General features: G+C 34.9%; 4 protein-coding genes and 2 long non-coding RNA genes across 8 annotated transcripts; 2 read left to right on the top strand and 4 right to left on the bottom strand.

The window, feature by feature from the left end:
- Positions 1 to 14,033: 14,033 nt before the first annotated feature.
- Positions 14,034 to 21,109, bottom strand: LOC149805201 (uncharacterized). Its single transcript, XM_089948358.1, has 2 exons — positions 20,893 to 21,109; positions 14,034 to 18,276 (listed from the first exon to the last, which is right to left on the bottom strand). The coding sequence occupies exon 2, from the start codon at positions 18,245 to 18,247 to the stop codon at positions 17,192 to 17,194; it is 1,056 nt and encodes a 351-aa protein (XP_089804484.1). The 5' UTR covers positions 18,248 to 18,276; positions 20,893 to 21,109; the 3' UTR covers positions 14,034 to 17,191.
- A 17,693-nt stretch (positions 21,110 to 38,802) lies between these two features.
- Positions 38,803 to 43,284, top strand: LOC149805200 (uncharacterized). Its single transcript, XR_016414798.1, has 3 exons — positions 38,803 to 39,339; positions 41,555 to 41,771; positions 42,427 to 43,284. It is a non-coding gene; the product is annotated as an uncharacterized LOC149805200 (long non-coding RNA).
- Positions 43,285 to 86,095: 42,811 nt separating this feature from the next.
- LOC149805199 (solute carrier family 35 member F6-like) lies at positions 86,096 to 148,683 on the bottom strand. Its single transcript, XM_089948357.1, has 13 exons — positions 148,577 to 148,683; positions 143,141 to 143,235; positions 140,183 to 140,250; positions 130,226 to 130,275; positions 128,130 to 128,191; positions 122,776 to 122,855; positions 118,371 to 118,506; positions 106,714 to 106,808; positions 102,279 to 102,323; positions 97,647 to 97,827; positions 95,658 to 95,740; positions 94,911 to 94,953; positions 86,096 to 91,893 (listed from the first exon to the last, which is right to left on the bottom strand). The coding sequence occupies exons 1-13, from the start codon at positions 148,681 to 148,683 to the stop codon at positions 91,670 to 91,672; spliced, it is 1,269 nt and encodes a 422-aa protein (XP_089804483.1). The 3' UTR covers positions 86,096 to 91,669.
- An 8,174-nt stretch (positions 148,684 to 156,857) lies between these two features.
- On the top strand, positions 156,858 to 263,628 carry LOC149805198 (pleckstrin homology domain-containing family D member 1-like). 3 transcript variants are annotated; one of them, XM_089948350.1, is made up of 15 exons: positions 156,858 to 157,106; positions 184,309 to 184,402; positions 190,548 to 190,637; positions 204,218 to 204,294; positions 214,000 to 214,091; positions 222,731 to 222,783; positions 224,072 to 224,166; positions 227,100 to 227,193; positions 228,733 to 228,914; positions 231,547 to 231,637; positions 236,323 to 236,364; positions 237,626 to 237,776; positions 238,311 to 238,445; positions 239,955 to 240,040; positions 255,162 to 255,299. In XM_089948350.1, exons 1-14 carry the CDS (start codon positions 156,991 to 156,993, stop codon positions 240,020 to 240,022), a joined length of 1,380 nt encoding a protein of 459 aa, XP_089804476.1. In that variant the 5' UTR covers positions 156,858 to 156,990; the 3' UTR covers positions 240,023 to 240,040; positions 255,162 to 255,299. The 3 variants fall into 3 exon arrangements, with proteins under 3 accessions (XP_089804476.1, XP_089804473.1, XP_089804468.1); XM_089948347.1 differs by lacking the exon at positions 239,955 to 240,040 and having other exon boundaries at positions 238,311 to 238,442; positions 255,162 to 263,628; XM_089948342.1 differs by lacking the exon at positions 239,955 to 240,040 and having other exon boundaries at positions 255,162 to 263,628.
- A 6,181-nt stretch (positions 263,629 to 269,809) lies between these two features.
- On the bottom strand, positions 269,810 to 287,042 carry LOC149805196 (barrier-to-autointegration factor-like). The gene is made up of 3 exons (XM_089948353.1): positions 286,885 to 287,042; positions 279,565 to 279,690; positions 269,810 to 274,040 (listed from the first exon to the last, which is right to left on the bottom strand). The coding sequence occupies exons 2-3, from the start codon at positions 279,688 to 279,690 to the stop codon at positions 273,894 to 273,896; spliced, it is 273 nt and encodes a 90-aa protein (XP_089804479.1). The 5' UTR covers positions 286,885 to 287,042; the 3' UTR covers positions 269,810 to 273,893.
- On the bottom strand, positions 274,047 to 279,557 carry LOC149805197 (uncharacterized). The gene is made up of 3 exons (XR_016418236.1): positions 277,403 to 279,557; positions 276,596 to 276,755; positions 274,047 to 275,469 (listed from the first exon to the last, which is right to left on the bottom strand). It is a non-coding gene; the product is annotated as an uncharacterized LOC149805197 (long non-coding RNA).
- Positions 287,043 to 288,358: the final 1,316 nt, after the last annotated feature.

The following is a 288,358-nucleotide window of genomic DNA, read 5'->3' as shown; positions in this document are numbered from 1 at the left end:
CTGTGGGGTAAAATTAACACTAAAAATAATCAAATTCAAGGTGGACTAAACAAATTATCAGTAACTAAAACGCAACAAAAACACTTTAATAAAGCTAAATCATCTAACATTGGAGTTCAAATTGATTTGTCTGCGAGCGCCGTCAAGGATATGATTAAAATAGGTGGATTTTTTCCTCTGTTAGCTGCGTTACCAGCGTTATTCGCGGCTGCTGCACCAGCTGTGGCAGAAGCTGCTGCGTTAAATGCTGTTGGAACAGCATCGGGAATGGCGCTGAAAAAAGCTGTAGGAGGAAAATATGGTAAAAAAAAAGAATTAAGACTTCGTATGCCAGGAACACCTCCATCATGGTACGGAAAGGGACTTCGATTGCCAGGAACATCTCCGTCGTGGTACGCAAAAAACAAATAAAAACATCGATGTCTAATTTCGATTTAATTGACGCTGCTAAAAAACTAAAAATAAAGTTTTTTCCGAGGTGTATTTATGCGAGATCGATTACCAACGTATCCAAATAAATATGAAACAGGAATCATAAATCTCGATAACAGCACCGGATCGGGTACTCATTGGGTTGCTTATGCTATTAATCCACGTGAAATTATTTATGCTGACTCATATGGATTAGCTCCACCTCAAGAATTTTTAAATTATGTGTCGCAGTTAAATACTCTAACGTGGTATTCTACGCTACCAACACAAACACTAACTGATCCTCCAATATGTGGCAGTGAGGCAATTAATATTCTCGCAACGATATCTAAATCTGATAAACCCTATCATAAAGCGGTTCACAAGTACACGTCAGGTAAATTAAATCAATCAAAATATAAATAATGGTTGACATTTACGGTAGATCTCTCTTATCACGTACGATAAAAATATATGCAGCTGGTGCTGATTTATCTAAATATGCAACAAAAGATGATATTAATAATCTTTTATCGACAGCAGGAGTAGAACCTGATGAGGTTGCTGTTTTTCAAGATCAACACGGTAAGTTAAAAACGAGTAATATTAAAATAGCTGATATAATCAAACGAAACGAATATAACACTCGCGTAGGTGATTTTAATACTATTAAAGAAGATATTAAAAAACCAGCGAAGAAATTAGTAATCGCGTAAAAATCACCGGTGATACAATGTTAGGAGAACTTAATATAGGTAAAATTAAAATATCTTCACTTGGAGATCCAACAGCGGGTGAAGATGCGGTAACAAAAAAATACGTCGACGATGTAAATTTAAAATTAGGTATTTTACGCGCAGAATATGATTCTCATATAATAACCTTCACAAACTTCAGAAGAAATACTTTGAGATCAAATAAAGCAGCTGATGAATTTTTTGGAAATTCTTATCTAGTTAGTATAAAACTCGCAGAAATTAAAAAACTCTCTGATGATGCAGTTCGCGTGGCATCATCATCCTCATCTGCAACATGGACAAGAACAGATAATAAAATAAAATATACTCCAACAATTACTGGTATTTATAGATTATCAGTAATTAGTCCAATGAAATTTAAAATAACCAAAGTCGGATTATCAATTGAATCTCTTTATCCAGCAACTACTGAATTACAAAAAGATATCGAAGCAGTATTTGAGTTACAACCAGTTGATAATGTTTTATTTGGAACATCTTACTCATACGTTTAGAATTTATCGCTAATTATCTTAATTAATTTAATTGGATATGAATAATGAGCGCATCAAAATACAGATACAATCAAGCGCGTGCATGGCAGACATCGTTGAAGAACATCATCGACACCTATCAGGTAAAAATAAAAAAATATCAACGAAGATTAGTTATCATCGAAGTTGTTGTTTATTCTGTTTCAGCGGTTGTTGCTGGTGCTGGTATCATATTATCTGCGATGATAATGGTGGTGCCGATAACAGTTACCATCGTTGTTTCTGTAACTACTACGTTGGCTGGTGTATTCAGTATTATAACACAAAAAAATATCTTCATGCACTAGTGCAAAATTAACTGATTATGATGCTAAATTAAACACAGCAACAGCAGCGTACTCAAAATTATCTTCGTTGTTATCAGAGAGTCTTAATGATGGTATTATATCCGATGCAGAATTTTCATTAATGACTAAAATTTATAATCAAACGATTAAAGCTACTAATATAAATAATGACAGAGTTGCTGCAGCAGATTGCGACGAACACGATACCAAAAAAAAAAACAACAATGATATCGGCGAGTTCAACAAAACCCGAGTTTAGTATTAATTTTCCGACTCCTATTTCTATTAGTGAAATCGCACTAGCACAATTGCGCGTCTATCACAGTTGGCCAAATATTAGATCAAAATTATTTGGTGGGTTACTATCAAATAATTCTGTTGTTTTTGCTAATAAAAATAAAGCTGATGGAACACTGGATTGGACCGTAGTTGGATTGCCAACCAGTAGCTGTCAAATCGATGAGATCAATCCGAATTAATATATAGAATAAAAAATATAACAGGAAATGATCCTGGAATAAAAATAACCGCACATGAACCGACGTTAACGTCAATTATTGAAATAAGTTCAGATTACATCGTAGATATTTATGCGAGTTCAATAAGAACCGTACTAGGTTGGCCAGAGGTTAGACCACCATCACCGATACCACCAGAACCTAAAATCTCTGATTTTATCATAAACATAGCAGTTGGTTTTCTTGGCATTGAGAATTATGATTCACTTCTAGATAATTTAATAACATCAAAAACAAAAACACTTATCATTAGAGGAAAAGATGATATGATGATATGTTATGGATGACTGATACTCGTAATATTGAATTAAATACTGTTATCGGCTGGTTTAGTGAACTTGAACAAAAACATAGAGAACAAATACAGTTGCTACTAAATTACTTTCAGGAGTGTATTTTTGACACATCAAGTTCATGTGATAAAATTATTGATCAAATAGAAAGAGTACAGTATATCATATCGACCGTAGAAGAAATCAATTTTAATTTAATCTTGATGATAAATCATAAATCAGATAATAAACAAAAATTCTTAGACACATCTTCGCTGACCGAAGCGACGTTAACAAATTTTAAATTACCAGGATATAACGAAGATAAGTTAAAAAAATCTCTCAATAATACCATTGATGAGATGTTTTCTAAATTACACGCCGCGTGGAGAAAAAAATTACCACCAGCAATTACTTTAAGGCGTGATAACGCTCCAGCTGGTACCGGAAGGCATATTTCACCTGAAATAACAAATATAACTAACGTCGTCGCAGTCAATCTCAATTGTGATATCGTTGAAAACAGTTACAGCGCTGATACATCAGTTTCTGATCAAGCTAATCAAGGATTTGTTCTTTATTCTTTTTCACCAAAAGAACCACTGGGTTTTTTAATAGTGCAGGAACCAATTAATCCAATTTATCTTCGGTGTCATAATAATTTATTATCACGAGTAAATTTTTCACTAACTGATCAATCTGGAAATCTGCTTGATCTACGTGATGAGACTCTGAGTATAAATTTACTGATACGATCTTAATTATGTATGTGATTTACGAGTGAGGAATCTTTCAGATTTATAATAATATTGTTTTTGAAAGATTCCTAACTCGCATGATGATAACAAAAAAAAAGAAAAAAATCAGATAAATAAATATATTTTTTCCCACTGATTTTCACTATCTATCAACTTTCTCAGTTGTCGTGTACGAGTATCAGTCATTTTTTTAGACTCGTACTCGTCAGATAGTGCTGATCGAATCCTTTCAATGGCGCGCGCTAACGGGGTAAAATCAGTTATTTCAGTCTCATCGATGTTAATAAGTGATTTATGCATCGCAGACTGAATTTTCTTGATGAATCTGTACTCAGATGATAGGGTATATCTACCTTCTTGTTTGTTCTGTATTATTGTTTCAAAATCTATGATGATTTTATCCAAATCTAATTCATCTGATAGTGGTATTTCTTTTATTTTTAGCACCTCAATGGATTTAATTATGTCGTTAATATTTTCTTGACTCAGTATATATTTATTTTTATTTCTAAAAAAATTATTTATCTAATATCAAAGGATAATAACTAAAATTAATCCAGCTGCCAAATTTATATGAAAATATCGATTTATATATTCTCTCTGCAACTTTGTGTACTGAAGCTCGATCAATACAAAATATTTTGCAGCAGAAGTCGTCGACTGAAAATATAACTCTTCACTGGTTTCTGTATTAATTGATTTAACTGTTTTAGAAACTCTACGTACACCAACATTTCCTTTTATGTTATTTTCACTTATTGTTATCGCTTGAAGGTTATCTATAGAATTATTAAGTGTATTTCCGTCATTATGATCAATTACTAAACCATACTTGATCGGTCCATGAAAACACTCATAAATAAATCTGTGATTAAAATAATGTTTTTTCTCCTGATGTATAGTAAATCTCAGATAACCATATTTATTAATATTACCAACTTTATTTTTTTGATTTAGCTTGATGCTTCGTAGTTATCAACGATTAGATGCTTCCTGTATACGGAATTCATGTACAATTATTTATTTGTCTAAATCAAAGTTTGTCTAAAAACCTATTTAAATAATCCTCTTCGCGTTTGATAGCAATATCACTATCAGGAGATTTTTTATCGTAGTGTCGCTTTAGTTCTCTGTATTTTTTTCAACCACATTCTGCACAGATTCTAGTTTTTCCACGGATTCCAACGTTGCATCTGATACATCTTGTTGGTCCAATTCCACCTCGTCGTATGTAAGCTAAATGTATCCCACAAAATTCTTTTCGACATGTTCTATTGCAGCAAGTAAGCGAACCGATCATCAACCATTTGCACTGATTCATTATTATTTAAATACTTGTCTAAAATATAATATGAAATTATTTGATCTTGATGAAGTAGAATATATTATTCCTGAAGTAGATCAGGCGAAAAAAGAGTTCTACGATGATGGAGCAGCTCACGTGTGGTCAACGTGGAAAACAAACGATATTGATAATACTATGAATGATACACGAGCTAAAAAAATAATTAGTTCTCTTGTTGATGATAAATTTATATTTAGAATAAAATTTATTGTGAATAACGAAAATGATGTATGGATTACTCGTGATAAACGCGATCCAGTAATCGGTGGAAAAAATCTGTTACGGTTAGTAATAGTTCTAAACCCGGATTATTAACTGGTATAGACAAACAATATTATTCACGAGCGTACCCGGTAACAGCAGCTGTTTACGGTATTTATAGATTAAATAAACCCACCGTTGAAAATCTCGCTAAGATGAAAATGTCGGTGAAAATAAATTGTGTAGCTGAGAGAGTAATAGAACACTTTACAAACGCAAAACGTGGAAATGGTTTAACCGATCTGCGACGAGAAAGAATAAATAATTGGGCTGAATCAGTTGCTGATGGTGCATCAATAAGTGATGTTGCTACGTTATCAGCGAAATTAAAATTCCCTATAACGGTTAAAACGCTATCAGGAGAGATTTTATATTCATCCGCGTATAAATCCAAAGGAGCACCTATCGAAATGATTGATCATAATTCTTATGCGTGGACTAGTGCGGTAACTATTTTTCCTCGAGATCGTGTTATTAATTCTATTCTGAAAACATATTTGATTTTATTTATAAAATAAGTAAATCCGAGCCAGTATCTGTTTGGTTGTTTTCTAGTGATGAGAAATACGATCAATTTGTAAAACCCAACGGTGATATGTATCGAAGTGAATCACTACATGACATGATGACAGCGATAGCAGAAAAATATTCAGTAAATAAAGAATTACTTGTTAACTGCTTTACTATTCCATTTGTTGTTGCTCACGCAGCAAGAGAAAAAAATTCATGGAAACCAACTCGACGAGAGTTTCTTAAAGACATACAACAAAGTTGCATAGAGTACGGTCATGGAGGATTATGGAACACTGATTACAATTGCACTAATATGATATCATTTGACATGATCGCGTGTTACCCCGGAAGTTTTTTAGGGATGGGCGAGTGTAATAAATATTTTAAACAATTTGGTCATCCAACCGACGAAATGACCCGTGTAGCGATTAATGGTCCGTTAACAGAGTTTTCATTAACAGGATTCGCTCGTGTTATAATATTTAAGTTCGCTAGTGATTTACATAAAATCTGTTATGTTTGGTTTGGTAAACACTTTTCAGAGCAGCGATGGGTTCCAATAGTGCTACTGAGATATAAGCTAGATTCTGCGATGTTAACGTCGCTGACGGTAGTGAAGCAATTATTTCATATCAGAAACAAACTATGGTGTGGTTACCAACTGAACACGATGACGCAAAAGATTTAAGTAGAAAAATTATTGGTAAATTTACTCAAGGTGGTGCATGTGATCATCAACGACATCATTGTAGATTAATCATGGAGGAAGCCGAATTAGATTTTATTATAGCTGATATAGCTGAGAAAGGTATCTTTTGTAATCCAGAAAATATTTATATCGCAGACGGAACAAAATTAGGTACCGTGGTTAGCTATCTTGAAGGAGAGTCACCGCAATATACTCATTTAAGATCATCAATGTTAGCGTATGTAAGCATAATTTTATTATCGATGATAAATAGATTTCCCTGTGACGCAGTTAGAGTGGCAACTGATTCATTTTATATTGATACAAAACACTTACCGACGTTAACGAAATTAACCGGCGACGGTTCATGGGGAATATGGTGAGTTAAAGATGAGAGTATTTTATATTACTGTGAAAACGCTAATGCATCAGCTGAAGAAAAATACTACTCAGACAGTGTGTTAGAAATCTCAACGGCACCATCTGTACATGATCCTGCAGCGAGATATAAAACTGTTTACATAAACGGACCAGGTGGATCAGGTAAAACGACAAGAATTATAGAATTATTTAAAAACACCAATATATAGATTAGCACGAGAGATGAGGCAGCGTGGGGTTAGTTCTAGTACGTATGATAGTTTTTTCAAATACAACGGTGGTGCGTAGAATCCATCTCGGATGGGAGAAAAATATATAAATAAAGTTATTATCTGGGATGAGATTTGTACTGTCTTCGTTGAAACGTTGAAAATGTTCTTGGATTGGTTGCTAACAAAAAATACCGCAATAATTATGTGTGGTGATCACGGTCAACCAAATCCTATTGATGGAGAATCACCTCATGAGTGGTTAAAGAATTTTGTTGAATATTATGAGGAGGTTAATACCGATTACAGATCACTTGATGGGCGACTAAGTGAATTTAAAAAATTAATTCGATTAAAATCAAATAAAATTGAGTGTAGTGCAATGCGTGAAATAATCCCAGAAACACCAATGAAAGATTTTTTTATTAACGTGGACACCAAATGATCTGATAGTTGCTAGCAGAAAAATAATCCGAGATGTACTTCAACAAAAACTATTTAAGTTACATAAAAAAAAGTTTCCGTTGACGCCGGTACCATTATGTTATAGACCAGCTGATACTAGATTACAAAATATTGATGTTGATATACCAGGAAAAGAAAAACAGAATCTTGTATTAAATGATATTGTCACCGTTGATATTAATTTCGTCGAGGACTCATTAAATGCAACAAAATCATCTTGGACACTAGGATACGCTATGACTATTCACTCATCACAGGGATTAACAATAACTGATACTCGGGTTTGGATTGTTGATGACTACATCGAGTGGTCCAACTTAGTTATTTAGCTGTTTCTAGGGTTAGAAAAATATCTCAGCGCGTATTACCCTAGACAGATTAATTATTAAAGACGAAACAGACGAGTATGTGATAAGAAAAAAATTATTCAGTTATAAACAATTTGATAAAAAAAATAATTATGAATTTGATTTGGATGTGGATTTTATTTTATCGCTGAAAGAGAAACAAAAATAATAATTGTTCCGGCTGTAATTGCATGATGATATGGCAGTATCAGAAAAATGATTCTAGACAGTTCACCGTAGATAGAATAAATAATAATTTAGGTCATAATAAAGAAAATGTTACACTAACGTGTTTAGAATGTAACAGACGCGGGGTTGATTATCTAAGTGATTGAGGCGGCAACTGAGTATCAGCTGGAATAACTTGAAGTTCTTCACGAGAAAATCCAAGCTGAGGAGCAAGTGAATCAAGTATATAAATTGCAGGTCTACCTGATGATTACCTAATACTGGTCGAGTTGAAAAATCACGTCTTTTTATTGGTATAATTTTTTTGTGATTGCAATTACTGGCTTCATTGATATCGCTCTCGTTGGCTCATTATTTAATGCTGTAATAACATTTGGTAATCTAGTAACCCAATCACTAGATCGTTTATTTTGAATGAATTCCATCGCATATTGATATCCAAATAGCCGCTCAGCTGGTGTTCGATTAAATCTCTCGACGGTCGCCTGGTCGTTATGAATATTAACTTTTCCACGTCGTATTTTTACATTTTTTTGTTTCATTAAAAAAGTAACAGCACCGAGAAATTCTCGCCCAGGATCAACCTGAAGTAAACTCGGTCATATTAATGGACCTCGTTGATATATTTTCTCAAATGCGCTAGCAACCTCAGCAGCTGTTTTAGTTATTAACGGTTCAGCTTCTTTATATCTACTAGCGATATCTACCACGGTCAGCACGTATTTATAAGTTTTATCATTAACAGTATCATGCGGTAAAAACATAATATCAGCCTGATGAACTTCATTTGGTACACTAACATCAAAGTGCGCGTGTTCTATTCGTTTAGGTGGTGGTAAATAAATCTGCCATATAGCCTGCTTAGATAACCACGTAGCAGCTACTGGTGGTTTTACTCGAGCAACCTTTGCTAATTTTTTAATAGCTGGTTTACCTCGCCAAAATCCAACAGGAGAATAATAAATAGCTTCCATGATATTAATTACCTGCACCTAAAACTAATTTACCTTTCATTGTAGTATTAATTATCCAACTAGCTAATCTCTCTTTGACAGGCTTATCTTTTACGGAATTTAGTGTGTGAAGTAATTTTACATCAGCAAGATGTCGTTGTTGTAGATCTTTACTTTTATACGCGATATCATGAGCTAAACATGCTCGATCAATTGCATTTATTGGATCCTCACCAGGATTTGGTTGATCTTGATTATTTAATCTGATATCTAGTCGTGTTCCTGGTCAGCAGTAATTATATCCTGGTAAATGTTTTTCTCCACGATACTTAGACCAAAAAAATCCTGGAACCGATATTAACTCCATAGGTTTTTCTTTTTTCTTTTTTTTTATTATTTTTGATTTTACTGATTTTTGACCTGATGAAGTGAATCTAAATTTTTTTGTACCACATTTTGTGCATGTACCGGTAACAGCTGATCTATTATTACGTGTAACAACCGTGGTTAGATCCTTCGTTGGTGTACGTGTTTTACATTTCACACAATATAAATCCATAATATAATTATATCATGAATGTAATTGATTTTTCAGCTACAAAAAATCAGTTCCTGTTAAACACCATGCTGCGTTACCAAATTCAATTAGAATAATAATAATAATAATAGGCCCATCTGGTAGTGGAAAAACTCAGTTATTGTTGAATTTGATAATGCGATGGTTGAAATGGGATAAGTTGTATCTGGTTGCACCATCAGTTGATGATCAGCGATGCTATCAAGTACTTAAAGAATTTAATGAAAACGCGGCCTTATTAAATGATGGTGAAAATATTATTGATTTCATAACAGATATTGAAGAAGCACCTTCAACTGATTCTCTAGATGGATCAATTAATAAGTTAGTAGTCTACGATGATGTAATGTTAGATAAACAAACTAATCCAGCTAGAATTTTCTCACGAGGACGTCATAAAAACACCGATGTTATTTATGTAACTCAACGATATACTCAAATACCAAAAGTGATCAGGGATAATTGTAATATTTTAGTTGTTTTTAACGGTGTAGATATTCATACATTAAGATATATTCATCAAACTTGGTGTAGCGGTGACATGCATATAAATAAATTAAAAAATTTCTTTTCTCGCGCTCAAGCTACACCCTATGGATTTGTAACAGTAAATTTATGTGATCCACGAACAAGATATCGAGTAGGTTTATATATCTTTTAACTTTTCTGACTCATGTTTTCTGACTCAAAAAAAAAATAAAATTACTATAGCAGCAGGGTGGGCGGCTACCTATATTGGTCGTGCAAAATAATAAAATAATAATAAAACACACGTAGAGGATCTTATTTTTCAGCTATCTCTTCGAACTAAGGTTTTATTCATTGAAAAAATAAAACACCCCCAGGAAGCTTTTATTATAATCAAAACGCCTTGTACGGGAATAATTTTTCATAGAAGGTTTATTTTTTTGTCGGAATCCTTAGGTCTGTTCGGCCTCCCTGCTGCTTACCGATAAATAATGGATTCATTTTGTCGGTAGAGAGTTTTATGTTGGCTAAACTGTGATGTTGTATTAGAAATATCAATTTATCCTTTCTTTTGTTCTATTATATGTACGATCATGAAACTTGTTATGTGTATAAACTTCCTAGTGGTACTTCTAGACAATTTATTACAAAAACTAGCAACAAATTATTTAGGAGCATATAAATGTTCATAACTTCCAAAAACCTACTTCATCCTTACGTCGCTCCTCACTTGATCTTCCGCACCAAAAGAAGGTGTAGTCAGCGCCCTTTTCACAAATGTTGCCCACTCCTGCAAGGCGGGTTTCACTCAAGGCTGCAGTATAGATGTTGTATCTGGCTAGGTCATTGCCAATCACGGCTGTTCTGCTCTGAGGTCTCTCAACATCACTTATGTCCAAAGTTGTATGCACATTACATGCGCAGAGGGTGAGAGGAACGATTCTCAGCTTTTTCTTTGTAGTGTTTACGTCGCTTATGTAGAGTCCCCTCCAGCTGCGGTTAGCTTGCTAGTGAAGGATGGAGCAGGCAATTTTTAGGCACCTTTTCTATCCCCTTCCTCATGCCATGAAGGTGAGCAATGCGAATCCTAAAAAGGGATGCCGAACTCCACTGCTGCTCCTTGTCAGTGAAGAACGACAATATGGCCTGAGCCCCCCGTGTGCAGATTTGCGGCTATGGCTGCCAGTGTACCCACGCCTGCCTCTTCGTCGTTCGTCTGTCGCCACATGACTTTCGGAAGAAGGATGACCGAGTGAATTATGCGTTGACTTGGTTTAACGTGAGGAAGAGTTGCGTATCGTCCACCTCACTCTCGCGTCCAAAAACATCTGGATCCAGTGACAAAACATGTCAAGACGGCTGGAGATGAATTCGGATGCAGTGGATGACCAATACTACACACATGACTCAACCTGATCTTTGCGCTCCACAGCGCCTTGCTGAGAATCGCCTTTCTGCCCGTTGAACTAGCTATTGGTTCCTTCCGCGCAGGCTGCCAAATCCAGTCTTCACACGCATGGGTAGGCAAACCCTGACTCACCATAGGTTTAAAACCCGTTGGCTACACTCACCTTGTTTATATATTGTTTACATTCATGACGTAAGACAAATAAACAAGAATTTTAAAGAGGCAATTATTTATTATTTTATATAAATTTAATTCTTAAAAATATATCATTTGATATTGTTACATAGATACACACACACACACACACACACACACACACACACACACATATATATATATATATATATATATATATATATATATATATATATATATATATATATATATATATATATATATATATATATATATATATATATATATATATATATATATATATATATAGTTAAAGTTGGAGGTATAGCTCGAGGTCCGCATATCACGTCCATACACTCAACCAATAAGTTAATTTATTTTCGTACTTTTCTCCTGATATATTTGTTAACAATAATGAAAACGTGATATGAACATCTATGTCCAGGTATTTATTTATTTTTGTTTATTGAAAGGTTTCGTATCTTATTTCCACAGAATTGATAGCATATTTTTAATATGTCAAGCAACTATTGTGCTTTTTCATGTATGGTGATACATAGTCACACATGCACGAGTGTTACTTCATGTTGTAAAGTACAAAACTCTTATTACCATACTAAACTGGCAACAAATACAGTGAAAACTCCTTGAATAAAATTCAAACTGTGAGAGCTATTTCTTTCTTCCTAATCTGGTATTTTCTATTTTCTTGGGAGATGGGGCTACACTAACAGTGTTATTATTGCAGCCTTATATATATATATATATATATATATATATATATATATATATATATATATATATATATATATATATATATATATATATATATATATATACCCCGCACATTCCAGACTCTGGGGTCAAGACTCCACTCCAACACTACACTCTGGATTTTACAGTAGGCTCTTTATTAATAGTGTCAAGAAATGTCAAGCATTGAACAGAGAACATGATAGAGGAGCTTCGAATTTGCGTATATGTTTTAATGGAGTAAAATAAGGGCAAACACATGCTGTACTTAACAAATCCACTAATCTTACCTACTTTTTAAATTTCCGATTCAAGCAAATTATTACCTACAGGATTAAACAATATCAGATCTGATTGTGTAGTGGTGGGTACCCCAGTTAGCTTTGGTATGGGTGGAATGTAACCTGTAATATAGTATATTGGGTGTATTTATTATCATTAAGTTAAATGAAAAGCCATTCTTGTAGAATAAGGTGACGGTTTTTTGTGTGAAGAGTTGAAGTATGCGAAAAATGTTTTAGGAATGAGAGTAATATCTTCGTGTGTTAAGGATTTGATAGACCAATAATTTTCGTCCTAATGGAGAAGGGTGAGACTTGGCCTCACTAGTTTTAGGTTAAAATAAATATAGGATATTTGTACTATGCAAGCAATTAAACGTACTTTTGATATGGGAATAACGTGACACTTTCAAGGTCATTCAGTCTGTTCATTCTTGTTAATGAAGGTGAGTTTTCTGAGACATGTGGTTAAAGATTATCGTTCGTCCCGTTCCTCATTATTATTATTATTATTATTATTATTATTTTCATTATTATAAAGATTACCGTGCGTCCCGTTGTGGACTGAGGATTTATAGATCACATGTTCGTCGGATATCATATCCAACAAATAATTCATATTGAAGACTGTATACTATTTTGGGGATTATATTTTTCAAAGGTGAAAGTAATCACAAGTAGAGTATCTCCATTCTTACATAACAATATTCATTTGAACTAAAGTTGAGCAGACATAGCAAAAGAACAATAGTTCTTGTGACACTCTCAATGGAGGATCTAATCTCATTTCGTTAAACCTTTCCCTGATAGCACGATCGTTACGTTACAAAAGCGGACGAATGCTGTTTATATTCTAGGAGTTTCGTGCTTTAAAAGTGGATATAGAGTATATAAATCATTAGCAGATTAGCTATCCATCAAGGTGTGTAATATGATGTTCGTGCATACATGTTTACCCTTTACCTAATTGTTATTTCTCTTTTGTCCATGCACAATTCATTGAATCAATGGAAAGGGGAAAAGGGGTGTAAGTGAGGCGGAGGCATCCTTTCAAATTTGTAACTCTGGCGTATTTCAAAGACCTAATATGTATGGGAAGTATATATGTGCTGCGGAATGTTACGAGTGCTATGTGTCTACTTCTGATATCGTGTTCTGGAGATTTCGCCTATCCAATTTGCTGTATTGAAGGACCTTTTTAATTTAAAACAAATGTAAATAATTACCACACACATCCGAAATTAAAAAGGCTGCGAACTTCCAGTGTTGTATAGCTCATAGCTGTTTTTGTAACATAATACCATAATATCTCATCACCGTGGGTTACATCCCTGGATCTGGAGGTTCGGTCAATGAGTCGAACTATTTTTGTTCAAGATTTTCATCATCCATACATGCATTTTAAAAAAATGTACCCACTTCAATTCATATCTGAACATTCCGTTGATTAACAAAATGTCATCTATATTCGAAAAAAAGAATTAAAGATGTTCTGATATATGATAAATAAACACTAAGGCAACTTTCATAAGCAGGTAAATTATTGTTTTTATTTGCAATTTGTTTATTGTTTGGTACCTCAAGAAAACGAAGAAGGGAGGGAGATAGACTTTAACCTGAACAATATACGAATCGAAAGAAAATTAACATATACTCGCTTTCAAGTCGTGTCCAACTAAAAACTGTAAAGATCCAAATCCGTTGTCGCATTATACGTCAGTAATCTGGGTTTATGCAATTTTTTAGGAGTAATCTGTAGAACAAACACCACAGACGTTAATGTGCTGGCATATTATCCGATATCATATTTGGATTTATGTTGTTTACAGCTGGGCAAGACTCACAAGCATGTGTGTTACGGTATATTATATAAAACAGTTGTGAAAAAGTGAACATATCAGAGAATATTGATTAAATTTCTTAAACCCGATTCAAGAGAAAATGAAGTATGAACCAGAGAAACCTAGATGAAACAAAAATATTGTTAGATATTGTCAGATTGTCGCGAGAGATTTATACACATTAATTTTAAGTGAAAAGGGTTCGGTAATTCAGGTAACAATGCCTGACTGATAGTGTCACTGGACATTTTTATGCTACCAAAGCTGTCAAGCATAACTATGCACTGGTACCCGATGTATCTATCGACGTTATGACAACTCAATGGCGCACAAATCCGTCTATGTGACAGATTTCTTCAACGAGCATAAAGACATTCCCACATCTTCAGTGTAGCTCTGGTTTAATACCATGTGATATTTGGCAGAATCACGCTATCAAAGATTGCTGACAGTTACATGATTTCGAAGTCACAACGAAATTAAAAATAGTACCAAAATTTAGAAATTCTATAGTATACAAAAATAAAGGGGCTAGACTTTTGCATTGAATCTAAGTCAAACTGCTATCTAAATGAAACAAAACGAGACATAAATACATGTAAACAATGTATTCCCTTTTGAAAAGTTAAAGAAGCAACATACATTCATATACACATTTCATGTGTGCATACATACATACATACATACATACATACATACATACATATGTAAACAAACAGTATTAATGGCCGTACTTTTTTTATTTTTCTTTTTCTGAAAAGGACTTGAAATTGTGAAAGTACAATTCGACTTCGTCTTTTACAATGTACACGCATGTCATCACTACGTATTTCCTGTTTTGCTCAGTTTCTTTGATTTGCAGCCATTTAACGTTCTCCGATGTATAAAGTAATGATCCTTTACAAATTTAAATACAACAAATTTATAGCTGACTGTAGAAATATGTCATTGTTAGAAAAGCTTCAAACATAGGGACCAATTTAAAAGGTTTTGAGATGTCGATAATAATAATAATAATAATAACTAGCCTGTAGAAAAAGAAAACATTTGCCATAACAAGATTGTTTTACGCCGTATGCATAACATGGATGTCAATCAGCGTTTACATTTAGAAGCTATATAGGTTACATAACATTTATCCTTACTCACTAAGAAGGAACAGTATATGTTCTGACCTTACAAAGATAAGACTTTAAGTTTAATAATATTACAAATTACCTCATACTATTTACGCATTTATATATCTATTTGAACATTAACAGTTTAGCCTGGTTGGTGCTTATGGCACATAATCAGGCAATGGTAATTAATACCAGGGTAACTCAAGTAAAGTACCTAGTCTAAGGACTAATCACAATATCCGACAAAGGCTGAACTGATGATAGGATTAGAAAATACACTCAGTTTGGTCAAGAACCTGACAAAACACGGCTAAGTCATCAAGGTTCCAAAACACATCGAGTCCTCGGGCAGTTACGTGTATATTTTGTTTTCTTCATAAGTCACTTTTTCACTGGCATGAGTCTTATGTAAGTACACAAACCTTTAAATACAATTTCGAGAGTTTGTTGTATGTCTCGATTTCTCAGAATAGACACAAGTCTATAACAAGCAGTTTTTCAGTATTATAAACAAAAACTTTAATTAATATTATTATTGATTGTCATTATCTATTATTATTATTATTATTAAATACTAGGTCAGATATTGTATTTATTGGAGTAATAGCTTTTTAAAAAAATACTTCAGAGCTAATTATAGGTAAATTCACGGTTAAATAGGACTATTCTGTAATCATTTATCGAAAATTAAGCCCGTATTTTAATTCCAAAAGAAAATTATAGAACTCTTTAATAAATCGCTATTTATGTACAATGGTTATACTGCATGATTAATATCATATAGTCTACGTTACGAGATTCCACCGGTTTCTTCCATTATTATCTTCAATTTTAGTATGGAAAAAATATCAAATTATACCCAAATGTTTTCAAGATTATGTCTATATGAAGGTAATAACCGTGAAAGCCTTAAAGAAGATAAGGACCCATTTCTTACTACGATCTCTAGGCTACATATGTGGACAATATAATTGTAGGATTTCCATAATCATATTCTTTATTCAAAATTGAAAACAAATTCTGATATAGTAGGAAAAGACTTATTTATGAACAAATTAGACATGTCTAGCAATCGTTGGAATTGTTGTTGTTGTTGTGGGGTTTAACGCCATTTTTCAGCACACGATAGGCTATACATGGCGGCCAGTATTAATGGTGGAGGAAGAACCCGGAAAACCCCGGAAAGAACCACCGACCCACGAGAAGCTACTGGCAAGCTTTCTCACATGCCCACATTGGCTGAATCTTAGACTCGAACCGCCGCAGTCAGAGGTGAGATGGCAGTGATCCGTAAGGAAGAGCGCTTTAGACCACTCGGCCACTCGGGGCCCCGTTGGAATTGATGTCCTCCGTTGTTTACTAAATTTGAAATTCTTATGAAAAATGTTATTTACATTCAGCTGATACATCTTACTTTTATTTTATTATTTTGATGTCTACCTATACAGTTTGTGTTTCTGTGTTATGCTTTACAAAGATTACATTATTTCTTTTTATCCAACATCAGTAATGTTATTAGGAAAACAATTGGACAAATAGTTATATGGTTATCCGAGAAAAATAAATTTGTGGGATGTATATTTCTGGAGTTGAAGTGGAGGGAAATACATTTTATCATTGCTAATTATCTTGAAAAGCAGAAATGTTTAGTATGTGGCAATGTATAATGCATGCATATTATAAATATGATTTGCATGTTCTAACAAACTGTGTTATAATCTATGCCTCATAGAACATCATCCAGCCTTGTACAGGTCGAAGTCTCTGCGTTTCCTTGTTTTCACCAGCTCCTAAGAAACCCGCGACCAGTCGCATTTTGTACTCTTTACATGTATAAAGTTGATCATCAAGGATCACAGGAGTAAAAGTCAGGCCAGGTCCAATGTCAGCATAGTCAGGACTTTTATCATTGCGAACGAGCTTGCCGTCGTAGCGTCTAGAGTATGGAAACATGTCGCCTAGCCAGCCTGATAATTTAGTTTGAAAACCAGAACCAACAATTGTCTTAGTGACGATACGATTCCACCAATCGATGTCTGGCTTTCCCTCCATGCTGGACACAAAGTTGTCAATGATTGTGTGCACCTTGATGAACCACCAATCCAGGTCAGGCAGGAGCTCAGACAATCTATCAAGTCTTTCCTTGATGTTCTTGTAATCATCCAATGTACCAAGAAGGCAAACCTCGGGTATTCCACAGGCTAAACAGCATACATATTCAAAATAATTCTGCATAGCTTCCATCAGGCAACATCGAAATACCTGTGATTCCATTGGACCCGTTGTGCTGAAGGGCTTCGCCATCAAATCAGCTATATCACATTTTGTGTTTTGGTTTATCAATTCAGCGATTTCTTCGACAAAGCCAACCCAACCCTTTTGGTTGTGATTTGGCTCACATGTCCCTTTCGGTTTGATGTTGTATTTTTCCCCATTAACCATCAATTTCTTTTTTCCAGAATGGTTGACGAAGGTGTTTCGATGTTTTTCCGCAGTCTCCTCATCAGAGAGGTGAGTAGCAACTCCTTGGATAATAAGACACCATAGATCATCAGGAGAAAGTTCAAGAGCGATATGTTTATTATAAGCTTCAACAACAGTTGCCACAAGCCCATGTTTATACCAGGTGCTCAACTCAACGAGAGGGTAATTAGAATTACCTGTTTCATAATCGATATTTCTCTCTTTTGCGAATTCTTTGGCGACCTTTGTCAACGGTTTGTCCTCAAAAGTACCGTATTCTTGCTTTACACCAGCACACTTGAAAGTTGTCATGTCTCCTTAATTTCTTTAGATGAATAAATCTAAAGAAAAAAAAATTATAAGTGTTACACATTTATTGAATATCATTTTTGTTTACGTTTACAATACAATATATGAAGGACTGTATAATACTACTTCATTTATACTAAAACCACACTAATTTTCTAAATGCACGCCTTTGTTTCAGTTAACATCTTAAGCTTCTTTCTTGACTGCAATGTTCCACAGTATCGTTATCATTACTTTGAACAGTTGGCCAACATTAAGGTTCCAACTGCTGTCTTGATAGTTTTGAATTCTTCCAAAAATGACACTGTTTTTAATGGAGAAATGGTGCATTATTTTCAGAAATTGAAGGATTTTTTCAACGTTTACGCAGGAATAAAATTTTATCTAGACAGATGTTTCACATTTTCTACTCCTGTCAATAAACCGAAAACTGTCACATTATTGAGATAATATCCGTTATGGGAAATATTTTGGAAATGTAGGTGAAATCGAGGAGTGAATCGAACTGACTATATGCACCAACCATACACTACTCTAATGTTTTAATTTTGATCACGATCTGGTTAATTTAGTGTCATGGTCAAATACAATATCAATTATAGTTGGATCTTGGTCTGGTTATTTAGTCTCATTGTCAAATACAATATCAATTATAGTTGCATATTGGTCTGGTTATTTAGTCTCAGTTTCAAAATATAAAATCATTTATGGTTGGACCTTTGAATGATTAATTTAGTCTCAAGGTCAAATGTATTATCAGTTATATGAAAGGCGTAATATACTTATGTATTTTTGTTGCATCTAAGTTGTAAAAAGAGACAGAATGTTTGACGTTACAATCTGTACAGTGAAATATGAGTTAATTCTGCTGTGTGATGTGATGTGATTTTTATTTTTAACGTAGCTTTAACAATTTTTCAGTCATATCGCTACGATGTCTGCAATGTGGCAGTTTATAGTGATGTCTAGCACTGGGGCATCATGCCGCAGACATGTAGCATGATGTCCCACCCAGTCACATTATCCTGACACCAGGCCAACCAGTCCTAACACTAACCTCTTAATGCTGAACGCTTAATTCTGCTGAAAGGAAACATAAAGAATCATTGATAAAAATTGAAGTACATATATAAAACAGAACTAAGATGTCAATGATGTGTCCTTTCGTAAATTACACACCATCAGAATCGACGTCTAAATGGAAGGAAAATATGGACAATTTTGTTTCGGTAAGGCCCCAAGAAGCATATCAACCAGCGAAACGATATGGACTTGTATATTGAATATACAAGTTTTTCAAGCAGCAATGTAAGTAACGCGTTTTTAGACATTATTGTAATCCTATTTACGTGTTGTCCAAGAGTCAGACAGACAGAGAAATGCCATCTGCAATTCGTGTCGTTGTTATTGTTAAATTAGAATGATAGGAGAGCGAAATGGACGGAAATGAGAGCAACATGCTGAACTCATTTTAATAATGTCCGAAAGGTAATATATCACCATTTTAAATTAAGAGTTTAACTGGTAATGCAGTTTCTAAAGTTTATACCAAACTGGCAATCATCGTAATGAACATGCTGAACATAATGCCCCTCCCCCCACATATACACACACACAACGTAGATATCAACACGAACCTTTTAAATGACATTAACATTCCGCATGCACTCGCTTATAAGTTGGGTCCAACTGCAAAATGCTCAACATTTCTGAGTCAGTTTTTACAGTTTGCTTTGAGCAATAATTAGAACAAACACTATTGAACCTGATCTGCCAGCTTGTTATCAGCGACAACATGTTATCAGTGACGTACTAAGGGTAAATGGCACCATGTTCGAAGATGATGGACCCTCCAAAAAATTTCATGCAATGTAATTTTTATCATCTTTTTGGCACCACAACAACTCTGGCGCCCGGGGTAACCGCCCTATCCGCCTCCTCCCTCCCTCCTCCACGTTAGTACGACACTGTATACTATAGTAAAATCTGTATATGAAAAATGACACTCAAAGTTTGTACTTTACATACAGTTGTCGTATAGAGCAAGGTGTTCAGTTGATCTCTAAAGAGAATTTATCTTATACCTAAAATGAGGCTCTGATGCGTTATGCAAATTAGGGGCTTTGGTTTGTACCATATGGAAATGACTAATCAGCGACTGCATACTATTGTAAAACCTGTACACAAAAATAACTTAAAGGACCATTTAATTTTGTACTTTATGGATAGTAAGAATTTTCTCAATGTCGTCCCGTTTAAGCAGTTGTGCGTTATATAGAGATGTAAAGATACAACATATTTGACTGTACTAGACAAATCTAACATTAATTTTTTACAATATTTGTATGACCTATATTGTCATTATTCTTAGATCATTGCGAATGTATACAATTTTAAAACAAAATAAAATAAAATAAACAAGTTTAATTCATTATGATAATACATACATGCAAAATTTACTTGTTACTAGCAAACGGGTAAAATATTGCATTCCACTCTTGCAAGTCTCAAATATATAGTGGTTATTCTTTACATACGGTCAATCATTTACAGAGTGCCTTGATTATTTAATGATTACAACAGACTAAGAAATGGATGATAGCATGCTATCCTATCGTTCAATTGTGTCAATTAAATGTACTACTTACGTATTAAAAGACAGGGATCAACAAATCAAGATGTGATCAGCCGTTGTTCATAAGGAAAAAGAATACCGAAGTGAAATCTTTTATACCTTCTCCCTCGATCTCTGAGTAGATATTATACTTATCGTATTCACGACAACATATATATCGGAGAGGTTACACAATCACGTGTTTTTTGAGCCTACACCGGAAACATTACTAACCATTTCGTCATTTATATGCAATTTACTTCGCGTCATTTACGTCAATATCCCTTTTATGGTCTACAATTTGAACCGTCACATTTTTGCTATTAGGAAAGAAACACGTGTAGAGCACTAGGATTTCCGTTGGTGTGGGCAGATCAACAGTGTCTTGCAGTGCACATCCGCGAGAAGAACCGGAAGTCCACAGCTAGAACCACTGCCAAACATCCACGCTGAGAATCAGTTCAAGAGTAATTTCCCTTATTTAACAATTGTACGAAGAAGAAGAACTAGAACAAAAAAGATTATGTGTGAGTGTATGTGTAATTAAGATTATTAATGTAGTTTTAACAATTTAACAACAAAAGAGATAATAAATATGTCTCTTCAAGTAAAGTGAAATAACTATTTCTTCGTGCACCAAGTACTGTAATATAAAGTTATTTTTCTTCTTTTTTCCCAGGCGTAAAGCGAAGGCATATGAAAACACACACACACATCTCTCTCTCTCTCTCTCTCTCTCTCTCTCTCTCATATTTGATATTTTAATGCAACATGACAAACTCATCACATAAGTTTCTTACGTTTACAGAGAACATTTGTTTGCAAAAGAGTAACCTCAAAACTTATTTCTGCTACTAAATATGACATCATCAGTAACTCTCTCTCTCTCTCTCTCTCTCTCTCTCACACACACACACACACGTCACACAGAGCAACAGTAAATCTCACAAACCTCTCTCTCTCTCTCTCTCTCTCTCTCTCTCATTTAGATACACCCGCGACATGAATTAAATTAGCGCACGAGCTACCGCACCTTACAGAGCGTATTGTGCCTGCACAAAATTCAGGTGAAATTAAGGGACCTTTTGGAATCCTCGATTAATATTGGTAAATCCTGACAACGAACAAACAACTCATAGTACAATGGACATAATTATAAATCGTATTGCAGGCTCCCTAACACCATCCTCACCTCGAACTAACCCCACTTCTTTCAGAATGTTTAAATTTTTTGATAAGTCTCGCATACAGATCTCAGAAGAAATGTCAAAGTTTCAGATCTCTGTAGCACTGTACACATTCACGACATTTTTTGTTGTTGTTGTTTTGTTGTTTCTTTTTAAATCCTGTACCCATAATATTTGGAATACGAGCATTTACATCAGCAATCATAACATTCTCACCAGTAACTAAAACAATTAAAGGCATTTTCTAGCAATAGTCAAAATCATTCCTAAGTTTATTCAAATTCTGTGTCCATGATCAATCTAGGAACTTCACGAAGCGCTTTTACTCTGTCATGTAGCGCCTACTAAAATAGTGTATGTAATACCACTCAAATATTTGCATCCGTATTTTAAACCAGCCTCTAGATTCGTGTTTCTCTACAACACAATAGTAAATATAGTCAAGTCTGGAAATATACAGAAATCAAAGAATATCATGGAATTCTATTGTTTCGTGTTCCTTAGAAGATATATGGACATGTGCTATGAAGTACCATATGAATTCTAGCACCAGTATAAACAACTAACTTATTCATCTGTGTTTGTATGTGTATAAGTAAAATGTACTGGACTTCCTTCACATCAACCAACCGTTTCAATTTTAGCATACCTGCTCAGAACCAACTTGTATATTTCTTTATGAAAATGACTAATATATATTGGGTTTCTTTCTCATTTGTAGACGTCAATTTATCTCCATGTAGAATAAGGACATTCACGTCATGAATGATAAAATCCCCGCTGGGAACCAAAACAGCTTCACGTATGTTTTATCATACTATAGTTAGCATATCTGAAATTCTGTGTGCTGAATAATTCAACAAATTTCATAATGTTCGTGCTTTTCATGTTATTTCACTTACATCAAAGATTCATGCACCTGAGCTAAGAAGTGACGTATCAAATTTTGCATCCGTGCTCACAACCAATTTATATATTTCTCTTTGCAAAAGCCCGAGTCATATATACTTTGTTTCTTACACATCTGTACACAGGGGCGTATTAACCATTAAGCAGATTAAGCACGTGCTTAGGGGACCAGGGCCAAAGGGGGCACCACAAAGTTGAGAAAAGGGTGAAAAGAAAAAGAAAAAAAAAAACGAATGAAGATTTGTAAAAACAAAATTGATAAAACTAGTGCAAATTGATCATAATGTTCTGTTTCTTGATCATGGTGTACCCTGGGGTTATCTTCCCATGTGTACGTGGAAAGGAGGGGGCACCAAAATTTGTCAGTGCTTAGGGCACCAGTGAGCCTTAATCCGTCCCTGTCTGTACACGTCACATTATCTCCATGTATATCATCTAACATCTCTTCATATTTAGGTATTGCAGTTTGGCAGCTATATTCTTAAATCGTTGGTCACAAAACCAATTTCTTATCCAAGGTACCTAAACGCGTTTCTTTGAAGCGATGCATCTGCGCTCAGAACCGCGAAGTTCTTACCACAGCCTGTCACATCACAAGTTAATGCCAAAATAACAATCAGTATTACTATTTTTTTACAATAACCATCTGGTACTAACAAAGTATTACTATTTTTTTACAATATCCATCTGGTACTAACCACCAGTAAATTAATGGACTATTTTTTTTTATAGACAAAACCGTATCACGAGAATATCAATCGACCATAGTCTATTCTTTACTGCATGTTCCCTTATAACATCCGTGCCTAGAACCAAGATTTCCTGATAAAAGAAAATTACAAAAGTTCCGATGCTCATACATCTTTCAGAACAGATGACAAAATGAATAAGATATTTACTGCCGCGTATAAATTCACGTCCTTTACCCAAGCATGTACCGATAACATGTAGAACACGGATAATTACTTCATCGATGATAACATCCCCGCGTGGAACCAAAACAGCTATATATATGAAATACCATGCTCTAGGTAACATCTTTAATAGCATTTTTGAAAATATGTGTCCTGTATAAATCAACCAACTTAACACTGTTACTGCTTTTCATGTTCTTTCACTTACATTAAAAGAACATGCATCTGACCTATAAAGTACCGTATCATGTATATTTCGTTTCTTACACATCTGTAAACCTCACGTTATCTCCATGTGTATCATTTAACCTCTCTATTGCAATCTAGCAGCTATATTCTTAAATCATTGACCACAAGACGTGGTTCCTATGCAAGGTTCCTACACTCGTTTCTTTCAAGCGATGCATCTGCTTTTCATGTTATTTCAATTACATCTAAGATTCATGTATCTGACCTATAAAGTGCCGTATCAATTTTTGCATCCGTGCTCAGAACCAATTTATATATTTCTCTTTGTAAAAGCCTGAGTCATGTATATTTCGTTTCTTACACATCTGCACACGTCACATTATCTCCATGTATATCATCTAACATCTCTTCATCTTTAGGTATTATAATTTAGCAGCTCCATTCTTTGACCACAAGAAGTGATTCCTATGCAAGGTTCCTACACTCGTTTTTTTGAAGCGATGCATCTGCGCTCAGAACCACGATCTTCTTACCACTGCCTGTCACATCACAAGAAGATGCCTAAATAAACATCAGTAATACTATTGTTTCCAATACCACCTGATACTAATCACCAGTAAATGAAAGGACTATTCCTTATTTTAGAAACAAAAAATCGTACCACGAGGGTATATAGTGCAACAATCGACCAAAGTCTACTCTTTACTGCATGTTCCATTATAACATCCGTGCCTGGAACCAACAATTCATCGTACAAAGAAAATTACACTTTTGTTCCGATATTCATACGTCTTTCAGAACAAATGACAAAATGAATAAGATCTTTACATAAATTCACGTCCTTTTCCCAATCATGTGCCGATAACATGTAGAATACGGGCATTTACTTCGTCGACGATAACATCCCCGCTGAGAACCAAAACATCTTCATATATGAAATACCATGCTCTAGGTAACATCTTTAATAACATATTTGAAAAGCTGTGTCCTGTATAAATCAATACATTTCATACTGTTCCTGATTTACATGTTCTTTCACTTGCGGCAAGGATGCATGCACCGGAGCTATAAAGTACCGTATATATACTTCTATCCGTGCTCAGAACAAATGTATATAGTTCTTCCTTCCAAACCATGGACGAAGAGTCTAAACCACATCAATACCAAGGACTGATTTTCATTATTGTCAGGTTGTGTGTACTTTTTCAAGTGCTTTCTATATTTCTGTCTTTGAAAGTATGGCATATGGCCTTCAAAGGTATACTCTGTTAATATAAATGAGTTTGTGTGTATATGTTGCGAGTAAATGAGAAATTCATAAGCCTTTCTATATGTGTTCCATCTGTGGGTTCGTTTTTTCGTATTTTTGTCACCAAATGCATTTATAGGTCACAATTCTTGGAATGCAGAATGATATTATGATTAGTTAGAATGGATTGCAAGAGTGTTTGTTTCATTTTCTTTAGATGTTCATGTTCTCTGAATAAATAATGTTTATACATTAAAATTATTCGTGATTACTAGTTATGTTTCCAGATTCAAATTCGTCTGTTTCTATTCCGATGTATTCTCTAAAATAAGAACATAAACTAATATTCATCAGGTTTATGGCAGGTTCTTTTGTCGTTCCTGTTTTGGCAGGAACATGATCTATTTTATTCATCATTGTGGCGTCGGTGTCACGTGTCCATCCATTCATCCACACCCTAGATTACAGTTAATGCTAAGACTGTTTGGATTAAGATATTTCTCGTTAAATGAAAAGTGGTCTCAACAAATATGTGGTTTAATATCTCTTTGGGTTTTTGCTATACAAGAAGGTAGTCTACCTAAATAGGCCATTACTGTTTATCAATGTCTGTATGATGCGCTCATAACTAAAGATTCCTATGTTTTTAAGTATGCTATTCACTAATCATATATTGCATTTTGCATAATTATTATCAGTACCAAGTTACCTTCCTCATCATAAACTCCTCTCTCTCTCTCTCTCTCTCTCTCTCTCTCTTATTAGAATGATTTCACATAAACGTTTGATCATCATATGGTGTTGAGGCATCTTGTTACAGTATTGGTTGAGATCCCTGTTTAGATTGGCAACAGTGTGAAATCTGTTTGATAGGGATAGGATAACAGAGCCTGAATTACAATGTTCACACATTTGATCTCTATCTTCTTTTTTACCCATGGGATTTTTGTCTGTGACGTGTCAACACTTTAAGACCAAATAGTTTATATTATTAATGATCCCTGACTTTCTTCCTTTTCTGTAGTTGTAAGAAAGTATCGTCCATGCAGTAAAACAAAATATGAGTCTGTTATGTTTAATTTGCAGTCGTCATGACCCATTGATTGGGTCAACATTAAATTAAGTTAAGAAGCTACATTTGTGTTGGATGTTAATATTTGTAACTCAGTAACACCATGGTTGCATTGACTTCAAGTCTATCGAAATTTAGCCGTGTCTCAAACTCCAATCACACGTGGCCTTGTCTCATTCTTTAACAGCAATCATCTCATTATCAGAGTTCAGTTCCACTATGTTGCTTCTATTAGCTTTAATTCTTTAACTTGATTTCCGACTTTCATTATGCCAAGTTTCTACTTCTCAGACGTTCATTGTGAAACTAATCAAAATGGAAGCAAATGTGACTTATTGCTATTCGTCACTTAATCATCTGGAACATTTACTGAGAAGGTGTAATGAATGTTGCAAAGGTGACTGCAAATCCTACCATTGTCCACTGTGCCCAGCCTACAAGTTCAAGCCGGCCAAATTAGTTAAAGTTAGAAGCCCATCTTAAGGTTCTTTTGGAAGACAAGAGTAGCTGCACCAAACGGTAAGTTTTACATTTTTGTTCTCTTGAATATATGTCAGTCTGTGACGATAAAACTAAAAGATTTTTAAAAAGAAACACAACATTGTTGGGATTTATAATGAGAAATATTGGAAATATAATTTACTATACATGTGATGCTTTAGGACTCTTCTGCTACTGCAAGTTTCCATCATTTGTTATGATCAAGTAAACCCCGGTACTTTATGAACCTAATTTAAACTAGCATATGTTATGACTTAAATGTGTAAATGACACCCACCCTGTTATTTTTCCACCTATATGGCCTTACCCTTTTTCCAAGGGGCGTACTCTGGTTCAGCTAACAATTTGCGCAATTTCAGTAAGTTTTCTTCCGTTGGTTTTTCTCATAATAAATACGTTACGCCAGCATGTCATTTAGTGCTACTAAATTGGCATTGGTTCTTCCAAGGACCGTCATTGTATGATAATCCTTTATAAAGAATGTCCATTAACACACGGTTCATGTAAATAATTATATATCATAAGGTAACATATGAAGCAAGTTCTTCCTGCAAAAATATAGTATTAATAAGACCATTTCGAAATATGATACAGGACATTGACTTCTATGGGATATCAATATAACAATACTCGCTCATAACAAGTTATTTCATGCATTTTTACAATATACTTATGCTTCGATGATTTTGCAGTCGAAGTTATTAATTTGTTTCATATAAATAACAGTGCATAGTTAGTTTTGATTATTAGTTTCGCAAATATGTTTTCTGTAGATGTAACGCATCTCTTTGTAAAGAAGCTGCATCAATTAGAGAGTATCATATATAAAAAGTCACCAGATTGCTTATGTAGAAAATTACCTCGAAAGTTTTGAAACAAATATGGTGTCCCACCCAGTCACATTATCCTGACACCGGGCCGACCAGTCCTAACACTAACCTCTTAATGCTGAGCGCCAAGCGAGGCAGCTGTTAGTAACGTTTTTGTAAGTCTTTGGTATGACTCGGCCTGGGATCGAACCCACGACCTCCCGCATCCGAGGCGGACGCTCTAACCACTAGGCCTCCGGAGCGGTTGATCATTTATGAGATGCATCATAAATATATGACCGTATTAGTTGCAAATAACAGTAAAATGGAATCGATACATTTAAATAACATTTCGATTCTTGCTATGACAGGGATCAGAGTGAGCCTGTTATAAACTGTCCTACAAATGGCACGATTGTTCGAAAAGGCCATATGCATTTGTACGATTCGCCTGATGTAAATAAAAATACGATTACCTGTGTACTAACATCAGCATGTTGTCATATATCATGACCCATGAATGCATCGCTAATTTTATATTTCGAAATCTCACATAGAATAAAACACATGATACAATCATAGTCATTTATGAAGTCGAGTAATGTAAATTACATTAGGAAGAGAGCCAATAAAAAAAAGATATTTTCTGTCACAGCGATTATGCTGAATTTCAAACATGATACAAACTTTTGTACTATTTTAAATTATAACTTTATACGTTTTCAGCACAATGAAGTACTTCAGATTCATGACGACGCAAATGATATATATGCTCTAAGGACCCGCACTAGCAAGGTAAGACAAACCATATATCACAATAAAGGCATGATAATTAAGTGGTTATTTAATCTTTGTTTTGTTCTCTCTCTCTCTCTCGTTCTCACTCAAGACAACTAAATGTAACAATGAAAGACTAATTCATTTTAATATATTTTATTTCTCCAGTAATATATTCCTAGTAAACAAGAATATGAGGTACGATACAAAAATAAAACACATTGATACTATTTTGCGAAGCATAACAAATAAGTAGTGCTCCTAAACTCTTCAGCATAAAATGACAGCAGTTGGTACAGACGCCATCGCTACAACTAGTACAATGTTTAATATGTACAGCGTCTTACTTGCATCATATGAATGTTTTTGCACGTATTGTGTTTTCGGTTGTAACTGTTTCTTTAGATGTTCTAGTGACACTTGAAAATTTAAATAAAATTTCTTGCAGCGAAGACCTTCCTCATGGATATTCCCTCCAATGGCTCCCAAAAGAGGGCGATATTACATTTGCAATATGCCCGATGATGGAAGGTGACTGTGTTTCTTCTCAAATATTTTCTTTTTCAAATTTTTCACGCCAAAATATGCGAAAATGTCAATAATTTTATAGTCGTTGCATAAGTGATAACTGGCTTCGAATGTTTTTTTTTAAGTCTTGGACACATTATCGTTGAACGAAAGGACAGTTCTAAAATCCTGTAATCTGACAAAAAATAAATGCATGATGTTAAGTTTTGCAACTGTGATTATAATTTGAATTTGAAAAAGAATAGTATGAGCCAAATTTAAAAATGACTCGTCAAGTGCTTAACATTGGTCTTTCTAACTTTGCTGTTTGTTAGATCAGTTACAATTAGTAATTTGTATAAGATACTCAGCTAAACCAATTTACAAAATCTAGTTTATGAAACAAAGAGAACTTTGTAGAAGTTTGAAAAAAGAAAGGATTATGTAATTAAACGTTGGGTACAAAATAATATGTTTGATTTAAAGATTAAAAGAAATGAACGGCAATGTAATATTTAGTGCACAAACTGGTTTTAAATCGGCTCTTACGCATTCAGTTTCAATAATCTTTTTTTTTAAATTAAAGAATATAACTTTGTTGCTTTAATATATTTGACTTGAATGTATTTTGTTATAATCTGATACGAGATGAAACCATTTCCTTAAATCAGTTAACGATTCATTTTTTCACGTGATTGGATTTCAAGAAAAGAAATATATATTCCTTTTTGCTATCATAAGGCTGTATTGGCAATTTGAGTGATGCAAGATCTGGTATCACCCTTCTTGCCTTGGACTTCAAGAAGAACCGCCCGAATTCTACTGCAAAGACTGTGAGGTAATGATCTTGATTAATTGTTTTCCTCTGTGTATATGTCAAATTTGTTATGTCTGTTTTTAGTTTCTCCACCTTGAGCTAAAATGAATGCATTCCATCCGAGCATTTCGAAACCTAGTACTAAGAAGAATTTAACTGTATGTATATACATTTCAACCACACACAAAGCATGAACCATGCCTTGTATATTACTCCTCAATGTAAATTCCCTAAGAAAGTGTATACCGTCTCCATGTGTAATATGGCTAAAATCTAGACGACATTAAATTGATTAGATTTTTCGTGAATAATTTCTTCTTGATTTATTTTAATTATAATATTTTAATAACATAGTGGCAATATTATAGTTGACTAGTTCAATGGAACACTTTTTAGTTTTAAGTGTTCATAGATCATTAAGTGGAGACGTACAGTTCAAGTTTGCTTTCGCTATTCCTGATTAGGAGGAAGGCAAAGTCTCATGGGAGAGAGATTATGGTACAGAAGATGATGAACGAAGCAATACTACGAAGGTAATATTCGAGACTGCACGTGAGGTATTTATTGTAAAATTGAAATTAATTAGGAGGAAAACATAATACTTGTATAACTTTTAAAATGCTTTATCATTGTTATCTAATGTAGAACGTCTTCACTTTTTCACATAATCATGTGTTACCCTGATGGCACTGACTTTCTGTATTAACTGGTACCGACCAGGCTTCATGCACGTAGTTTAACCAAGCAAATATTATTTCATATATTTCACTTTCTCCTGAATGGCTGCTTGTGAATCGGTTGAGTGTTTGGACGTTTGGAAGATTAATTAATTCTATGAAATAAGAAATGAATAGTCTCTAACTTACGATGATTTCATGTTCAGCGCTAATTGACAAGTTTTATATGCTTACGTTTCAGACACTAGAAAAGATATCACAGACGTTGTTTTGAAGGAAAAGGTTTGTAGAAACAACTGACAGCTTATTATTGTAATGAATGAATGTAATTGGCGATCACAATAGTTTAGTTCTTTGAATGGTACAATGGACATTATTTAATTCTTCTTAAAAAAAACAAAAAAAACAAGGAAGTTCTTGATGCAAGCATGCATTTCAAAACCAACTCGTAATACGAGCGTGATAAGTGACAGAGTTAATTAGAAATTAGAGACTCTTTGAAATCGAACTATTGAATATCCTCTTTGCGCATAATGTATACTTTCCAGGAAGAAGCTCTTTCTGAGTACTTGTACCGGACAAAAGGCTGTGATGACAACTGCTGGTAAGTGTTTCTTTCATATGTGTTATATAAGTTTACACATAAATCGATATTCTCCTTCACATTGCTGCTCAGTCATTACTAGGTTGACTTTGTCGTCTTTTCTCCCTTTCATATAAATACTGTTATATTTGTCTTATATTGTAATACATAGCATAAGGCAAATCTATAGAAGGTTCTCAATGTCGTATCCTAAAGAAATCATGCAACACAGTATGGCGAATAACTTTGCAACGTCGCAAAGAGGCATTTATTAAGTAAAGTGCCGAAAGTTATGAGAAAAATAGAAACTTAGACTCGTGCTGATTTCATATAAAATTAATGAAATTCTTTGCATAATACAATATGTCACCTACTGTGACATTTATAATTATTCAAATCGTTTAAGAAATTTCATGTATAATAACTTCTCATTTACTTTAAGAAAGATGTTCTATTAGATCTGGTTTTAAAAGTCAAAATCACTAATATCAACAAATGGCTGAAATAATATTAAACAAAATATTTTAATGTAGAGGCTTCACTTATATTTGACGTGTATTCTTCAAAACCTGCATTTCTTTTCTTAGTCTTGTACATGAAAAACTAATTTCAGCCAAAACACACGTACGCCATCACGCTTTTTGTCGCGACTGGTTAGGTGAACTGAACAAACTGAGGAGAAAATACGGATTCGGGCACGATATACTAGAAGACGAGGAGGTAAGTGTTCTCCGCAACGGACAGTCTCACTGGAACCACGAGATACAGATATAGCTCCATTGAATCTCCATTCCGCCATTTAATAATGACATGCTGATATAATGGCACAACACGATGTAGTGATCCATGTAATGGAATACACTCATATACTGAAAATTGTACTATGAGTACATGGAAAAGAAAACAATAATTAGAATATGGGTGTCTGCCAGAGAGTTTGACCTTAAAATTAGCGATAAAATTTCCAGCAAGTACTCATGCAGATGAATGAATCATACCAATCCACAACTATTCTTAAAGTGAATGGATTACAACAGGGACTAATTCTGCCCAGAAAAAAAATCATCCATTGGAATTCATGTCTAATATTAGCATTGAATAAATCCACTACTGTCCACACACACCCACACACACCCCCACACCCCCATATATATATATATATTTATATATATATATATATATATATATATATATATATATATATATATATATATATATATATATATATATATATATATATATAATTTTTGTATCTTTATAGTTTGCAATGGATTTACAGTTACGGTTGAAAGATCAATACTTGAAGTTGGTGAAAGACAATAGGTAAGTATTGGCTGGAAATTTAACATGTTAACAGGATTAAGTGATTTTCCTTAACAGCATAGTAAATATGAAAGTTCACTAACGCTTCTATGTTGTGTCAGTAAATATTGGTTTCTAATGTTATCACACCAACTATTAATTACACTTTAGGATTCGTTAGTGTTTCCTATAAATAACACCTTTAGAAACTTGTGTGAAAAAATTAATATAAGATATAAAAAAGCATGAAAGTAAGATCGTACCATGTCTACTTCATACCAAATGTCACTTTGTCTTTACATTTTTCATTTTCACAAATAGAAACACATGCATATCGTTAATACATATTTTCAGGAACATTTTCAGCTTTTGGTACACTCTGAAACCGCTTGATGGCAGGATGTCGAGATTGACCGGTCTATTTTGTAAATATTCAAGCAAGTAAGTTAGGCCAACTAAATAAAATTGATGATAGTTTTCTTTAGGGGCTAAACATGCTTATGTAGTTGCAAAAATAATATAGCCCATATGGCCGTATTGATGGTCAATTAACAATGAAGAAAAGTAAGAGCAATTTTCTTTGTCATTTGGAGAAATCAGGAGACCTGGGTGAAAATAATTTCTTATTAAAATGGTTTATTGTTAGAAAGAATTTTGTTAAAGTTTTATATGTTATTGGAACGGCCATATACCAGTTTCAACAGTTCTCAAGAGCAAAACACGAATTGCATACAAAAGTGTGTGCGTTTGATTACAACGCATATCTAATTCAGCTGACTTCGGCAAGGACCTTAGATCCTAATGCACTGGCGCTAAATAAAGATAATTGATTTAATGTCCACTTTTGCACATTTGAAAAATGAAGTTTTATATGATTTTTTCAATTTTACATTCGTATATCGTACATACTTTTTGCCAAAAAATTGTCCAGTTGAAGACGATTTCTTTTTTTTTTTTGGTCGCAGCTGTGCCGTTTATTACGCCGATTTTTTCTTGCACAAAGAGGTCGTTGTCTTCCTGTTGATGGTCTTTAATAATGTGTCATATGAACATACAAATTATATGTGTCTCCAGTCAGAGATAAACAGGGAAAGAAAGATGTGAATTTAAAATCGTAAGGAGCCCAATACTGATGATTAACAAACACGAGGACATGAGCCACTAACCCTGTTTATAGACAAGACACAATCAGATGATATCATAATTGTATGATGATCACATGCACTAATATGATGCATATTATCTTACGGTTGGATGATGTCACTGTCCTTTTTAAGCGTGTGCTTTGTGTGTTTGTCGGACACACACACACACACACACACATATATATATATATATATATATATATATATATATATATATATATATATATTGAATTTGAGCTGTATTCAGGATGTGTACACATTTGTATTGTTTGCTGGATTTAGTATTTATGTCAAGACGGAAAATATTTAGATTGGTCATCTCATATACAATATAGAATGGACCTAATGACAGCTTTTATTTACCCGTATTGATTTAGACCATGTTCATCCGTGTCAGTCAGATTACGTTGTTCAAGTGCCTCTTTAATTGTGTAGATGGGAGTATCGGACGGGGCTAACGATGGGTGGTGTATGCAATTATTTTTCGAAACTCTTTATGCGTCTTTATTGTAAAAAGTATATAAACAACATGTAATAGGTTTAGTGATGGATGCTGTCTACAAGACATTTTTAGACTGTGTAGTTATATGCACTGGTATAATAGTTTGGTAGTTGGAAGACATAGCTAATGCCGAATGCAGTGTATACTTTTCAGTTTATATTTGGAAAGTGTGTATTAGAGAGAACAATATATTACACTGGGTGGAGCTACTTTTGAATGCTCTGTTGGTCTTTCATAAGGTAGTGCAAGTATCACTTGTGTATATGGTACGGTCTTAATGACAGTTTTTTTCTGCAAATATGTACTAACGCCTCTATACGTATGTATTGTCAGAATATCACCAAGGAATTGGATGTTTCAGTTTATTGTTGCTTCCCAACAGAACTATTTATTTTCATGCATTGTTCTTAGGAACGAAGAATCTATTACAATCTGGGTGTATATGTGGGTATTGTCACGTCGCCCCTCATGGATGGGCGACGGATTCAGAAAGGATCCGTCTTGTCATCAGCTTTTGGTTGACTTGAGGATACACTATCGTATTCTATGGGAACGATCTTATTCTAAGGGTGCAATTAATGAACAGAGGCGTCAAATGAAGGTAACATTATTTAATGACAGAAAGATGATCCAATCAAATCAAGTGACTGATGGGAAATGATTGTGAAATTATAGCGTAACTAACATTGAAATGCAATATATTACAATCTAAAGTAATGTTAGTGTAAGCTGAATCTGATAGTAGAACACAAATTTGTTCATAAAGCTTGTTAACATACGTTATGACTAACAGGAAGTAGCAAGTAATTACATATGCTTTTCTAAATGAAAGTATTTCTAAATGGAGAGCTGAAGCATGCAAATACACGAGAATGCAGTGTGTCAAGCAACTAATTAGCAATAAAGACTAAAATACTCATGTGTATCTTGTTGTTTCTTATATGCACTATTAACATGGTTAGTACTGAGTCACGCAAGCTATTGGTGTTCAATACATTCTAATATATTCTTTATTCATTCATAAAGTGGGGGGGGGGGAATAACGTAAATAAAAGAACCTAATCTGGGTTCAAGGTTTACCATTGTTGGTGCACCATAGTCTTTGGTGCTCAATGTGTCTAAGGTTTGGGTGCAGAGTATCGGACGGGGCTAATTTATAATTTATACCCAACTTGGTACAATGGTTTTCTCACAAGCAGACGACAAAGTTCTATTTATTGAATTTCACACAAAAAGTGTAAATTCTATCAAAGGAATAAATTATCAATATAATGTTTGTGAATTTGGAATAATAAATTATAGGCGCACTGCTATATGCAGATGTAGGTTATTCACCTTATATTTAAATGGCAAAATAAATAAGTTCAAAACACGTTATTTTACTAAGTCACAAAATAACACTCTGCTAGTGTTATTTTATGCAATGGAATTAGTTAATCAGCTTTAAAATGTGTTTTATCATAGCCACATCAGATTTTAAAGCTGGTTGAGCCATTTTTGTATTTAGCGCCTTGGACAAAGACTGGAAAGTGACAAAGTTCGTTGTTGTTGTATTGAAGTATACTTATGTTGGCACCCCGTGACTCGGTTCCAGCAGATGCTGGTAAAGAGTTGGAGGTGTCACCCTGTTTTTCGTTTCTAAAAGTCATGGTTTGTGATTTATGTATCCCCCGTCCTCCCATATGTAGATTCCATATGTGATATTGCTTTATTTTTTTATTCATTTTGTTTTAAATAAACTTTTTAATTTTATTATTTTTTTATTATATTTGTAATTTTTGTTTTTGTTTTTTGTTTTTTTTAATTTATTTATTAATCTATATTTTTTTATTCGTCAGGGTTGATCTTTCGCCATATATCTCGAGTTGTCCCTGCATGCGGGTTCTGAGTTGTACTCCGTTCCCACTCGGTAGGCAGGTCGGTTTCCATTCTCAGGTCAATACTTGCAAACACTAGTGCTTGTGATTGTTTTCTTGCCTTGAACCTGACATGCATGAAACTTAGGATCGCACTCGTTTTCCCTTTACGAAAATTCAGGGTAAAAGTTTCCGTTCCCATCCCCATTTCGTTATCGTTATATTTTTGAGTGACTTGCCATAGTCATTAAAGTCCGGTGTGGTGCTGTTTATGTGTGTTGTGTTGTAAACGCATTTGATTTTGTGTATAGACTGGCAATATCTAGATCATGTCTTAAGAGTTTTGGGTTAACTATCTAGTTTTCAGTAGTGGCACGGTAGACTTGGTTTTAGTCCCTGTGGTGTAGTTCTATCTGTACTTGGAGAATTGTTTGATTGATATCCTGGCTGGGGTGTAATTAATTATTGATAGTCATTGTTCCAAGATTCGTGTGAACATCAGCTAGAAAAGATTTTAGTGGGATAGTTTGGATTCAGGTTCATTATATGGTGTGTTGTTTAGGAGGTTAATCATATTTAGTTGTAATTTCTTCCTTTTTTTTGTTTTGTTTTTCTTATATATATATATTAAAAATTTTACTTTTTATTTATATTTTGTGTGTGTGTGTATCCATGTACGCAGTTTACTTTGTTGTTGTGCATACTTATCTGCTTATTGTTGGGTTCCTATTGATAGAAATTGTGTGTCGGGGGGGGGGGGGGGTTTAGGTTATTGTATTGTTGTTTTCGGTGGAATTTTGTACAGACAGGACCTGCATGGACTCTATTTAGACAGTCTCTTTCCTCGACTTTATCCAGCAGGCCATATCTGTTTAGTGAGCGTTGCATATTCTGGTGGGTCTTTGTTTATTTTGTGTTTTGTGGGGAGGGGGTATCAGTTACAGAAATGTTGACTGAGATTCCCTTGGGATAAACTCTTGAAGAGAGTTAATTCTCTAGCCCTCACATCTGTTTCTGTTTTATTCCTATAGCTATGTTCACTAGTCGGGATGAAATAGTTGTGGTTTTGTAGTATGGCCAGGTTTACCGTACATGTATAGGTGGAGGGATTGGATCTGCATAAATGAATACAGTCACAGACGGGGGGCGGGGGTTCCATTGGGATAAACTCCTTAATAGGGTTTTTGCCTACCGCCTCCACTGTGTACTGTTTCTGCGTTGTTTAATTTCGTAATTGGTTGATACATGGTTTTGGTGGTGAATTTTATATATATAATGGTAGACAGTCCTGATTTGGTTAGTTTGTGATGGCAGGATCGGGTTTGGGGTTTCCGTTGGGATAAACTCTTTAACAGAGTTATGCCCGCCGCCCCTTCTGCCTACTGTTTTAATATATGTGTGTGTGTGTGTGTGTGTGTGTGTGTTAGTTCTTTGTACATGTTGGATGTTATTCGGATGGCTTGGTAGTCCATATTTTATCGTTTCTAATTTGCACGATATTATTTATGTATTGAATTATCTCATCATATAAGTTTTTATCCTCTATGTTGTCCGTGTACAATAATTGTTTTATCTGGAAATTCCCTATTGAATTTTTTATTTCCTGTTTAATGGCATCCCTTTGTGTTTTTGTATTTGGACAATATAAAATTAGATGTGGTTTGCTATCGTATTGAGTGTTGCATAAGATACATTGTGGTATGGATGGGATGATTTTCCTAAAGAAGGCTTCTTCTCCTGTCCACCATGCATCGTGTAGGTATAGATATAATCTTGTTTGAATGTTGGTGTATTTTATTTTACCCCATTTCTCCCAGATTGGTTTCCAGTTTAGGTCTGGGTGTAGATGTTCTGTTTGTGTTTTGTGTTTTTTTTTTATATAAATGTTATGTAAGTATCCGTATGTTTTTTCTTCATGTAAGTTCCATGTTTCTTTGTTAGTTCTGTATTCTAAGATTGTGTTAGTGGTGTGCGCTCGCATTGAGCATCTACCACTGGAAAAAGTTCGTTGTTGTTGTTGTTGCGTTGGATTATAGAGGTGTGCGTCTGCAATAGACATGTACCTCTGGTTTATGGTGCCACAGGCACCTCTTTGATTACTCCTGGGGGAAGGAATGGTGCCACATCTCCCAGGCATTTATGTTCTCACAGAGAACTTCTTGATTGTAGCCGTTAGATTGTAGAAGCATTATGTTCTTAACATGCTAGATGTAAGGCTCTTACATGAGTGGGAACAGCGAAAGCACGCACTCATGTTAGTATACATTTAGTTTGCACTAAGTTCGCCCCAGGTGTCAACCCAAGCAGTATGTAACGTCCGCTGCGATTGGTCAGCAGCGATGACGTCACATTAGGACACCTGGTCGTGTGGCAAGTGGAAATCGTTCAACATCTTGCCACGTTGTACGAAATCCGAGCCCGGTAAAGGAGGAAAGGTGCTCGACAAGCATGCCATGTATGTTGTGTACTTCCTGAAACGCCAACCAGTACTTATTTCAAATCAAGTCCAGTTGTACTAATGGACAATAAAGTACCAATATTGTGTAAGCCACCTGTGCAATTAGTTCAAATCCTATTAGTCTGTTAAATTTCCTATCCCTAACTGTTCTATCTATGAAAAAGGTCGTGTTTATATATATATATATATATATATATATATATATATATATATATATATATATATATATATATATATATATATATTGGATTTAGGTCGCGTGCACCTTACGGTATGTGCGACCAATTTAATTGTACATGTTTGCGTACTACTTAATTTTGCGATTAACCGCTATTAGTACAGCACAGCACAACACAACACAACACAACACAACACACCCCCCCCACCCTAGCCAAGCAACCGACAGCTAGGGGCCAAGAAAATGGTTCCTTCCGAACCAAGGCTGCAACTTTGTACTATTAATTATATCAAATCAATGCCAGGTTACCTATCTATCGGGCAGTCCCTACCATAATGCCAAACATGTGAGAGTCACATCCGAATAAAATATTTCTAAGTTTTGAATTTACCTATTGTTCAGTTATATAATTTTCGTGTACTATGCGTACATATATTTCTCAAAAACATTGTACCAATCGATTTGGCTTATAGTAGCCATACAAATTTTGTGATCTCCATTAGTGTCACATTCCGTGAGTTATTTCGCAGCTTCCAATCTGTTTCTTTTCAGGGCCAAAGTTATTCGCCTAAAATGGCTATCAGGGGTCAGAATGAAAGCCCTATGTTGGGATTTCTCCCCTATGAGGCAATCTATGGCAGCAATCTGAAGGTCTTCCGGCGGTTTTCATAATCCCAGGTCTCAGCGGCTGTATGTTGCTCCTCATACGCCTCGACTGGTACTGCCTCGAATCCGTGCGTTTCTGCTAACACTTGAGCGAAATTAACCAGGACAGTAAGCGGTGATTCTTCATAGGCTTTTGGATAGAACTCCGATAGTATATGTTGAGCAAACAACCACTGCTGCTGGGTAGGTTTTCTCTTCTTTTTAAATGATCTCCAGGCCATGTATCTTACAGAGCAAATAAAGTTCTTAGCTTTTTTGGAGTAATTTAAAGTGTCCTGAAGGTCCAGTTCTTCTGCTCGCTGCTCAATCGTAGTCTGCTCTATCTCCTCATTGACCAATCAGAATTTATCACTTGCGATCATCGGGCAAGAAAGATTTACTGACCAATCAAAATCAAGCATCAAATATTCTATGCTGAAAGTTACGTAATCGTTTTAAACATGAAGACCCAACAACACGGGACACGCGAAAGAATTAATTCTACAGATTTTCACACGAATGATAGAAATAAAGTGTAACTACACAAGGCATCTTACATTTAAGATGTAAGTAGACAAGCCGTGTGATCAACAACACATCGTAGCGGTAATACACAACATGTGCTTCGCATGAATGAACGTTAAAAGCACGTCTGCCGAAATAAGTCTACATATCTGTGATTTAAAACTGGGACATTTTTAGCATAAAAAGTACATATAACTAATATGGTCATTCCTAGTTGCATGAAATAGCTCACTTTATGAACAAGATACATATTACGATGGTGCAGTGAACGAGAAATGCCATGCTGTAAACATGCTAAAGATGACGCTTTTGACTTAAACCAGATATACCGGCATAACACTGCCCCCCCCCCCACCTTAGTCAGTGTTTGGTCTCCAAACAAAGATGGTGAGTATATTATTAAATCTAATGACTGTTTAGATAACTAAGTATTTGCACAACCTATTCATGAACACAAATTATCAAGTACCCACTTAATGGACTATTGAAATTCATCATTAAGGCAAATAATTTTCATCTGTATGTAATACATAACTATTTTACTGATAAAATTATGTAATAAATTTTCTGCAAAAAACAAAAAACACTACAGTTAAAGCAAGAAACAATAATTAGGCATATTATATCTCCTTTTCAAAGGAAAAATCACCGACATGTACAAAATATACATTTAATGCACTTAACTGCGAAAAACCAGAGCCCAGTTTTTAAAAACTCTTACAATATTTCATGCGTATGATGAATCAGATATTATTTTAAAAAATGATATAAATTTTTATATCATAAGATATTCATCCGTATCATTTATAAAGATAAGTGGTATTTATTAATTCATATTTTTTTTTAGCATCTGAACCAAGTAGGTGCATTCTCCCTACATATGCTTTCATTTTGTCATGATGAACTATTTTTGGTTTAGATCTGGGTGTCTCTTGGACCCGATAAATCACATCATTCAGTTTGTGTGTAACAATATATGGACCACACCAGTTTCTTTGCAACCTTTTGTTCAGACCTCTCTTAAATTTTGGATTATGTTTTCTAAACAGATGACATTTCTCAGGACTCAGTTTCAAATGAGCCTGTTGAAGGCACTTAAGAACTTGATTTAAATTTTCTATGTGTTCACTAAAGGTCTTTGAAAAGACTATTATATCATCCAGATAAACTAAGGACCCATTCCATAAGTCTCAAAAATGTGGCTGGTGCATTGCACAAACCAAAACCCATCACTGTAAACTGCCACAGGCCACTACCAGGCACTGAAAATTCTGTTTTAGGCTTATCCCTGTATGCAACTTTCACTTGCCAGTATCCACTCGTCAGGGTCAAGAGTTGAAAATAGCTTAGCACCAGATAAGGCATCCAAAGTATCATCTATTCTTGGAAAGGGATATGAATCTTTAATGGTCACATCATTCATTTTGCGGTAGTCCACGCAAAAGCGTGTTGACCCATCTTTCTTCCGCACCAACACAACTGGTGAAGACCAAGGACTATTTGATGGTTCAATGATCCCTCTACTAGCCATATCTTTGATTTCCTCCTCTGCCTCTTTCATCTTGGCAAGGGGAATACGATGAGGGTGTTGGCGTATGGGTGCAGCATCCCCAGTATTTATTATGTGTTCAACTAAGTTTGTAACCTCCAAATCTTTGGAGTCTTTTGAAAATACATCTTGATTTTTAATCAAGGTCATTTGCAGTTGTTTCTTTTCATCATCATTCATCTTCTCAGAGCTAGCTTCAAAAATGTCGTGCAGATGTGAAGGTAAAACATCAGAAGTAGTCACATTGTGAATACTTATGCCCACCTCACATTTTTCTTCTTCAAAAGCATACTCCATTCATTGTCCCACATTTAGCTGCAATTGTGTTTTTGTATATTTTGCAAGTTTGGTTTGAAGCATTCAAAATGTGAGAGGAACCATGCCTCTCTGAGTCTCTACTAGAGTGTGAGCTAACATCAAACCTGTTCTTTCAACAATGTGTGGCATTGCTTCAACAAAACCAGTCTGAATATTAACCACAGGGTCAATAAACCTCCCAGGAACAATGATCTCAGTCTCTGGAGGAATGTCTACATTCTGAGAAACTGCAATCCTACAGATGGTAGGTTTGACATCTTTTGTAAAATGATAGCATGGTATTTTATCTCCTCGAACAAGCAGACAACTCTCTCTTAACAATACGTCACATCCTACATTGGATAAGAAATCAATTCCAAGTATCCCATCATTTTGTATATCAGTCACTAAGACATCATGCATAAAAATATGTTTTCCTAATTTAATTTTTGCATTCATCTTTCCAAGAAATGGTGAAATTTCACCAGTTGCAGTCACTAAATTCAAATTTACTGGTTCAATCTCCACAAGGCATGAGTGTGGAAATTTATCAACAATATCCTTTTTCAAAACTCACATTTGCACCACTATCCACTAACATGGTTACTAATACATCTTGAACTTGAGTTGCAACAAACAATCCCTCATCACCATACTTAGATGATCTAATGGTAATAGCATTGGGCCTTAAATTTCCTGTCGAACATTGGCCCCTGTGTTCGACTGGTTCAAGTTTAACTGTGTGGACTCAGCTTTAGCTTTTTCTGATTTATTGTAGAATGTATTGGGCTTATAGGAATTGCCCTTCCACGCATTGTAACCTTGGTTATTCTTTCTTTGTGATTTATAACGATTTTGTCTGTGTGTATTGTTATTCTGATCGTTCTGCCAAGTCTGATGCTTGTCCTTAAATTTTTCAGGTTTACATGCAGAGAAACTGGTCTGGTTGGACTCAGTAACACCCTGGAGGTCAGCAGTCATGGACTTAAATCTCCTGGCACAGATTATCTACAACATTTTGCAGAGCTTTACTATTTTCTGCCTTACTTGAGGTTGACAAACCACTTTCAGGACCTATAAAAACAACAGATTGGACACGCTGTGTTTTGTGGCGGTCTGCAAGCCGAAAAGCTTCCAACTGTGTGGCTAAGATTTCTGCATCACTGATATCCCTAGCATGTGATTCACGAATTCTCAGACGCATGTCAGATTCAGGGAGTGCATCTATAAAATGATCCCTTGCTAAAGTGGAAATTACTGCTGTAGGAGCTCATGGATAAGCTTGGCGAGTCAACTTTTTAATTGACTGTGCCAATTCTGATATGGACTCATCCTTTCGCTTTGTGCGAGTTTGTAGTTTGGCTTTAAAAATCTCAGCTCTGTTCAGAGAACCATATCGCAAGTCAAGTACATTAACAAGACTGTTGTAGTCGCGCCTTTGAGCTGACGTCAGTTCATTTAGTAAGGCACATGCGCCCCCAGTGAGGCTGCTTGCCAAATACAAGAACTTTAAGTTGTAATCCCAACCAATCAGCTCTGTATTTAGAAATACTTTCATTTAGAAAAGCATATGTAATTACTTGCTACTTCCTGTTAGTCATAACGTATGTTAACAAGCTTTATGAACAAATTTGTGTTCTACTATCAGATTCAGCTTACACTAACATTACTTTAGATTGTAATATATTGCATTTCAATGTTAGTTACGCTATAATTTCACAATCATTTCCCATCAGTCACTTGAGTTGATTGGATTATCTTTCTGTCATTAAATAATGTTACCATCATTTGACGCCTCTGTTCATTAATTGCACCCTTAGCATAAGATCGTTCACATAGAATATGATAGTATATCCTCAAGTGAACCAAAAGCTGATGACAAGACGGACCCTTTCTGAATCCGCCGCCCATCCATGAGGGGCGACATGACAAATTTGGTGGCAGCGATGGGATCACTTGTTGTTGAGATCCTAAGAGTTATCTACCCCTGAATGAATAACGATGTTTGGTGGGACTGAGTTATTTCCCTTTTGATGTACAAATATTTGGCGAAAGCTACAGACCAGAGTTATATACCTTTTTGGATATATATTCATTTTGTGAGAGTTATTTCCCTTACATAGTTATTCCCCTTGTGGATGTGATACTATATTCCTATATTGAGTCGAAACTCTTGTTATCAGTGGTAAATCTGAGGATCTGATACAGATGCATATTTCATCCGAGATGGATGATTCTGAGATTACATTTGTGAATCATGATGAAACCTCTCTTGAGGAGGAATGCTCATCGAACACTTCAGAAAAACAATTGTCTGATGTGCAAGATGCTGAAGAGGTGGTGATTGTAACTTCCAAAACCTCTATAACTGATGCAGTTCAAGCAAGACTGCTTAGTATTAGTCCAAGATAGAAAATCAGTTTGCTTTGATGCTTTGATGAGGCAAAAGATGCTGGAGAAATTATGTGCAAACCAAGAGAGTTTGGTGCAGTTTACTGAAACGGCGTTTTTTCGCATGGACAAGGAGATCTCGGTTCTTTTTCATGCATTGTTCTTAGGAACGAAGAATCTATTACAATCTGGGTGTATATGTGCGTATGTACACATACATACATACATACATACATACATACATACATACATACATACATACATACGTGAGAGAATTGTAATAATATCATAATCGGGGTTACAATATTGAACAGCAAAGCGAGATCTCCATTAGGGAACGATTTCCTAACTGAGGTATAAATGGGTTTCAGAAATGGTCTTTACACGAAATACCAAATACTCTAACCTATTGATGAATATATAACTGCAAAAAAAGTAAAATAAATATGTGATACACTTTGGTCAAACTGATTGTACATTTTCTAATCTGGGAAATGATTTTACGTATTATGTGACATATATAAAAGTATTAAATCTTGTATTAACATTAACGCCATCTATGTGACCTGTTTTATTGCGCTATACTCGAACGGAAAGGGGACGATCAATATGAAGAATTATTTTAAATTTGTTTCAGTAACTTGTAGTCTTTCAGATAAAGGTAGCGATGAAAATGCATAAATTTGATACAGTTGATAACTATTGAAATGTAAAACCCTAATAGTGTTACTTTGTTCTAGCTGAAAATATTGCATCACAGCTGCTAATTTGAAAATCTTGCTATTGCTAAAGAATAACAGAGATAGTTTAAAAGCATCGACAGTCTAAAGAAAAACAAATGGTCGTATTTCCAAGTCATGGAAATCCTTTTCACCATGAAGATCGTCGGTACCTTTGAAGGACTCAAGTTGTAATTTGGAGAAAATAATGTTTCATTTTAATTATGACTGCATGCTATTATATACTTGATATGATTTTTACTACTTTGTTCTATATTGGGTAATTAGTTATATTGAGATGTATGTAGAGATTAAAAAAATTAAAAATTTCGTGGCATAATGATGTAAACAAAGAAACTAATAATCCGGATAATCGAAATTCGGATAATCGAAATTCGGATAATTTTAACTGAAGAACAAAAATGGCTCTCTGAAATTTTAACTGCAATATGCTCATTATCACTGCATATATTGAGAGACTGGGACTACCAACTAGGAAGTTGTACATATTGGTCTAAATCGTTTTAAGTATTTGATATTGTATTCATGCTCTAGAGTCTATGTGTATTCTTCATAAGAAGCCGATCAAAAGCTATGAAAGTAAACTGTGCTGTATGATAATTTTAAATGCATGTAAAGGTAAAACCCTTTAAAACGAGATTTCGTTATAACGCGATTCCGCTTACAACAGCGATAGTAGCATAGCTCCCATTTTTTAGTTGAAGGTGACTTCTGTTCTTAAACATATAATATCGGAAAAGTCCCAGCAATTCGTTTAATGTTGAGTTAACTTCACCGTGCACCTTTTCCGCCCTATTTGCATATATGCAATTAAAGACTGCAGTATATTTGATGTCCGATGGATCCGGTGGACAAAACAAGCAATATATGATCAAGAGATTAGGTAAAACTGACGAAAATGAAATGCACATTGTCTATTGACAAATTATTTTAAAAACGTTCTTAACGTGATACCTCTTATATCGCGATATTATTCTTTTGACACGAGCATCGAGTTATAACGCATTTTACCTGTATTTCCTATCTGTGTAGTTTCCATTGCTTTATTTCATTTTCATGTGTGGGATCAATGGGTTTATGTTAAATCTGGGTTTCGTCAAATGTATATAAGACATTTTGGGCTGTTCATGAGTAGCCGGCTCAGGAGCTTTCAAGCTTTAAAACTTGTCAAAAATAAGTATTGCGAGTTTTAGTTAGTTAGTTTTGTTGATTGTTTATTAGTTTTCTTCATAAGTTATCATTTGCATTTCAGAGCGCGTTGTTAAATTTTACAGCGGATATATTTTTGATTTTATTCATGAAATAAGTAAATCTGACCCGGTATCTATTTGGTTGTTTTCCAGTGATCAGAAATATGATCAATTCGTACGGCCTAACGCAGAATTATATCGAAGTGAATCTTTACATGATTCGATGACAACAATGGTAAAAAAAATACTCTGCGGATGAAAATTTGCTGGTTAATTGTTTCACGATTCCATCTGTTGTTGCTCACGCAGCGAGAGAGAAAAATTCATGGAAGCCAACTCAACGTGAGTTTCTTAAAGATATTCAGCAGAGCTGTATCGAATACGGTCATGGTGGATTATGGAATACTGAGTATAATCCTATGAAGATGATTTCATTTGACATGATAGCTTGTTATCCTGGTAGTTTTCTCGGAATGGGTGAGTGCAGTAAATATTTTACTCAATTTGGTCATCCCCGCGATGAGATGACCAGAATATCTATTAACGGACCATTGCCAGATTTTCCCCTGACAGGATTCGCTCGTGTTGTATCGTTTAAATTTAATGATGGTTTGCATAAAATCTGTTACGTTTGGTTTGGTAAACATTTCTCAGAACAAAAATGGGTTCCAATTGTTTTATTGAGATATATGCTAGATTCTGCGATGTTGACACCGTTGACGGTCAGCGAGGCTATTGTATCATATAAAAAACAAAATGACGTTTGGCTGCCAACTGAACATGACGACGCGAAAGATTTAGGAAGAAAAATAATCGGAAAATTTACTCAGGGTGGTTCGTGTGATCATCAGCGACATAATTGTAGATTGATCATGGACGAAGCTGAATTAGATTTTATAACCGCTGATACTGCTGAGAGAGGTTTATTTTGTAACAGAGAAAATGTTTATTTATCAAACGGAACAAAATTAGGTACTGTAGTTAGCTATCTCGAGGGAGAGTCACCGCAGTATACTCATTTAAGATCGTCAATGTTGGCGTACGCGAGTATAAATCTGCTATCGATGATAAACAGATTCCCCAATGACGCTGTTAGGGTAGCTACTGATTCATTCTATGTTAATGAAATATTTCTACCAGAGTTGGAAAAATTAACCGGCAATGGATCATGGGGTACATGGCGAGTAAAGGACGAACATATTTTATGGTATTGTAAAAACGCCGATGTACCTGTTGCGGATAATTATTATTCTGATAATGTATCAGAAATTTCAACAGCACCATATGTGTATGATCCAGCATCGAGATATAAGACAGTCTACGTGAATGGATCGGGTGGATCAGGTAAAACGACCAGAATTATAGAATTATTTAAGAATTCTGATGTAATTGTATTGACGCCGACACATAGATTAGCGCGAGAGATGAGACAGCGCGGCCTCAACTCATATACGTACCACAGTTTTTTCAAATACAATGGTGGTACATGGACTCCTTCGCAAATGGGAGAGAAATACGTGAACAGAGTAATTATATGGGATGAAATTTGTACTGTATTCGTTAAAACGTTGAAAATGTTTTTGGATTGGTTGCTAACAAAAAACACAGCGGTAATTATGTGCGGCGATCACGGCCAACCCAATCCTATTGATGGAGAATCACCTCATGAATGGCTAAAGAATTTTGTTGATTATTATGAGGAAGTTAACACCGATTACAGATCTCTTGATGGTCTATTGAGCGAATTTAAGAGATTAATTCGATTACAACCAAATAAAATTCAATGCAGTGTGATGCGAGAAATAATTCCAAAAACATCCATGGAAGATTTCTTATCAACGTGGACTCCAAATGATTTGATTGTGGCTAGCAGAAAAATAATACGTGACGTACTTCAGCAAAGATTATTTAAATTACATCAAGAAAAATTTCCGCTGATGCCAGTACCGTTATGTTACAGAACAGCCGATACCAGATTGCAGAATATTGAAGTTGATATACCAGGACAAGGAAAGCAGAATCTTGTATTGAATGATATTGTCACTGTTGATATTGATTTTGTCAATGATATGTTGAATGCAGAAAAATCTCCGTGGACGTTAGGATATGCCATGACAATTCATTCTTCACAGGGATTAACCATAACCGATATTCGAGTTTGGATTGTTGACGATTACATAGAATGGTCTAATCTGGTGTATTTAGCCGTATCTAGAGTCAGAAAAATAAACCAACTAGGACGGATTGTTTTAGATAGAATAATTATTAATGATGAAATTGACGAATATGTGATTAAAAAAAATTGATCAGCTATAAACAAACCGATACAAAAAATAATCACGAATTTGATTTAGGTGTCGAATTTATTTTATCGCTGAAAGAGAAACAAAAAAATCATTGTGCTGGTTGTAATTGCATAATGACATGGAGCTATCAAAAAAATGATTCCAGACAATTTACCGTAGACAGAATAAAAAATAATTTAGGCCACAATCGTGATATTGTTACGCTGACGTGTTTAGAGTGTAATCGGCGTGGGGTTGATTATCTAAGTGACTGAGGCGGTAATTGAGTATCAGCTGGTATTACTTGTAATTGCTCGCGAGTAAAACCTCGTTGAGGCGCTAACGAATCGAGCATGTAAATTACTGGTCTACCTGATGATTTTGTCACTGATACTATCTTATGTGTCGTCGTGCTCCAGATTGGATCTGTTGCTCTTTTTCTGCCACCCTCAGCCTCACCTGGTTTGTATAAATATCTGACGATGACACTACCAAAAACAGGCCGATATGAAAAATCACGTCGTTTTATCGGTATAAAATCTTTCTGTATGGCAATTGCTGCTTTCATTGATATAGCTCTCGTTGTTTCGTTATTTATCGCAGAAATAACACTGGGTAGCCTGACAACCCAATCATTAGATCGTTTATCCTGAATAAATTCCATCGCGTATTGATAACCAAATAACCGCTCAGCTAATGTTTTGTTGAATCTCTTCACAATTGCCTGATCATTGTGAATATTAACCTTGCCTCGTCTTATTTTTGTATTTTTTTGTTTCATTAATGAGGTCACCGCAGCAAAAAATTCCCGTCCGGGATCAACCTGAAGTAAAATTGGCCAGGTTAGTGGTCCTCGCTGATATATTCGCTCAAATGCATCAGCTACCTCAGCGGCTGTTTTCTTGGTTAATGGCTCAGCTTCTTTGTATCTGCTAGCGATATCTACTACGGTTAGTACATATTTGTAGATTTTACCGTCAACAGTACCGTGTGGCAGAAGCATTATATCAGCCTGATGAACCTCATTTGGCACACTAACATCAAAATGCGCGTTTCGATTCGTTTTGGTGGTGGTAGATAAATTTGCCATATAGCCTGTTTGGATAACCAAGCAGCAGCCGTTGACGGTTTTACTCGAGCAGCCTTTGCAAGTTTCTTGATAGCTGGTTTACCCCGCCAAAATCCAGCAGGGGAATAATAAATTGATTCCATATTAATTACCAGCACCGAAGATTAATTTACCCTTCATCGCGTTTTTAATTAACCACGAATCTAACCTCTCTTTGATAGATTTATTTTTTATAGAATTTATTGCATGAATTAAATTTATATCAGCAAGATGTCGTTGGTGAATATCTTTATTTCGATATGCTATGTCATGAATCAAACGGGCCCGACCAATCGCATTAATTGGCTCCTCACCTGAATTTGGTTGATCCTGATTACTTAATCTGATATCGAGTCTGGTACCTGGTCCGCAGTAGTTGTATCCTGGTAGGTGTTTTTTCTCCTGAGTATTTAGCCCAGGGGAATCCTGGTAGCGAGGATAATTTTGAGGTGATATCACCTCCGTGGAATTTCTTTTTTAGTTGATGAGGTAAATCTAAACTTTTTTGTGCCGCATTTTTCACATTTACCGGTAACAGCTGATCTCTTGTTGCGAGTAACAACCGTAGTTAGCTTTACCGTTGGTGTGCGTGTTTTACATTTGACACAATATAGATCCATAATATTTATTATATCATGAATGTAATTGATTTTTCAGCTACAAAAAAATCCGTTCCTGTCAAGCATCATGCTGCATTGCCCAATTCAATTAGAATGATAATAATAGGTCCACCTGGTGGTGGAAAAACACAATTATTGTTGAATCTGATAATGAGATGGCTAAAATGGGAAAAATTGTATTTGGGTGCACCATCTGTGGATGATCAACGTTGTTATCAGGTATTGAAAGAATTTAATGAAAATGCAGCGTTGCTAAATGACGGTGAAAATATAATTGAATTTATCACCGACATCGAGGAGGCTCCCTCTGTTGATGATCTAGATGGGTCGATCAATAATTTAGTTGTCTACGACGACGTGATGCTGGATAAACAAACTAATCCAGCCAGAATATTTTCCCGTGGTCGACATAAAAACACTGATGTCATTTATGTAACTCAGAGGTATACTCAGATACCTAAAGTGATCAGAGAAATTGTAATATTTTGGTTATTTTTAACGGCGTCGATGCTCATACACTAAGAAATATTCATCAGACCTGGTGCGGTGGCGACATGGATATAAATAAATTCAAAAATTTCTTCTCACGAGCTCAAGCTACACCTCATGGATTTGTAACGGTAAATTTATGTGATCCCAGGTCAAGATATCGAATAGGTTTGGATAAAATCTTTTAACGCTGACTGGCATAATTCTATGCAATTAGATAATAGCAGCAGGGAGGGCCCGACCTATTCGGCCGTATGGCAATAAACAAAAAAAAATTAAAATTCACGTAGAATACTTTTTTTCCAGCTAAAATCTTCAGACTAGGGTTTTATTGATGGAACAGGGTTCAGTAACAAATAAACTTCTCCAGGAAGCCTCTATTCGGTAAATATAACATTTCTACGAAAGAGTTTTCTGTGGAAGGTTTATTCTTTGTCGGGAACCCTAGGTCTGTCTGCCCTCCCTGCTGCTGACAGAGTATTTCCAGAAAATATTAATTGCAACTTACGTCAAGTAGAGGGGTATATAAACTTTCATATAAAATGTGTACTGAGGTTTATTAGAGAATCAGTCCAGTAGACCATTACATGTAGGTAAGGATCTTTTTTTTTTGACAAAAGGTGTGAAAAATTACTAGATTACCTCATTTTATTTGTCTCTCTCTCTCTCTCCCTTCTTCTCCTTCTTGAGGTACGAAACAATAAGGAAATTGAAAATAAAAACAATAATTTACCTGCTAATGAAAGATGCCTTAATGTTTATTTATCATATAATAGAACATCTTAAATTCTTTTTTCGAATATAGATGACATTTTGTTAATCAACGAAATGTTCAGATATGAACTGAAGTAAGGACACTTTTATAAAATGCATGTACAGATAATGAAAATCGTGAACAAAAATGGTCAGAATCATTGACCGAACCTCCAAATCCAGGGATGTCACCCACGGTCATGAGAGATTATGGTATTATGTTAAATGACCTTAAAAGTTGCACGTTATTCCCACATGAAATTTACGTTTAATTGTTTGCACAGTACAAAGATCCTATTTTTATTTTAACCTGAAATTATTGAGGTTAAGCGCTCTCACCATTTTCCATTGGGACGAAAAGTATTCGTCTATCTAATCGTTTAAAACACGAAGGTATTACTCTCATTCCTAACATTTTTCGCATACCTCAGTTTATACCTTTAAGAAACAAACCACCTTATTATACGAGAATTGATTTTCATTTAACTTACTGATACTAAATACCTATACCAAAGCTCACTGTGGTATCCACCACTAAACAAAAAGCAAACAATATCCTGTATATAGTAATTTGCTTGAATCGTAAATTTAAAAGGAGGTTTAATCCTGTGTGTACTAATTTGCTTCAATCGGAAATTTAAAAAGGAGGTGATATTAGTGGATTTGCTATGTACAAGATGTGTTTGCCCTTATTTTGCTCAATCCTCTATCATGTTCTCTGTTCAATGCTTGTCCTTGCTTGACACTATTAATAAAGGACCTAGTGTAAAATCCAGAATGGAGCGTTGGAGTGGAGTCTGGACCCCAGAATCTGGAATGTGGGGCGTATCGATCAAGACGAAATTATGTTGTTTGTATGTTGTTATTTGCGCACACACGCACATATATATATGTGTATAATTGTATGGCTGCAATTATAACACACACACACAGATATATGTGTGTATGGCTGCAATTATAGCACTGTTAGTGTAGACCCATCTCCCAAGAAAAGACCAAAAGAGGAAGAAAGAAATAGCTGTCACAGTTTGAATTTTATTAAGGAATTTACACTGTATATGTTGCCATTTTAGTATGGTAATAAGAGTTTTGTACTTGACTACATGAAGTAATACTCGTGCATGTGTGACTTTATGTCAGCACACATGTAAAAGCACAATCGTTGCTTGAAAGATTAAAAATATGCTAGCAATTTTGTTGAAATAAGATATGTAACCATTCATTAAACAAAAATAAAAAAAATAGCTGGACATAGCTGTACATATCATGTTTTCATTATTGTTAATAAATATAGCAGGAGAGAAGTACGAAAATATATTAACTTATTGGTTTGAGTGTATGGACGTGATATACGGATTTCCAGCTGTACTTCCAAGTTTAACAGGAAATCTCAACCACGGTGAAATCCAGTCTTGACTGACAATCGTATCTGATCATCTGCTCGCAAATGATGCCCTGTCAGATTATCTGTGATATACATGATATCGCTTGTCCAGTGTGAATTTTAGTGGCTTTTCATATTCTAATTTGAAATGTGATATTCATCTGCACCCTGCAAACAAATCAAAACGAATTGCCCTCTTTGATATTCTAAACACTTTCTCTCTTCACTATATACAAATAATGAAAGAATGTAAAAATAACGTGTTGTGATTTGGATTTTTAACGTAGCTTTAAAGAAAGTTCAGTCATATTGCTAAGATGTCTGCAATGTGGCAGATTATAGTGATGTATGGCACAAGGGCATCATGCCGCAACTCAGGCCATATGGTCGTTCTTCACTGACAAGGAGCAGCAGTGGAGTTTGGCGGCCTCCTGAGGGACTGAGCAATCCTTTTTAAGGATTCACAGACATGTAGCATGATGTCCCACCCAATCACATGATCCTGACACCAGGCCGACCAGTCCTAAGACTAACCTTTTAATGCTGAGCGCCAAGCGAGGCAGCAATTAGAATCATTTTTGTAAGTCTTTGGTATGACTCGGCCGGGTATCGATCCCACGACCTCCCGCATCCGAGGCGGATGTTCTAACCACTAGGCCACCGGAGGGGTCAGTAAAAAATCCCAGTGAATAACATTAATATCAAATCACATATTTATAAGTATTAAAATTTATTAAATTTATACAGAATAAAAATTACTTGATTCTTTAAAATTCCTGTTTATTTCTCTTCCGTCATCAATGTAAACAATATATAAACCAGGTGAGGATAGTGAAACCGATTTCAAACCTTTGGTGAGTCAGAGTTTGCCTACCCAAGCATGCGAAGACTGGATTTGGCAGACTAATAGCTAGTTCAACAGGCAGAAAGGCAATTCTCAGCAAGGCGCTGTGGAGCTCAAAGAGCAGGATGAGTCATGTATATTGTACTGCTCATCCACTGCATCTGAGTACATCTCCAGTCGTCTTGACATTGTCTTGCCACTGGATCCAAATGTTTTTGGACGAGAGAGTGAGGTCGACGATACGCACTTTCTCCTAACATTAAACCAAGTCAACGCACAAGTCACTCGGTCATCCTCCCCCTCCCCTAAACTCATGTGGCGACAGACGAGCGACAAAGGGGCAGGTGTGGATACATTGGCAGCTATACCCGCAAATCTGCACACATGCAGCTCAGGCCATATGGTCGTTCTTTACTGACAAGGACCAGCAGTGGAGTTTGGCGGCCCCCTGAGGGACTGAGCAATCCTTTTCTCGCACTGCTCACTTCCACGGCATAAGAAAGGGGAAAGAAAAGGTGCCTAAAACTTGCATGCTCCATCCTTCACTAACCAACTAACCACGGATGAAGGGGACCCTACATCAGCGATCTAAACACTACAAAGAAAAAGATGAAAATCGTTGTTCTCACCCTCTGCGCATGGAACGTGCGCACACCTTTGGACAGAAGTGATGCTGCCAGACCTCAGAGGAGAACTGCCCTGACTGGCAGGGAGCTAGCTAGATACAAGGTCTATATTGCAGCCTTGAGTGAAACCCGCCTTGCAGGAGTGGGCGGACTTTGTGAAAAGGGCTCTGGCTACACCTTTTGGTGCAGTGAATGAATATTTATATGCTCCTAAATAATGTGTTGCTAGTTTTTATAATAAATTGTATAGAAGTACCTCTAGAAAGTTCATACACATAACAAGTTTCATGATCGTACATATAATAGTATAAAGGAAAGTATAAATTTATATTTCTAATACAAGATCACAGTTAAGACATAAAACTCTTTACCGACAAAATTAACCCATTTTTTATAGGTGGTATATAAATCGTGAGAAAGAGGTAAGTCATTGCGATCTACCTTTGCTGGTAATGAGAAATATTCCTCAAGAATGTACAATGATATCAACACATGTTTAAACCATTACACACAAGAGCCTCCATTTGACCAGGACCCAAGCTCCAAACTCCAGACCCCATACTCCAGTCCAGACTCCACTCCAATACTACACTTGGTATTGTACAATGTGCCATTGAAGAACCCCTGGAATAAGTGGCTCTCCTTAACATTGTGTTTATCTACCAACATGGCAGTCTGGTCTGGTCCGTTAGTAGTTTATACGAACGTCTGTAATAACATGCAAGAGAACACTTAACATATATAGACATGAAAAAGGCACGCGATCTTACTTTATGTGAATAATATATATCACGTTTCGTGGCAATCATCAAAAACCGTTGTTCTATATACACACGGATCATATGTCAGTCCCTGGCAGTTTCCATGTTTCATGCAGAAACCTAATTGTCAACAACATCATACAGGAAGTCTACTGTTGGCTGTTTGGAGATGGCTTTTAGGCATTGGTAAAAATCAGTGCTTGTGCTGCTTCTTTAGTTTAAACATGTTACACTGTTAAGTATATCAGGGACATTAGGTATACCTCGCCCTAAAAATGCAAATCCGGAAATGAAATTTGTTAATTTTAAAATATCCTCATTTTCGTCCGAATATAGCCAATATTTTGATAAAATACACAATTTCATGTAAGACATGTAAGGGCTGAATTTTTCAAACGTACTTATCACAAAATTATTCCAAAATTTAGACCTTGTTATCAATGTTTAAAAAATGCACAAGAAATCGAAATATGACGTTTTTAGGAATTATACGAAAATAGTACAGGAGTGAAGTGGAAACATTTAGTTTTGTGAGTTCAGTCTTTTACAACCAAATAATAATAATAATAATAATAATAATAATAATAAAGATCGATGCGTGATACGAATTTGTTTTGAACCTGATCAGCTTAATAGTAATTATCTACCCCCACACCGTTTACTCAAGGTAACAGTTATTATTAACCCACACTAACAAGTTAACGGTCATTATCTGCCCACACCAACGGAAATCCATGTGCTCTACACGTGTTTCTTTCCTAATAGCAGTAATCTGAAGGTAGTCCATAAAAGGGATATGGCCAAATATAGTATAAAAAGGAAGGAGTAAATCACTTGAAGTAATTTGGATATAAATGACGAAAAGGCTAGGAATGTTTTCGATGTAGGGTCACAAACACGTGATTATGTACAAACCTGTCCAATATAAATGTTCTAGTCAATACAATAATTATAATATCTACTCAGAGATCGAGGGGAAGATATAGAAGATTTCACTTCGGTATTATATACACAGAAAACGAGGGAGAAGATATAAAACATTTCACTTCGGTATTCTTTTTCCTTATGAACAACGGCTGATCACATCTTGATTTGTTGATCCCTGTCTTTTAATACGTAAGTAGTACTTCTAATAGACACAGTTAAACGATATGATAGTATGACATCATCCATTTCTTCGTCTGTCGACATGGTTTGACATTTAATCATTTGATGATCAAGGCACTGTGTAAATGATTGGCCGTATGTAAAGAATAACCACTATATCTTTGAGACTTGCAAGTGTGGAATGCAATATTTTACCCGTTTGCAAGTAACAAGTTCATTTTTCATGTATGTATGTGATGTGATGTGATGTGATTTGGATTTTTAACGTAGCTTTAACAATTTTTCAGTCATATCGCTACGATGTCTGCAATATGGCAGTTTATAGTGATGTCTAGCACTGGGGCATCATGCCGCAGACATGTAGCATGATGCCCCACCCAGTCACATTATCCTGACACCGGGCCGACCAGTCCTAACACTAACCTCTTAATGCCGAGCGCCAAGCGAGGGAGCTGTTAGTATCGTTTTTGTAAGTCTTTGGTATGACTCGCCGGGGATCGAACCCACGACCTCCCGCATCCGAGGCGGACGCTCTAACCACTAGGCCATCGGAGAGGTTTCATGTATGTAATATCATAATGAATTAAACAAAATAAAATAAAATAAACAAGTTTAATTCATGTATGTAATATCATGATGAATTAAACTTGTTTATTTTATTTCATTTTGTTTTAAACTTGTGTACTATCGCAATGATCTAAGAATAATGTCAACATAGGTCATACAAATATTGTAAATATTTAATGTTAGATTTGTCTAGTACGGTCAAATCTGTCGTATTTTTACATCTCCATATAACGCACAACTGCTTAAACGGGACGACATTGAGAAAAATTTTCTTACTACCCATACAGTAGAAAATTACAGTTCTTTTTATATACAGGTATTACAATAGTATAATGTCGTTGATTAGTCATTTCCATCTGGAACAAACCAAAGCCCCTAATTTGCATAACGCATCTGAGCCTCATTTTAGATATAAGATAAATTCTCTTTAGAGATCAACTGAGTACCTTGCTCTATACGACAGCTGTATGTAAAGTACAAACTTTGAGTGTCATTTTTCATATACAGATTTTACTATAGTATACAGTGTCGTACTAACGTGGAGGGTGAAGGAGGCGGATGAGGCGGTTGCCCGGGCGCCAGAGTTGTTGTGGCGCCAAAAAGATGATAAAAATTACAGTGCATGAAATTTTTTGGAGGGTCCGTCATCTTCGAACATGGTGCCATTTACCCTTAGTACGCCACTGATAGCATGTTGTCGCTGATAACAAGCTGGCAGATCAGGTTCAATAGTGTTTGTTCTAATTATCGCTCAAATCAAACTGTAAAAACTGACTCAGAAATGTTGAGCATTTTGCAGTTGCATCCGACTTATACGCGAGTTCAAACGGAATTGTAATGTCATTTAAAAGGTTCGTGTTGATATATACGCTGTGGGGGGGGGGAGGGGCATGCCATTCAGCATGTTCTTTACAATGATTACCTGTTTGGTATAAACTCTTAGAAACTGCATTAACAGTTAAACTCTTAATTTAAAATGATGATATATATCCTTTCGGACATTATTAAAATGATTTTAGTATGTTACTCTCATTTCCTTCCATTTCGCTCTCATGTCATCCTAATTTCACAATTAGAAACACACGAACTGAAGATGGCATTTCTGTGTCTCTGACTCTTGGCCAACACGTACACAGGATTTCCAATCATGTCTAAAAAGGCGTTTCTTACATTGCTGCTTGAAAAACTCGTATGCCGAATATGTAAGTCCATATCGTTTCGCTGGTCGATATGCTTCTTGGGGACTTACCGAAACAAAATTGTCCATATGTTCCATCCATTTATACGTCAATTCTGATAGTTTGTAATTTACCTAAGGACATATCATCGACATATCAGTTCTGTTCTATAAATGAACTAAACTTATTAATGATTCTTTATGTTTCCTCTCAACAGAATTAACTCGTATTTCACTGTACAGGTTGTAACGTCAAACCTTATTTCCTATTACAACTTAGATGTAACATAAATAAATAAGTATATTGAGCTTATCATGTGACTGATAATACATTTGACCTTTTGAATGATTTTATATTTGATAATGAGACTAAATAACCAGACCAAGACCCAACTATAACTTCTTTTATATTTGACAATGAGACTAAATAACCAGACCAAGATCCAACTATAACTGTTATTATATTTGACAATGAGACTAAATACCCAGAGAAAAAAGATCCATTCACCACTGATATTATATTTCACCAGGACACTACATCAACCAAAACGTGATCCAAAAATAAAACACGAGAGTAGTGTAGCATTGGTGCATATATTCAGAGTTCACTTCTGTCCTCCATTTCACCTAAATTTTCAAAATTTGTCCCAAAACGGATATTAGGATCATCTTCATAATGGGACAATAGTCGGTTTACTGACAGGAGTAGAAATGTAAAACATATGTCTTGATATAAATTTATTCCTGCGTAAACGTTGAAAAAATCCTTTATTTCTGAAAGTACTGCACCATTTCTCCTTTAAAACAATGTCATTTTTGTAAGAATTCAAAACTATCAAGACAGTATTTGGAACCTTAATGTTGGCCAAAAGTTCAAAGTAATGATGATGATACTGTGGAACATTGCAGTCAAGAAAGAAGCTTAAGATGTTAACTGATACAAAGGCGTGCATTTAGAAAATTAATGTTGTTTAGTATAAATGAAGTAGTATTGTACTTGTCCTTCAAATATTGTATTGTAAACGTAAACCAAAATGCTATTCAATATATGTCTAACGCTTATCATCTCTTTCCTTCAGATCTAATCATCTAAATACCTTAAAGAGACATGACAACATTCAAGTGTGCTGGTGTAAAGCGAGAATACAGCACTTTTGAAGACAAGCCGTTGACAAAGGTCGCCGAAGAAGTCGCACAAGAGAGAAATATCGATTATGAAACAGGTAATTCTAATTACCCTCTCGTTGAGCTGAGCAACTGGTATAAGCATGGCCTTGTGGCAACTGTTGTTGAAGCTTATAATAAACATATCGCTCTTGAACTTTCTCCTGATGATCTTTGGTGTCTTATTATCCAAGGAGTTGCTACTCACCTCTCTGATGAGGACACTGCGGAAAAACATCGAAACACCTTCGTCAACCATTCTGGAAAAAAGAAATTGATGGTTAATGGGGAAAAATACAACATCAAACCGAAAGGGACATGCGAGCTAAATCACAACCTAAAGGGGTGGGTTGGCTTTGTCGAAGAAATCGCCGAATTGATAAACCAAAACACAAAATGTGATATAGCTGATATGATGACCAAGCCCTTCAGCACAACGGGTCCAATGGAATCACAGGTATTTCGATGTTGCCTGATGGAAGCTATGCAGAATTATTTTGAATTTGTATGCTATTTGTGCTGTGGAATACCCGAGGTTTGCCTTCTTGGAACATTGGATGATTACAAGAACATCAAGGAAAGAGTGGATAGATTGTCTGAGCTCCTGCCTGACCTGGATTGGTGGTTCATCAAGGTGCACAAAATCACTGACAACTTTGCTTCCAGCATAGAGGGAAAGCCAGACATCGATTGGTGGAATTGTATCGTCACTGAGACACCAGTTGGTTCTGGTGGTCAAACTAAATTAACAGGCTGGCTGGGCGACATGTTTCCATACTCCAGAGGCTTCGACGGCAAGCTCGTTCGCAATGACAAAAGTCCTGACTATGCTGGCATAGGACCCGGCCTGACGTTTACTCCCGTGATCCTTGATGATCAACTTTATACAGGTAAAGAGTACAAAATGCGACTGGTCGCGGGTTTCTTAGGAGCTGGTGAAAACAAGGAAACGCAGAGACTTCGACCTGTACAAGGCTGGATGATGTTCTATGAGGCATAGATTATAACACAGTTTGTTAGAACATGCAAATTATATTTACCTATGTTTGATACGATTGTGTATGCCTTATATTTTACTACATGCTAAACATGTCTGCGTTTCAAGATAATTCACAACGATAATATGTTTTTCCCTCCACTTTAACTCCAGAAATATGCAAGCCTTTAATTTAGTTTTCTCGGATAAGAATGAACTATTTGTCCTGTTGTTTTCGTATGAATATTTTAGTATTTTAAAAAATATGTTTCTGCCAGATGTCTGCAATGAATGAACTATATTTATGACGCTTTACTGATATTGGATATAGAAAAATAATGTAATCTTTGTAAAGCATAACATAGAAACACACATTGTATAGGTAGACAGGAAAATAATAAAATAAAACTAAGATGAAAATATTAAGGAAGATAAAAATATCAGCTAAAATAAAATAACATTTCTCATAAGAATTTCAATTTTAGAAACAAGGGAGGACAGCAATTCCAACGTTTGCTAGATATGTCTTATTTGTTCATAAATATTTTTCCCCTACGATATCAGAATTTGTTTTCAATTTAAAATAAAGGATATGATTATGGAAATCCTACAATTATATTGTCCACATATGTAGCATAGAGATCGTAGTAAGAAGTGGGTCCTTATCTTCTTCAAGGCGTTCACGGTTATTACCTTCATATAGACATAATCTTGAAAACATTTGGGTATAATTTGATCTTTCTTTCATACTAAAATTGAAGATAATAAAGGAAGAAACAGGCAGAATCTCGTAACATAGACTATATGATATTAATCATGCAGTATAACCATTGTACATAAATAGCGATTTATTAAAGAGTTCTATAATTTTCTTTTGGAATGGAAATACGGGCTAATAATTTTCGATAAATGATTACAGAATAGTCCTATTTAACCGTGAATTCACCTATAATTAGCTCTGAAGTATTTTTTTCAAAAAGCTATTACTCCAATAAATACAATATATGACCTAGTATTTAATAATAATAATAATAATAATAAATAGTGACAATCAATACTAATTTTAACACTTTTTTGTTTATAACACAGGAAAACTGCTTGATATAGATTTGTGTCAATGCTGAGAAATCTGGACATACAACAAACTCTGAAAGATTGTATTTAAAGGTTTGTGTACTTGCATAGAAAGACTCATACCAGTGAGAGTGTGACTTACAGAGAAAACAAAATATACACGTGACTACCCGAGGACTTTGTGTGTTTTGGAACCTTGATGACTTAGCCGTTTTGTGTCAGATTCTTGACCAAACTGAGTGCATTTTCTAATCCTATCATTGGTTTAGCATTTGAACGATATTGTGATCTGTCCTTAGACTAGGTATTTTACTTGAGTTACCCTGGTATTAAATAACTTTTGCGTGATTCTGTGCCATAAATACAAACCAGACTAAATTGTTAACGTTCAAATATATATATAAAATCGTAAATAGTATGAGGTACCCATAATTTGTAATATTATTAAAACTTAAATTCTTATCTTTGTAAGGTCAGAACATATACTGTTCCATCTTAGTGAGTAAGGATAAATGTTATGTAACCTATATAGCTTCTAAATGTAAACGCTGATTGACATCCATTTTATGCATACGATGTAAAACAATCTTGTTATGGCAAATGTTTTCTTTTTCTAAAAGCCAGTTAATATTATTATTAATACTATCTCAAAACCTTTTGAATTAGTCCTTATATTTGAAGCATTCAGAATAATTATATTTTTCTACAGTCAGCTATAAATTTGTTGTGTTTAAATTTGTAAAGGATCATTACTTTATACATCGGAGAACGTTTAAGGGCTGCAAATCACAGAAACTGAGGTAAAACAGGAAATAAGTAGTGATGACTTGCGTGTACATTGTAAACGACTAAGTCGAATTATACTTTCACAATTTCATGTTCTTTTCAGAAAAAGGAAAAGAAAAGAAAAAACATTGTATGGCCATTAATACTATTTGTTTACGTATGTATGTATGTATGTATGTACGGATGGATGGATGGATGGATGGATCGATGAACATATGAAATGTGTGAATTGATGTACGTTGCTTTATAAACATTTTAAAAGTGAATACATTTTCTTATATGCATTTAAGTCTCATTTTGTTTCATTTAGATAGTAGTTAGGCTCAGATCCAAAGCAAACATCTAGCCCCTTTATTTCTCTATACCATAGACTTTTTAATTTTGGTACTATTTTTAATTTAATTGTGACTTTGAAAGCATATACCTGTCACCAATCTTTGATAGCGTGACACTGCCAAATATCATTTGGTGAGAAAGAAGAACTGCAGGGAAGATGTGGGAATGTCTGTATGCTCGTTCAAGACGTCTGTCACAAAGACGGATTTATGCGCCATTGCGTTGTCATAACGTCGATAGCTATACATCGGTTACCAGTCCATAAATGTGTATAAATATCTCGCGACAATCTGACAATATATAACACCTTTTTTATCTCAGCTATTTTTCTCTGGTTCATACTTTATTTTCTCTTGAGTCGGGTTTAAGAAATTTTATCAGTATTTTCTGATATGTTCCGTTTTTTCACAACTGTATTATATAATATACAGTAACACATATGCTTGTAAGTCGTGCCCAGCTGCAAACAACATAAATGCAAATGTGATATCGCATAATATGCAAGCAAATCAAGGTGTGTGGTGTTTGTTCTACAAAATTCTCCTAATAAATTGCATAAACCCAGATCACACTGACGTATAATGCGACAACACATTTGGATCTTTAGTTTTTAGTTGGACTCGACTTGAAAGCGAGTATATGTATATCTCTTAATCATAGCAGAAAACAAATTTGATAATTTTCTTTCGACTCGTAATTGTTCAGGTTAAAATCTCTCTCCCTTCTTCTTCTTCTTCTTGAGGTACTTTACAAGAAACAAATTGCAAATAAAAAAATAATTTACCTGCTAATGAATGTTGACTTAATGTATTTTCTTTCATATATTACAACATCTTTAATTCTTTTTTCAACATATATGACAATTTGTTAATCAACGGAACGTTCAGATATGAAATTAAAAGATCATTCAATAAGGCAAAATGGAAAGGTGAAATCTCTAGAACACGAAATCACAAGTGGACACATAAAACTCTTAACATTCCGCATAAATATATAATTTCTATACATAATAGATATTTTATTCATCATAAAATAAGCCACAGTTACAATTTGATAAGGATGCCTCAGCCTCACTTACACCCCTTTTCCTCTTTCCATTGCTTCAATGAATTGTGTAGGGATAAAAGAAAAATAACAATGAGGTAAAGGGTAAACATGGATGCACGAACATCATAATAAACACCATTATTGATAGCTAATCTGCGATTGACTTATATACCATATATCCACTTTTAAAGCACGGAACTCCTAGAATATAAACTGCATTCGTCTGCTTTTGTAACGTAACGATCGTGCTATCAGGGAAAGGTTTAACGAAATGAGATTAGATCCTCCATTGAGAGTGTCACAAGAACTATTGCTCTTTTGCTATGTCTGCTCAACTTTAGTTCAAATGAATATTGTTATGTAAGAATGGAGATACTCTACTTGTCATTACTTTCACCTTTGAAAAATATAATCCCCAAAATAGTATACAGTCTTCAATATGAATTATTTCTTGGATATGATATCCGACGAACATGTGATCTATAAATCCTCGTTCCTCAACGGGAAGCACGGTAATCTGTATCCACTTGTCATAAATAATTCACCTTCATTAACAAGAATGAACACACAGAATAACCTTAAATGTGGCGGCACGTTATTCCCACATGAAAATTATGTTAATTGTTTGCACAGTACCACGATCCTATTTTTATTTTAACCTAAAAATTAGTGAGGTCAAGCGCTCTCACCATTCTCCATTGGGACAAAAATTATTCGTCTATCTAATCGTTTAAAACACGAAGGTATTACTCTCATTCCTAACATTTTTCGCATACCTCAGTTTATACCTTTAAGAAACAAACCACCTTATTATACGAGAATTTATTTTTATTTAAATTACTGATAATAAATACCCACACCAAAGCTCACTGTGGTACCCACCACTACACAAAATGCTCTGAAATTGTTTAATCCTGTGTGTACTAATTTGCTTCAATCGGAAATTTAAAAAGGTAATATTAGTGGATTTGCTATGTACAACATGTGTTTGCCCTTATTTTACTCAATCCTCTATCATGTTCTCTGTTCAATGCTTGTCCTTGCTTGACACTATTAATAAAGGACCTAGTGTAAAATCCAGAGTGGAGCGTTGGAGTGGAGTCTGGACCCCAGAGTCTGGAATGTGGGGCGTATCGATCAAGACGAAATTATATTGTTTGTATGTTGTTATTTGCACATACACACACACATATATATGTGTATAGCTGCAATTATAACACTGTTAGTGAAGCCCAATCTCCCAAGAAAATACCAAAAGAGGAAGAAAGAGATAGCTGTCACAGTTTGAATTTTATTAAGGAATTTGTTGTCATTTTAGTATGGTAATAAGAGTTTTCTACTTTACTACACGAATACTCGTACATGTGTGACTTTGTATCAACATATATAAAAACGCACAATAGTTCCTTGAAAGATTAAAACTATGCTTACAATTATGTTGAAATAAGATATGTAACCTTTCATTAAACAAAAATAAAACAATCACTGGACATAGATGTACATAATATGTTTTTATTATTGTTAATAATTAGATCAGGAGAGAAGTACGAAAATATATTAACTTATTGGTTTGAGTGTATGGGCGTGATATACGGATCACCAGCTATACTTCCAAGTTTAACTACGATATATATATATATATATATATATATATATATATATATATATATATATATATGAGAGAGAAATAGAGATTTATAGTTGTGACACAGGTGTAAAGAAACTTTGAACAGGAAATCTCAACCACGGTGAAATCCAGTCTTGACTGACAATCGTATCTGATCATCTGCTCGCAAATGATGCCCTGTCAGATTATCTGTGATATACATGATATCGCGTGCCAGTAAGAATTTTAGTGGCTTTTCATAATCTAATTTGAAATGTGATATTCATCTGAACCCTGCAAACAAATCAAAATGAATTGCCCTGTTTGATATCCTAAACATTTTCTCTTTTCACTATATACATACAATCAAAGAATGTAAAATTAACGTGTTCTGATGTGATTAGGATTTTTAACGTAGCTTTAAAGAAATTTCAGTCATATTGCTAAGAAGTCTGCAATGTGTCAGTTTATAGTGATGTATAGCACTGGGGCATTATGCCGCAGACTAATAATATATATATCACGTTTCGTGGCAATAATCAAAAACCGTTGTACTATATGCACACGGATCATATGTCAGTCACTGGCAGTTTCCATGTTTCATGCAGAAACCTAATTGTCAAAAACATCATACAGGAAGTCTACTGTTGGCTATTTGGAGATGGTTTTTAGGCATTAGTAAAAGTCAATGCATCTGCTGCTTCTTTAGTTTAAACATGTTACACTATTTAGTATGTCAGGGTCATTAGGCATACCTCACCCTAACAATCCACATCCGGAAATGAAATGTTTGTTAACGAAAATTTTAAAATATCTTCATTTTCGTCCGAATATAGCCAATATTTTGATAAAATACACAATTTCATGTAAGACATGTAAGGGCTCAATTTTTCAAACGTACTTATCACAGAATTATTCCAAAATTTAGACCTTATTATCGATCTTTAAAAAATGCATAAGAAATCGAAATATAACGTTTTTAGGAATTATACGAAAATAGTACAGGAGTGAAGTGGAAACATTTGGTTTTGTGAGTTCAGTCTTTTACAACCAAATAATAATAAGAATAATAAAGATCCGTGCGTGATAGTAATTATCTACCCACACTAATGTTTACTCAATATAACAGTTATTATTAACACACACCAATGTTTCAACAAGTTAACGGTCATTATCTGCCCACACTATTGGAAATCCAGGTCCTCTACACGTGTTTCTTTCCTCATAGCAGTAATTTGAAGGTAGTCAATAAAAGGGATATTGCCAAATACAGTATGAAAAAGGAGTAAATCACGTGAAGTAATTTTGATATAAATGACGAAAAGGCTAGGAATGTTTTCGATGTAGGGTCACAAACACGTGATTATGTACAAACCTGTCCAATATAAATGTTCTCGTCAATACAATAAGTATAATATATACTCAGAGATCGAGGGAGAAGGTATAGATTTCACTTCGGTATTATATACACAGAAAACGAGGGAGAAGGTATAAAAGATTTCACTTCGGTATTCTTTTTCCATATGAACATCAGTTGGCTGATCACATCTTGTTTTGTTGAACCCTGTCTTTTAATACGTAAGTAGTACTTTTAATTGACACAGTTGAACGATAGGATAGTACGCTATCATCCATTTCTTCGTCTGTTGACATTGTTTGACATCTAATCATTTAATAATCAAGGCACTGTGTAAATGATTGACCGTATGTAAAGAATAACCACTATATCTTTGAGACTTGCAAGTGTGTAATGCAATATTTTACCCGTTTACAAGTAACAAGTAAAGTTTTCATGTATGTATTATCATAATGAATTAAACTTGTTTATTTTATTTTATTTTGTTTTAAACTTGTATACTATAGCAATGATCTAAGAATAATGACAACATAGGTCACACAAATATTGTAAAAAATTAATGTTAGATTTGTCTAGTACAGTCAAATCTGTTCTATCTTTACACCTCCACATAACGCACATCTGCTTAAACGGGACGACATTGAGAAAATTCTTCCTATCCATAAAGTACAAAATTAAATAGTCCTTTAAGTTACTTTTGTATACAGGTATTACAATAGTATAATGTCACTGATTAGTCATTTCTATCTGGAACAAACCAAAGCCCCTAATTTGCATAGCACATCAGAGCCTCGTTTTAGATATAAAATAAATTATCTTTAGAGATCAACTGAGCACCTTGCTCTATACGACAGCTGTATGTAAAGTACAAACTTTGAGTGTCATTTTTCATGTACAGATTTTACTATAGTATACAGTGTCGTACTAACGTGGAGGGTGAAGTGGCGGATGGGGCGGTTGCCCTGGGAGCCAGAGTTGTTGTGGCGCCAAAAAGATGATAAAAATTACAGTGCATGAAATTTTTTGGAGGGTCCGTCATCTTCGAACATGGTGCCATTTACCCTTAGTACGCCACTGATAGCATTTTTTTGTCTCTGATAACAAGCCGGCATATCAGGTTCAATAGTGTTTGTTCTAATTATTGCTCAAAGGAAACTGTAAAAACTGACTCAGAAATGTTGAGCATTTTGCAGTTGGACCCGACTTATACGCGAGTGCATAAGGAATTTTAATGCCATTTAAAAGGTTCGTGTTGATATCTACGCTGTTGGGGGGGGGGAGGGGGCATGCCTCTCAGCATGTTCTTTACAATGATTGCCTGTTTGGTATAAACTCTTAGAAACTGCATTAACAGTTAAACTCTTAATTTAAAATGGTGACATATTTCCTTTCGGACATTATTAAAATGATTTCAGCATGTTACTCTCATTTCCTTCCATTTCGCTCTCCTGTCATCCTAATTTCACAATTAGAAACACACGAATTGAAGATGTCATTTCTCTGTCCATTTAGACGTCAATTCTAATTGTTTGTAATTTACAAAAAGACATGTCATCGACATATCAGTTCTATTTTATAAATGAAATAACCTTATTAATGATTCTTTAGGTTTCCTCTCAGGAGAATTAACTCGTATTTCACTGTATATGTTATAACGTCAAACCTTCTGTTTCCTATTACAACTTAGATGTAACATAAATACATAAGTATATTGAGCCTATCATATAACTGATACTACATTTGACCTTTTGACTAAACTAATTATTCCAAGGTCCATCCTTAAAGGATTTTATATTTGATAATGAGACTAAATAACCAGACCAAGATCCAACTATAACTGATATTGTATTTTACAACGAGACTAAATAACCAGACCAAGAGCCAACTATAACTGATTTTTTATTTGACAATGAAATTAAATAACCAGACCAAGATCCAACTATAACTGTTATTATATATGACAATGAGACTAAATACCCAGAAAAAAGATACATACACAACTGATTTTATATTTGACATTGACACTATATCAACCAGATCGCGATCCAAATTTAAAACACGACAGTAGTGTATCATTGGTGCATATATTCAGAGTTCACTTCTGTCCTCCATTTCACCTAAATTTACAAATTTTATCCCAAAACGAATATTTAGGATCATCTTCATAATGGGACAATATTTGGTTTACTGAAAGGAGTAGAAAATGTAAAACATCAATCTAGATATAAATTTATTCCTGCGTAAACGTTGAAAAAATTCTTTCATTCCTAAAAGTACTGCACCATTTCTCCATTTAAAAGTGTCATTTTTGTAAGAATTCAAAACTATCAAGCCGGTATTTGGAACCTTAATGTTGGCCAAATGTTCAAAGTAATGATAATGATATTGTGGAACATTGCAGTCAAGAAAGAAGCTTAAGATGTTAACTGATACAAAGGCGTGCATTTAGAAAATTAATGTTGTTTAGTATAAATGAAGTAGTATTGTACAGTCCTTCAAATTTTGTATTATAAACGTAAACCAAAGTGCTATTCAATAAATGTCTCACGATTATAATCTCTTTCTTTCAGATCGATTCATCTAAATACCTTAAAGAGACATGACAACATTCAAGTGTGCTGATGTAAAGCGAGAATACGGTACTTTTCAGGACAAGCCGCTGACAAAGGTCGCAAAAGGATTCGCACAAGAGAGAAATATCGATTATGAAACAGGCAATTCCAATTACCCTCTAGTTAAGTTGAGCACCTGGTATAAGCATGGGCTTGTGGCAACTGTTGTTACAGTTTATAATGAACATATCGCTCTTGAACTTTCTCCTGATGATCTTTGATGTCTTATTATCCAAGGAGTTGCTACTCACCTCTCTGATGAGGACACTGCGGAAAAACATCGAAACACCTTCGTCAACCATTCTGGAAAAAAGAAATTGATCGTCAATGGGGAAACATACAACATCAAACTGAAAGGGACATGTGAGCCAAATCACAACCAAAAAGGTTGGGTTGGCTTTGTTGAAGAAATTGCTGAATTGATAAACCACAACACAAAATGAGATATAGCTGATGTGATGACGAAGCCCTTCAGCACAACAGGTCCAATTGAATCACAAGTATTTCGATGTTGCATTATGGAAGCTATGCAGAATTATTTTGAATTTGTATGCTATTTCGCCTGTGGAATACCCGAGGTTTGCCTTCTTGGTACATTGGATGATTACAAGAACATCAAGGAAAGAGTTGATAGTTTGTCTGAGCTTCTGCCTGACCTGGATTGGTGGTTCATCAAGGTGCACAAAGTCATTGACAACTTTGTGTCCAGCATGGAGGGAAAGCCAGACATCGATTGGTGGAATTGTATCGTCACTGAGACACCAGTTGGTTCTGGTGGTCAAACTAAATTATCAGGCTGGCTGTTTTGTTTCCATATTCTAGAGGTTTCGAAGGCAAGCTCGTTCGCAATGATAAAAGTCCTGACTATGCTGGCATTGGACAAGTAAAGAGTACAAAATGCGACTGGTCACGGGTTTCTTAGGAGCTGGTGAAAATAAGGAAACACAGAGATTTCGACCTGTACAAGGCTGGATGATGTTCTATGAGGCATAGATTATAATACAGTTTGTTAGAACATGCAAATTATATTTACCTATGTTTGATATGATTGTGTATGCCTATATTTTACTACATACTAAACATGTTTCCGTTTCAAAATATTTTACAACGATACTATGTATTTCCCTCCACTTCAATGCCAGAAATATGCATCCCTTAAATGTATTTTTCTCGGATAACAATGAACTATTTGTCCTGTTGTTTTCGTATGAATATTTTAGTATTTTCAAAAACTAAGTTTCTGCCAGATGTCTGCAATCAATAAATGCTATTTATGATGCTTTACTGATATTGGATATGGAGAAATAATGTAATCTTTGTAAAGCACAACACAGACACACAAATTGTATAAGTAAGATGAAAACATTAAGGAAGATAAGCATATCAGCTGAAATAAAATAACATTTCTCATAAGAATTTCAATTTGAGAAAACAAGGGAGGACAGCAATTCAAACGTTTGCTAGATATGTCTAATTTGTTCATAAATATTTTTCTCTACGATATCAGGATTTGTTTTAAATTATGTATAAAGGATATGATTATGGAAATCCTACAATTATATTGTCCACTTATGTAGCCTATGGATCGTAGTAAGAAGTGGGTCCTTATCTTCTTTAAGGCTTTCACGGTTATTACCTTCATATAGACATAATCTTGAAAACATTTGGGTATAATTTGATCTTTCTTCCATACTAAAATTGAAGATAATAATGGAAGAAACCGGTGGAATCTCGTAACGTAGACTAGATGATACTAATCATGCAATATAACCATTGTACATAAATAGCAATTTATTAAAGAGTTCTATAATTTTCTTATGGAATGGAAATACAGGCTTAATTTTCGATAAATGATTACAGAATAGTCCTATTCAACCGTGAATTCAGTTATAATTAGCTCTGAAGTATTTTGTTCAGAAAGCTATTACTCCAATAAATACAACATACGACCTAGTATTTAATAATAATAATAATAAATAATGACAATCAAAATTAATATTCAATAAATTGTTTGTTTATAATACAGAAAACTGCTGGATATAGATTTTTGTCTATATGAAGAAATCTGTACATAGAACAAACTCTGAAAGATTGTATTTACAGGTTGTTGAACTTGCGTAAGACTCGTGCCAGCGAAATTGTGACTTACGGAGGAAACAAAATCTACACATGACTACCTGAGTACTCGGTGTGTTTTGGAACCTTGATGACATAGCCGTTTTGTGTCAGATTCTTGACCAAACTGAGTGCATTTTCTAATCCTATCATTGGTTCAGCCTTTATCGGATGTTGTGATCTGTCCTTAGACTAGGTATTTTACTTGAGTTACCCTGGTATTAAATAATCTTTGCGTGATTCTGTGCCATAAATACCAACCAGGCTAAATTCTTAACGTTCAAATATATATATATATATATATATATATATATATATATATATATATATATATATATATATATATATATAAAAGCGTAAATAGTATTTGAAACATTATTAAACTTAAAGTCTTATCTTTGTAAGGTCAAAACATATACTGTTCCTTCTTAGTGAGCAAGGATAAATGTTATGTAACCTATATAGCTTCTAAATGTAAACGCTGATTGAGATCCATTTTATGCATACGGTGTAATATAAAATGTTGTTATGGGAACAGTTTTCTTTTTCTACAATTCAATTATTATTATTATTATCTCAAAACCTTTTTAATTAGTCCTTATATTTGAAGCATTCCTAATAATTATATTTTTCAACAGTCAGCTATAAAGTTGTTGTATTTAAATTTGTAAAGGATCATTACTTTATATATCGGAGAACGTTTAAAGGCTGCAAATCACAGAAACTGAGGTAAAACAGGAAATAAGTAGTGATGACTTGCGTGTACATTGTAAAAGACTAAGTCGAATCATACTTTCACAATTTCAAGTTCTTTTCAGAAAAAGGAAAAGGAAAAAAAAACATTTTACGGATATTAATATTGTTTGTTTACGTATGGATGGATGGATGAACATATGAAATGTGTGAATTAATGTACGCTGCTTTATAAACTTTTAAAAGTGAATAAATTTGTATAGATGTATTTATGTCTAATTTTGTTTCATTTTGATAGCGGTTAGGCACAGATCCAGTGCAAAAGTATAGCCCCTTTATTTCTCTATAGTATGAAATTTCTTAATTTCGGTACTGTTTTTAATTGTGACTTCGAAATCATGTACCTGTGAGCAATCTTTGATAGCGTGACATTGCCAAATATCACGAGGTGAGAAACTAGAGCTGCATTGAAGATGTGAGAATGTCTGTATGCTCGTTCGAGAAGTCTGTCACATAGATGGATTTATGCGCCATTGCGTTGTCATAACGTCAATAGATACTTCGAGTACCAGTGCATGGTTAAGCTTGACAGCTTTGGTAGCATAAAAATGTCCAGTCAGGCATTGTTACCTGAATTACTGAACCTTTTTCACCTAAACTTAATGTGTATAAATCTTTCGGTACAATCTGACAATACCTAACACTTTTTTTGTCTCAGCTAGTTTTGACTGGTTCATACTTCATTTTCTCTTGAGTCGGGTTTAAGAAATTTAATCAGTATTTTATTATATGTTCCCTTTTTCACAACTGTTTTCTATAATATACTGTAACACACATTCTTGTAAGTCGTGACCAGCTGCAAACAACTTAAATTCAAATGTGATATCGCATAATATGCCAGCACATCAAGGTATGTGGTGTTTGTCCTACTGATTACTAATAACAAATTCCATAAACCCAGATCACACTGACGTATAATGCGACAACGGATTTGGGTCTTTACAATTTGTAGTTGGACTCGACTTGAAATCGAGTATATGTATCTCTCTTTTTCATAGCAGAAAACAAATATTATAATTTTCTTTCGATTCATATATTGTTCAGGTTAAGGTCTCTCTCTCTCTCTCTCTCTCTCTCTCTTCTTCTTCTTCTTGTGATACTAAACAATAAACAAATCGCAATACAAAAAAACAAACTATAATTTACCTGCTAATGAAAGTTGCCTTAATGTTTATTTATTATATAAAATATCATACATTTTACCATCTTCAATTCTGTTTTCAGGAAATGTCCTACATGATGCCAATTTTGCAATAAATAATGTTGAAAGGAACATAATGTGTCTACCGCCAGATATATACTGATTATCTTATATTTGCGTAAAACAATTTAATTATGTAAGTTATAAAATGGAAAATTATGTGGAGCTGACAGTACTATGAATTAAATCCAAAATAATCCTGACAGTTCTATCACAAGTCCAAAAGAGTTGAGTGTTCCGAATGAATTCCAGGTCTTGAATATGCTGAAGTGCAGACAGTTTTGATGTATTCACAATGTCATTGTCCAGAACACCTTTGAAGAAAGCTACAATAACCCCAAAATATTATTTTAATCCCAAGTCAATGAGTACTTTGTAATTTCAAGAATAATCCAAAAATAGTATTCCTCTCAGATTAAATCTAATGAAACATTCAATATATCTGCAGCCTGATTTTAAAACAAGAACATAGAAAACAGGAATGAATCAATTATTGACTTATTCATCCTTATATAAAACCTATGGTTCTATTTGCCTACTCGAGCTTTGACACAATACCTCCCATGTTACAGAATTCACAATATATCCACAGGTCACAATAGAGCCCCGGAACTCCAGGCCTAATCATCTAGTTGGAAATTACCTCAAACTTCTAAATAGGTTAATTACACCATCCAATGTATAGTTCATTTCAAGTTACAGCCATGGACCAACATTTAAAGGCACAACACTTGTGTAAATAACATTTCGTTAGCTAATAGAACAACATTCAACATTAACTTGCTGATTTATCCTTAGTGGACAAAGCAAAAGTTCCTCATAGTCTGGATACTATTCGTGTATTCCAGGAAATGTGTAGTGAGCTGGGTCTTCCTACCATACCAGATAAGACCGTATTGCCTAACTGAAGTCACTGTCTTTCTTGGAATACAGCAGTGTCGCTTATTACGGTAGGGTTTCGTTCCAAAGAGGGGCGCATAAACCAAAATTCACGTAAAGTCAGAATTAATCTAATTAATTAATTAAGCTATTAAGCCAACCTTGACTTGTTTTGAATTATTTTTCCTTAGAACCAGAAGCATCACCCTCTTCCGCAGAAGGCTTGAACTGGACATAGAACACAATTAATTTTACTATATGTTCTCTACATTTGTTTCTCAATACTGACCTTTCCACTGTGTGACAATCAATACAAATCATATGTTAATGTAACATACCTTTAAAGATGATTTCACGGTGAAGTTCTTATCAAAGGTTGACCTGCATTTTTTTTTTTTTGGAGAGGCTGGACTGTCAACTGAGCAGGATGTAAACAGGACACAGATTTCACTTCCGGATCATCACCCAGACCTTATTACTCACTGTGCACTGTTGCCGAAATATACATGGAAAACCACACCCTGAGCTCATATTCTCAAGAATAAACAATTGCCTTTAAATCCCTACAAAAAATGCATGAATATATCTCTTCTATCACCACCAAAATGAGAGAGGAATTTGTTTTCTAAAAATACATTTGTATGCACTGAACTGGAAGTACTAATTGTGACCAAATTCCAACTGCACGTAAAGGCTAAGAGCTTTTACTCCATCCAATCAAAATGGCTCTTACATTTAACATTGTCACTGTCAAACAACATGGCGACCTGTCAGCTTCAATGGCGCTCTACTGTTTCAAACTTTTCATAGGGGTAGATTTTTGAAGAGAAAGAATTTCCTAGCATTTCTGTTCTGGTTATACTGGTTATTCAAAAGAGACATTGCATATTTTAGGTAATGTTAAAATAACCTTTACTCCCCTTTATTTTGGTGCATGATTAATGGTTTAATATGGGTTAGAGAGTATACAGCTTGGCCTTACCTCAAATGTGCACCCATCAAAAAACTGCTAGCACCGATTGGTAATTTTCACTTCTGGGCTTCAGAGGTAAAAAAAAAAAAAAAAAAAAAATTAAAAATAAAAATGGAGTCAATAACTTTGTTTACATTGCATGTGCTTCATTATTTATTCTTTGTACTTTCAGAAACTGGTATTGTCTGGTCTGGCAAAATTCATTTTCCTTACTTTAATAAATACTAAATATAATGTACTAATTCATTCTGATTTTTTGAACACATTGGAGCAGTCAGATTGGTTATATGTTATACGTGTGCTTAGACCATGTATAATTTGCACAAGTATAATATTTTAGGAAATTTCAGCCACAGTACATGAAAATAACAGGTATGCCAACATTTTCAGTGTGTTTGTTCCAAGTGCAAACAAAGCGACCCCTTTTCAATGACACCCTGCCAGCTATCTACTGCTTCACGCTATTCTACTGGTTAGTTGACATTGCACACTTAGGGATGCAACTCGTGAAATCCAATAGATGTCACTAGTGCAAAGCATTGTATTATCGGATCGAACCACCATGGTGTAGATAGGTTAATATATCGGAACCTTGGCAGGCGAAGATGAATCCTGGAACACCCATCAGTTACAATTACAACATATAGCTTTTGCTGTGCTCATTTTGAGTCATAAGGTCAGACTATATGGGGACATGACCAAGGAGGACACTTGAACCTTAACTTGAAGACGAGTTAAGTACCCGGCAGCATATTGCTCGTGTTGGTCACATTACCGGATATGGAAATTTCGGATATTTCGATCATTGGCTTATGGATAATCGGCCTTTTTGGCCATTGCATCCTTTATTTGGTCTATATAACCTCAAATGATTGCATCATAAACCATATGGTGCAATTATTATCTTATTAAATAATTAAAAACATATTCAATCAACTAACTCCAGATCAAGGATTATTGTTCATTCTAACTTCGACACTGGTAAATATGTGCATTCAAATTAAACTGATTAGAAATTATATTGCATGTTCAACCATTTGCGTAACAATCCACCCTGGATGTCATATTTTTTTAAATTATCTGATTAGTTCGATAGAGTTTGTAGGACTGATGATTTTAAAACCTAGTGGCAAATATATGCAATATTGCCAGGCTAGCAGAGTCACTTTCTAAATGACTATGCAAAATATGAATATTGATCGCCACTTGTAATCTATTCTTGTACGCAAAAAATAGCTCTTAGAATGAACCTATATAAATGATTGGGGGTGGGGATGATTTTCAGCTATTCTGTCCTTAATGTGTTTAAAATCTAATCACAATGATTAACCAATTTATTTGTGAAAGTTCAACATTGAGGGAACCACAGAACTACGTGCAGACTGTATGAATCTGTGCAACGTTTGCATTCATACTTACTGACTTAAACAAATGGTGAACACTGGTGCATTGACAACGTTTATCTCGTTTGATTTTATACTTACTGAATTAAACAAATGGTCAAGCCTGGTGCATTGACAATGTTTATCTCGTTTCCGTTTTTACTTAATGAACCAAACAAATGGTCAATCCTGGTGCACTGACAACGTCTACCTCGTTTCTGTTCATACTTACTGAATTAAACAAATGGTCAACCCTGGTGCATTGACAACGTTTATCTCGTTTGCATTCATACTTACTGAATTAAACAAATGGTCAATCCTGGTGCATAAACAACGTTTATCTCATTTTATTTCATACTTACTGAATTAAACAAATGGTCAATCCTGGTTCATTGACAACGTTTATCTCGTTTGATTTCATACTTACTGAATTAGACAAATGGTCAAACCTGATGCATTGACAACGTTTATCTCGTTTCCGTTCATAATAACTGAATTAAACAATTGGTCAATCCTGGTGCATTGATAGCGTTTATCTCGTTTGATTTCATACTTACTGAATTAAACAAATGGTCAATCCCGGTGCATTGACAACATTTATCTCGTTTCCGTTCATAATTACTGAATTAAACAAATGGTGAACCCTGGTGCATTGACAACGTTTATCTTGTTTCCGTTCATACATACTGAATTAAACAAATGGTCAATCCTGGTGCATTGACAACATTTATCTCGTTTCCATTCATACTTACTGAATTAAACAAATGGTCAAGCCTGGTGCATTGACAACGTTTATCTCGTTTGATTTCATACTTACTGAATTAATCAAATGGTCAATCCTGGTTCATTAGCAATGTTTATCTCATCTGATTTCATGCTCACTGAATTAAACAAATGGTTAATCCTGGTTTTATTGACGTTTATCTCGTTTGATTTCATACTTACTTAATTAAACAGGGGCCCCGAGTGGCCGAGTGGTCTAATAAAGCGCTCTCCGTTAGGAATCATTGCCATCTCACCTTTGTCTGCACAGGTTCGAGTCTCGGATTCAGCCAATGTGGGTATGTGAAAAAGCTTGCCAGTTGCTTTTCGAGGGTAGGTGGTTTTTTCTGAGGTTTTCCCGGGTTCTTCCTCCACCAGTAATACTGGTCGCCATGTATAGCCTATCGTGTGCTGGAAAATGGCGTTAAACCCTACAACAACAACAACTGAATTAAACAAATGGTCAATCAATCCTGGTACATTTATAACGTTTATCTCGTTTGCGTTCATACTTACTGAATTAAGCATGGTCAAACCTGGTGCATTGACAACTTTATTCTAGTTTCCGTTTATACTTAATGAATTAAACAAATGGTCAATCCTGGTGCATTAACAATGTTTATCTCGTTTCTATTCAGACTTCACTGAATTAAAACAAATAGTCAAAACGTAGTACGAGTATATCCTTTATGATGTACTTAATGTGAAATGCTGATCCAAAACATTCTAAAATATATGAATATTTGCTCATGTTACAATCAGTTGTATGCAAAATTAATTCAAATTACCCATGTTTGAACGCTTATTAATAATGCATGAAGTAAAGTTGTTAATTACAACAGGATATCAGCTTATACCACAATGGCACACTTAGCCAATATCTTAAACAAACTTAACAATACAAAGGAATGCATTTTGTGTTCGACTAAACGGAACTGGGGAAAGTTAATTTGCAGTGAAGATAGCACTGACTGCCAAATTGGCTGGATCTCCCAAGTGAGTAAACGACAGGCTCATGACCATGAAACTCCCCCTCTTGTCTGGAAGAAAGCACCTTACCATCATCATTTGCTACGCTCCAACCATGATCAACCCGGATGAAGTGAAGGTCACATTCTATGTGGATCTTTAATCCATCATTGCTGAAGTTCCATTGGCAGATAAGCTCGTCATTCATGGCGACTTCAATGCAAGAGTAGGCTGTGATCACGTTGCCTGGGATGGAGTGCTAGGAAGCAAGGAGTGGGTCAATCTAACAGCAACGGTCTCCTTTTGCTAGGCTGAACACAATGACAGCATCTTGAATCGCCCTTTATCCATCAACGATGAAGCCATCAGCTGTCTCCACCAATTACCCATCAATGAAGCACTGGGTGACCATCTAACCTTGCTCAAGACACATAAAGTGATTCGTCTGCTCTCCTGTTATATTCTTGCTCTCAATCGCAGGAAAGATACTCGCCAGAATCCTACTGAACCAACTCACTATGCACTTTAACCAGGGAATCTTGCCAGAAAGCCAGTGTGGATTAAGGAAAGAACATGGGACCATCAACATGGTGTTTGCTGCAAGGCAGTTACAACAGAACTGTCAAGAGCAAAACGACGACCTTTTCTCCATCTACGTCGACTTGACAAAGGCCTTTAATACTGTCAGCAGAGAAGGCTTGTGGAAAATAATGGTTAAGTACATATGCCCGAGAAAATGTATATCCATGGTGCAGCATTTCCACTATGGCATGCAGGCATGAGTCCAGGACAATGGTAAGACATCTGAGCCATTCCCAGTAGTCAATGGCATCAAGTTGGGTTGTGTTCTGGCACCGACACTGTTCAGTCTATTGTTCTCTGCCATGCTTTTAGAGACTGAGATGTTGGAGTCATCATCAGGTACTGTACAGATGGAAAACTGTTCAACCCCGCGGAGGCTTCAAGCGAAAACCAAGGTTATGACATTCACCATCAGGGAATTCTTATTTGCTGATGACTGCGCTCTCAACAACCGACTTGCAACGCAGTGCTGACAAGTTATCTAGCTCCTGAACAAGCTTCGGTCTCACCATCAATACAAAGAAGACTGAAGTCCTGCATCGGCCAGCCCCTGGAAAGCACTATCCTAAGCCAAACATCAATGTCAATTGCCAAAAACTCAATGTAGTGAACCACTTCACCTACCTTGGCAGCACACTGTCACAGACAGTCACTATTGATGACAAGGTGAACCTCCGCATTGCCAGAGCCAACGCAACTTTCGGCAGACTATGCCAATGTCTGGATTAGAAGAGGCATCATCATCCAGACCAAACTAAAGGTCTACACAGGGCAATTGTGCTCCCCACACTAATTTACACATGAGAAGCGTGAACAGTGTACCAATGCCACGCCAGGAAGCTGAACCACTTTCACACCACAGGTCTCAGGAAAAAAATCATCAAGTGGCAGGACAAGGTTCCAGACACTGAAGTGCTTGCCCAAGCATGTCTCCCGAGCATCCACACCATCCTGATGCAGTCCCAGCTATGTTGAGAGGGACATGTTGTATGCATGCCAGACCAATGAGTACCTAAGAGACTCTTCTCAGGGATGGTCCTGGCTTTTAAAAAGCTGTCGCCAAAAAAATCGCCAACCTCAATATTTTGTCGCCAATTTTCAAAAAGTGTCGCCAAAACAAGTAGTGTACATTTTTCCAAGTGTTAATTTAGTCTATTAATGTAACAGGCAATGAAAATGACAAAAGATGTGTTAGTTAATACTTTAATTACAACAAGCATTAACAAAATGTTACAAACTGTTACATGAAGATCTGTCGCGATTTTAGAGTTGCCCACTTGTTGAATGCAGTTTCAAAGTCTAATTTTTCACATCTGTACATGCTGATTCTCATTAAATTCTCGAGAGATGAGATGCAGAGCTTATTTCTGATGTCAGTTTTTATGAAGTTCATCTTACTGAATCCACGTTCACAGTCTACAGTGCTGAGGTGACACCAGTAGTCTCTCAGCAGCCCCCCCCCCCATAGCTAGCATCCCAAAGCTTGTAGTGAATTGCTTCCTAAATCCCAAGAATGATCACTGAATGCGGTATAAATTTTCTCGACAAGGTAAATAGGATCTCCATTCCCACGAATGAAACTTACATGAGTCAACACCTGGCAATATTGGACCGTATATATAAGCATAAATTCACACCCAATTTAGGGATTCTCTCACTCCTGTATTTTGAGAAATAAATAATTATTATTAATTATGCAAAACTTTTGTTGTTTTTTTTTTTTTTGCTATTTCTTGTTGTGGAGTTTAAGTCTCTGCAGCCGTAACACGGAATTGATGGCAAAAGGAAAGATCAATGAGTAAAATGCTGCACTGGCGACAGATATAACTGTGATTGAGATTTTTTCCATTTGCTTTGTATTTATACACAGTCGGTACTTCAAAGGTTATAAGTTTTCTATGAAGGTTTAGCAAAACTATTGTACTGGTATATGTATAAAAAAAAAAAAAAAACACAGAAGGATTAGCCATACAATTTAATTGTATCTATTCGCGTCTTCAGAAGTCGGTCAGTTGTAGGTATAGTGCGGTAGCATGATTGACTGTATCACAGCATACAGTACTCAGCCCAGATGTCAGCATAAGCAGATTATGATGTAACAATGCACTGTAAAGATGGGGTTGTCAATACGAACAAAGGATCGTTTGTGTAACAGATTGATTCCAATGCATTGCTTAGTCAAGTTTGTGGCTTCCTTTCGTTCTCGCTTTTAATTTATCCAGTCCAAATCCATGATTGTGTACAAATTAAATAACCAAAAAGTATGTCGCCAAAAAAATCGCCAGATGGGATATTTTTGTCGCCAATAAGGAAAAAAAATCGCAATTTGCGACATTGGCGAAGCCCAGGACGATCCCTGCTTCTATGGCGAGCTACAGCAAGGACAGCAATCCCACAGAGGTCGGAAGAAATGCTTTAAAGACAGCCTGAAAGCTGCATTGAAAGTATTCAACATAAATCCTGATTCCTGGGAGCAAACAACAAGAGATAGAGTCACTTGGCATTCTTCCATGCACAAAGGCTCCAAGTTGTGCGAATCTAGCAGGACAGCAGCTGCAGAGCTGAAGAGGCAAGCCAGAAAAGCGAGTGCCATCAATCCTTCTGGAGATGTCCCATTCATGCCTTGTCCCTTATGCAAATGAACATTACCTGCAAGGATTGGCCTCATCAGCCACCTGCACATGCACAGAACACAACCAGCCCATCCAACCTTTGGATGACTAGAGTGGTCCTCATTGTGGCTGATGGTCTCTAATGAAATAAAGCACCAATGGTCTGAATTGTAACAATGTGCCTAAAGTCTTTTGTTGAATCACAGTTTTATAATCCAGGGTAACCTTGTTTGATTTCAGATAGTTAAAAGTTAATGTCTCTTTCCAAGAATATTACAGAGCACTTATTATTTTCAGTGAATAATAAATAATTGCACCCAAATCAAAATAGGAAACCAACAATATAAATAACTTCTGCCCAGAGGTTATAACAGGAATGAATAAAATCTAGATAAACAAAATTATACACAAAAATCTAATACACTAAAGAAAAGCCAGGATGTAGGACAAAAGTTCATTTCCAAAACAATCCAAGATGTAATTAGAAAAGGTCTGTTAAACAATTTGATAATTCTGGTCAGACAGACAATGAACTTGATTTTGGACAAGGTCAACTACAAAATATAATTTCACATAACCTACAACATATAATGAATACAAAAAACAATGCAAATATAAATAACAATACCCAAATTGCCAAAATAATAATCTTTGGATTACACTTGAACTTTGTATGGCCATGTACAAGCTCAGATCACAATGGTTCTTTTCCAGTTTAGTCATTACGTTTAATTGTCAATACTTCCATTGTGTTAATTTCATAATAAATCATTTAATTCTCTGAAACATCTTCAACAATTAACTCACGGTGAAGTTCTTTTCCTAGGTTAACCAGTGTTTATTTGAGGGTACAGACTGTAAACAAAACAATGTGCAGTGGGTTATAGATTCCATTTCTTCAACAGTACCTGAAGGGAGTTGAATATAGAACTGGAATTTCCTAAACCAAGAAAATTTTGTAAATTTAGGTCACTCAGATAAACTTATGTAACTTCGTAATAATAAACCTTCAGGTACCGTGAAAGTTACATGGGATTCCTCTAAATGTTCTAACCAGCCATACAGTGAAGGAGTAGGAGGATTTCACAAATCCCATGGTTATCAGATTCACAACTTTTATTTCATTACAGTAGCTCCATTAAGTAGTATTTGTCATGCTTCTTTATATGGCTCCAAAATCAGTTTCTCATTTATAAACATTATGTATTTAAAGCATCTGTGGCACAACAAGTGGAATATGTTTGTGCTAGCTGAGCACAAAAGTAAAAACCATGTCTTCTTGATGTGACATTTTTTACATTGATCAAAAAACATTTAGAGAAAATATTTACAGTACAAAAAAAGAAAATAAGAATATCATTTAAATTTATGGATGGATTTCAGAACCTGCTATATTCACAATGTTAAAACCCTAAAATTACACTAATGTCCATTAATTCTAACACAAGACTCAAAAGTTAATTTTGCCCAAACAGTCTGGTTGGTCGAATGATTTCCGTTTGAGTTGGGCTGGGGAACAACATTTTATAACCTAAATAGAATTAGGGTTCGACCTTTTTACCTTGCCTCCAGACCCAGGAATGTATTCCACGTGTAGTACAGAGAAAACTGTTATTATATATATAAAATGCAACTATCATGTAAATTGGTAAATGTACTGCTGAAAAACAAATGTACTGCTGAAAAACAAATTCAATTAAAATGAAGAAAAGAGAACATATCCCATTTCACAATCTACAGATAGACTGATCAACTGAACATTATAGCATTGAAACCCCACATCCTTTTCAGGGTGGAAGTGTGTTATATATATATATATATATATATATATATATATATATATATATATATATATATAACCTGCATTTAGGGAGTGAGGTATGCATGCGTGTATACGGTAAAAACTATTCATTCAAGCCGTCCAATTCGGAATAGATTTTTTTTAAATTATAAATCTGTGCATTAGGAGCGAATTTCTTAAATGAGTTGACATTACTATTTTCTAGGATCCTGTGTTTTGTTTACTTGTCGATTAATAGTTAGCTGGTATAGTCTACGTGTTTTTGTGATAGCGAAAACAGGGAGTATCATGCGGGCGGCTGGCATCCGTGATAATTCGATTAATGGTTATTTCTAGTTAACAGCTTAAGACTGTACACTACATACTCAATGTGTTTATAGTCGCTGGTGTTTCATTTGTATACGTCATCGCATTTAAGTTTGTTTTTCCTCTTCTTTGTTTCTTTGGTACATGTAACTGTTGACTACCCTTTCATGCGGTCTACCTCCGTAATATTGTAAGAGTGCATAACACGGTTTCCGAACCATTGCTATAGCGACAGACCAACACGGTATGTGCCGCGAAATACAAAACTGATTTGTTTCTTTTTCTATTTTTACTTATGGCAATTCATTCGCAATGTAGCAATGTGTAAAATATCCAGCTGGAAATTTCCATAAATAATCACTTTGAAAATTTACTAAATATACACATTCAATACTAGCGCATGATGGTTTGAACATTCCAACAAGGATTGTGGGTTTTGTGGGTATTGTGGGCGTTGTGGGTTTTGTCAGGAGTATATAAGGCTTTGTTGGCTGCTTGAGGGGGTTCAGTCAGCTAGCAGCCATCAAACTAGGTACATCACAGTTATTGTGAGTTTTATTTTTTTATTTTTTTTTTATTATTTTGTTTTGTTTAGTTTATTAGAGAAGTATGTAACTTTGGGCACTATTTTGGACAGTAAATATTTTTATAAAGTTTATTTAAGTACAAATCAATTTTTCATTTAAGTTATTTTTTTTTATTATTTTTAATTCCTTTCTCTCTTCCAAATTATATACATTCTAGTCATTTTTAATTTATTTTACAAGCAAAATATATATTGTTTAATCATTTGTTATTTAAAATTCAGTTATATGGTCAAGTGAGTGTTGTCCTCACAGACCCATTCTTTTATTCATTTCTTTATTTATTTTCTTTATTTAATTAGTTTTATGAAGCTAAATACATACAGAAAAGTTTTGCTACACTACAAATATATAATTCCTTTTTCTTAAATTATAGGTCCAACAAAGTTCTTAGGGAAATAAAATGTCTAGGTCATTGTGAGTGTTTTCCTCACCGACTTGACATTCTAAATTCAATTCAACAATACTTGATTATTCTAGCAATCTATAAAACACAAGTTATTTGTCTATTTTATAATTTACTAGTTGTCTTCGTCATTGTGAGTGTTTTCCTCACCGACTTGACATTCTAAATTCAATTCAACAATACTTGATTATTCTAGCAATCTATAAAACATAAGTTATTTGTCTATTTTATAATTTATTAGTTGTCTAAGTCACTGTGAGTGTTTTCCTCACCGACTTGACAGCCAATTTACTTCCATTTATACCAATTCACTTCAAATAAGTATTACGCGAAAGTTGAATTGTAAAGTCAAGCAAGTGTTTTCCTTGCAGATTTTTACATTTCACAATTACAATCAAGTCATAGTTTCTCTTCTGTAGTAAACTTTATTGCAACTAAATCCAAATATGGTAACTCTGATATAATCTTCACTCATCAGAAGAAATAATATGATAAACTAATAGTATAGTGCTAATGTGTATCCTGACCTTGCATGAAATTATCATATACCATACAGTACCTTCACACAATGATAATATTTTGGCTTAGGACAAAAACAACAAGACTATCATGGTCATGAACTGACTTTATTTGCTGTTTCTTAATAAATGAATCATCTTGTGTTATGGTTGAAAAGAAATCAAGAGTTCGAGTTTATTCCATTCTCCCCCTCCTTAGTCAGCTGATAAGAAGCATACTCATCCCTTGTGCGATACTCCAAGATAGTATTATCAGGACCTAGCTTGGCTGTTATATATATATATATATATATATATATATATATATATATATATATATATATATATATATATATATATGTATGTATGTATGTATATATTTGTTTGAAATTAAAAAAAGGTCACGCCTTCCCTGTCTCACATCTCTGATTTCACCAGCTGTTATTGATATTACTCGCTATGACTTTCGTAATGCAAACATTTGTACAAGGTAGAACAAGTCTTTATTTTAATTCGTTTCTTCCTTCGCCATTCAGGAATGGACTACATTATCTGTTGAGACTCATTATATAGACTCCATTATCAACTTAAAAAGCACATTAAATACTCACCTCACTTATTTTCCCTGATTTTTTTAGTTTAAAATTTTAAAAAGACAATAATTTGCAGTTCACTTAATCAAAATTTATTTAAAAAGAATATAATCAGATCACCACTCTGTAGATAAGGTTCTGCAGATTACTCTTTATTGCAATTTACCTTTAAATACCTTCTTATGTTTTAAATCCTCCATAGAAAGTATAGTAAACATTCGCATTTTCGATGCCATTTATAAAATGAAAAGTCAAAAAGACTTACTTAAGAGCACTTGTTAAATCCATGCTTTCACTTCAATGGGTCATGAACAGCTGCAAATAGCAACTTCCTCTATTTTTCCAAATGATTTACGACCGCCTCCACAATAATTCAGTATACATGTAGAAGGATGCACTGTTCACTTTCAATCTTGCATTTTTGTTCCTTTTTCATTTACTTCATTATTTATTTTTGTCCCTCCCTTTTCTTCTATCATAATTTTCTCAACGTTTATATACAATGACACATTTTAATTGACAATTTCTCATTTTAACTTCTTTCTTTATTATCCTCGTCGTTTGCCTACTCCTTCTCTGTCGATCCTGCCACTTGATATACCTTGGTTAAATGCTAATGTTTTACCAATAGACTCTTCATGTTGTCTTAATTTATTTAAATTTTTTGGCATTAATACTTACTATCAACAATTTCTGTATCATAAAATGAAATGAACATAATAAGCTATTGCTTTTTGTTCTAATCCTTCATCTTCCATAGTGTTCCTCTTGTCATCTCCAATTACAAAGTAAAAAATAAAATTATATGTTTAAACTAAAAAGGTCAGAACAATGGAGGTTCAGACTGGAAAGGTCAAATATCCAAAACTTGTTATCACTACAGGATACATAAAACTCATAACATTCGGCCAAGCGAATTTGGAGCTCTTCTTCACTTTTCTGTGTTAAATGCCGACCTTGTTTGACTATATTTATAAAAGGCACAGTGTACAATGTGGAATGGAGTGTTGGAGTGGAGTTTGGAGCACAGTGTGTGGAGTCTGGGATACATTAATTAAGACAAAATTATCATGTCTGTTTGTTGTCATTTGCATGTGTTTATGTCTAAGCCTGTAATTATACAACTGTCATTGTAGCAAAAAATCCCAGGAAAAGACGAAAACAAAATAAATACTAATCAAAGGCTGAATTTAATCAAGCATATCTCGGCATTTGTTACAGTTTTCTTACTGTACCAGGATTTTTAAAACTATATTATAGGAAGGAATAGTCGTTCCGATGTGAAATTTTATCAGCTTATCAGAAGCGAAACAATATGTGCTTGCAAGATTAAAAATATGCTAAAGATTGTATTCAAATAAGATATGTAGCAATTCAATAAATAGATTAAAAACTGGACACAAGACTGTTCATATCTTAGTTTCATTAGTGTTAACAAATATATCAGAAGAGAAGTACAATAATATATTAACTAAATTGCTTGAACATTAACATTATATGCAAAACTAAGTCTTTACTTCCAGGTTTAACTCGCATTGCATTAGATTATATTACATTACATTAAATTATATTATATTATTGTATCTCAACACCATGAAATACACACTTGATTGTCAGTTCTCATCTGAGCATCTACATCACATGGATACGTTGCCTGATTATCTGTGGTATAAATTCTGTCCAGTGTCTGATGTTAATTTCTGTGGCTTTACAAATGCTAATTTCAAATGAAGTATTCAACTGAACCCAGTATAGAACAAATCAAGTACAGCTGTTAGAAAATATCAGATGTCTAACACTTGGCACTGTGTCCTGTCAAAAGTAACAAATTGCCCTGGCTACAAAAGCAGTGTTTGTTTGATAACTTAAGCACATTCTTAATTCACTATACTCATACAAAGAAAGAATATAAAGAGAAAACCAGAAAGAAATGACAATGTTAAAGAATATATCCTTTAGCATTACAATGATGAAGAATAGGAAATGATTGTAAGTTTGTGCTTCTTGGTCTTCTGGCATGAGTGTAAGCAAAATATATATATATATATATATATATATATATATATATATATATATATATATATATATATATATATATATATATATATATATATATATATATTACAAATACAATGAAAATGTAAATGACCATAGCATGCTATACAACAATGTATGTATATCCAGCCCTAGCACTGAATGTGCCTTATTATATACCTGGTGTAGAACACTGTTCAGATTAACAGTACTGTGTAATTTATTTGACAAGGTGATGATGATTTTTTTTGTTGTTGTTGTTGTGGGGTTTAATGCCATTTTTCAGCACATGATAGGCTATACATGGTGGCTAGTATTGATGGTGGAGAAAGAACCCGTGAAAACACCGGAAAGATCTGCCGACCCACGAGAAGCTACTGGCAAGCTTTCTCACATACCCACATTGACTTAATCTGAGACTTGAACCAGTGCAGACAGAGGTGAGATGGCAGTGATCCATAATGGAGAGCGCTTTAAACCACTCGGCCAGTCTGGGCCCCTAGGTGAGGATGCTACTACCTGAATTAGTTGCCTCAGTTTGACTTGACCATACCACCCTTGGCAGAGGACAGGGCTTCCTATTAAGTTTTGATATTGCATATTAAGTGATAGCCAGTACTATATTTAGGTATCATGCACTTCAATGAGATAACTGTAGTCAGCTTCAAGATTATTTCTAGGTTATTGCCCCTATCATAATATGGTTACTTCTTTCAGAAGTCAAAATTCCTTCTTTTTCAAACTGTGATATGACCATGCCAGATGATGAAACTTGCAACATGCTGATCAGACACTTATGAGTGCCTATGTAGATGTTTGTGAACAAGGAAAATGTTTTGATTTTTTTTCTTCTATATCTTATTGTTTACACAGGACAAATTGCACAATATAATTTAACAAAACAGTTAATTAACAGGATAATTAACAGGATTATGAATTAACATGTATATGCTACAATTCAATTTGCTGATGGTTATTGTTCTAAAATTTTTCATTGATTATAAGTTATGTACATCTGTATTTTGTAATTGATCTTTGTCCAAAATCAAGATAATGGTATACCTGACTAGTGACATTTATTTTGTAAACAACATAATACACAACCAAAATTTCTCTTTGATCATAGATTCAATATTGAGATCATTATTAAATATAAACATGTTTAATTCAGTTTGAGTTAAAGATACAGTCTTGATTCTAGCCTTAGAAAGTTCCAGAAAAGAAATTTTGCAATAAGTTGACAGAGTATTTCCAGAAAATATTAATTGCAACCTACGTCAAGTAGAGGGGTATATAAACTTGCATATAAAATGTGTGCTGAGGTTTGTTAGTGAATCAGTCCAGTAGACCATTACATGTAGGTAAGGATCTTTTTTTAGACAAAAGGTGTGAAAAAGTACTAGATGACCTCATTTTATTTGTCATGTAAATTTAAACTACAGGTAATACTTGCAACTCAATCAATTGAAATTGTTTAAATTGTTTTTCCTAAAGATATGATGAATTTTAGATTATATAATATTGTGATAAATAATGTATGTAGTTTGAAGAAAAAACGAATCGGTAAATGAAGCATTTGATAATTATGGACTATGACAAGAAAACTATATGACTTGACCTTAAGGCCTTATGAGAGGTATGGTCTGCACTGTACTTGCTCACGTGCAATATGTACAACAAACCATGTCTACTGAAGGCCCAGAACTTCTGTTGCATTATGCATTGGTAGATTATCATGTTCATTCCATTTGTTGCAAAAAATCATAAATATCTATCGCAATAAAATTTCTTGGTTTCTGAGTAAATGGACATTTTCATTTAGATACGATTATGTCAGGTTTCTGTTGAATAACACACAATTTACTATATAGAATATGCAGTATATTGAATTCCATGAATTGCATATCAAATGATAACTAAATATTCAAAAATTCTTACAAATAAATATTCTTTACACAGTTTATCTCATTGCCATAAGCCATGGGCAAACATCTACTACACTCTTTTATCACCCGTACCTGCCTGCGACAAAATTTCCATTTTCATGAATAGGCATAAAAAACATACACCACCAACTACATATCAATCTCCTATGCATAAATGAAAGAGCCATTTTTATCTATCAGTACATAACTGTGCTTGGAAGAGAAACTATGCCAGGTTCATCTACAACCAACATGAAAGGTCATTACCAGAATTACCAGAATGTTTTACTCTTGCTCGCTGCGATTGGTTAGGCAAGTTTATACACATTCATTAGATATTAGGAAATCTTATCAAAGGCAGTCATTGGTGAAATAGTGTAATGGACTGTTGCCCATGGCTTGCCACAAGTCAAAAAGTAATCTGTATATTTTTGTATATTACTACTCTTACCATGAACAAAAGTCATTTTGAAGCTTTGCCCAGTGTGATAAAGATATTTAATCCTTTATGGAGACCTTTGGACAAAATCTCAATAAAAATGTTTTTTTTATACAAATTGTAGGCCAGAAATGTGTAATATTCAAACTTTTTTATATGTAAATTTTCACCAACATTTTAAAATGCATCAGCATACAATTTAAAAATAGCAAGTTACACTAAGAAAAGTTTTCCTCAAACCCAGGATCTCACCTGTGTCTGTGCATTGATTTATCCCTGTTTTTGACTGACATGAACTGTACCACCACTGCTGTACTTGCCTCATAACATTGTGCTGTACAGCTATTGTCGGGGAAGTGAACAAACGTTGTGAAATAGCATACAGGAAGTAAACATATAATTTCAATGGTGGTATTTGGGCATACATGTATAGTAAATTGTCAACTGGAAAATGTCATTCATACGAAGTTGAAATAATTGTAGTATGGTAGTCATCTTAATTTTCTTTTGGTTCTGATTCACTTTCTTCAAATCCAAGATGCCATGCTGATACATGATACTGAAGCTACCTTAGTGTGTGCATGTGTTTCAAAATATTACATGCCTAAGGGCAGGATTTTAAAACTGGCTCTATGAGAGAGAGAGAGAGAGAGAGAGAGAGAGAGAGCACAATAACTGAACAACCCTTATATGAAATATTTATTATTAAAAAGATAATTGATGGTGATATGAAGACATAATTGATTGATTTTGAAGTCTGGAACAACTACATGAGCACTGCCTTAATAAATATGATAAAATTAATAAACAAAAATCAGAAAGTAGGATTCAACACCTGTCAGAATAAACTACTGCCATTGTTGGCATTCTGACAGGGTGTACAACGTTCAGATTCATCTTTAATTGGCAAGTGTCACATAGAAAACAATCAGCATGCAATAATGTCAGTAGAATGATGCAATATATGACTTGCATGGAAACAGAAAACTCACCAGAATCATTATAATTTCTCTTAATCTCAAGTTCTGCATAAAAGGTAAACTATGCTTATAATTTTATATGATTTTACTTCGTTTCAATCTTGTATCCCACACTATCCTACTATTGTACTTCAGAATATAATTTAAGTAATGAATCAAATATCACTCACAAAAATTTAGTTAAACTATAACATCAGAGTGACTGGAAATTTTCTTTTTCATGTATCAGTCACAACTATATATAACATCAGAGTGACTAACACACAAAAGAAATTCTCTAGGAGTATTAAACATACAACTGATGAAGTGATGAAGAACTTCTGCTCCGAATAAACATAAATAGCTATAAGATTTTTAAGCAATGGTGTCCAAAATATAATGAAGAAACAACGAATATTCACAATGAAATTAACTTACAGAAAAGCTGTTAAATCTAGACATCAACACCCTCATAAGAATCAGTATGAAAGATCTGTAGATATAAGTCAATTTGTGAAATGCCAAGAATCATGTAATGACAGCTATACATTATCTTGTAATGACAGCTATACATTATCATATACCAAGAATCTTGTAATGACAGCTATACATTATCATATACCAAGAATTGTGTAATGACAGCTATACATTATCATATACCAAGAATCTTGTAATGACAGCTTTACATTATCATATACCAAGAATCTTGTAATGACAGCTATACATTATCATATACCAAGAATTGTGTAATGACAGCTATACATTATCATACACCAAGAATCATGTAATGACAGCTATACATTATCATATTCCAAGAATCTTGTAATGACAGCTATACATTATCATATACCAAGAATTGTGTAATGACAGCTATACATTATCATATACCATGAATCTTGTAATGACAGCTATACATTATCATATACCATGAATCTTGTAATGACAGCTATACATTATCATACACCATGAATCTTGTAATGACAGCTATACATTATCATATACCAAGAATCAAGTAATGCCAGCTATACATTATCATATACCAAGAATCTTGTAATGCCAGCTATACATTATCATATACCAAGAATCTTGTAATGACAGCTATACATTAACATACACCAAGAATTTTGTAATGACAGCTATACATTATCATATACCAAGAAATTTGTAATGACAGCTATAAATTATCATATACCAAGAATTTTGTAATGCCAGCTATACATTATCATATACCAAGAATCATGTAATGACGGCTATACATTATCATATACCAAGAATCTTGTAATGACAGCTATACAACAGCATGTATTGGGGGTGGGGGTTTTGGGTTAAAGAGACCAATCTTATAACTCAACTTAAAGACTATATTATTAAATAGTATTAACACAGATTTATTAACCATCTCTATCCTTGAGAAGCCTGGTCCTCTCTGATGGTTGAGCTTCATCTTCTCCACTGCTCTGTTCATCTCCATTGGAATCCTGGATATTTTCATGCCCACGTGGATTGACTATTGTTTTCATTTCCTGGGGTTCCTTTCGGAGACAGGGGATGCATTCCACATGAATAAGCTGATTGTACAGGCTTGTACCAATCAGGAGAAACAGGAATCCATCCACTATATAAAAAGCAACAAGAAATATACCTACTGCCATTTTTGCATGTATTTCATATGGTCAACTGCAACCAGGATAGACAAAGATCTGTCATCATGTAATGCACCAAATAATTAGAGTTTATGATCTTTGTTTTCTATACAAGTTCAAGAAATCAGCATAGATCCTAATCTGTCAGTACATTAAATGACATAAAAACTGAGTCCACATTATTTGAACTTGGCAGGTGTTATACGGCATGGGTAAATACAGTAGACAACTGTTAAATATTAAGAAAATGTGAGATGCGTATCTAACGAAGAAATGGGAAGAACAATGGATGGGATATGGAAGTAAGTTTACAATCTTATATCATTTATAAAGTGAAGGCCATTGCAATTAATTTTGTCAAATAAACCTCAATGTCAGATAAAGAAGTATTGCTTACAAACTTGACATGGTATACATTCATGCTTACAACTGTACAATATCTTTAGGAAGACCGGTAATCAGACTTAATTTAGTGATAATACAGTTAACAAACCGAGGGCTTTTTAATGCTGGAATTAGGTGTAATTAGTGATACTACAACAACATAACCCTTGTCCATTTTCCTGGATAACGATCAAGCTTTCCATTTTATAATTACTATGTATAGCAACACCACCTAAGCACTGAAGAAATATCAAAAAATCCTAACACATTTAACACACAGTAAAATAGCAATTATCTGGACCCAATCGGTGTCCAATTTCTTCTGGATGATTGGTCATTCAGATGACCAGATTTTGGTGATAAAGTAAATTGAATACCTGGATTAAGTGGGTCCAATAATCAGGCATTTGACATTAACTAAATAAATACAGTTCTATCGACTTATATTGACAGGCCACCTAGGTAGAAAAAAGATGCAAAGTCATCGGCCTGTGGTCTTCGTTACTACCAAATTTGTCATGCTTATGTCAACATCGAGATAAAAAATACATGTATATGTTGACAGAAACCATAGGTCCCATATTTAACAAATCCTTTGTTTCCTAATAATTTATGTTGACAAGCTGCAAGTTCTAACCTATACTTTGTTCTACTATACAATTATTTGTTGTTTGCTGCTGGGCCTTAATGCTGCCATCACATTAAATACTGGGTATTTGCTTGAACTTCAATAACTTTATTCACCTTTAATCAAAGTGGCTACAGTCTTCAACAAAAACAATGTACCCTTCAATGAAGGAAGCCAGCACCAAACCTTACTAAAAGCAATGAAATCTGACTGATTGTTGCATCTTCAAAAGTTATTGGTACAACAATTTTTTTTGACAAATTGTGAAACTATCTTATTAATAAAACATTGGACTCCTGTGTTGGACCAGGTTTATCATCTGAGAATGTTTTCAGGTGAAAATGACAAAAAGCTCCAGGGGTTAATGTGTTAAACAGTGTATTTTGATGACGTCACCAAATTTGAATATTCCTTGCACATTTAATCACTTTTGCATTGACATTGCACATAAATTATAAATTTAGCAATTCTTTGACGATTTTAAAAAAAAACCAAAAAACAATCCTTGTTAACACATTAACCTCTAGCAATGACTTAACGGGGCAGAAAAAATGTAACTTTCTGCTTACCATCACTATCAACTGCAGCATAAAATGCAAACAAAATTCAAAATCTCTTGAAACAAAACATCTGGCCATCAAAGAATTTGAACTTGGGGCATCTCAAAAAGACATTTGTGAAAAATTGTCACTTGTTACAATCTCCCTATGAAAAGCCTCATCCCCTTGAGAGCCTCAGCAATATGATTACATTTGTCTCACAGAGACCAAAAGCAAGGTCAATTACAGTACATGTAGCATGTATACAATTACTATCCAGCCATGTGCTACTGATTGCAACGACTAATGTAGTGCATTGTTTAGTGACACATGTCTGTTCATATCTAGAGATCAAAGTAGGACTACCATTATATATGTGCATTTTTTTAATGAGTTTTCTAATTGGATGTGACCAATATATGAATTTTTAACATGTGACACATACCTCATGTACATGTACAGTGCTTAATGCATTATGGATTGTATTCTACAAATATAACCCAAATGTTGTTTGTCAATATACAAGTGTATTTCAAATTAGTTTCATCTTCATTTAATCAATTTTTCCATTGTTTATTTTCTTTCCCTGTAAATCCTACTTACTGATGAAAGGTCACCACTTACAAATTTCACCTGCATGTGAAATTTGATTTTTACTGAGCCCCCACCAAACCAAAGACAATATTACCAGAGTCCTGATGATAATGAGATAAATGGGTAGTACTGTATTAATATTTTGAAGACATCTTACATTATCTAAATAAATATTAACATGATGTAGACATCTGACATGTTTAGGTGCCAAAAAACGTAGAAAAAATAAAAATACTGTTGTGATACTTTTATTATACACTAAAAATTATTGAGACCTTACATTTGCATTTCTCAATTATCAGAGATCTAGAGTGTCAGTCCATGATGGAATGGTAACACAGGTATGATGCAAAGGGCTTGATCAAGGTACACCTGGGTGATGTATCTTAGTATGTATGTATCTTGAAACTGTGAATAGTAATTTATAGATATATGTACATTGTAATAAACACAACTTTCAGTAGACATCATAGCAACTACACGTGAATAATCTGGATAACAGAGTTCAGATAATCTACATTTTACAGTATTTCAGTAATAAGCTGTGTATATAATACACAGATATGACCATGTAACATATGTGTGTATAATACACATATATGATAGTGCAACATGTGCATAATACAAATATATGACAGTGTAACATGTGGGTGTATAATACACATATGACAGTGTAACATGTGGGTGTATAATACACATATGACAGTGTAACATGTGGGTCTATAATACACATATAACAGTGTAACATGTGGGTGTATAATACACACATGACAGTGTAACGTGTGTGTAATATACAAATATGACTGAAATACTTGTGCCTATGAAAACTAAATGTTAAGATTACCTTGCAAAAGTCCATACGAGTTGTCAAAAGGTTCGCCAAAATCCTGAAAATGTGAAACATTTTAATATTTGATCAACTGCATTAAAATATATATACATGTACTATGAACAACTTACACAGACCCAAAATGAACAATAATCATACAGCTGACACCTTGTCTTCAAAAGGATACAAATATAATGAAACACTGGTGACTATATCATGAGAAAAATTACTATACTATGAAAAAGATTACAATATCATGAGAAAGATTACAATATCATGAGAAAGAATACAATATCATGAGAAAGATTACTATATCATGAAAAAGATTACAATATCATGAGAAAGATTACTATCCTATGAAAAAGATAATATCATGAGAAAGATTACAATATCATGAGAAAGATTACTATACTATGAAAAAGATAACATCATGAGAAAGATTACAATATCATGAGAAAGATTACTATATCATGAAAAAGATTACAATATCATGAGATAGATTACTATATTATGAAAAAGATAATATCATGAAAGATTAAAATATCATGTGAAAGATTAATACAGTGAGAAAGATTATTATACAGTGAGAAAGAATGTTATACTATGAGAATGATTATTATACTATGTGAAAGATTACAATCAGAATGATTACTAGAATATCAAAAAGATTATGATACTATTAGAAAGATTACTATACTAATACTATTAGAAAAAGTAGTAAAAGTTGTTATATTTTTTAACCACTTGAATGAACTTTCATACCTTGTCAAATGAATAATATATAATAAGGTCCACAATCCATACAAATATTGTCCGACAAGCATCAATTAGGGTTCTGTGGACAGCTGCAAAGATAATAAAATACTTCAAAGATTAATGTAAATTCAAAATATGTTTTATCAGAAATGTCATCATGTGCTTGAAGACTCTAGAAATCTAAAAGAAATGTTAGATTTTGCCAAGTTTAGGATGTACAATTAATAGGAGTAAAAAGTGAAGAAAAATTTTAGAGAGTTTCTACATTTTTCCCTAAGGGTACAGATGTATGCAGTAAGTAAATTTCATATGCAGTGCAAAAGGTATCTCAAACATTAAATGTTTGAAAGAAAATCAAGTATGGACTATAATATTTTAAGAAACAAAGCATTTTTATAATAATTTTCATAACTTTCAGCAAGCACCCCCCACATCAAATTTTAGAATATTTGATGTAAGATTGAGAAATGATTGCAAATTATCAGAATTTGATTTGCCTTGTGTATCATCTAATTTAAATTTTACAACTGGCTTTAAATTTATATCTAAAAGCTCTCTATAGACAACTGACCCTAAACTTGATCGATTCATTTGAGAGATAGCATGTAAGAATTAAATGAAAGATTTGGGCATTGTTGATTACTATAACATAATACAAAAGTCTCTTAATCTAAAGTCCCTCAACATACTAATATCCCTTTCTATAAAACCTCTTAGCATACTGATGTTCCTTACTATAAAGCCCCATAGCATATTGATGTCCCTTACTGTAAAGGCCCTCAGAATACTGATTCCTTGTAATATAAAGCCCCTCAGCATACTAATATCCCTTTACTATAAAGCCCCTTAGGATATTGAGATCCCTTTACTATAAAGCCCCACAGCATACTGGTGTCCCTTACTGTAAAGCCCCTCAGTATACTGATTCCTTGTAATATACAGCCCCTCAGCATACTAATATCCCTTTACTATAAAGCCCCTTAGCATACTGAGATCCCTTTACTATAAAGCCCCACAGCATGCTGATGTCCCTTACTGTAAAGGCCCTCAGAATACTGATGACCCTTACTGTTAAGCCCCTCAGCATACTTGTCTCTTACTATAAAGCCCTCAGCATACTGATGTCCCTTGCCATAAAGCCCCTCATCATACTGATGTCCCTCACTATAAAGCCCTTTGGCATACTGATGTCTTTCATTGTAAAACCCCTTTGCATACTGATTTCCATTACTATAAAGTCCTTCAGCATACTGATATCCCTTATTATAAAGACTGCTAGTATAATGCTGTCCATCTTATAAAGGCGGTATAATCTTGAATAAATGACTGAGGCAGTAGGAGGCTCTAAATCAACTTCAAAATGTGCCCTTGCCCCCCCCACCAATATTTCACTGCATTGTGGGACCCCTCCACTAGGCATGGGCCCAGCAGGAACTACATAATTTGCCCTGCCTTTATTCCAGCCTTGGTCATGAATTTCTTTAAACTGGTTTAATTTTCTCTTGATACTTTTACATAATGTACTTTACTTAATTTTATTCTTAACTAATATGAATGAATAATGAATGGTTTCACATCATTATATATTTTAACCCACCCTTGTAGAAACATAAGACTCATATCATTTCCATGGCTTCCATGCACAATATTATAAAACAGGAATATAAAATATCAATAATTAATTAATTTGACCCATAGTCTAAAATGTTTCTAGTGTACTTTCATCTCATAACAACTATTTGGCACACTTTTGCCAGAATTAAAAACATGGGTGTACAACTTGCAATCATGCTTGTCCAATTCAGTAACATTCATTGGTTGTATTCACAATGGATATGATTTTTTGAACATGAAAAATGAAAAGATTCTGAACGCTACTTGTAAATGGATTGTAAACCATATGGCAAGCAGGACCATCAGCTGTACTACTGTGACATTAAGTGCATACATGTATCAGTGCAACTTACACATTTATTTTTTTAAAAACAGACTTACCTGTAAGTGATCTCGTCACTGCCAGACCAAAATAATTGTAGAATGCAATGGACAGAAGGTACAGAAGGCTGAAAGCCAATAACCTGGGGCTGTTGCCAATTTGGTACAGAGCATCAAGACTGTTTTCATAGCTGTTATTAACATCACTGCCAGGTATAAAGTACATGGCGGGTAGGACAGCCTACAAGTGGCACAACACAGATGGAAGAAATAGAAAAGCATATATGAGATGGTTTTGTCAAGACCAACTGCAATCAACACGTGCCCTAATATGCCACTGCACAATGCACTGGCAGTTTAGGGTCTATGTTTGTTTGTTTTACTGATTACTCTTAAGAAACTGCAATAAACCCAGATCTGCTGGCACGCTGTTTGACAATACATCTTGATCTCTTCAGTTTGCCATTGGACTTGACATATAAGTGTGTATATATAGAATAGAAAATGAAATGATGAAAATATAAATATTTTAGTACAGAACTTCTGAAAATCTAGAAAATCTACCATATATTTGGCATGGCCATTTGCGGAAGTAAAATGTATCAAAGCTATGAAGGCATCAGAGGATTTCCAAATGGTTTGTTGCATCAAAAAATACTGGTATGTGTTCAATGCGGTGCTACATACACTATGGCAGAGACAAAATAAAACATGGAACAATACTAAACACTCAAGTTATGCCTGCTTTTAATCTGGCTACACCATTTTTGTTTATGCAAACTTAAATTTGTGACAATTTCTGACCAGACTGAAATTAAAGTGACAATGCTGTGACCACCAGAACTATCACTTGAAAACAGATGACTCAGGCTTTTATCTGGGCTGAAAATAGATGTATAAGTTCTTTTCTCAGATTCATCTTCAAGAATGTCTGACTAGTAAACAAACAGTTTATTATGTTCAGTATGGAAGTACAGTAATAATGAATTTCAACTGTAGATTACATGCACCAGTTGTAAACAAAATTGCACTTTGTGGTGTCATGGGCATGATTCTAATGGTACTGTAAAGTGATTTATTTCATAGAAACACAAAATATTTTTTGTTATGATATGGAAATTATCTAAGACATGTCTCCTACACACACTATGTAATAAATAAAATACAATATGAACTTTAACATTAACACAATGGTTTGTTTGGTTTACTTGCATTGCAATCCTGAATAATAGCAGGTAAATGTCTCATGATCGACACTATTTTCCATATTTTTCTGTTTATTCTGATGATGTATATAACAGAGAATATAATCGGTTACTTTTGTGGATGAAATTTTTTAGCAGTCTTATATTCAATTTGTGAAAATAAATTAGGTTAAAATTTATACCACTGAGTTTACAATTTTATTAAATATGGTGGGGAAAAGCCATAATACAGCAGCTTATCATGTTTAATATCAAAGTTTATCTCTTTGTTCTTATTTGACATTATACAAGTAAATCAACATTACTAAATATAGGATCCAAAGTTTTAAAAAAATTCCCTAGGGTTGGACTGCTCCAGTGGCCTAGTGGTTAGAGCATCCCACTTGGATGTGGGAGATTGCAGGTTCAAACCCTGGCCAAGCGATCCCGAAGCCATATACATGTGGTACTAACAGCTGCCTTGCTAGGCGCTCAGCATTAAGAGGTTAGTGTTAGGATTGGTCAGCCTGATGTCAGGATCAAGTGACTGGGTGTGACATAATGTGTGTTAATGCATCATGAAGCCCCAGTACTAGACATCACTATAAACTGCCACACTGCAGACATCATAGCAATATCACTGAAAAAGTTTTAAAGCTACCTTAAAAATCCAAATCACACACACACACACACATACTCTTCCTAGGGTTACAACTTTAGTAAGGGTAAATAAATTGAATTAAAAAGTTGTAAAAATGTAGCCTGAATAAAGAGTCCAAAAGACCAGAACCTATCCACTGCACCTACGGACAATATCCACCTAGACCGACAATCATGACCAATCAAGCTTATGATAGAAAAGGCAGGGACTATTTATATTTCAAGTTCCATCCCACATGTCAGTTTACTTTTCTTTTTCTTCGTGACTGTTTCCCTTGTTGAACAGTGAATATGAATCATTTTGACCTATCCACATTGAAGTATTGTGCAATTGGGAGTAATTTCACACACGCAAAAAAGAAAACACTGTTACGGGTAGAAAATTCAGCCGGTTGTCCAGGCTAAAATAAAAACATCCCTATATCTGTCATTGCTTAAAAAAAAAAAAAAAAAAAACAAATCTCTGAAATTTAATTTTTTTGGTTACTATGGCTCAAGTTTACATTGTTGATGTTGTTGTTCTTGTTCTAGGGTTTAATGCCATTTTTCAGCACAAGATAGGCTATACATGGCAGCCAGTATAAATGGTGGAAGAAGAACCCTGGAAGAACCACCGACCCATGAGAAGCTACTGGCAAGTTTTCCCACGTACCCATGCTAGCCAAGCCTTGGTTACATTGTTGAAAAAAACCCATTGATCCTGAAACTATATCTAATGTATCATGCAACTTTGAAGCAGTATCTACTGTATCTCATGATACTGAAGCTGTAAGTGATGTATCACATGGTTCAGAAGCTCTATCAAACATACCACTTAACTCTGAATCAGTATCTAGTGTATCTTGTAACAATGAATAAGCATCTAATGATGTATCACATACCTCTGAAGCTATATTTAACATACAACAAAAATCTGAGATAGTATCTAATCCACCACTTAATCAGTCTGTAATGCACCACATAATTCTGAAGCAGTATCAAGTGTATCATAACTTTGAATCAGTATCTAATGTATTACATAACTCTGAAGCAGTATCAGGTGTCATGACTTAAGCAGTATCTAATTTATCACATAATTTGGAAGCAGTATAAAGTGTGTCACAACTTTGAATTAGTATCTAATTTATCACATACCTCTGAGGCAGTATTGAGTGTGCATCATTACCCTGAAACAGTAGCTGATGTATCACATGATTCAGCAATATATATCTAATGCCCCACATAACTCTAAAACTGTATCTAATGTATCACATAGATCCAAGCAGTATCTAATTTATCTCATGACTTAGAATCTAACATATTTCATGGCTCTGTTTAATGTACCTCATGACTGAAACAATATCTAATGTGTTTCATGTCTCTGAAGCAGTTGTCCAATGCATCTCATGAATCTGATGCAGTTGTCCAATGTATATCATGTCTCTGAAGCAGTTGTCCAATGTATATCATGTCTCTGAAGCAGTTGTCCAATGTATCTCATGAATCTGATGCAGTTGTCCAATGTATCTCATGAATCTGATGCAGTTGTCCAATGTATATCATGTCTCTGAAGCAGCTGTCCAATGTATCTCATGAATCTGATGCAGTTGTCCAATGTATATAATGTTTCTGATCCTACTACTAAAGTCTATCATATGTATCTCATAATTTGGCAGCTATCTCTAATATATATATATATATATATATCACAACTCTGAAGCAGTATCTCATGTATCTCACTACTCTAATGCACCATCACATGCATCTCATGATTCAGAATCTCTCTAATCTATCACATGAACTCAATGATGCTGCTTCTCTGACCAAGGTTTTATGACATAATCACTGATTTTGGAGACCACATAATATATTCTGCAATTTTACTAGATTGGCAGGAGAGCAAAATTTAAATCCTTAATTCACAAGAAATTGTTACATTTTTCTGCCACCGCCAACCCATCTCAGCTAGCCAAGGTTCTGATGACCCTATCTACACCTTGGTATACTGAGCAGATATTTCTGTGCGTTGGGTCTGTGAATTTCATTGGATGCAGCAGCAAGCCACTGCATCCAATAAAAATTAAGTTGTTCAAATTTGATTGCTTTCCCAAAGTGATTGAGACAAGGGGAGCACATAACTTGAATGGACTAATAAATAAGCACTTTTCCAGTGATGGTACGTGTTTGCACAAATACCTTCATTCAAATAGACCTGTAATGGCTTCTCTCTGGTAGATAGTCATACTTTCGATGTTAAACTTACAAAGTATCCATTTTAGGTTAATTGCCTCCACCGTTTTCAGCTGATGTACAATGGTTACTTGGAATTACATACTAAGGGAGGCCACAAATGAAATCCAATAGATGTCACTGTTATTTTGTTATAAGGGTGACTTGTTACATTCATAAAACATATCCTGGTAGAAGGGATAACTTGTTATAAGGGGAGCATAAACAGTAGTTGTATATGCCAGCATACATTTGCATGATTTGGTGAAATAATGCTGCTTTTAGAATAAATTCAGAAAATTCAAAAAAAAGGAAAGGCTTCATTTCAATATCAATTGGTAACAAAACATTGTGACTTACCAACTGATAACAAAACATTGTGACTTACCAACTGGTAACAAAACATTGTGACTTACCAACTGGTAACAAAACACTGTGACTTACCAACTGGTAACAAAACATTTTGACTTACCAACTGATAATAAAACATTTTGACTTACCAACTGGTAACAAAACATTGTGACTTACCAACTGGTAACAAAACATTTTGACTTATCAACTGGTAACAAAACACTGTGACTTACTAACTGGTAACAAAACATTTTGACTTACCAACTGGTAACAAAACATTGTGACTTACCACAACCATAAGAAATACTCCATAAGAACCTTCCATGCCAACAACCTGTAAGTAAAACAGCATTTAGAATACATTAGGCTTCATTGAGATGCAGACTTAATCAATTTGCTTATGACTAAATATTATTTCAAATTCTTATAATCAGATAATCTATGAAATGTTCCCTAAAATGATTAAAATCTGAGTTTTTAGAACATACTTCTTTATTGCCAAACCAAAAAAGCAATAAAATGTCAACTCTTGATTGTTTTACATTCTTGTCACATAATTAAATTGGTCCCAGAATATGTGGAACTCAACCAGTTTTCTATAAAATGCTGAAAGTACACAACATTTAAATAAGAATATAATTTAATGTATTATGAGAGTGAAATTTGTGTTTTGGTTACCCATTTTAAGTATAAGCATTTATCTAATATGACCACAACAATATGCTGATATTGTGAACACTTCACATCACAACATTTCTGTATCATTCTTGTGTGTGCTTAATTTGCAATTATCAGAAGATTGGCAAGCTTGTGCTTAATTTGCAATTATCAGAAGATTGGCAAACTTGTGCTTAATTTACAATTATCAAAAGATTGGCAAACTTGTGCTTAATTTACAATTATCAAAAGATTGGCAAACTTGTGCTTAATCTGCAATTATCAGAAGATTGGCAAACTTGTGCTTAATTTACAATTATCAAAAGATTGGCAAACTTGTGCTTAATTTACAATTATCAAAAGATTGGCAAACTTGTGCTTAATCTGCAATTATCAGAAGATTGGCAAACTTGTGCTTAATTTGCAATTATCAAAAGATTGGCAAACTTGTGCTTAATCTGCAATTATCAAAAAGATTGGCAAGCTTGTGCTTAATTTACAATTATCAAAAGATTGGCAAACTTGTGCTTAATCTGCAATTATCAGAAGATTGGCAAAAGTATGGTTTTCAGGAAAACGACATTCATCAAAAAATCTTTTTTCCCTTAGTTGTGGCACATGTTAGTTATTCTCATATGATATCTGGTACTTCATTTGTCAGTTGCATTATTCCATCTGTTGTGCCAAATGGAATATAAATTCTTATGAATGGCAATGTATGATGCACCATCTTTCCTCATGCACAACAAATGTTGGAGTATCACATTAAACTTTTTTTAAATATATTCTAGAAACGGGGCCTAAGCAAACCAAAATGAAAAAGTACTGTTTGGTGTGCACTTTCTTGTTTACTCTTTGTTGAATATCTGTCTTTAAGTGGACTCATTATATTGAAAAGTATGGGAAAAGTAGTCTGCTATAACTGCCCAATTAAATTATAGAGTAGTTATTGCAATTTTGAAATAGTGCAAAAAATTGTATTTGAATTCGTAACAGATAGAGGTTTAATAACATCCATGATATTGTATGTCTAATCTATATATAACATTAATGTCATTGTATGTCCAATCTCAATATAACATTAATGTCATTGTATGTCCAATCTCTATATAACATCCATGTCATTGTATGTCCAATCTCAATATAACATTAATGTCATTGTATGTCCAATCTCTATATAACATCCATGTCATTGTATGTCCAATCTCTATATAACATCCATGTCATTGTATGTCCAATCTCTATATAACATCCATGTCATTGTATGTCCAATCTCTATATAACATCCATGTTATTGTATGTCCAATCTCTATATAACATCCATGTCTTTGTTTTGTCCAATCTCTATATAACATCCATGCTATTGTATGTCCAATCTCTATATAACATCCATGTCATTGTATGTCCAATCTATATATAACATCCATGTCCTTGTATGTTCAATCTCTATATAACATCCACGCCATTGTATGTCCAATTTCTATATAACATCCTTGTCATTGTATGTTCAATCTCTATATAACATCCATGTCCTTGTATGTCCAATCTCTGTATAACATCCAGTGTATCCCCCAGGGGTGTAAAACTGAGGGTAAAAAAAACCTTTGGTGTCAGAACTGGGGGTCAAATAAAAATTGTGGGGGTCAAAAATATTCTGACAAATTTGCATCCAACTCGTACTTTTTCAGCTTGAAATAGGATATTGCAACTTGCACACCATACACTCTCTCTCTCTCTCTAAATATACCAATAAACCAACATGCACAATTAAATTTAACAAAAAAATGCATTGTCCATTCAAAAAATAATTTTATTAGTTCATTTTTCTTTTAAAATCGTACTTTCAACAGTCTCCTTATAATCTTTTCGAAGCAATATTATAGACCAACATATTACATACAAGCCAATACAAAAGCCTAATAAATCTTTATAACCGAATGACAGTCAATTTGCTGCCTGTCATAAAATGTGTACTGTCATTGGTTTCACTGTACTTCATCCTGGAACAAATTTATCCAAAAAATCAAGGAGGCTAATGATTCATCTTGTTTCTAATAAGTTACACTTGAACTTTAAGATCTGTCTTTTATTGCAGCAAAGTTAAAAACCAACAAAATCTGCAATGCCCCCCTGACTGTGTAATCCAAATAAACGCATTTGTCTTGGCAAGTTTACTGATTTCTTTGTTGTGAAAGAATGTCTTGGGTTATAATGTGTTCTCCATATATCTTGTGGCGAATGAGGGCAGATTTGTTAAAATTCTTAAACCCTGTCATGAAAGGATCATTCACTTATGCAGTCTTCGCAAGCACGCTATCATAAGTCACACCGGTAATCCTAATGGATGTGCCGTATTCCAGTCAAGGGAATTATTTTCTCCATTTTTCATTAAAGTTACATCCACAGTTACTCTTTTGTGTTCTGCTTCTTTCACTTTCTTCGCTAATGATTTTTAGTGCTGGACGTTTTAATCTGGAGATCGCTTTCTAGTGCAACAAGAATTGAGGTTAAACATCAAGATGACTACTTGCTGAGCTCAATGGAAATCGCGTGGGAGCTCGCGAGATTAGGGGAAGCTACTCCATCATAACATTGCCTATGCTAGTCTGGTTCCTTATTTCATATGTTCCCTGCGTTCCACTCCGCTATCCAGTGTGCGTCCCTGATGCACAAATGTGCGTAAAGGGAAACACTGATAACATCCATGCCAGTGTATGTCCAATTTCTATATAACATCCATGTCACTGTATGTTCAATATATACATAACATCCATGCCCTTGTATGTCCAATCTCTATATAACATCCATGACATTGTATGTCCAATCTATATATAACATCCATGTCCTTGTATGTCCAATCTCTATATAACATTAATGTCATTGTATGTCCAATCCCTATATAACATCCATGTCATTGTATGTCCAATCTCTATATAACATTAATGTTATTGTATGTCCAATCTCTATATAACATCCCTGTCATTGTATGTCCAATCTCTATATAACATCCATGTTATTGTATGTCCAATCTCTATATAACATCCATGTTATTGTATGTCCAATCTCTATATAACATTAATGTCATTGTATATCCAATCTCTATACAACATTAATGTCATTGTATGTCCAATCTCTATATAACATCCATGTCATTGTATGTCCAATCTCAATATAACATTAATGTCATTGTATGTCCAATCTCAATATAACATCCATGTCCTTGTATGTCCAATATATATATATATAATATCCTTGTCATTGTATGTCCAATTTCTATATAACATCCATGTCCTTGTATGTCCAATCTCTAAATAACATCCATGTCCTTGTATGTCCAATATGTATATATATAACATTAATGTCATTGTATGTCCAATCTCTATATAACATTCATGTCCTTGTATGTCCAATACATACATAACATCCATATCATTGTATGTCCAATCTCTATATAACATTCATGTCCTTGTATGTCCAATACATACATAACATCCATATCTTTGTATGTCCAATCTATATATAACATTCATGTCCTTGTATGTCCAATACATACATAACATCCATATCTTTGTATGTCCAATCTATATATAACATTCATGTCATTGTATGTCCAATCTCTATATAACATCATTGTCATTGTATGTCCAATCTCTATATAACATTCATGTCCTTGTATGTCCAATACATACATAACATCCATATCTTTGCATGTCCAATCTATATATAACATTCATGTCCTTGTATGTCCAATACATACATAACATCCATGTCATTGTATGTCCAATCTCTATATAACATCCATGTCACTCTATGTCCAATCTCAATATAACATCCATGACATTGTATGTCCAATCTCTATATAACATCCTTGTCATTGTATATTCAATCTCTATATAACATCCATGTCATTGTATATCCAATCTCTACTAGAGTTCATAGTGCTGTGATACACTAAGGTCAAAAGTGATGTCATATTGATGATGACATAAAGTAATGATTGCATCATATTGAGTTTTGCAGTAAGCACTGATGTCACAAATGCAGACAGCTGTTACAACTTTACCTACATGAAGTGGATGAAAGTTTCTTTTCTTTAAAAAGAGTTCTTCTATGACCATCTGACTGGCACTGACTAGTTGGCTGGATAAAATTAGTATAATACCTGAAAAAAGACAAGAACACAGTCAAATAATTTAACACTTATTACCAATGTTAATGTTGCTGTCTGCCAGATTACTTAGTTTTACTTATGTGATCTTTGATAACGACATTACAAAAAGAATGTTAAAATTCTGGTTTAGTATAATTGCTGTGAATGCTATTCTTCAGACAATTAATGATTCCTATCGAAATCATACAGAAGAATTAAAATTCTACAGACAATGAATACTTCGTTATCAAAATGTTGTTGAAGCATTCAATTCTTCAGACAATGAATGCTTTCTTATAAAAAATTCATTCAGAAGCATTCAATTCTTCAGACAATGAATACTTACTTGTCAAAATCATTCAGAAGCATTCAATTCTTCAGACAATGAATACTTCCTTATCAAAATCATGCAGAAGCATTATATTCTTCTGACAATGAATACTTCCTTATCAAAATCATGATGAAGCATTAAATTGTTCAGGTGGCACTCTACAGTTTTGTATTTTGCATATGGTTTAAATTTTAAAGAAAAAGAATTTCCCCGGCTTTCCTCACTGGTTATACTGGCTATTTAAAAAAAGACCTTGTATATGTTAGGTATAGTTCAAAGAACCTTTAATTCCCTTTATTTTGGAGTCTGCTTGATGAGTGTAATATGGGCTATAGAGTATAAAGCTTGGCCTTACTCCAGATGTGCACCTTTCAAAAAAGTGCTAACTCCACTTGGTCATTTTCACTTCCTGAACTTCAGAGGTAAATTGTGTAAAAAAAAGAGCTGATAAGTTTTTTTTACATTTTATATATTTGGTAATTCATTCATTGCACTTTCAGAAGCTGGCATTGTCTAGTCTGGCAAAATTAATTTTCCCTATTTTAATAGCTGCTACAGATAGTGTACTTTAGGCTGATTTTTTTAGCACAAGGGAACAGTCATGTCAGTTAGCCTTGTGCTTAGATCATGTACAATTTTCAAAAATACAATATCCAAAGAAATATCATCCACATTACATTAATGTAGCATATAGGTATGCCAACATTCTCTTCATTGTGCATGTTTTATATGCAAACAACTTCAGCTTACATACGTAACTCTCTCAAAAGTACATAATAACTGGTGAGCACCCCTTTAAAGAGAACACAGGTATTATTATTGTATGATTTAATTTTGATTGTATTGCTGAAACATTTAAGTCGCAAGCATCAAAACAGTCCTTTTGAATAATTCTCCTGTATTTCCCCCACAGAACAGTTTTTATGAGTGTCAGAGTCTCTAACAAGTCCATTACCCCATGATGAAAAGTGAGCTATTTTAAAAATCCACATTACATTCTGTCAACCAATGTTATGTTGAAAGACAGGAACATGAAACTAGCCAGAATTATTTCTGAGATATCAACAATAAATTTTACAGTTTGAAATGGGATGGAACAGATCAGGTCAATAAAGGTGAACATATCTGGCTAATGTTTAATATGGAAGGAAGGATTGTGCTTTTTCATCATTTATTTGTTAATTTCATTGCAAATAAATGAAAAGAAATATTTTCACTATACATATGCATTTCATTTACTTAATGCAACAGTTTTAAATTTAAGTTGACTCTATTTCTAAAATTCTATGACTTCTATTTTCCCTATAATTAAGATCACTGCTCACACAAACACGCCTCATGGCAAATTATGTAAGCAAGAGGAAAATTAGCATAATTAGTTTATTTTCATGCTTAACATCAATATTAATGTACCATTTTATTCAAAACATCATACATAATTTTAAAAAATGCATACATTTTTATATTTGCTTTAAGGTGGCGCTCTACAGTTTTGTATTTTGCATATGGCTTGAATTTTAATGAAAAAGAACTTCCCTGGCTTTCCACAATGGTTATACTGGCTATTTAAAAAAAGACCTTGTATATGTTAGGTATAGTTCAAAGAACTTTAAATTCCCTTTATTTTGGTGTCTGATTGATGGGTGTAATATGGGTTATAGAGTGATGTGCACCTTTCAAAAAAGTGCTAGCTCTATTTGGTCATTTTCACTTCCTGAACTTCAGAGGTAAATTGTACAAAAAAAGAGCTGAGAACTTTTTTTTACATTTTATGTATTTGGTAATTCATTCATTGCACTTTCAGAAGCTGGCATTGTCTAGTCTGGCAAAATTCATTTCCCTATTTTAATAATTGCTACGGATAGTGTACTATAGACTAATTCAGGCCGATTATTTTAGCACAAGGGAGCAGTCATTTTAGTTAGCAGTGTGCTTAGATCATGTACAATTTCCAAAAGTACAATATCCAAAGAAATATCACCCACATTACGTTACTGTAGCATATAGGTATGCCAACATTCTCTCCATTGTGCATGTTTTAAATGCAAACAACTTCATCTTACATATGTCTCTCTCTCAAAAGTACATAATAACTGGTGAGCGCCCCTCAGACAATGAATACTTCCTTGTTAAATTCATGCCGAAGCATTAAATTGTTTAGGTGGTGCTCTCAAGTTTCATATTTTGCATAGCATTAGATTTTTAAAGAATAAGAATTTCCCAGGATTTCCACACTGGTTATACTGCTATTTAATAAAGACCTTGTATAATTTAGGTGTTGTTAAAAGAACTTTTAATACCCTTTATTTTAGTGTATGATTGATGGGTTAATTTGGGTTCTAGAGTATATAGTTTGGGCTCACTTCAGATGTGCTCATATAACAAAAACTGCTAGCTCTACCTGCTCATTTTACTGGACTTCAGAGGTAAATTGTAGAAAAAAAGAGTTGAGAATTTTTTTTATTTTTCAGATATTTTGTAATTCAATTTTGCAATTTATTTATTGTACGTTTAGAAGCTGGTATTGCTACTGTGGCAAAACTTGTTTTCCCTCTTTTAATAACTGTTAAAGTTAGTGTACTTTTGACTAATTCAGGTTAAATTTTCTAGCACATGGGAGAAACTATTTTGGTCTACTGTGTGCTTAGAACATGTACAACTTCCACAAGCACAATATCCAATGAAATTTCAACCACAGATCATAAAAGCAGAATAGATGTATGTCAACATTCTCTAAATTGTGCATGTTGCAAATGCAAACAACTTCACCTAAAATACGTCACTGAAAAGTACATGATAACTGGTGAGCGCCAATTAGACAATGAATACTTTCTTATCAAAATCATGCTGAATCAGGATTAGTCATACACTTTCATTTTAATTTCAAATAATAATGTCCCTGGGATTGAATTTCTTTTTCATGCTCTCACTGCAATACGTCTTTGGTAAGGTCCTTGTAGGCTGTGCAGATCATCCATCTTATCTAGTGCAATTCTGTCTGGATACATTGACCCTTCATTCACTTGGTGGTATGAACATAAAAGAGACCCTCGCTTCTAAACACTCCAGTTTCATTTTTAATGGGTACCACTTTAGGGCCCTGATCAGACCCAGTGGTTTTAAGACAAAGTACTGATTATCCATGAGTAGGATCCTGTTCTTGGCAATGAAAACAGTCAGTAGCCATCAAGAAAGCAACTGAACCAATGTGGCAGAAATGTAGATAGGTCGGGTTGACCAAGAGGGTCTATATGCTACAGATTTTGCCAACTGTAGCATAAAATGGCTATGAAGTAGGTTGTAATGAAGGCTCTTGACCTTGGATTAAAGGGTATCTTATTCAACCATGTCAAACCTATACAAGACTCAACTGTTGACAATGGTCAAAACCTTCAATCAAGATAAATCTAAGTATGCAATAAGGTCAGAGACGGTTTTATTCTGGGAAATATCCTCGCTTTCAAGATGTTGGATAGTGTCTGAATTCATGTAACTGTTGCCATTGATTCTGATGGGAACTAACTTCTTCTCCTCCACAGAAGGCAGTTAGCCATCAGTGGTACTTGAAATTGTAACCCTTCTTCACTCAAGAAATATACACTTTACATCCAAATTACTTCAATGGTGCTGCTTGAAAAAGATCTATTTCTTCAGAATTTCTTCATTATTCTTTTTATGATGAAAGCTGTCCTCACTTGTAAACATATAAATAAAGTCTCACTTAGATGACTTTTTCCACAAAAACTTATGTATTCTTTATACCCACATTAACAGATTATAAATGGGTTGATCGTTCTTTATTATTTTGTTTATGTGTAGATGAACGGAAACATGCAAAGCAAACTTTAAATGAAAAGAGAAGGGAACAAGTAAACCTGTAATTAGAGTAAGAGCACATTTTCAATAAGAAAAAAGAAAAGTACACTTTTGATCAAGCCTTGTACACAAAAAATCACAATATAGATACATACATAATATTAATTGGCAAACCAAGCAACAGCGATTTATTTATGTCAAGGGAGATTATCAGCAATGGTAACTATGGTACCTAGTTTTCATAGTAGATGCTAAAATATAAACAGAAACAAAAAGTTTCATTGTGTACCTGAATTTATCAATGGCAAACCAGATATATTTTCTGATAAAACTGCTAAAAGTAATATTTATTGCTCAGTTTGTTATATAAAATGATTCATTTTAATCTTTCTGATGGATGTAGAAGATGATAACAGAGGAAAAACAATTAATGAATTCTGGCTGATATATACTGAAAAATAGACAATGCAAAACTCAATCTTAACATAAATGTCTTGATAAATGTCTTGACTTTCAAAACAAGATAAAATTATGCAGAGTACAAAGAGAACTTTTACAGAAATTATAGTTATTTTATCATTTATAGACCCACCTTTCTGGAGACAGTGAACTTTGTGAAAGGGGCACTGGCTACACCTTCTTTTGGTGTGGAAGAGGAAGTGAGGAGCGACATAAGGCTGAGGTAGGCTTTGCAGTGAAGACAGATTTTGTTAACAAGCTAGCTGGACTTCCAAAGGGTGTGAATGACAGGTTTATGATCATGAAACTCCCACTGTTGAATTGATGAAAGCATAAAGCATGTCATGATCATCAGTACCTACGCTCCAATCATGGCCAATCCAGATGAAACACAGGACAAATTTTATGAAGAACTCCACTCTGTCATAATCTCTGATCCCAAATCTGACAAGCTCATCATCCTTGGTGACCTCAATGCAAGAGTTGGCTCTGATAACATCTCCTTGGAAGGGGTCACTGGAAAGTATGGTGTTGGCCGCTGCAACAGCAACGGTCTTCTATTGCTTCAGACCTGTGCAGAACATGAACTGCTCATCACCAACAGTCTTCCACCTCCCTACGCTCAACAGGACGATCTGGATGCATCCCCAATCTCACTAGCTATGTGATAATCAGGAAGAGGGAGAGGCAGGATGAATGGATGACCAAGTCCATGTGTGGTGAAGAATGTTGGACTGACTGCTGCCTTGCAGTCCCCAAGCTAAACATCTGTATCCAACCTAAAAGATGTCCACAAGGCATGATGATTCCAAAACGGCTGTACATCATCAAGCTTAAGAACTTGAACTCCAAATAGAACTTTATCAGCACTCTAGAAAGCCATCTTCATTCCACCCCTCTGGACAACCAGAATGTGGAGGCAACCTGGGCAACCCTTAGAGAGCTGGTCTACAACACTGCCACAGAGATCTTAGGGCCCTCCCCCAGAAAGCACAAGGACTGGTTTGATTAGAATTGTGAAAACATTAGGCAGCTGTTGGATGAAAAACATTGCCTCCACCAGCATAGCTGATGGATCTAAAGTCCACTTCAAAGAAAGATGCCTTCAATAACATCCACAGGACTGTTCAACAGAAACTCCAGCAGATGCAGGACTCCTGGCTGAGTAACAAAGCTGATGAGATCCAAAGCAATGCTGTCAAGCATGATATGAATAGGTTTTATGATGTACTCAATGATGTCTATGTCCCATCATCATCATCAGGATCATCTCCTCTCCTCAGTGCAGATGGGAACAAACTGATCATGACAAAGAAAAGATCCTTGAAAGGTGGGCTGAGCACTTCAACTGTATCCTGAACTGCCCAACATCCATCAATGATGAAGCCACTGATCAGCTGCCCCAAGTGCCAGTCAATGAATCAATGGATGCCCCACCAACCATTTTAAAGACCCACAAAACAATGTCTGCTTTCTAGTGGCAAGGCTCCTGGCTCAGACTCAATCCTAGCAGAGATATACTAGAAAGCTGGTGCAGCTCTGACGGAAAAGCTCCATCAGTTGTTTCATCTCATGTGGCAAAAAAGAGACGATCCCACAGGAATTCAAGGATGCTACTATTATACATTTGTATAAGCACAAAGGAAATCTTCAGGCTTGTGACAACTACCAAAGTATCTCTTTGCCCTCCATCACAGGCAAGATACTCGCTAGGATTCTCCTCAACTGTCTCAAATCACACCTTGACCATGGACTCCTATCAGAAAGCCAGTGTGGCTTCCAAAAGGAACGTGGAACCATCAACATGGTGTTCACTGCTATGCAGTTGCAAAAGAAAAGCCAAGAACAGAATACTGACCTTTTCTCTTCCTATGTTGACCTGACTAAGGCCTTTGACACTGTTAGCAGAGAGGGCCTGTTGAAGATCATGGCCAAGTACAGATGACCCAGGAGGGGCCCCAAGTGGCCGAGTGGTCTAAAGCACTCTCTGTCATGGATCACTGCCATCTCACCTCTGTCTGCATGGGTACGAGTCTCGGGCTCGGCAAATGTGGATATGTGAGAAAGCTTGCCGGTAGATTCTCGTGGGTCAGTGGTTCTTTCCGGGGTTTTCTTGGGTTCTTCCTCCACCATTAATACTGGCCGCCATGTATAGCCTATCTTGTGCTGAAAAATGGCATTAAACCCTATAACAACAATAACAACAGATGCCCCAGGAAATGTATCACCATGGTGCAGCAATTCCATGATGGTATGGAAGCTAGAGTCTGGAACAATGGTAAGACATCAAATCCCTTTCCTGTCTCAAACAGAGTGAAGCAGGGCTGTGTACTGGTACCAACACTTTTCAGCCTCATGTTCTCAGCCATTCTCACTGATGCCTTCAGAAATGTTGACGTGGGAACCAGCATCAGATACCGAATTGATGGCAAACTGTTCAACCTCAGGAGGCTCCAAGCAAAAACTAAGGTCACAACAGAAATCATCATATTTGCTGGTGACTGCACCCTCAATGCTAGCTCTGAAGCTGACATGCAAAGCAGCGTCAGCAAGTTCTCTGATGCTTGCACAAATTTTGGCCTTAGATCAACACAAAGAAGACTGAAATAATGTATCAGCCAGAACCAGGAAAACAGTATGCTGAGCCAAACATCACAGCCAACAAACTGAGTGCAGTGAACAGGTTCACGTATCTTGGCAGCACACTGTCCCAGAATGTTGTAATAGATGACGAAGTTAATGCCAGGATAGCAAAGGCCAGCACAGCATTCGGCAGACTACATGCCAAGGTCTGGAATAGAAGAGGCATTAGTCTTCAGACAAAGCTGAAGATATACATAGTGATTGTACTCCCTGTGTTATTATACGGAACCTGGATACTATACCAGCACCCTGCTGAGCCACTTGCACACTACCTGCCTCAGAAGACTCCTAAAAATCAAATGGCAAGACAGGATCCCAGATACTGAGGTCCTTACCCACGCAAGCCTTCCCAGTATCTACACCATCTTGATGCAATCATAGCTGTGATGGGCGAGCTTGAACAAGGAAAACGCAACAAAGGAGGCCAGAGAAAATGATACAAGGACACCCTGAAGACATCATTGAAAAACTTTGGCATCAGCTATGACACGTGGGAGCAGACTGCCCAGGACAGGGTTGTGTGGCACTCTTCCATCACTAAAAGTGCTGCAGCTTGCAAGGCCAACAGGACAGCCATGGCAGAACAATGGAGGCAGGCCAGGAAATCCCAAGCCAGTAACCACACAATCAGTGTTGCTACCATCCCATGTCCACAATGCCACAGAACATTCAGGGAGCACATTGGGCCTCATCGGCCACCTACATGCCGACAGACCATTTGTTCCTGATAAAACAGTGGATGACTAAAGTGGTCTTCATGGACTTGATGGACAAACTACACGACCAAATACAAACACATATTCTCTTTTCAAGGATTTTGGGCTGTTCCAGTAAAACATTAATGGGAACGAGGGAAGGCACTTTCATGTATGGTACTCACCCATAGATGCAATTTAGAATTTTCTACTCATTTTAATATGAACTCTGTTTTATCACAGTACCTGTCACATTGCCTGCCCACAATTATGTAAGTCAAGAACAAAGGAATTGGTTGGAAGCCATGTATATATGTAATTGTAATTGTTACAATTGCCAGCTTTGTTGGGTGTCAAAAATCACATGTGGATGTTGAAAGCTTTGTTCAAGAACAAAGGACCCTTATTGGCATCGTAAATCTCACCACGTTGACAGACAGCCAGAGCATTGCCTGCTAAGTTGAATAGAACAGGGTAGAATCTATATCCCATCAGAATTAACAGAGGGTGTGGTCCCCATTTCAATCCAAATTTAATTGAATAATTTAGACCAGAAACTTCAGTAATTGTGAAACATCATGCTGGAAAGTTGAAGCAATAACTCCGGGAAAGCCACTACTAAATTGGCAGAAAAATTCTAAGGAAAGACAAATCTTTGTAAAGGTGAGTTATTTGCTCCATTGTTTCAGAATAGTATGGCATTGTAATTATAATTATGTGCAATATGTATACTTCATTCCTAGAATCACTAGTACATAGAATTACCTTTGTAATGTTTAATTTACATGCGTATTTGATTGATTATGTAAAGAATTATGTAGATTGTTAGTTCATGGTAAGAATTAATATTGTAATTCACTATTTGGTTACTTTGTAGTAAACTAGTGCATTTATTCATGTGATATTCTAGATTTTGCAACTGTTGAACTGAATTATAACTTTGGAAATGGTTACAGTGTGTAAAATTAGTTATTATGGATATTTGAATATTGGTGTACACTTGTGGGAGTGTAATGTACAGAAATGCATCTGATTGCTTTGCTATTGTTCAGTATCATCAGATTAAGAATATATATACTAATGTGATGCAGTTTATTGACACCTGTATACTTTTATTACGATGTTTACGATACAAGAGTGTATGGGTATTTTGATGTGCACGAAAGCATGACCGTAAAATGTAATAGCCTTCATCAGATGATTGATTGTTGGTTTAGTGTGAGACGATATGGCTAAGGAAATATGCTAATGTCCTTGTGTTTTCAAAGAAAACTTTTAGGGGACAGACTTCAAGTGTGGTTTGGTCCTGAGTCTTTAGGAGAGTGACGGAATAGAGGCTAGTGGAGAAGTCAATTGTGAATCGAAGGCTAGATGGAGAGCAGAGTCAAGGAGGAGGAGGAAAAGGAGTCGAGAAGGAGTAGGAAAGAGAGAAGAAATTGGTGGGATAGGAGAGATACAGATGAGTAGAAAACAAAGACAGATGGAAAAGCGATCTCACACTATAAATCAAAGGATGCAATAGGCTATCACTTGGTCAAGAGGAAGAAGAGTGATGAGGAAATTATTATCATTTGAATATTGAATTGTATTAAATTGTTATTCTTATGACTTTCACCTTTTGTGTTCTCAATAATTTAACTGTCGGCATTGCTGACTGGGGGCTTGGAGCCTTAACTCTCTCTATCACTAATTTCACTCCCTACAAAATGGAACTTCTATGGTAATTTAAATAATATACTGGGAGCACCCCGCTCCAACCCTACCAAACGCCACAGTAACCAAGCATATATTATCAAAAACCTGCCTTCCCTTAGTACCATGCATGTTTAAATGTAAAAGCCCTAATAATCTTTTCACAATAATTATTGTGGTACCCATTTTAAATTACATTTACTTTACAAGCATGCATAATGAGATTTAGCTGATACATAAAGTTAAACTGGATGTTAAATATTTGTTGTATTTTACTCATACTTAGAAAAATATGCAATATTTCTTTGTCCTAAGCTTGGGTATATGATACGGTTGTTTATTTATTTAAAAAATCCAGTTTTACAGTGGTGGTTAACAATGTGTATATGAAGCTTAGAAGAAGAGATGTGTTTCTGCCTGTACTCAATGATACTGAGGTTGTTTAAGAAGAGATGTGTTTCTGCCTGTACTCAATGATACTGAGGTTGTCTAAGAAGAGATGTGTTTCTGCCTGTACTCAATGATACTGAGGTTGTTTAAGAAGAGATGTGTTTCTGCCTGTACTCAATGATACTGAGGTTGTTTAAGAAGAGATGTGTTTCTGCCTGTACTCAATGATACTGAGGTTGTTTAAGAAAGAGATGTGTTTCTGCCTGTACTCAATGATACTGAGGTTGTTTAAGAAGAGATGTGTTTCTGCCTGTACTCAATGATACTGAGGTTGTTTAAGAAAGAGATGTGTTTCTGCCTGTACTCAATGATACTGAGGTTGTTTAAGAAAGAGATGTGTTGCTCCTCGCAACACTGGAAGAAATCTGCCTGCCATTTCCCTTTTTGAGGCTTTCAAAGCAATAAGCCTTCCTGCCCTAGAAATTCTATTTTTTGCCACTGCATACTACTCAGTCAACAATTAGCTAAATAGGACCACATTTGCCACTATGTAATATTCAGTGAACAATAAAATAAATAGGACCACATTTGCCATTCAGTCAACAATTAACTAAATAGGACCACATTTGCCAATGCATACTACTCAGTCAACAATTAGCTAAATAGGACCACATTTGCCACTATATAATGTTCAGTGAACAATAAACTAAATGGCACCAAATTTGCCATTGCATAATGTCCAGTCAACAATTAACTAAATAGCACCACATTTGCCACTGCATAATGTTCAGTCAATAATTAACTAAACAGGACAACATTTGCAGACAACAATGAATGGAATATGGCTTCATTTACCATCATATAATGTAGAGTCAACTAAGAACTAACAATAGCCACATTCACCACTGTATAAGGAAGGCACTGACAGGTATGAGACAATTCTGTTCAAATTTAGTTCAACACCAAAGTGGGTATATCCTTGATGTTTTTCTGAAAAAATACTTCAACAAATTCAAATAATGGAGAAATAAAAACTTGACATGTGAGGTCAATCATTTTTAAAGAGTATATAAATGTAGATTTCCTTTAGAGGTATGCCTTTTAGATTCTAGTAAAAATCAACCCCATTGCAAGTAATTGCTGGTCATATTTTTTGCATTGTATTATAGGTATGACTGGTAATAAGGTATTATGTGCAAAAACAGTCGCTGATTTATGGGTGAATTAGTACAAGTATAACACTGTATTAGTTTTATTTACAAGTCCGTGCGGAAAATTGCTGATTGTAATTTGTAAAGATGAAGCTGATATGTACCAAAATTTCCACAACATAGATCATTGTCTGTTAAAAGGCACAAAGATAACAGACTGAGCTTTCAAGTTATCAGCACAGAATCAGCATTTTCAACAGTAATTTCTGTACTTTATTGTTACAAATGTATATCACACCAATCAGAAGTTTTTATAAATTTGCTGATGCATCAAAAATATTATAAATTGTCTCTTTATGAACACTGTTATAAAAACTGATTGGAGGGGGAGATATACCTATGAGAGTATGCGAACTGGAACTGTTGTGTTCTGTCTTGAAAACACTTGAGCATCCGACAAGTACCAACCCAACCATTGTGACTATCATGCCTGTCCAATGTAGTCCACGTAACTTTCGCTTCAGGAAGATTTTCTATAACAGAAAAAAAGGAACTTGAACAAACGAGGATAAAAATTTAAAATTGTGTAATTATTTAATTTATACAGAATCTTTCATAATATGGTAAATATTATCATGTGCTTTGTTAAGTGTCTTCCAAAACACTGAGCAAATACTCTAGACCCTCAAGCAAACCTTCTGTTGGCTGTTGTGTATGCAAATTATGGCTTCTGTTGCTCCTGCAGTTGGATGCCTACCATAAGCCAAGTCAGGTCCTCCCATCTGCTGAGATAGGACCTCCTGCAGCTGAATGCCTACCATACACCGAGTGAGGTCCTCCCATTTGCCAAGACAGGACCTCCTGCAGCTGGATGCCTACCATAAGCAAGTGAGGTCCTCCCATTTGCTGAGATAGGACATCCTGCAGCTGGATGCCTACCATAAGCCAAATGAGGACCTTCCATTTGCTGAGACAGGACCTCCTGCAGCTGGATGCCTACCATAAGCCAAGTGAGGTCCTCCCATCTGCTAAGACAGGACCTCCTACAGCTGGATACCTACCATAAGCAAGTGAGGTCCTCCCATTTGCTGAGATAGGACTTAATATTGCCCAAATCTTTTATGACTGATCTAAAGGGCAATGAGAAGATTTCTGCTGCTATTAAGATAAAAAGATTGTCTCCTAAAGGGTTTCATGAATAAATGACCCCAAGATGAGGGATCCATTGTCACATTCTGAAGACCCCATGAAATGAAACAAGTTTTAGGGCCACCATTATATTCTCTGAACAAATGGTAGACATCACTAAAATGATTCATGACATAATTCAGTTTTTTGAATGAGGTCAATTAGGTTCAAGAGGAATGGAAGCTCAGCATCCAAATGAATAAAATGCTCACATGGAATGAGGTCAAATTAGAACTTGTTGACATGGAATCCAAGGCAAAGCAGCACTGAAACACGCAACATCATGGCTGGATACAATATTGACTCACCTCATGCATTATACAATGATCACCAGGTAGCTGGACATCACAGATGCAGAAAAGTTTAAAAGTGAGAGATGATTCTATCAGTGATTCTTGTGAAGTCCCCAGAAGTATTGTTCAAACTGAAATGGAATATCCTGAATTGGTAACAGGTATCCCCTTATGAGAATCACATGAATTCCAGAAGGATCTGTGAATGGGAATGTGAGGTATCCATCTTGGATGTCTATAATGATTGCAACAATATTTCCTCAAATTCACTCATAGCATTTTCAATTTGAACCTGATGTCCAGTGAAGCTGATGAGAGAGTTAATTCCCTGGGCAAATTAAGCTTGCCATGGAAAAAGGCCCAGAGTAAAATCCTGGTACAAATGATCACACTCTAAATATAACCATCTCAAATGCCATTTTGAAAGGAGAGTATCAATTCCTGCCATGGAACATCTGCTTGAGTGGGTTTTTCAAGATATCTGTTGCGAAGAGAGCCTATCATTATTGGGAAAGACATAATGAATGTAGTCATCAGCCCTCTGAAACAACTTTTACCACAGTGGGTCAGTAGGGCAGTGTCCCTTCCATTCCATGGAAGTCATTGAATAAGCTGAGTCCCTGGTAAGTTAGAAAAGGGCAGCAAATACATGGAATTATTTCTGGTTAGAGCTGACCAGAAAAAATCGGAGGTGACAGGTCCTTGATTCCCAAAGTTTTGCTGTAAAAACTGAGTCATCATCAAGAGGAGAGGAAGGGATGGTCCTCATTTAGCATGCATCAGGGGTACTTCTTGTTTCTCTGCTCACTCGTAGGAAACATCTACAGAACTTGGAGTTGCTTGGCCTGTGTGAGGTTTGCCTTTTTCTTGGCCTGTTGTAAACAAAAATAGATTATGGCACTGGAAGTGAATACTGAGCAGCCCTGTTATCACACATACCATCTAAAAAAAACTGACCCACAAGCACAAATGGCAGGTGGGTTCTTGCCAGAACAGTTTAGGCTATGTACAGATTGCTTACAAACAGCTATGGAAACCAAGCTGAATATGGATCCTGTCCCTACAACATTTCAAAGCAGCTACTGCATGTCAGTGAAGGGCATTTGGTCCAGACACAAGATGAACTCAGACAGCAATGTCTCTGACAGCTGAAACTTTAGGGTAAAATGGTTGTCAAGTCTGATTCGTGACAAACAGGGTTGAAATCTGATGGAAGTGGCTTTAGCAAGAAAAGACCTTTTAATATCTGTGACTTTATCAGACTGTGGTGGCTACTTGAATGACATCTGGTCTTTCTTGACAAAAAGATCAATGTATCCATTTATGATAACAGGGCATAGGCAACTTAGAACTGGGATGCAGAGAGAACTCTGGATGCAGAGCTGGAAAATGTGAAAAGCTCAGTTTTATCCAGACAATGTTGGATTGATAAAGTATAATGGTGATTTAGAGCAAGAATCATCCCAAAGGAAATAGTGTGGAGATATGTTCTACTCCTGTGCAGGATGTGTCAACAAAGCTATTGAAACAGGTTATGTATGACGATGAACGAAGACTTGGATTCCTGTTCATGTTTGGACAAAATTATCTTCTGTGTTCACTGTGAGCATCACTCACAGTCTGGGACTGGTACAGTCAGCTGGAACTGGGGTATCAACAAAACCAGGACCAGGCTGTGATGGGACCAACATGAGTGACGGGACTGTCTAGTGCTGGTCTGCTAAACTTTCTACTTTTACATTATCAGATTCATGGGTACAAAGAGTGTCAGTGAAGCAGTCTAAGGAAGAAGGTGAACAGGACAAGTGATTGTGGAACTGTGACCAGTGATGGACCCAGCTGCTGTTGTTCAGTGCAGACTTTATTGATTCAATAATGGTGAGCACATACATGATCATAGGGGAGGTGATGCATCCAGGGCAGATCAATGGCTGGTGGTATCAGTACCAGGTGCACAGTCAGTATTCATGTCTAGGAGACTGGGTATACCTGGAGCAACAATCACTGATACCATCTGGTAAGATTTCACTGGTGCTGGAATTGATGGTGCTTGGCACCAGCAAGAGTCCTTAGATGAGATCCAGTAGTGGCTATACTGAGAAAAATCACCATGGCCTGTACCACCATTGTAGAAGGCAACTGTATCTGAACAATCTAGGACTGAGTAGTGTCCTTTGATGAAATCAAGTACTGGCCTTCTTAGGAAAAATCACTGCAGAAAGGACAAGGACTGAATCATTGTATGAAAAAGTTAATATAAATATTAAATTTATTATTATAAATATTCATCAGAATTCAAAGTAGTGCAAAAAGAAAGGCAGAATTACTTATTGAATAGGCTTCCCCAAAATAAGGTAACCCCAAAAATTCACTCCAATTTATTATGCCTTCTGCTTCATAAGAAGAATGCACTCTGGCACAAGCGTAAGCAGTAACTGGTGCCTGTTCAAGAATGAATCTCTAAATCCAAGGGGAGACCACCTGGATTTGACATCCTATTTAAAAAAAGCAATCAACCATTTAGCACTGCTGTTGCTAAATCAAAAAAGGTGGTTGTAACAACATTTTTTAGCATTGTAGATCTAAATGTTCCAAGAGACAGGACATGCTCCTATCACATTACAAATGAAGAAGAAAACCACATGAAATACTATTGTAAAACTAAATGCAAATTAACCTAGATATATAAGATATTGTGGCTTATATGTACATAGTTGGTTGCATCTTTCTGTTGGTGGATTACAAGGGAAAAAAACATGAATGATGGATTGAACTGCATTTATGTTCAAACAACACTAATCCAGTGCCAGACGTTAGATATTCTACACCAGCAGTTTACAAAATTATCTAGGGCCCCAATGTATGCTGTTCCCGGCCAGTGACTTTGTTAAATTAAAAGCGCATGTCATCAGGCTTTAATGACAATACAGTCCAAAAACCAATTGCTACAAATAAAGAAATAAACTTATGTAAAAAGTACCAATATCATTTTCCATCAATTTTGTATGGATTCTAAATTATAAGTCTGAACAATTATATTATGTCAAATAGGTAAGTAAAAAAAATGCAAGATAAACTCAAAGTGTCAGTGATGATATGTTTCAGACTGAGTACCATCATAACCTGATACATCAAAGTATAATGAAATGTACTACATACTGAAAAGATACATCAAAGTAAAATGAAATGTACTACATACTGAAAAGATTCACCACTTACTTTTCTCTTCAAACAAGTCGTTAACAAGCTGATACTTTGAAACATAAACAAGCACGATGCCATTACTATTTAACAATATGAAAACTCACTTTGCATACTCACTGATAAAATACCAGCAAAAATGATGATGGAACCTCTCAACATCTGCCAGACTGAAGCATCAATATACACTAGGCCTATACCTGGAAATTTAAAATGTGACCTGTGATTTTAAACGCATATTACAACACCACCACCTGCCTTAGATTTTTCATTTTTTTTGGGGGGGGGTGTATGAAGGTGAGAAGAGTAGAAGGTTTCTATGTAACAAAAATAAATGAACAGACAAAAGTAACTTTGACCTTTATGGATTTATAGTGCATGAAAATTCATTGAGTAAAAAAAATTTAATGACAACATATTTTATTCAATACAACTTTGTGTTGATTGCTACTCTTCAACAGAAATCAATTATTGTTTGTCTTGATGATGTAGGAAGGGCACATACCAAAAGTTAATTTACTTATATATTTGTACAGGTGTCATTGCAAGCCGTGGGCAAAAATCTGGTATGCTCTCTTACTAACCATGACAGCTTGTGACAAAATTTCTTTGTTTTTCATAAATATGCATGAACAAAAATATGTCCTCAACAACAAAATGCAATAATCTATGACACAACAATGAAAGTGCCATTCTTATTTATTAATAAATTACTGTGTTTTGAAGGGAAACTTTGACGCTCAAATACATGTCATGCTGGGTTAAAATTGCAAGAACAATTTATTGATACTTGCAGTGACTGGTTAAGGAAGTTTATGCATACTGATAAGAAACAAAGAAATTTTATCATAGGCAGCCATGGGTGACAACAAAGTGTAGCTTGGCAATGACAATGAACAGATTACATTCAACATAATAAAAGAATACTTTTGTCATTTTATTATTTTCAAAGAACTTTTGGGCACTGTTTTCAGAGCAGTCCCTATAAATCTGATAAAAATCTTACAATGTTCAAATAATACATTTCACAGAATTCAAAGTACGACATGATGAGCCGTCCAGGACCTTTAAACCAATGAGAAATCAGCTGCATCCTTTAATCATGTACATTTAACCAATGAGAAATCAGCTACATCCTTTAATCATGTACATTTAACCAATCAGAAATCAGCTACACCCTTTAATGATGTACATTTAACCAATGAGAAATCAGCTACATCCTTTAATCATGTACATTTAACCAATGAGAAATCAGCTACATCCTTTAATCATGTACATTTAACCAATGAGAAATCAGCTACACCCTTTAATAATGTACATTTAACCAATGAGAAATCAGCTACATCCTTTAATCATGTACATTTAACCAATGAGAAATCAGCTACATCCTTTAATCATGTACATTTAACCAATAAGAAATCATTTGTATTAAAAACAATATTTCTTATGTCAATGAGTACATTACACAAATAATATACTATAAATATGTTGATCATTGAATTTGTCAAAACTGAACGCACTAATTTGTAATGAATTAAAGTATAACATCTTGACCCATCTAAGCATGCAGAATCAAAGCAAAGGGAGATAACCTTTCACTGCATATCCTACAATGAACTGAAAAGTTACCAGCTAACATTGTATATGAGACCCCAGAGCTATTGACAACTTTTGTTGTTACAAAGCATGAATGTAGATAAACCAACAACCCTCAACAAATTATGCATAGAAACTTCAACTGAATCAAGAGATCAATACCAAATGCTTTCAACCCCAACCCCCAAAGATCCAACAACAACACCATATATTTCCTTCAATAATAATTCCAATCATATGTATAAAGAATTAAATCTGTACCTGTCATCTGATCATCCATCCACAGAGGACTATTTGTATATCTAATACTGTAAATTACAATAGTACAATCAGTATTGACTCTAACATGGTCAGTTCAAAGACAACAGAGTACTTCAATAACAGAGACACATTTAGACATCTATAATCATAATTAACCTCATTAATTTAACTATAATCTCACAAACTAGTTCAGAATCTCTTGATCACTGGTGATTTGCGCTATGAAGACCTAAACAATTTAGTGCCAAATTAGTCTACTTCATCAAGATTATTCACAGTATAAACAATTTTGCAAATAAATGACAGATGAAATATACACTTTTGCAAATAAATGACAGATGACATATACACTTTTGCAAATAAATGACAGATGAAATATACACTTTTGCAAATAAATGACAGATGAAATATACGCTTCTGCAAATAAAGGACAGATGAAATATATGCTTTTGCAAATAACTGACGGATGAAATATACGCTTTTGCAATTAAATGATGGATGAAATATAGGCTTTTCCAAATAAATGACAGATGACATATACACTTTTGCAAATAAACAGATGAAATATACACTTTTGCAAATACATGACAGATGAAATACATGCTGTGATGAATCAATTTTTACAGTATATAATGTTGATTTTCCTTGATAATTTTCTCCAAAATGTTATGCTCCTAATATCTTCAAGATTTACAAAGATCGCAATGGTAGTGGTACATTCACTATACAGTAGAACCTGTCTTGAAAGACCACCCCTTCTGCCATAAAATTATGGTCTCTCAAGACAGTTGGTCTTTCATAACAGGTCATAACACTATATAATCATTAAATTTGTTTATTGAGAATTTGGTCTCTCAAGACAGGTGGTCTCACATAACAGTGGTCTTTCAAGACAGGTTTTACTGTATAACAGACACTAACAGCCTTTATAAGTAGTTTAATTAGGCACTGTTCACAAAGTGTAAATATATTTTTTTAAGAAAGGCCTTCATAATATTAAAAAAGTGGCATACTTGTGATATCCAAATATAATACTTTAAACACTGGACCATTCAATCCAGATAGTGTTCTCTCTCTCTCTCTCTCTCTCTCTCTCTCTATATATATATATATATATATATATATATATATATATATATATATATATATATATATATATGTGTGTGTGTGTGTGTGTGTGTGTGTGTGTGTGTGTGGTGTTACCACTGCAATATTCTGGGCTAGGAACTGTTGTGCTGGTCATAAATATACCCAAACATGAACACTGTACAAAAATGTACCATATACGTAGAAGAGAGGTTTCCAATAATCTAACTGGCTGAAGATATTTCAATGACATAAAATTTACTCAACTTGACAAAAATGGAAATGTTTAGATATAGTCTTTTAGCAATTTTCTTTTTTTATGCAGCTTGCAAATATTCTAAGAGTATTCAAGTTCAAATGAAACCTATATATAAAAGTTTAGTGTACTCTGTTAAAACATAAATCTTTGTGCTGGTCTCAAATAGTTGAAAATGGAACCAATGAAAGAATATGTATTCTTCTTTCAAATAACTTTTTTGTAATCCTCCAAAACTTGAATTTTGGTAATTTCTGTAGATATTCTGAAAATAGATTATCTGAACCAAAGACTATGCACAAAATCTGACAATAATTCAGATGAGGTAGATGTGTCAGACGAGGTATAGATGTTGTGTCAGATGAAGTATAGATGTTGTGTCAGATGAGGTACAGATGTGTCAGATGAGGTATAGATGTGTCAGATGAGGTATAGATGTTGTGTCAGATGAGATATAGATGTTGTGTCAGATGAGGTACAGATGTGTCAGATGAGGTATAGATGTGTCAGATGAGGTATAGATGTGTCAGATGAGGTATAGATGCGTCAAATGAGGTTTAGTTGTTGTGTCAGATGAGGTTTAGTTGTTGTGTCAGATGAAATATAGATGTTGTGTCAGATGAGGTATAGATGTTGTGTCAGATGAGGTATAGATGCTGTGTCAGATGAGGTATAGATGTGTCAGATGAGGTTTAGTTTCTTGTGTCAGATGAGGTATAGATGTTGTGACAGATATGAAACAGATGTTCTGTCAGATGTGGTATAGATGTTCTGTCAGATGTGGTTTAGATGTTGCCAGACATGGTATAGATGTTGTGACAGATGAAGTATAGATATTGTCAGATGAAGTATAAAAATAGTGTCAGATGAGGTATAGATGTTGTCAGATGAAGTATAAAAATAGTGTCAGATGAGGTATAGATGCTGTGACAGATATGGAACAGATGTTCTCTCAGATGTGGTATAGATGTTCTGTCAGATGAGGTGCAGATGTGTCAGATGAAGTATAGATGTTGTGTCAGATGAGGTACAGATGTTGTGTCAGATGAGGTACAGATGTGTCAGATGAAGTATAGATGTTGTGTCAGATGAGGTATAGATGTTGTGTCAGATGAAGTATAGATGTTGTCAGATGAAGTATAAAAATAGTGTCAGATGAGGTATAGATGTTGACAGATGAAGTATAGATGTTGTCAGATGAAGTATAAAAATAGTGTCAGATGAGGTATAGATGCTGTGACAGATATGGAACAGATGTTCTCTCAGATGTGGTATAGATGTTCTGTCAGATGTGGTATAGATGTTCTGTCAGATGAAGTATAGATGTTGTCAGATGAAGTACTGAGGTACAGATGTGTCAGATGAGGTATAGATGTTGTGTCAGATGAGGTATAGATGTTGTGTCAGATGAGGTACAGATGTGTCAGATGAGGTACAGATGTTGTGTCCGATGAGGTATAGATGTTATGTTGGATGTGTCAAAAATGTAATTTATGCAGCTGTATGCATCCAATATTTAATCTGCTTTCTCTAATGATTAAAAAGATTCTGATGATTGGAAAAGGTATATTCACTAAAATGAATAAAAATATAAATATAGTACTTCTGTAAGACAATCTGAATGTTAAATGATTATGAAACATTAAGTCAGAATTTAGCATTAAGAGGTTGGTGTTAGGACTGGTCAGTCTGGTGTCAGGATAATGTGACTGAGTGGGACATCATGCTATATGTCTGGGGCATGATGCCTCAGTGTTAGACAGCACTATAAACTGCCACACTGCAGACATTGTAGTGATATGACTGAAAAATTGTTAAAGCTATGTTCCAATACAAATAACACATACACACAAACATTAAGCAAAGAATATTTGCAGTGCTTGCAGAAATTCCTTTCATGGAATTTCCTTACTTGAACTAAAATATTTATTTTAGGAATAGATGAACTGGCTAAAAAAAAATCTAAACTGAGAAGTGTAAGTACTCAAGTTATTTATATGGCTGAATTGCACATAAATACATGGTGTGAGATGTGATATACTTTTATACATTTTATAAATGGTAGCACCATGAAACACCTGGTGTGATGTTGTTATTAGTAACACTCTTATCAGGTCTTTTGCTTGTTTAACAATACATGCTTGCCAACAACTAATGAGTGAAAAACACAGTTATTCCATGCAATGCATTAACATTATGAAGCCATGTGTGAGATATTAAGTTAATAATATTACAGCATCTGGAGGTAGCGAGGAAATGCAAAACATGTAAAAACCTGCAAGAGATGTTCCAATCAGGTCACAGATAGTTGGAATGACAATCAGTGGCTGGAAAATCCTGAAAAATATAGGTACACAATTGTTCATATGTAGGAGAGAATCTGGCGAGCTTAAAGTTTGCAATTGTTTTTTTTTCAATGTAGTCAACGTTCATGAGAAAGGTAAGCAGGCTGTTATCAGCATCATCATTCTGATTGTTGTGGTTGTAGCTGTGGTGATGATGGTGGCAGTGGTTGTGTTGAATGAGGATTGGCTGCATTTATATGGAGAGTCCAATCTGTTGATACATAAGATTTGTGCTTCAAATGTAGGATATTTCTTTAATATAAGAGATTTTTGTTAAAATAGAAACATATCCCCAATACAATTTGTACCACCTTTATTTCCCATGTATTCAAAATTAGAAAAGTTTTCAAAAAATATCTACATAAAAATATTTTTTACAAATAAAAAAAGAAGAGAAATGCTGAAAATTTATTTCAGCCACTTGAGGCAAATGTTGGACATGTAATAGCAAAATCAATAAATATAAGCAAATATAAGTAAAATGTAATTGTGTAGCAATCCTAATTGACACGCCAATTATTGGGGGTTATTTCATGCACGTTTACAATATACATGTAAATGCACACTTTAGAAAATATATTTTTTTAATGTCTTCAGCTCTGAATGAGATTCAAATTTTTTTAAAATCTTTTGGGTATACATGGTAAGTGACCTGTGTAACCATGGGGAATTACAAACATAAAACTTGTCAAGTACATTTCCCCTTAACTGACATTTAATGTGATCTCTGCTGGTGCTTATAATATTCAGTTTCAATGCAAGTTTTAAAGTGGCCTTTGCCTGGCCATTGTGTAGTACCTCTAAATAAAAATAATAAATAATCGCTCATAAATCAAGTCCAACTGCAATCATCATACATGCTGATCTGCAGTCACATAATGCACTGGCAAATCAAGGTCTATAGTAATTATTCTACTGATCAGTCCTAACAAACCATGTGGACCCGGAGCTGCATTAAGTGATAGCATTTCTTATTCTTTGCAGATTGCAGCTGGACTGGACTAATAAGCAAGAATATATGGTATCCTGTATACCCATGTACTAGGGGCCCCGAGTGGTCGAGTGGTCTAAAGTGCTCACCATTACGGATCACGGCCATCTCACCTCTGTCTGTGTGGGTTTGAGTCTTGGGTTCGGCCAATGTGGGTATGTGAGAAAGCTTGCCAGTAGCTTCTCGTGGGTCGGTAGTTTTTTCTGGGGTTTTCCCAGGTTCGTCCACCACCTTTAATACTGGCCACCATGTATAGCCTATCTTGTGCTGAAAAATGGCGTTAAACCCTACAACAACAACAACCCATGTACTAGTTAATGAACAGACAACGATTCACAGTATCTTTTGTTCTTTTACATTTACTGAAAAACCACAATCACTGGTGAAACATGCCTTAACAACTAGCATTTGCAATTCCGGACTCTTCTTATTTGGAAAGGTGAATTTAGTCTCGTATATCGGAGAATAAGAGACCATACATTTTACCAACTTTTCAAGAGTTCTACCAATTTTATGAAAGACACATAAAAAATCCAGAGGATTCCAAATATTATTGTTAAAGGATGGCTGCTATGGAATAAACCTGATGATAATGACTTTTCACTTTTACAGTTAATAAATATTCACATCAGCCATATACAGTCAATATTCAATGAATACCAGTCAGCTGAACCGCATACCTCCCAGATGGTTAAAATAATTTTTCTAAAACATAAAATGACTATTCACTGCAGCAACAAAACTTTACACAGATAATGAACATTACCAAGACAAGGAACAAAATAATAAAGAAAGAAAGAAATAGCAATATACTTTCCAGAGATAAGGAATATTACATAGATAAGGAATACAATGCAAAATAAATTGAAAAATCTCTTGCATTATATAGATAAAAAACACAATGCAAAATAAAGATATAGGAAATCTCTTACATATTTCTTTGCTAGGAAAGTTTTTAATTTTTTTTGTACAACTCTGGAATTTTCCATATCTTGGGGATAATAAACTGTGCTACTTAATTTAAAATTCTATTACCTTGCTTGCTTAGGTGTCTCAGAACTGCTTTCTCCCAGATTGTCACCTACCTATTAGAAAACACATAATACATGTAGAAAATTTTAGCAACTACAAGGTGACAAACACAGATTACAAAATTATATTGACAATAAGTACTTAACATCAAACACATTCTGTAGGTGCCACCATGAATCCAGAGGGGGAATACAGAACTACCTTTTCCTGTCAGGCTCTGTGTATCTCCCACCTTAGTTCAAGTCCCTTGTGCACCCAGAGAATTTTACTTTTTATTACAGCCCCTTAATAACCATCCAAGTAAATACCCCACCTACTTTACAGCCACTTAATAACCATCCAAGTAAATACCCCACCTACTTTACAGCCACTTAATAACCATCCAAGTAAATACCCCACCTACTTTACAGCCACTTAATAACCATCCAAGTAAATACCCCACCTACTTTACAGCCACTTAATAACCATAAAGTAAATACCCCACCTACTTTACAGCCACTTAATAACCATCCAAGTAAATACCCCACCTACTTTACAGCCACTTAATAACCATCCAAGTAAATACCCCACCTACTTTACAGCCACTTAATAACCATCCAAGTAAATACCCCACCTACTTTACAGCCACTTAATAACCATCCAAGTAAATACCCACCTACTTTACAGCCACTTTATAACCATCCAAGTAAATACCCACCTACTTTACAGCCACTTAATAACCATCCAAGTAAATACCCACCAACTTTACAGCCACTTAATAACCATCCAAGTAAATACCCCACCTACTTTACAGCCACTTAATAACCATCCAAGTAAATACCCACCTACTTTACAGCCACTTAATAACCATCCAAGTAAATACCCACCTACTTTACAGCCACTTAATAACCATCCAAGTAAATACCCCACCTACTTTACAGCCACTTAATAACCATCCAAGTAAATACCCCACCTACTTTACTGCCCCTTAATAACCATCCAAGTAAATACCCCACCTACTTTACTGCCCCTTAATAACCATCCAAGTAAATACCCCACCTACTTTACAGCCCCTTAATAACCATCCAAGTAAATACCCCACCTACTTTACAGCCACTTAATAACCATCCAAGTAAATGCCCACCTACTTTACAGCCACTTAATAACCATCCAAGTAAATACCCACCTACTTTACAGCCACTTAATAACCATCCAAGTAAATACGCCACCTACTTTACAGCCACTTAATAACCATCCAAGTAAATACCCCACCTACTTTACAGCCACTTAATAACCATCCAAGTAAATACCCCACCTACTTTACTGCCACTTAATAACCATCCAAGTAAATACCCCACCTACTTTACAGCCACTTAATAACCATCCAAGTAAATACCCCACCTACTTTACAGCCACTTAATAACCATCCAAGTAAATACCCCACCTACTTTACTGCCACTTATTAACCATCGAAGTAAATACCCCACCTACTTTACAGCCACTTAATAACCATCCAAGTAAATACCCCACCTACTTTACTGCCACTTAATAACCATCCAAGTAAATACCCCACCTACTTTACAAGTAAATACCCCACCTACTTTACAGCCACTTATTAACCATCCAAGTAAATACCCCACCTACTTTACTGCCCCTTAATAACCATCCAAGTAAATACCCCACCTACTTTACAGCCACTTAATAACCATCCAAGTAAATACCCCACCTACTTTACTGCCACTTAATAACCATCCAAGTAAATACCCCACCTACTTTACAGCCACTTAATAACCATCCAAGTAAATACCCCACCTACTTTACAGCCACTTAATAACCATCCAAGTAAATAACCCACCTACTTTACAGCCACTTAATAACCATCCAAGTAAATACCCCACCTACTTTACAGCCACTTAATAACCATCCAAGTAAATACCCCACCTACTTTACAGCCACTTAATAACCATCCAAGTAAATACCCCACCTACTTTACTGCCACTTAATAACCATCCAAGTAAATACCCCACCTACTTTACAGCCACTTAATAACCATCCAAGTAAATACCCCACCTACTTTACTGCCACTTAATAACCATCCAAGTAAATACCCCACCTACTTTACTGCCACTTAATAACCATCCAAGTAAATACCCCACCTACTTTACTGCCACTTAATAACCATCCAAGTAAGTACCCCACCTACTTTACTGCCACTTAATAACCATGCATGTAAACCAAAGCAGACACCTATTTTACTGTCCCTCAATGACCATCCTGGCAAATCACAAAAGACATCTATTTAACTGCCTCTTACAAACCATCCTGGTAAATTACAATAGACACCTATTTAGCTGCCCCTTAATAACCATCCTCATAAATTACAACAAACACTTCTTTTACTGCCCCTTAATAACCATCCTGGTAAATTACAAAAGACACATATTTTACTGCCCTTACTAACCATCATGGTAAATCACAACAGACACTATTTAAATGCCCCTCAAAAACCATACTGGTAAATTACAATAGACACATATTTAACAGCCCCTTAAAAACCATCCTGGTAAATCTCAACAGACACTATTTAAATGACCCTCAATAACCATCTTGGTAAATTGCAATAAACATCCTATTTAACTGCCTCATAATATCCATCCTGGTAAACTACAACATACACTATTTAACTGACCCTTAATAACCATCCTGGTAAATTACAACAGACACCTATTTTACTACCCCTTAATAACCATCCTGGTAAATCACAACAGACTATTTAAATGACCCTCAATAACCATCCTGGTAAATTGCAATAGACACCTATTTAACTGCCTCTTAAAAACCATCCTGGTAAATTACAACAGACACTATTTAACTGCCCCTTAAAAACCATCCTATTAAATCACAACAGACACATTTTACTGTCCCTTAATGACCATCCTGGTAAATCACAACAGACACCTATTTAACTGCATTTAATAACCATCCTGGTAAATTACAACAGACACCTATTTTACTGTCCCTTAATAACCATCCCGGTAAATTACAACAGACACCTATTTAACTGTCCCTTAATAACCATCTTGATAAATTACAACAGACACCTATTTGGACCACTCTGGTGGCACAGTGGTTAGAGTGTCTGCCTTGGAAGCGGGAGGTAGTGGGTTCCAACCATGGCCAAGTCATACCAAAGACTTACAAAAATGGTACAAACAGCTGCCTCGCTAGGTGCTTAGCATTAAGAGGCTAGTGTTAGGACTGATCGGCCTGGTGTCAGGATAATGTGACTGGGTGGGACATCATGCTACATGTCTGCAGCAAGATGCCCCAGTGCTAGACATTACTATAAACTGCCACACTGTAGACATCGTAGCATTATGACTGAAAATTTTTTACGGCTACATTAAAAATCCTAATCACACACACACAGACACCTATTTTACTGCCCCTTAATAACCTTCCAAGTAAATTACAACATACTCTAATTAACTGCCTCTTAAAAACAATCCTGGTATAATAGACACATATTTACCTGCCCCTTGATGACCATCCTGGAAAATCACAATAGACATTATTTATCAGCCCCGTAATAACCATCCTGGTAAATCATAACACCAATTTAACTACCCCTTAATAATCATCCTGGTAAATAATGACACTATTTAACTGTCCCTTAATAACCATCCTGGTAAATTACAACAAACACTATTTAACTGTCCCTTAATAACCATCCTGGTAAATTACAACAAACACTACTTAACTGTCCCTTAATAACCATCCTGGTAAATCACAAGACACTATTTAAATGCCCCTTAAAAACCATCCTGTTAAATCATAACAAGCACCAATTTAACTGCCCCTTAATAACCAGCCTAGTAAATCACAACAGAACCTAATTAACTGCCTCTCAAATAACCATCCCTGGCCAGTAAATTACAACAAACACTATTTAACTGCCCCTTAACAACCATCCTGGTAAATCACAACAGACACGTATTTAACTGCCCAAGACAGTCACTCAAGATATAATTTCATTTTGACAAGGCAAGCCATATTGCATGTAGTAATCTCATCTCCTCTGACACAGATGAATGAATTTGTCTGTCTGTATTTTCTCTTCATTTATCCACAGTCACTATTGTTCTCTAATTCCAAATTTAAAAAACAAATTAAGAAAGGCATAACATTAACAGACCATAGGATTTGTGAAATCAATATTTAAAAATTCTGAATAAAAAGTCACTACTGAAAACATCTTTATAAACAAGAGTACCATGAATGGCACATTATACTCCCTTGACATGTTTAATAGTCCTCAATGTAGGCATTAGCTAGGCATGGCTGACTCTTGAGATTATTGACCAATAGGTCCCAATTACCTAGATATTTGTCAAGGAATGTCATCTTGAAGTAAACTAAGAAGACACAATGATTTTCTTATCAGACTCAACAAGGTCATGACCTTTAGACCCAAAAATGTTTAGGTTTCTTTTTTAACTGCAAGTTATCCACAAAGTTTGGATTAGGAAATTGCTGTAAAGAAAAAGTTATCTTCAAGAAAAAATATTTCTTTGAGTGAAATCTACTTTGAATTTTGACCTTTTGACACCCATATATAGGTCTCCTCCATACGTTAAGTGCATGTCCTCCACAAAGTTTAGTCAATGTACATGATCTAGAACAAGAGTTATTATGCAAAAACCATTTTATTTTTTTCAGTAAGAGCAACCTTGACCTTGTGACTAAAAGATCAATAGGTTTCTTTCTTACCAAAGGTACAAGTCATCCACAGACTCTGGTACATCTACATGGTCAATAACCAAAGGTTTTGTGCAGAAATAATTTTTCTTCTTTCAGATAAAGTGACCTTGACCATGACCTTTTAATTAAAAAAATGAACAAGCTGCTTCCTTAACCCAAGTGCCAGGCATTCAAAAGGTTTGGTCCAGGTCAATAAGGGCAACAAATGTTATTGCTTGACAGCCATTCTTCTTGTCAGTGATCAGGTTCTTTGACATCCTTACCCCAAGTGCAAGCCATCAACAAAGTGTGGTCTAGATAAGTGATGTAGAACTAATGTTAATATGTGGAAACAAAACTGGTAACGGATGGATGTGCAGATGAAAATATGTTCCACCTTATGGTGGGCATACAAATATCTAAAACATCTTAAGGAGACAATCCATTGCTGGGCTTGTTATTTATACAAAACAATCTGGTTCTGAAAGTAATTTTTGATTTGAAGATCCTCTTAGAGATTCATTTGTTTGAAAATTAAAAAAAGATTTCATGCCCAAGGACTCCATCCAGTAGCATTCACTGAGCAGAATCTGCTGATCCCATGACTGGTTAAAGGATGGTTTGGCTTTAGGCAAGCACCCTATACCATTAAAAGGATGGAGACCAAACCCTCAAAGAAACCTCTACACTGAAAGCAGCTCTCCTGACATGCTAAAATCCACCATCTGCATTGGAAGCTGGAACATGAGGACTCTGTATAAGATTAGAAAACTAGCTAAGACTTTCCAGGAAATGCACCAGGACAAGTTGAGTCTACAATGCCTGATGGATAGGAGCAGCAAAAAGAAACTGGCCACAGGAGGCACCAAACTATGGTCAGGCAGGCAAGACATCAACGAGTAACTGAATACTTCTTATGTTAATGAAACCCATTAAAGGATGTCTGGTGTAACTCAAAATTTGCCAAGATGTCAATCATTTCTTACTGTGCTCCCACTGAAGATGCTGACGATGAGCTGAAAAGACTTTTTTCTATGAAAGCCTGCACTCACCTGCTTAATCAACACAAAGGCACAACATACTACTTGTTGTTGGTGATTTCAATGCATGAACATGCTCAAACAAGACAGAGAGAGAAGTCATGCACAGGAAGACACAGAATAAGACAAATAAATGAAAACAGTGAAAGACTTTGTGACCTTTGTGAAGACAGTACCTTGTTATATGATGTACCCTTTACTAGTATAAGCCTATCCACAAGATGACATGGAAGTCTTTGTATAGTAAGACAGAAAGCGAGACAGAAGTAAGACAGAAAGCCAGATAGAAGAAAGACAGAAAGCCAGATAGAAATAAGACAGCAAGCCAGACAGAAGTAAGACAGAAAGCCAGATCAAAGTAAGACAGAAAGCCAGATAGAAGTAAGACAGAAAGCCAGACAGGAGTAAGATAGAAAGCCAGACAGAAGTAAGACAGAAAGCCAGATAGAAGTAAGACAGAAAGCCAGATAGAAGTAAGACAGAAAGCCAGACAGAAGTAAGACAGAAAGCCAGACAGAAGTAAGACAGAAAGACAGACAGAAGTAAGACAGAAAGCCAGATAGAAATCTGACAGAAAGCCAGACTGATGTAAGACAGAAAGCCAGATAGAATAAGACCAAAAGCTAGACAGAAGTAAGACAGAAAGCCAGATAGAAGACAAAAAGCTAGATAGAAGTAAGACAGAAAGCCAGATAGAAGTAAGACAGAAAGCCAGACAGAAGTAAGACAGAAAGCCAGACAGAAGTAAGACAGAAAGACAGACAGAAGTAAGACAGAAAGCCAGATAGAAATCTGACAGAAAGCCAGACTGATGTAAGACAGAAAGCCAGATAGAATAAGACCAAAAGCTAGATAGAAGTAAGACAGAAAGCCAGATAGAAGACAAAAAGCTAGATAGAAGTAAGACAGAAAGCCAGATAGAACTGTTACAAAAAGCCAGATAGATCATGTGCTGATCAATGGCTAGTTGAGACACTCACTGCAACATGTTGATGTATCAAAAGTGAACACAGCTTGATGGTAGCCCATCTTGCCCAGATGCTGAAAAAGGCCACAAACAGGGAGATTAAAATGCCATGGAAATAACTATTAATTGTATAAGCACAGTCATGAAAGAAACTGGAGAGAATGCTCTTGGCTAGAGGATAGAACAAAAAGAGGAATGGATTTCCAGGCCAACTTAGACTGTTGTTAAAGGCAAAATCACCCTGGCTAAAAGCCAGGATATCCCCAAAATACCCAGACAAGGACAGAGAGGTGAAAAATTAAGCAAGAGTTAACAAAGAGTTTCTACAAAAGCAGAACAAGTGGCAGACAGACAAGATACAAAAGACTATGCATAAGATAACAATGAAACTTAAAGCAGAATATGAGACAGGTCAAGAACTTACCTCAAAATAGTACAGCTGTGGACATTTTCTTTGACGAGAGCGAGAAAATATCAAGATTGAAGGAACACTTTCTAAAGTAAATGAAAAGACCAGACCCACCAGTTATAGCTTTGATCCCAGAAGCTGAAGAGAAACTTGATATCAGTCTAGTGGACATCACTGAGACTGAAGCCAGAGAAACCATCAAAGCTCTTAAAATTGGGAAAGATCAAGGTGAAGACACACCTAATCAAAATGCATAAGTCAGAACATTAAAAAAACCAAAAGATCTTCAGAAATATTCCAAAAGTGATGGGGAGCAAAGAAATGCCTGATGAATGGGAACTTGAACATTGTCAAGTTACCAAGAAAGGGTGACCTTGGAGAATTACTGGAGAGGCATCACCCGCTATCTCCCACCAGCAGGGTCTTCAGCAGAATCATTTTCAAGAGGATCATCATAACAGGTAATGACCACAGCTGAAAGAAGCAAACAAATGTCAGAAAGGAAAATTCTGCATTGTAAAGATTTTCACCCTCTGACAGGTACTGAAGCAGTCAAATGAATGGAACAGTAACATCTACATCAACTTCATATATTCGAAAAATGTTTTCTGACGTCTTTCACCATGAATTCCTGTGAAAAATATCCTATTTGTATGTTATCCCACCAAAGATTGTATACATCATCAAACTTCTGCACTAAAGCAGGAGCATCAAAATAAGGATATCTCTTTGAACCTTTCTTTTCCACATTGCCATTGAGTGGCTAATAAAATAGACAACTTTGGGCATGACAAGAAGGATCTGGTGGACCCTTACCATGGAATGGTAGGTTTTAATTGTGATTGGTGCAAATGGTTTCTCATCAAAGAAAGGAACTATGGTTGGGCACCCCTGTGAGAATATATTCCACTGCCTTCATGTGCCTTTAACCCTTTACCTCATAGCACAAAGTTACCCAGTGCAGTGCACTATAAATATAACACCTGTTACCTATTCGACTCCATAAGCATAGGCCTGCCTGTTAATTGTTAAGCAATGTAGTGTACGTTACGTTTAACAGCAATTTTAACCATTTAACATTTTTGGTACACATCTATTATGTGTGGAAAAATTTAAGAGTAAAGTCCGATTATTATAGCTGTGTAATTATTTGTCATGGAAGAATTTTTTATGTGCTTTAAAATCTTGAGAGAACTCATTCACTGTCAAATCAGTGAAGCCACATAACCAACCGTAGCTTTTTGTCTGCGTCTAGATCACTAAGTCATCTGAATTTGATCATTTATAAAAACTAATTGCTGCCTACATCAATATCTGAGCCTTTACCTAAGTTATTGAAGCTTTCATAGTTGTGATTCTAATCATGAAAACTTCTTAAGTACAGAATGAAATCTGTGACCTCCATTTTGGAGAGTGGAGATTACAACCCAGTTACTTTAAATAGCAGATTTTGACCAGAGCATAAACAGTGACTACATGATCTGATGTAACTGTCATTCGCAGAAATGAATGTAGTATCTAATAGGGGGTTTTCCCCGAAGGTTGTGCTATGAAAACCCACTGAAAATGGCTGATGTTTACAGCAGGCGTCAAAAGGCGCTTCCATGTGAATGGAGTAGAGGCTTTAAAAGGTGCTTGCATGAGGTAAAGGGTTAAGGTGGAGAAGCCATTTAACTTGAGTCATTTCTCCACCACTGGTTGTTAGAAATGTTTGTTCCTGAGGGCAAATTTTAATAAAACATGCAGGTCCAGGAACTCTGGGCTGGGATTAAACACCTGCCAGCATGGTTATTTAAAGCAGATGAAGGAATATTGGAATTTTGGTATTCCTCCCTGTTGCCAATAGGTCCATTATAGGTTGAAAACACTGGGCACCTACTGAGTGAAAACTGGGGGATGAAGAGACCATTCCATTAGTATTACATGTAGTTCATTCTTGCTGGACAAGTCTGCCAATACATTAGCAAACCTTGGGAATGGATTTGTTGTGAGTACAACACTTTAGAAATTCCAAAACAAGAAAACAATGTCTGTCTGACAGAATGAGTAGTCCATTAGAATATAGGTTCTCCAGCCAACAATGAAAGATGAGAATGATGATATGTAAATAACACTCCTGATGGGAGATTACTCCACCATCATCCCAAAATAACAGGAGACTTGCTCCACCCACCCCTGCAAGTCCTCTGTGTTCATATCCATACATATTGTGGTTGCCTGAGGTTGTACATGCAGAGAGTATCTGCAATGCGGGTTCAGTGATGATTGAGATGGAACCTTATATTGTGCAGACTGTGAAAGTTGGTCCAATGGTGAAAGGTTCAGCCTCTATTTTGGACCAAAGAAACATTGTAATGAGAGCCCAAAGTGAGCTGTAGCTAAGACATCTGCTGCTGCATTGAGCAAACCCAGCAGGTGAGGTGAAGGAATTCTCTAGCAGATGGATTGTTCTGTATAGGCAAGGAATCCACCACTGTACTGATTCAATTTTCATTTCTGGGGAAGACATAGTCTGTTTACTTGAATGTTGAGCTCCAAACCTTGATGCCTGAAATCTTTAAAAGACGAGATCAAAGATATTCTTGTTGACAAGAAGACTGAGGGTAACAAGTGATGTCATGTCTCAAGCATCTTGGGTTGTTTCAGTTCTTTTTAATGAACATGCATTACTAACCCTAACCCCAAATCAACATTACCTTTTCTTGCATCAATGTAAATAAATCAATAGTACACTGATACAAAAAAATTGCAAATGTTCATCATTCCAGTCACATAAATAAACAAATAGTTGGATATCTTGCTGATATAAACAGAACAATACCCACCTTTTCCTGCAATGCTAATCTCTCCCTCCTTCTCACTGCCCAAAAGCCAAATAAACAAACTGTCTCCCCTGCAAAGGATAAGATAACGTGTATTTGAGATATATTAATTTCTATCACTGCTACTTTGCAAGATGTCACCTAGAACAAAGTAAACATTACCATTACCAAATTGTCCATTGAGAATTCTTTTGTTTATTTGGAAAAAGGGTAGAATTTTCTAAATATCTGAGAAATTTAATAAAAAAAACAAGTCAGGGTTAGAAGAAGTTATGTGTCATTTTTTTATTATTTGGTTTATTTTTAGCATGATGGTTTATTTTTAGCATGATGGTTTAAAAATTAGCATGATCCCAAAATCATACATTCTAGAATAGACTCTGTCACGATCACTACATATACAATCATTATCATCATCACAACAACAATACAAAGAACAATAATAATAATAATAATAATAATATTAGCATAAAAAACTCAATTACTGCTGTAAAGCACCTCAAAAATTTTATTCCACATTTTTGCAGGATTTAGTTATGCAAAATTGTTGCATGTTCTGTTCTAATGGTGAGGCAATCCAAACAACATAATCTTTAACTTTTGTTAAAGATACTTTCAAATGGAGATTTTATTAAGCTAAAATTATTGCTGGGGCCTGGGATGACTGAGTGTTCTAAAGCGCTCATCTTTATCAAACAATGCCATTGCACTTCTGCCCATGTGGGTTTCAGTCTCGGGCTTGGCCAATATGGATATGTGAGAGAGCCTGCCAATAGCTTCCCGAAGGTGTGTGGTTCTTACTGGGGCTTCCCTGGGTTCTTTCTCCACCCATTATAATGGCTGCCAGGTATAGCCTATCATACACTAAAAAAGGGGGTTAAACCAAAAACAACAATAAAATCATTGCCCTTGGTGTTTAAAAATGGTGATTTTAAATAGCTGATTCTGAGTGAACTGACACTGGAGTAAACTGACTGTGAAAAGCACAGGAAAAGAATAGGACAACATAAACAAGTCCTTAACAATATGACAAAATAAAACAGATTCTTCTCACAAATGTGATAATTCCATGTAGATCAAATAAAGGAGATCATCAGTCCCATGCAATAAATTACCTTCACAACAATGGACCCAAACGTCCATTACAGTTTTCTTGCAAACTGCTCCCCAGGAGATAATGGCAATCAATGTCACTGCCTGCACATATCTTTTGACCAAGAGGCAGCTTTATTTTGTGTTGTCACTAAAGTAACTTTTTCTTTAAATTTTGATCAAAACAATGTTACAGAGAAGAACATTAAAAAAAAAACACTATATCCCTCCTAACAACTAGTAAACTTTAACAAATTGGATGCCCAGAAAAATCATCTGCTTGCTAGTGATTACTAAATTATGTGAAGGTTTCCATTTATTTCTTGGAAACTCTCACTAGGATTTTAAAACTAGGAGTCCAGGTCTCCTATTTTGGGAAAAGGAGAAGTCCCACCATCAAAAGCTGCAATCACCTCCCAGAAACATATTGGGCATACCTGAAGTGGCTAAATTTCCAGATGAGAAAAACCAGTGGTTGCTACTGAGTTTTATTTTCTCAATTCTTTACAACACTGACATATAGCTCTTGTTTGTCCATTAGAGTGAGACTGAATTATGTCAGGCCACTGAAAGATCTTATTCCAAGCATTAAGCTAGGCATCACACACTTTCTTATGCCTGGCTACTGCTGCAAGTGAACTGTCCAAATTTGCAAACGGCATTTGTCTAAGTCTCAATGTATCTTGATTTTAAGGTCACATGCACTACTTATTCAGCCATACGTAGAAATGAACACAATAATGAAAGCTAAAGTTGTTTATTTGATGTATTCCTATAATGATCTCATGTACATCATCGGGTCTTTCTGCCTCTGAATTCAGTCTTTGTAAATATCAGTACATTTTCCCACCACTAAGCAGTTATTCTTTGAACTTGCTGCCCAGCTACTGCATCATGTTCTTCTAATGTACTCTTATAATGATAACATATACATCTGGGGGTCTTTCAGCCACTGAATGTTCTCCCTGTAAATATCAGCACAGCTAAAATGATCAATTGATAAACACATTTTCCCCATTCAGCAGATATGTTAAGCAAGACTAGCAAGCCTTTGAATTTGCCATCCAGCTATTGCATGTGTACAGAGGACTCCTGCATAAGTGATTTTCTGCATCCCATATAAACAATTTACATACAAATACACGTGATTAAACGTTTCTGAGACCTATGAAACTTATGTGAAAAAAGTGCCAATGCAACAATTTTAATCTGTTACTTCATGTATGCAGCTTATTTATTAATAGCACAATGACAACCATACTATTTTTTTTATTATTTGCCTGGATTTTATTTTCCATTGCCCCAAGCTACAAGGCAATAAATTGTCTACTGCCTGTGATACATCAAATGTCAGTACTAGATCTCCTGGTTCAGGCCTTGCACATTCTATATTTTAAAAACTGTTTAGCAAAATGAAGGTAAAAAAGCAAGAAGAATTTCTGCTAGATTCCTACAAATTTAGGCTTGTGGTGGCTGTAACATTTTGAGAATAGTGAAAGTGCCACCTGGGAATAGTCTGGGGTTTTTTTATTACAGTTTTCCTCTTCAGTGTTTACAGGTTCCATCATGCAAACATAATACCATTCCCCAATGCCATTTTAATGAGCAACAATTCAATATCTACATTATAATACCATAAAATTACCTTACTTGTAATGGTAGCCAGGTCTGTCACAATCCAGGAGATTTCATCTCCTGACCCGAGACAAGGAGATTATCCCAGGATTAGGGAGATACCTGGTTCATCAGGGAGGCATTATCTTTTTGTCTCCCACAAAAATGCCTCCATTCAATAGAATAATTATATTTACGTGTATCAATATTTTTATTTCTTCATCTAATTTTCTCTGCTTGTTTTCTTAAACAAACCTACAAACATGATCAGAGTCTGGAACCATGGATGATTAAACTGATGAGGTTCAGAGGTTGTCTTGTTGCCACTCTTTACTGGGTATCCAGATGCACTGAAAACAGAGAAATATCAGTGAAGAAACCGTTGAACAAAAGTTTAAACCTAACTATCTAATAAAACTGCCATCGGAATACAAACATCTGAAATAAAATACACATTGATAGTAAAATGTTTAACTATGCTTGGGCAATACTAATTAACTATACCATTGCAATACTGTTTAAATATGTTATGATAATTCTGTTAAAATATGCTAAGATAATACTGTGTAACTCTTCAAGGACAACAGCTAGGACAATACTGTTTAACCATGCTAGGACAATACTGTTTAAGCATGCCAGGACAATACTGTTTAACCATGCTAGGGAAGTACTGTTTAACTATGTTAGGACAATACGGATTAACCATGCGAGGACAATACTGTTTAAATATGATAGGGAAGTACTGTTTAACTATGTGAGGATAATACTGATTAACCATGCTAGGACAATACTGTTTAACTATGATTGGGAAGTACTGTTTAACTATGTTAGGACAAAAATACTGTTTAACCATGCTAGGAAAGTACAGTTTAACTATGTTATGACAATACTGTTTAACCATGCTAGGACAATACGGATTAATCATGCTAGGATAATACTGTTTAACTATGATAGGAAAGTACTGTTTAACTATGCTAGGACAATACTGTTTAACCATGTTAGGACAATACTGTTTAACCATGCTAGGACAATACTGTTTAACCATGCTAGTACAATACTGTTTAACCATGCCAGGATAACAATGTTTAACTACATTAGGACAATACTGTTCAACTATGCAAAGATAATACTGTTTAACTATGTTAGGACAATACTGTTTAATCATGTTAGGACAATATTGTTTAACTAAGCTAGGACAATACTGTTCAACTATGCTAGGAGAATACTGTTTCACCATGCTAGGACAATACTGTTTCACCATGCTAGGACAATACTGTTTAACTATGTTAGGACAATACTGTTTAACTATGTTAGGACAATATTGTTTAACTATGCTAGGACAATACTGTTCAACTATGCTAGAAGAATACTGTTTCACCATGCTAGGACAATACTGTTTAACCATGTTAGGACAATATTGTTTAACTATGCTAGGACAATACTGTTCAACTATGCTAGGAGAATACTGTTTCACCATGCTAGGACAATACTGTTTAACCATGTTAGGACAATATTGTTTAACTATGCTAGGACAATACTGTTCAACTATGCTAGGAGAATACTGTTTCACCATGCTAGGACAATACTGTTTCACCACGCTAGGACAATACTGTTTAACTATGTTAGGACAATACTGTTCAACTATGCAAAGACAATACTGTTCATTTACTGACAAATCTAAATCATCAGCAAGAAATAAAGATGTATATCATCCACCATGATTTTATTGTTATTTGTTCATCTGTACGTTTCATTTTTTTTATCCTCGGACACTCTTAATACTTTTTCACAGTGATCAAGTGACAGGCATGCTATATATTATTGCTTCAAAAGAATTTTTATAAATTGTTGCTAGAAATTTGAAAAATAGAGCAATTGGTTTCTAAAAATTGCACATATCAATACCATGGTTATAGATATTAAAAGTCAAATTTTCATAATTAATCTATCTAACATTTATATATGAAGCAACCAGAATTACCTGAAAAAAATCCTTATTTTTATCACCAAATTTGCATATATAACTAATCAATATTATTTCACCTGCATTTATATTTGTAGCTACTATAAATTTCAATGACCAATGTAATACAGAAACAGAGGTACGTTTTTTGGACAATTTTATGTCACAGAAACACTGAAATATTTGTTTTGCTTGTTTTCCAAAGCTTGATTTGAAATAAATCTGAAAAACCAAATAAATTTAAAATGTAATTACATGTTCATAACTGTGCATGAGGTCTTGTGATTTGGTGATTGTGATTTGGATTTTTAATGTAGCTTTAACAATTTTTCAGTCTTATCGCTATGATGTCTGCAGTGTGGCAGTTTATAGTGATGTCCAGCTGTTAGTACCAATTTGTAAGTCTTTGGTATGACTCAGTCGAGGATAAAACCCACGACTTCCTGCATCTGAGGCGGACACTCTAACCACTAGGCCACTGGAGAGGTCTGCATGAGATATGAGTAAATGCTTTCACAAAATGTAAATAGGACTTAAAAAGTCATATTATTCAATTATGGATAACATAATAAGACCACTCCCAACCAAAAAAAAAACTTTGCCTCCTCAAAAGACAAACAAATATCTTCTTTAGGATATTTATACCTTTGTAGCCACTGCAGCTTGCTCAATTTTTAATATTCTCACAAAATGAATTGCAGATCATGTGAACAGAGATAAGAAAACCATGGCAACTTGTAACATATAAAATCAAAGGATTTAGTACTGTGTACATGAAACTTAAAGGAAAATGGCCAAAAATGTTGAAGCTGTGATGATACATTCAAAATTGTATTTTATAATCTGCTCGGCTGCTGGACATTTAATCTGAATGTATGAGGAAATTTTAAGCTCTAATTTAATTGTGCCTGTGACAATAAGGAATAGAGTCTGAGTCAGTAATTTTTAGGGAGAAGTAAACTGTAAGTCTGCATAATGTTCAAATTTTCATTTTGAGATGGAGTTTCATTTACATTATAATTGTCACCAAATTTTGGCCTAAAATACAAAGAATCTGCAGTACCATGAATATCTATAAATACTACTAGCCCCCTTCATTGGGATTTTCAGCAGTTGTGCCTCTAAGCATACTTGTAGAAGAGATCTTTTTACAAGTTCAAAGTAAAGATGAAAAGAAAGATGACAGATGTATGAGGTAAGTTAAACACAATGAAGAGCATCATTTATATATGTGGTGTTGAAGACTGCTGACTGCCAAATCTAATTTAATCCAACTGATCAAGATCACTCAGAAGCATAATAATTTCTGAGACAGCCTTCCAATGTCTCTTTTTTTTATAAAAATGTTTATAATAGTCCTTCTATGAATGTAAAGTAACGTGTGACAAAGACTTGATTAGAAGGCTTGATATTGTATGAAAAGGGGTATATCTGTGACATTATAGAAAAGACATACTGGAGATGGGAATCTGGCCCTTCTTGTTCCAAACACTTTTATCCTATAACATTTTTTTGCATAACAGAGATTTTTGGGTTTAGCATGTTGAAAGACTATAAATAATTTTTATTTGTTTAAATAATGTCTTTTGCACATGGAGCCCAGACAAAGCTAGAATGTTCTAACTTCAGAACATTACAGGCTGTTTAATTTCATTTTTAGCATTTTTATACCAAAATTATATATATGTCCAACTGAAAAAGTTTCGTTTTTGCAAATTTCAATGATAGGTTTTGAAAGATTTACTCCACAGAAGCAATCACAGAATATGCAAATTTCTGATGAATAAAATGAATGAAGTCATTGAAGCCCTAATACAAATTCATGAATTCATTTATATATTTGATATTCATCAAAGAGACAATCAATTCATATAAAGCACATGGTTCTAAGAGGTTCATTTTGCATAGGCAAAGAGTGCACATCTGCAAAACATTTCTACGATGTCACAGATGTACATGCACCAGTGTATTTTTCCTCTGAACAGAGAAGTACCAGAAGCTCTGGACACATATTTTCCATACTTCAAAATCCAGTTTTTATTATCATATAAACCTCACACTGGGAGCAGACAAAGCCACTTTTCTTGTCCATGCAGTTGTTATTGATTCCCTTATAATTGGGTCATTTCATGTGCTACAATGTTTATATGTATGATGAGAAAAATAAAACAGAACTCAAAACATTTTGCTTTGACTGATGTCCCTTCAAAGCATTTTGCATCTCCCCACAAAGCGTTTTGCCTGTCGCTACAAAGCATTTTGCATGTCCCCACAAAGTGTTTTGCCTGTCGCCACAAAGCATTTTGCATGTCCCCACAAAGCCCACTTCACAAGGAATTGAATATATTATCATGAGCCTCAAGAAGTTAGCAATATTTTCAATGGACACAAGGAAGACAGTGTATACAAGTTATATTAATCAGGTCATGTCATTCACTAAGCTGTCAAAGTATTCTTATATATGTAGTGAGCATGTCATAAATGGAAGGAATATTGTTGTACTTTATGGCTACCATACTATGCTGCAATTTCATCAAAAATGGATTATGATATTTCATTCCTTCAATTATTCTTTTGCATCAAAATGTATGCATGCTCTGCTGATGGTAAGGAATATCTAGGCCCAAGTAAAAATCATCTCCAGGCTTAACAGCTCAATACATTGTGTACTCATTAACTCAGATTATCTTATACATGCAGGGTGTTCAATTCCATATCCATTTGTGGAGTTCAAAATTCCATTCAATATCAGGGTTGAACTGAAAGGTAATTCTGAAAGTCAATACAGCATTTATTTTCTACAACTCTCAGACCAGTGTGCACTCAAGAACCAAGCCTAATATGTCAGTCTGTTTACACATTACTGATATTAAGTTGGTTTCTCCTAGATTTACTTATTTCGTATTATTTTAGTTCCTTTCATACAGATGAGTTATGTTTGGTTTGTTAACAGTTTTGGATTATATGGAGCTTCCATCAAGCCTTGGCATGCCGATTTACACTAATAGTAGTCTGATAAACCTACCCCACAAATCTCTGTTGATACTGATCGACGTTATGTGGGTCTGATGTGACCTGTTGATAAAAATGTGCAATTTTGCTGCATTTCGGAACAAAGCTGTGTACACTTTAGACACATACAGGCAATTGGTAACAGCAATATCAAGCGCAAAATTCAAAATGGCCACAGGACTGATGGTTGTGCTATTCAAGGTGGATTTACAAGTCACCAAACATATGATTTGCCCTGGAAATACAGAGTGCATGTCACCAAAAGAATCCTTTAGCCGACGGTTGCTACACAGTCACGAGAAATACTGGTAAGTGTATAAAATGTACATTGATGTGTGCAGCCAAATTTTGATGCAGATAATTGCAGCTTTTAATTAACAGGTGATATCAGCCGATCTTTCGAAAATCAATATTATCACTGGTGAAGGGCTGATCTATCGGCCTAAACTAATAGGTATACTTAGCACACGTATAACAAATATAACATAATATATGGAAAGATATGGACTACACTATGAACTTATTAAAACTTTGTTTCGGGTTATATTTTGTTTTCAATGACTTCAAACATTTATCTTTTTTTTATAAATAGCAGAACTTTATTTCGTCTATATGCTACTATTGGAGCAACTGTGATATGGTGGTAAGTTTCCAACACTATGTTACAGTAGACCAACACTATGTTACAGTAGATTGTATGTTAATGCAATCCATACACGCAGTCATTTTGAGCTTTCTTGCTTAAAGTGTTGATGCTTCCAGTCACTAACATTCCAACCATCAAAAGTACTTGAAAACAGGTGAACGCCATTTTGAATGTCATGTGACCGACTTTATTTCAAAGCGCTACAGTTGGGTTTACAATTTATGTACGCTGCCACTCTGCACCATACACGTTACGTAAGCGCGCCCACTCCATTTATGGATATTATCCCTACGCTGACAAGCTCAGAGACCATATCTGGTATGTTAAGAGTAACAAAATAGTTCTAAACACTTCGTCCCATTAATTTCTTATTTTCAAGACTTGCTAAGGTCAGTCTAATATATATCTTATTTGTGATTTAAACTAAGTAAAACTCTAAGAATAAATGTTTTAGCTTGAAGCTTTTCAAAAAGTAAATTTGACCGTGCCCTTAGAAGCACTTCCGTTGTCAAATCGTCAGTGTCAAAGGTGCCAGGTTTAACCTGTTGGCAAGCTTTTGATTTTCGGAGGTAAATAAATCCTGCATGTAGTCCGCAATTACATAGTGCCTAAATTCAAAAGGGATTGTACTTGATCACACCTTTCGGTTCGTCTCATCCAAAAATGTCCACGTACTTTATTATGGATTTTGCCGTATATACCGATCGGGGCGTTTAAATAATGACCTTCCAACTAAATATGGATGTATAAGGATCAAAATAAAGTAAATAATTTTACCGTTTAAAGGTATGTAAAATCAAATTCTTTATATATAAAAAATGATACCCATTACTGAAATAGTCGATATCAAACGTCTACATGACTTGTATGACTTTTAGTGAATCAGGGTCAAAACGGACCGGTACCAAAAAGGACCGCAACCAAAACGGACTAATGCTTAAAAAGGCCCGGTCCGAAAAAGCCTAACCCAAAAAGGCCCATTTATGCATCAATTACCAATTACTAGCATCATGTCTACTAAAAGTAACTAATACGTAAATACAAGATCCTTGTTTTACTGTGAAATGTCTATAAATAATGTGCAGTAGAGAATCATTGTGCAGTATGTCACAATCGTACCTGAAAATGACCATGAAGTTAATTGCGACACGCTACTACTTGTTCTGTGTGAAATGAACAAAGAAGAAAATAAGGCATTTTACTGAATGTGATATAGTTTAAAGAAAGCAAATAATAATTGTGTAAGGAAACATTCGAAGTAAAGCGAATCAATAATATCTTTGTTATAGCATATCAAGCCTGAATACGAGTTAGTGTCACCCACGTGTGGTTTGTGCATGCCAGGTTTGTCATGGTAATTCCTTGATTAAGTAATGACGATTTCATTTATGATGGATGAATATTTTCATTTGCGAAGACTATTGACTCTTCCTGTTTCACGTGCATTCAATATCGTTAATACATGTGTATGCGTATTTTATTTGCGTTGATTATAATTTATGCTTTCAATAGACATTTGTTATATTCTGTGCCTTGTAGGCACCGTTATTGCGTTGTGGTTGCAATGAAAGTCAAGTAAAAATTGCAAGAGAATTAAGAGGCTATTTATTTTAAAAAAATAACAACAAAAAATTGTTATGATGGGATAGAAAGACAAAAAGAAGAAAAGATATCACGTCTAACTAGTATAAGCAGCAAAAGACAAACAGACTCTAATGTCCTTTCAGATTTAGAAATTTGTTAATAACAAGAATTTTCGCTAATACATGAATATTAAAAGCTAATATAAAATATTACAACAATATTGCACATAATGGCTGTCAGATAAATTTAACAGCAACATATAGTAAACAATTCTACAATAACAGCAACAAATAATCATAGATACATAGATATTCACTTTTCAACCAAAAAACTTACAGCACAACAAAGTTACACACAGTGGCTATCAAAGTTAATTCATAATTTCCATGCCTTTGTTTTCCTAGTGTAGATCACAAACGTAAAAAAGCTGGATAGAAAATACTTTTGAAACACGGTGTTACAACTCGAGATCATATATGTGGCAATCAGAAAGTCTCAAAAGAACAGATGATTTTATTGGACATTCAAGAAAAGACAACAATCCCATACAAAATCATAAATACATGATTAAAGAAAAGTTCAATTATGGAACTGTACGTGTGACGCAAAGTTCAAATATTTTGATTTAATACTACATATAGGGCCAATTTTTCATTTCAGTTTACTGCAATATTGTATTGACAACTGTTACTGAAATGTATGGCGCAATTGAACATTTGTAAGAAAATGACATGAGGGCAATCGAGCATCTCTCTGTGGGTCCAAAAACTATAATGTGAGATCTATGAAAATTGCACATTCATACATTTTCTCTTTTTTAAACAAAATGGCAATGATTTCTTTATATAAGTACGTAATCCATGGTCATTATGCTTCAAAATCTTCATCCTTAGATAAAGTCACAGTAATTTTGAAAGATAAGTAAATTATTCATGTTTAAGATATTAAAAATATCATAAAACGTAAAATAAGGAAAGTTCACTAAAAAAATATATTAATGGAAAAAAAAAGTATAAATGATGATGAATAAAATGTTATGAGTGAAGAGAAGAAAGAGGCACAAGTACCATACATCTGAAGTTTGCAGATAATCGCCTGGGGTAGTTCAGTCAGGAGTGTCTCAGTAATCGCTATAAAAACTCTTAAAATCGTACGACACATCAAGCTTTGCTGAGACTGGAGGCATTGGAATGAGTTGTGATTGTAGAGACTTGTATTCCCGTCTTAATTGTGATTATCAAAGTTTCCTAATATATTAAATAAATCTGAGATAGAAAACAAGTAAAGGAAGTGTGCATAAGTACAATGCGATCGCGATTCTTTCCTGATATCGGTACCACAATCTATGTAATCTGTAACGGTCTGCTGTTTGCTATCAGTGTTTTATTTTAATCTTGATGTTGATCATTACTGACCAGTGCTTCAATTTTTGCAGCTTGACTGCAATCCGAAAACTAAAGATATATATAATTTACAAGAGCCAAGCATAGCTCACTTGATTTCGACTGAAATAAGAATAAAACATAGTAATTTGCAGGTTCAACTTCGTTCAGAGATATTTTTTTTTCGTTTTTCACATTAAATTTCATTTCTACCGATTTAGTTCTCAGTGGGGGAGGGGGCTGGAAAATTCTAGCACCCAAAGTATAAATTTCTGGCCTTCACATAACATACAAAATTTCGTTGTAATTTGTGGGAAAAGAACATATTATATCCAGTTATATTAGTTAAAATGCATTAACTATCTTGAGGTATTAGAGAAAAATAACTCTGATTTGAAAAAAAGTCCATCCCCCTGACCCAACTCTCAGCCAAAATAATTGGAAATAACTTGATTCTGTTGAGAACCCACCTTAACAAGGGTGCCAGCAGAAACTTGGGGTGGTTGGGTGGCAAACATGTAGTGGTCAGGTCAGCTATTCAGTTTTACGGATGTAGGCCAAAACTTGCTTAGATGTGAAGTCGGGGAGAGGGAAGCAAGTGACCCCTTCCCTCTTGTCGCTATGTTTAGGCGTACTAGTCAATGAGAAATTACTCCAAGCTTTTAAACAGGTTCCATATATATGTTGAATTTAACTTGTAAACACCTATTTATAGTTATATGTCCTTAAAAATAGAATGTAAACCACTGGACAAAAATTAGCTATGTTATATCTTGTTCATAGATAATCAATACAATTTACAGCCATGAACAACATTTCAAACAATATAGGTCATGTACCTCATAATATACAAACTATAAAAAATACAAACAATATTAAAGAATGTAACAATTTACATCAAATAGTGTGTTCACTATGATCAATGTGATCGTGCCACCATGTCGATTTCGTAAATTTCTAGCCGAATTGAGATCAACAGATTATTTGGTATCACAATCTTTATAAAATAGCCCAAAATAACTTTCTAATATATATATAGGAACGAACGGTCCAATGGATTCGTAGAATACAGACGTATGCTATTTCATCTCACTTGTATACAAATCTATGCCATTTTCGCGCGTAAAATCGGTTTCGTTGACTTATGGTTCGTTCCACATAGCATCGCGAACTTTTCCTATCTTTAACTCAGTAAATCTTCTGGTCGGTGTCATTAAATGTAACTGACAGTTTCGAATTTTTCATGTTTGTAACTCAGTAAATCTTCTGGTCGGTGTCATTAAATGTAACTGCAAGTACTCAATTCGTTTGACAGTTTCGAATTTTTCCCGTTTGTTACTCAGTAAACTTCCAGGTCAACGTCATTGTATGTAGCTTTAAAGTACCACATTTGTTTTAAATAGTTCGTGTGAAATGAATTAAGTACTTTGTGCTACATTTAATAACCTGAAAATTTAAACAACTCATGTTTATTGAGAAAGTAATCTATTATAATTTGCCATTCAGAACGATTAATCAGTAAACGTTTCACTCAATATATTTCTTTTAAAAAAGATTTTATAAAAGATGCTTGATATTTCACACATAACACGCTTTATTTCTGGCTTATTAATAAGTGTTGTTCTGCTTATGTTGTCACGACCGGTATTCCACATAAATTTATAAAACATTTGTTCAGTTTGTTTTAGAGTACTTGCAGTTGGATTTGGTGTCAATAAGAACAAATCTGTCTGTTTAGATAAAGTCAGTGGTATTAGTACAAAAATGTTCCCATATACTTTTGATTTTCTTCGATTCCGTTTGTTAGGCTTGGGGAGCGTAAACTTAAGTATTAAGACAAAGTAAACGCAACAAACATTACATTTTCCAGAATATATATTTATCTGAATTAAATATAAAATCAATCGAAGTGATAGAATTAATGATAGTTATCAGTTCATGAATAACTAGAATATTGTCCGAAATTGTACTACCAATTTCACACTAATCCTGAAACTGTCCAAAGGTGTCCCGAATGATTGTTGTAATGTGTATATGTGACACCATGTTAACGTCACTGAAGAAACAAAGTTATAAATCCAAATGTCTTACTTCAAGGTAATCCCGTGAAAGTAAAATATCACTAAATATACATATATACATATAGAAAGTGCGAATTTCGAGTAAGTATTGGACCTTAAAGTTAAATGCATTGAGCATTAAAATTTTATCACATTTAAGCCAGAAAAGGCTTTGTGAAGAGTCACTTCGACTTTTCTTTTTTTTTTTTCACCCGCCCATGCCAATGTTCATCTTGAATGGCCAGCACCTACGACTCATTGAGATTTGACCGTGGTATCGCAACGCTGTTCTGAGAAAGTAAACATTTGAGCTACCAACCATAACTGCTTGATAGGAACCCATGTCAAACAATCATTTTCAAAGGGAAGTTGATATACAACGTAGTCCATAGATTCTAGGCTGTCAAAATCTGACGAAGGAAATGATTATCTTGGGAAAATTTAGGAACCACTGCGTACGATTGGTCACAGTAAATTAAGGCGTACACTTTGGAAGTAATGTGAACTTAACTAATGACCTTGGTCGAAATTCTTTAGTCCGAAAAGTACTGAGAGAGGAGAAGTTTGGATCCGAGGAATCCTAAAAGGATTAGTGCTTTCCTCGTTAAACAAGAAAAGGGGACCAGATGTCTGTCTTGTAAGAAAAGACAGGTTTTATTGCGAGGACGCGTACTTTCTGAAAGAGAACATCATTAAGGAATGTAATTTTAATTGTTCACGTAATTTTCTATTTTTGATTGTTTGTTTTATGTAAATGAGTTTGATATTACTAGGGTTCATATTATTTATCGTGTATTCAATTTCATGGAAATCAGTTGATGCTAAGGTTGTTATGCAATTTATCTCTTTAATTTTACAGTTACTAGTTCATTGATAGAATTGACGGATTGCATGCGATCTAAATTTTTATATGTGTAGGACTTCATACGGTTATATGAAATAATTTAATTTGTCTGTAAGGACGATACTGATTATCGTGAGTTAACAATAATCGCCTATTTATATCTGATTTTATAATGTTGAAATAATTTTGTAGGTCAGGGATTGCTGTGCGCTAGAATTTTGTGAATTTTATGCAATAGTAATTGAGCATGTGGTAGCGTAGGTAAAGAGATACTGTAATGTTAGATACACCGCTCACGTGTTAATGTATGGTCGGTCGCTTTGAAGCGAGAGTGGTGATCTATCGAATTAGATCAGAATTTATGCAGTGTTCGGATAGCTAGTTATGCTGCAGAGTAAGGTAAGTGAGTGAATTTGATGTACGTATAGGAAGTGATACGTATAGAGATTTAGGGGTAATTTAGTCCTTCACTGAAACACCTTTCTGGGAGAGACAAGAGAGTCTGAAGACGGAAGTCCGGAAAGAGATGACGTGTTCAGAATAAAAGACTCGGAAGTCCAGAAAGAGATGTCTAGTTCAGAATAGGAATACTAGAGAGAATAGGAGGACGTGTGGTGCACGAGTCAAGAGAGGAAGGTAATGTAATCAGTCACAGACATTGCGTTCTTTTAACCACTCGTTATTATGATGAAATAAATCTAACTTGGACACTGCTGTTAAATTCCATGGACATAACTTATGTTGAGTTGGAGTTGCCGCTATTAATTGTCATTGATTAAATTTTGTTATTTTCCTTGTCTAAGGGGGGCTCGTATTGCATTATTTCTTCCCAATAGTCTTGCTCAGTTCTCTGTTAATGTTCTGTCTATCCACTCATACCGGGCCATACAATCTAGGGAGATCATCTCCTAGATATCATCAGCCAAATCCAATTAACAACCCCTCTTACTAACAGGATGACGATACAATATTTTCGATATATAATCTTCATACGCGCACCAAATCAATAAAATCCGATTCACTGAAATATTCTCGAACAATTTTAACCCTAGATTCTGAAATGACTCAGACAGTCATGTTCTGACCTTCTCAAATGTTTCAATCAGTTAGGGCGTGCACGACAGCTCTACAGGGCAAATGTATTCATAGTTTCACGCGATGTTTTTGTGATCTTTGTCCAATTAATGTGTTGCGTATTTGACTGAAATAGTTTCAATACTGTTCCAACATGAATGAGAGAAGAGGAGCACACAACAGCAATGGACTCATTAATGATCAATTTTACACTACCTAAATGTGTTTGCACATATATATCTCTCAAATACGCTTTTAATTGCTTCTCTCTGGAATGAAGACATTTTTTCGTTATTAAACTTACAAAGTATCCAAACTTACGTGAATTGCCTGAACCATTTTCGGTTTCGCTGTTGGTTAGTTGGCATCACCTACTAAGGGAGGCAACTATGAAATTCAGTATATGTCGCTAGGACAAAGCATTGAAATATCTGACCCATCCGCCAAGATGCATATAGGGTTAGCATATAGGAACCTTGGCTAGCGAAGATGGGTATCCCCTTGACGATCAACGCGTCGAATATAACAAAAACACCCAACTGTGATGAAAATCCATTATATATATATATATATATATATATATATATATATATATATATATATATATATATATATAATTTTATTGTTCACCAAAATTAAAATCATAAAGGAATCCTGTATAAATCTCCAAGAGACAGAGTCAAAGGCTTTTTCAAAATCAACCCGTAAAATAATGCCATTCATAGTACTCTCTTCTGTAAAGCACATAATTTCAAATATCAGAATGACTATCGTAAGTCAAATTTTATAAATCTAATATTATTACAAGTAAGAATATGTTATATATAGATCAAAATTTAGAAACTATAAACCAAAGTCTGCAAAAAACTCTGCTTTGAACTGATATTTCATTTTAAATTTGAAACTATTAAGTCTGAAATGGGAGATCCAAAACTGCAAACGTTATTTACTAAATGGATCATGTGAAATAGAGTATTGACTATAAAAGCGGAGTAGCTGATAACCGTGGATACTGTCATACTTTTAGGGTGATCAATTAATGAAGTGCGGAATTTGAGAAAATATCCCTTTTTCCTCTCACTCTTTTCTCGCATGTGTACGTATGTAGAAATGCTCACGTATATGAATCGCCCGTGCGCTTGTGTTACATAATAAAACTAAGCCAAAATATGTTTAAAAAGGTACAAAATCTTCGTTTAATTTTGGTATTACACAATTATTCTGGTAATTACTTTTATTCCGGTACTTATTCAGGTAAGTACCTTTATTCTGGTTGATCTAGTAACTGCTAAATAATATATGATATGGACTGAATCAGTCCGTAACATAAGTCAACCCGTGATGAAGCCAGAGTAAGTCTGGTCCAAAACAGAAAACACCTACCTGTTGCATCCTGCCAATGGGAGGTAACCCACTATGAGCAGTATGTCACGACATTTCGCGTTATTACCCGGAAGCTTCCTTATTTCTTACAGTCTGTGCTTCCTCGATTGCAACAGGGTTCATTCTGTTGAAAGGAGTTGACTATGCCAGTTTTGCTATGAGCGAGATGCCTGAAATATCTGCGCGTGGGTCCACGGACTGGCTTAATAAAGTCCAGCTTCATGGGGTTCTGTTAAAAAAGCTCCAGGGACAGTCGTGCAAGTGGTCGAAAAGGTAGGCCAGCCGTGACACTACATAATTTTTATATTGATTAATTGATTTATTGATTTGTTGATGAATGCGTTGAGGTCTTATATTCCTTTTTTTTTCTTTCATTTTATCAAGATACAAAGATTTGTTCCACACCTTGGTTTGATTTCCTATAGGGAAGATATAATTTGAAGAAACAAATGTAATGATTACATTTTAATTTGTACTTGTAGTCCTTCTGGGAACGAATGTATAACATGTTTGTTATTCAGTTTGATATATTAGTCCCGAAATGTGGACTTATATTGATGGGTCGTTTGAGGGATCCATCAATATGTACATGACAGGTTTGGGCTGATCTGTCTTAAGTTTTGTATTACGTACACTTAAATATGCATTTCTGAATGGGAAATTTATTCACAGATTCACAGACATAATTTTGTTGAGAGACTAGTACACTCAAATGTTGTTAACCTGATGTGTTTTGCTTTTTCGAGTAATATATGTACTAACCCTCTAAAATTATATACTACAAATGACGTTCAGTAGATAAGCAATAGTCTTATAGAAGTTGGCCTCTATGATTAGACTGTAATATGTTTTGACACCCTTGATAATTAAGAAATTCATGTACAAGCAGGTGTACCAGTGCACACTGGGATGTTGGTGGGAGAGAAATTATGTATCCACAAGTCTTTTCATTTTCCAGTACCACAGAAAGGATCCTTTACCCACACTTGACCTCTCTCTCTCTCTCTCTCTCTCTCTAAGACAATGTATATTGATTATTTGGGTTCATTGACAGACATCAGTACAATATACATATATATTACAAGGATGGCACAGAACACTGTTAAGCTTGTTATTGGCATTGAGCAGTCAAAATATAAATCCTAGTATGTCAGTTGCAAACTTTTTGTATATAGTAATATTGTACACTTGTGCTGAAAGACCACCACTTGTACCAAAACATAATGGTCTCTCGGGTCTCTCATAACCGGTCCAAATGCTATCTAATCAATGAATTGAATCCTCATCAACACCAAATTCTCTCAAGACAGGTGGTATCTTACAGCAGTGGTCTTTCCATACATGTTTTACCATATTATCCTAAAGTTTTATTTGAATGTAGTTACTGATGTGATTACTTTAATGCAAAATTTAAAGATGTATAACTTCTTCGACACCAGGAAAATTTGTCTCACTGTTAACAGCCTTAATTAGCAACAACATGACAACATACATTTGTCCTTAAATACTTTATATATATATCACAAATCTTCAGGCATTTTACTGCATATTCCAATCCCCCAGCTACTCCTTTGCCTCCTCCCAGCAGAATAATGCTGAACCCCATCCCTAGTCAGCATCTCAGGGGTCATAATACAAAATGTGTCCCATGTATGTATGCCTGATTTTGCAGCATATTTGGTCAGAAAATATTTGAGGATGTCACTATAGATAAACGTTACACGTTTAACCTTTGACCCATACCAGGGAGCCCATAATGATATACTTCTTGCAGATGGTCTTTATAGGGACAGCATAACTACTTCGTACTGTGACTCTTCATTCATTGGTTTGAAAAGGAGATGTAATGGAACAGACAGACACACAGATGAATGGACAGACTGATCGTATCATATATCTCGTATGTTATTTAAAAAAAGCATGAGGATGAAAACTGTTGAAAGATTACACATAATAGATTTTGTCATAAATTTCTTTTCATCATATTTTTTTATACATTTATGTTGTTAACACTGGATGTCTCACATAAGACTTGTGAATTATAAGAACAAGTATGTGTCACAGAGCTCTTCTTGCAGTCTGCTCTGGCTGATCCTGCCACCCACCTTGTCTGACTGTGTCTCAAGCAGACCCTAATGACTCTCCTTGGACTGATGATTTTCTAATACTGGTTCCTATGAATGTGGGTTTTTTTCTTACAAGACTGGGAGAATTTCGTTAGTTGGTGTTTTGCTGCATGGCAACACTTGAAGGTTATGTTGCACCAATGCAGTTGGAGTTAAGTCCTCTGTCCAGTGAAACACAATGGCAGCCATCTTAGACTGACCCGATGGCAGCCGTCAAACAACCCCACACCATTCAGGTCAGAAGTTTGGCATGCTAACTGCAGAGCTACAGTATCACCTTATAAGGAAATTACAGTGGTGGAGCAAAGATAAGAGTGAAATTATAAAATGAAACAAAAGATAGTAATAATTAAAGCAAATAAGTTTGAACAGAGTGCAGTTTTATTCATATGTCTTGACTGTAATGAGCCAATCAGTAGATTCCCACTTTTCTCACCTGGACCCCCCAGTTTTCCAATCATGAACGGTTACTTCAGTTTCCGGAAATTGAGGCTTCCTGATTCTCATTGTCAAATGTTTACAGAGAGCTTTGTGCCTTAGTGTGTTGATTGTTATTTTCATGAAATTTTCACCTATCCAAGCAATTTCCCCTTTATTTATTTGTATATCTTTCAGCTTGACTAACATAATTAAAATCTCAGAGTATTACCCCTAATGAAGAGTGAAATTTCGTTGTCTTATACACTTAACAGCCTTAACTGCAACTTTTAACAGCCTTGAATGCAACTTTTAACTTCTCTTGAGAATGTTTGCAGTAAAATATAAGGATACTAGTAAACAGACATTGAAGTTTAATTATTTTTTTCACAGATGATTAACCAGTTTATGAATTTATATATATCTTTTCATCATATTTTCTCTTCTTCAGTGACAGTTATAAAAACACAAATGATTCAAGTGGGCATTTTATTTAACATATTTTATGCATGGTCACATTCTGTAACATAGATCTAACAGCTTATTAGCCTACCCCTCTGTAAATTAGTCCATATATATATATATATATATATATATATATATATATATATATATATATATATATATATATATATATATATATATATATATATATATATATATACACACACACACACACACACATATGGCCAATATACATAGCTTTTTTCTTAGGACCAAAATATGTTAAGTGGTGAGCTAGCAGGTTAACAGAGGCTGCCAAGTGACAGTGTAGGGAAGTTGCACAATCTCTCTCTCTCTCTCTCTCTCTCTCTCTCTATATATATATATATATATATATATATATATATATATATATATATATATATATATATATAATGTTGGTATCAACAAATCAAGAATTGTCTTTTTTTTTAAGTTCTCCTTTAATTTGAAAGTTCCTGATCCATCATAATTTGATAAGTAGATTTTGGTTCATGCCATGACTTGTCCCATTACAGATTATTACACATATCAGCTACTGTTTTTTTGCACAGTAACTGTTTATGATGTGAACCTGGCTAGTATCAGCTGATCATTGTAGGTGAAGTTGTACTAGACTGGGTGTTCCCAAACCTGTCAGTGTATGTTAACATTTGGTAGATATCAACTCCCACTGCTTCTTTTTATGTGGGATGTGAAAAGAAAAGGAAAGAGAATAATGTAACAAAAATAAATGAATGAGAAGACAATAAAGACAGGAGGCTCAGGTTCAAGATAAACACATCAAAATTTTATCTCAGAACTACATATAGTGGATCTCACATGACTCTGTCTCACATGACTCTGCAGTTGCAGAATACAATGGGCATGCCAAGAAGAAATCCACTAGATAGATTTTAAATTATAGCGTAGTATAATGAAATCCTATCAAGCAAAGCATGGTCAACAGGAAGTAAAGACCATGTATACCAAATTCAGTAGAACCTGTCTTGAAAGACCGCTCCTTCCACCAAAAAAAATAATGGTCTCTCAAAACAGGTGGTCTTTCATAACAGGTCATAACATTATATAATCAATAAGTCAATGCATGGCCATGCTGGTCTCTCAAAACAGGTGGTCTTTCATAACAGGTCATAACATTATATAATCAATAAGTCAATGCATGGCCATGCTGGTCTCTCAAAACAGGTGGTCTGTCATAAAAAAAACAGTGGTCTCAAGACAGGTTTATTGTGTTAGAATCAATATGGCTCCATGTTTTTTGTTAGCACAGTTGAAACTTGGTAATGCAATGATTATAATGTGCTGCTTTTTGTTTAACTACATTGTCCAAGTACTCTCAGTGTGTGTGTGTGTTTTTAACATAGCTTTCACAATCAGTGTCTTATCGCTGTGACGTCTTCATTGTGGCAGTTTATATTGATGTCTAGCATTGGGGCATCATGTCTCACCAAGTCACATTATCCTGACACCAGGCTGAACAGTCCTAACACTAACCTCTTAATGCTGAGTGCCAAGCGATGCAGCTGTTAGTTCCATTTTTATTAGTCATTGGTATCACACTGCTGAGGTTTGAACCCACAACCTCCCACATCCCGGAGTTTGCCTCCAAGTACTAAATGCTCACCCATATAATACAAGTCAACATACAGTGGTCTCTAAGTGTGTGCTGACTTGATGATGATCTTAGATTTTGGACATGTGTGGCCATTTGACCATGTACTTCCAATTGAGCTGCCTCATTATAATGGTCCCTTTTATAATGCAGGTCATGGAAACCATTACAATACGACTTTGTATTGCTATGAATAACATACCTCAGTATGATGCAACCTGTGCTGTAATATGATACATATGTGTATAACTCAACAAAACAAGTATTAATGTAGGAGATCACTGTACACCTCCAATCTTCAACTGTTTTGATTAAAAATTCAATAAAACATTTGGTGTTTTGTTGTTTGAGCTTGAAGTTATTGTTTTTATTACTTTGTTAGTAGTGGTTGTTGAAATGCTGCTATTCTTTCACTAACAAGAATCATTCAACCAGCATTCTGAAAATCCTGGAAACTCTGCTGTTGTAATATATAAAATAATCGGCATTCCAAAAAATAACTTTTGATACAGTTGTCAATTATTAGATAACCTGAAAGGTTCATAAAACTTTTCCCAGTAACTGTCAGTTTTTGTTCATGTCGAACTGATCAGTTATAAGTAAAAGATTTTAGTTATTTTCTTCTATATTTTTCCAAAAATAATTCATTGTTGGTCAGAACTGATTGATTAGATCTTTTTAACTGTTTTTGCTTGCAATAGAAGAACTGCATCTGAGAGTTATTGTTATTGATGTTGGCATTTTCAAGGAATTTAATCAGTTTATGTTGAAAATTCAGACATCAAACGTTGCATTTCCGTTTTGTTTTTTTCTTCTCTTTTAATTACAAAAGAACACGCTTTAATTTAAAATCAATCTGACAATGAATTTATTTTGTGTGATTAAAAGAAGGAACAAATTATACACTATGTACTTTAGCTCAACTCTACGACTTGGAGGAGTTACTGTATTGGCATCAATACACATAAAAACATAGAGATACTCTATGTACATTCCCAGGCATTGCAACCATTCTTTCTTACTAGGTCTTAGGCAATGATTTTTGTAGTTGGTTTTGTAGTACCTTCCCCTTAAAGTGGTTGGAATTCTGGCCAAGTCAAACCAAAGACTTTTAAAAATGGTACTAACAGCTGCCTCGCTAGGCACTCAGCATTAAGAGGTTAGTGTTAGGACTGGTTAACTGGGTGTCAGGATAATGGGATTGGGTGGGATATGATGCTACATGTCTGTGGCATGATGCCCCAGTGCTGGACATCACTGTAAGGTGTAACACTGCAGATATTGTAGCGATATGACTACAAAATTGTTAAAGTTATTTTAAAAATCAAAAACACATCTTTCTTCATGACCATTAATGTTTACAGTGACTGCTGACTGAAAGCTTCCTAGAGGTGAATATGTCATCATTGATTACTCTTTTGTTATATACAGTTGACACTTGCCATTTGTAATGGAACCTCAGCTTATTCAACTGAAACATTTCACAATTCCGACATTCAGTAACATTGTGTATCCTCAATTAAATATCAACTTTTTCTATTGCTTGAAGTTTTTGTAGCCGTTATGCAAAGAATGTCTTCATTTAAGAATTAAGAATGGTACTAATGCCATGTTGTAAGTGAATTTCTGCAAGTTTGAAGTCAGCAATACGGAAACAAAGAGCCAGTCTGTTTCCATCATGCATGCACTGTATACTTGCAGTAATAAATGTGTAGTTGTAGTGCTAATTGAATTTAGGGAGGTGATTTCAAGCTGCAGACACCATGTATCCAAAATTAAAATAATTAATTACTGACGGTGCCCTGCAAACATTGGGTTAATTAATGTGGAGTTCCTACTTAAAATAATGTAGCTTCCCCCTGTTTGTTGGCAATCAGTTTCAGGAGTGAAATTGTTTTCCCTGGGGTATTCAAGAATTAAAAATGTAGGTGGGAATTTTCCTCTGATTAGAAAACAGGGAGAATTTTCTAAATAGGAGGACATTTCAGAAGACATAAAGATAGATCCTAAAATATGATGCATACCTTTCACACATTCTGTTGATTTTAAAGAGGGATTTTTGTCGAAATTGGCATGATTGTGCCATCTAGTGTTTTATGATACATATCTACAGTGCTTTACTACTTCTTTTAAGTGCATTACACAAGTGGTCATCAAAAATATCATAGCAGTAGAATTCTCAAAATATTTATCAATGCAGCATCTTACGCATACATGTTAGATTGGATGGAATTTATGGAAAATCTGTTGAAAATTGATGGGACAGCAGTAGTTTGCACAATGGTGAACCCTGTCTATACAAGACACTTGAGTAACCAAACAGTTTTGTCCTCTATCATACAGAGGTTAATTAAAAATAAATAAATGATGTCCATGACGCTTGTTTGCAAGTGTCCTTTATATTGAGGTATCTGCCAATACATGTTTTATTGTATTTATGTATAAATTGAGTTTGGTGTTTGAGAAATGACTGCTTCTGTGAATATGATATTATTTACTGTCAGGTGTTTATAAGTTCTGCACTGTGATTTCGTGAGAAGAACAAGCAACTAACAGACTGCATTTTATTCCCACAATTCAGGAACAGAGGGTATGTTTATAGTCTGCTCAAACAATTGATATTCTATTTATAGTCACAAGCTGTATCTGTGTGTTTGAAGTGGCTGCTTGGTATTGATAAGGTATGGTGGTACATTTCATTCAGCCATTTGCTGTACATCCAATTCAGTAAACTAGCTTATTCATTCAAATATGCTGACATAATTATAAATGAATCATCTTAAGATGAGTACATGTAATAAGTTTGCTTATATGACAGATCTATTTTTGTTGACTTCTGCTATCTATCATGGCATATTTTTCTACCAATTAGCCACTTAAAAAAGTTATCTTATTCTTGCAGAAGTGTCTATATCACTACAAATAATTCATTGTATTCATTCACATTTGTCTCCATAACTACAAATAAGTCATCATAATCTTTTAGATTTGTCTCCATAACTACAAATAAGTCATTGTATTCATTCACATTAGTCTCCATAACTACAAATAAGTCATTGTATTCATTCACATTTGTCTCCATAACTACAAATAAGTCTTCTTAAGATGAAAAATATGTTTCTGTAATTTAAATCTAAAGGCGTCATAATGGATTTTCTGTGTAGACAATAACACGATAAGTTAATATGTTGATGACTTTGATGATGTTATCTTAACCACAGTCAGCGTACTGTGGAAACTACGGCAACATAATTGAACACAATAGTTATCAAATGAGCATGATTAGGGAAACTTACAGCTGTTGTAGCCAATAAACATCTGAGAAAAGTAAAGAGGAAAACAATGCATTGAAAAGTTGATACCTGATTTTGTTTATTTTGGAAGTTGATTTACGAATTCCCGTACAACTTTATGTTTTAAAGTATTGACAAGCACCTGAAAAATTGTCTCTGGATTTGACTTAATTATCTCCGCTACATAGAAGTTAATAGTTTTTTATTTGTGGGTTTAACGCCATTTTTCAGCACATGGTGGGCTATATATGGAGGCCAGTATGTTTTGGTGGAGGAAGAACCCAGAAAGAACCACCAACCCATGGGACATTACTGGCAAGCTTTCTCACATACCCACATTTGCTGAACCAAGAGTCAAACCCATGTGGACTGAGGTTGTATAACAGTGATTTGTAAAGGCAAGCACATTGGATGACTTGCCAGCCTGGGGCCCAAGAAATTAATTGATGGAAATAAGGAACAGAACCTTCTGTTGATAAATTATTATTTAGCTTTGGAAAAATATATTAAGTTGATGCAAAATTTTAAATATATACAATTCAGCATAAAACTAAAAAAGCTACATATTGTGATATCACTTGATCAATAGTCATGATTAAAATTATATAAGTAAATTAAATACCAGTTTAACTCGTTAACTCCACATGGTGACCACTCTGGTGGCCTAGTGGTTAGAGTGTCCATCTCGGATGAGGGAGGTTGTGGGTTCGATCCCCAGCTGAGTCATACCAAAGACTTCTAAAAATGGTACTAACAGCTGCCTTGCTTGGCGCTCAGCATTGAGAGGTTAATATTAGGACTGGTCGGCCTTGTATCAGGATAATGTGACTGGGTGGGACATCATGCTACCATAAGAAATTGTTATATATCTAACAATCATCCTTTCTCAATTCCTTAAATAGAATTAGTTGCATCTTCTTCAGCCTTCCTATCAAATAAAACAACATGAAATGAAACCAAAATACCAGCTAAAATCATAATATTGGGAATTTATCTATGTATTTTGCCACCAATGAGTGCTGCTCAGATTTAATACAACTTGGATATAATAAATTAATGACTGGAAATAAGATGTTGTACACCTTGTTTTTTTTCTTCTTCATCTGTCATTCTTCTTGTGTGAGGTTTTATATTTTCCATATGTTGACATTACTTCTTCACTTTTCTTCTATTTATTTACCAGCAAAATATTATGTAAAGAATTACTCCCATTGCAATACCAATGGCTAAATATTCATAAGTTATATGTTTATCAGAAGTCTGTTAAAGTCATATGTTTATCATAAGTCTGGTAAATTCATATGTTTATCAGAAGTCTGGTAAAGTCATGTTTATCAGAAGTCTGGTAAAGTCATATGTTTATCAGAAGTCTGGTAAAGTCATGTTTATCAGAAGTCTTGTAAAGTCATATGCTTATCAGAAGTCTGGTAAAGTCATGTTTATCAGAAGTCTGGTAAAGTCATATGTTTATCAGAAGTCTGGCAAAGTCCTGTTTATCAGAAGTCTTGTAAAGTCATATGCTTATTAGAAGTCTGGTAAAGTCATGTTTATCAGAAGTCTGATAAAGTCATATGTTTATCAGAAGTCTGGCAAAGTCCTGTTTATCAGAAGTCTTGTAAAGTCATATGCTTATTAGAAGTCTGGTAAAGTCATGTTTATCAGAAGTCTGGTAAAGTCATGTTTATCAGAAGTCTGGCAAAGTCCTGTTTATCAGAAGTCTTGTAAAGTCATATGCTTATCAGAAGTCTGGTAAAGTCATAAGTTTATCAGAAGTCTGGTAAAAAATGATTTGGTTGAGGTTGTCTAGGAATTACCAAAACAGCATCAGGATGAGTTGAAAAACCTCATATAGGCATTATATATGTTCTGTGTAACTAAACCTTGTTCATTTGATCTTTCATTTAAGTAATCTTGTGATTTTGCTCTGATCTTATTTAAGTCATAAATTTTTTTATTTGTATTTTTTATCAGCTGCTCTACCATCTCATATATCTCTCTTTTGTCATTGTTACCATTTGGCTGAAATAAACGACATAGAAATGTTTTGTGAATGTTGAGATTTTAACAATTTCTACGTCAGTGATAACTGTTGCTTTTGTCATATTCATAGGTGTTTTGTAGCACTATTTTATGGTTGTAAATTTTGATACTATCTCCAGTATCAAAGAAAAACAGAAATGTTTCTGTTGATTGTTCACCTGTTTTCTATGGAAAAATATTGTTCTTATTTAGGTAATAAAATTTTAATTAATTTGCATCTTTATGTTCTCTTTTCAGTTCTAATAGGTAAGAAACACTTAGTTCAGTTGCCTCTAATCTAATATGCAAATTAATATCAGGTCGGGAACTAATGCTTAAATTTTACAAAAATGAAGTAAACCTTATTTTTCTTTTGGATGATGTACAATTCTGTGAAATACTTATTAATGTACGTAAGATGTATTCAGCAAGACACGATGGCACATAGTTAAATTCAAAAGTAGTATATATTGTTTGTAGTCTTGTGTTACCAGACATAGAAAAAAAAACATTTATTTATTGCTTTGCCATTTTATTATGTAGAGAAAGACAATCTTTGTGGTTTTTTAAGTAACAGTTAGAAGACCAAGACCTATTATTTTGAAATCAGTACAGTTGTAATATGGTATCTGTCACAGTTGTGTAGCTTTCTCATTTCTTATATGGTAATAGCTTGTTAATGTGAAATGAAAAAAGTACACATCATAGACACAGCCTGACTCAACAGCATAGCCCCATTCACATTAACACATTACAGTGGGACACCTGTATCTTTAGATAAAATTCTTTCTGTTGCCGTGATCATATGCACCCTCCAAATAAGGAGGGGGAAACACTTCAGAGAGAACGAGAGAGAGAGCATCCTCCTGAAAGGAAAGAGCAGCATCTTTCCACCCGCAGTATACTCATTTGGAAGCAGCACATTTGTTGTTGAGCATTGTCTCACAGCAAGGATTGAATGCACTCCCAGACACCTTATAGAGAAGTAATACTTAAACAAGCATGACAAATTTTCTTTCCATTAGAGGTTTGAGCAGTGCCTGTAATGGAGTGTGATTGCATCCAACCATCGCTCATCTTCCATCCCTCATCTTTAGAGGAGAGCCACCATCCTCATATGGTGCTGGACAATTCACACAGTTCTGATAAAGATCTGCAGCATTCTAGTTCTTTCCAACAGACTGCAGTCACCATTTGGTGTGGAGTCCGGTGATTGGTCATTGACAAGATACCATTTATCAGCCACCAGACACTGGGTACCAACCAGTGAGCACCAATTGTAGACTGTAGCTGTTCAATCACAGAGCTTAAGATTGGATATTGTTCATTGAATACAGTTCTGTATAGACTGATTCACAGTATCAAGTCAGAGAATTCATCAATATGCCGTCTTCCTCTCTACTACCACTTAATCCAGCTCGAGGGAGAGTTATCTTTTATGCTCACAACTGGGAATGGGGATCAGACTGATTTCAACCCCCATCGCTACTTCATATGTTTTCTTTTACAGATGTGGAGTTTCCCTAAATGATTTTTTGTGTATAAGAGTTCACAGATGATCATGGGGAGAGGACTCGCCTCCTTTATTGTCCCTACCTTCCCCAAGTTAGTTTACCAAGTTGTTGGAAGGAAACGGTCTCTTCCTTTGTTTAAAAGTGGTGAATGCATTCTATCACCTCCTTCCCACAAATTTGTATGTGCAAACCCTTAGGTTCAGGGGATACTAAGATCCTTTTCAGTGTGGAAAGGCTCCCCATCAAGGACAGATCTTCTATTGCTCTGTCCTTTTATTCTGTAAACAAGGAGCTGTTACCAAGATTTACCAAGGTCAGGGATTTATTAGGCAATGTAAAAGGTGGACAGTTCCTCCTTCGCCACTTTGATCTTTAGTCTTTTTTTAGTTATAAGGTACGCTAATTTGACTGGCCATTCAAACCCCCCTTCTTAGACGTTACAAGTGGATATGGTCATGGGCCCGACTCCTGTTCAGGCATTATCGGCATTGGAGTAGGAGGCAAGATTGAGTCTTGCATACTGTCCTTTTCTCAAATGATTTGTTGTCAACTGAAGGAACAATATCTGTATCCTGTCACTTTGCAACTCGTACCAGAAGCAGTGACCAGAATGTTAGTACTCTCCTTGTCCATGGTCATTTTGCTTTCATTGGAGTTGGTCTACCTCCACAGGGATGTTGTGCTGGACACTTCAAAAGTCTTGCTAGATCATAGATAGAATCTGCTTAGGGCTGCTCATTTGGATGCAGATACTCCTTTGGAATATGTGGCAGTCCTATTCCTTCAGTTGCCTTGCATGGTCTGTAGGACCATCAACACTGATCTCTCACTTTGGTGTCTGATCTGTTAAAACCACTCTGAATTGATCCAACATGGACTAAACCTTTGTACTGTTTTAGTTTGAAAAGGGAATGCAACCACAACATTCCATTAGGTAACCCTTTTTTCAAGCTCCCTACTGAACCTTCATCCAAGAAATATTAGAGGCTAGATAGGCAGGTGGAGGAAGCCATGCAGGCTCCTCCCCCTTTCCCAAACGTTGAGGGGTGAGGGTGGTGGAGGAGAGCAGTCCTAGGGATTGCTCTGGCAATTCATTTCTCTATGGCAGTGCATTACTCTTCCTTCACTACCAGTAGGTTATTGGTTAGCTTTATATTTAAAGGTCTGTTGGCCAACACAGGTGATTGTTGGGTTTATTCTTTGACAAAGATGGGCTTACACCTTCAACTTGATGAACTCCATCCTCTTTCAGGCTCCCAATTCCATTTCATCAGTCACAAATCTCCAGATTAAAGAGGTGCACATCCTGCTACAGAAGGACACAGTACAGGGGGTGTAAACATTTTTTCTCACAATTCCTTCTACTCCAGGATTTTTCTGGTTGTTGTTGTTGTTGTTGTTGTTGTGGGGTTTAACGCCATTTTTCAGCACATGATAGGCTATACATGGCGGCCAGTATTAATGGTGGAGGAAGAACCCGGGAAAACATCGGAAAGAACCACCAACCCACGAGAAGCTACTGGCAAGCTTTCTCACATACCCGCATTGGCTGAATCCTAGACTTGAACTGCCGCAGACAGAGGTGAGATGGCAGTGATCCGTAACGAAGAGCGCTTTAGACCACTCAGCCACTCGGGGCCCCTGATTTTTCTGGTACCCAAAATGGGTAGAAAGCTTTGAGTAATCATTGATCTTTCTGTGAGAGGACACAGTACAGAGGGTGCAAACATTTTTTCTCACAATTCCTTCTACTCCAGGATTTTTCTTTGGACCCAAAGTGGGTAGAAAGCTTTGACTAATCATTGATCTTTCTGTGAGAGGAATCATTTAAAATGGAGACTGCATTCCCATCTTCCTCCATTTTTGAATCGAATATTAGCAGTCAGTTTCTCTTCCAACATCAAGTTTAAAATCAACTAAAAATTGTATTCTCTTGATCGTTTGGTTTCTTATCACTTAATTATTTCTGCTTCATCCTTTGTTTAGTTGGTAGTAAGTATTGTTTTATGTTTATTATTTCTTCAGGTCTGTCTCTAATAGTTTGTAAAACTGCAAATGTTTCTCCTTGTCATTAAATCTTGAAAATCAGAAAATGTTTCATATATTAATTTCTGCAGTTCTCAGATTTATTATTTCATTTATGCTCAGATCAGCAGTTAATTTATCAACTTGATCACTTTGTGTCTTATATCAACTTGATCACTCTGTGTCTTATATCACCTTGATCAATCTGTGTCTTATATCAACTTGATCACTCGGTGTCTAATATCAACTTGATCACTCACTGTCTTATATCAACTTGATCACTCGGTGTCTTATATCAACTTGATCACTCACTCTCTTATATCAACTTGATCACTCAGTGTCTTATATCAACTTGATCACTCAGTGTCTTATATCAACTTGATCACTCACTCTCTTATATCAACTTGATCACTCGGTGTCTTATATCAACTTGATCACTCACTCTCTTATATCAACTTGATCACTCACTTTCTTATATCAACTTGATCACTCAGTGTCTTTTATCAACTTGATCACTTAGTGTCTTATATCATTCACATTATTATCCACTACATTTTTACCTGTTCTTATGTCAGTATGACTTCATACAATCTGCCCAGTACCTGCATCAGTTCATTTTAAAGGATCACATATGTTTGTAATACTGTTATTGTTTCAACTTTTTTCATTGTTAATTAAATAATCAGTTCACTGTTAATTGAGTAATCAGTTCACTGTTAATAGAGTATTCAGTTCACTGTTAATTGAGTAATCAGTTCACTGTAATTGACTCACTGAGTAATCAGTTCACTGTTAATTGAGTAATGAATTTAACTGAGTAATCAATAATTTGTTGTCCCCATATCTATTCCTTTAACTTATCTTGTTCTCTTTGCTCCTTTGACTGATTTATGACATTTCATTATAATAACTTGCTTCCTTGATTTACTTAATATGAAAACAATATGTAACAAGCATGCCATACAAATCTTGTTTCTTTATTAATCAATTAATGATGTTAATTAATCTGTCTATTGTACCCATTCATCATTGCCTGCATTCTCAATCAGCAAGATTCTTGTAGAATTGAGTAAAATAATTGTGATTTCTCCAGATTTATGTTAAAGTTTTTCATGATCATGATAAGTATTTAACTTGATTTGTAAAATACTTGAATATACATTTTTATGTTTCAGTAAAAAAGAGTATCCGATTCATTAAATGTCTATGAATTTTGAGTACTTTAGGGTTATAGTTGGTTATATACAATGTGAAAATTATTAGTTATTAAGACATTGGAATTGTGATTTACTAAATCACTTGGTAACAATACTTCATAAATATTTAAAGATTATATAATCCGTCTAGAATTAAAAGTTTTTATTTTTTATTTTGTTATTTTTCATATTGCTAATGTAAGAGAATTTGTTGGTTTTTCAACTTTTGTTTCATTTGCAGTATTGTAATAACTTGCTACAATATCTGTTATCAGCTGGATTTTAAATGGAAATGTATCCATCAAAATGATCTTGTGCTGTTATATCTATTTAATAATATTAAAACACATTCAAGAACTTCTCTTCAATCACTGTTCTTTTTCTAGATTAATAAGTCAGAGTTTCTGTTTAGTTTAATAATTTCTGATATATGTTTCTTTTTTAATTCTCTTAGCATCATCTAAAAGTAAAACTTTCCTATTCACAATATTTTGGATTTAACTATTTCTTTTTTTTCCTTATTTTCATTTGTCTTCTTCTTGTGCATTTACAAATACTGTTTAAGTTCATTATACAACAGGTTACAATCTTATCATGTTTTAAAACTTTTCTATGAACCATCTTCTTAAATGCTTTAGCAGCAACCCCTAATAAAGATGTGACAGACTCAGTAAAATATATACATCATCTTGTAGCGTTAGCAACAACCCCTAATAAAGATGTGACAGACTCAGTAAAGGGGGCGCTCACCAATTATTATGTACTTTTGAGAGAGTGACGTATGTAAGGTGAAGATGTTTGCATTTAAAACATGCACAATGGAGAGAATGTTGGCATACCTCTATGCTACATTAATGTAATGTGGATGATATTTCTTTGGAAATTGTACATGATCTAAGCACACTGCTAACTAACATGACTGCTCCCTTGTGCTAAAAAAATCAGCCTGAATTACTCTAAAGTACACTATTCTATAGCAGCTATTAAAATACAGAACATGAATTTTGCCAGACTAGACAATACCAGCTTCTGAAAGTGCAATGAATGAATTACCAAATATATAAAATGTAAGAAAAGTTATGAGCTTTTTTTCATTCAATTTACCTCTGAATTTCTGGAAGTGAAAATGACCAAGTGGAGCTAGCACTTTTTTGAAAGGTGTACATCTTGAGTAAGGCCAAGCTGTATACTCTATAATCAGGGAATTAAAGGATCTTCAAACTACATGTATACCTAAGATATACAAGGTCTTTTTTAAATAGCCAGTATATCCAGTGAGGAAATCCAGGGAAATTCTTTTTCTTTAAAATTCTAACCCTATGCAAAATACAAGTGCCACCAACCCCTAATAAAGATGTGACAGACTCCGTAAAAGCTATACATCATCTTGTAGCTATAGCAACAACCCCTAACAAAGATGCAACAGACTCAGTAAAAGCTATATACCTGTAGGAATAATAAATTATTTTGCCATTCCAGTGTATCCTAAAGTAACAGCTGATTAACCCATACCACCTGAACCTCTTCCTATACTAGAGTCCACTCAGTTAAAAAAAACAGGCATTTTTGTATATACTGTCTTCTAGCAGCTCTATAATGTTCTTTCTTCTTGATCAATTCATTTAAATTCATAGACCTTTTGCAGTTTAAAACCATTGTCATTGTCTGAGATAGTGTGATCTTTGTTCGTTTCAGTCTTTTCTCTTTGTTGTCTCATATTGCCGAGATTCCTTTCCATCATTTATATAACTTAAGACATAGATTTATTTTTTTACTCACTAGTACATTTATCTCTTTATTTATTGACTTGCTAACTTATATTTATCAGAGAATCAACCATAAATTAAATGAAACTGAAATTATGAACTCTTTAAGACTCATGTCTATGAATCTATTAACATTTTAACTGGAATTATGCACTCTTTAAAACTCAGTCTGATGTGGAATCTATTAAAATTTTAAATCTAAAATCATTCTCTAACCAACTTAAGAATTGAATTTCATGATGTATCGTGAATAGTGTTAAGTATTATTATTATTACATTATGGCTTTCATTATTTAGAAAAAGTTCACAGTATTTCTGGATTTACTATTGTTTGTAAGTTTATAACTTGTTAGTTATTTGAATCTTTTGGTTTAGTTTACATCACAGGGTGAAATGAACATAAGCTTGTTTTAAATATGTAACTCTGAAAAAATTGAACAAGCAAAAACAACAACAACAATTAATCAACCTGTAATATAACACCAATAATTTAATATTTGCTTGATTGTTCTAAAACTTGTTTTCTTAAACTTGTTCATTTTGCTCTCTCATTGCTGTTCTAAAAAATGTAGTTTTCATCTTCTTGCTCATTTTTCACTTTTCTGTCTTTGCTTTTTCCTAATTTTTTTAATGTTTTCCATGTTCAATCCTGTGCGGGTCTTTTTGTCTTTTGCAATGTTACCATTGTGCTGGTGACTTTGTAACTTTTATTACATAATATTTAGCTATGTGGTATAAAGAAAATATTGTAATACATCTATCTACACCAGCTGTTAACTAAAAAAATACATTAGTTGTAGAACACGTTACACATTTATTTTGCAATAAAATCAATGAAATCAGTATTTTTCAATCAAGGGCAAGTTGTTTTTCACAAAATCTAATATCTTGCTCACTTTGATTGTCTGTTTAAAATTAATATATAATCATGTGTTATTAAACTCACACTGAACACAGATAGAGGTAATTCCAGTCTAAATTATTTATTTTAAAAACCCAGTAAAAAAGTTTTTTATTCCTTTGGATGTTATGTAATCTTTCAGCTCAAATTTAAACTTAATTATCAGTTGTAAGAAATTCCAGTCAGATGCATTCCCAAATATTTTTACATCTGACAGTAACTGATATTATTTGTGGATCAGGCATTTTTTAAAAGAATGTCTTTTTGTAGTTGTATTTCATCCATTTTATTCAAATTATTTTCTGTTCAATTACTACCTGTTATCACTTTGTATACTCCATTTGCAATGATAATTTTGGAATCCAGCAAGTATTCATCTATTTGTTTAATATCCTATTGAACTAGAGCCTATCTCAATTCATTAACATTTAGCAAAACTTGTTTGAGTTGTTCTTGATCCTTTGAAGTAGTATAAAAATGGCAAAAGCTTTTGCAGTGTTATTCATTAATCCTTTTTACAATAAAAAGAAGTATTTTGATGCAAATGATAAAGATGCTGTAATGAGCTTGCCTATTAGTGATAATTTAACTGACGGTGAATTTTAATCTCTTACACGCTCATTAGCATATTCACGTGTGAAAGATTTATGTGAAATATATATTATGTATGGCTGAGGCATAGATGAAGATCAGTATAAATTAATTACAATTGAAGAATGGGTTGGCTATAAATTACGTACATTGACTAACACTACAGATGGAAATAATTTTCCATGGCTAGTAGGACGTGAAAAAAAGGAAACAATATCAGCTGATATAATGAAGAAAGATGAAATTGCACGAGTGTTGAAAGAAATTATTAATTCAGTTTAACACTGACATCTCATCTAAGCCAACTAGTGATTAAATTAAATAGAAACGGAACCATTTTACCAACATGAAAGAGATGTAGAAACTTTATTTACAGATTATTCAAATTGTTGTTTTGTATTTAATGCCATTTTTCAGCACATGATATTCATGGTGGCTATTATAATTGGTGGAGGAAAAACCTGGGAAAACCCCATTGAGAACCACCAAACAATGGGAAGCTAATGGCATTCTTTCTCACACACCCACATTGGCCGAAACTGATACTTGAACCCACGCGGTCAGAGGTTGGAAGATGGCAGTGATCTATAATGGCAATTGCTTTGGACTTCTTGGCCATTGGGGCTCTGAATATTCAAAATTATATACCCTCAAAGAACAAGAGAATAAAGAGACTTTGTTAACGCTGTTGGAGAAGTAATTGATGTCAATAAAATTAGACTTTGAAACGTATTACAAACAAAGAAAATGAGAAAATCAGCAAGTTTTGCAATGGGGTGATGGAACAACTCTTGTTTTATCCATGGCACATTCTGTAGGTAGCTTAATAGAAGAGCTAAGTAGTGTTTTGCATGGCATCTTTGTGGAGGAGAAGGTGGCGGAACTATTACTCGATGAATTCCTTATTATGTTATGGTCGAAAAATATTGCAAATTTTTGTTTGAGTTTTAAAATAATGACAGACAGCATTACTTGGTACCAGTTTTTAAATACAGCAGGAAATATTTCTTTAATAGGTCCATAATATTGTTTTTGTTATTGTAGGAATAATCTGCTTATTATTTGGAAATGTGACAAAGGGTTTAGGCAAATTAATAAAAGTAATAACAAACAAAGCATGCTCTATTTCTTTATTTAGAATTATAAATTATCACAGATCCAGCAGTGATAGTAAAAACTGTTTCATGAACTTTATTTTTACATATTTTTTTGTTTCATTAATTATAAACCTCTGACCATTTTCAACATTTTGCACTACATCATTTTTTATGTAACTTCTCAAAAATTCAATTAACATCTGTTCCTCTGCAATTGATATTTAGTGTAATTTTTATGTACAGATTATCAGCTGCTGGTGGTTTACACGAATCATAAAAATGATGGTAAGATATTCCATATCTTGATGATGCATTTCAGCTGAACTGATTTTGCCACAATTTCATATCACACCTTTCTCTGTATCTGTTCACCGAATTATCATTATATAATTTTAAAGAATAAATGCCAAGACTATATATTGCTTTTTAAGGAAAACATTTATTTTCTGTTTAGTATCAGATTATCTATTATTAATCACCTGCTCCACTTGTATGAACTGTGGTATCACTAATTTATTGGTCAGAATAAGGTTGACTTGTTACTATATTTTAAAAATATATGAAGATAAATTTATTTGAGAAAGTTATTTAAATGAATTTTGGTAGGTTATATGATAGATTTGTTTTTAATGGCAAGTATGAAAAAAAAGTTGCAGACTCAGTCAAGGACTGGGTGCTTTGCCAAGCTAAATCTTTCAGTTCCTTGGCTGCAGTGCAGAGAAACATACAACAGACTCGCTAATACTGGCATGCAGTCACTAGTTTTGAACATCTTCCGTGGCAGGTTCATCTGCCTGTGATCTTTGAGATCATGCTTGTTCACATTGGAATTGAGGCCATAACCTCGTAACTGCTTTTGGATTCTTGATTAATCTGAGCCCAGGTAATCTGTCAAAGGGCCTACTCCTCAGACATCAGGCATTCCCACAGCTTTTATACATGCACTTCATCTTGTAGATAAACCATTCCTATACTGTGTTGTCAAGATTAGTGTGTAAATATGATGCTATAATTAGATATAATGAAGGCAAGTAAATAATGTTGTATTTGTACCATCTCACTGGGAATTTTTTTTATAGTGTAGTTAATTTATTTGACTGGGGTGACTTCTGCAATGCTTTATTGCTCATATTGGATGGTCTAGTTAGATTAAGGTCTTTAACCTTATTCTAACATAAATAATTTACATTTTATGATTAATAGCTTAATATTTGAGTATTTGTGTAACTGTCATGTTTTGTTTGGATGACTTCTTTGATGTTCCAGTGCTCATCATATTCAGTATAACCTAATAATCACTGATCTTTACAATTTCTTGTCATGGTTGCTTTTGGGAATTTTGAAAAAAATTGTTGGCCTAAAGTTTCTTTAGAAACTTTTGTTGGACTATGTTTTTTTTTAAATAAAAAAATATAGAGTGTTACTTTCATGTATTTGTGTGTTATTTGAAAGAAATAAAATATTATGTATGGTCTCTTTTTAAAAAATGGAAATGGCCACCTTGTTGTTACCTAGGGTTTATTTAAAAATTAAAAACGATGGAAGATGATCTTGTGGCCAAGGTATTTAAAAAAAGAATTGACACTAGTGATGGAGAGTGAATTTGTGGCCTCAGATTTCTAAAAATTGACACTAGTGATGGAGGGTGATCTTGTGGCTTCAGCTTTTTAAAAAATGACGCTAGTGATGGAGGGTGATCTTGTAGCCTAGGTTTTTAAAAAAAGAATTGATACTAGTGATGGTGGGTGATATTGTGGCCTAGGTTTTTGAAAAAAGAATTGATACTATTGATGGTGGGTGATATTGTGGCCTAGGTTTTTAAAAAAAGAATTGATACTACTGATGGTGGGTGATATTGTGGCCAAGGTTTTTAAAAAAAGAATTGATACTACTGATGGTGGGTGATATTGTGGCCTAGGTTTTAAAAAAAAAGAATTGATACTACTGATGGTGGGTGATATTGTGGCCTAGGTTTGTAAAAAAATATGTGACACAGCGATCATTGATCTTAGTGTTCGATGAATATTCTTTAAAGTTTTAAATTGTGTGCAGTCACATATTAGTGGCATGGAGTTTATTGAAAAAATGTTTAAAAGCAATTTGAAGTGGCCAAGTGGCCTAGCATCCATATTTCCAGGACCAGCCTTTGGCTGATTGGACATGTTTGGGCCTCGTACTCACAGGGGCCCCATGCTTTAGTAATTTTTAAAAATATATATATAGAGAGAAAGTAATTTTAAAGTGATGGAAGAAAGTTTTAAGTTCAGTATCAAATAAAACTTGTTTAAAAGTTTATTTTCAAATGCTGTGCTCACAGGAGGCCCTGCACATAAATCCAGGGGGCCACACCATAATGATCCAAATTGGCTCCGTATTTGCCAAGGCCAGTGCTGGTCACTAATCCACCCTAATTTGCATGGATGCCAACTTGTACTAAAAATGCCATCAAGAGTCTTACGCATTAAAAATTTGCTACTGTCTTATTTATTCCATTCTTTTCACGGAACTTAAGAGTTCTAATTTTAAATTATGAATTATATCCATTGTACATTCTGCAGACACATAATTTATTTTATTATGTACTACTAAAAGTTAAGGAAGAGCAACCCAAAATGCAATAATCAGAAATTATTGTAGATTCTTTTCTGGAGGTGGGCTTTGAGAGTACAGCCTGTCCGACTGTCTCACATGGGCTGTTTTGTATGTGGTATGGAAACATTTTCAGTAAGCTTGCTTTGTGGGGATGGTTACATTTTAACCCTGTGTTTCCCATATACAAGTACCAAGGCTTGCTTTAAGTGTGAAGGTAGAACGCTTGTCAAAATTATATCTTCTAAAGTGATTATTCAGATCATGTAACATTTTGATCAGACAGGTAACTGTCTGATATTTACAGCCCTGGGGCTCTGTGATAATTTTCATGGAGTTTTCAAGACTACTTATATGAGATAAAAAGCACTACTGTTAGAATCTTTTCATGTATTGCCTGGCTTTGGAATTTCTTTTTGTCCCAGATTTCAGTGGGATACCTGCAATCAAATATTTGGTTATCTGACTTTTTCCCCCTCCTCCACTTTTATCTACATTCCTGCGAGTGACACAAATAAATTGACCATGAAAACTGAAAAAGACTACAGCTTTCTTTTGGTACAAAAACTGTTATTGGTGCACATAAACTCACATTCAATTGAAAAAATTGAGTTGAAACTTGTTTAAGTTAAAACGGAAATACGTACCAATTCAGTTGACAAAGTCAGTGTTTTGGAATGGACAAGAGTAGTGCTGCCATCCCAATCACCATTTCCTTGTGGTCTATGAAAAATAATTGACCATTTTACTGAAAACTTGCAAATGACCAACTTGTATTTTCTCTAAACATTGAGCAACAAAGATGACAATGGAGAACTTGTAAAGTAACTAAGAAATTAATGTTATTTTTAGTTTCTAATGTGCCTGAAATGTGTTATTTTGAAGCTTTTTTTGCTACAAAAATACTAATGATTTAATATAGTGTCAACAAGTTAGGATATTGAAGTCATTTGAAATACTTTATGCAATGAATTATTGAAAAATGATTGTTATTTCAGCAATATTTATAAAACGGAAAAGAAAAAAACAAACAGTGTTTTGTGAAACTTTTGTGTCACATGCTCTCTGCAAAGATGTATCCTCGTATCTATTCAAGAATTTTCACAATGAAAACTAAAATGCAGGTCACAGCCTAAAATTTCCCTAATCATATTTAATTGAAATCTATTGTTGTGTAGTGTCACTATTTTAATTATGTTGCCTTATTTTCAACAATTTGTTGATTTGATTATGTAATACAAGTGGCTAAGATGGATGGCACAAGTTAGTATGAACACAACCTTTGGTCAACTTATCCTGTCAGGTATATAGACGTAGAAAAACTATAATGTCACCTGGAGACTTAGATTAGTCGACTTTATTTCTCATCTTAACATTACTTATATGTAGTATTTTTAACAAATTTGAATGAATAAGACAACTTCTTTAAGTGAGTAAGTGGAAGAAAAATGCCACCAGTTTACTTATTCTCATCATAAGACAACTTATTTATAATTATGCCTACATTATTTGAATGAATAAATTGGCTTGTTCAAGTGATAATTGGCAAGTGGTGGCAAAAATCTGCTGCAGTAATAAGGGAATCATTAGCCCTTTTCAGATAAAGTGCTAAAGGTTTTGTACATTAATTATATATCCACATAGAGAATGGCTTTGACTTGGAAACCTTGCAGAATGCCATACTGTGTAATACATTAGCTTTCTTTACTTGTGTATGGTGCTAAGGTTCCATGAGAACCAAGGGTGTTTGTTTTCATTGTTGATGCAGAACATTGAGTTCAGTTTTTATACCCCCTGCCTCATTTTTTTATACCCCCTGCCACTAGTCACACAGTCTTGTGAACACAAGTTTCTGAAGTTTTTGATGAATTACCTTGAGTTATCATAAATATGGTCTTTGCCTGATTATGTGAATGTTGATAAATCACAATGCTGTTGCAATTATTATTAGATGTATATGCCTTCCCATATGGTGGTGCATATTGTGGCAATCTTTATACATCTGTTGGGGAAGAAAGGCATATGGATTTGGGTGTCAAAGGTCAAGGTCACTGACTGCAAGGGAAAAAGTGGTTTCTGCTCACAAATTTCAGCTTCTTATGTTATGTGTTTAGGCTTTGATAAACAGTAACAAAAGAAAGAGTGATAACAACAAGCTTTGAAAAAGCACTGTAAAAATGAAAAAATAAGAACTTTCGGTTTTAAGAATCAGATTAAAAAATAATCCAAGAATAATCCACGAATTAAATTTTAGAAGTACTAGTAATGAAAAGTTCTAATGAATTCAAGTTCGAGTCCCAACAAGAAATCCAAAATGGAAGGCGATGACATATACTGTAGCCTTTATTGTACAGATGTGTCAACAGTACCTTTTAATCCACAAACAATATTCGGGTGTTTGAATTTCTGAATAAAATTTAAATAAATTTCATTGTCCAAGAAGTGTGTATGAGTACTCAGATATTTCCAGAAAAAAGAATTATCCATTAGAATCCAAATAATTTGAATAAAAATTTAAATGTAAATTCAGACTGGTCACAAACAGACACTTTCCAGTGTAAAGTAAAAGCCCAAACTGAGAAATATCTCTCTAATCATCACTATTAAAACTAACTACTGCACAATTTCGGAAACCCCAGAATTGTGAAGTAGAGGCTGTTTACATATTAAAAAATCACGTACTCCTAGTATAACCTTGATAAAAACCACTCATTTTACTACAAGAATAAAATAAAAATAAAAAGTTGTTTACTTGTCTCACTCTCAGTGATTCCTGAATCAAGGTCAGAAACTAAGTCAAAAATAGAAACAGTGTTTCTATTATCAGGTGTTATGAAAAGAGTCAGGTCAAACTGAATTTTCTGGAAAATATCAAATTCCCTAATCAACAAAATTACATTAATTTGACATGTAATGAAATTAAAAACAAAAATATTTTAAAACTTACAAACAATTAAATTAAATCAAATATACGTAACAGGCTATATAACTGATAGAGGACCATTAACAACAGGGCAGGGATATTTGCAGTACTTTTGTTAATTTCTAAGTGAAGAAAGATACAGGGATCTACCGAGTATGCTGTTAGTCCCTGTTGCTCAGTCCAGTATGAATGAATGAGAGCAAGTGAACTTGAGCAAAAGATAGGGGATGAGAAAAAGTAGAAAATTTTGATAAGTAAGTATTCATTCTGAGGATACAGAAATCTGAACTGCAAATGTTAGGCATTGCTATACAGATTTATATATAGATAGAGAAATATGCATTGTAGGCCGCCCACCCTCCTTAAAAAATTTCTTCTGTTGTTTCAAATTCTAAGCCACTCATCCACCTGATCCCCAGTATTTTCACAAAATGCAAGGCCACTGCCTTCCTATTATTTTTAAAAAAATGTTATTTGGATTCATAGTACTGATGCTGTTATCCCATTTAGATGGGAGTTTTTATTTGAAAGTACCGGCACTATTGCAGAGGATACAGTGATGTTCTTCAGGATCTTGTGGACTTGTACAGAAGTTATAATTTCTAAGTTTATTTATTTAATCCAGATAATCAAGGTTGACATGTGGATATTGGGTCTTGTTTTTGTGGCCATTTTTCAGATGTTTTGTTTTGCAATTACTGGTTTTGTTTAGATTAAATTATTGCAGGATATGGATAACTGGCAAAAAAATTACTCATCATTATTTAGTCAAAGCTAGCAGAACATTCTCTTGGATTGCCTGCAGAATAAGTTATAATTTGGAATAAAAGATCATGGTGGGTTTTTCTAAAGTAAGATGGTGGTCTTGTATATTAATAAAGTTTTGGTTTATGAGAGTGGGTTGCCAATTGTGTTTTGGGGTTGAAAATATCTGAATGTTGGTGGTCTGGTACTTTTGTGAAATTTTGAGTGTTCATGATAAAGTGCTTTGTAACATATTTGGTGGACGGGAGGATTAGTCACCAAAAGAATTGGTTGATGTGGGAATTATTTTTGTTAGTGTTAGTGGCTTAGTGAGTTTTTAAATAATTTGATGGATAGGAGGGTTGGTGGCCTTGGGGTTTTTTGTGTGAACAATTAGAGGAAAGAAGAGTGGGTGGTGTACAGTTTGAACCAGATATTTTGAAATTAGGATAGCAGGATGGGTGTGCAGCCTTACATTTCTCTATGAGTAACAAATATGAAGAAGAACAGGTCAAAATGGTATGTTAGCTGACAAGAAGTTTTATTTAAAGGGTGCCTGTTTCCCCATATACTGTTTTAAAAACTGCAGTTTGATTTTTTGAAGATTTATATAATTTTTTTAATAAAAATAGGGATTCTATGTATTTATTTTTTCAGTGGGGCTTACATACTATAAACGATAGGAAATATACTAAGATATTGCTTCTGTGTTTGAATACACGGTATATTCATAATTCATTACAATAAGTGTTATCACTGGGCTCAAAAATTCTAATTGTCCACTCATTATGGGTGGTTGGTGTGAAAGGACAGGTTGCTTTTTCAGGATGCCCATCTGACTGAACAAGTGCTTGGATTGTTAAGTATTATGTACTTTGTAAGATGAGTTAAATTGATCAGGATTAATTAAGGTTGAAAGTTACTAGCTCTGAAGGCCAAGGTAGGTGTGTGTGTGTGATTTGGAATTTTAATGTAGCTTTAACAATTATTCAGTCATATCACGATATCTGCAGTTTATAGTGATGTCTAGCACTGGGGCATCATGCTGCAGACTATAGCATCATGTCCAATCCAGTCATTTTATTCTGACAGTTCTAACACTAATTACTTAATGCTGAAGGCCAAGCAATGCAGCTGCTAGTAAAATGTTATAAGTCTTTGGTATGACTCAGCCAGGGTTTGAATCCATTAATCAGTAGAACAAACAGCATACACCCTGATATACTATTTGCATTTAGATTTCAAGATTTATAATTGTCTTTGTTATTTGCAGTTAAATAGGATTCATAGATGGATATATACTGTAAATGGGACTTGTTTTATTCTAGTAGTTTTCTAATACATTTAAGCATGTATGCACCGGACTTCACTGCAGTTCTTTTTATCTACATTTTATCTGTAGAGTACAGATTTTCTTGACTGGTGTTATATGATACTCATACATGGATCAGCCAGACATTACTGATGATGTCTTCTTCATGGACCAGACTTTTGTTGGAAACAAAATCTTAACCATGGTAGAGCTAAGTAACAAAGCACCATTCGTGTCCAAAAAAAATACTTACAGAGGGCCATAGTTACACCTGATGTTACTTGTGAAAATTGAAATCAGTACAAATACAAAGTTATTGGTTTGAATTCATGTTGTGCTAAACAAGAAGTTATTGTTTTCATGCAGTGTTTAACTGTGATCCCTAGAGCTCTGTTTTCCCTGCCTAAATGGATGTTGAATTAATTTTCTTACAGAGGGGTCCAAATCGGGAAATTCAATATGTAGCAGATAAGCTTTGGGATACAAATGTTTTATTTGTTGTGGCAAGCAAATTTTGTGATTAAAAAAATTGAAAAGGCACTTAAAAACATAAAATTATGAATTACTTTTGTTTTCTTAATTTTTTCAGATGTGATCCCTCAGTTTAAAAACAAATAAAAGTACTACCCCCCCACTTATAACATGGTGATGATTGATTTTGAGTTTAATTTCACTTCAAAAGTAATTTAATTTGCAGTTTTAATTGTAGACAGAATAAGCTGAAAGGATAAGGACTCCAAAATGCAAATACATATAATAGTGGATTGATAGAGATATCTGTGAAATTTGTGTTGCTGCAGAAATATTTTGATATTTCTTATGTTCTTGTCCAGTTCATGTTTTATGCATTATTTCTTTATCCAGATATTTCATTATTAAAGATGGCTGGTTGTTCTACTATGCTGAAACAGAGAAAAAGGATATTGGAAAAAGAAGATTTTTCAATACACATCCCAAGGTAATATCAACTTTATTTTGAAATAATGTGGATAGAAGTAAAAACATATTTGAGAAGAATTAATTGAAAAAGCTTTGTACATTCCTTAAAAAGGAACCAAAGAAAACAGTGAAGTAAATGACAGAAATATTTTTAATTTCCTTCTTTAAGAAATAGGTCTTAATAAATGCAGGTACATGAGTGCTGGTCAGTGGTTCTTTCTGGGGGGGTTGCCCGGGTTCTTCCTCCACCATTAATACTGGCCGCCATGTATAGCCTATCATATGCTGAAAAATGGCGTTAAACCCTTCAACAACAACAACAACATGAGTGCTAGTTTTCAAATTACAAGTTTAACTTCCCAGGTAATTTAGTACACAGGTCATGATTCTTGACTCTATGCGTTGCCTTTAGTGCAGTATACCTGCAGGGTCCATGTACAAATGAATGAAACTTGGCACCAGTGATGTAAACTTCAGATGTATGGTCACACCTGTAGAACACAAAAAGATGAATTTAGCACTGCATATATTGACTGGTATGACAATAGAATAAATATATGTGATGGTACTCTAGTTCTGACACAGTACATGTCATCATACTTAGTGATTCTGATACAGTACATAACATATATCATGATACAGTGATTCTGATATTGTACATATTATGATACAGTGATTCTGATACTGAACATATTATGATACAGTGATTATGATACTGTACATATTATGATACAGTGATTTTGATACAGTATATATTATGGTACAGTGATTCTGATATTGTACATATTATGATACAGTGATTCTGATATTGTACATGTTATGATACAATGATTCTGATACAGTACATATTATGATACAGTGATTATGATACAGTACATATTATGATACAGTGATTCTGATATTGTACATATTATGATACAATGATTCTGATATTGTATATATTATGATACAATGATTCTGATACAGTACATATTATGATACAGTGATTCTGATACAGTACATATTATGATACTGTGATTCTAATATAGTGCATATTGTGATACAATGATTTTGATACAGTACATATTATGATACAGTGATTCTGAAATTGTACATATTATGATACAATGATTCTAATATTGTTCATATAATGATACAATGATTCTGATACAGTACATATTATGATACAGTGATTCTGATACAGTACATATTATGGTACAGTGATTCTGATACAGTACATACTATGATACTGTGATTCTAATATAGTGCATATTGTGATACAGTGATTTTGATGCAGTAGATATTATGATACAGTTTATAATATCATCTTACTTAAAGTTCTGATACAGTACAAATTATAATACTTAGTGATTCTGATACATTACAAATCATGATACATACAGTAGTTCTGATACAGTACATTCATGATACAGTAGTTCTGAGTGCAAAATCTTGATACATTGATTTTGATAAGCACACATCATGGTTCAAAGATCCTGACGAGTACAGTACATACCATGATACAGAAGTTCTGATATAGCACATAATATCTTAATACTTAGACTGGTTCTGATAAAATATATACTATTCTGGTGCTAAAAGTTATATTTAAGAGATTCAGATACAGCATAAATTCTGATGCTATGTGATCTTCCTATCGTACATAATATCATGATACTTAAAATAAGTTCTTAGACAAAATTTGATACAGTAAATGCAGTGATGCTGAAATTCTGATGCAGCACATAATAGCATGATACTCACAAAGGTTCTGATACTATATATATATATATATATATATATATATATATATATATATATATATATATATATATATATATAATTCTGTTACAGTATGTATCATGATATTTAGGATGATTCTCTTACTGTACATGATATGATACTTACAAAGGTCCAGATGCAGAATATGCCATGATACAGATGTTCTGATGAAGTAATATAATGATACAGATGTTCTGATACAGTAAATGCCATGATACAGATGTTCTGATACAGTACATACCATGATAAATTCTGATACAGTACATGCCATGATACAGAGGTTCTGATAGAGCACATACCATGATAAAGAAGTTCTGATACAGTACATACAATTATACAGAAGTTCTAATACAGTACATGCCATGATACAAATGTTCTGATACAGCACATATATGATAAAGAAGTTCTGATACAGTACAATGATACAGATGTTCTGATACAGTACATGCCATGATACAGATGTTCTGATACAGTACATGCCATGATACAGATGTTCACAATACAGCACATACCATGATAAAGAAGTTCTGATACAGTACATACAATTATACAGAAGTTCTGATACAGTCATGCCATGATACAGATGTTCTGATACAGCACATACCATGAATAAGAAGTTCTGATACAGTTCATACCATGATAAAGAAGTTCTGATACAGTTCATACAATTATACAGAAGTTCTGACACAGTACATACCATGATAAAGAAGTTCTGATACAGTACATGCCATGATATAGAAGTTATGATACAGTACATGCCATGATATAGAAGTTATGATACAGCACATACCATGATACAGATGTTCTGATACAGTACATGCCATGATACAGATGTTCTGATACAGTACATGCCATGATATAGAAGTTATGATACAGCACATACCATGATACAGAAGTTCTGATACAGTACATGCCATGATACAGATGTTCTGATAAATCATGTGTCAATCTGATTTTTATTTATGACAGGAGCTTTGATTACAGCCACCACATAGGATTTTTAAAAAAATAGCAAGGATTATGTCAGCTTGAGAGATTTAGCATGAAGACTTTGACAAACAAGGGGTTTGGAACTGCAGTTTGTTGAACTGATCTTGAGGTCATTAAGGTCTTTGTGTACTATATAAACCTTTTACTTGAGCAAAGTTCTGAAGTTTTTTCAGTTTGACAATAATAGTAAGTGATTTTTCACTACACCTTACTTAAAATTGATATAGCTTGCAGAAAAATATAGACTGCCTCACTGAGGAGGTCTTTTAAGGTTTGCTGTTTCTGAGTAACTCATCCATTCACAAAAGGGCACTTTTGAAAACAGATTTTACTAGTTATATATGTCAGGGGTCAGTGTAGAAGAAATTGAAGCTAAACATTGCTTTTTTTGTTGCTGTTTTCATATAAGTGGAGGATGCTTAGAATGTTACCTATATTCATCCATCAAGTCACATCATGTCACATAAAAGCATCACTGTTGCACAGTATTAATTACAACCAGATTTTGGTATAAAGGCTTTACAATAAAAAAGACCTCGATCAAATCCCATTTTTGACATTTTCTGACAAAATATAAAGGAGTTATTGTCCCCATTTGACATTAAACTTTCCCCTTCAGTTAAATTATATTGGCAGGGCATGTGTGAATATGGGCACATTTCTAGTTGAATATGTTGTTATCAGAGCTCAGTGGCATTTTTAATACAGTAACAGTTTAAAAAAATTTGATAGTAATTCCTATCCTTTATTTACAATCCCACCCTCTAGACACATTCCAAGGAATGACTCCAAATCTTGAACCTACAGAGGTCACTCATTCTGAAGCTCTTAAGGACACACAGTATTAATTGTATGAAAAAATGGGAACCAATCTGGAAATAGGTGAACATAAAATAGAGTATATATGGGTTTGGGTGGCCAGGATTGGCTGATAATGAAAGTTATTTTGCAGGAAAGAGAATCTTTTGAGAGCTTATCCTAGCTGTAAGTGAAAAAAATAGACATTGTTGTATTGATGGAATTTCAGTCTTTTAACAGTCTTGAGTTAGGAACGCTCATTACTAAAATTAGCACCCACCTCTTTGGTACAGAATTGAAAGCACATGTTTCAAACACATGCAGGTCCAGAAAATGCCATGGCTCATATCCTTTTCTCAACACTGAAGCTGACATCCAGGTTTCATCTATACTGATAAATATAGGTTTGATCATGAGCATTCAGAAATGTTATTGAATTTTTAATATCATGGTGTTTGCATTGGTTAGTATGGGAACTGAATTAGTACTGTGAGTCCTTAAGTACTGTATAATGCTGTGAGGCTATAACACAGACAAGCCTTGGATCCCATTGACCCTGTTTTTAAAAAAAAATTACATTTTTTTTTGTTGGTAACTCTACTGGTCATAGACCAGAAGAACTTATTGGATTTTGTTGGTCCGTCATCCATCTTTGTTATTTAGTACAAGGTTATTATTGTTACTCCTCGTCAACTGCTTGGCGGATTGCCAAGAAACTTTACACACACTTTCACCCCATGGTCTAGTTGATCCAAATGAAATGGTGCTGTGCAGAAATCAAATATGCCCTCATCAGTGGTTATCTTGAAGATCTTGTTATCACCACTCCTGAATGAATGATTATATCTGCATGGAGTCTTCATTAAAAGACTTCTTGTGATGTCTGGTTGCTTGGAAATGGAAATGGTACCAATCTGAACTCCAATCTGTGTACCAGAATGGCCATCTGGAAAATCCTATTTTTGATACTTTTCCTAGATGGATGATCATATGAACATTGTGCTTTCACTAGAAGATTTCTTATGAGGTCTAGTTTGTCCTGAATGGAAATGGTGTGCATCTGATGTCCATTATGGCTACCATGGTAGCCATCTTGAAAATCTTGTTGTTACTCATCCAAAATGGAAAGTCATTTCAATATGACGTTTTGACCAGAAGATTTATTATAATATCTTATCAGTCCCTACTTTAAATGATGCTGATATGACATTGATTTTGGCCACACTCGTTAAAATATAACATTTTTGGGGGGTACCCAATGATATATATCTGGTATTAACTTAGGAAAAGAGAATATCTTCAATAGACTAGTGATGTAGATATGCCTTTTGCTATTCACAATTCTTCATCTTCAATATTTGTAACATTTTTTTTTTTCATGTTCAGGAGCTGTGGTAACTCAGTTGGTAGAGCACTGATCTCATATTCAGTGGGTAACAGGTTCATTACCTGAACAGGCCATCTTGTGTTGGCTGTCTCAATGTACCCCTGGGAAAGGCATTTAGATCCCATTTTCTAGGCATGATCTGGTCAATATTATGTTAAGAGTGCCATTAAGATTGCCAAAAATAAAAACCATGTTTATGTTCATCATCCTGTTCTTACTTTACCTTGGAAACAAGTGTGGCATAAGTAGTATATAAACTGCAAGTGCTGCATCGTTCATAGGGTGCTTACATGTGGTATAAAAGAATGAGGATGCTGGACCATATACTTTATGTAGGAGTCTTTATGTAAGTGGAGCCCATGGGTGGGGTTAGTGCTGGAGGACTGAGATGTGTCATCTGTAGATAATATCACCCGTGGATCATCTTCATCCTCATTATACTTTGCCCACATATTGGGGGGAGGGGCAAGATTATTCTGTGATTTGAAAGCCATGGAGGTCAAAAGGTCAGTATCATAGGTAGAATTGTTGATACTGCATTGTCATTGTTCAATGTTTTTGGATCAGTACTACATACTATTGCCATGGATTGTCATCAAACATAGTAAAGATGTTTGCCGTGGGATATAAAATGTTGAAAGAGTGCATCTTTCTTTAATACAGTTCATTAGATTACATCATTTTCTGCAGTTGATTTCTCTTATTATTAATAGGATAGATATCTTTTCACTTCTACTGCAAACAAATTTTCATTTGAGCAAAGGAGAAGCCAGATATGATCCTATTTTCAACCTTTAGTCAAAAGAAGAATTATTACTTGTATATATCCAACAGTGTGACGATAAATATTTTGAAATTTCGAGGACAAGTGGCTTCCTTTCAAGACATGAGTGAGATATTTTGAGACCTTCCCAGTTAAGCTATGATCAGAGTGGAAGTTTTCAGTATTAATTATTATGAAGTATAAACAATAGTTATTGCAGAGGACTGAACATATTAGTGTACATTAAAAAGCAGCAAATAAAGTTGTAGTCAGTTATGTTAACAGTTCTTGAAATTAATTCAAAGTTGACTGCTCTGCCATAATTCCACAAAAATGACTGAAATTTATTTTTGTTTAAAGGTTGAGATATGGTCAGCCTAGAAAATCTTCTGTGTTTCTCTTGAATTCCAGTTTCAAAGTAATTTTTATTAAAAATCTACTGGTATTAAATTTTCTGTATTTTAGAGTGCAGTGCCACTGGGAGAATGTATAGTCCAGGCCTGCAAGGAGCAGGGTCAGCCATTTGCTTTCAGTGTTGAGTCAGAGGAGGTGGAGGTAAAAATGTTATACCTTTTTAAAAATAGGGGAAGGGGTACCATAAACAGATTGCTAATTAAATATTTGCTGGAATACTTGAATTCTCCAAAAAGGATACCACTCCAATGGCCTAGTGGTTAGAGCACCCACCTTGGATGCAGGAGGTTGTGGGTTTTGAACCTCAGTGGTCATACCAAAGACTTATAAAAAATGGTACTAACAGCTGCCTCGCTAGGTGCTCAGCATTAAGAGGTTAGTGTTAGTACTGGTTTCCTGGTGTCTGGATAATGTTACTGGATGGAATACCTTGGTACCTTAAACATTTTTTAAATCTTTTGGCTTTCACTTCTTGAAATTCTGCAATCTGAGTCTCTTATTTAACTTCATGTGTGGGATCCAGATGGTTGGACTGAGATATACACTCATTAGCGTGTTGACAGCTCAGGTCTCTGCAACAGAAAACGTTATTTGAATGATATATGCTTTGAGTGACCACCATTCATTTACAAACACACACATCATACATGGGTCAGATTTGAATTTATAAATGCAGTAGTGATTATGAGTGGCCCAGTTTTAGGCAAATAAGTGTGTGTGTGTGCGTGTGTGTATGTGTGTGTGTGATTTGGATTTTTAATGTAGCTTTAACAATTTTCCATTCATATTACTGCTGTTCTTAGTTCATAGTGAAGTATAGCACTGGGGCATCATGCCACAGACATGTAGCATCATGTTCCACCCAGTCACATTATCCTGACACCAGGCCAACCAGTCCCAACACTAACCTCTTAATGCTGAGCACTAAGTGAGGCAGCTGGTTGTACCATTTTTATTAATCTTTGTTATGACTCAACCAGGGATTGAACCCGTGACCTCCCGCATCTAATGCAGATGCTCCAACCACTTAGGCAACTGGAGCGGTCAGCAAAATAAAGGTTTTGACCGCTGTGAATGATAGTATCATATTCATAAAAGTGAATAAGATATAATTTTAATGAAACTGAATGGTAGCAAGAGTTTCGATCAATAAAATTTATCATTGCTCTCTATTATCAGTTTGCCTTGAACAAAATGATTTTATGTCTCATCTTAGTCCCCAGTACACTAATGTCTCATCTTAGTCCCCAGTTTTTCTATCAGGACCCAACTTCAAGAGACTGAGGGTCCTGGACTCCCAGTCAGTGTCAGTGCCAAATGGAGAGCTCTAACAAATCTAAAGCAATTAACCTTGAATGTGATTTTGCACAGTGACACAATAATTGTTTCAGCATTAATTTGTTTCTCTGGATGTGTTGGTGACTTTGGATATGATAAACATAATTTGATTTGTCATAGGATTCATGGGAACCAAGGTATAAATAAAAGTTGTGAATCAGACGAAACTCTATTTCTGATCTCAAGTTCCAAAACATTTCCCACTTGCTGGAATCAAACTGATTATGTGATAATAATGTGCCAAAACATATCCCACTATCTGGAACCAGCCTGGTAATGTGAGAATAATGTGCCAAAATATATCCCACTAGCTGGAATCAACCTGATTATGTGATAATAATGGGCCAAAACATATCCCACTAGCTGGAACCAGCCTGGTGATGTGAGAATAATGTTCCAAAACATATCCCACTAGCTGGAACCAGCCTGGTAATGTGAGAATAATGTGCCAAAATATATCCCACTAGCTGGAATCAACCTGATTATGTGATAATAATGGGCCAAAACATATCCCACTAGCTGGAACCAGCCTGGTGATGTGAGAATAATGTTCCAAAACATATCCCACTAGCTGGAACCAGCTTGGTAACGCGAGAATAATGTGCCAAAATATATCCCACTAGCTGGAATCAACCTGATTACATGAGAATAATGTGGCAAAGCCTGATTAAGTGAGAATTATGTGGCAAAGACTGATTATGTGAGAATAATGTGGCAAAGCCTGTTTATGTGAGAATAATGTGGCAAAGCCTGTTTATGTGAGAATAATGTGGCAAAGCCTGTTTATGTGAGAATTATGTGGCAAAGACTGATTATGTGAGAATAATGTGGCAAAGCCTGTTTATGTGAGAATAATGTGGCAAAGCCTGTTTATGTGAGAATAATGTGGCAAAGCCTGTTTATGTGAGAATAATGTGGCAAAGCCTGTTTATGTGAGAATTATGTGGCAAAGACTGATTATGTGAGAATTATGTGGCAAAGACTGATTATGTGAGAATAATGTGGCAAAGCCTGTTTATGTGAGAATAATGTGGCAAAGCCTGTTTATGTGAGAATAATGTGGCAAAGCCTGTTTATGTGAGAATAATGTGGCAAAGCCTGTTTATGTGAGAATAATGTGGCAAAGCCTGTTTATGTGAGAATAATGTGGCAAAGCCTGTTTATGTGAGAATAATGTGGCAAAGACTGATTATGTGAGAATTATGTGGCAAAGCCTGTTTATGTGAGAATAATGTGGCGAAGCCTGATTATGTGAGAATAATGTGGCAAAGACTGATTATGTGAGAATAATAAAGACATAAAATAGTGATGAGTATGGTTCATTATATTGAGTGCAGTAAGAATTTTTGGTAAAAATTATAAAGCAGCTTGATATTACATGCATGTATTGGGTTTGATGGTACATCAGTACAGTACTGGCTATAAAATACAGATTAAAAATAAGTTTCTGAAAATGAAAAGAGAATGTATCACACAAAAATAGTGAGGCCACAGACATTCACCACAATGAAACTTTGACCTTAGAGACAGAGCTACCACTCTGGTGGCTTAGTGGTTAGAGCATCTGCCTCGGATGTGGGAGGTCGTGGGTTCGATATCTGGCCGAGTCATACCAAAGACTTACAAAATTGGTACTAACAGCTACCTCACTTGGTGCTCAGCATTAAGAGCTTAGTGTTAGGACTGGTCAGCCTGGTGTCAGGATAATGTGACTGGGTGGGACATCATGCTATATGTCTGCTATATGTCTGCGGTATGATGCCCCAGTGCTAGACATTACTATAAATTGCCGCACTGCAGACGTCATAGTGATATGACTGAAAAATTGTGAAAGCTACATTTAAAAGTCCAAATCACACACACACACAGAGACAGAGCTGTAAAGTTACTGGGCAGACATAGAAAGTAACCAAGTTTCATTGCCTTTTCAGAATGGGCATTATAGAAACAGTGCAGAAAAGGGGCCAAAGAAACTCATTGACCAGTGACCTTAACCTTGACGATGATACGTGAAATGCCACCATACTGAGAATCATAAGTGTATCATGGTTCATCCCTGTAAATCAGAAAGCTTTATGATATAAAGCAGAAACAAGAAAATTAAAATATTGACCATGGCCTTGTGGATAAGACCCCAAATGTGCAATGCAACAGCCCTGATAGTGACAGGATATAAGTCTAACAGTCTTCATCCATGTATCTCTGGAACTTAGTAAAAGGGTAAATGTGACTGAAAAAGAAAATATTTACATATGACCTTGACCTTAAAGATAGGACACCTGATAAAGTATCCAGCACATCTTTTACTGATGATATATAGTTATACCAAGTTTCATTTCAGGTATACCAAAAAGAGTGACAAAAACATAATATACTCAGTGTTAACCATGACCTTGAAGATAGGACAAATAATTTGGTACATGTCACACCGTTTGATGATAAATTTATGGAATGGGTGGTAGATTGTGAACAAATTATGAAATATTAAGTTCTCGCCTTCACCATAAACATATGACCCCCAATCTGGTACTCAACACATTTTCTGAAGATGATTTATGAAGCATGCCAAGTTTCATCACTCAATCTCAGACATATTTAAGTTATAGTTCAGGAGGGAAAGGGTGATAGAAGACATAAAATTTTGAGCCATGACATTGATCTTGAAGAATACCAATTTGACCTTCTAATGATGATGCATAAACATAACAAGTTTTTTACTTTATCACAAATGGCTTTAAAGTTATATAGTCATAAGTTTGATGAGCAGACATCTAGAAAGATGATAACGCTGTTGCCATGGCTGTTTATTTTCTTTGAAAAGGCAGGAGACAACATTTGATGCTTTACTTTTTCTTTGTCCTTTTTCCATTTTTCTAATTCTTACTTTTTCATCCATTGAGTGATTGTACTGACTGTTTTGTTTTCTCCAGGTCATATAGATTAGATGTTCAGCAAATGTATAGCAAGATGAGTGACATGAGACCCACTTTGGTCTCCTTATGTTGTATCAACATTAATTTTTTATCCCATCTATAATGGCTGGGGATAAAGAGTTCAGTTTTATAACTTTATTCAGTATTGTAACTTCATCAGCAGCTAATAGTTCGTTTACTCAAGAATTCAAATAATGAAAGTTTTTTGATGAATTTAGCATAGTGGACAGCTTTTGAGTGTTTCTTGTTGAACTGTTTTAGATATTAGTTGGGCAGAACAGCTGTTATCATTTTGTAATCATCACTGCTATTACAATCAAGTTTCAAGAGAAAATCCCAGAAACTTTCAGCAATTGTTTACACTATGGCTGCTACCTGTAAGATAAGGAATAAAAGCCTGCAAGAAAAATCACATTTAAAGGTCACAGCTATGGGCACTGAGCTCCAACAGAGGTTGTTATTGTTATCAGATAGTCCACTATAATTGACAAGTCTATACATTTTCAAGTAGATAATACCTTTACCCTAGTTCTTATTATCTCAAATGGGGTCATTTACACCACAATACCTGGGCAGACAGGTAATGAATGTATGCTTATTGCAGATGAGTGGTTAAGAGGAGAAAAAAGTGTATGTGTGTGTGTGTGTACATATATATATATATATATATATATATATATATATATATATATATATATATATATATATATATATATATATATATATATACACACACACAGAGGGGGAGAGAGAGATTCACTATTTATTGTTATCAGTAGTACTATTATAAAGTATTTCTGAGTGAAGACCATTTTAAAATAGGTGATAAAGAAAATAAACCATATTATAGTCATATTAAATATCTCTTAATTATGAGTCTCATGAATCAGAAGTATGCATGCTTAATTAAATGTAAAGTAATTTATTCCAACTTATAAAAAAAAAAACATTCATTGCACTGTGTACAGTATTTTTTTTTCCCTGCCAGTTCTGTACTTATTGAGAAAAATCTAAAGATTGCATTCACATTTGTCACACTGGATAAAAATGTATTGCTGTACCAGAGGCTCGTCTCTTTGTCCACCATAAACTCACTAGGCATATCAACAAGATAGCCTTACTATTCAGTGGTCATTTTTAGAAACTTGGTTCCATGGTGGACAGCAAATTGCACAAGGTAGAAATATGCACTGGTCGATGGGGACTCAAACACAGGAACCTCCCTAACATTAGCTGAATGTTCTAGCACCTGTGATATCTGAGTTGATGAACTATGATACTGACACTCACCAGTAATAAGGTGTACTAGGAAGTAAAAATACCTATAAATCTTGACCTAGTTTTACTTATCTGGTGATTAAGGAACAGCTGATAGGTCTGGCTGATTAATACCACATCTGTGTCAACAGTTCCTGGTTCTTGCTATTTCACTTTAGCTGATTGTGAATAGTATTACTCATTATCAATCAATCAAAGTTCCTTCTTAGAGATAAACAGCAGTAATTTTCAATTATCATTCATAGTTTCTTCTTAGAGTTAAACAGCAGTGATTTCATTTATCATTCAGTCAAAGTTCTAGGATACTAAGTTAGAGCAAAATAGCAGTGATTTTTAATTATCATTCAATCAAAGTTCCTTGGATACTAAGAGTTCAGTTGCAGTGATTTTCAATTATCATTCAATCAAAGTTCGTAGGATACTAAGAGTTCAGTAGCAGTGATTTTCAATTATCATTCAAAGTTCTTAGGATACTAAGAGTTCAGTAGCAGTGATTTTCAATTAACATTCAATCAAAGTTCCTTGGATACTAAGAGTTCAGTAGCAGTGATTTTCAATTATCATTCAATCAAAGTTCCTATGATACTAAGAGTTCAATAGCAGTGATTTTCAGTGACACTGGTATAGAATTTATTAACTTGAAGGATTATGTTTAAACTTATTCTTTTGAGGAAGGGGGGCTCCATGTATGTCTGTTAATACTTCATTTCTGTTCTGTAACATTGGGAGGTCTTGCTGGATTGAAAAAGAAAATTTGCAAAAGGTTTTATGTCAAGAAGACCTACTGGGTAGGTCATATTTAATTGACACTATTTTTTGACAAAATATGACTGAGTTATGGTCACTGTCATGCCTGTGCATACTGAATCAAACTTTATCCATTTTGTACCATACTGCCAGGTACATCCATGACATATAGACGTATTGAACGTTTAACACCTTTAAGTTAGAAACTTTAGGTTTCATTAAAAAGAATGTAAAGCTGTTGATAATTTTTATGTATGTGCCATTTTATTGATATGCTGTAATGCTGATGTAAGTTTTATTTTCATAGATGAATCTTGTGTATTTTATTCTTAAATATTTATGTTAACATTGTGCAGGTGAAAGCTTTTTCAGGATGAACAAAGCCTTTTCCAGTTACGTTAGGTTTAAACCCAACTTTCTCTATCCTGTAAACTGGGGAAGTTAAATAAAGCATAGATTGAGGAAATAAAAGAAAAACATACCATCTTTGCCATGAATCCTTTCCAATTGCCTTGTATTTGCCTCATCAAAGTTATTTAAACAGGGAAGTGATACTGTCATAGAGCATGGAATTTCATGATCCCATCTCTTTGAAATTCAGCAATAAATGTGTATGAGTTTCATTAAGGGGGTGGGTATGTTTTCCAGGTTTTAAATGAGTCAATTATTCTTTGATTGGAGTGCAAAGTAGATTTAATTGTAAGGTATTGATACTTGCAGAGGGTAATGTCTGTTTTAGAACTGAAAATGTATATGGGAAATAACTCCCTCAAATTTGAAAGAAAGGGAAATTGTCTAAATGTAGGAGTGATTTAATGATGTTGTAAAGCTAGGGCCTGAAAATGTGATGTATGCTTTTGTTAAGCTGTCATTAAAATCAGGGACACCAACTAGCTGTTGTCATTTGGTAACCATTGCTGTTATTTCATTCCAGTTTCCGAGTGAAATCCAGCAAATTTGGCGTTAGTGTTGTCCACATTATAGCTACTGTTTTTTAATAAGAAATCAGTCACCAAAAAAATCGCATTTGAAGGTCATAACAGGTACACTTTTCATTAACAGAAGTTGTTATTGTTATCAGATGTGCCCACTATTATTTACAGGTCTATACATTTTCAGGTAAATGACTCATTTACCTGAGTATTTACAGGTATTATCTTGAGTTGCTTCATTTACACCACATGCTTGGGCAAATAGTTATGTAACAACTTTTCTTGGAAAAGAAGGAGAGAAAACAAAAGTCTTCAGTGTTGCTAAAACACTTAGGTTTTTCATGGAAGTGGTATTTAAAAATAGAGGGGGAAAAATAGAACATAAGACATTAAAATGATGTATTAAATTTCTCCTAACTTTGAGTATCATGGGTCAGATGTGCATTACTTAAGAAAATACAAATGTACAGATACTTACAGAAAAGTATGGTAATTTACTCTGAATTTCACATGGGGGAAATTGTGGTATTTTAAGTTCAACATTGAAAAGCAAAATCAAAGCATATAGCCCAAATACTCAATATGAAGTACCTTTATTTTTCACCAAGCTGTTTTATACCATGGCCCATAACACACTAAAGCTCTTTTGTGTAATACAAAACCTGCTGTGAACAGTGACAGGTTCATCTGGAGTCTACACATTTGATACATTCCAGATAAAACTCTCTGGAAGGATGAATGCTTCTGTATTACAGATATAAATGGCATGTGTCTCAGTATTTAGTCAAAGTTTTGACCTTTGTTCCCCCACATTTTTTTGTAAATATAAGAGACATACATTTCCTTATATCCATCCATCTGTCCATCATCCCCACTTTAATTTGAGCTATAATTTAAAAGCTGTATGAGATAAATAAATGGATGAAACTTGGTACACTTACTAAATACATCAGTGCTAAAAGGTAAGTCACAAACAGTATCAGTAGGTCTATTTTCATGCTCAAGGTCAATGTTCAGTATTTAATTCTTTTTCCTTCACCCATTCCTTTCTGAGCTGCAACTTTACAGCAATTTTAGATCAATGGATGAAACCTGATATATGTATATGTCATTGCTAGAAGGTGTGTTATTTACCAGATTGGGGGTAATGTTTAAAAAGGTCAAGGTCATGAGTCCATATTTAAGTTTTGCTTTGCATCTTCTGCTCAATCAATTTTACACCAATTAAGATAAATAGCTGCAGCTTGGTATCATTTGGGGTTGTATTTTTAAAGTCAGGGTTAAAGGTCATATTTTCTGTTAAATCTGTCATAAGTTTACAGTTGTTTGTGATAAACAGATGCGACTTGCTTGAGCTTTATGTCATCACAAGAAGAGGTGTCACATACAATATTTCTTGCCAAGGTCATGTGTTAGTATTATGTTTCTCTTACATTTTTTTCTGTCTGAAGTATTACTTGAGCTGATTACAAGAAATGGATGAAACTTGGTATACATACCACATATGGGGTCATTTCTTCAAAGTTAAGGTCATAGGTCAATTATTTGTTATATAACTCGTAAGCTGTTTAGTTACAAGAATGAACCTTGGTACTCTTATGTTTCTCATTTTGATGAAATGTCACATCCTACAGTCAGATTGCCTATTTGAGGTCAAGGTTGCTGCTCTATTTCTCCTTTGCCATTTGGCACTGTGACTCAAATGTCTTTTAAGACAGAGTTATGACACTTGGTTACTTTCAGTGACGACTGTCTAGTAACTGGAGAGTTTTGTCAGAAACGTTACTGAGGGTCAGAAATCATTATTGTAGAATTGTTCTGACCTCACAGTAACAGACACAGGACATAAATTAACTGAATATGCTTATCATAGTATTTATTGTAATGTCTGCCTGTCCATCTGTTACCAAGTTCATTGCCTCACAATAAAATAATTGTCTGTCATCTACAGTTACCAAACTTTGTGGATGGCTTGCACTTGGGATAAGGAAATAAGACTATTGATTTGGGGGTCACTGTGACTGGAAGAAGAAAATTGGTTTCCACACAATGCCATTAGTTCAGCAAAACAGGTTTTGAGCAGATGTTTTAAATTGCTTGCATTTGGGGTAGCCTTTTTATTTGGGGATCGAAAGGTCAACTGTCAAGGTTAGTGTTACTGAAAGAAAAAAGATGGTTTCTGCACAGTAACATTAGTTCTACATCACAGACCTGGACAAAACTTGTGGCTTGCACTTGTGGTAGGCAAGAGGCTTGTTGATTTGGAGGTTAAAGGTCAAAGGCCAATGTCAGTTTGACTGAAAGAAGAAAAATAAAGAATAAAAATATTTCCGCACAGAAATTTCCATTATCAACCATGTATCGTCAAAGTTTGTGGATGATTTATACATTGGGTTAAAAAGGAAGCTATTGATTTTGGGGTCAACAAGTTGAAGATTAAGGTCTGTGACTGAAAAAAGAAAAGTTTTTGGCATAATACCTTCAGTTCTAGACCATGTACCAGAGATTCCACTATGTTTGTACAGTTTCACGTACCTTATACTGACAATGATGGGAAATGTCTGTACAAGGCCAGATCTTACAAATGCTGATCAGATAATCTCATCAATCATGGTTTTTCTATTATCATAAATTTACTAGAGAAAGTTGTGTTGTAAATAATATTTCATTAGAACAAAAGGAAGTGAATGAGTTTCCACATTGACAGGAGCTGCAGTACATCATTTTCGGTTAAACAATGAGAGGGTAATACTTCATTCAGCACATTGCACTTGCTTGTTTGCAGGAGCAGTTGTGGCCATGACCAGTGGTAATGTTGGGAAATGGGCTAGCAGTCTATAGTGGGATAGTGTGTCAAATCTTTTGCAAGACTAAAATGTCAAATCTCTGAGTAAAATGTGGCATGAAATCTCACTGTTGGTTGTTAAAATAGGTTGAAATAGGCCACATGAAAAATGGGAGAAGTGTCCTTCCTTATGTTAAGTGATAGGTCAAGGTCATTGTGACTCAAATTTCAGTGAGTTTTGCAAATAATAACTTTTGTTCTCGAATAGGTTCCTTGACAAAACTATGTGAATAACTTGCACTTAGAATAACTAAAAGACTATAGATTTCAGGGTCTAAAGCAGGGGTCTCAAACACATGGCCCGCAAAGCCATTTCCTATGGCCCACAAAATGACTGACATCACTAAGTGTCATGAGAAATAACAAAGGTGGTGCAGCCCTTGGGCCATCAAAAATGCTCTCATGTGGCCCTCATGGTGGTTTAAGTTTGAGACCCCAGGTCTAAAGATCATGTCCATAGTTAATCTAATAGAAAATAATGGTTTTCTGCAGAATAAGTTTTAAGACTGCATTCCTTAACCAAAGGCCCAAGTCATTGCATCCCATAGTGCCTACTAGTGCATTCATAGGTGACTATTAAACATGGGCCAGTTGTATATTGTGCTACTCACAGTACTCATGTGATGAAAATATGTCCCAAGTTCAGTCCCTGACAGAAGCAAATGTTACCATCCAATCATTACAATAGTAATAAATATAAACTGTTCATAAAAAAGAGAACACAGTATTTGTATGGTATGCCATCAGAATTAAGAAAAATTATCAGGTCTACAGTAATCAGGTAATCAGGTCTACAATAATCAGGTAATCAGGTCTACAGTAATCAGGTCTGCAGTAATCAGGTAATCAGGTCTACAGTAATCAGGTAATCAGGTCTACAGTAATCAGGTAATCAGGTCTACAGTATTCAGGTCTACAGTAATTAGGTAATCAGGTCTACAGTAATCAGGTCTACAGTAATTAGGTAATCAGGTCTACAGTAATCAGGTCTACAGTAATCAGGTAATCAGGTCTACAGTAATCAGGTCTACAGTAATCAGGTAATCAGGTCTACAGTAATCAGGTCTACAGTAATCAGGTAATCAGGTCTACAGTAATCAGGTAATCAGGTCTACAGTAATCAGGTCTACAGTAATCTTAATATCAAGCGACAATACTTGAGTCATTTTTTTCTTCAGAAATATTCAATATTAAAATGCAAAGTTGGTTGCCTTCATCACATGATAGCGGAATGTGCACTTTAAAAATAACCAATGTTTCATGAAAGTCACCTTGTTTAACAATAGGTCACATGCTTCAGCAACTACTATCTTCCGAATTTCCCATTTCTTTATTCTACTTGAACATTTTACCTTTCATTAGCACCTACCTTCCTTGTAATTAAAAATTGATCCATCACAAGGCTGGCTGCTTGAGAGATGTTGCATTGTTTGCTCTTTAGTCACTTGATTTACTAGTAAAAGCTTTTCTGTGTCTGAAATGCTTCATCTGGTGGATGATGTCAGAAGAAACTTGTTACAAAAGTTGTAAGAAAGGAAAAGTACTGGAACTCAATTCCTTCAGTTTGTATTGAAACTCAATTCCTTCAGTTTGTTCACTAAATATTCTTTGACATAGATGACAATTTTTCTAATGTGATGCTTTGCTGGGTTGAACATTTTAATTTAAAACTCAGTTTAGTTGCTATGGTCATGCATGGTTGCAAATTTAAGATCAAAAAGCAAACTGAAGTGGCAAAGTATTCTATTGAATCCAGATGTTTCCACTAGATTTTGATCAGTTTAGCAAGTTCATGTTAGAATTCTGGTGCAAGTTTCTTTACCATATTTTCTAAATTGCAAATGTATTAATTGAAAAATCAAATATGTTTTGCTCCATTACTGTTGGTCTAGAGCAATTTCCTTAAACCACAACTTTATGATTGGATTGTATTTAGGGTAAGAAAGTAACCTTAAGATCTAAAGGTCATTGGTCAAGGTCATGATAAGTTTTATAAGAAAACAATACTTTCTGCGCAGTAAATTTAGATCAAGACTCAGTATACCTTGACCAAAAGTCATTGTCATCAAAACCCGTTTGTCAGTAACCTCAAGAGTTAACAATGTCTTTCTTGTGCATACATAGGGGACTATTAAACGCATGGCAGTCATATAATGTACTATTCAGGACATTCAGTTAGCATTTTCATTATTATTATTATTTGTTTATTTGTTTATTAATAATTGATTAATTGGAGTACATATTCATTTTATTCTGGTTCCTCTTTTTTTCTTCTGCTTTTATTTTGTTGACTGAACAGGTTTCATGGAAAGTAGGGTGCCTCCCACCCCACCAATATGGTGTTTCCTATTACATGTACATTGGTTTTAAATTTAGAGTAAGCAGGTCATTTTTATTTCCATGGGGCAAAAATGGGCTAGGATTGGCAATGAGAAATGGGGATGGTCAGCTGACCAGAAACACGATGTATTTTGTTTTACCTAACATCCATTTAATAAGATACAAACAAAATTGTATCAGTCTCAATAAGTGTATGTTTAAAACTAGGGCATTTGGCCTATACTGATTTTTCTAATTTAAATAAAATAAACATGCATACAAACTATACACTTATTACCCAGATTTTACAAAGGTTTCCCAAAGGTTTCCTGATTTCAATGTCTCTTCTGTCAAATCAACAGTAAATCAGTTATATCGATGTTACTGAAGCATGGACTACATGTATATGGACATGATTGACAGCTGATGAATCAGTTACATGGATATTGTTGAAGAAAGACTGACAGTTGATGAATCAGTTGCATGGATGTTGTTGATACAGACTGACAGCTGATGAATCAGTTGCTTGGATGTTGTTGATACAGACTAACATCTGATGAATCAGTTACATGGATGTTGTTGAAGCAGACTGACAGCTGATGAATCAGTTGCTTGGATGTTGTTGATACAGACTAACATCTGATGAATCAGTTACATGGATGTTGTTGAAGCAGACTGACAGTTGATGAATCAGTTGCTTGGATGTTGTTGATACAGACTGACAGCTGATGAATCAGTTGCATGGATGTTGTTGAAGCAGACTGACAGTTGATGAATCACTTAAAACACCTATGGATAACATTGAAGCATTCTAACAGCTAAACAAGTGGCACTTGTTTGATTGCTAATTAAGCAGGCCTGGAGATCAACCATTGCCTGCTTATTAGGATCCAGTGATTACTTTAAGTAACTGATATCTTTTAATTTTTGTTAAGTACAGATATATCTCCTTGTGTGTGAAGAAGACTGCATACAGAATAAAGTAATTTCAGTACCAGAATAGATTTAAACATGTATATTTGATGAAAAAACTAGATTGTTCCATTAGATTTTGACAGCACTTAAAATTAAATATTTACATTTAGTACATGTAGAATGCCAAAGAAATTAGTTTGTCTTTTTTTGAGGAATCACCAGCATATTGTCAGTGTTGGCAAAGAGTGTAAAGAACAAAATATACATGCTTCAATTTTCAGTCCCTCTGTCTGTCTGTCTGTCTTTCTGTTTATCCAGCAATGATAAGTAAAGGTTATGTCATTATGACCCACTACACAGGCAAGATAAAAAGGCTATTGTAACAAAACAATTTTATTGTTTTGTTAATTGCAGGGACGACTGATTCTTGCAGCAGAGACAGAGTTTGAGAGAGACAAATGGATTGAAATGATGGATAAATCAAAGAGAGTGTAAGTTTAATCCAGGCAAGTTTTTCTCATACCTGTATTTTTGTGAACTCCAATTCTGTTTTTTAAGCTTCACTGAAGTTTACTGAAGGACATATTTGAATACATAGAGGATAATTTTGTATTCAAAATTAGAACAAGATGTACTACAGAAAATATTATATTTATACAAGTGGTAAAACCACGAGTGAAGATTTATTATTTTGAACCAGAATTTATATGCCATCTATATTTGCTTATACGTTGACTCAAACTGGAAACAACAAAGATCCTGATCTGATGTGGCATAATGCACCTGCAAATTAGGGTCTGTTTTGTTTGTTCTTTTTTTTGTTCAGGAGAGCACGAAGTCTTTCACAGTATCAGCTATAGTATAAGCTTTATCATCCCACTTTAATTACAGTTTTTAAATTACAACTTGTACAGTAATTAACATCCATATAGCAAATTCATGTCCTATCAGGCACTGGTCATTTAATTTTTGGGCTTGTGGGGGTGGGCTGTGATTTTCTTTTGAGCTATTTTCTGTTCTCTTTTCTCAAGATAATTCTCAAGGATATAATATGGTATTATTTTGATATAAATCAGAACAAGATATTTTTTCCAGCTATTGACAGATGGAAATTGCACAAACAAGTGTGGTGCCCAGAGCAGTCTAAATTGCTCACCATTCTAGATTGCTGCCACCTCACCTTTGTCTGCACGGGTTTGAATCTCGGGCGCAGCTAGGGTGGGTACATGAGAAGGTTTGCCAGTAGTTTCATGTGAGTTGGTGGTTCTTCCCAGTGTATTTCCAGGTTCTTGTGCTGAAAAATGGTGTTAAACTTCACAACAACAGTGACAACAAAAATGTCAGTCCCTGCCTCAGAATATTGAATTTTTGGTCCCTAATATAACTGTGGTATATTTTGGTACATATTGCTATACTTTTAGTGGTACAGTGGTTCACTGTACCAGTATACCATGGTACAGAATGCTTTGTAGTACCCAGTTCTGATTGGATCCAATTTTCAGTTTAATATGAAACCCTTGAGGAGAACCAAACACTTCATTTATGAATCTTCACAAAGCGAACAATATGTCAGTGATTTTACTCATCATAACTATGTATGTGTGTGACAATACATCACAGCATATTATTTTGAATAGTGGATGTTTCTTTTGCACATAAATTGTTTATGAAGAACAAGAACTAAAAATACTGAAAGAGCAGTACAAGGTTGGTTTCCTTAAATGTGTTATCAAGGAAGCATTCAATTCAATTTACCTATTTTATGTTACTGTTGGGGGCTGGGGGACTCAGCAAATTCAAGACAATTTGTTTCATGTCTTTAAGGTTTTGGACTTGTATAGCTAATAAAAAGTTACGTGAAAGGAAAATTATCACTTATGCTATCTTGTGCTGAGATGTATAGTAAATACAGCAAACCTCTTCTGCAGGCTTGGTCTGGCATAATGGTCTATGGTTGGGTCATTTCTATCAAGAGATGGTTACCATTTTTGGTCCCAGTATCTCCTTCCTGTAGTAAGGTCCCCCATTTACTACCACCAGTTAAATCTGACCAGTTAAGGAAGAGGTTTATTCCCTTCTTCGGAAGGGTGCAGTAGAGAGGGTTTTAAAAGACCAATCTCTGGCCTTGCTACTCCAAAATTTTCCTGGTTCCCTTGAATGGTGAAAAACCACATCTAATTACTGACCTTTCCTCCCTAAACATATTTCTGCAGGAGGAGCCATTCAAGATGGAGACCACAGCTAAAGCCAGGAATTCTATAAGTGATTTGGGAGGTCTCTGTTGATCTTTAGGATGCATACCCTCCCATCCATATCTTTCCTCTTCACAGGAAGTACCTCAGATTTTGTATGGATGAGGAGGTCTTCCAGTTCTAAGGTCCGACATTCAGCCTAGCCTCAGCCAACAGAGGTTTACCAGTTGCAGCCCATTTAATTCATTGGGTATCTCGATTTTCCAATATTTTGATAAAATATTTTGGTAATTGGTTGATATAAAATATGTCAAGAGCCTCTCAGACTAGACTTGTCTTGCTTTTGGTCCATAGTGACCAGGCTTGGTCTTCTATCAAACTTAGACCTAAGTCCATCTCAAGGTTTTGTCTACATGGGGAGGAATTTTCTCACAGACGGAGTTAATCTGTGTTCCTCTGGACCAGAGAAACATCCTGTCCCTGTTAGAGACGCTGAACTTAAAGAGTGAGTTGTCAGTTCATCTTTTTCTTTCTCTGCTGGGGACCTTGAGACCGTATCAGACCTGGTTCCCCATGAAAGGCTTCACTTGCATCTGATCCAGTTTCCACTTTTAGTGACTTGGAAACCACACAGGGACCCCATGAGTATTCTTATTTCTCTGGGTTGGGATTTCCATCACCATCTCAAGTTGTAGGCAAATCGGGACTTGCTCCTTACCATGCACCCCAAACCCCACATGTACCTATTCACAAGCGCATCATCTAGAACCAGTGGATCCAATTCTGCAGGGTTCATAGACTCAGGGAGAATCTTCCCATCACATCAAATTGAACATGGGGGCATTGGCTTAAGCCTTCAAGGGTGCATTGAGCATATATGAGGCTGCTGCATGATGGTCTCCTCCAGCAACTTGTTGGCAGTAGCATACCTCAAGAGACAAGGAGTCACACATGTACCTTCTTTGTGTGTGGAGGTTGGGAGCATCTTCACTGGCCAGTTTCAGAATATTCCTTCTATTATGCCACATTCTTGGCAGGAAGAGCATTTTTGTGGACAGTCCATCATGGAAAGGTTCTTATGGAATGGTATTTCTACCAATCCATTGCAGACTCACTCTTCCGTCTTGGGGAACTCCCTAGGTGGACTTGTTTGCCACCAACTGAACAAAAAGCTCACCTTTTGCATTTCCCCAGTGACTGACCAGAGGTTCTGGGTCATGGAGTCTATCAGTTCGAAGTGGGATTCTTTGTTCGCTTATACCTTCCCACCCATGATCCAACACAACGTTAGGCACTCCATGTCTCAACTCATTTTGATTGCCAATGATCGTGGTTCAATGATCTTCTTGATCTGATGGTAGACCATCCCAGTACCTCAGAGGAAGAACCTTCTGCCACATGACAATGACTATCTCTTCCACAACAGCCCACAGGTCTTCCGCCTCTATGCCTGGCTAACATTAAACGATCTCTCTGTAAGAAAGTTTTTGAGCCAGGTTGTGGGGCAAATCATTCCATCCTGAAAAAGATCAACCTCCAAGATATATGATGCCAAATGAGGAGTCTTTTGTGATTGGTGCAGTAAAAAAGCATGTCAATCCTAGCTCTTCCACTGTGAGCACAGTGGCTAATTTTCTTATCTTCCTTTTTAAAGAGAAACAATGCTCAATTTCTACTATTAAAAGCTTTTGAGTAACCTTTCCAACAGGCTAGACAAGGCCCAGCCATCAGGACAAATTCTCACTTAGCAGACCTGATCAGGTATTTCAAATTGCAGAGACCAGTGTCTTGCTTCTTAATGCCTAAATGGAATCTCTCTTGTGTATTAAACAACCCCAAAAATATCTGGAAATATTTAAGGAATTTGGAGCAGGAAAGTACAAAAATAAGACAGATGTATCATCCTTAATTAATGATGGAAACCATGTATGTAATCCTTATGACATTGTAAATATTTTCAATGAATTTTTTGTAAATGTTGCCTCCAAGATTACAGAACAAAAGTTAGGCTCTCATCATTCAGAACAAAAAAGTTTTTGTTCCACAAAATTTCCAAATGATACTAAATCTGAAATCCCAGAAATAAGTGCCAAGTTTGTTTTGAATTACCTCAAAATCACTGATGTTTCTAAATCTACAGGACTTTACAGGATTGGTCCAAGACTTCACAAATCAGCTGCATCAGCCATTGCTGACAGTATTACCTTTCTAAGTAATCACAGTTTGAGAGCAAGTCAGTTTCCCCAATCTTGGAAAACTGCCAAAATAACACCACTGCATAAAGCTGGATCAAAAGAGGACACGAATAACTATAGACCGATATAAATTATTCCATCCCTTTCCAAATTACTCGAAAAGCATGTACACTTCATTTATGAACTATGTCAATGATCACAATCTACGTCATGAAAAAAAATCTGGCTTTTGAAAAGATCATTCCTGTGAAACTGCACATATATCTATGACTGATAAGTGGCTGAAAGCCTTAGATGAAGGAAAGTTAATTTGTACTGTAATGGTTGATTTTCAGAAGTCTTTTGACTTAGTAGATCATAAAATTCTTGAAAAGTTTACAGTCTATCAGTGTAATGTAGGTCCTCTTAAGTGGTTCACATCCTACTTGAGCAATATGTCTCAACAAGTAACATTAAATGGACACCTATCGGAAACTAAAATAAATTGTGGAGTGACACAAGCTTCTGTCTTAGTGCCCTTGTTATTTGTTTTGTTCATAAGCGACCTACCCCTACAAATAGGAGATGCAGTCTCATCAACTGACATGTATGCTGATGACACTACTTTGTTGGATGCTCAAAGTAACCAAGCTGAAGTTGAAAAAAAATAAACTTCAAAATGCTCTCAGCAGACTTCAAATATGGTGCAGGGGGGGGGGGGCCGAGTGGTCTAAAGTGCTCACCGTTACGGATCACTGCCATCTCACCTCTGTCTGCATGGGTTCGAGTCCAAGGCTCGGCTCGCGTGGGCACGTGGGAAAGCCTGCCAGTAGCTTCTCGTGGGTGAGTGGTTCTTCCCTGGGTTTTCCAGGGTTCTTCCTCCACCAGTTATACTGGCCGCCATGTAAAGCCTATCTTGTGCTGAAAAATGGCATTAAACCATAGAACAACAACAACAAGAAGTCAAATATGGTGCAGGGAAAATGGTATGTGGATAAAACAATAGTCTTGTTGATAACTACATGGCAGAAAAGATCAAGACTGCAAACTGATATGCTGCATGTCTTCTATGATAACACTGATCAAAAAATGACATGTCTGGATGGAATTCTTGGAATATTTGGAGATAATAACTTGCAATGGTCGCATCATATAAATTATTTTTTAAAGAAAATAAACTCTTACTTTTGGCTCTTAAAGGATATCAAGGTCTTCATTCCATTACATTACAGAGTTACTTTTTACAAAAGTTACATTCAACCACAACTTGACAACTGTAATAAATTTTGGGGCAACACAGACTCCAGGAAAGGTCATGTAAAATAATTCTTGATCAGCAAACAGAAAATGTTCAAACTGCAATGCTTACGTTCAAAGTCTTACCAATACATGAAAGAACATTTTTGAGAATGGCCAAAATGATGTACATTAAGGTCTTTATAAAATCTGCCCCCATTTACCTAAACACCATCTTCCAGGAAAGAGAATCTACTGGTACCCCAAATCTATGATCACTAAAAGGGCACAATTTCAAAGTACCCAAGCCTAAAAAGGAGCAATTCAAAAATAGCGTTCAATTTTCATGTGTTCTTGTTTGGAATAACACTTCACATGATATTAAATCAGCTCCAGTCATCTCTTCCTTCCACAGTAGGTGTATTTGATGGATGAAATCATAAAAAGTGGTATAATTATTAAAGTACATGTTACAACACCCACCTCCTGTGCATCGTTTTCATTTCTGAAGCAATGGAGCATATATATGAATAGTTTATTTACTAAGTATTTGTGTATGAATGTGTGTGTGTGTGTAAATATATTATTATTAGCTTGTATCTTATATGTACATAATAGAGGGCCTCAAGTTATATTAGTTTCTCATTTGTAAGTACTTGAGTCACCCTCTGAAATTAAAGTCTGTATTATTATTATTATTATTATTGTTGTTGTTGTGGTGTCTAAATACCGCCCCCCCCCCCCTTCCAAATCTTTGGGTGAAGCTTCCTTTGAGAACCTTACCCTCAAGACAGTTTTCTTGCTTGCCTTAGCATCCATGAGATGAAGGAGCAAACTCCATGCCCTATCCATAGAGCCGGGCTGGATCAGGTTCAATGGGAATTGTGGATCAGTTTCTCTTCTCTGTCAACTAGGTATTTTTAGCAAAAAATACTAGCTTCCTTCTCTGGTCCACTCCCAGTTTAGACCCCCATTCTCTGCTATATCTGTACTGGGGATTACCAAAGAAAGACTTTTATGTCCAGTTAGGGCTCTATGTTATTACTTCACAGTCTCTAAAGGGAGAAGGAAGGATAGGAAATATGCTTTCTTATCCATTTAATGTTCAGGTTACTTTTCAGCTTCCAATGTTTCTGGGTGGATTGCATTTGCTATCAGAAGATCCTTACTGATAGGGATCTGTCATTAATGAAAACTAAAACCCATGGTGTTCATGCTATTGCTCTCTCATCTAACTTGTTCATCTTTGGAGGAAGTGATTGAAGTGGCAACTTGGCACTCTCACACTACTTCTCTCCTACTGTTACCTTCATTAGCCCATCAAAGCAGAGACAGTTTCTCACTGGGCCCAGTCATCATTGCTGAAAAAGTGGCCCATGTGGATTCCTTCCCACAGCAGTCTTCTATGCTTATGTGAGGATGAGTATTCTTTGTGTTTGTTTTTTATTTGCCAGTTTTGGGATCATCAGACCTCTAACCCAACTGACAGATCCATCTATGCAGTAGCAACAGGTACAGTATTACTGATATTAAAATGTAGGAGTTTGAGGGGTTGAAGGGTGCATAAAACTTAATTGTAATGATCTAATACTTTCTGTTGTTATTGCCAGATTCCAGCCTCCCTCCCTGCACTGATGTCCCTCTTTAGGCTGCTCCTTCAAATACATGAAAAGTGTCTTTCACGCATGCCCGAGATGTATGGAGCTCTCATGCAGGGCCGATCCAGTGTTCTGGAAGATTCTGGTTCACCTTAATGGGAGGACACAATTTCCATTGTTCAGTCAATTATTTTGCTCCCATGAAAGTACTAGCTTTCCAATAGCAACAGGTAAGTAGTAGTTTTAACCCCACCCCACCCCACCGAGAAATACATTTTCACGTGAGCACTTAGACTAAGTGGCCCCAACCTTTTCTCTGTGCTGAGCACATGTATGTCCTCAGACTGTTAACCTTGGCTTACTATTGCTTTTAATTCTGCTCTGGAGTCCACAGTTTTTCAAGTGACTTTAAATTTAGTTTTAGTTTCCAAAGATTCAACACCATTTGTGTCATTATGGACATAATTTCACATTGTTGGCTTAATTACTAAACCCTGTCAAAAAAGATGAAGATGCATTTTGTACATGTTCTTCTTTGACACAATGCTTTATTTGTATTCATGCCAACTTCTTAAAAAATTATAATTGGGTCAAAATTTAACAAGTTAAACAAATTCAGTAAATGCTTTGAAATCGGAGCTTAATTTAGTGCAAGAAAGCAGCATAGGTCTTGAGTTTGTATCATGTCGTTTATGCAAAGTGGATTTTATGGGGAGTAAAGAAATAAAATCATTAGACATATGTGTAAGCTGACACCGTTGCATAGGTAAAATCTTGACCAGAAAACTACTGAGAGCCATTGAAGTGTGAAACCAATCCCAGTCAATGTAATCAGTGGACATCAGGAAGTAAACATGTGATGGAAACTTAAAATGCATGTGGATTTTATATTTAAAAACTCTTTACAGTGAACTATGAGATATACAACTTTTTCTTTCTCATTTGATTGACATACTTTTGCTCATTAATTAATTATTAATTAATAATTAATTATTGCTTTGTCTTTGCCATCAGAATGTGATTAATTTTTAAAACTTGCTGTTTTATTATAATGTGAAAATACATATTATGTCCAATGTATACAATTTATGTCGATAAAAAAATCATGTTGATATAGGAGAAGGTCTACTGATAAAAAATTTGAAATCTACTGATTTGATGTCCTGGTTCCAGTAACATGTGATATTACAGTAATACATAAGCCTTTATAGTGAAATGTTAAACTGATAAGTTATAAAAATAGATGAGTAATATCTTACCAACTTGGGCCTCTTTTATGAAATTATGGAACCAAAATTCAGCGTCGTCCTTATTTGATACCACCACTCCTTGTCTACCCCTACCCTCCAAGGGGGCCCTGAGTGGCCGAGTGGTCTAAAGCGCTCACCACTACAAATCACTGCTATCTCACCTCTATCTGCATGGGTTCGAGTCTTGGGCTCGGACAATGTGGGTATATGAGTAAGCTTGCTGGTAGCTTCTCATGGGTCAGTGGTTTTTTCTGGGGTTTTCCTGGGTTATTCCTCCACCATTTGTACTGGCCGCCATGTATAGCCTATCTTGTGCTGAAAAATGGCGTTAACCCATAACAAAAATAACAACCTACCCTCCAAGTGATTCATTGAAGAAGAAATCTAAAATTGTGTCAAGAAACAAATTAAATGAATTGTTAGCAACGTACAGATATTATTTTGGTTATTTGTTTGGTAAATATGATAATGCACATATTATAAAATATTTTGTCAATTTGGGCAAAAACACGAGTTCAATCCAGCAGCAAGACAGTCTGATATATTGACATTATTGTGGTACCTGTAAAGCATGTACCCTTGTATAAACACAAATGGTGGGAAGTAATATTATGTACTTTTGCAAAAATAATTTCTTAACCTTGGTCTTAGAGTGGATATATGTAGATTTAAGACCTGCTGTATATTTATTTGCCATCAGCTTAAGTCTTGTGGGAAAAGAGGTACTACTGCTGTATTGCACCTAAAAAAATGTTTATTTTTCTTAGCATTCAGTTTTTGCACACACATTCTAAGATATTGCTTTTAGTGCAGTGTGATACAAAATCTGTTCCACAACTGAGAATTTAGGGTGGAATTAGGAGAGATTTAATGAGAAATAAAAGTAGGACTTGAAAATATAATGCACAATCAACATGAATCCCACAATCATGCATCCTTCAATAGACACTGATGATAGATTTTTGGTAATTCAGTCATTTCAATGAAATTTCAACCAAATGATATTCATAATCCCCCCCCCCCCAAAAAAAACCCCCTGAAAACATTGACCTGAAGTTCAAAGACAAGAGAAAATTTATGAATAACTACATGTACTTTGGATTCACACTTATTCAGGGTTGTGCTTTGTACTGCATATACTTGCTTTGTAAGTTGGGTCCAGCTACACTCAACATAGATCCTGATCTACCATAACATAATGCACAGGCAGATCAGTGTCTATGCTATGTGTGCTACTGAGTATTCCTAACAAGCTGCATGGACCCAGATCTCCCAGCACATAATACACAGGCAGATCAGTGTCTATGCTATGTGTGCTATTGAGTATTCCATACAAGCTGCATGGACCCAGATCTCCCAGCACATAATACACAGGCAGATCAGTGTCTATGCTATGTGTGCTACTGAGTATTCCTAACAAGCTGCATGGACCCAGATCTCCCAGCACATTATGCAATGGCAGATCTGCATCCATGTAGTTTGCAGTAGGATCCAACTTGTATGTAACTATATACAGCATCACTAAATTGAAGATGGAATAAAAAAAAGGATCTACCTAGGATGAAAGGTCCCAGTTCTGTAAGTGAAATTAAGTAATAATGAAAATGGCACTTTCTGCAAAATCATAAAAATAATATCTACAAAAAGAAACAATTCACAGTATTTAGAATGATTACCATGGAATGAAATTAATCCTAAAGAAAAATTAATAAGAACCTTCTTTATTTTATATTTTTTTAATTGCAGAACCTGGGCCAATGCACACATTGCAGATGATTTAATCCGTCAACTAGAGGAACATGGTCTTCAGATGGCAAAACAGAAACAGCACTATTTTGGTAAGTCAAAACTTTTGTTTTGAAACCGTGACTAGTCACCCATTAGTAATGATAATACTTTCTAGATGACCATTGTTGCTGTCATTTTGTAAGTCATATTGGCACAATTTTAATTTACGACTCAACATAACACCACAATAAGTCTTTCATGGAAACCACAAAATGATTTGTTTATTCATGAGAAATGATAACAAAATTTTCAAGATGGACACTGCCGGCAATATTTTATGTCTCATTGGTACCGACTTCATTAAGGACCAAACAGGCATCATATGAAGTCTTTTAGTAAAAACCCATGCTGATGCTACCATCCATTCAGGAGGAGTAGCAATAACAAGATTCTCAAGATGACAGCCATACTGGATGTGCATGTGACACAATTTTCTTTTTGACCAGATGTACATTACAAGAGGTCTTCTAGTAAACCCCATGTCAGTATGCTCTATTAATATCAGTCCCATGTCAGTATGATCTAATATGATCAATCCCATGTCAGTATGATCTATTCTGATCAATCCCTTGTCAATATGATCTATTATGATCAATCCCATGTCAATACTATTATGATCAACCCCATGTCAATATGATCTATTGTCATCAACCCCATGTCAGTGTAATCTATTATAATCAATCCCTTGTCAATATGATATATTATGATCAACCCCATGTCAATATGATCTATTATGATCAACCCCATGTTAATATGATCTATTATGATTCACCAATAGCTGACAGTAAATGAGTCATACAGAAGTAGGTCACAAGTCAGTGGCCACTGTGCGTGATATTGGTTGATCTAATTTCGATTTTGTTGTAATTTCAAATCATGGTATCAAAGAAGTTGAGAAGAAAATGGTACTTACAAGTTCTAATATTTTGTAATTGATGCATTTGTTTTCATGACAGATTGTCGTTGCTTTGGTAAAGATTTGTATGGTTTTCTTATAGAGTAAAGGCTTGTATATTTGTAATATAGAATAAAGATGGTTGTTTTATATGAGTAAAGACTTGTATGGTTGTCTTGTAAAAGTTAAGACTTGTATGGTTGTGTTATATGAGTAAAGACTTGTATGGTTGTCTTCAGTGAGTAAAGTCCTGTCTGGTTGTCTTATAGAGTAATGACTTGTTTGGTTGTCTTATAGATTAATGACTTGTATGGATGTCTTCAATGAGTTAATTCCTGTGTGGTTGTTTTATAGAGTAATGACTTGTATGGTTGTCTTATAGATTAATGACTTGTATGGATGTCTTCAGTGAGTTAAGTCCTGTCTGGTTATCTTGTAAAGATCAGGGTCTATGTTGTTTGTTCTACTGATTAATCCTTACAAACACTCCCAGATCTGCCAGCACAATTGTGTGACTTGTCAGAAGCCACCATACATACAGAATGAGGAAGAAGAGCATGTCTTTCTCTTCATCATTAATAGATAACTCCCTCCATTCAAAAGGGGGGTGGGGGTCTCTTCCTGTGTTGTATAAGTCAACTCTTACTGTGGTACAGGAAGTAACAGTGACCTGCATGGTTTGGAGACTGCCTAAAGGCCAGGATGTTTGATGCTCATTATGAAGCCATCACTGTGGGTGAGGGTTTGAATGGGCTTGATCCTCTGCCGATTCTAAGGGAGGGAAATTGCCTGTGAGCAAGGTTAATGTCCTGGTGACTGAGATAAGTTAATCATGCCTTCCCAAGAGGGATGAGCAACAATTTCTTGCTTAGATCTGTTGTGGTCTCGTATGTCAGATCTTTGTCTCTGGATAGATCTTTGCCTGGTCACTTGCACCAGGCACTGGTCACTGGGCTGCAGCCATGGTTTACCCACCTGTCTTCAGGCTTTGAGCACCAGTCACTGTTAGTCATGTTTTGATTATCAGTATGGGCATAAGGATGGGGTCAACACCCCCTGACCCGCTCCTATGTTTAATCCCAGTTGGGATAGGGAGTTAGGTTGTACGAGCCTGGCTAGTGATGGGGATTAGATCAGCATCCCCCTTGGGAAGTAAATCTTCCTTTCATCCCCCTTGACATTGATGACTCATGGATACCCCTGCCTTGGTTTTGATGTATAGTGGACATGACAGGTCATGAAAAGGCTTTGTCAACTCTGACCTTGGCTAACAAAAACAAATGGGGTGGGGTAGCTGCCACTTACCCCCAAGATGGTAAAGAAGGAATCAGTGATCTCTCATTATTGCTGTCTCCTGCACCTTCCCACCTGTCAGGTCAGGTGTCGTAGGAAGAGGAAGTTTGCATGTTTGATCAGGTTGTCTTAAACTTTCTGGCACCAAGGACAAAAAGATTCCCTACAGTCGGGAGTATCTTTCTCATGCCTTCTCCTGTCCAGATCTTCTGCAGTATTGCACATTGGATTCAAAAGCATGGGGATACTGTCACCCACCCTCCAAATCTGGGGAACACAGACAATTTTAGGATGACAACGGAAATTAATAGTACATAATGCACAAATAGTACTATTGAGTTGAGATAAATCTTATATGTTTTGCAACCTTGAATTTGTGTTTGCTTAAGTAACTCATGAAAACATTAACATGTTTGAATATCTTGTTCACCTGAACTTAGCTGCACAGTGGAATATTCTGCTCTGGATATTGCTTTTATTTATCAGTCAGTATTTATTATAAATAAATATTTAAGTTTTCTTATTAACTTTTCTTCTCAAACTTATGAATCATTAATTAATGACAAATTGTGTAATGCATAACTGTCATCTCTTTTATCTTTTTTCAGTCTCAAAATAAACTAAATTGTCCTTGCTAAAGGGTGATTTTAACTTCAAAAGCATGTTGCACTTACAGCAGTCAAACACTTTACATACTTCCCACAGAAAATTCCTCTGGTTTCATCTCATTGAGGAGGTACTTCTGTTTCTAGCTCCTCCATTTGCCTGTTTCTATTGCAAAGATTCCTCTGCCTAACTAGTTCTGATGTCCAGTAGTTTTGGTCCAAGTCAAGAGTGGAAGGTATTCTGTATGTTGGCTTTTAATAAGGCATCAGACTGGAATCATTTTCTTTTCATTTCTGGCCCTCCAATTACTAGATGGAGGAGAGAATATATTTAGTTTGGAATGGGGACTAGTAGTCCTGGAAAAGAATGCAATAGTAGCGGTATTATATAATTAAAATTTGTTTTGCTTCCCCCCAAAGTACATTTAAATTCCACTTTTGAAAAGTTTAGTTTTCTAAATGAGCCTAAGTAGTTGTTTTTTTAAGAGGCAGCAATTTTTAGAGTAAAAGGTTTTTGTGTTAAATAGTCATTATTTTGTTAATCATATTGGCATGGCTGTTAGATTTTGCAAGAAGTCCATGTCTAATTTAAGTCTTATAAAAATTTAATATTAACCTACTGTAAGGATGAAATAGTAAAATATTAATACACCTAAAATAAAATAAAAAGTTTGCTTCTACAGCAAATAAAACTAAAATTTAAGCAATCACAACTGAAGTCCTTGTCTAATTTAAGTCTTATAGGAAATGTAATATTAACCTACTGTAAGGATGAAATAGTAAAATATTAATACACCTAAATTTTTTTAAAAAATGTTCACTTTTACAGCAAATAAAGGTATCAAATAATCCATATTCAAACATTAAAGATTACTTACCAGACATCTCATTCTCAGTGTTTGTGAGATCATAATTGCCATTTTAAATAACACACAATACATATTTTCAGTATAACTTTATTGTAAATATAAATAATCATTTGCATATTGGGGGCAAATCCTGTCACAGCAAACTGCACCAGCAGAGCTCTGCATTTTTCTTCAGGAATACCTCAGGTAGAGAGACTTGGGGGAGTTTGTAGGGTTGTGAAGAGTGTCTGACACCTGTATGTGGAGCTGCAAGAGACTAATACGAGGTATAGAGAGACATTGATGATTGAGAATGCAATAACATGGAAAACACATGAACTAGGTTTCAAAATGCATGATACTCCTGATGTGCCTAAAGGTACCAGTATTATAATGTATATGTATTTGATAACCAGTTAGGAATTCACTTGTTCACTAATAGAAGATACAGCTGAAATGACAATGTAACATAGGATGTGAAAATGAATGATTGTCATGTACAGCTATACAACGTCTCTGAAGTGTTCCAAAATGTACGATGGTATCACTAAGTAAAGAAGGGAAATAATGCATTGATCGACACAAGTATGAACTGACAAGTGAGGCACAGGCTGTGACATCTGCCTCAACACAAAGCAAACTCTGTTGGGGTACACCAAAATATATCTACAATATACATTAGAGGACCATCAACCCAAGGTTGGATCAGATGGTCTAGAATTCCAGCCTTAGAAGCACTGGTAGCTGCCCTGATGTGGAAGGTGTGTTCATTATTGCGATGTGAATCATAACCTAACCTGAGCAAAACAGCCTTAATGGTAGCAATAAAGATAGTTCTACTTAAGGCGCGACCATTGTCCATGAGGAACAGTGGATCACAAGCTCCAGCTACTATCCAGGTATGATGGAATTTCCTTATCACTTGGAAAGGACAAACAAGGACATCATAGTCCATAGCATTAATATGATATGCACACCTTGACGGAAAATGTCATTCTTAGATGCTCTATGATGCAGAATGAATAGGCATTTATCCATATGAAATATCATGTCCGATATAGATTGTTTTGTTGCAGAAAAAATGGGCTCCACAAATAGCAAATTATCCACACTGCAGCCCAGCAAGAAGCCAGAGAAAGATGCACTGTATATTACTTAAACTACATTTAATCAATTAAATCATATGTACAAAATGTTATGCCACATTTTCTGACAGGACTAGGTATACAGTGCTTCAGGTTTACACATTATTTTACTTGCATGTATGTTATAAATTCACATGCAAAAAAAATCCTCATTTCAGTCAGTTTAATTGTCCATTTCTTAATTTTGTATTCATGTACAGTGTGACCCCGCTATAACACGGTAGTTAGGAGCCATAGAACCTGACCATGTTATAGACTGAACTGTGTTTTGAGCAAATAGGTCAGTTAGCGGAAGAAAATAATGCATGTTCCCCAAAAAATTGGTGGGGGTGAGGAGGTAGGTAATAAATGCAGGTGCAAAAATACATGCTTCATTGGCACAGTTATGATCTTAAATCAATGCATATTAAATGAGAAATACACCTGTAGTGAAAACAAAGAAGCATATATAATATTTTACTTTATTCAGAGAACAACGCATTGGTATATATATGTGTATATTGTTTATATATATATATATATATATATATATATATATATATATATATATATATATATATATATATATATATATATATATATATATATATATATATATATATATAATTATAGCATGAATAGAACACCATGTACTCACCTGCAAATCTCATCACATACATTGAATCAAGAATACAGGTAAAATTCCATCATAAATATGCACACTCACACAGATTTAAAATGTTCAGTAATTTTATCACAGGTCATATAGGTCTGAATTCAGTGCAAAACAATAGCACAATATCATAACAAATGATGAAGCACATTTACTTTTCAGTACATCCCAAGTCGGTAAAAGTTAGTTTGCATTTTAAGCTGCCATTGGTAGCATTTGCAAGCATAACCTTTTTTCCTGCAAAAAGGAATCTTTCACAGCACAGTAAGCATGTTCTAATCACGTTGGAAAATGAAACAATCCATCAGATTCCATTGCTTTTATTTAAATCTGGTACTGACAGACATCATTTTCTCTGTTCTAAAGTGGAATTCTGCTTTTCTCCTGACTTGAATCAGATTTTTCTTAATATAGTCCGTTTATTATATCATCTCCAATCCTTTTTTAAAAATGGTCTGACCGCTCCCATTCTGCAACAACCCTTGTAAATTATTTGTTCCTTATATTAGCACACAAGTCTTGTAGAGAGTATTCTGATTGGACAAAGGTTTAAATTCATCCAATGAATCTTTGTTTAATGGAAACTGATGGCAATGGGAAGAAGAAACATGTTTGCAAAACTTGGCATCCTGATTTGTTGAGAGAGACCATGACACGAAAAGTTTAGATAAAGGTTTAAAAAACATATGGAAGTGGGAGTGACTGGAGTGCAAAGCTGACGGAAATTTAGTTGATCAGTTTATAAGTAAACTGAACACTAGAGGACTGGCATTTTGTGACCTCTGTAATAAAGATCTGAATTACGGTAATTGCGGTTGAAAGAGTTTGGAACAGCACCTACAAAACAAGCTGCATATGGAAAAATTGACGCTTAGAAGGCATCTGAAAAAAGTGCAGTTAATTACTGTAAGAAGAAAGATTTCTTGCATGACAGAACAGATGTAGCCCTCTGTCAGAATATGTGCTGTGTATGTCACCAATACAAAGTACCAGCTTGAAAGGAAAAAGGCTCTCTCTCATTGAGAAGGAAAAGAAATTATTGATAATTGAGCCAAAAAAGTCAGTGATGACAAAAGGGAAGGCTAAAGAAATCTTTGCCAAAGCCACAAAAAGAGCTCAACTGGCATATCAACAGGTTGTGTCCATTCGAGAAAAAGACAAGTGAATGTATGGGATTATTTGTATATAGTTGATGTACTTGGGTGTTTATTTTACAAATTTGTTATGTAAAGAGAGAAGTATACTACATTTGCTGCAGAAATTGAGAAATTATTGTGTCTTAATTATGATGTGAATACTTACATGCACATGAAATAACTGTAGCATCAAAAGTATTGGAGAACAAATTCATGTGACTATAAATATTGTTGTTATTGTTGTTGTTGTTGTTGGGTTTAACGCCATTTTTCAGCACAAGATAGGCTATACATGGCGGCCAGTATAAATGGTGGAGGAAGAACCCTGGAAAACTCAGGGAAGAACCACCGACCCACGAGAAGCTACTGGCAGGCTTTCCCACGTACCCACGCTATATAAATATTGTGAAATTATTGAAATAAAGTTGAACATATTTGGTAAGTTTATTACTTTTTCAGATGATTATTTTGGTTTATATTATGATCATAAGTTGCACCAGGTGCAGTTTTTTATGAGTATAAAATGCGTTTTTGGCCATAGGCCTTCAGCCCTCTGGACTCCTTAATTGGGGGTGCTGCCCCTGAGAACCCCCAAACCCCCCTTAAACTTTTTTCAGCTTTTTTTACAGAAGACCAAAATCATGTCTGTACTGACTTGCTTTGAAGAAAGGTTCTTTGATTTTATTGAAGATTCTAGTCGGCTTTCTTTGATGTAGGGTGCATGCGTTATTGAAGTCACTGCTAAAGGACAGCGTTGGAGAACCAAGCAAATTTTTTATATTGTTGCAGCAACATCAAATAATTGTTTTGCATGATTGAAACTGATTTTTGTTCTACTTGATTAGGATGTTTTCATAACAATCAGTGCCTCAAAAGGTAATCTGTTTTCTTTGAAAATTCAGCAAACTATTTCATCTGGGTACATTTTTAAAAAAGGAATTGGCCATCATTTGGTCAGTTGTAGTTACTGTTACTCCCTGCCTATTGAATAGACCAACAAGTTAGATCTTGTGGTTTTTTTTCTTCTTCTTCATTTGTAGTAGCAGAGTGATTCTGCCTTCCATGCATGCATCAGAAATTTAAAGAAGGGTCAGTGGATGATAGAGTTGCAGGTGTTCTGGTTTGATGACAGGGATTACTACAGAAAATGTGAGTGTACTGGAGGATTTAATTCTGAGTGAAGAAAAGAGGAATTTTACTTACCATCCACATACAAATGTCAGTCTGTGTAAATATATTAATTACTAGCAAGCAGCCGAAAATCCAACGAATAGAGATTATGAGATAATACCTCATTCAGTTGATCTCCGCTACCAGAAATGTCAACAAAAAAAAAAAAGCAGACATCTCACAACATACATTACTTATGCTAGATGTATACATAAGCAGATTATGATGTAACAATGCACTGTTAAGATGGAGAAAGAATTTGTTTACGTAACAATAGATAAATTTCAGTGCATTTTATATCAAGTGTGCAGCTTTCTTCCATGAAGCCTCTGAATTTCTCTAATCCAAACCAATGCTTGTATATACAAGTTTAAACAGCCAACAATATCACCAATAGAAAAATAATTGCCGGATGGTATATTTTGCTGCCAATAAGGAAAACAAATCACAGTTTGATGATCCCTGAATAAACTTTTTACACATTATTTATCGTACTTTTAAGAAGAAAAGACTATTTTTTTCGTGTATGAGAAAAATACATATAAAATTTAAGGAGCCACACCACGATCATCTTGTATTGTTCATACATGATGTTAATAAACTTTTTACGTTTTTTTTCTTACTTTTATGAAAGAATTTTTTTATGTATGAGAAAAATACAAGTTTATGAGATTTTGGGGGCTATTCCACAACCGTGTTGTATCCGAATTTGTGTTATGACTGAGTGTGCTCTCGTGGGGTCACACTGTATTCATATCATATGTGATAAGATGTCAGTTACTTTTATGCTATCACATCTCGAACCATTCACTGAATTAGATAAGAACTTCTTTTTTTATTTCACTTCATGACTCTGTTTTAGTAATTTTAGAGCACAGCAAACTAATCTTTAATAATTTGCAGTAACCTTCAGTTTAATTACATTGTATTTTCCCTTTCAAACAGACAGACTACAATCAGAAGTTTTAGAACTTGCTGACGAACGAGAAAAGACTTGGGTAAATATCTTTATGTAATAAATTTAGTGTAGTCTATTCTCTTTATTCCAGTACAAGCCATTCCTTTTGACTGTGCACCACTGCTAACAGTGTAAATCCAGGCTTCATAAGTACAAAACCTTTTTAGTAAGAAACTAAGGGGGTGAAAAATTCCAACATCAGTAATCAGGGTCCATGCTAGGTGGTGAAAAATCACAAAATCAGGTATCATGGTTCACGCTAGGGAGTGATTTTGGATTCTGTTTCTTTCTCAAAATATTTTGAGAATATGAGTCCAGATCTCATAATACACTAATATCCTGATTTAAGGTGTTCTCTTTAAATTATTTGTAGATAAACATTTAAAATATTGATCAGCCAGTACATGGGCTGATCCGGTACGATGCAGTTTCCGGTTAGATTTACATTATGCTTGGTAAATGTGACAGGTCATCAAAATAATACTGTTGGATTAAGCAGTACAAATTTGTAATGTTCTGCAAAAACGACACATATACTGTTATCATTATTTTCATTGTCAACGAATACATGAAGCCCATTATTGCACTGAATGAAATCTTTAATTAGATAATATGATAACAGATGCTAGAACAGCGATGTATGATTGTATTTCATGTGCAAAATTTACCAAGATGCAATAGTGTGGTTAGTTTCCATTTAATATAATAATGACTTGGGCATATAAACAATTCAAATGTAAGCAGTGAAGTACTTCAGAAATATTAAAAAATAATTATTTAATGAACAGTAAGTGATAAAATTTATAAATAATTTCCTGTATTTTTTTATAAATTTGGCTCTGTTGTGTGGAAAGTGGAATTAATTAAATGTAGACAAGTAATTAAAGCCTTTTCACAATTTTGAGCATTACTTTTATAAATTCAGTTTTTTTAAATATTTTTTTCCTCAATTTTGTTCAAAGAATTATCATAACAATAGGCAATTTTTTGCTGTGATAGAATTATTCAGAAATATCTAACGATGCTTGATAGCATGTAGGTAATGCTGGCAGTTTGTTAGAATACACTTTTCTTATTTGGGGTATTTGCTTGAGTTTTTCTTCCTTAATAATGGTACATCTTATGTAGTTTTTAATGACGGAAGGGTACAGATTTCCAGGAAGATATTGTTTTGGAATGTTTCATTTACTCCTGGCAAAATGCAGCAACATATAAAAATATTGAATGTTTCCTAAGTTGATAAATAACCAAGCAGCTTCTGAGAAGAAAAAGTAAAAATAAATGTCAAGCAGCACAAGTTACAGGAAATTTTGAAAACTCTTTTGCAGGAGCTAGAGAGATTAAATGAAGAACTGGCAAAAGAGAAGGCAAAAATGGAGACCTTTGCTGACGAAATGAAGGAAGAGTTTGAGAGAGTGAAAAGGTTTGATAGAAAATCATGCATTTTGGTAGCAAGCTGCCATATGTGCTTGCATATTATGTGTACCAGTCTATAACAACAGAGACCCTGATATGTCATGATGGACTGACAAATCAGAGTATATGTTCTTTGTTTTCTTCTGGTGATTTACTGCCCTGCAAGTGCCTCAGCACTAAATCTATTCGTGTTTCTGAGACCGCTCTGGTGACCTAATAGTTAGAGCATCTGTCTCCGATGTAGGAGGTTGTGGGTTTGAACCCCAGCTGAATTATACCAAAGACTTAATAGAAATGGCCCTAACAGCTGCCTTGCTAGGCACTCAGCATTAAGAGGTTAATGTTAGGACTGGTTGGCCTTGTGTCAGGATAATGTGACTGGTTGGGACATCATGCTGAATGTCTGTGACACAATGCTAGACATCATTATAAACTGACATACTGCAGACATGGTAGTGATATGACTGAAAAATTGTTGAAGCTACATTAAAATCCAAATCATGTTTTCACACACACAGACACACACACGGACACACACACTGTGCCATAAAACAACCTACATGGTAGCCATCTGGAAAATCTTGTTATTGAAACCACTTCTGATGATCTTATTGACATGGGGTTATACTTATAGACTTCTCATGATGTCCTGGTGATCCTAAAAGAAAATGTTGATAATCTGACATCCAGTATGGCTGTCTCTGTGTCCATCTTTAACATGTTCCTTCACTACTCCAGCTGAACAGATGGCCATGCTAATCTCTTTCAGAAGTAATCAAGAGGTGGTGATAAAATGTTTTTTCCTCAAGAATACATCTTGACAAATTATGAAATTAAATTATTGGTAATTTTGACATGAAAACTTTGTAATACTTAAAGAAGTCATTGAAATTATTTTAAAAATTTGGGAGTCATGCCACAACTGTACCATGCTTAAATTCATTTTCTAATGAAGTGTAATTCTAATATAGCAACTGCCTTGATAATTTTCACAAATGACAAGAGCAACTTTGAAAAAAATTACATGTTGTGGATTCACCTTTATTACATTGTACACATCCTGAAATGGCTAATTTTACCAGTGAAATGAAAACAGGATGCAAACGGAATGCAGAATGAATGCAAACAAAATGCAAAATGAATGAAAATGGAATGCAGAATGAATGCAAATGGAATACAGAATGAATGCAAATGGAGAACAGAATGAATGCAAATGGAATGCAGAATGAATGAAAATGGAATGCAGAATGAATGCAAATGGAGTGCAGAATGAATGAAAATGGAATGCAGACTGAATGAAAATGGAATGCAGAATGAATGAAAATGGAATGCAGAATGAATGCAAATGGAGTGCAGAATGAATGCAAATGGAATGCAGAATGAATGAAAATGGAATGCATAATGAAAGCCAATGGAATGCAGAATGAATGCAAATGGAATGCAGAATGAATGAAAATGGAATGCAGAATGAATGCAAATGGAATGCAGAATGAATGCAAATGGAATACAGAATGAATGCAGAAACGAAATGCAGAATGAACACAAATGGAATATAGAATGAATGCGAATGGAATGTAGAATGAATGCACATGGAATGCAGAATGAATGCAAATGGAATACAGAATGAATGCAAATGGAATGCAAACAAAACCAGTGGGCACCAGTCAGTAAACTAGTGGATTTTATGTAGAGAAAATATTTGCATATATACAACTATTCCTTTTACATTTAATTTGCAGAATTTATTTCACCAATGCTGTCAGAATTTATTTCATGTTGAAAACTTGCTGTTTAATTTTAATCAGAAGAGAATACATATTATGGGAAAATATGCACTTGTTTTCAGTCTACTCATAACACACTACATTTATGTTGATAAGAAATCCTACTGATTTACAAGCCAGTTAACATAGACAAGAAATACTACTGATTTACAAGCCAGTTAACATAGACAAGAAATACTACTGATTTACAAGCCAATTAACATAGACAAGAAATCCTACTGATTTACAAGCCAATTAACATAGACAGGAAATCCTACTGATTTACAAGCCAATTAACATAGACAAGAAATACTATTGAATCATATAAAAGCTAATTTATGTCGACAAGAAATGCTACCAATAAAGAATCCATTCAATTGATCAAAATTATGAAATCTTCTGATTCGATATCCTGGTTCTGTCACATATTTCTCTCTGTACAATCTTTATTTGAATGAGATGCAATAAGAAGTAAAATTACCTGACAGCTATACACAACATTTATATTCTTAAACTTTTTGCATTCTTGAATATATTGTAATGTTTCATAAATCCAAGCTGTCTTGCATTTATGCCGTTTCTATTTCAATAAAGCACACTTTTGATAAAACAAGATAGGAAATCTTTAGTTCTCTCCATTTACACTTAAAAGCAGAAAATCCAACTGCAATAAATGTGTTTCCGTTTTATTCCTATTAAGTGAAAGTGAAAGGTAATGATGAATAAAAGCAGCGAACACAAAATCTGAATGCATTTCCAAGATTGTAAATGAAAAACAATGAGACGGTGACACGTGAAATACAAACAATGTACATATTTGGTACATTTATGTAACAGGGTCTGTTGCAGGGAACCAAGTTTTACATTTTGATATTTACTACAAATTGCAAATGTAAATATCTATTTGAATAGGATCCATCCTGAGGTAAATACCAAATGAATAAACATAAACAGACGTGCCTGTGACACTTATATCCATAAAAAGAAGGAATCCACAGTACATTGTGACTACTGTAAAGTGATTGCTCAGTCATACCCAATTTAAATAAAAATAGACATTTCTTCTCTAAGAACTTGTGATAAGTTATTTTTTTAATAAACAATCATACATATACCTGATTTGCAGCAAATCTTATTTCCATGATGATTGTAGCTAACAGTATAAATTTAATTCCAGTGAGTTGGATGAGACACAGAATTTTATGAGTGCCTTGGAGTCAGAGAGGTATGAACTGGCAGAACAGTTAAAAGGTCAACAGAGTAATCTGAAGGTACAGTCATGCCATTTTATCTTGTTTGAATGAATGAATGGCCTTAGGTAGATACGAATAAGAAGTATGGTTGATTGATTGGTGTTTAATGGTACACCACTTTTCATAGGTTATATTGTGTCTAGAAACACCACTGTGGCTGACTTGGTATGGTTTGGGCAGGATTCCAACCTGCACCCTTCTGGTGACGAGTCTAACATGCCAACCACTGAGCTGATGAAATGGCCAAGGAAGCAGAAAACATTCATTTTTGTTGTTTTATGCATAACTCTGGACTTCCATATGCAGTTGTACACATTAACATGTTCTAATGCTTTTTTGATAGAAGTCATATGAATTTCCTTTTTCGGTTATGTTTTGACTTCTTCCTATAAACAAAAATATTGGCAGTTTTTAAGAGGCATCTGTTAAATGGAGGTAAAATTTATTAAAAATCAACACTTGGAAAAGTTGTTGTTGTTGTAGGGTTTAACGTCATTTTTCAGCACAAAATAGGCTATACATGGCAGCCAGTATTAATGTTGGAGGAAAACCCAGGGGAAAAACCACTGACCTACAAGAAGCTAATGGCAAGCTATCTCACATACCCACATTGGCTGAATCCAAGACTCAAACCCACACAGACAGAGGTGAGATGGCAGTGATCCATAATGATGAGCGCTTTAGACCACTCGGTCTGGGTCCCCCATTTGGAAAAGTAAATTACTATCTGGATAGTAGGACTATTGTTGGAGGTTATTCTGTAGAAATGAGGCTAGGATTTAAGGGTTTAAGTGTTATTCTTTTTCACTTGAATGCTACTTGGAATGCTTTGTGTTTAATTAAGTCAGTTTTGGTCTTCGTTTGATCCAAGAGTCAATCCATTATTCAGTTAACAGTTACCAGTTAAATTGTTCCATCAGTATCAGCCAGGAGAAGTAGGAGATGATGAAGTCTTAACTCATTTGGCCCAGACACCTGAACCTCATTGTTGGGCAAGTGAAATTTCATGTACTTTGCCTACTTTTGAAAAACAAATAAATTTGAATTTTTAGATCATTTTCCTCAAATCAATCTTGTTAGACAAGTAGGTCAAAATTGCCCCCCTCCCCTCTTGAGTATTCTATATCAGTATGGCTGCAATGTTAACAGTAATTTCAAATTATGTAGGTAGTAAACAGTAACTGCAACAATGCCATTTAATTGAAAGCCATTCTAATTTCCTTCATGTACCTTACAGACTCATTGCAAACAGGGGCAGTGTACATGATGTACCTTGCTCTAATTGGAATTGTTTCATTTCATTATGTATCGCTTTCATTTCTTAATATGACAGATGCAGTTAAGCTAACAATAGTTAAGAAATATGCTTGTGTCATGAACACCAGCTTTTTTTCATTGAATACAACATGATAACAAACATTTTTTGTTGTTGACAAGTGTAAACTGAGCCATTTACAGATGTAAAAGCCACACTATGACACACTCATTTAATATACTGAAATAAGCTAACATGTATACATAAATAAAAATTTATGCTGTTTTCCAATTGTGTTTTAGTCATTGAGCGCAGAGAAGGAAAGGGTGATGGGAATGTTGAAACGTCAGGAAAGCATGACAGAGCAACTGTCTCAGGAGAAAGCGAACCTATCCCATACAGAAAAGGAAATCAAGGCACAGCTTCGAGAAATAGAGCAGAGAATGCTAGCAATAGAGGAAGAGAAGCACTTTGCAGAGGAAAGGTTAAGCATTATAAGAGGCATTTTTAATGTCTCATCTATTTCAACAAAGATCGAAAAATGGATAACATTTTCTTCAGAACAATTCTGGTATTGCTAGTAATGTTAACATTAATAAGTGTGTAACTATATTTAATCTTGTTAAAATCATATAACATACCCAGAGCTTTCTGTAGTGAGAGTGTCTGCTTCCTTGATCTTCATTTCCTGGTCACAGACCCAGATTTTTCAGAATTTAGTTTGCAAGTTCTATAACTCTGACTCAGCTTTTGAAGAAATGTGTCCCGGAACTCCCATTTTCAGACCCTTACAGAAATACCTGAAACATCACAGTACAGTTTATGGGCATGACTTGGTGTTCCACATATTTATTGTAAATGTTGTGTCTTACTGATGTAAGCTGCCATTTGAAATAGTGGAGGATATTGGCCATTACATTTCATTCCCATCTGCCTAACGAGCAGAATGCTATACTCTCGAAGCTGTTTTTTTACACAATGATGATTAATACCACAGAATACAAACAGAATATGGCCTTCATTTCAGGCAGAGTGAAAACAGCAAATAGCACAATGCAACTTTTATTATGTTTACACTACTTGAAGACTGGATATATTAACAACAAACATGATTAAAAGACAAATACTTGAAGTAGACATGAAATTTGTATCCATATTCAGATGTCTTGATAAGATTTTCATGTCAATATAGCAGTTTGTAACATTTTTCTAAATTATTTTTGATCATTTTTTTACTTTGTCTGGTCTGCAGTTGGTTTGTACAATATTTGCTGGCCTATAAGTCGATGTGGAGTATTAGTCAAATCAGCAAATTTGGCAAATTGTCCATCCTTCATTCGTATGTAAGTTGATTTGATGCTGAGTATAAGACAAGGCTAGATAATACCTTGGAATGTGTTTTTCACTTTGTTCCACATGGCATCGTGAATTTTATCCTATCTGTAACTCAGTAACCTTTCCAGTTAGGATCATTAAATGTAACTATAAATACTTAATTTGTTTCACAGGAAATATGTTATGTACTTTTAGCTATATGTAATGATGCTGACCCAAAGATTTATTGAGTTACAGAGAGGATAAAACTCGTGATGCCGTGTGGAATTAAATTATAATAACTTCTAGTTTCATAAATATTAAACATATCACTGTATGTTATTTCAGATTACCAGTGATAGGGAAATTGCATCATTAGTACTAAAATATTTTTTCTAGTTTGTTTGTTGTAAGGGTGGGGTTTGTGGGGAAGAGAAATACAGAGAGAAGGATGCATATGTATTCCATCACATTTTTCTTCTTGCACCTCATGATCAAAAATAAAGTATGGTCTGACATAGGAGAGAGAGAGAGTTCGTCTATTTATGGGTTTTTGTGCATTTTATTTTTACTTTATTGCCACCATGTTGCTGAAGTTTATCTCAAAGAGAAAAAAACATTAATAAATGAAACAGTGCACTGTAAACTATGAAAATATGTACCATACTCCTTTGGGTTTTAAATATTCACACTAGTTATATCAATATAGACTCTGTTAGGTTAATTCCCAAGAAAGATTATTTTACATGATGTCTAATTTTCTTTGCAAGTATAACAACCTCTCCATTCCCAACAAATAAGATTTTGTTTAAAGTGCATGTACTCTTCCTGTACTGAGGCAGCAACTGTTTTTGATCTTTGCTCATACTAGATGTACTTTAAATTGCTGTTGGTTCCATGGGCAAGTTCAGAAATGTCACTGGCTGAGAAATTGACATGAGTAACCACCTGGCATTTCTTTCATTATATGGTACAGTATTCAGAATACCTATGGGTAGCCTCATTTCCCTATCAGTAGCCTCACTAATCTGATCTGGTCTGCTGAGTTTTGACCTCAGACAGGTGTTATCTTGGAATGACTGAATACAGCCATAGCATATTTAATTAGCATGTAAATACCACAACAAAACCATGTGATTCTTGTCATAATGGAAGTGGCAACAAAACCTAGAAGGAATTGCTTACCTAGTGGTATTAATTGATAATGGAATATGGTACTGCACTTGTACACAAGTAAGATCAGTCATCAGGTAAGTGAACAATACAGATTTACAATTGCGAAGACATCTCTGTTTCTCTCTCTGTCTCTGTCAGTGGGCATACATTTTATTTGATCATTAGGTGCAAGATGAAAATTGTGATGGAATATGTCTTTGTCATGGTCATTCATCTTCTAATTTGTCAATTCTAATGCACATATATGTCATCAGATTTAAACAACGTATATTACAAACAACTTACATTACTGGTGCATGCTGCTTTAGCGCAATTACATCTGATCTATGTTGTTTTAATGCTGACGATCTCATAATTGTTTAAAATACTTAATGTGGAATCCTATATATTTTCATTCACAATTTCTTCCCCAAAATGAAATATTTTTTCACATTATTTTTCGTAATAATATAATCCATATGTAAGTTGATTCGGATTATTAGTTGAAGCTAAGATTTTCTGGTAAAATAGTATCGTCTTATAGGCTGGCAAATACGGTACCTGTTTTGGAAACACAGATCTTTATGGGGCAGGGATTTTGGTTGAGTTTGTTTGAAGTATTTGACATTTGATATTAATATTTTCAGGTTGAAGGACAATGAAGAGAAGGCAAGCATATTGCAGGAAGAGAAAAGTCTTTTCAGTGAACAGGCAGCAGAACTTCAGAATACAATAAAGGTGAGATCTGATTACTGTTTCTACATATAAGTTTTATCAATACTTCGGACAGAGGTTGTATTTGAGGTACAAATTCTCCATTAATGAACTTATATTTATTTACAGAGGTTTTATTTCACCAAATATAGAACAAGAAATACAAAATTGTTCCAAATGTAGAACAAGAGATACAAAATTGTACTTGTTATAATGCTAAATCAAGACTTGTCACTACACTATTTTAAACCACATGCTCCACCCCCTACCCCATCCACCCCATTGCAACAAGTTCAGGTTAGGATAAGCATGGATTTAAAAATAAAATATATTGCATTGAAGACAATAGGAGGAGCATGTTGTTATGATAATTTCTTGTCAAGTATTATTGCAATTTGTGGCAATAGATTTCTTAGTCTTGGGATGTCTTTTTATGGGACCATTGCACATGAAGCATATGGGACCATTGTAAATGAAGCATATGGGACCATTGCAAATGAAGCATATGGGACCATTGTAAATGAAGCATATGGGACCATTGCAAATGAAGCATATGGGACCATTGTAAATGAAGCATATGGGATCACTGCAAATGAAGCATATGGGACCATTGTAAATGAAGCATATGGGACCATTGCAAATGAAGCATATGGGACCATTGCAAATGAAGCATATGGGACCATTGTAAATGAAGCATATGGGACTATTGCAAGTGAAGTATATGGGACCATTGTAAATGAAGCATATGGGACCAATGAAGCATATGGGACCATTGTAAATGAAGTATATGGGACCATTGCAAATGAAGTATATAGGATAATTGTAAATGAAATATGTGGGATCATTGCAAATGAAGTATATGGGATTATTGCAAATGAAGCATATGGGACCATTGCAAATGAAGCATATGGGATCATTGCAAATGAAGCATATGGGACCATTTCCAAGTGGTGACCAAAGCTTTGCACTTTGAAGCTAACAATCCTAGTCTTCATTTATGTGAGGACACATCTCAGCGAATTGGAGAACCTCACTTAACTGTTGGCAGGTGTTCCTTTGCAGGTCAATCCTCTTGGAATCACAATTTGTAGGATGCCAGCACAAGGGACTGTGGTGTAAACCTTCTGCAACATTTCAGGAACCAGCGATTTGTGGCCTGCTGAGGACCAACATTTGTATCCTAACCTCACAGAGGTGAAGGCCATGGTAAATGCATATCATTGGTTGTAGGAAATGCGGCATGGAAAGGGCATGCTCATTTTATCGAACAACTCCATGTTTGTTAATTATCTCAGAAGGCAAGGGGTTTGGGGGGAGGGTATGGGAACCAAATCGCCAGACCTGTACCACATACAGGCCTACCAGAGCTCCAGATTAAAGAAGGATTGTCTGTCTTTTTAGCTCTGTCTCAAGGTTTTTGGACTTTTTATTTTAAAAATCCTAATTTCAGGTTTCTAAATTGTGAGTAATTATTTGGACATAGATTATACATTAGAATGGTTATCAAGTTTGTGAGTGCTTAGCTAAAACCAGGAAACTAAAACATAGTGTGTGTTTATGATAATAAAATTTGATTTGATTAATGTATATTTTCATTAACTAATGAACACCCCAGATAGATGTTTGGAGCTGAATTTGGATTTCCTGTACACAAAACAAATCTCAACATAAAAGCTGGATACTAAATAAAAATCTCAGAATTTCTGACCAGAAAGTTTTGGCAGTATTAAATCTACCTTGGAGTTTTTCAGTTGGTGTCATCAACACGAAATCCACATTCAAGTCCTTTGCATCTTGGGTAGGTCCATTGGTGTCATCAACACGAAATCCACATTCAAGTACTTTGTGTCTTGGGCAGGCTCAGTGGTGTCATCAACATGAAATCCACATTCAAGTCCATCGCATCTTGGGCAGGCTTATTGGTGACATCAACACAAAATCCACATTCAAGTACTTCGTGTCTTGGACAGGCTCAATGGTGTCATCAACACGAAATCCACATTCAAGTCCTTCGTGTCTTGGGCAGGCTCATTGGTGTTGTTGTTGTTGTTGTGGGGTTTAACGCCATTTTGCAGCACATGATAGGCTATACATGGCGGCCAGTATTAATGGTGAAGGAAGAACCAGAGAAAACCCCAGAAAGAACCACCGACCCACAAGAAGCTACTGGCAAGCTTTCTCACATACCCACATTAGCTGAATCTTAGACTCAAACCGCCGCAGACAGAGGTGAGATGGCAGTGATCCGTAACGAAGAGCGCTTTAGACCACTCGGGGCCCCCGCTCATTGGTGTCATTAACATGAAATCCACATTCAAGTCCTTCATGTCTTGGGCAGGCTCAATGGTGTCATCAACATGAAATCCACATTCAAGTCCTTCATGTCATGGGCAGGCTCAATGGTGTCATTAACACGAAATCCACATTCAAGTCCTTCATGTCTTGGGCAGGCTCAGTGGTGTCATTAACACAAAATCCACATTCAAGTCTTTCGTGTCTTGGGCAGGCTCAATGGGGTCATTAACACGAAATCCACATTCAAGTCCTTTGTGTCTTATGCAGGCTGAATGGTGTCATCAACACGAAATCCACATTCAAATCCTTTGTGTCTTATGCAGGCTCAATGGTGTCATTAACATGAAATCCACATTCAAGTCCTTCGTGTCTCATGTAGGCTCAGTGGTGTCATTGACATGAAATCCACATTCAAGTCTTTCGTGTCTTATGCAGGCTCAATGGTGTCATTAACACGAAATCCACATTCAAGTCCTTTGTGTCTTATGCAGGCTCAATTGTGTCATTAACACGAAATTCACATTCAAGTCCTTCGTGTCTTAGGCAGGATCAATAAATTGCCAGACTCTTACCACTTGAATTAGCTAATCCAGACTGCAGAGTCAATTCATCTCTCAGCATTCAGTCATATCTGTACTTTCTGGGGCTAAGCACTCATGGATATATTTACAAGGTGGAATCCAAAACATCCAACATTTGTCTCACCATTCCCAAATCCACTGGCCAGGGTAGACGATGCTCTCTCCATAGATTAGAATGGTATGGACATGTATAGTTACCCCAGATCAGAAAGATCCTATAAATGGCAAGGGAATTGGAATGCCACCTTATCCTGATTACTCCCCTTAGGTGGGAAAAATTAAGGATAAAAGATTTGTTAATCCTGGCAGTGGCAGTGGCAAGGAAACAAAAACAAAAACATCCTAGACAGCAAGTGCTTCATTTGAATCGAGATCTACTCAGCTTGCACATCTGGATCAGATAAAGCAAATCCTCAGGGGCAAACATTTCTCAGAACACATTGTGCCACTTAAAGCATAGTTACCTCAGTTAACTGACATTTTCCTTTGAGCTTCTTGAGATAAAGAAGCTAGCACCCATAGTTATAAAAGGTTACTGTTTCACAATCACAGGCATTTTTTGGCATCATAGACGGGAGGACATAGAACAAACAAAGACCTCTTTGACCTTCTGGTGAACATTGTCCTTTCACAACCAACGACGTTGACCCCAGATGAAATCTACTATGGATTCTGAAATGGTTGAGTAAGTCTCCAGTTTGAATGCTGTGTAGATCGTCACTGGCTCAGAGCTGTTATAAAAACCTGTTTCCTATTTGCTCAAGGTACAGTGGTCAGAATCAGTTATATATATGCCTTGCCAGTCTCTCTGAACCAGCTGTTATTACATCATGATGGATTGATTTCTCTCATGATGGTCCTGCTTTTAGTGAAGGCAGTCAGTTATTTGTGGTGAAACTAATGTCTTCATTTAAGTCTTCACCCATCAAGTGGGCTTTAAAGTTGTACCAGAGGAAAACTGTCAGTGAGCTGCTGTGAAGAGTGAGATCTTTCCTTGCATGAAGTGCGGGAAACTGTTTGACTCTCTAGTGCCAGCATTTAAGTTTGCTGAGATACTTTAGACAGAGACTGGTGGAACTTATTTTATATAGATACTTAAATTTTTTTAACATTGACAAGATTTTAGATGTGCATAAGATCAATTGTCTTTTAAAATTGAACAAGCAATAGAATAATGGCAACAAAAACACTTCAGTCAGCTTTTTTATGTACTTTGGTGTACTTAGGATGCTTGCATTGCAGATATATATTTAAGCGGATAACTTTGTATTCATAATGGAATATTTCTACACTCTACTGATGAATAATGCATATACTCCCATATAGACCGTTGGGTCTAACTACAAATAACATTTAGACTCAGACCTGCTGTCGCATAATGCAGCAACAGTTCAGGGTCCGTATTTGTTTTACTGATTACTCCAAACACACTGACAGACCCAGATCTGTCATGCATTTTGTGACAGCAAATCAGAGTTTTTGCATTTTTTCAGTTAGACTTGTGCATGTATTACAGTCCTCAATTATTTACTCAATATTTTGTGTCCTGTTGAATTATCTGATAATAAAGGTAATAGATTAGGATTTTGACCAAGTAGACCCCTCACTTAACCTTGATGACAGTAAATTATGATTTTGAAGCATTGTTAAATATTTAATTTGTATATTTCAGTCATTGGTAATACATATTACTGAACTGTTACCTTTGATTTTATTACATTTTTTGTGAATTAAGTTTTCTTGCCGATTCTCGTAAAAATCCATGTGCTTAAAAAATATTGATCTACATTAGCATAGATATAAAGTCCAATATTGTTTCATATTTGTTTTCAGGATCTCATTGCACAAAAAGAAATGACAGAAGCAGAACTTAAGGTATAATACACATACATTGCTTTTCTTTTAATTTTTGATTTACATAATGATCTATTCTTTCTATCAAGAAAAATATTTTATCATTACTATTATAGTATGAGTAGAAAATTTAGCATTGTTAACAAATCCGATGATATTATTTATACACAGATTGAACATGTTATGCTTATAGAACCTACATTTATTGGATATTATTTGCTGCCTTAGTGAGGGCTCATAGTATAAATGTACAACAGAAACATATTCTTTTCAAGATTTGTATCACCCTACACACTTGCCTATAAGTCAAGTCCAATTTCAAACTACACAGATGTAGATCTGCCATTGCATAATGCACCAACAGATATTTGTAGTTTGTTAGAAATCATCATGAGAATAAATAACACAGACCCTGATCTGCCAGCGCATTATGCAATGGCAGATCAAGGTCTGTGTTGTTTGCAGTTGGATTTGTCTTATAAGTGAATATATATGCCTCAATTAACTGCATGTAGCTTGTGAATTGGCTCACATCTACATCAAACATGAAAACATTCTTCCGAATTCTTGCAGAGTATTATAATTTTGTAAACTAGGTTCTACTGTATTTATTAGAAGACTGCGGATGAATACATTTTTATCATTACACATAACAAGCATATTGATTGGTAAAAATCATGTCACATGATGCAGAAAACTGGAAGTTATTAGTTCATAACGCCAGAAAGGAACTACTTATGTATTCATTCACTCTTCCTATATTGTTTTGCCAACATTTGTATATAATGGTTTAAATGTAATTCTTTTATCTATTTCTTTGCTATGGCCATTGATACAGTTTGTAATTGAACTTGAACCTTCCTGACTGCATGAATTCTGTAAACTTTGAAATTCAGTTTTTAAATAACTTTGAAAAACTTTAACAGTAGATCTTAATATAAGTACTGATTAGAGTCTTACTCTGGTGACCATCCCTGCCAGAAGATGATAATTTTAACTCAGCTACCATATATACTCACTTTAAAGTTGAGTTCAACTGCAAACTGCACAGATGCCAATCTGCCGTTGCATGACGCACTGGCAGTTCTGGGTATGTTCAGTTTCTTAGGAGTAATCAGCAGAACAAACAACATCGACCCTGATCTGCAGGCACATTATGCTATTGCAGATGATGATCTTTGTTGTGTGCAGTTGGACTCAACTGATAATTGTACATTACTAGTGGGAGTAAGACGAAAGATGGTTTTACCTTGTGTTTATATTCCAAATGTTTCCATGACAGCAAGAGATAATGGCTCGAATAGATGCAGAGAGGAGACTGAAAGAAGCTGAGATATCTCTCGGCAAACTTAGTGATGCTGTGGAAAATGAAACCCCAAATATACAGCAAGATGTCAAAGATGAAATGGTTGTGAATGTTAAAAAACTCAAGGGTAGGAAACTTACATTTGTAACCACTAATAAATGTTTAAAGAAAATTTATTGGAAATTCACAGTTTAATTTTGTGCAGAGGTACTTGTAGGTTTTGTAATTGTGAATTTTGTGTGTGTGTGTGTGTGTGTGTGTATCTATCTATTCTATCTATCTATCTATCTATCTATCTATCTATCCTGTTCTGTTCTGTTCTGTTCTGTTCTGTTCTATTCTATTCTATTCTTTTTCTCTCTCTCTCTCTCTCTACATACATAGTCTTTAACTGTTCCAGTCTTCCTTTAGTCAGTTCTAACATGCATTGTATCTTGTATGCCGGTTGACAGTTACAAACTTAATTATTCTGCCTGCTGCTTAAGATATGTCAGAAATTTCCTATAGCCACCCTAAAAAAGAGGGGAAATTTAATGATTAATTTAGACTGAAAAATTGCTTACAGAAGAATGTAGAAGATAGAATTTGACTCTGTTAGCTTCTAAAATGTTCACAAAAAAAAAGGGCCTTATTTGCTCAGTTGTGTGTTTCCTTATCACAGAATTTTTTGAGAATCTGGCTGAGGAGGCCAAATTTGATGCCGACAAGCCTGTTGTCATGAAGAATGCCATCCATGCCAGGAAGACAATGATGAAGAGAGCAAAGACTCAAAAGTTTGAGCGGAGAAGATCTAGTAGTATGTATCACATTTTACCTGTGCTTTCTGTTTAGATACTTGCATCTGGGTAGTTTCTTCCCAAATGTGTATTTCGTCTAATTTTCTCTTCACTGAGGGTTAAGATTATTAGCCCATTGCCGTTTGGCATCCGTAGCTGTGTTGGCTATCAATGTACATGTGAAGCCTCTGAAGGCAGTGTACTATATATAGAACACCTGTTACCTAGGTCATTCCTTATCAGTAGTCCTGTGAAATGTTGGGCAGTGAAGTATATGCTTGGTTCAAGCCATTATCATTTTGCAATTCTTGTATATATTTGTTTATTGTAAAAAGGTTTAGAGCAAAATCTTATCATTATGGCTATAAAACTAAATTTCACTGAGTAAATTTATATATACTTTTGAAACTTGAGAGAATTTATTCACAGTCATGTCATTGAAATTGTGTGACCAGTTGGAACTTTCCTTGAACTCTAAAACTATTGGTTTGTTGTTCTCATCTGTATCACTGAATTTGATAAATTATCAGTCCCGTTGTTGCTAGCATCAGTATAAAAACCCATTATCAGTCGTACTGAGGCCTTCCGTGTTGTAATTCTCATCATCTAAATGCTAGAAAATACCGAATGATGTTCATGGCCTCTTATGTTTTATCAGGGGGAATCCCTCCCAGTTACAATTTTAAACAGCAGATTGCGTAATATCTTAAATAGAAACTGCATGATGTGATGCCTTGGTCAATTTCTTCAGTGTCTGTTGTTTGTAATAGGGGGTATTTTCTGAAGGTTTTGCAGCACAAAAAAGCACAGACTCGTGATTATTTAAATAAACTTGAATGAATATGGTGCACAGGCATCCAAACATATATGTATATAAATCAGTGTGAGGCATTGAAATGGGTTTGGGATGACTATCAGTGCTTATGGAAGGTAAAGGATTAACACTGAAGATTTGTTTAGACACTTTTAATTATATGTGCCAATGAGTCCATCAATTGGGCAAACATTTCAAAGTATGGGTTTATTAGTTAATACTTCCGAATCTTTTTAATCTCCAAGACGGATATACATGTACTTTTGCAGACATTTTTTTCCTGAGACAGGGCATATTCTCGTGGATGCTTTTTCTCCTGGAGAGAAATATGTGTCTGGTGCTTATATATATATATATATATATATATATATATATATATATATATATATATATATATATATATATATATATATATATATATATATATATATATACAGACTAGCTAATAAATTGAAATTAGCTGCAGACAACATAGACACTGATCTACTGTCACATAATGTGCCAGCAGATCAAGGTCTGTGTGTTTTGTTCCACTGATATACTTCTAGCAGACTGCATAGATCCAGATCTGTTAGAAAATTATGCAGTGGCAGATCTGGGTCTGTGTAATTTGCAGATGGACATGTATGTGGTAATTATACAGTACTCCTAATTTTCTTCTGACACCTTGGGTATGATAGTAAGTGTTAGATTTGAGTGCTGGTATTTCTTGTAGGTTCTCAGTGTGTAGCAACTAACCCAGTACTAACAGATCTGATGCAGTGTAGTATCATGTCTTTCTAGACAGACATGGCACGTCAGGTAACAGACAGGTACAGCTTGCCATGGAATTCAGCAATATACCCATAAATCAGACCTTGTTAAAACCCATGAAGTTGTCTATGAAGCATTTGTTTCACTTAGGGTTGTACTGATGTATAGCATGTACTCAACTTGAAAAAACATTAATGATTCAGAGCTGCCATTTTTAGTGCTACTGGTCATAGACCAGAAGGGTTTTCAGGATTGTTGTCTGTCATCTGTTCATTTTTGTTGTGGGGTTTAATGCCATTTCTCAGCACACGATAGGCTATGCATGGCGGCCAGTATTAAAGGTGGAGGAAGAACCCTGGAAAACCCTGGAAAGAACCACTGACCCACGAGAAGCTACTGGCAAGCTTTCTCACATCATGACTAAGAGGAAACTATTTGTATGTTCATCTCATGATCTAGTTGGTCCTACATGAAACTGGTGTTGCATGGACATCCTATATGACCACCACGGCAATCATCTTAACAGTCTCCTTTATTAATCCTCCTTCATGGATGGTCTTATCAATAAGGGGTTTTCAGTTAAAAGATTCCTTATGATGTCTGTTTGGTCCTAAATGAAAATGGTGCCAGTATCATGTCCAATATGGCTGTCATAGCAGCCATCTTGAATATTGCTATGGCTGCTTTTGAATGGAAAGTCATATTTTGACACAGGGGTGGTTTCACCAGAAGACTTTTATAATGTCTAGCTAATCCTAATTGAAAATATTGCTGCTTGGACATCCAGTATGGACACCGCAGTGGCCATTGTGAAAATCTTTACATCTTTACTCCACCTAATGGATGGTCTTATCAACATAGTTTTCACAGAAATACTTTATATGATGGTTAGTTGGTCCTAATGAAGATGGTACCACTCTGATGTCCAGGATGGTCACCACAGTTATGTCTTGAAATCTAAGCTTATCACTACTCCTGAATGAATGGTCATATCAACATGGTGTTTTCACTATGGCCACACTGTATGTCATTAATAAATATATCTAACAGTTTCATAAAAACATCACAAGGTTTGTCATGATATTGTTTCCTACTATAACATAAATGTTCATGATGAACTAGCTAGGGAATAGAACTAGCCATACAGTGTGGCCATAATGAACTAGCTAGGGGATAGAACTAGGCATACAGTGTGGCCATAATGAACTAGCTAGGTGATAGAACTAGGCATATAGTGTGGCCATAATGAACTAGCCAGGGGATAGAACTAGGCATACAGTGTGGCCATAATGAACTAGCTAGGGTGATAGAACTAGGCATATAGTGTGGCCATAATGAACTAGCTAGATGATAGAACTAGGCATATAGTGTGGCCATAATGAACTAGCTAGGTGATAGAACTAGGCATATAGTGTGGCCATAATGAACTAGCTAGATGATAGAACTAGGCATATAGTGTGGCCATAACGAACTAGCCAGGGGATAGAACTAGGCATACAGTGTGGTCATAATGAACTAGCTAGGGTGATAGAACTAGGCATATAGTGTGGCCATAATGAACTAGCTAGATGATAGAACTAGGCATATAGTGTGGCCATAATGAACTAGCTAAGGGATATAACTAGGCATATAGTGTGGCCATAATGAACTAGCTAAGGGATATAACTAGGCATACAGTGTGGCCATAATGAACTAGCTAGGGGATAGAACTAGGCATATAGTGCGGCCATAATGAACTAGTGAGGTGATAGAACTAGGCATATAGTGTGGCCATGATGAGATAGCCAGGGGATAGAACTAGGCATACAGCATGGCCATAACCATTTTCTGTATGAATAATTGACTAAAAGAAATAATGTGCTTATAAACTTTAAACGTTTTTTTAAAACAAATATTAACTAATTATAGGTTATGTTATCAAACATGCTGCCTGAAGGTAAATAATATAGTTTAAAGAAACTTTTATCTGCATCATCAGCAAATCAACTTAATGTGTAATTTTGTGTAATGTGCACAACACAATTTTCATCAACTTCTGCTGCTTCCTAATGATTTTATGTGAATTTTTTATATACATTTTGATGAATCCTGTCATAATATAAGGCAAAAAATGTGGAGCAAATTAAACAGTTTCAAAGTGAATAAAGTACAGCATGTACATTATAATAGCTGTCCCCTATTTGGTAAATCTTATAGGTAGATAGAGTGAAAAGTTGAGTTTCTAATTGTTTTTAATTAAATTGTAATATTTTGATTATTTTAAATCATGTACATGTTTGGTAAATGTTGCAGCCTAAGTTGGGTGCATGCTGTACATGAGTCAGTTCAATAAAATATACATCGATACATACATGACATGCATGTACCATATATACCCACTTTTAGATTCAGTCCAACTGCAAACTGTACAGACCCAAGTCCGCATGCCGTCACACAAAGTGCTGGCAGATTTGGGTCTGTGCAATTTGTTAGAAGCAAACTGTTGCACATATAATAAAGACTTGCTAGGGCATTAAGCAATGGAAGATCAGGGTGTATACAATATAGACATACTAGCGCATTATGGGATGGAAGATCAGGGTGTGTACAATGTAGAACTGCTAGTGCATTATGGGATGGAAGATCAGGGTGTGTACAATATAGACCTGCTAGCGCATTATGGGATGGAAGATCAGGGTTTATACAATATAGACCTGCATGTGCATTATGGTATGGAAGATCAGGGTCTATATTGTTAGCAGTTGGACGCGACTTTATGAGTATATATGGTATGCATGCTGAGTTACATAACCAAATAGTAAATCTTTTTCTTTTTTTATAATGTTAACTGAAGTGGCAAAAATTTCTGAAATATTCAGCATCCAAAACTGAGATATTCATGAACATGGCCAAAAAAAAATCTGAAATATTCAGCATATCCAAAACTGAGATATTCTTGAACATGGCCAAAAAAATTCTGAAATATTCAGCATGTCCAAAACTGAGATATTCATGAACATGGCCCAGAAAAAATCTGAAACATTCGGCATATCCAAACTGAGATATTCATGAACATGGCCAAAAAAAATCTGAAATATTCAGCATATCCAAAACTTAGATATTCATGAACATGGCCAAAAAAATTCTGAAATATTCGGCATATCCAAAACCGAGATATTCATGAACATGGCCAAAAAAATTCTGAAATATTTGGCATATCCAAAACTGAGATATTCATGAACATGGCCAAAAAAATTCTGAAATATTTGGCATATCCAAAACTGAGATATTCATGAACATGGCCAAAAAAATCTGAAATATTCAGCATATCCAAAACTGAGATATCCATGAACATGGCAAAAGAAATCTGAAACATTCAGCATATCCAGAACTGAGATATTCATGAAAATGGACCCCAGAAAAAGCCCGTACATTTTGCTTTAAATTTACTATATAATTTGGGGACTTAAAACAAATTCTAATTGTCCAGCCTGATTCTTCATCAAGAACTGGGCTATTAAGATATTTCATATTCTGATATATCATTTCAGCAGTATGTACAAAATGGGCTGGTGATGGCCTTTAATAAAATGAAACACTCATAAGTTTAATACAGACATTCTAAAAAAAAGTGCTGACTTCCATGCTGTAAACTGTTGTGGCTTTATATGTTGTTATTTATATGTTGTTATTTATATGTTTTTTGTTTTCGTTCTAGGGTTTTATTTCAGTTTTGACAGCAATATGGTATCACTTCTTGCTTTGGTCAGAAATGACATTATTTTACAAGCATTGAAATATATTATTTAATTCATTTTTCTTTTGTGTAAAGACTTTACAACATTTTCATTATGAACATGGATGCATGGAAGAGATACTTATTTCTAGCAGAATCATGGAACAATTGTTCAGCTTGTCCATTATTTTCACTGTCTATCACGTTTCACATTTTTTCACATCAGTATATTCAGGTTCTTGTACATAAGTATATACAATAGTTTGCATTTGATAATATGCATTTCTGAAAGAACTTAGCTTAATTTTGCATGATGCCTATACAGCCTTTTCATTTTCTTCCCATATTGTGCAGTGAAACACTGAGACACAGAAGATATAAGGGAGATAACTATGCTAGAACTATCTATCACTATTTTTAGTTTACCTGGCCTTAAGTTCAAGTGTGTCTGTCACATATCATGCTTCTGTCAACAATTGCTATTTATACTTTTCTCAAAAAACTACTTGACCAGTTTGACCAGATTTGCCTGGGATCATCTGGGAATGACGTGCTTTCAAAATTTTAGAAATTATGCCCAATGTGCCATCAGATATAGCACTCTGAAGATAGGAAATCTTTTAAACGATCTCTTCTCCAAAACTGTTAAACAGAATTTGATCAGATTCGAAAGAAAACATCCTTACACGAAAACCTTTCAAATTATGCCAAATTTGCTGATCCACCTTCATATATGTCTACCTTTTTTGAATACAGAAAAAAACTGTTATCTGCCAACAATTGGTATTTTCTAATTCTTCTCAGAAGATTATAGACCAGTTTAACATATTGATACAGAGCATCCTTCTAAAAAGGCATTTCAAGTTTGTACAAATTAAGTCAATCTGAAAGTAAATAAGGCCACAGTTACAAAAAAAATGGAACAACCTTGCAATGACTTCTCCAAAACTGCTGAAGGAAATTTGATCTGATTGGTCTGAAAGCAATCTTGTACAAAGACCTTTCAGTTTTATACAAATTATGCTGATCAATCAAATGTGGTAACCATAACTTAAGTAGAAAAATATTTTAACAGCTTTTTGTCAACCATACATGATGAAAAGCGTCCTGGCATGAAGACTTTTCGATTTGCAGAAATTATGTTGATATGTCATAAATGTGGCCATTGTTATTAAAATAGAAAAGCATTTAAATTACTTGTCCAGAGCCAGCGAATAGAATTTGACTAAGGAGAGAGAAATTAGCCATGATAATCCTTGAAATTCATAAAACCAATGCTGATCATCAAAGGGCTTTCAACTTTGTACATCTGATGCTGATCTGACATCACATATGTCGGACATTTCTAAAACTTGGAAAATCATTTATTGATATCTTTGCAGATTAGTGCTCAATGAAAATTGGCCAAATTTGAAAATTCATCTTGGCATTGGGAGCTTTCAGTTTTCTGCAGATTATGCACTATCAAATATGGCCACTGCTGCTAAATAAAGAAAAACCATCAAACAACTTCTTAGAAACTGCTAAATAGTTATTGATAAAATTGGACAGAAAATATTCTGGTTGTAAGGATTTTCAAATGTATACAAATAGTACATATTCATTATTAAATATGGCAAACAATAATAAAAAAAGGATTGTATTTTGGACGTGTGTATTAATGGCACTTTAAACACATTATTGGCTATTTCATGCTGAGGAAATAGTAGCTAAGTGCATTTTCCATAGACATACCAAGTCAATCAACCCTAGCTGGCCAGGGCAGATTAGATATCAAATGGTAAAATGGAAAATACTTTCAGCTTCTCAAAAACACTGGAGAGAATTTTATAAATTTTACAGAAAGCATTTTGACTTGAAGAGCTGTTTAAGTTCATACAAATGAAGCTAGGATGCCACTGCTTTTACTAGAAAAAGGAAATCCTTTTATAACTATTCTGTTAAAAAATGTTTAATATATATTATCAAATTTTACAGAAAGTATCTTATTTTGAATGCTTTTCAGATTTATATAAATGATGCTGTTCAACCATAAAATATGAAGAAAAACATTTACACATCTTTAGTAGTAAAAAAAAAACACTGAACAGAATTTGACCAACTTTGTTACAAGCATCATGGCCAAGGTTCCTTCTAAGCTGTGCATGCGTAGTTGCACAGCTGTTCAGACATCCCCACACAGCTGAATTGTTCTCTGCAGAGCAGAACAAAATTACCAAATATTCAATCCAACACTAATGATAAAATAACGGTAATGCTTGCACAGTGCAGTGTGCTTAGCACGCACATATACCATTTGCTTAGAGGGAACATTGATCCTGGCATAGGGGTATTTCAGTATTGGACCATGACATTGATGATGATGTGTCATGAAATATGGATGAAGATACAGAGAAACACTGAAACAATAACAGATTTATATTTTCATAACATACAAAATCAATGGCATTGGAATAATTTTTTAAAAAATTCATCCTACTATTCTCATATTTCTTGGTCAGCAGCTTTTGCATTTGCTTTCTAAAATGTCATTCAACAGTCTCAGTCCCTTTTGTCCTTCCTGTTTGCTATTCTTCTTCAGATATGTTACCCAAGATAATACATTAGAAATATGTCCATTTACCTTGCAAATCCAGTAGTCCTAAGCCTAAATAGACATTATAACCATTTTGACATGGTTTAGTAAATAATGGCGCTAAAAGGTCATCTGTTTGCCTTAAGAAAAAATTCAGAATAGAGTAGTCATACCTTGGATATAGGGACTGGTACCATGGGGATATAGCAGTCATACCTTGGATATATATGGATTGGTGCTGTAGGGATAGAATAGTCATACCTTGGATATAGGGATTGGTGCCATAGGGATATAATAGTCATACCTTAGATATATGGATTGGTGCCATAGCAATATAATAGTCATACCTTGGATTGGATATAGGGATAAGTGTCATGGGGATATAACAGTCATACCTTGGATATAGGGATTGGTGCCATAGGGATATAATAGTCATACCTTGGATATAGGGATTGGTGCCATAGGGATATAATAGTCATACCTTGGATATATGGATTGGTGCCATAGGGATATAGTAGTCATATCATGGATATAGGGATAAGTATCATGGGGATATAGCAGTCATACCTTGGATATATGGATTGGTGCCATAACCATATAGTAGTCACACCTTGGATATAGGGATTGGTGCCAAAATAATCAGTTACTATTTCTGCTCATGCTAAAATGCATGATTCTGATGAAGTAATTACAAAACTAAACTTCTCATCTGTCACACTTCTAAACTTCCATGACAACCATGACATCAAAAAACTACTTGGTCGACATTTTACAAAAGCAGCCAGTCAGTAATTTTTGTACCAGGAAATTGTTTGTCTTAATGCAGCTTTTCCTTTAATTCTTTGTCAACAAGGTCTAATCTGATTTCTTCACCTCACAGCTTTCATTCAATTAGCAGGGATGAGAATTTTCCAAAAATTCATGGATTTCCATGATTTTCAGATTGATGTGTGGGTCATTTCTTGGATCATTGCAAATTTGTTGTGAAAATCAGGGTGGAGTAGGGTTAATTGATCGAGTGCTGATCTACTCGATGTTTCTGTGCCTTGTCAAAGTTTAAGACATAAGTTGTACATTTCTGCTGCTAAGTCATACCAAAGAATTATAAAAATGGTACTAACAGCTGCCTTGCTTGGCCCTCAGCATTAAGAGGTTAGTGTCAGGACTGGTTGGCCTGGTGACACGATAATGTGACTGGATGGCACATGATGCTACATGTCTGCAGCATGATGCTTCATTGCTTGATATCACTATAAACTGCCACACTGCAGACATCATAGTGATGTGACTGAAAAATTGCTAAAAAGCTACGTTAAAAATCCAGATCACATACACACACTTGTGTGTTTCTTAATAATGAATTTCTGATAACAATCTAATCTAATAAGTATCATTTTGTTTTTTTTTCTCGATGATTTAGACATTAGTTGCATGAATGGCTTAATGCATTTGATGCATTTTCCTGATACTGAATTTTAATATCTAAAGTAATTGGAATCACTTTGTCTGTTATAATATCAGCAATTTATAATGTGTCTGTTGAAAAAATGCTGTATCTAACTCTAATTGCATCAGATGATGCCAGTATTTGATAAGTGGATGATAAATCTACCTTAAAGTCCTCCAAAACGCTGTCCTACCAGATTCACCCAACTTGCTGTCCTATCCTGATCACCCATGTCACTGTCCTTCCAGATACATACCAAAATGGTAGTCTCCCCTCGTTCTTCAGCAGAATCTGTGCCCATTGGAGTCGACCTCTGGCAGACTTGTTATAATATGCAGTAGAAATGTCAAATTACTGAACTTCATCTTGCCTATACCAGACCAAAATGCCAGGTAGTTCTGATTGCTCCTCTTGGTCTTATCAGGACTCTTCTCACCTGCATTTTTTTCCCCATCTAAAATCAGCGAGGCTGAAGATGTACACATGGCTCATATCAAGCAAGTCCTCAAAGCTCGGTGCAGAAGAAGTGGTGGATGGGATTGCTCACTCTAAAAGGCACACCACTTTAAAAGTATGCATAGGAATGTGGTGAGTTTATTCCGCTATCGAAAGAAAAACCACATCAACCCCTTAAAACCTCATTTGGCTATTCAAAGGGAGGAATCTGGCCCCTGTAACTATCAAAGGCTACTATTTCACAGTCTCACAAGGGATGATGTATAGAATAGAAATATGAAATAGAGACCTTGCAAGCCTCTGACCTTTCCTACAGACCAGAAGTTTTGGTATTCTGTCAAAATGTTAGTGATTATGGATTCTGATGTGACTGAGTAAAGCACCATTTAAACTCTTCTCCAGACTTGTCATAAAACCTGCTGTCTGTTCATAAGTGAATTGCAGCCCATGTCAGTTGACCCAAACGATCTGCATCCCCATCAAGATGGTTCAGTTCTTCCTCAGTGATGTCCTCTGCTTTTCTTGGCTAGAACAGGCTCCAGCTCATGGCCAATCAATCCTGTCTTAAAATGCAATTTCTTCCTGGAATTCTTCTTTGATGATTTGTAGACCCTGTCCTAGCTCTGAAGCCAAACAGAAAAGGGGGATCACAGTTTTTGTACCAGAAGTAGGCTTATTCCATCAGGATATAGAAAAATAACCCAAGATCAGATAAGTTTCAGGCATATATGTTTGTGCAGTTACCAGAAGCATATCATTTGAGCAAATCTGCTCCACCACCTCCATAGCTCTGTGGTGGAATTCACAGATGACCTTTTGTAACTTGTACCTCTGAGACCACTCATCCCATGAGCTCAGCTTGACATGGTTTTGCAGTAATGACTGCACAATAGGCTGCCCTCCAAGGTCACTCAGCAGTTTCATAATAACACAAGTTCTACTTCTGGTGTATTTTTTAATTTTTGTTTCCATTTTACATTATATATATTGCTTAATGCCATGCGAAAACCCTGGCCTATCTTTTCTTCATAACAATGCTGCTTCACATGTTAGAAGACTGGAGTTTGGGCTGATTCTAAGGTAAGTGGATATAACTATATCCTTCTCCCTGTCATCCTAACATATTATGATTGGGTAATGTATTTGAAGAGGAAACCAACTTTTTGTGAGGTATAATATGTTTCTTGGATAATAATTACCCAATCTTAATATGGGTACTCCCTACATTGCCCTCCCCATCATTACATGCCAGTAGAGAGTACACCTCTGATCTAGCAGTAACTGATGACTATCGAGGTTTGGGCACAAATCCAGTACCCAAGGGGAAACTACTCTTGTCTGACTTTCATTTTAAGCAAACAGGATTCTTTAGCAGCATTGATGCTAGCCACAACATATCCACAACAAGCTGGTTATATTGTCTTTTTGGCTTGGGACAACTGGATTTGTGAAGTAGTGGACAAACTCCTAATATGGTATGATTGGGTAAGAATTATGAAAGAAAAATATTTTACATTTTAAACATTGTCAATAAATCCCAATAATCTTCACTCCATAGATGAAAAATAAATTTGATAATTAACAGGGGATGCAGTATTTGTGTAGAATTGGTTGGTAAGTGTAATGGAAGTTATATTAATGTGTAATCAACTTCTGTTTGATTTCACATTTTGGAGGCTATTTGTTTCATTGAAGGAGTTCTGCTTTGTGCATCATTTTTTCAAAACATTAATAAAACCTATATAAACTTGCCTGGGAAACCTCAGATTTTTCATTATGTAATGCATTGAGGAAAGGATCACTTGATAGTTACAATTTTTTAAAGTAAATACAGATGATTAAGTATTCACATTTCTAGATGTAGTAAAACAAAAACTAATCAGTGTCCGTGAATTTGGACACTAAACAGGAATTCTGAATATGTTTATGAAACATTGCACTTAATAATCATTAAATTAGTTACCTAATTAAAGTGTTCGGCCTGACATCTCATTACTAATAATTAAAATTTAAGTGAACACTCACCCACACACCCTTTTTGAGTTTAAATGTGCATATATACACCAACCTCATGTCTCGATTTTTCCATCTACACACAAATGTGGAGATGTTAACCAGGGAACATTATGGCTGAAATATAACCCATTTTGCAGATTGTTTACTTGAAGTTGCCATGTTTTAATCTTATTCTTTGAAAATGTGTTGACTTCCTCAAGATGTATATCATAATGTATATGACATCACAATTTACATTAAGATATTGTACTAAATAATAAATTGATCTTACAACATTCCTCCTGACTGATATAAACTTAATTTTACTCTGCCTTAAAGGTGTGAATTGGAATTACTTCATTCTTATTATTAAATTTTTACGTTAGCCAACACTCACAGTAACGTCCTGCACCAAAATATATGGGGCATATTGTCTCACTGAGTTTTTTTCCTTAGGCCCTGGTCTCTGTCTTTCCATTGTAAAGCAATGAAAGCCAAAGCAAGTAAGGTGACCCAGGCAAGCTTGCAATATACATAAATATATTATGTACAAGGAATGATTTTGTATGGACCCATTCTCATTTTCATTTTATTTTGATTGGGATTACTGTATCAATTTTATTCTACAAATCTGTAGTCTTTGCTAATAATTTAAAATTTGTCCATATGCATTTCTTTTATGGACAGAACAAGATCCTTTTTTAAAATAAAATGCCTCTTTAAAATGAAGTGCATAGTTTTCTTGGTATTTAAGGATGCAATATCAAGCAGGCTATGCAAGTGATATGTTTGGGGTGTTTCATTGCTATTATTGCCTTTATTGTCATGTCCATTGCTATTGGGATGCCCGACATAGCAGTCACTTTTCAGTCAGTGGTGGTGGCAGAAGTATCAATCATTTCTTGAGGTTTTGGTTATAGTTCTTTGTTTGTGTAAACCCCTTCATAGATCCTCATCTCCTCATACTTGGCATGAATCATTGTAAAGCTGAGGCAATTCATTCTCTGAGGTGCTCACTCACCCCTTTTCACCTTTGGGTCAATGTCACAGTCATAGAAAATAGGTGTTAAGGTTTTGATAATTTAAAAAAAAAATAGTTAATAATATCCGAAACCCATGATAGTTAATAATATCCTAAACCCCATGATAGATTCTCATCATTCTTGTCATTATTCATTGTCAAGTTAAGACAGTTAATTCTGTCACAAACTTGCTTGTCCTTTTGACCTTGGGGTCATGATCATAGTCATTGAAAAGTTGTTTTAAAGCTTTGGATTGAAGTTTTTTTCATTTAAGTACATTTCCTAAACTTCTTGATTGGTTTTCTTCAAATTTGGAATAAATCATTATGAAACTTAAGATAATTCATTGAGTGACATGCATGGCCCTTTGACCTTTGGGTGGATCATTATGAAACTAAGATAATTCATTGAGTGCCATGCATGGCCCTTTGACCTTTGGGTGAATCATTATGAAACTAAGATAATTCATTGAGTGTCATGCATGGCCCTTTGACCTTTGGGTGAATCATTATGAAAATAAGATAATTCATTGAGTGTCGTGCATGGCCCTTTGACCTTTGGGTGAATCATTATGAAAATAAGATAATTCACTGAGTGTCGTGCATGGCCCTTTGACCTTTGGGTGAATCATCATGAAAATAAGATAATTCATTGAGTGCCATGCATGGCCCTTTGACCGTTGGGTGAATCAATATGAAAATAAGATAATTCATTGAGTGACATGCATGGCCCTTTGACCTTTGGGTGGATCATTATGAAACTAAGATAATTCATTGAGTGCCATGCATGGCCCTTTGACCTTTGGGTGGATTATTATGAAACTAAGATAATTCATTGAGTGCCATGCATGGCCCTTTGACCTTTGGGTGAATCATTATGAAAATAAGATAATTCATTCGTGACATTCATTCTTGCCTCTTCGTCCTTGGAATCAATCATTATGAAATGAATTCATTCAGTGACATGTATTCTGGCCCCCATGACCATGGAGTCTGAGAAAATTTGAATTAAGGTTTTGGTGAAGAATGTATCATTTGCTTATATTTCCTAAACCCCCATGATAGATTTTCTTTATGCTTCAGATGAATCTTAACAATGTTAAGACAGTTCATTTGGCATAATGTACTGTTGTCCCTTTAATATTTAGGTCACAGTTACAGTCATAGAAAATTTTGATTAAGGTTTCGATTAAAGTTTTTTAATTTGTTTTTATTTCCTAAAACCCTAAATGGATTTTATTCATACATTGAATGAATCATTAAAAAGCAAGGACAATTCATTCTGCAACTTGGTCACTTAACCATTGACCTTGGGTTAAGTTCATATTTTACAGCAGTGCTATGATTGTGTGCTGGACATGCAGGTGTTGATCTTCTTTGTTTTATTATGTTTATCTAATAGAACGGTGAACTGGTTTTGAAAAATGATTCTTGTTAAGGACGTAAAATTTAAAATGTCGTTATCCATTTTTGCGGTTATTTAGTGGTGCATGTAGTTTTGCTTGTGAACTATAAAGAAAGTAGCTCAAACTCTTTTGCAAAAATTTTTAAAACATGTGTTGACTTTTTAAATAACTCCTAGATAAAAATGTATGAATTAATTATTTGTTTGTTTCTGGTCTATCAATAGTTGAGTAATACCTCAAAAAATAGCATGGAAGTTTGACTTACTGTGCAAGATAGTATTTAGAACCAATGGTACATGTTGTTTTATATAGTTGTAGTAGGTTAAGAACAATTCTGTTAATTCACTTTAAGGATTTCCCAAAATTTAGGTCCTCACTTAAATTCTGTATGCCTGTTAATGATGCACTTGACCTGTTTATTGCTTGACCTAATTCTTAATGATGGACTTGGGATTTTGCATCCAAGCATGAAAATTGGTGATGTAATTACTTATGTATATTGCTATCAGATACTTTTTTAATTAGTCAAGTTGACATTTGCTTATTTTTTTTACATTACAGCACCTTTGATTTAATACCTAAAGGTTCCTTAAAAATTATTCCATATATATATATATATATATATATATATATATATATATATATATAGAGAGAGAGAGAGAGAGAGAGAGAGAGAGAGAGAGAGAGAGATTTAACTGATTAAATCCATCGGATGATAAGTACAACACTTGTAGTTTTTAGGACCAGTTTCTTTACAAATTTTCATACAGTTATTCTGAGTGATTAAGTTACTTAAATTGCAAAGTTATTACTCTATGTGCAGCATGCTGGCTCTACTGTAGTAAAAACGTTTTTTTTTTAGAAAGGTGATTCACTACTACAAACAAATACTCATGCCAAGAACTTTGAAAATAAGGACAATGTTTTTTGTTTTTAGTTTTTAGGTCATTTGGCTATATATATATATATATATATATATATATATATATATATATATATATATATATATATATATATATATATATATATATATATATATATTCCAACTGCATCCCTGGCCAGTGGGCAAAAATATATCCCTGTCCAAAGCAGCATCTTTGAACTACTGAAAATAATTTAATAAAATTGTATCCAGTTATACATAATAACTAGACATTGAATCACACATCATTGCCATGCCTTTGCCTCAAGGTCATGGTAACAGAAAATATAAATTAAAGATCTCTATCCATGTATGGGCATAACTTTTGAACCAGTGAAGATAATTTAGTACAACTTTAGCCTTTTATATTGAATTGAGCATGCATATTACCATCAAGGTCATGCTTAGAATAATGTAAGTCAATGGCCTGTTTCTTTATCCATTATTTATTTGTTCACAGTGTCATAATAGTTCATAAAAACACAAAAATAGGATATACTGTTGATGTAAAATTGCATTATATTTATTTCACATTAGCCTTAGAACTAAATTTAACTTGAACAATTAAAGTACCAGTAATTTTGATTAAACAAAATTCAACAAATTTTATGGAATCCATTTTAAAAAGGGCAGCTGATATATTGAGAGGCTTTATAGTGAGGGATGACTGAATCTCTTTAGTTTACTTTGTAATATTCCTTGAATCCAGTTATAATTACCTTCCAGCTTCATGCCTGCAGTCCTTGAGAAAAAAATAGACAATTTTTTCTTCTTCAGTTAGAGCATTTGATCTATATTTCACTGTGAAACAATCAAATATTTTTTAAAAATGTCTTCAAATACAGAAATAAAGCACTATTGTTTTAACATACCATAAACAACAGTAACAAAGGGTTTCTTGTCTAAAAGGAGATGGGTAAACACTTACATGTGCTGTGTACATATATATTATACATATAGAAGATGCCTTGTACATGTATATACATATTTGTCCTGTTATTGGTTAAACAAGACTAATACAGTTGGTCAGTGATTTTGGATTAAGTGAGGAAGCTACATAGGTAAATGAAAGGTATGCTTTAAACAAGCTATAATGCTTGATCATTATTTTGATAATATGGCATGCCATGAATAAGCTATCTTAACTATATTGACCCAATCATATAATACTGTAATATAATTATATTTATAACATATTGTCATCAATATGACATTGAGTTAATGGGTTTCAGATTTATATATTTACATGTGAAATATGGTGTATGATATCATACCAGGTAAGTGTGTCTTCGGGTAGTTGTGATGTCATACCAGGTGAGTGCATGAAATTTTGATTTCATACCAAGTAGCTGTGCCTAATGTGATGTCAAAAGTTAGTATTGCCCAATTGAATTTCTGACAAAACTAATGCAATTTTTTAAAAATATTCATTGAAAATATTAGTTTCTTTTTTTATGTGATAAATTATATCTCACTGTTGTGCTCATTTCAAATGAAATAGATTGAACTCATGATTTCACGTTTCTGCTCATGGAAAGATCAATATCTGTTAGCTCATAAATTCCATCTGAAATGAGCATTCATGTGAGATCCTTTGTTTCAAATTTATAATATCTCATTTCCTTTTCTTAGGTATGAGGGGAAAGTCTTTGAACTTAGAGAATGTTACTCAGGATATGGGAAACACTACTCCCCGTCGAGCCAAGTCTACATTTATAAGAGCCACAAGCAGAGATGATGGCAGCAATGAATATTCAAGACTAGCTCCACTAAAAGAAGTCATTTCTGAACATTTATGATGATATTCTGATCCATATTAGATGGCCTTATTCATAATAGATACATAGGGAAAATTGTTGACCACCAGCATTGTTATGCCCATGTTATATTGAGATTAAATAGTACAGGATGGTTGCTTGCTGGAGTATTCAGCTTTTCAAAAGCTGTATATTTTTACATAGTTCAAACAATTAAAACTCAAACATTTGTAGATTGGTGTACATTTCTTTGCACTACTCCTAGTCAAATATCTGTCCCTAAGAAAGGGTCTTTACATGGTAGACACTGTAATTAATTGTCCATTGAGCAATAGCTTTAAGACCCAATGAGCTTATGGTATGACCTTTCATCTATTAAGTATCAGCCAAACTTGGTACAGAGCCCCCTGGCATAAAGATATTTCAGGTTTGCACAAATGATATTGATCTGCCATCATATCTTGCTGCCATTGGTAAAGATAGGAAAATGTTTAAATTACTTATTTTTCCAAAACAGCTAAACAGAATCTGACCAGATTTGGTTGCATTCTAATGTGAAAGTGTTTGCATTTTGTACAAATGACACCAATCTATTATCAAATATGGCCACTGTTTCTCAAAATAAAGCTTAAACAACCTTTCTAAACCGAGAACAGAATTTTACCAAAATAGACAGAATGTATGGAATGTAAAGACTTTACAAGTTTTTATTCTCCAAAGCAGTTTAACAGAATTTTTTAAAAATTTACAGAAGGAATTTGGGTATGAACTTTCAAGTTTGAACAGATGATGCACAATTTGCCATCAAAACCTTTAAATGTCTTCTCTAAAGCCACTGAACTGAATTGGAGAGGAACTTGTACTTCATTACTTAAATGAGAAAAGCTTTTAAATGACTACTTCAAAACCACTTAACAGAATTTGGCAAAATTCAACTGAAAGTATCCTGGCATGGAGATCTTTAGGTTCTTACAGTGCCAGTCTCCCATCAAATGTGATAACCATTTTCAAGACAATAAAAAACCTTAAAAAATTTCTCCAAAACTGCCAAACAGACATGGAATATTTTGATGGAAAACATTTGTATGTAAGGTCTCAGTTTATATAAATTATGTCAATCCACCATCATTGATGGCAGACAGTATTGGCAGCCTATAGAAAAATAGAAAAACCTTCGAGGAATTATTCCAACAAATACTGGAAAACATCATGCAGAAATGATGATGATCTGTCATCAAATATGGCAATAAATACAAATGCTGGAAAACATTATGCAGAAATGATGATGATCTGTCATCAAATATGGCAATAAATACAAATGCTGGAAAACATTATGCAGAAATGATGATGATCTGTCATCAAATATGGCAATAAATACAAATGCTGGAAAACATTATGCAGAAATGATGATGATCTGTCATCAAATATGGTAATAAATACAAATGGTAGTAAAACCTTTCAACTTTTCTCAAAAAAATATATAAATTGACCAAAATTTGACAAAAAGCATCAAAGCCTATTTGATTTGAACGAATGACGTTAAGCAGGATTCAGATAAGGCCACTATTGCTAAATATACAATGACCTTTAATCAACTTGCTGTCAACCAAAATTTGACAGCATCCTGGAAAGAAAGCTTTGTTTGTTTGTTCAGACAATGGAAATATGTTATCAAATTTTACCGTATTACTACAAAGGAAAAAAAATTCTTAAATTCTTTTTTTCAAAAATTGCTCAATAAAATTTTACTAAACTGATGTCAAATGTTCTGGCATGAAGACCTTTACATTTTGCACAAATGAATCTGGTTCACTTTTTAATATCGCTTTTGTTACTGAAAACAGAAAGAAAAGAAAAAACTATTGATGACTGTGTCTCAAGAAACCAGTCAACAGAATTTCAGCGAATTTCACAGGAAGCATCCTGGCATATGCCTTACATGTTTGCACAAATGATGCTGATCTACAATCCAATATGGCTGCCATTGCTAAAAGATACAGAAAAACTTTTATATCTCTCAGAAAGCATAATACTAAACAGATTTCTTGGCTGACCTCCACTGCGTTTGGAATTGAGATTAATATCAGCCAGGTGAGTTATCTCAGCCACTTTTTTTAATAGCAGTCAACTTGACAAAAAAAGAATTATGACAACAGGGAGTACTACAGTGTATATGATTTTGTTTCCTTGGACATACCAGATCTCTGTACTTATATTATTTCTGGATACTCATCATTTGTAGCATAAAAGCTACCATCATTTTCATTGTATATGTTTACACACACTATGTATGATTGTTCAATTCATAATTTTTTTTATTTGTTCTTGATTATTTTATAAGATTTTATAGTCAGAAATACACGTCTCCCACTGGAATTGCATGTTATTTTCTTATTGATCATATATTTCAATAACCTAGAGAAAAAAAATAGTATATGTCAAAACATACCTAAAACTGGTCTACATGTAGATTATCATTTTCAGGGCTTTTTTCACATGCAAAAGTTAAACTGTGGTCTCCAAAGTAGAACATACACCTATTGTCAGATGAAGATTATTAGTGAAACTTCATTCTGGGAAAGATTTACAGAATTTAGAAATACCATTTTATATAGTGATGGTGTTCGATGACACTGGTAATACCCTTTGACATTTGCATAAAATTATCCACCAATGGAGACAGAGCAGGTAAGTACACATATCAACTGGAATGAATATCATCTAAGATTTTAGATCCCATGAGAATGAGGAATTTGGCTAATACACTGAGAAATAGAGAATATTATGACCTATGGAGAAATAAAATTACAAAACTTATATGTAAGGATAAGGTAGATTACTCTTAGAAAATATAGTGTGACAGGAAAGTTCCTGAAGCCATTTGGAAAATGCTTAAAAAGTTATTTGCAGGTAAAATTGACATTATTACTGATAATAGGACTGCTGATACTTTTAAAGACCTTTTTTTGGAAAATATTCCTGCCAGTGGGAAAAACGGAGTCTACATAATGACACAAACTGTGATATGCTTAGATCATACTGTGAAAAAGAAACTATTTCCCAGTATAATTTTGAAGTTACTAAAATACGTGTGTTTCCAAGTTCATCTAGAAAATAGGTGTAAACAAATTGAATAACTGAGAATGTCTCAGAAACTAACACAGACCTGATTACTACAAACCAAAGGAATGTTCAAAGTTGCCAGACATAGCACTTAATCTGCTTTACAAAAACTACTTCACCGTGACACATGCTCATGTCTTGTGTTTATACTGGCTTGAGTCCAACTGCAAGTAACATTGACCCTTATCTGCTGTTGCATATTGTGGTGGCAGATCAGGGTCTGTGTTGTTTGTTCTGCTGATTATTTCTAACAGACTGAAAGCATATTATGAGACAGCAGATCTGGGTCTGTGCAGTTTACAGTTGGACTCATTATAAGTTAATATATCTTGTATATTAATAACAAACCTAAAAGGAATCGGCATACCAAATGGGCATGTTTTAAAAAAGTTCTCCTTCACACTCTGTATGCTGTCCAAAATCAAATGCTTCCTTCTTCTGCAGAGTTAGGTTTTACAGAAGCTGTGTTGAGCTCTATTTTGAATATTGCAATATTGTCAGAGGAAACTGCTGCAACAAAAACGTGAACAAGCTATTTTGACTCCAGTAAAAGACATGCATGATTATGCTGAGTCAGCATTAACTAGACTATTGGACAATGGACCTATTACAATTGCTATCAATTAAAGAAAGGATTTTCAGAAGAAAATGTAAACATGCAAATACAGTTTTAAATCATCAAGTCCTCAGTTTCACCAGTATATTAATCACAAGAAATTAATAAAAAAATTTGACTTCCTTATGATCTGTTTAAACACAAAACTTAACAAAATTAGAATTAAGAAAGGTTTTACACATTCAGGCACATTGATCTAGAACAATACATAAATGTGTCAAGGAATCCACATCGGTGAACATTTTTTACCAAAGAGGAGTAGAATGGCTACATGATTAAAAGATGACTTCCCTGACCATATAGATTTGTATACCACATATAAAATTTGAAACATTGTACACAGTTGTACCCAACTTCTGCCTGTAAATATTTGTACATAATAGAGGACTCCAAAGGAGAGATGTTATTGTACCCTGCCTTATTTGTAAAAAGTGGGAGACTTAGTATTCATGGTTCATTTGTCTGTCAAACTATTGTTTCTGTTCAGTAATTTTTAATGGAATGAAACTTGGTACACTTGTACATTGTCATTAGAAAGTGTATCATAGACCCCATCATGGGGCCTGTCTTCAAGGTCAAAGCTCAGTATTTTGAGTTTTAACATCATGCTTTCCATTCCACAACTTTCATATCATTTAGAATTAAGGAATAAAACCTGGCATACTTATGCATCGTCATTAGAAGGTGTTTTGCATGCCACAGTGGGAGTCAGGTTTGCAAAGTCAAGGTCACTTGGACATATTTTACATTTGATTTTTCACAACTGTTTACATAAATGACATTCAGAATACTTGTATATTGCCGCTAGAAGATCTGTTGTATTGCATGTTTTGGGTCCTGTCTTCAAGGTCAAGGTCACTGCTGTATATTTCATGGCTGCTTTTGTTTCTGCTTTATATCTTAAAGCTCTTTTGAGGTTCAAGGTTGAACTCTGGTGCACTTCTGTTTCTCAGTTTGATGGTATCATGTGAATGGCAGTTTTATCTTTAAGGTCAGAGTTGCTGACCAAGCTCTTCCCGTTGACTTTACACTCACTATAATGCTTTTTGAGACAAAGGCATACAACTTGCTTACATTTTATGTCAGCTGTCACAAGGGTCACACATTTCGTCATTTTTTACTTTTAGTAGCCTCACCACAGTAGGCAGTGGATAAAATTCACTGTTTATGCATGTTGTAACCTAATTATGGGTTACACTCTTGAAATAAAGCCTTAATTATTATTATCATCATCATCATTATTATTATTAAATCTGAGAGCTTACAGTAATCACTACAAATATACTTGGATTTCTGTAGACAAGTAATTACATTATGACTTTAATTTCTTTCACTACAATATAAGTGGTCACAGTAAAACTGGATCCTCTAACAAATTTCAAAGAGCCACTGGATCAATTCAGCATAACCAAGAGTCAAGCTAAAATGAAAATGGCGGCCAACTTTAAAATCTTTTTATAATTTCTCTTTCTGAATGGATGGTTGTATCAATGTGGGGCTATTCGGAAAGACTTTTTATGATGTCTACCTTGTTTTAAATGAAAATGGCATCTGTCAGATGTCTAAAAATGGCTGCCACGATCTGACATCCAATATGGCCAACATGACAGTCAGCTTAAATGGATGATTCTATTAACTTGGAGTTTTCACTTTTAATAATGTCTAGTTGGTCCTAAATCAAAATGGTGCCCATCAGACACACTTTATGAAAATCTTGTTATCTCTACAGTTAAATCTAAATGGGGTTTTCACTAAAGTCTTGTGATGTCTACTTGATACTACATGAAATTAGTGCTGATCTCATCTCCAATATGGCCTCCAAATCGTTTTGTAGCTCTTTCTCCGAAATGAAAGTCAATAGTTGCATGGGATATTTTACCAAAAGACTTGTCATGTCTGGGTGGTCCTAAATGAAAGTCATTAGTTGCATGGGATTTTTTTTACCAAAAGACTTGTCATGTCTGGATGGTCCTGAATGAAAATAATGCCATTCTGATGTTCATTATGGCCACTATGGTGGCCATCTTGAAAATATTGTGATAGTTGCTTCACATGAATGGATAGTCACATTGACATGGGATTTTTCACTAAATGACTTCTGGTTGGTCCAGAATGAAAATAGTGTCAATCAGACAGGTATATTGTGAAAATGTTAACTCGAACATAATTTTCCAAGTTTGGTATGTTGTAGTTTCTCATCATTATTAGAAATGATTTCAATACTCTGCAATTCAATTGATGAAACAAACTTATCTGGAATTCCTGATATTCTTGTCAGCCAGAGTATCAGTCAGAATACTCTTGACTAAAATTTACACTAAGAATTATAGACAACAAGTACTCTACCAAAACAGTGGTCTTTCAAGTCAGGTTACTGTATTGATGAAATTTGTCCAATGATAATTTCATCTTTGTACAGTATCTTAGTCAGATCATGTGTTGTTTAGTTTTTTCATGTCCATACCCTATTGTATGTTTAAGAGTGTAAACCTAATGGACCTCTGAAAACAACTATTGTGTTTGTCATTTTTGTCTTATCTACATTAACCAGATGCATCCATAAGTTGTATGTAACAAAACAAAAAATTGGACATGAATTTCTGTTGATGAGCCTTTTTATATATTTCTTAATTAAGAAAATATTAAAAATCATGAAATAATTTTAGGAGCTGTTATGTATACTGAAGTTTTTGGCATTCTATGATATTGTGTTTTTATGAAAATGTGTTAGCAAAATAAATATGGCTATGAGATCACTTTTTCCAAAACGTGTTTTCACCCAAAAGGCCAGTAGAAGGGTTTACTTTGTCTTTGCAAACTGTAAACATTATATGTTGCATTGACAGTAAAGTTTGCAACAAATGAGCTCACAAGTTGGCTCTTACCACATTCTTTGCACTTGACTTCATTTTAGGCACACAAGTCTAGTATTAGGCAAAAAAATCCTACTGTACTGGCTGTCATTAGGTATCAGGAAGCAAGACATACAAATTTTGTTTCACTCACTAAATTACTTTTAAACTGAGACTTGTAAATGGTGACTAAGAAAACAGATACGTGGTTAATTTATATAGCCATTCAACTTATGTGAATTTATCTGGTCAACAGTATTGACTAAATTTACAATTTCTTGAAGCAAGTAATGTTTATTTCTTAATGAATAAAATAAAACTGGTTTCAAAATCAGAAAAATGGTTTGCCAACGTGAAGTAAACATGTTAAGCAAACCATTTTGTTGTAAACACCCTTCTACTCTAGCACTGCATAATGTTGTCTTTGCTGAATACAGTCCAGGTCCTTATTTCTCAAAACTTTGAGAATGAAACTCGAGCTCAAGCTTAAAGTCCCGAAATATTTTTACATCACTTAATGTATGACATTCATTCAGTGTCTAACAGCCTGACCAATGATCTGACATCACATAATGTGCCTGTAGATCACGATGGATGTTGGCTTGAAATCGTTTGAAAATGACCTACCAGCACATGTTCAAGAGCAGCTCATTGTTTGCATTATTGGGTGCACATTAAAATATGAGAAATTATGGTAGACCTCATGACCTCTAATCTCACCGTTGTGCTATGAGATTGTTGTACATCTTTTTCATAATATTGAACTTCACGCAGTTTGATTCAGCTACAAATCTTACCAGAAGATCTGGAATTATTTAGATGTTTGTTATTCTCATTAGTGTTATCTTTGGTTGCAAGCAGAAATCAAAGAAAGGAAGAATGAGACCATTTTTTATGTACAAATGTCCATTTTTATTTTTTATGAACAGATCTTTCAGTAGCTGGTAATTATCATCACCATAGTTGCATACGGTCTGCTGTCACATAATGACATAAAGCCTATCTTGTTTCTTCTACTGACAGTTAGTACCCGAGATCCAGGTCAGGCCTTGCGTGATTTGGTGGCAGATCTGGGATTTTGCAGGTTGCAGTTGGACCTGACATATAATGGCACATATAAAATGGGAAAGAATCTAATAATGAAATTTTTAAGGTCATTGGTGAATGTCATTTAGTCAAGCAATAAGACGTCTTAAGACAACTGTTTACATTGGTTTGGTTCTTTGCCATAATTGCGACATTATATTTTCAATAATGTTGGTTTACAATGTCAGGCTTAGTTTTATTTTCTGTTATTTCATACTTTAAAATAAATGTTTGTTGCTTAATTATCATTATTGTACCTTTTTGTGTGTACATGTACTTGATATTTATTGTTGTTGAGTGAACAGGTGAATAATTTCAGAAATTAAAACACTGCAAACTTGTTAAACTTTAACAAATGTTATATTTAATAGTGTTCATATGTAGGTTGACATTTTGAATTTTTCAGCAAGAGTTTCTCATATTTTGAAGAAATGTACATGTATATTTTTGTTCTTATGAAGATGTACATGTATGTTTTAATTATTGGTTTGTTCCAATATTATCAACATGTTATTTAAGTATTCATTTAATTTAGTCTATAAAATACAAAATTACAGATCTTAATTTTGTGTACACTTTTAAAGTATGTCACTTTTTATTGTGATATTTCAACATATGCAGAAAACAATTATAACTAAAAATTTAAAAAAAAACATTCAGAAAAAGTCGTTTTGTTATATGTAGAAATATGTGGGGTCCAGTTCTCATGCTAACCATTTATAAGCGGTTGAAACGTGTGATTGTGATGTCTACTCAGACACTGGAATTGCACATGCCAATTGTGTACCTTTTTTATTTTTTTATAATGATAAACCTCCTTTTTAATTTGCCTCTACAAAACAGAAGAGTGATGGTATCACCCCCTGACATTGGTGTCAGTGCAGATATAAATACATGTACATGCCTTTGTACAGCCTCACTGCATCTTAGCTATTCATTCATCCCAGGTTCTAGACAAGAGATTTAGTGATTTTCACTAAGCACCTAGCTATTCTTTCATCCCAGGCCCTAGGAAACATTTTCGAGTGGTTTTCACTAAGCACCTCCCTCACCCCTGGTCTAAAAAAGTAATGACTATAATCTGTTATTTGGTGAGGGGCTGAATTTTAATGAATGCTCCATCCACATTGCGATAGCAGGTCACTGTGCCCAATATTTTCACACTTCATGAATTTAGTTGTTGTGTTTATTTTTCAAGCTTTGCCCATGCTAAACTCTTTCAAACTAGATGACTGAAAGTATTTGTTAGTACAGCACCCTTTCCAAAAAGTCACTGTGACCTATATTTGATATATTACTGGCTTAAGTGTTTGTATCAGCTTATGACCAAATGCTTTTGGGGGTTATTTGCACCATGTACTGCTATACCTAAAAAATGAAGCTTGGTGAAGGAATTCATTTTGATGAGCTGTACACTCTCATCACAGATGTAGACTACTACCAGAATGAATTCTATTTCATGTATCACAGACATGAGTTCAGTCGCAAGCACTGTTTATGCCAGAAACATCTAACTAGACCAGACATGTGCAACCCAGGACCCAATGGCAGCTTCAGGCCAGCAACCTGATTTCATCTGCTTATTTACATTATAGGGTGCAATGTTAAAAATTGCTCTGCGAACATTAGGATTCGAAAACGATAAATTTTAATCGCTGCTTAATTAAAGTCTCTTGAAAGTCTTTTTTTCAGACAATTGCTTTTTACATATGGTGTCCTTGCATTTTAGTTTCCTTTTTCTACAGATGTTAGTATTAAAATTTATTTTTTATTAAAAATAACAATTTCTAAGCAGAAGGTATTTTAATTTCCCTATTCTTGCATTTTGCAGTCTACAAACTCGACACCTGCCACTTTTGTTGCAGTACCTATATAGCGAATTGTGTACATTGTAAGCAGACCACATATCCACTTCTTCGCTTCATTGAGTGGCCGAGTGGTCTAAAGTGCTCACCATTCCGGATCACTGCCATCTCACCTCTGTCTGCGTCGGTTCGAGTCCAAGGCTTGGCTAGCATGGGTATGTGGGAAAGCCTGCCAGTAGCTTCTCGTGGGTCAGTGGTTCTTCCCTGGGTTTTTCAGGGTTCTTCCTCCACCAGTTATACTGACCGCCATGTATAGCCTATCTCGTGCTGAAAAATGGTGTTAAACCCTAGAACAACAACAAAATCATCTATAATGCTTGGTTATCAAACTTGGCTTCTGTTCTATTTTGGTTTAGGATAGCCATCCTTAAATTTGTTCATGCAATTATTGTACGCTTTTGGTAGTTTGCAAATGTTTAGTAGTCCCTTTCCGTTTTTCAGCCTGGTTGACATTATTAGTGCTATTTCTGTCCTGAAAGCTTAAGTTTTGCATTGCTTTTAACATTTTGATCATAGTGAATACATTTTACATTAGCACAGACTTGTTCTCTGGTCCCAGAACAGAAGAGTGTATGTGTTTGATTTGGATTTTTAATGTAGCATCAATAATTTCTCATTCTATGGCAGTGTGACAATGAAAGTTTAGCTAATGTTTTGTTTCCACCATTTCTGGGTATCAAGAGCTTACCAGTCCCTTACTGATAGGGAACTGAACTTGAGAAAATTAAAGCAGATGAGGTTCATACTGTTGCTACCCCACTGTGGGAAGGGGGAGGGTCCACATTAATAGCAAGCATGGTATTACTGATATTAAAATGTTGGGGGGAGGGGGGACTAATTTTAATGATGTAATACTTGCCTTTTGCTATTGCAAGACTCCCAGGCTGCTCCCTCAAAAAATACTGAGGGCTTTCATGTATACCTTGGATGTGTGGTGTTCTTCTGCATGGCTGATCAGTGATCTGGAAGATTCTGGTTCACCCTAATAGGATGACAGAATTTCGCTATTTGGTCGGGTTTTTGCCTCTAGGAAAAGTACTAACAATGCAGTAGCATCAGGTAGATATTACATGATTAAATTAATTGGCTTGGGGTAAATTTCTGCATTTAGCTGATGACCATACAAGTTTTTTGCATGCTGTACACTTGCTGTCCTATCTATAATCATTCAAGTTGGTGAGTGAATTCATCTTGGTGGGTACGACTCTGTTACAAGAAAATAATTAAATTTTGACCTATATTTCATCTTTTACTTTTTTGGTTAGGTTTTATTATTTAGCTCTTGAGCACACAAGCTTTGGGAATTCTATTGAGGTTAGACAAGTACTACACCCATATTGCAAGCCCCCCCCGACTGATATTTCAAGCTTCCAAGGCCTTGTTTAAACTTGCCGTTTAAAGTTCATATATTGGGTACTTTTTAACAGTTCATCTTCCAGTCATGAAACCTGGTAAATAAATGCATCTCTGTGAGCATAGTAGAACCTGACATAAAAGAACATCCCTTTTGCCGAAGAAAAGTATGGTTTCTTGTATAGCAGTGGTCTTTTAAGACAGGTTTACTGTACTACACCCAAAGAAGTCACTGTGACCTAAAATTTATGCTTCACTAACAAGGGTAAAGTCATTAACTTGCAACCATATAGATTCTTCCAAGTTATATACATCAGAACCTACTTAGAAAGCCCAATTCAAGTTGGAAGTTGGAATAAATAGGTCAGTAGTGGTAAACTTTCTATAAGAATGACTACATTGTAACTGCGTACATTGTTAACTGTACCTAATGTGTGAATGATTACAGAAATTAAAATAGCAGACTGCATGCTTTTTATGTTAAGCATCAAATGTGATAGCTAATCAAGGTAACTGCAATGAAAACCTATTCAGTCATCTCTGTATAGTGGTCACCTGGTGTCAGTGGTCATTCCCTCTTAACAGCCATCTTTGTATAGTGGTCACCTGGTATCTAAGGTCATTCCCTCTTAACAGTCATCTTTGTATAGTGGTCACCTAGTGTCTAAGGTCATTCACTTTTAACAGTCTCCTTTCTATACTGATCACCTGGTGTCAATGGTCATTAACAAAATGAAATGTCACCTGTAAAAGCAATGTATTAAATGGTCATATGTTTCCAGCCATCAATGGCCAGGTGATTCTTAAACTGCTTTCTTACTGCTTAAAGTGATCAGGCAAGTGTACTGACCATTCATACTAGGTGTTTCCCCAAGAAAGGCACAGTTTAAATATGTAAATATTCATTGTGTTACTTATATTCAGTCAGTGTAACTTTAAATATCTCTATTGTTATTTAAGGAATTGAATAAATCCACAATATTGCTTAAGAATTCATTGTTGGGGTACATACTCTAGGTAAACGTTTGATTCTTATACCATACAACCTCCACACTTCCACCCGTTTTTTTCACAGGCAGGGATGGGGAGGAGACAGAGTGTGCTGACCATACTAAATGTTTTCATCAAAAAAGATTAATTGGGAACTAACCTTGAATTTGCTTGAGTTTATCAAATTTTACTTGTTAACAATTTCTATCAGTGTTTACTGCATAACAACAGCTTCAGGATTTTGATCATGGTAGCTCAGTCTGCATAAAATATGTGAAAAATCACATTCAGTATTCAAATACTGCTCATTTCTGTCTGATAAGTAATTATTGTAAATAAAAAGAAAGAAATGGCTAAGTAATATACTCATAATAGTATGTTAAAGTCTGCATAAATATAAATCTGTATGTACAAAATTTTCACTAAATATTCCTCCACTTTTTCATACAAAACATTCTGTTGGTTCAAAATTTGTAAGGAATGTTATGGCCTGTTACTTCTGGAACAGCCAATTTCATATGCAATTGACAACAGCTAAACTGTCTAGTTCCTTACAGAATATGCGAACAAAAATGTACATTGTGAAAAATGGGAGGGAAAATTTGAAGAAATCTGTGAATGAAACCCTTTTCTACCAGACATTTTGAATAATAAATTTGTATATTGAATTCTTTAAACAAGAATTTATGCCAATGACCTAAAATAACTATAATAATAATAATAATAATAATATATTACTCTATACTGATACTGGCTTCACTCCAAGGTTACTCAAAAGCCTGGGACTTTCAACCCAGTAAATCTGCTTTCATGGGGTTGACAATATGAAAACATTTAAGTCAGATTTGTATCAACTCATTCAAGTACCTCTACTTTAATATAGAAATGATTGTTCTTTTCCACTGTTTGATGACCTTTATACCCAGTCACAGTACATGTATCTATATGGTTTAGTGACATGTCTTGACAATACAGGTAATACAGTGCCAATTAAAAGAAAAAAATTAATTTCCAAACAAAAGTTATAATGCAAAGATAAAGAGTTCATCGAAGGGTCTGAAGTTCTTTTATCTTAAAAGAATTTCCAGAAATTTAAAATGGACCATTTCTTCTTTTTAATTGAGTGTTGAAACTATCTCTGACATTCTTCAGTCATATGATTTTCAAATTAGTCATTGTAGCTGCCAGATTGGCATAAGTTTAATTTAGGACAAACTGGACACCAGTAGCATCTTCTCTAGCCAAGGTTCTGATACATCAACCCTATCTACACCTTGACAGACTGATCAGATATTTCAGTGCTTTGTCCTAGTGACAGCTGTTGGATTTCATGAGTTGTCTCCCTTAGTATGCAATGCCTACTAACCAAAGGGTGTAACAGCTGTGCAGTGTACATCGGCCAACATTGGTAGAGGCGATTGAATTCAAGAGGATATTTTGTTAGTTTAACATTGAAAGTATGACAGCGTACCAAAGAGAAGCCATTACAGGTGTATTTGACAGAAAGGTTGTATTTGTACAAACACAAACCAGAAGTGGAAAATTACGAGTCCATTCCAGTTGTGTGTTGCCCCGTCTCGATCATGTAGGAATAATGTCCAAATCTGAATGACTTGGATTTTTATTGGATGCAATGGCTTGCTGCCACATCTAAAGAATTTCAGACCTGAAATATATGATCAATCCACCAAGGTGTAGATACATACGGTTAACACATTGGAACACTGGCTGCTAATGAAGATGCATCAGCAGAGAACTGGTGAAATACCCATGATGACATGACCATCCATTCTGAAGAAGTAGCAATAACAAGATTTAGTTATGTTCACTGTGGCATTTTTATACATGGTAACATGTGACATAATGGAAGTCAGATTGCCACCATTTTAATTCAGAACCAACTAGATATCATAATTAATCTCCATGTGATAACTCCATGTTGATAGAGCTTTCCATTTCGGAGTGGCAATATCAAGATTTTCAAGATGGCTGCCATGGTGTCCATACTGGATCTCAGATAGCCTCCATTTTCATTGAGGAACCAACCAGATAAGTAATTAATCTTCTGGTAAAAACCTTACACATATATAACTTGCCATTTACAAGTAACACTAACATTTTTCAGGTGTCCACTGTGTTTGTCATACTTGATATCAAATTAGCACCTTTTTTTTCAAGATCCTATAGGAAGTTTTCTAGTGAAATCCCCATATTGATATGACTTTCTGTTTAGAGTAGCAATAACAAGATTTCAAGATGGCTTCTGTGGTAACCATACTGGATATCAGATTGGTACCATTTTCTTTTATGACCAAATAGACAGCATAAGATGATGTAAACCTCATATAATTTTCCATTCAGAAGTAGCAATAACAAAATTTGTCAAGATATGACAAATGAATGTAAGGAGGTCAAAGGTCACACATTCTAAATAAAATCATGTCTTGTCAAAAGTTCAGTTCATTTCTAGCTTGGTTTCATAAATTATACGTACATATAAACATAATTATAACAGGACTCGGATTATGAAAATAGTTATGTGGGAATAATAGTGCAGACTGAAGGATAAGTTGCAAAACACATCTGAACAACCTTCATAATTTGCAGAAAAATAGAGTTAATAATTACTGAAATGATGGACAGTCAGATAACATTTATTTCTAAAATTGCATTAAAACATAGTAACACAATTAATGCACTGTAATTAATCTAAAAATTGTGTTAGCAACAAATAATGAAATGACTAATTTATTGTATATGCCAAATCATTTTTTCGTGTCTAGACATGTATATGTTACCTCCTGCATTTCTACATTAGGCCTTTAATACTGAAAATAATAATGACTGATATGGTCAACAAAATTGTCAGAAAAGATAATACTTTCAAGCATGTTGCAAAGGACTTTAATCTAGTTTAGCATCTCTGCTCATATCTTGAGATTTTTTCCAGGCGAGGATTTTCAGTATAACACAAATGACACATGCAGAAGGCACTTTCAGTTGTGAATAGTTTTCTACCAGATGTAATTCTGAATCAGTTCTTGGTGTTTATGAATACCTCACACCCTAGCATAAGTGTTTTCATTTAAAGCCACCTTTCATTGGTACCATGTATATTCCAACAGATGATATCCCACCCTAATTGTCAAGTTCTTAAATACAAGAATTTGTATAGATATCTATCACAATATTAAATTTTAACAGGTCTGCTTTGACTTTATTCATGATCTAAAACCAGAGTAAAATCCAAACTTGCCTGTGCAGCATACAAGGTGAAATCTTTACAATTTTAAGTTTAAAAGCACATCAGTATCATGCTGACAACTATTTTATCCACACGGGTAGAGTTTTGACACAAGACCTTTAACAACACATTCTGATGCAAGCCTAACAGACCTAATACAAAGTTCAAAACTGTATTCAATATGTTGCACAAATTTTACAACTTTCTACATCGATACTACAACATTTAATCATTTCTTAACTACAGCCTTGGTCAATTTAAAGTTCTCAAAAAAAACAACATAAAAAAGGAGTCTACTAGTCTGTTAGTGTTTTCAGACAGTGAAAATCTATGGCAAGTATGCAAAATAGGTGAAGTGGTACAAGTTACTAATTCAAATTATATAATCACGGCCAATAACTTTATACCACAGACAGCCACAAAATAAAAGCAACACATTTTACACATTATTCATCTCTATATGATATATAAGAAACTTAAGAACGCTGTAAAATCATTTTCATCTACCAGGAGGAATATGGGACTAGACTAGCAGTTGGTGCCATGTGTATAGATCTTTATATACATGCAAATTTATGTTGAGTATTATAATAAGATCAGTATCGTAAAATTAAACATAAACAAGTAGATATCGCTTTTTTAAATACAGTTACCATCTTCAAGTAATATAAATATGAACAAGTCAGCAAAAATTGTATTATGATATTTTTCTTCTCCATGCAACCAGTGATGTCATGTACTAAAACATCATTTGCTAAACATATGCTTCTAACAATTTTTTAACCGTGTTAATATTTTGTTGAGGTGAGAGGAAATTCTTTTAGAAGTAGAAACAACTACTAAAATAGCAAAATACAAGTGTATCTTATGATATTATATCTAAAAATAGCCCAAAAAGGACTATAAGCAACATCTAATTTATTAGAGTGCTTATGATCCATAATCAAATTCTGCTTAACTAAACTCACCGATTTCAATTCACAAAGCTTTTGTGTCCAGATTGACTAAAGGCAAAACTGCAGTTCCAAACATGAAAAATGCTAAAAGAAATGTAGTTTTGGTCATCTCTATTGTCACTTTTGACACTAGTCGTTTAAAAGGAGTTTAAATGGTGCACAAATTTGCGTATTCATTCTACTGTTACACCTTACAAAAATGTTGCATAGCAGACTACAATGAAAATCCAAACGCATGTACTCCAACTTTCCTGGAATGAAAGTAGCTGTACTTGTGCTCTGCACTCCATAGTACTTTTTAAAGCACGTCTTATTTTAGGAACTTAAAACTGTGTTTGCTTTTCCTCTCTTGCATTCATATTCAAAATTTAATCAATGAAGTTCACAGATGAACTGAACCAAAACCAAGAAAAAAGAAACCATAAGGGTGGCCCATTTCTTACAAATGAATATCACTGTTTCCATACATCTTTTTTATTGGTAATGGAAGGAAAAAGTACATTCTGCACCAAAAGAAAGCCATGTTTAGTGTACAGATACAATGTCAAGTACCAGTGCATTTACCTTTACTAAGCCAAACATTTTTAATAGTGAAAAAGCCAAACAATTAAAAGCAGAACTGCCTTGATGTACTGAATATGCCACTAACTATATACAAAATGAATGAATAAACTTGCTCTCTGTGAAATGGTTATTATGTGTTTCTCCAGTTAAAACAAGTAGTTATTATTTGGCTTCCTTTTCTGGGTTCAAGACTGTATTTCTGTTTTAATGTTGCTGATCAAAATTTTTAAAATATTAGTATGGTACAGTATGACTCAAATTTTGATTTTCATGTTAACCACACACACCCCTTTTTATTCTCTTAACTGAGGTATTGGTGAATGTACGCATAGAGTGTGGACATGGTGCTAATCTGACAAGAATGATACAAAACACACACCTGGAAATATACCCCGATTTTGTTTCAAGTAGTACAAATCCTGAAATGAATCTCTGCTCTTTTGAACTATCTCTCATTCAATGCATATATTTGAAGCAAAAAGGCAATAAGAAGACTTTCAGTGACAAATTCCTATTCTCATGTACCTGATAGAACACGAAGGACAGGAAATAAAAAGCCATATTTGTGATTTGTCAAATTATTCTCTGCCATTTGAATCAGACAATCTTAAGTTAAATAGACCTTAAATGATGATCAACCCTAATTGAATGTATGGTCTCTGAGTTGTAATTTGTAACATTGTGGAGGCAGAACCTGGAAAAACCCTAGAAAGAACCACTGACCCACAAGATGCTACTGGCAAGGTTTCTTACATTCCCACATTAGCTGAATCTAAGACTCAAACCCATGCAGAGATGAGATGGCAGTGATCCGTAACAAACAGAGCTTTTAGACCACTCTGGGCCCCTAATTTGTAATATGAGAATATAAACTAGTTTTGAAAAACTCTGTTTAAAAGGAATATTATGTAAACAGTGATGTTTGTGTTTCCTGGTCAATTCATTATAGTACATTTTTAAGCGGGGCCCCGAGTGGTCTAAAGCGCTCTCCATTACGGGTCACTGTCATCTCACCTGTTTGTATGGGTTCAAGTCTCGGATTCAGGTAATGTGGGTATGAGAGAAAGCTTGCTAGTAGCTTCTCGTGAGTCGGTGGTTCTTTCCAGGGTTCTTCCTCCACCATTAATACTGGCCACTTCGTATAGCCTATCGTGTGCTGAAAAATGGCATTAATCCCTACAACATTTTTAAGCCTTTTAGTTTTGTATGCAATTAAAATTGTAAAAGTACTCCACAAGTACTCACGAGTTTTAAAAATTACTTCTACTCATAATTAGAAAAAACAATGAAATACTCATACATGTATATATTTTTTTACAAAGAGAAAAACAGTAGAGAATTTGTATTCATTAGTACCCTTTGCCATGTCTGGTGCAGAGTTGAGACTTATGAAATGGAATCAAGTGATATTTGAGAGAAGTTACATTTTTACAACATCAGGATCATAGCATCATTTAATATAATCATCACATAGAGTTGGCTCACAACTCAGATTTTGTTCAAAATCACCTCATATCACTTGTAATGAAATTTTTCTGACTATTACAATGAAAACTGATATGACCAAATTATGCAGGAAAGCAGTCATACTAAATGAATTCCAAATTTTTAGTTCAATTTGTTTATTATTTCTAAAATTAAAACATTTGGTCATTTATTTTTCATCAGGCATTCAATTAAACTAAATTAACTGAATCACTATATAGCAATGCATGATATTAAAACAGACGTTTTTGCAAGAAATCATATTCATTTAAATGGGGGGGGGGCCAGTTCTACATGGAGTAATATAATCAAAACTCATTACATAAAAGCGATGTACAGATCTTCTTCACATTATGCACTAGCAATTGATAAATATCTTGTGTAATATTCTAATACCCATGTCATCATAGTTCTTTAAAGAGCTGTTAAGTTTATAATCATATTCTTTTTTCCTTCTGTGCTGGATTTGGAGTTCACAAAAAGTTGTCACACCATTCCTTCAGACATTGGAAGCAGTCATTCTGATACTTGGAATTGGCTCCACACTCCTCCTTCAGCCATTCCTTGAACAACTCTTCATCTTTCTTTAACACAAGGAACTGGCCTAAAACCACATAGGCCTAAAAAGAAAAGGAGAGACTCATTACTTACAAAATCTGATACTAGTACCACTACATAAGGTTTAGTGAACATGCAGACACACGAACAAACAGGTGCAGTTTAAAGCATCTCGGGTGCTGCTGTAAAGTTTGCCTGGTTACCTGACTAATTTCATTAATTCTAAGATAAAACCTGGATCCAAATAAAACACGGATGAACCAATTATCCGGAATTTTGGCTAGTATGCCGTAAGTCAAAATGTTATGAGTAATTTTCGTAAGACTTAAGCAAAATTGTAAGAGTTGGTTTCTTCTTAACTCCAAGATATTACTGAAGACTTACAATGGTCACAGGGACAAATTTCCCCAAGGCCAGCAACCGCATCATCACTTTTTTGGTCTGACCTCTTAAGTTCTGCTGCAAATCCATGGAACCCACCCACCCACATTGCACGTACACAGCAGGTAGAAGTGAAGAACACTTCATGCAGGACAGGTATGTACCCTACTTATCATCTGCTTTAAAATCTTTCATTTCAGTGCTCAAAGAAAATTTTGTTCAAAGACCCATGGCTAGTGCCTTTAGAATCATCATAAGTCCTGACTTGATTTCCTTAAGCACCGACTCCAATTTGACGAGCCCACATGCATCCTTTTTTTTCTCTTCTTCTCTTTACTATTATTTGGCACACAACACTGCAATTGCTGTATTTTAAAATATGAAAAGAAATGATGAAAACAGAATCACATTTCTGGTTGGTCTCTTCTTTTATCTCACCTCCACCAAAGGCTGGCCAACATTTAATCAAAGATTCAAAAGCAGTCATGGAGCACCTTTGATCCCTTTATTACTTGTAGCACCTAAAATAACATCCCACATCAGCATAGCTGTCAACCTTCCCGGCTCGCAATTAGCGAAAATAGGGATAAAAATTAGTGAATTTGCACATGAATTAGTGAAAAATACCATGACAATAATTCCATCCACTCTGACCGTCAATACTACACTATATCAAGATCGCAAAATAAAAATAAAAACACTACACATATGCAGAAATATATCTGCATTTCTATTTATTATGGTATTCATAAACTTCACTTGTTCCTGTGGTTATTTATCAGGACATGATACTGTGGCAGACTTGAGCTACCTCAATTGCTTGATCGTAAATGTTTTCAAAACAGTTCAGGCTTCTTGCCTGCTGGTTGATCTTGGTGACCAAAACTGCTGACAAATTTTCTGCCCTAAGTCTGTCTTATTTTTCCTCACTAGAGAAAATACTCTTTCACTGTCAATGTTGCTGTGAGGAATGCACAGGAGCTGCATCATGAATTTAGACAAAGGGGCATACTTCTTGCTTCCACCTGATGCTAGACTCTCTCCAACTTTCACCCACTGTTGGTCTACTCATTCCACTCCTGTTAAAAGGGAAGTCACTGAGGAATCCATCTGAAATTAGAAATAGGATTACAAGTTTGTTAAACACACACAGACACAAAAATGCATTTATATGCAATCAAATGGCCTTATCTTTTTAGTTGTGTAACATAATCCTTAAAAAGTTAAAACATTAAAAAAATAATTTTTAAGTGTTTCATTGTGCAAATGGTGACATACTGAGAAAAAAACAGCTTTATACCTGAAACTTGAAAAACTGTTTATTATATAAGTCGAAGCAAACAAATTACCTGTGGAAGCTTCACTGCATGTTTCCACGGATAGCAGCTCAGTTGTAACCCTACCTAATTCAGGACTGAAACATTAAACTGCATGGGAAGCACCAGGCGTTCTCTGATGTTCTCCAACGTTGCTTTAAATTAACTAGTGCAGCACTTTTGGTTCTTCCACAGAAACATTTGGAAGTGACCTCAGAGTCTGGCAACATTTGTCGGAACAAATGTTTAGCATGGTCTCCAACTGATACAGGTAGATTGTGTTCAACAAGAAAACTCACAAATAATGCTTTGGTAGATAGCAGGTCTTCCGTTGATGGCTTAAAATATTCCAGAGCTGAAATCTGCAAATTCTTAAATTTTCCCAACCTCTATGTGTTTTTTGCAACTAATGTGTTTCCTCACATTGTCTCTGCCACTATGCCCAATACTAAAATTTGTGGCACACTGTGTGCAAAAGCATGATGTATATCAATGTTTGATGACTGAATGCATAGCCAATTTTTGGTATATTCCAAATCAAACTTCACTTTTTGAGCAATACAATACCTTTTCCTTGGTGGTGAAGCATATAATGTTGCCCTCTTAGTAAGAGGGGTGGTTATTGGATTTGGCTGGCATTATCTAGCAGATGACCTCCCTCGATATTATAGCCCGGCAGGAGTGAAAGAAGAACGGAATTTCAAGACAGAACTGAGCAAGAATACTGGGAAGAAATAAAGCAATATGAGCCCCCTTTTGACAAGAAAATAGCAAATTTAATTAGAACAAATTAATAACGGCAATTCCAATTCTAGTTAGATTATATCAATAGAATATAACAGGTGTGTCTAATCTGCATTTATTTCATCATCATAACGAGAGATAAAAAGAGCGCAATGTCCACGACCAATTTGCATTACCTTCCTTTCCTTTGACCGTATATCAACATCTCCTAGTTCATCCTTGCTAAGCTCTATGCTTTGCCCCTTCATGGAATTCCTGGTCCTTTTATTCTGACCTCATCCTTCTCTCTGTGACTTCTTTCTTCAGATTGTCACGTCTTCTGTCAGAAAGCTGTTCCTTAAAGGACAAAATTACACCATAATTATGTATACCTCACTCTTTAAGAAGTATATAAAATTCACCCACGTTATTCAGAGCATGTCGGCTATCCACACACTGCGTAAATTCTGACTTAGTACGGTAGGACACTGACCTCGCTTGCAGCGACAGGTCTTAAATTATCATGTGAGCGTCTATCAAATATTACCATATCATTTTACGTATGCTACAACATGTCTGATTACTACTGCATGAAATTCACAAATTGTAATTCACAGCAATCCTTAACCTACAAGATTATTCAAACATTACAAAATCAGATATAATTAGGTAAGTATCGTTAACTCATGATAGTCTGTATCGTCCTAACAAACAAAGGAAGTTATTCCATATAACCTTATGAAATCCTACATATATGAACATTTGGATCGCATGCAATCAATTCTACCAATAACTGTAAAATTAAAAGGTAAATTGCATAACAATTCTAGCATCAACACTTTCCATGAAATTGAATAAAATAAATTGTATAATAACTCTAGCATCAACACAAATCCATGAATTGAATAAATGATACATAATATGGAAACCTAGTCATAGCAAACACATTTGCATAAAACAAACAATCAAATTATAGAATATTATGTGAAACTAAAATTGCGTACCTTATTGCTTCAGAGCCTGTGCGTCCTAGCACTAAAACCCATCTTTCTTTTCACAAGACAGCCACCTGGTTCCTTTCTTGTTAAACGAGGAACGCACTAATCTCTTTATGTCTCCCCGGAGCCAACTACACTTCCTCCTTCCAGAAAATTTTGAGACAAAAGAATTTCGACTAAGGTCATCACTTTAAAGTCTGATTGCTCTAAAGTGTACGCCTTAATTTATTCTGCCCCATCAAAGTTTACACTGACATGGGGGAAGATGAATGAAGAAACATCGAAGTGACCCTTCACGAAGACATTTTAGGCTTAAATGCGATCAAATTTTAATGCTCAATGCATCCAACCTTAAAGTTTGCTGCCCTTCAAAATTTGACACTTCTCAAAGCCATTATCAACATCTTAGATGCAATGACGAACGGTAATTCAAATCAGTGTTGGTGACGCATGTGCTGAGAAAAATTCCAGTTAAGCCCCAGTTTCTCTCAAAAGCATTTGTAAAACTACTCTTATACATGTAGATTAAAATAGGCTAAAATTCTTGCTACCGGGCCAACTGTACCAATATGCTGTAGTTCTACTAATGTCACAACCATCAGTACTGGACCGTTTCGACAACTGCCAGTATCACGACTAGCATTTAATGGGAAATTGGTTATTTTAATAAAGATTTAAAATAATTGAGAATTGGAGAATTCGTGAATTTTTTGCTTGCTGCATGAATTCGTGAATCACTGAAATAGTCATGAAATTCATGCCAAAATCGTGAGGGTTGGCAGCTATGCCTCAGCGATGTTGCTGGCTTTAAAAACATTTTTGCCCAACTTCAGTATTTTGTCGCTATTTTCATAATACAGTATTATCCATTTATCTCAATATCCTCGGGACCAAAGTAATATTGTCAACATATGATGATGCAAATTGGTGGTTTTGGGAAACGTGTTTGTTGACAATGGGATATACATCAAACATGGATCACCACTTTAAATATATGTTTTAGCTGTGTTTTCTAACATCATTGAATACTCGAATTCATGGATTTTTCATATGCATGTATATTATTTAAAAGATGGAGTGTACTACACAAATGTAAGTTGTCAGAATACAAGTGTATTTCAGATTTGTTGTCTTCATTTAATCAAAATTTCCTCTGCCTAAATCATAGTCACTGACAACAGATCTCTTAAAAATTTCACTTGAATGCGAAATTTCAATTTATTTTCAGCTTTGTACTTTTCTAAGTGGTCCATTTCAATATTGTGTGGTAGATGGCCTTAAAAATGCTATTTTTGTCCTATTGCTGGTAGAATCACATGCATGTTAAAGCCAAGTGAGTACTAATTACAGATAACCCAGATAATCTGTTGCCCATTCATAGGTCACATGCTTCGATTTGTACATAAAATTTAAAGCTTGCAAAAGAAGTATGTTAAGTGACAGTAAGTAAGGGGTCTTCATGTGGATAAATATTAATTATTTACTAGCCTTTCAACGTCAAAATAAACTTTCATGCATTTTGTCAGCATGATCAAAACTTTCTCAAGCAAATAATTTTTTTCCATAAGCCCAATAAGTTCTTCACTAAATATACAGGAGCAGCCAAATTTTACATTTTTTGAAGGCCCCCGAGTGTTCAGTATTTTTTTTAGCAAGGCACTTGACACAACATACTGTTTTGTCCAATTAAAAAAGGCAATAAGAACAAAAATATTGGAAAATAACAAACTGAAAGTATTCACATATAATGATAACAACAAAATACAAACAATGTGCACAAATTAACATCTAACAATGAGCACCATTGATACCACATAACTCAATGACAGAATAACAAAATCCACAAATGCAGAAAAATCTGCACAAATACTGTTAAAATACAAAAAATATTGCAACATGTAGTAATTACATCAATACTATACCAACTTTACGGACTGGTCTAAGTAACAAAGACATCCTTCATTTTTAAGAGTTCAAGCAGTATGCTGCTAATCGCGTTGAGCAAAAGCTTAAATTAGGAAACCTAGTTGTAGCAAAAGGAGGAAATAAGAATCTTCCTTTTGTTTAATGGTATGGGATGGATATGAGAGGTGGTGGAGTTTATTTCCTAAAATTCATGTGATCAGGATATGAATTAAGAGAAGAAATATATGAAAGTGAATGCCTACCTTATCAAAACCTTTCTCTATTAATTTTTCACCATATTTTTCACCAATTCCAGCCAATTCTGTAACAGGCTTATCTCCCATTGGCTCTGCTACAAAGTTTCTGTGTTTCTGGGATGTTGAAGACATCTGAAAAATACAATGACCTTGGATCAGGGGTGCAGAATTATGCATGTGCCAAGTATGCATTGCAATAAACATATTACAAATCGATAAAAGTAAAGAATAAAAACGAAAACAACCAATCATTTATGGTCATTATATATATATATATATATATATATATATATATATACACACACACACACACACACACAACACTCTCTTGATAACTCGCAAACCCACTTTTAACATGGGTTCAGATGTGGATCCCATTTTTATAAACCAGAAAATACCTAAAAACTTTACCCCTATTAGTTTAACTTGAAAATCGCAATCAAAATTGGTAATGGAAACTTTGATATATCGCTTGTTTTATAGTCGAAAACGGTAGATAGGATCTGGAAATTCTAACCAACATTGTGAAATATCAAATTTAAAAATAGGTCATACAATTTTTTATTTTCTTTCCAAATGATGGTACACTGTAATTAACGATATGTAAGGAAATTTCGAACAATGAAAATGTCACTTACGCCGAGTGGAAGTAGTACTTTAATAAAAAAATAGTTCTATTTTTTTAGCTCCTTTTAAGTGTAATCATCATAAATGCAATGTCTCCTCTTAATTAAACACAAAATGCATCAATCTATCATAACAGCTATGTCCGCAAACATTTTTCTGAGAACGTAATTAAGCGCCGACCATGTTTTGATAACTGACTTGCAGAAATGATTGCTGTATTGTTGCACTTATTTAAAAGCTGACCTCCTTTGTATTATCACGTTAATTATGTCTTTTGAATGGAATACTATCCTCTCATTGGTTAAAAGAAAATGACGTCTTTCTTATTTTCACTTGGCCAATGAAAAGATAGTATTCCATTCAGGGTGTTGTTTTTGTATATTTAGCAGGTGCGATCAGGGCCATGTCTAGCAGCAGCATGGGAAAAATGATCTGGCATTCCTTAAAGGTATGATATTAAGTCAAACTTTTGATAGGGATACATAATCGAATGTCTCAGCTAAATATCAGTAGCAAATTTATTAAGTTACACAAAGCATAGCTTGAAATATCAGCGTTTATTCTTAATTAGGTTGCGTGAGCAAGGAGACAAGTGTCCTCCCTTGTACTTATTATATAATACATGTATGATAGATCAATTGTAACCAACGATACGAGCCCCTGTGGGTGAACCAGTTAGAACAATTTTTCACATGTTGGACATTTTGAAAATAAATGTTTTTTAAACAGAATAATGAACAACTTCATTAGAAAAACAGCATTATTAAAAATTATTATAGACATAATTGTAAAATGAGGATTCAGTCATTAAACAGCCAAGTACCATAATGGTGCCCCCCCCTCCACCAAATGGTTTTCTCTATGTCAAAGCGAATTTTTTTTCAAGAGGTACCCCTCAACTGCATACAAAAGCAATGGATTGCTTGCAGGACAGGTTATCACAAGGAAAGACACTGTTAACATACAAAAAAGGTGCAAAGCACAATAAAGTTCATTTGAAATTACATTATGAGATCTGAAAATGAATTCGTGATTTATGTAGTGATCAATAAATACAATGTGAGCTAAACCAAGTGTTACAAGAAGATACTGAACACAGCATGTGCCATATCAAAGCAGAGAGAAACCTTTATTAGACTCTGAATTTCTTGGAACTGATCACCACAACAGAACTGCAGCAACGATTTCATCAAAAGTATATATGATGTCATATTGAAAAATGTGGAGGATAAATTATCTAAAACTAAATTTATATCCAGCCTTTCAGATGTTTGTATTGATTCATCAGTTACAGACCATGAATGCATTCTTGTTAGATCTGTAGACCCTGACCATCAATGTCCAAAAATAACACAACTTGAAATATCCAGATTATTTTACAGATTCCAACTGCATGCATTTAAATGGTGCTCCTTAATAAAAGTAAGCATATATATCTCTTCCACTATTATTTTAACTATGAAGCTACGGACATGAGGGGCTTTTATATAGACAAATTTTTAATTTACTGTTGTGTGATTTGGATTTTTAACATAGCTTTAACTGTTTTTTAGTTATATTGCTATGATGTCTGCAGCGTGGCAGTTTATAGTGATGTCTAGCACTGGGGCATCATGCCAGAGACATGTAGTATGATGACCCATCCAGACACATTATCCCCACACCAGGCAGACCAGTTCCAACATTAAAATATTAATGCTGAGCACCTAGTGAGGCAGCTGTTAGTACCATTTTTATGTCTCTGGTATGATTTGGGGGGGTATGAACCAGCAACCTCCTGCATCCAAAGCAGATGCTCTTACCACTAGGCCACCAGAGAGATTTTAATTTACTTGTAAGTGGACAACTTTATTTTGAAAAAATTATGCACCCCTTCTTAGGTGTCATAATTTTCTTTGTCAATGAGCTATGACAAATCTTTAGCTACTAGAGAAGGTACGAGACAGAATGTCAAAATGTGTCTGATCTTTGACATTGTTATGCAAGCCCCATATTACCAATATTTTCAAGATTGTACAGCTGTCACGCCAAATAAAGATGCCACGGATATTTACATAAATATGTAATTACATTTCACAAGAAAAATGACAGTGCTTTACATCTGAAAGAAGAATTCAAACCATTTCATTTCCATCATACTAAAAGCTACGTTTTTGTCAAACTTCCAAACTTCCTTTACACAAAGCTAAATATAGGCACCATAAAAATGAAGATTGCTGATTAGCTAAAACAACTGGAACATATCTAACCATGACTTGAACTACACATGGGCCTATCGACTGTTATCTTAACATTAACTGCTTATAAATACAACAGTACCGGTATGTATCATGTGAAATATGGTGGGAATAGGCCAAGATATTTATAATAATCATTTCAAATACAAGCTGGCAACATTTTTCTTCTACAAGTTTTCCCAATATCTGCTGTCATCTTCCCTTTGCCATGAGAACATGTCAGAAAGATTTAGTCTTGAAAATACTATTCATCTGGGGCAGCTGTAACATTGCTTAACTAGATTAAAACTCACACAAATTTTGACGTTCTCCAACTCTTAACTTCTCTGATGTGCAACTCAAAAAGATGTGTTATACCTCACTGAAAATGAATTTTTCTCCAGCTCAAAAACCCGATTGATTACTGAAAAGTATCACTATACAGGTTGTGCACCACATCCAATTATTTTTGTTAGTAAAACACAAAACTTTGACAACACCAGTTCTCCTCCTACCAATATACATAAGGTGACTAAAAAGGCCCATCACTGATTATGTTCATCTTCTTACATTGCATTCACGCATTCATAACTCAGGGATCGTCCTGGGCTTCGCCAATGTCGCAAATTGTGAATTTTTTTCCTTATTGGCGACAAAAATATCCCATCTGGCGTTTTTTTGGGCGACATACTTTTTGGTTATTTAATTTGTACATACAATCATGGATTTGGACTGGATAAATTAAAAGGCAGAACGAAAGGAAGCCACAAACTTGACTAAGCAATGCATTGGAATCAATCTGTTACACAAACAATCCTTTGTTCTTATTGACAACCCCATCTTTACAGTGCATTGTTACATCATAATCTGCTTATGCTGACATCTGGGCTGAGGACTGTATGCTGCGATACAGTCAATCATGCTACCGTACTATACCTACAACAGACCGACTTCTGAAGACGCGAATAGAACAGATACAATTAATTGTATGGCTAACCCTTCTGTTTTTTTTTATACATATACCAATACAATAGTTTTGCTGAACCTCATAGAAAACTGATAACCTCTGAAGTACTGACTACTGTGTATAAATACAAAGCAAATGGAAAAAATCTCAATCACAATTACATCTGTCGCCAATGCAGGATTTTACTCATTGATCTTTTCCTTTTGCCATCAGTCCCGTGTTACGGCTGCAGACTTAAACTCCGCAACAATAGCAAAAAAAAAAAAAAAAAACAGTTATGCATAATTAATAATAATTATTTATTTCTCAAAATACAGGAGTGAAAGAATCCCTAAATTGTGTGTGAATTTATGCTTATATATACGGTCCAGTATTGCCAGGTGTTGACTCGTGTACGTTTCATTTGTGGGAATGGAGATCCTATTTTTCTTGTCGAGAAACTTTATGCAGCATTCAGTGATCATTCTTGGGAGTTAGGAAGCAATTCGCCACAAGCTTTGTGAAGCTAGCCATGGGGCGGGGGGGGGCTGCTGAGAGACTACTGGTGTCACCTGTCAGCACTGTAGACTGTGAACGTGGATTCCGTATGATGAACCTTATAAAAACTGACATCAGAAATAAGCTCTGCATCTCATCTCTCGAGAATTTAATGAAAATCAGCATGTACAGATGTGAAAAATTAGACTTTGAAACTGCATTCAACAAGTGGGCAGCCCTAAAATCGCGACGGATCTTCATGTAACACTTTGTAACATTTTGTTAATGCTTGTTGTAATTAAAGTATTAACTAACCCATCTTTTGTAATTTTCATTGCCTGTTACATTAATAGACTAAATTAACACTTGGAAAAATGTACACTACTTGTTTTGGCGACACTTTTTGAAAATTGGCGACAAAATATTGAGGTTGGCGATTTTTTCTGCGACAGCTTTTTAAAAGCCAGGACCATCCCTGTAACTGATATCAATGTGGTGGTTATTGCGAGTTCCAGTAAATAATAATCATCAATAAGAACAGAATGTAACCTGTTCACTAAATATCAAGTACACGAGATATATATGATCAGTCAAGTTTTGAATGTCTCTTTTACACTGGTACAGAATGTGCAGATATGTGAGAAATCTGAGGGACTTGCAAAGAAATTTTGAACCACACTTTTTAGTGATCTTGTGTTAACTGGTATACAGTGCCGGTCAAAACACATGTTGGCACATTTTACTCATCTTAAATTAATGATTAATTGTTTTTCTCAAATTTAGTACTAGTATACAGGGCTGAGCAAATTGTTTTTTAACCACTAGTCCAGGACAAGTGGTTTCAGAAAATTTACTAGTCCCACCTTTCTCTTCACTAGTCCCACCTTACTCGTCACTAGTCCCACCTTATTTTTCACTGGTCCCAAAATGGTAATCACTTGCCGATATTTGATGAGATGTATGTGCTTAATCCATAGAAAAAACAAACAAAACGATATACAACATAATTATTTCTTAAAAGAATTCAATTTTTCAAAAACATTGGTTGTTATACATTTGGCTTGTTCAGACTCATGTATATATGTTTTAGCTGATGGATTTGAAAATATGTCCATGTATATGTCTGCCACCTGCACCAGCACTAAGCCAGCAGTTGATAGATGTGTCTGGGTTAAAGTCCTCAAGCTCTGGTCCATTTGCAGAAATGTTCATTAGCATTTGTAAACTCTTTTGGTTTTAGGAATTCCTTAAAGAAGTCTTGATTAAGTTCCTTGAACTAAATCCTCATTCACACTCAGAAATAGTTACCGCACACTCAGTATCCATCTTACGTTTTATCCCTCCATTTTCAAACAAATTTACCTTTGCCAAAATTACCTTACTTGCGAAAATAATTTAGCAAACTCATTTTATCCTCAGAGTAACTATCAGCTTGCTTGATAACTACTTCTAAAGTGATCATAACATCAATTTTCTCTTTTAAATACGAATTGAAACAGCTCATTAATTAGCGTAATTGTTTCGCTTCAAACACAATATCGCACGTGGAAGTTAATCATCTGTATAATCAATTATAAATTAAAGAATCATTACTGTCATTTAATCAGTTCATAAAGGAAACCAACACTGATGTCGGTAAAGTACCTTTCATTAATTTAATTACACTGACTCGCTGGATTAAAATCATAGTGAGCCGCTCGTTATGATCTAGATTGAGTAAACTCTTTGTAACAAAACCGCTTACAACACTGCTAATTGATCATACTGGCTTTCTTTTGTTTGACGCGTTTTGATTTGCCGATAATTTGGTCACTTAGCCCAATATGCAGTCAAGCAGTAAAAGGATGTAAATGTATACACAAAGAGGGGTAGAATCAATTATTCAGTATGCCCAGAGGGCATGATTGGCCAAATAAAGGCAGATATACTGATTAGAGCACGAAAATAAGGACTAGCCCGACTTTTTTAAAAAGCACTTGTCGCAGACTAGCAACTTGGAAAATTCTACTTGCCCGACTTCAAAAATTACTAGTCAGGGACGTCAGGCTATGGGATTTGCTCAGCCCTGGTATAGTTTTATCATGTCTCTTCAGTCCCAATTATAAAATGCTGTGCACCTTAACTGTCATCAAGAAGTTTCCAGATGAAAATTTGTGATCGCTATGGACTTTTGCAATGGTAGCCTGGTAGTAAACTGGCTCAAGAAAAGAGTATAGGGTCTAATTGTCACAGTATAGGGTAGTACGATTCTTTTTTAACATGCATAGCTTTCATTGTGATATCACTGCACATGACAATGAATCCAGTTTGTACTGGATCTCACCTTTAGGTCAACCTCATCCAAAAATATTCATCTAATTTAACATTTAAGTTGTGCCACAATATATGCATTTGAGGGGACGTGTAAATAATGACCTTTGAAAGGAATATGGATGTAGGCAGTTCCAATTAAAGTGAATCATCTGCATTTATAGGCATAAGTGATAACAAAAATTAAAAAATGACACCTGTTACTGAAAAAGCTGGTACTGAATGCCTAAGGTCTTTTCTTATTCGGGTTTGGCCAATGTGGGCACATGAGAAAGCTTGCCAGTAGCTTCTCATGGGTCAGTGGTTCTTTCCAGGGTTTTCTCGGGTTCTTCCTCCAACATCACAAATATATTTAAGTGAATTAAACAGGTGATTATTAACAAGATTAAGGAAACTGCTTGGATCTTCATTAACTAAAATGAAAGTGCATCTGCAATCAACGGTTTTATTTTGACCCTTGGCATTGGCATTACAAACATTAACAATAAAGTATTCAAAATAAAGTAACTTATCTTCTGGAGAAATTCTAGATTTACGTGTGGAACGAACTATCTTTAAACCGAAACTGCACAAAAATTACTTCCTAATGACTGGTAATATTCACTATACTGTAATCTAATCATGCCTTTTGTTTGATCGTATGACGTACACGTCAGATTTAAATTTAGTACGAAAATTCCCAAAAAAGATTTGGTTATTAGCCATTGTTGTGCATAATGAAATACGTACGATGTGTTATATCAAACTTTAGGATGTCTAAGTATCAATTAACAACGAATTCCCGCGTAAATCAACAACTACTTCTGCTCAAATCCACAATTTTCTTGGCTTAGAATGGTTTCTGTAATGTTGCTTAGCCAAAGCCCGAACTATGGAGTGCCGCTTTAGGCAACCAGTCAAAACAATGGTCGCAGTTATTAGTCTGGTTCCCTGACAAATCTTAACAACCCACAAGGGGCGCTCTGAAGAAAATATGAACCTCTGAGAAAGTGGTGGGTGTAAGGTGAAGTTGTTTACATTTCCAATATGCACAATGGAGAGAATGTTGGCATACCTCTATGTTACTTTCATGTACTGTGGCTGAAATTTCATTGGATATTTTACTTGAGACTGTACATGATCTAAGCACACAGCTACCTAAAATGACTGTTCCCTTGAGCTTAAAAAATCAGCCTGAGTTAGTCTCAAGTTCACTATCTTCAGCAGTTATTAAACTAGGGAAAGAATTGCCAGACTAGACAAAAACAGCTTCTGAAAGTGCAATGAATTAATTTCCAAATATATAAAATGTAACAAAAAAAATGTATCGGCTCTAATTTTACAATTTACCTCTGAAGTCCAGGAAGTGAAAATGACCAAGCGAAGCTGGCATTTGTTTGTTGCTGAAAGATGCACATTTGAAGTAAGGCCAAGCTGTATACTCTATAATCTATATTACACCCTTCAATCATATACCAAAATAGAGGGAATTAAACGTACTTTGAATAATACCAAAAATATAAAAAGGTGCTTTTCAAACAGCCAGACCTGTGAGGACACCTGGGAAAATTATTTTTCTTAAAATTAAAATAAGAAACTGTAGAGCACCAGCCAATCTCCGAACTCCTCCACTGTTCTCGGCCAAATGTGTTTCAATCTTCTCAAACCCACTTACTCTTACGCTTGACCACAGGGGCTCGTTACAAAGAAAATTTGGAGTATCCGTCCTTGAATCAATGGACGGGGGCTCTGACCTGTAACAATATAACACAAGGGAAGACACCAATCCGCACCCCGTCATACCCGGTATCGTTAAAGCTTCCAATTAATTGTATCATCGTGGAATCAGAAGTGCAACCGAAGAAGCTACCCTCAAAACGTTTTGATGGTGTTCGATCGATTGACTGGATCGTCATCGGCTACCGACAAGAAAAAAGTGATTAGTAGTGAAGGGGGATACCCTACGTACAATGGGAATTAGCATTACAGAACCCCTTGGGACACTCTACGTACAATGGAAATTTAACATGGCGAAAAATCGTGGGACACTCTACGTACAAGGGAATTTAACATGGGAATAAATCGTGGGACAATCTACGTACAAGGGAATTTAACATGGGAATAAATCGTGGGACACTCTACGTACAAGGGGAATTTAACATGGGAATAAATCGTGGGTCACTTTACGTACAAGGGAAATTTAACATGGGGAATAGATCGTGGG

This window comes from Sinohyriopsis cumingii, chromosome 2, assembly GCF_028554795.1.
Source record: "Sinohyriopsis cumingii isolate HCF-2022 chromosome 2, ASM2855479v2, whole genome shotgun sequence".
Taxonomy (NCBI): Eukaryota; Metazoa; Mollusca; class Bivalvia; order Unionida; family Unionidae; genus Sinohyriopsis; species Sinohyriopsis cumingii.
The sequence above is the reverse complement of the archived record's forward strand: the minus strand, read 5'-3'. Positions and strand labels throughout refer to the sequence as shown.

Coding starts and splice junctions, on each gene's coding strand:
- LOC149805201 (XM_089948358.1), bottom strand. CDS start 18,247: ATGACAACTTTCAAGTGTGCTGGTGTAAAGCAAGAATACGGTACTTTT.
- LOC149805199 (XM_089948357.1), bottom strand. CDS start 148,683: ATGACATTCAAAATGGCGTTCACCTGTTTTCAAGTACTTTTGATGGTT. Junction 130,276..140,182: donor GATTAGCATTGCAGGAAAAG/GTGGGTATTGTT, acceptor GTTTTCTAATAG/GTAGGTGACAATCTGGGAGA. Junction 102,324..106,713: donor GAAACTTTCATCCACTTCAT/GTAGGTAAAGTT, acceptor TTTTACTTACAG/GTTGTTGGCATGGAAGGTTC.
- LOC149805198 (XM_089948342.1), top strand. CDS start 156,991: ATGAGCGAGATGCCTGAAATATCTGCGCGTGGGTCCACGGACTGGCTT. Junction 157,107..184,308: donor TCGTGCAAGTGGTCGAAAAG/GTAGGCCAGCCG, acceptor TTCTTTATCCAG/ATATTTCATTATTAAAGATG. Junction 214,092..222,730: donor ACAGAAACAGCACTATTTTG/GTAAGTCAAAAC, acceptor CCTTTCAAACAG/ACAGACTACAATCAGAAGTT.
- LOC149805196 (XM_089948353.1), bottom strand. CDS start 279,690: ATGTCTTCAACATCCCAGAAACACAGAAACTTTGTAGCAGAGCCAATG. Junction 274,041..279,564: donor TAGAGAAAGGTTTTGATAAG/GTAGGCATTCAC, acceptor TTTTCTTTTTAG/GCCTATGTGGTTTTAGGCCA.